Here is a 288358-nt window from a genome sequence, read left to right as displayed (position 1 = left end):
CCAAAAAGTGTGAGAACCTCTGGTAGAGACACTAGAACAAACCCAAATCATGAGTTGTATCTAGGTTAGTTTCTAGGATCTTAATTTTAACTTTGTGTTTGCTAAATTATTTATAGCTTGAAATATATATATATATATATACATATATATATATATATTTGTTTATTCATGTATTCAAAGAATGTATATTGAAGAGTTGTTGTGTGACAGCTGCTGGATAAAGCACTGGGGTACATTGGTGGGGAGGCAGCCTGCCCTCCCAGAACCTAATCTTGGCATTCATTCCTGCAGGTTTCCCTTTAGCAGCTATACTCAGTCTGTGCACAACATCGAAAGAGCTTGTAATTCAGGCAGGCAAGACGCCTGTGTGGAATCTTCAAGAAAATCAGAATGAATAGAAATTAAGATGTCACCATTAGCAGTTCTCAAGAAGCAAGAGCTCAGAGGAGGGATCAATCAATGTCAGATGGTGGGACAAGGGATTCTTGTACTGGACTTAAACCCTGAAGGATAGATAGACTTAAGACAGCTGAGTTGAGTGGAAGGGGCCAGAATGGGTGGGGGAAGAAGAGATGAGCAGGCTTGCAGAGTTAGGTCATCGCTCACTGCGTAGGATGTAGGGAAGGGCAAGGGCCTGTCTCTATGGAGAAAGAGTCTTATGGTGTGAACTCTTGGTCCAAGACTGGGTTTTCTTCTGTACTGATGGAAAGCTCCTATGTCTTCTAAACTATTGGTCAATGGATGTCTCTCTTGGGTGTGATTAAAAGTCCATGCCATCATTCTGTGTTTCCCAAACTTGCCAGATCTTAAACTTTCCCAAATAACAAGAATTATTTGGAAATACTAGCTAAGGAAACAGATTCCAGGGTTCCATCCAAAGTATACTTATCCAGGGAGGGGCCTGAGGTTTTTCGTTTGTTTGTTTGTTTTTTACCATTATCAGTCATGTCAGGTGATTGTCTTTTCCTTTTTTATTATAGGTAAGTTTGGAAAATGTAACTCAACCCATTACCAATGGTTCTAATCCTGAAGCTGCAAACTGGGAAACTCAAACAAAACAAAACAAAAACACACAACAACAAAAACCTTAGTAAGGCTCAGGTCTTACTCTCAGTGACCTAATTTAATAATTAATAATAATAATAAAGGTAAAAATGAAGATAACTAACAATAACCAGATGAAGTTATGCGCAATTTTTGTCTATAATTGTTCCTTCAATTGCACTATATTCTCCATAGCCCCAGAATCAGCTAGGAAAATCACATCTGGCTCCATTAAACATGTTTTTTCTTGTTCTAAGATGCTAAGAATATGGCATTTCAAACTAGGGTGTGATTGCTGGTGGTGGTGTAGGTGGGGAGTGACATAGCTTACTTTGGAGAAAAAGAAAAGAACATTTATGGTTCCCCTGGGCTCTCAGTATCTGTTCATATCACAGCAAATGTTAAGAGTAGCCCACTGAGACCATGTGGGAAATAATCTTCCTGGTTCCACTTAGCTGGAACCTATGGGATGAAGCAGAAGAACAAAAATTGCACTAGAATTCTCATTGTTCCTGAATACTTTCTGAGTAAATGCAAAGCATGTGCTGTTTCATCCCACAGGAAAATAAATTCTGTTTTTACTGGGGAAAAGGTTTGTATTTTTCCATTTATGAAATCATGGACTCCAAGTTTTGGGAAGTTCCTGAGCCAGAAGGCATTTGAGAGGCCACTTGGCTCTACTGCTTACTCTCTCTCTCTCTCTCCTTCCTCATATAACCAGGACTGGGTACCAGGAGATGTGAACTTTGAGCTGCCTCTGGCACTGGCTTGCCGTGTGATTTGGGGCAAGCTCCTCATCTTTTCTAAGCCTCAGCTTCCCCATTTGTCCAAAGAAAGATGTACTTTAGTTTGTTGAGCTCTTCCTGCTGGGACTTTGCAAAAATATAAGACTCTATTGTGACATTGTTCTGGCACTTTCCTAGACAAAGGACACCTCGTTTATAGATGTTCCATGGCATCTAGAAAGAACTATATTTGTTATGTGGGCCAAATTGAATAGGATCTACTCAGAGACCTAAAAACACTCTTAGCATTCAGAAAACCTTTTCTGATACTCTGAAGAAAGAAAGGGTCTGAAACTTGGCCTTCTGGATTAAACACCTTATTGAGTTGTACGGTCTTGGGCTTGTGAATTATTCTCATGGAATCTATCTTCTTCATTCACAAAATGGGGATAATAATAATAATAATAATAATAATAATATCTGTCTCATGAAGTTGTTCTGACAAGTAGATAATATACTTCAGGTTTCAATAACAATTAGATATCCTTATTTTCCTCTTATAATTTTGGTCCTAATGGGTGTTTTCTCCTTTCCTTGGTGTGTCCTTTGGTACTGTTATAAATTCATTCTGTTAATGCATCTTTATTGCCTTTCTATTCTAATATTTAGGCTTAGTTCATCTAAGGGAAAGAAGAAAGGAAATATTTCTTAAGTAGTTAATTTTTTTAATGTTTACTTATTTTTGAGAGAGAGAGAGAGAGACAGAGCATGAGCAGGGAAGGGGCAGAGAGAGAGGGAGACATAGAATCTGAAGCAGAATCTGGGCTCGGAGCTGTCAGCACAGAGCCTGACACAGGGCTGAAACTCACGAGCCATGAGATCATGGCCTGAATCAGAGTTGGACACTTAACCAACTGAGCCACCCAGGCGTCCCTTAAGGAGTCAATTAAAAAAAATTTTTTTTAAATGTTTTTATTTATTTTTGAGACAGAGAGAGACAGGGCATGAGTGGGGGAGGGGCAGAGAGAGAGGGAGACACAGAATCTGAAGCAGACTCCAGGCTCTGAGCTGTCAGCACAGAGCCCAACATGGGGCTCAAACTCACAGACTGTGAAATCATGACCTGAGCTGAAGTTGGACGCTCAACCGACTGAGCCACCCAGGTGCCCCAGGAGTCAATTTTTAAAGAAAAATAACATACCTGATGGTAAGAGTCAAAGCAGGTGACAAACTACCATTATTTTATTCTGTCAAACAAAGATGGAGGTAGAGTCCAAGGTTTGTGAAGGGAAGCAGGTTTCTGGATGAAGTGTTACCCAGCCCCCTCACTCCACCCCCAGCACTGTGCTTTATGATTATCATTTCCTGATTAGGAACTTCCTGTTTAAATCACTGGCATGAGTTAAAGGACATTCAGGTTCTCTGGAAGGCAGCTTCCCAGAGTAGGGCAACAATCAAGGCTTTCCATTTTTTTCCCTCCACCTTTCACCTGCCCAGCACAGTCCTTTGGAGTGGAGCAATGGTGCTGAGGAGTCCACAGCTGCAATACAGCTGTTATGTGTCAGGCCTGGGGCTCCAGACTTGGGATCTAGTCCTAGTTCTTCAGCTTCTTATTCCCCATGGATCCTTGAAGGGATCTCTTGCTTCTCTCAGGATCTGCACCTTTAAATGGGCAGGTTTCAATGGATGCACAGATGTACCTAAGGGCATTTTGTTACAAACACACAGGTCCAGACCTCACTCCCAGAGGTTTTGGTTCAGAAAAGCCAAAGGTGAGTTGTTCTTGTGAATCACTGCCTCTAACCCAAGGTACCTGCACATAAAATCCTAGGTGTCTTCCATTTATGGTATGTGGCATGACTCACCCACCTATTGGGATATGAAGAACTCAAGCAAGTTTTCTTTTTCACAGATTGTCACCCAGGCTTGTGGCTCTCCAAGTGTGGTCTATAGGTCTCCAGTGAGCCATGAGGATCTGTCTGAAGGCCTCAGAAAGAAACACATGTGAGTCCTTTCTTTACATTTTGGAAGTGAATGACACAAATTTCCATAAGTTGATATTTTTGTATATTATTAAGAGCTACTTGCCAAGAATCTAGTATTAGAAGTTTGCCCCACCCCCCTCTGAAAGCAAAGCCTTAGACAAAGACAGGTGAGTTTATTTGATACTGCCATTCCTTTCTTTGGTTTCATGATGTGTGGATGGAGATCGAAGGGGATAGGACTTAGAGAAATGAATTTTAGTTCCAGACTAAGCTTTGTCATTCCCTCACTGTGGACTTGGAAAACCACTCTGCTTCTCAATTATCATCCTTATCAAGTGGATATAACCAAGTTCTGATTCACTGTGTTGCACTGAGACTTAAATGAAATGGTATGAGCCAAAATGTTGTAGGAATTGCTAAGTGCACCAATAGTTTATTGTTTACTTGAAGGTCTAATGTTTTCAACTCCATCTGGGGCTGTGGAGGTTTAACACGTACTGGATTGCAGCCCTATGATTGCTGAGTATGCCTGGAGGGAGGACCAGGGAAATCTGTAATGAAAAAATTCTTTCTGGTCGAAACTGTGGAGCTTTAATGCGTACTGGATTTCAGCCTTATGATTGCTGAGTGTGCCTGGATGGGGGACCAAGAGAATCCGTAATGAAAAAATTCTTTCTGGTCAGTTTTGGTAATCAGCCAAATTTGAGAACCACTAAACTAGACTGTGGGTGTCATGGAGCAGGGATTATGACTTATTCAACTTTATATTCCCACTGTTTGACATAATTTCTAGTGTATGGTATAGTCAATAAATATTTTTTGAATAAATAAAAGGCCAAACCCCTGTACTTAACAAAAAAGTGCAAAGGCACAACTCTCCAGGAGTTACCCCATTCCCCTGATCTGCATGTCTGTCTGATCTACTTTCCTTCACTGAATTAGTTTGTTTGTCCTGGAAATACCTGAGCTAATTTATACTCATTATTATAATGCTTGAGCAGCTTGTACTACCTTATGTTTAGAATCACCATGAGTGACATCTTCTTTTTCTACTCTAAAGGTGGTTGTGAAGATTATAAATATAATAAATAAAAAGTTATTTCTAGGCTGCAGTGTGCTATAAATATATAGGGAATTAATGTTATCAAGAATATGCTAAAGAGCTTCATGGCTCTTCAAAACTCAATAGATAATGTGGCTGTCGAAAAGAAGATTCTTTCATCAGAGTCTCTAGCCTCACAGATTCACTACTGAACTCACTTTAAAGTGATTCAGAGAACAGACTTAAAATAAAGGGACATGGGGAATTGAAATTATAAGGCTGAGCAGAGGCGTAAAATCCAAGGCCATCCAAAATAATATAGAGAGATCTCAGTATTAATATTAGGAAAGTGTAATTCAAGGCCGAAGATGTTGAATAGGTCAAAAAGGAACCTTTTGAAATGATAGAGTATGCGGTCCATAAGGAATACACTGTCATGAATAGTTATGCATCAAAGAACATAATAGTAAAATACAGAAAAAAGAAATCTTCAAAAAATCCATGGAATAAGAATAAGAATAAGAGGAAGAAGAAGAAGAAGAAGAAGAAGAAGAAGAAAAAGAAGTGGAAGAGGAGGAGGAGGAGGAGGAGGAGAAGGAGCAAGAATGAGGTGGAGGAGGGGAGGAAGAGGAAGAGGAGAAAGAAAGAAAGAAAGAAAGAGAAAGGAAGGAAGGAAGGAAGAACTCTGACAGACTCAAATTTATAGGGGGAAAATTGTTACACCTCTTTGGATCTTTGGCAGATCCAGCAGATGCAAAGGTAAAGAGGACATGGACATAATTTAGGAGATATTTTTAGTATCAGTGTACAAAGAACCCTACAAACAAAGAAAAAAATCCTTTAAAAAGCATCTATGGAACAAATCCTCACCAAGATTTTAAACCTAAAAATATCCTAATAATTTCTTCAAAGAAAGATAGTATTGACCCGGGCTGTCCAATATAGTAGCCATGATTCATATCTGGCTATTGAGCACTTACATTGTAGAAAATAAGGAAATTAGAAAAATAAAAAAACTATGTTGTCTTAGAGGTCTACAGTCAAGTTGGTGAAAGAAACCTACCCCTGTGCAATGGATATCTAATTGTTCTTAATATTGAGTGCGTATTGTGAGCCAGGTTGCAGGATCTCACATTACCTGTAATCCTTTCAAACACACTACAAGGTTGGCATAATTATACCCACTTATTAGATAACTAAACAAACTCAGCCATGTTAAGTGGCTTTGTTTAAGACCTCAAAGCAAAGCAGTATATGTGTGATTGGGATTCTGGCTCTGATGTCCATGCTGTTTCCAGTTCATGAAACTGGTTCCAATGTTCAGCTACATGATTGAAAGTCCACAGGTTATAAGATAGAAATTTGGAGGTGAGAGAATTGAAAAACCTAAACCATCACATTTGCTTTGATTTGGTTGGCATATCTTGGTTTAGTATTGGGAACTTCAACTTTATAAGACAACAACAGTAGGTGATTGTTTAAGGCCCCTTTCAGAATGTAGCAATGAGAGGTACTTCGGACAGGTCAGCTTTTCTAGTATGTGGTGGGTATTATTGGTTCCTGCTAGAAAAGCCCTCGTATCATGGTACTGCATGCAGTCACATGTAGGGGGCACTCCTGACATGTGTCCTATTAAGAGCTCCCTGGAGTTTGGGTTGTCTGTCCAAGTAACATTCTAATAGTGACTTCACATTTGGACACATTGCAGTTAAAGCTTCATTAGCTACAAAATAAACTGCCAGAATTCATTTCCATCTTTTATTTTAAGAGAAAGGGGGAAATCATATGAAAATCCAGAATTAACAAATTTCTTGGAACATTCTAGTCAGTTGAATCCATTTCAATATATACTTTCCAGGCTCCTAATGTGCATTGACACCAGGGACAGAGTTGTGAAAAAGACAGAACAGTAACTCCAGGAAGGACCATATAGATTTTATTGGTGTGTTATTTTTTCAGTTATAACTGGAAATTTTCCCAGGTCAACTCAGGAGATGCTCAATCTTAGAGTAATACTTGGATAGACAACTCAAATTCAGGAAACTCAGGAGATCCCTCAGCCTGATGCAACGATATGCATAGGAATAAGGAAGAAGAATCTCAGTAACACAGCTGACTCCCAAAAGACTGGCTCATCATGAAAGTACTGGAAAGTTCAGGACCTTCCCAGAATGGCACTTGACTACTGCCACTGTTTCAGCTGCCATGTACAAATTTCTCTTTAATAATAATAATGTCTGTTAAATGTTAGGCACTATGCCAAACACTTTCCAATTCTGATGATTTATCTATTTCATATTGTCTGCTACTTCTGGACTGTTCTTCCTTTACATTTGCGCTTTGGTTTCTGATTCTGTTATAAATGTCTCAGCTCACTGTGCCTGGATTTCAGATGATTATAGACTTCCTTGATAGCTCCACTTCCCTGATTCATCTAATTTATGGTCCCTCTGTTAAGTGCCAGTATTGAGCTAGGTTCTGGAGTTTCCAAATTTAATGAGATAGCATGGGTCCTAAAGTGTGTGTGTGTGTGTGTGTGTGTGTGTGTGTGTGTGACAGAGAGAGAGCCCAATAAACCAACACAATCCAATTTTTATCTTAAAAAGATCATTTTTCATGGGTGGAAGATGCATTGGGGTGGTGAGGAGGCAGCAAGGGAGAGGTGAGGGGAGGCAGAAGGCTATTCTAGTAATCCAGGTGAGAATGATGCTTGGATTACAGTGCTGATAGTAGAGATGAAGAAAGAGGAAAAATGAGAGCACTCATTAGGGAGTAGCACAAGACACTTATTGGTTGCTTGGATGTTGGATGTTAGCGAAAGGGTAATTTTTCTATTTGAGCAATTGAGTTGATGGGATAGATCTGAGGAAGTCCAGAGAGTGGGAAGTGGTATGGAGAATAGAAGATGTGGAGTTTGAAACGTTTTATATTTGAAATATCAGGGAGAATATGTCAAATAGTTGAATTTGTAAGAGTGGATCTCAGAGGAGTTAGTTAACTGAAGTGGAGATATAAATTTAGTAGTCACAGCATACAGCTGGCACTTGTAGCCATGGTCACAGAAGAGATAATGGAGGGAAAGACTATAGAAGGAAATAAGAAAGATCCTCCAAAGAATTCTAAGCTCAGGGGGTTGAGGAGGAGCAGCCAGGGACTGAATAAAATGTCCCAGTGAGGTGGAAGAAAAAACCCAGGTGATTGTGGTGTTATGGAAGCTGAGAGAGAAGTCATAGGATGGAATTCAGAGCCCAAGAGGCTTTTAGTAGGCTTGATGACACTTCCTTCATCATAATAGCCTAAAAGAAGGAGAGAATGAGTACAAATACTTTAGGCTTGAGCATGGGTGGTGAGAAGTTGAGGGAGTTTGCTTCTGGTAATTTGTATTTTTCTCAACTAAATATGAGGCAAGGTCATAAGCTGAAACTGGTTGGAGGAAGAGGTGTGGGAGACATGAGAAGGAGAAATTATTCACCTCAGTGAGTGGGAAAGTCAGCCTGTGAGAGAAAGATGGTCAGCCCTCTGGGCAGTTGTGAAACCCAATTGATACCTGGGATCATTACATTAATGTGAACCCTGTCAGTCCAGTTGTGTGATTGTTTTCTCCAGCAACATATAGCTGCTGGGTGATACCTCAGAGGAAGTGGATATTTGGTATGTGAAGGCCAGAATGATGGATGGGCCATGGGCAAGGAATTTGAGGAGATTTGCCAGGAAGTAATTAAAACAAATGCTCATGCAATCTAGGATGGGCAAGAAGAGAAAGTCAGGAGAGACTAAGGGGTGCTGAGAAAATGGTAGGGATTGGAGGATAAACTCAAAGAATTGTGGTAGGGTGGGGGGGCTGTTCTAGAGCATATGATTTGGAACAATGGAATGGGGTGGTCAGAGTTTGAAGTGTATACATTTATATTTTATTTAATTTTTATTTACTTTGTATTATTTTTAAAATTTTTTGATGTTTATTTTTATTTTTGAGAGAGAGAGAGAAAAACAGTGTGAGTGGGGGAGGGGCAGAGAGAGAGGGAGACACAGAATCTGAAGCAGGCTCCAGGCTCTGAACTGCCATTACAGAGCCTGATGTGGGACTTGAACTCACGAACCACCAGATCATGACCTGAGCCAAAGTCAGATGCTTAACTGACAGAGCCACCAGGTGCCCCTATTTTTTATTTTAAAAAATGTTTATTCATTTATTTTGAGAGGGAGAGAGAGCACGAGTGGATGAGGGGAAAGAGAGAGAGAGAGAGAGATAATCCTAAGTGGGCTCCATGCTGTCAGCATAGAGTCTGACATGGTAGGGCTTGATCTCACAAACCATAAGATCATGGCCTGAGCCGAAATGAAGAGTCAGACGCTCAACCAACTGAGCCACCCAGGTGCTCCACATTGATATTTTACATATAATATCGTTTCTATTGGTGGAAAAATTGAGAATGTGACCATGGCAGTGGGTAGCCTAGATAGGGGGAAGGAAAACGTGAAGGAGCAGGAGACCAAAGTGCTGGACAGGGTTATGTGTGGATGTTGATACCAGTGAGAATGATACAGAAATTGCAATGAAGAGGAAACGGTCAGGGGCTCAGTTCTTTAAGGGTTAAGGGAGTGGTCAGGAGGTCAGGAGATAATATCAACACGGATGTGTGTTCACCAGAGACTGTTTTATGAGTAAGGGGGAGGAGGGTTTGGAAGAAGAAATGGGGAACAAGGAGGACACCTTCCCCATCTTAAGACTCTGATGGTGTGGGGTATGAGAGAACAAAGCACCTTCCATTCAAGAGACTATAGGAGAAATAGTGTCTCAGAGAACAGCCAGATTTCAGCTAAGGCAAAGAGAACTTACCAAGAAAAGTTGATGATTTATGAATATTTGCTGACCCCAGAGTAGGATTTTTAGAGGGTTGTCATGGAAGGGTTTGTTGGGGGAGGGACTGAGCGAGATTAGGAGATGTACAAAGCAGTATAGAGATGTGTACCCATCTACTCCCTGTTGTCTCTGCAGAGCCAAATTTGCACTATAGGTAACCAGCCTTTGTATAGGCTCAATAAGGGGTAACGTGTCTCTACTCAAATTCCCTAAAGCCAATGGCAATGACTTGGGTACTGAATGTAGCTTCCTGTACTTAAGAAGGTACCTAGAACTATGTCCCTCAGCAAAGGGTAAGGACAGGGCAAGTACTCTGAGGGCAACGAATTCCCATAGAAAACCTTATCCAATCATAACCACTTTTCAAAACAGAAGTCTTCTGTACAGCACAGTCAGTAGCTTATGTTCAAATATGTTTAATTAATATGGCATATTTCTAAAGTCTAGTTCATATTAGCATAGACAGGTACCTAAGTTATTTTTTTAATGTTTTATTAATTTTTTTTTGAGAGAGAGAGAGAGAGAGAGAGAGAGAGAGAGAGAGAGAGAGAGAAACAGAACGTGAGTAGGGTAGGGGCAGAGAGAGACACACAGAATCTGAAGCAGGCTCCAGGCTCCGAGCTGTCAGAGCAGAACCTGATGTGGGGCTCAAACCCATGAATCGTTAGATCATAATTTGAGCTGAAGTCAGACACTTAACCAACTGAGCCACCCAGCACCTGTAAGTTATTTTTAAATGCCAAATAAAATGTCAATAGAAGGTCATGTAATCCCCCTTAGATTAGCAAAGGTAATAAATATTGGTAGTACTCATGGCTGTTGAAGTGAGGGAGGCAGGTACCACATTACACTATTAGAGAGTGAATTTGTTTAAAATTTGTGAATGATAACTTATGATATCTTAAAATCTTAAATGCCCATATCCATTGACATTAAATTCCACTTTTAGTAACCTAATGCATAAAAAAATTCTCACTGTATTTTAGGTACATAATGATGTATTTTTCAGGGATGTTGATGGCAGGTTTATTGAAATAGCAAGAGCTTCAACAATCTGTTCATCAATGGAGAAATGGTTTGAAAATTACCTTTGCACAAAGAAATACTAGACAGTAATTTAAAAGAATAAAGAACAATGACAGCAAAGACAGATCTGCAGGCACTGACATGAAAGGATATCTTTGCTATATGCATAAGCAAAAAAGCAAATCATAGACCAGTATGTATAGCAGGACTGCGTTTTTGTAAAAGAAAATGTATATGTGCTATATATGTGTGTGTGTATGTATATTACCAATTCTAAGACTTACATGTTTCATATTTTCATGTCTCTGAAATTAGGATGTTTCTTACAACGTGTGGTGTGTTACAGTTTAATTGATAGTGGTCGTTCTTTCTTGGTGGTACAGAAATTGATGGCACATTTTACAATTGACAGAAATTTGGCAGAATATGGCAGGTAAATAGATGAGTAGAGAGAAAGAAAGGTAAGAATGTATAAACATAGGAAAAAGGATACACATTGAATAATTGCTAGATGTCATCTTTAGGGATGGGATTGAAATGATAATAGGTGGCGTTTTTTCCCTTCTTTTTAAAAATATTTCTTCCAATCGACATTGAATATGTAGATTCCGTGCTCCTGGATAGGAAGAACAAATATTGTTAAAATGTCGATACTACCCAAAGCAATCTACATATTCAATGCAATCCCTATCAAAATAACACCAGCATTCTTCACAGAACTAGAACAAACAATCCTAAAATTTGTATGGAACCAGAAAAGAGCCTGAATAGCCAAAGTAATCCTGAAAAAGAAAACCAAAGCAGGAGGCATCACAATCCTGGACTTTAAGATGTATTACGAAACTGTAATCATCAAGACAGTATGGTACTGGCACAAAAACAGACACTTAGATCAATGGAATAGAATAGAGAACCCAGAAATGGACCCACAAACATATGGCCAACTAATCTTTGACAAAGCAGGAAAGAATATCCGATGGAATAAAGACAGTCTTTTCAGCAAATGGTGTTGGGAAATCTGGACAGCGACATGCAGAAGAATGAACCTGGACCACTTTCTTACACCATACACAAAAATAAACTCAAAATGGATGAAAGACCTAAATGTAAGACAGGAAGCCATCAAAATCCTCGAGGAGAAAGCAGGCAAAAACCTCTTTTATCTTGGCTGCAGCAACTTCTTATTTAATACGTCTCCAGAGGCAAGGGAAACAAAAGCAAAAATGAACTGTTGGGACCTCATCAAAATAAAAAGCTTCTGCACAGCGAAGGAAACAATCAGCAAAACTAAAACACAACTGACAGAACGGGAGAAGATATTTGCAAAAAACATATCAGATAAAGGGTTAGTATCCAAAATCTGTAAAGAACTTATCAAAGTTAACACCCAAAAAACAAATAATCCAGTGAAGAAGTGGACAAGACCTGAATAGACACTTTTCCAAAGAAGACACCCAGATGGTTAACAGACACATGAAAAAATGCTCAACCTCACTCATCATCAGGGAAATACAAATGAAAACCACAATTAGATATCACCTTACCCTGTCAGAATGACTAAAATTAACAACTCAGGCAATGACAGATGTTGGCGAGGATGTAGAGAAAGAAGAACTCTTTTGCACTGCTAGTGGGAATGCAAGCTGGTGTAGCCACTCTGGAAAACAGTGTGGGGGTTCCTCAAAAAACTAAAAATAGAACTACCCTATGACCTAGCAATTGTACTACTACAATTGCTAAATACAATTGGTATTTATCCAAAGGATACCGTTGGGTTGTTTCAATATGCACCCCAATGTTTATAGCAGCAGTATCAACAATAGCCAAAGTATGGAAAGAGCCCAAATGTCCATTGACTGATGAATAGATAAAGAAGATGTCATATAGGTGTATACAATTGAGTATTACTCGGCAATCAAAAAGAATGAAATCTTGCCATTTGCAACAACGTGGATGGAACTAGAGTGTATTATGCTACGTGAAATTAGTCAGAGAAAGACAAATATCTTATGACTTCACTCATTTGTGGAATTTAAGATACAAAACAGATGAACATAAGGGAAGGGAAGCAAAAATAATATAAAAACAGGGAGGGGGACAAAACACAAGAGGCTCTTAAATATAGAGAACAAGCTGAGGGTTGCTGGAAGGGTTGTGGGTGGAGGGATGGGCTAAATGGGCAAGGGACATTAAGGAGGACACTTGTTGTGATGAGCAGTGGGTATTATACATAGGGGATGAATCAATGGATTCTGCTCCTGAAATCATTATTATACTATATGCTAACTAACTTGTATGTAAATTTTAAAAAATTTCTGAATTTAATTAAAATTTTAATTTGTGGTAAAAATGACCAAATCTTAAGGAACACTTTGATGAGTTTTCATGGATGTATATGACCCGTGTAACCATCACTCAGAATAGATTTAGAATATTTTCATCTTCCCAGAAATCTCCTTCATACCCAATCAATCAATAGTCACCCCTCCTCCCCGTAAACTCTATTGCCTTCTATCAACACAGATTAATTCACCAGTTCTGGACATTAAATAAATGTAATCATACATTTATGTATTCCATTCGTCAAATGGAATAAAATGAGATGTTCTCTTTCGTGTCTGGCTCTTTCACTTAACACGATGTCTTTGAGTTTCATTCATATTATTTGCGTGGCAGTAGCTTTTCTTTCCTTGTTGCCTAGGATTACATTGTGTAATTATACCATTCTTTATTTATCCATTATTCTGTTGGGACATTTGAGGTTATCTTTGCTTTGGGACATTACAAAATAAAGCTGTTGCATTCATGTACCTGTCTTTTTCTGGACATATGACCTTAATTCTCTTAGGACTGACTGCATGGCAGTAGAATGGTTAGATCATAGGGCAAACATATGTTTAGCCTTAGTAGATATTGCCAAATAATTTTCCAAAGTGGTTTTACCATTTTCACTTCCCCCTTCAATTGATCAGATTTCCAGTTGCTTCACACCATAATCGACACTTGATATTGTCTGTCATCCTAATTTTAGCAATTCTGGAGCATGTGTAGTGTTATCTTATGGTGGTTTTAATTTCCATTTCTCTGACTACTAATGATATCAAACACCTTTCATATCCTTATTGGCCATACAGATATTCTCTTTTTTGAAGTCCTGTTTTGCTCATTTGAAAATTAGATTGGTTTGTTTTTTTTAGTTGACTTATGGAAGTTTTTATATGTTTTGGATGTGAATCCTTTGTCATATATAAATTATATATATAATATAATATATATTACATATACTATATATAATATATATAATATAATATATAACATGTATGTTATGAAATCTTCCCAAATATTTGTGGTTTTTTTATCCACTATGGTGTCTATTCATTAACAGAAGTTCTTAATTTAGATTAATGACAATTTATCATCCTTTTATGGTTGTGTCTTTGATATACTATAGAAAAAATTTTAATAATAACATTTAAAGACATTTAAAATATATATGTGTATACACACACACACACACACACATATATATATATATATATATATATATATATATACAGTAAAACCTTGGATTGTGAGTAACTTGTTCTGTGAGTGTTACACAAGATAAGCAAACATTTCTAATAAATTTTAACTTGATAAGTGAGCGATGTTTTGCAATATGAGTAGTATGTGACACTGTATGTCACATGATCACAAATGAGCCAGTGGTTCTCAAAATTCACTTTGATATATGAGTGCTTTTGATTACAAGCATGTTTCCAGAATGAATTATGCTCTTAAACCAAGGTTTTACAGTGTGTGTGTGTGTGTGTGTGTGTGTGTGTGTGTGTGTGTGTATGTATATACGTATTTATACATTTTCTTCACTTATTGTTCTGGCTAGGACTCCAGTTCAGTATTGCATAGAAGTGGTAATAATGGGCCTCCTTGCCTTGTTACCAACCAGTGGACAAATTTTACTATTTCACCACTGAGTGTGATTTTAATTGTAGGCATTTGTAAATATAATTCTTTTGTGTTTTAGTATGAAATTTTTAAAAGAATTATGGGTATCAGTGAGGAACGCTTCATCTCTTTTCCAGATGTTTCTCATAAAGGAAGCTCAGTTAGTACAACTTCATGTCTCTCTTTGCTTATCCTGCCACGAGGATTGGTGGAGTAGCTTATCTGCTTGGTAGGTCTGGGAAGACTACTGTGGGTATATTCCTCTTGACTGCTCTCTTCATCTTCCTCTTGGGAGACCCCTGCTCTTGTCCAGGATTCATACTGGCTATGACAGGCCAGTATGTCTAGATCAGGGATTCAGCTAGCCTAGCTAGCAGGGTTGGCCCATTTGGCTCTCAAGCTAAGCTACATCCCCCAACCTGGCCCTTCAGAATAACGAAGTTGATATTTTAATTTCCTATCTACCTTAATCTTTGCTTTAATTTTCAATTTGTTTCAGAGCCTGGATGCAGAAGAAAAAAAGGCTTGCTACTTTTTATCTTTCTCTACCTTGAAATGTCAATAGTGGTAGCAAGCAATACTTCTACTTTTTTATTGCATTGTTTTTATCATTTGCATTTCTATTAATTTTTAAAATTTGAATATAGTTGACACACAATCTTACATTAGTTTCAGGTGCACAGCATAGTGATTCACCATCTCTATACATTATTCTATGCTCATCACAAGTGTAGCTACCATTTGTCACCATACCACTTGTTGCATTATTTTTAAATAAAACAAATTTGTCACAAAGAATGAAAGAAATTCTGTTAAAGCAAGATATTTTCAAGGTATAGTCTTCATGGGCCATTCTGCTTATCCTGGCCTTCTTTCTATTATCATTGCCCTGGCCACAGTCTTCCTGCTGTGCTTTAGCCAGGCTTCCTCCTCCAACAGGAAGCTGTCCAACACCATTCCCTTCTTGAAAGCATTAGCTTTTCTCTCAGCACCACCATGTATGCACATCTAACTTGTCCTCTGGATCCCCTTTCTTCCCTGAAGGGCCAAGAGTGAGGTTCTGCAAAGCCAAACCTCACAGCTATCATAGGTGTTCCATCCATTAGTTGGACATTTCCAGAGAGACCCTAGAGTAAATGAACCTCTCAGGACTTTGTTTCCAAATCTTTAAATGAGAAATACAATGAGGGCCACCCACATAGGATACCTATGAAGATTAAAAGAGTTATTTGAACGTAAAAGCACTAACACTAATGCCCGGCTCATAGTAAGACTTTATTATGTGTTAATTATTATTATTAGCTGATTTCATTGCATTTGTTGGGCTTTTCAGTATATCATTTTATACTTTAATCAGGATGTTTTGGGGACATATAGCTTATTTTCCAAATTAGTTTTTAAGCTCTATAAAAGCAAATCTGGGTCTTGTACTTTCCTCACATTTACTTTGTGCTAATCAAATTTACTGTCTGCAATAGCACAGTAAAATATTAATATTGGGATCTTTTCCTACTATATTTCTGAAATAGCACCGGCCTAATCTTTTTTGAAGTTGTGATATTATGGATGTGTCTCTAATATGCAGAAATTTTACTTTCTTTAAGTATTCAGAGAAAGATGAAGAAAACTTTCAGGAAATAGAATAAAAACTAATTTGTTCCTGAATATCTGGGTTGGAGTCCTGGTCTTTCCATTTATTTATTACTGGGTGATTTTCATCTCTGAGTCTCGATTTCTCTGTGTCAATAAAATGAGCCTAGTAATACTTCCTTTTTAATGCAATATTTACCTTCATTCTGTATTTCAATATTTGGATTGAAATACCAAAATAATCATATTTCTCCAACAAAAATATTTAAAAGTAGCTGAATCACTAGAATACTGTAAATCTGTACTGCACTCACTACTGTGTGTGTATTATATCATCTATCTATCATCATCATCATCATCATCATCATCATCTATCTATATCTGGCATTGTTGAGTTAGTTGCAGAAAAGTTATAGACCAATGTTTATCAAAGAAGTTTCTCTGGAGATGCTAATAGATGCTTCTGGGTCAGGGAGGGAGTTACAAATAAATGAAAAACGTGCAAAACTGGTCAGTTTCCACAGAATTATAATCAATTACAATGCATGGGACACAATTTGCATCTTTATGGACAAGAATTATTTGCATTACTATCAATTTTCTACAATTTCAGCATGGTAAAAAATCTCAGAGACAATGAAAGCTTAAAATAATCTGAATTCATGAGCTAGTCAGTACTCTGTTTAAAGTTCAGTCTTCCACAATTTTTCCCGATACCACATGTCTTCTCAAACAGAAAGCTCTGTTCGCTAGTCCTTTATTTGAAAAGAGCTTTAAGGGGCGCCTGGGTGGCTCAGTGGGTTGAATGTCCAACTTTGGCTCAGGTCATGATCTTGCAGTTCATGAGTTTGAGTCCTGCATCAGGCTCTGTGTGGACAGCTCAGAGCCTGGAGCCTGCTTCAAATTCTGTGTCTCCCTTTCTCTCTGCCCTCTCCTGATCGTGCTCTGCCTCTCTCTCTCTCTCTCTCTCTCTCTCTCTCTCTCTCTCTCTAAAATAAATAAAGATTAAAAAAACCTAAAAGATGTAAAAGGAGCCTTGGGTTAATTATTTAAAAAAATATATGCACAGATAGCTCATTTAATGAATATAGAACATCTCCAGATGGAAAGATATTGAACTAAAACGGAAAACTTCAATATAGGAAATTCTTTAAAAGGTGATTTTAGTTTCTATTCAAATCAATAAATATTTCATAAGTACCTACCATCTGATTCAAAGAACAAGAATGGTACCTTGTCTTTTGGGCACTTACAATGTTCTACCATCCATGGTGTTGGGTTTGGCCCCATGTTTGCATAGGATCCGGTGCCTGACAGTATATTTCTGGAAGTCTAGATAATTTAGTCTAGAAAATAGCCATATATGAGGTTCCATAATTCAAAGATAGTTACTTAAGTTCCCTTTACTAATGTAAATGGAAGACATTTCAGTTACCATCTTGCCTCTGCTTCCAAACTCCCCTGGGTAGCTGATGGAAGAAAACTATACAAATCTAAGAACCAAAAATTGTCCTGGAGCATTACATTTTGAATCCCTATTTTAGAAGGGGACATTTCCATTAAAAATGTCTTCACGATTATAAAGAAGCTCAGCTCCTCACATCTCAAACCCCTTTTATGTAAAATATGATCTTCACTTTTTTTGTGTGTAACTAAGAGGTCTATTAATGTGTTTTTAAAAAAAAAACAAAGAAAAACCTTTTTTGTGCTCAAAATTTAATTTAAGCTTCTGAGATTAGAAAGCTCCTGACAACTTTCATCAAGATTATATACTATCGCTACTGCTACTGTTACTACTATTATTACTACAACAAGAACCCTGTTTCATAGTCAGCTACTGTATTATCTACAACTAGACTGAATTGGGTCATTACAATGGTGTGTAGGAATTTCCTCAAGCTAAGGCGTCCAAGTTGTGATTTTAAAATTATTCTGTTTTTCATGGTTCTTCTGTCCTCTCTTATTGGAAGTGATCCCTTGTCACTGCTTTGGGTGGACTTGAATCTAAGACCTTCTTTTAGTTTGTCACTCCTTCACATTGTTAGGATTGATACTACATGGTCAAAGCCCTTGCATTTGTCCATAGAACCTCTTACTCAGCACTTACAGACATGGTCTCTATATGATTCCAAAACACTTCACATTCCCCTCTCATAGACAACATTGAGAAGTTCAGGTAAAGACAGTGGCCAAATGGTACTCTTTGTGGGCAAATTTTTGATGTATGGTGTACAAGTGTGCATATCTGAACACATATGGAGCCATCAATAATACATGGTAGAGTCCACAAATATTTTCCTTTTCTTTACAAATTTTTAAATGTTTATTTTTTGAGAGAGAGAAAGAAAGAGAGACAGAGTGTGGACAGGGGAGGGGTAAGAGAGAGATACAGAATCCGCAGGCTCCAGGCTCTGCGCTGTCAGCACAGAGCACGACATTGGGGCTCAAATTCACAAACCATGAGATCATGACCTGAGCTGAAGTCCGACGCTTAACTGACTGAGCTACCCAGGTTCCCCACAAATATTTTCTATAAAGGGCCAAATAGTAAGAATTTTAGGCTTTGCAAGTTATAGGGGCTGTCCTTCATTCTGGCACAATTACTTAACTTATAGTCATCATAACACAAAAGCAGCCATAGACTGTAAATAAATGAAAGGAGACAGCTGTGTTCCAATAAAAGTTTATTCACAAAAACATGCAGACACCCCAGAGGCTATAGTTTGCTGACCTCAAAATATAGTATAGTCTGGACAAGAAATTATAATGCCAGGGGATCCCAGCTCTGCCCCTTACCAGCTGAGTGCATGGCTTAATTCTCTCATGTCAGTTGAAAGAATAGTTTTATAAGCTCTAAAGTACTATGCAGACATCTAATATGGTATTCATTCAATCATTCATCTATTCAACAAATATGTATATCAAATGCCTACCATGTGTCAAGAACTGTCCCAGAACAACAAGGTGATAGTAGGTAAGGATGAGTCACATAAACTTTGGGGAGGGTACCAATGTCAGGCTGTTGGGTGATTGTCAGGTTGGGGTCATAAGGTAAGGTGACAGCCTAGTGGGAGGGGGGGGTTTCCCCTGAAGGGAATTGATGTTCATACAGTCACTCGTTTTGGGAAGTGGTTAATTCTGGGCAGGAAATGAGTTGGCACTTTGGGTTGGGGGTGGTCACACTTCTTTCTCTCTCCGGGACCAGGAAGAGTTGGGCCAAGACTCTAAGTCATGAAAAGGCCTAGGTAATTCTGGTTGTGGGGAGTGAGATGTTTCTTAGCTATGTGGAAGTAGGCATACAGTGATTGGTGTCATCAAGTTCATGATTTCCCACTTAGAGGGGCCAGAGACCAAGAAGAGAAGCAGCCAGCATTTCTGGAGCAGCCAGCATGAAGACTCAGGGTTGTAGGGTCAGTGGCCTCAAAAAAGCAAGGTCCCTTCCAGAATCCAGAGTAGGATGTGAATGGTGCAGGATCAAACCAAAACAATTTGGAAGCAAGAAGTACTTTATTTTGTAGATACTGGCAGAAAGAGAACTATATTTAAATGTTGTTCTTGCAACCAAATAATTGTAGTACAGGATGGTAAGTATTCAGATAGAAGTGAGGATGTCAAGGAAGAAATTGGATGCCTAACTTAGCCTGGGAATGGTTCTTGATAAATAAGGTCTGAGTTGAGATTTTATGAATGAGGTCAGGTGAACCAAGCAGAGAAAGGAGGGCAAGAACCATGTAGATAAAGGGATCAGCATATGCAAAATCAGGTGGCTTCAGAGGGAGTAGTGCAATGTCATTAGGGATGTGATTCTGGAGTCAGACTGTGAGCATTTACACCCTGGCTTCTGAGCTACTTAGACATATGTATGCATTTCTCTGAGCCTCCGTTTCTTCATCTGTAACATGGGAATGGCAACCTTTATCTCATAAAACAGCATAAGAATGAAATAGACAACAGTATCAAGGGCTTCAATAATGATGCCTGGAACCTGGCAAGCAGGCACTCAGTCAGTGTCAGTGATGATATACACTTATGTGATATAAAGCTATTTAAGTAAACACACCCTAATTAATGAAAAAGAAGCATGAAAATGTCAGATTCCGTTGAGGGCTGTATATTTGAGTGCATGAAAGTCACTTTGGCAGTAGGAATGAAGCTTCCTTAAGCATTTTCTTGACTTTTCCTCATCTTGATGTGTCAATCCCATGATGGGTGGTGGCCTTTCTTCCCTTAACTACTTCAGCCCCTGGTGCTGAGAGCACCAGGCCAGCTGTTAAAATGGAACTAGTTGTGATAGCAGAAGGCAAAGTCAGAAAGGTCACGGCTGTTATGTTTCCTTGGCCCCCAGCAGTGGGAACAAAATGATGAGATATGTCAGCTGGTTTTCACTTGGAGCTTTCTGTTCGCGAAGCTGGATCAGACTGCAATGCAGCATGTTTTTGATTAGTTGAGCTGATACCCTCAGCTGGTAATTCCCTATCTCACTGAAAATGAATCTACACATTTCTTGAGTGCTGACTTTGTGCTAGACACTGATCTAAATGCTGGGGCTTGGGGTGAATTCTTGCTCCTAGATGCTCAATCCTAAGTGGAAAAAAAAGACACACAAACACCAACACTCCAGTATGTGAATAGTGTTGCCATGAGGGAGACACAGGGAGGTGACCCCAGTACTCCATTTCTCAAATATTCAATAGGCTTATCCGGGCTAGTTTTCCTGATAGTATGAAAGCATTCATTGGGTGTTTGCCTCATGAACACCTTTGTTGGTCCAATGGCTGGTTTTTCCAGAGGCAGATGGAGATTACTTCAGTGAGTTTGAGGAAATATCATTGCCCTCATATTTGCTCTTGAGATTTTTCCTGCTCCTCTCCCACAGTGAAACTCCTTTGCAGATACTGAATGTAATAAAAGACCTCACATTTTTACACTTTCCAAGCTTTTGTATGTTCTTCCCACAGCTTTGGAAAGGATTATGCTTCTTATTTTACAGTTGAGGAACCTTAGAGAGTGTCTGTGACTCATAAAGATTCTCATGTTAATCACTGTCTGAGTTAGGATTCAAACTCAGGTTTCCAAACCGTCCATTCCTATGTGCCACCCCCAGACTTGGTTCTCTCTTTCCTCCATCATAGGGCAAGTACATCCCCTACATTGGACTACATCCCAAGCTTTCAACATATTAGTTACAATCTTGTCCCAGCTCTTGCCCAAACTGCCCAAGGTAAAGATATGGACCAAAAGCAATTTTTTAAAACTCAGTGATAATTACAACTGAATACCATCATTGTGACTTAATGTTGCTTTTGGTAGTGTCTAGACCCTCATATTTGCATAAATGGCAGAAGGGGAGGGAGAATCCATTTCCCAAAGTCATCTGGGGGGAAACGGGGAAGCATAAGGGATTCAGAGAACTCTTCTATGCTTACTAGGGAAAGTCATCTGAATCAGCAGTCCTCAAACTGTTCAGTGTTCCTGAATGACAATCTCATAGATTTTATCAAAATTTAGTAGTTCTGGGTGGATGTGAAATTCTGTATTTTTAGCAAGCTCTCTGGCATGGGTTCAGGGCACAACACAGATAGTGAGGATTTAAACCACTAACTCTCAAACTTAACTTAAAGTTTGGGAGTTTAAATTAATCCTGATGCCTGGGTAGTAACCCCAGAGATTCTAATTTTATTGGTCTGGGCTGTGGGCTGGGGATCAGGCATTAAAAAGTCTTTTAGTTGAAGGGTGCCTGAGTGGCTTTGTCAGTTAAGTCTTGGATTTTGGTTCTGGTCATGATCTCATGGTTTGTGGGTTCGAGCCCTGCATTGGACTCTCTGCTGTCAGTTCAGAGCCTGCTTTGGATCCTCTGTCCCCCCACTCTTCCCCTACACTGCTCGTGCTCTCTCTTTCTCTCAAAAACAAATAAGCATTAAAAAAATTCTTTTAAGTCTTTCAGTTAATTCTAAGGTGCAGCAAAATTTGATTTAAATTCTAGTGTGGGTATACCCACCTATACAATGATTACAATAGCATATAGCTATCTCATAGGGACAGGAAGGGAAATGGATTATATAGCGAATATGGTACACCTAGCTCATAGAGAGGGTTCAATAATCCAAGTGAAGGGTTTTTGTTTGTTTTTTTTTGTTTTTTGTTGTTTTGTTTTGTTTTGTTTTTGTTTTTGCCTTCCAAATTCTCAGATGGCACAGACGGGTTCTGGCGTCTGGACATTTCCCCTTTCTTTAATAGCTTTCTTACTCTCTTGAGTGCTGAGAAACATTCTAGGAGAAAAGGTGGCTTTCAATTCACATTTCTATACTTTTTAGAGAATTTTTAGTCTTTTTTTCTCTTTTGGATGGCTTGTTTGGTATCTTTTCCCTAGAATATGGTCTGTGTTTTTAGAGATTTTCTTTGATTATTCATTTAAGAAATAGTTATTGAATGGCTATTATGTCCCAGGGGTTGGGCTGGGCTGTGAGGACCCAGTGCTGAATAAGATTGACAGGATTCCTGCCTTCTAGGAGTTTAGATGCCAGAGAGGAAGTACATAAAGAGAGCCAGGGTAAATAGCATCATGCCCACAAGGACAGGACAAATAGGGAAGAAGACAGCAGGGAATTAGGTGAGGCCAGAAGAGTCAAGAAGCCTTCTCTAAGGAGATCAGAACAATGATGAGAGTTAGCCAGAGAGAGAGTGAAGTGAATATTCCAGGCAGAAGGAAGAACACTTCCAAACACCTGGTGGCAAGACTGAACATGAAAGGTTTGAGGAACTGGGAGAAGTTCAATGTGATTTGAGTATCAAGCACAAGGTGGGAGGTGGCATGAAGTGAGAGAGGAAAGAAAGATCTTGATGTGGAGGGAGCTGGTTTAGAGAGCTTAGATTTTAGGAAGGCTGCTGGGTCCACAGTGGTTGGAAAATGGAAGGTTGGAGTGGGAGATGTTCACACATCAGGACTTGAATTCCAGCTCTATGACCCAGTGGCTGTGTGATGTTGGCCGTGCTACTCAATGTCTCAGAGTCTCAATGTCACTGTGCACAATATGGGGATAACAATACCTGCCTCACAGGGCTGTTTTGAGGATTCAGTGAGTGTGTTGTGAAAAGTGCAGGACATGGAAGAGCTTGATAGGTGGTCATTACTACTCAGTCCCCAGAATGATGGTGCTATCTAGAAATGGGATTTGTAAGAGGTAAGACAGGAGCCAGGATGTGAGTTAGGAGGTGACAAGGGTGACACAGGTGAGATGGTGCTGGTGAGGACAAGAGAACTTGATGAACTAGACAGATATTGATTGGATAAATAATAGGAAAGAAGGGTTGTGAAAGACTCAGATCATCCTTGAGATTTAGGACATAGGAATAGTGACAAGTTTGGGGTGAGTACTTTGAAGTCAGTTTTACATGTTGAGATTGTATCCATCAGGGATCATTTACAGAGAACAGACGTCATGCCAGCTTGTTTAGCAGGAAGGCATTTATCACAGACTTGCCAAGAGGGCTGAAGACACAGAATCTAGGTTGGGCTTTCAGGAGCAACCTCTAATGCTGTCCCACAGAACAGGGCTGCTTGGTTGGCTGCTGTCTTTTCAACAATCTTGCAATCAGGAAGCTGCCCCTCTAGAGCCACAACACCACTGTTTCAAACAGGAAACCACCATAATCAGGAAGCAGCTACTGCTGCCAGATCTAGAACCACTGCTAATCTGCAACAGACATGTCAGCAGAGTGGATGTTCCTGTCCCTACGCTCAGACTCACTGCACCCACCAACCTCATATCTGAACACCGGAGCCTCTGCAAATGCCACCTGCAGAAAACCCAACACTTCCACAGAAGTGGGCTTGCTAGAAAAGTGGACAACGTTCTAAAATCTTGTCCATCTTGGACTAAACTCTTCTAGAACCCAAGCTGCAATAGAATTAGCAAAGTGTATTTTGAACCTTCCAACTTGTGGAGCAGGGAAAGTCACACTACAACAGCATTTGTAGACTGTGGGTTGTGACTCATGACAGCATCATCAAATCTATTCAGGTGGTCACAACAAGATTTTTTTTTCTTAGTCATGAGCAGTTAGGGTAAGTATTGCTTAATGTATCCTTGGTCTTAGAGTTGTGTGTGTGTGTACACATTTTTGTTTGCAGAGTAGAGCATTTCTTCTCCTGAGTCATGGTAAACACACTTGAAAGCCACTACACTAGATGTGGAGTGCCAATCTTCCATTGTAAGGTCTCAGAAATAACTAATGGGTAGAGCCCAGTGGCTACTGAATATGTGTGGTTGAATTTTAGGAGCAAAGCAAAGCTGGAGAGACCAATTATGCAGTCATTGGCAAGAAGATGCCATTGAAACCAGGGGGAGTTGATTAAGCCATGCAGGGAGATAGCATGGAGTGTGAAGAGAAAAGAGGTCTGGAATAGACCACAAGGAATATGGACATTTGGTCTTGGGGGAGAATTTTCCTCCTGGGGTTGTGCTCATCCTTCATGCTTTCTGGTGTTTTTTATTTACTCTCTAGAGAAAGAACTGGATCCAGGGAAGCTCCAGAGTGCCTTGTGACCCCATGTTAATTGGAGCTGATTCTGTAGCAGCCTGGTGGAGCCATGGCTCATACCGTGCTGGGTCACGAACCAGCACCTGGCATGGGGTCCTAGGAGCATACCACACTGGCATTCAGGAGTTGTGTGTGGAATGGATGTTCAGAGCACAGAAGTTCTAGGAAAGATGGAAAGAGTGTTTTAGATTCCAAAGCTCCAGCTCGTGAGCTGTGACCACAGACGGGTCTAACCTCATCAGTCAAGGTTGACTCAGTAGTGTCAGGGTACTATTTATAATTTTCAAAGAGTATTTTTGCTATATAGAAGAATAGAAGGAGCTGTTCAGGGAGATATGTTCATTGTAGCAATATCAAGAGGCAAACTAAATGTTCATCCATAGAAACATGGACCACCTGGCATAGTCAAACAATGAAATAGGATAAAGCAGTTAAATAGGTGAGCCAGATCTATGTGTGTCAATCTGTATAAATATCAAAAAGTTAACATTACATGAAAAATTTCAAGTCACATAATGTAATATGAAGTATGATATCATTTATTAAAAATTTTAAAGCCACACAAAATTGTACTATACATACTTATGGGAAAAAAACTAAAAAATTATGTAAGTGAAGGGGGTGTGCAAACTTCTGGGCAGTGGCTCTCTTGGGGGAGGCTACAGGGAAATGGATGGAGGAATGAGACTTTGCTCTATCTGCAGTGTTTTCTTTTTAAAAAGAAGCAGAAGCAAATATGGCAAAAATATTAATAGTTATTAAATAAGCAGTGAGGCATTGGAAGAAATTATTTTCTGTTCTTTTCATAATTAAAAATAAATACAAGTGTATATACATTTTGCAATGCCCAGAGCAAGAATCAAGCTTCCTCCCCTGACAACAGGTTAAGCAGGTGACCTGTAAAACAACTACTAGAGCAAAGTGGGCGTGCACACACACACGTGTATATAAAACACACACATATATAACACAAACGTGTATATATAATACACATACATACACATATGTGTACATGTATACATACATTATACACACACATATATACACACATGCATAACTTCAAATTAAAACAGTAAGCTTTTAATTTTTAAATTATTTCTTCAGTTTCTGAGAAATTATACTTTTCTATACGGGACCCTGACCTTTTTCTGTGATTTGACCATGAATCTACAGACTATCTGTGTCTCATTTTGAATGATGATCCTGGAGGATCCAAGTGGTGCAAAGAAGAACAAAGGAAGTCCCTGAATGCTGGGGACCACCATGGTGGAGGGCTGGAAAGATATGACCTGAGGAATTACAGAAAGACTACAGGACAAAGCCAATAAAGGCTGGTGGGAAATAATGGAGAGGGGAGTCAGGAGGCTGGGCTCAGCTGCTAGCTCAAATCCCAGCTCTGCTGCTAACCACATGTGAGGACTTGATGTCTCTGCCCTCTAGTGGGCTTGCATTCAAACTTTGGCTTAGCTCATCTCAGGATTTTTTCCAGACACGACAGGGACTGACTTCTCAATCCTCTTAATTTAAGGGCTTTGTCCCCCCATGCCAGAATAATCAGTGGTATTCCAGGGATTCTGGAAGGCTCCCTTGTTTGGTAAATTCTACCCAATTTCCTTCAGTATTTCCTCCCTCTACAGATTGTTCCTATCAACCCTCCTGGGCGTGCTGTGCCCTCCTCTGAGCCAACCTTTGTGTGACTGGGGAATTTAAGAGGGAACTGGGGTAAGTTGAGGAGGCATCAGTGGGTGATAGACAGACTGGGTGAAGAAAAAGTTACCAAACTTTTTGGAGAAAGAAAGTCTTATAAATTTCTCAAGGGTAGGAACACATCTACACTGATAGTTTCTTATCAACTCACACATCATCCTTCTATACAAGTTCCGCATGTATACTGTGTGTGTGTGTGTGTGTGTGTGTGTGTGTGTGTGTGTGTCAGCTCCAGTTGGGTTTTGCCCAAGGGGACATATGTTTCGGGTAGCTTGGGTTCCCAGTTAGAGAAATTATTTATTTTATTTGCATAGATACTACCACATTCCCAAGGGCTGGTTAACCCTCAAAGAGTAAGAGAATCTAGTTTTAAACTTTCCAGGTTATCCACTCCCTATTATTTTCAGTTGAGTTGCTAATGATTACCTTTTTTTGTCTTGCTACAGAACTGCTTTAAATGTCCTGTGTCTTCAGCTGTTGGCTTTCAGAGCATTGCTTGACAGAGATTGAGAGTAGGAATCACTCAAGTGCAAAAGTCAGGTGTTTCTGCTCAGAGAAGGAATGGGATTCTTTCTGAAGTTTGAGTATGAGACAGTAGAAAATTTCCTTAGTTTATACAAGCTTAGATTGGAGATACCTTTTCAAGAATGCATGAGTTGGCTTAAACAAGGTTCATTTGTCCTTCTGAGTTAGAGTATAACTCAAATGCCACATACCCCCTTACTTGCTAGTTTTGGGTCCTCAAAACCTGTCTCTGTGTTTGCAACATACTTGGCTTGCTCAATTCAAAACTTCTAATGCCCGCTCCTCCCAAAGAATCTACTCATAGAAAGTGTTATGAGAAATGTAGACTTTACTGAATATTTCATAGAGGAGGCCGAAGAGGAGGTTAACATACTATGCTGCTCAGCAAATGACTTAAATTTTTTCCCTAGCTATTTTGTTTTTCCAATTCTTTCTCATCCATACCAACAAGACTGGGTCTTTTTTTTTTCTTTCTTCTTTTACACTTTTTTCTAGTCTTTCTCTGACAAATGCACCCGACTTCCTACATTTTTCTTTTCCCTCCTCTTTTTTTGAGAAAAATGCAAATTTTGCTCCAGTCTTTTGCATGGCAGTTAAGGGTCCCTTTTTTCTTCTGAAGCATAAATTCTGAGGATTTATACTTCAAGCTGAATGGTCCTTCTTTCAAACAGATAAGGTGCTCCTTGGAAATGATGGATGGATGTAAAGGTAGGTTGATGGAGCTAGAGAAATCTCATGGTTACCCAACTCAGGAGAGGAGTTTACCATTGTTCAGAAGTCCTTCTCACCATTTACAGGGCCATAATCATTTATCAACAACACTTTGGGGCCTTAATAACCCTCCACAGAAATGGTTCCCTAAGAGAGATCATGTGAGAAATGACGGCAGCTATTGCCTGACCAAATGGCTGCATCACCATGACCACTGCACACTGATGGAGCATTTGCAGAATGCACAGCCCTTCCCCACAAGAAACAAAAGGTGTCTGCTATTGACTTACTGTCAATCTTAACTTGAATGGAGTCAAGCCTGGTCAGGTGGTTTTCCAAATACCAGGAGGCCTCTTAGATTCAGGATGGTCAGTTGGGCAGTCCTTTCTTTTATACATTTTAGATCCCACTGTTCACATCATTTGGCAAGGTACCATGAGTCTTGTCCCCAAATTCTGACTGTGCTGAGGTGGCATGCAGCCAGATACTACTAGTATCATTGGATTTATATTGGTGTGAGGGCCTTTCCTTTGGTTACGGGGCTTCTAGAACACTGCTTGGGATCTTAGTTCACAGGTCTGGGATGAGAGATCCTGGTCTTCTGAGATGGTAGAGATTTTGGATAGATTCATATCCAGCCCCTTCACTTCTCAGACATGGATCCAGAGTTCCAGGGAGGGGAAAGGAATAGCTCCAGGTCATACAGTGAGTTAGTGATTGGGCCAGGGCATGAATCCATCACTTCTGATACCTATGTGGGACTTTTCCCACCACACTGCCTTGCTTCCCTGCCTTCTATTTGAAAGATACTTCATTCAAAACTGTTCTTTTTTTTTTTTTTTTTAACCCTGGAGCTGTATCTTCCCAAGAGACAAGAAGGAGAAGCGTGTTATTTAATACCCTTTGTGGTTTTAGTCTTGGTCTTGAGTTTTCTTTTTGCCCAAGTGTTTGATGGATGAATACTGTATGGTAGAGAGTTGCTTTCTTCCTGAAGGCCAGGAGAAATGGTTCAGTCTAAACTACTATATAAGAAGATGGACAACACATTCTCAAGAGGAAAGGTGTTTGTATCCACATACTGGAATTTATCCACTTTGACTGATATGGTGGTATTGACCTGCAGATGCTCCAGCAAGAACTGAGAGAGATTTTGGTATATGTTTTTGTTTTGCACTCCAGATTCACACACTGTCACCAGCGCCTGCCTTTTGACATCTTTGTTGATGAGAAGCTCCAACTTTAGGTCAACAGAATGTTCTGGGCATTTCACGAGAAATTGCAGTTGGCAAATGATGAAGTACCAACCTGGGAACTGGATTACCAGATTCCCATCCTGATAGCTGACTCCATGGACAATTCCATCTTTGTTCCAAGACAACTTGGATTTGTTTATATGCTTTGACACTAGAAAGAGAAGGATAAGAAGACAGAATTATTGGGCGTATTTCAGGGGCAGATTGGAAATGTGAAGTTTTTATTCAAGGTTTCCCATTTGAGACTCGTGTTTTCTATAGTATTGCCTGCTGTTCCAACCATCTGGAATATCTTACATGTTACTCATCCTAGGCACTGCTTAACATTCAAGGGACAGGTGCAAAACACCCCTCTTCCTTTTTCTCTAATGCTTAAAGCTGAAGGGTCAGAACATACATGGTAATGGACTGCTACCTCTTATAGAATCATTTTCCACTTAATTATATATTACATTATATTACATTATATTATTATTATTACTATCTTTCCCTCTTGAGACTGCGAGCTCTTGTACTGTATTCCCCCATAAGTTCTGGACCATCATGTTGATTTATTCAATCAATCAATGAATGCTTCATCAATAAGGGAGTACTATTTGGTAGACATTGCATAAAGTATCTGAGATATGATATTTAGTTTTTTTCAATTAGTAACCAATTCAGGCATCAAGTGTCCAGCAGAACTGCAGTCTATGGATTTTCATATTAAGATGTGTCCTTAACAACTCATTGTCTGAATTTTTTAATGTATTCCTCTTTTTAAAAGGGCAGCCAAACATAATTGTATAGATCACACAAGTGTACAATAAGGGGCTCTTCCCAGCTGGGATTTATAGAAAAGCAGACGATGTGGCAGACATTTTTGTGTGGAAAGCCAAGTCTCTCTGAGTCCTAACAAGTGAAAATCAGCACTGATTAGTCAGGGTGCCTTTCAGAACTGGAAAGCTGGCATTCGTTTTAATTGCCTTCCCTTTAGACCTCATTGCGATTCAACTGAAGAGTGAGAACTAATCTAGCTGCAAAATTGAATTTTTAAAATGGGCAGAATGGCTATTCAGAGAATCTTGGCCATCCTCTCCATATCTCAGCTTTCACAGTGTAAGTGCCTTGTATTGTTTCCTTTATAAGGGGCCTCTTACCTGATGCATGCTGCAATATGCAAATAGGCTATGTGCCAGCATGTTCATTAAGCTGTCAATCGGGGGACAAGGCAATTTTGTGGTTCCCTTGTGAATAACTTGACAGAGGCAAAGACTAAAAGCCTGCTTCTCTTTCATGAGGAAAAGTACTGTACACTTGGCCCAAAACTTGTATGTGGCTGAATAAAGAGGGACCATGGGGGTGGGACACAAATGCCTTCAGAGGCCAGGTTGGTAATGCAAAATTGGGAAGGAGGCTGAGGAAGGAAGAGTCTTGTGAGTTCTCCCCTTTACCCCTAAGGCCTTTTTAAAATATATATTTTTAAATGTACATTTATTTATTTGAGAGAGAGAGAGAGCGAGCAGGGGAGGGGCAGATGGGGAGGGAGAGAGAGAATCCCAGGTAGGCTCTGCACTGTCAGTGCATAGAGCCCGATACAGGGCTCGACCTCATGAATAGTGAGATCATGACCTGAGTGGAGGCCAAGAGTCAGATGCTCAACTGACTGAGCCACCCAGGTTCCCCTCCCCCTAAGGCTTTTAAAATCAAATTATAAAAAATAGCATGCAGGCTATAGACCATATCTGCAGGTCATATATAGCCATGGGCTTCTACTTGTGACCTCTGGGTTAGAGGTTTCAGAAAGGCCACAGGAAGTGGCCCTCATATGGATGGAATTCCTAGATTCAGTTACTGACCTTGGAGGTAGGCCCATGACTTCTTGAATGGAGCCTTTTCCAGTATACATGAGATGTCTTCTGAGCAATTTCCTAAAAATAAGGAGATCACACATTAAATGTCTTACTCTACTCTGGGAACTGGAGACACCAGATCTTTTTTCATGACCCTTTGATAGAGACAATTAGTATTCTGTTTCCATTTGGAGGTCTAAAAGGAAACCTGTTTATTTATTATTTTTGCCACCAAGTATCTTAAGGTTATTTTCAATTGGTTGCTTCCACTTGGACATTTACAAAAGACTGGAAATTGGGGGAAGAAAACTAATATGACCTGAATTCCCCTAAGTGCCAGGTGCCATTCCTGTCGGTTTACATACTTCCATTCACTTAATCTTTGCAGCAACTCTATTAGAGTGGTATTATTAAGTCCCTTTTACAGATGGAAAAAAGCCTAGGGACCAGACAGATTAAGCACATTGTCCCACATCACTCAGCCAGGCAGGGATGGTCAGAATGATAAGACTGATAGTAATTACTGCTATCCTTCTTTTGAGAGTGCACCAGATACTGGTCTGTGTACTTTTACATATTTCTGCTGATGTAATTCTCAGAATAACTCTGCAAGATTGATCCTGATGCCTAGACATAGTCAATGATACAAGGTCAAGGAGGTTAGTGATAACGTTGAGATTTATCCCCATGTTGGATTCCAGAGACCAGGTTTCCTCCTCAAAATCATTTGCTGGACAGTGGCAATAAACACATTCTTGTGCTCAATTTTAAGAGGATATAGGATTAAAGAGATCTAAGCAGGAAGCCTGCTATCTGGAGTTTCCTTGGCAGGGGAAAATGACAGTGTTTATGTCATCTTGGTATTTAAGAAATAAAAATATTTTTAATATATTCACTGGTGATGCTGGCTTAGCAGCTTCTTATTATAGAAACTATTTTATATGCAAAGAACCAAGTTATACATTTCCTGCAATGACTCATGAATTCAACTTACTCTGTGTAAATTCCTTCTTGTCTTTGGATCTTGGTTTCCCATCTATAAATCTGGGAGATCTAAGACCTGACACTGACCTCTTTTTGATGGTGTCTCTGGAGTGACCATTCATTCTGTCCATCAGAGACTAGATAGCCATGGGCTGGTTCAGTTGAAGCAGTCATACCCTGATGTGTTTGCTCCCTGGATCTCTCTGATTGGTATCTGTTGGGCTCACAATCTTTCAGGTTTCCCTCTCTGCCCCAGGCTTGAGGAAATCCCTTCTGGCCTCCTCATTTCCCCATGGAGCCTTGGAAAAGTTGAAAGTTAAGTGAAGAGTTCCCTCTGCTGTCTGAACAAGCTCACTGCCAACAACAACTCCCTCCTACCCTCACCCCTGCCACATCACCACAACCCCCAGAAAAGCAGGGAACAGTTTTCATCCTTGTCTGCCCTCAACCCATAAAGATGCTCTGGCCCAAAGGTCTCCTTGGTGATGAGGACTGGTAGGCCAGCTGCCATTCTTTTGATCCCACCTCTTACCTGTTTCCACCACAGCCCACACTCTTGAGGTGTTAGAATCAAAATTACAATGTGAGGCCTGCTTATTTTCTAATGAACTGTGAATGGTGTTAAGGGTCCCTCTGGCTAGTATATGGGACATCAAGTCAGAAAAAGTTGCAGTGAGGCATACCTGCCTGTGTCTCTTCTCTGCTTGAATCCCTTTCTGACTTTGCTGTGCCTGCAGGATCAGGGCCAAGATCCTCCACAGGAGTTCGTGGTTCCTAGCATTCTGTCCCTACTGCATTTTCCAGTCTCACACCCCACCTTCCCTCTTTCCCTCAGACTCTCAATCCCAGTAGCAGTAGTAGACAAAATAACAGCTAGTGCAAAATGAGTGCTGGCTATTTTCCAGGTACTGTGCTAAGTGTGTTACATTCTGTCTTTCACTTACTTCTCGCCACCACCCCATGAGAAAGGTACTACAATGATTTCTGTCCCGCATACAAGGAAGCCAAGGCTTTAAAAGGTTAATGACTTGTTCACATTTGCACAGCTAGTCAGTGGTGGAGTGAGATTCAAACCTAGGCTGTCTGACTCTAACACCCAGGTAGATCGTTGATGACCGTACTGGTTAATTTGCCTCATCACCTGGAATCTCCCTTCACTGGAGTTTTACTCCTTATTTAATGCATAGCCTGGAAGTCATCTCTGACCTTCCCTGTTTGCCTATTTGCCTCCTCCATTAGACTGTGAACCCTCAGGGCAGAGACAGCTACTTATATATCCCCACTGCTCACCCCGAAGATGCTCTGTAAATGTTTGTTGAATTGAGTCATCTACTCTGTCCCTCTTACTTCCCTCCATGGATATCAGGTGAGTTCTGGCATGAGTGAGGTGAATGGGGATGCTTGGCTTGCTTTCCCCTTGGGGCTGGAATACCAACCTCATTCTCCCATAGTTCTTCAGGTGAACTTAGATTAAATGGGAGGATAGAGACTCATTAAGAGACTCATGCCCTGGGCTTGGGCTGAGGCCAACACACATCATGAGAATCAGCATTACAAAAACAGGCTCTGCTCATTGGTCAGAGGCCCCCTCACATCATGTCACTTGCGGTGGCATCTATCAGGGAAACTTCTGTAAACAAGTGGCTGGAGAAGTACAAGTCTGGGCTGGCCTCTCACACATGCACGTTCTGTTTTTCCTTTCCCCTTCAGTCTTTGTGTGTTTGGTTGGTTGACCTCAGCTGTAATTCTGAGAAACCCAAGGATGGAAAAAAAAACACACACACCTCATTCTGAAGCATTTGCATTTCCTGAAGTCAAAAGGCAAGGTGTATTTTAGTTTTTCTTTACGAATCTTTTACATGGCTTCCAACAAAAGGAAAAACATAGGCAACCCTCTTCAAGATTGGCATTGCTGGAGCCACCTGAATAAGGGGACTGGGAACAGGACACTGGGGAAGCTGTTGGTGGAAGGGGATTTTGAATGTGGAGAGGAGCCCAGAGGAAGGCAGCTCTTGGCCTTTTACATCTGATAGGCTGTCAGCAGGAAGGCAGTGCAGCCTGCTCTGTGGGGGCCCAAACACTAAGGCTCCATGTGGAAGTTTGAAGAGATGATGCGCTTGGCTAACAACAAACACTGTCCTTGTCCCTATTTCTCAGATAAGGCTATGGGAAGACTTTCTCTAAAGACACACACATCACATTGTAAATCACAGGGCTGGTAGCTCAAATATGTGACCAGTTAGTGCTGTTCAAAGACATGTTGGGCTGATTTGAGGGTCATGAGTGTCTTGTCAAGAGCCAGATGGACATTTCATTGGTCACCAGCCATGTGTCACCTTATGAGTCCATGATATGACTTTCTGTTTTGATTATGAAGACAAGAAGGAGTGACTTACAAACAGGTGGTGTTACCTGTAGTGGGAACCCTGTGATATCCCTGGAATTTTGAATGCTGAGAGAACATACCACTGTTTCATTTATTTCCTAGATGAATGTGATGTCTGGAGGGGTTTCGTGTGAAGAACTGACCACTTGGGTCGGAGAAATGAGAATTGTCTCTAAGTCATGGCTGAGTTGATGACCTGGGAGTTAGAATCTTGGAACTTCCTCTCTTTGGGCTCTACTGTCCTTAGCTAAGTGAAGAGCAGTATGGGTTTGATGATCTAGAAGGGCCCTTCTAGTTTATCCTTGCAAACTGTGTAGACTCTGCTATGCATGGTCAGGCTTGCTGCAGCAGGGAGAAATTCAGTCCCAGTTCTGGGTGTCTGTCTTTGTGGGCATGTTGCTCTACCCCATATAGGCAGCTATGTTCACACATTTAGATTTCCAAACACCTGCAGTGGTAGAACAGAACATTTCAGGTCTGGGTACAATCTTAAGTTATATACAGCCAGGATCTGTAAGGATTTGCATGGTTTGTAAAAATACAAGTTCCTTGAGAGGTCACTTGGTCCAGGCTTGGTAATCATACAATACATGTATTCCCCAATGTCACTCCCATGGCACACTTGTCCTAGGTCACTCCATGAGTTAATTACAGAGGCATAACCAGAGCCTGAGCATCTTACTCCTTCTGTGGAGCATTCCCTCTTTCAAACAACTTAAGCTCTCTGTAAATTTTTCTGAAGACCAAGGCCTTTAGATGGGCAAGATTTATAAGCCCAAGCTTGGCCTCCTCCAGGATCATGGAACTTTTTTGGACATTGTTTGGAAGCCTGGAGAGAAGTAAGTGCCAATGAAACCCTCTGGGCTAGTTTCACAGAAGACAGAGCTAGGGAGACAGAGATGTTGCTTAAGGTGGTTGAAAGGATCATGTTCTAGAAATCAGAATAATGGCAGCCTAAAGACTGGCCCACCCCCCCTCCCCTTGAGATCTCAAAATGTCAGACTTGAAAGGGCCATTTGGTGCCAACTTAACCAAGACCCTAGTTCTATGACTGGGGACATTGAACCCAGAGGAACTGAGGGTCTGGCCCAAGATGTCACCATAGATTAGTGGCAGAGCTGAGTCCAGAGCATGTCTCCTTACTCCTAGTCTAGGGCTATGTCCTCTGTTTATATGTCTTTCCATGGAAGAGTGAGGGTTAAATGTAGGAAGAAGTGGGTTTGCAGCCACTATACACACTGGACTAAAACTGAGGAAAAAGCTGGAGGTACTGGGAAAAGAGCACTGATGAGCTCCCTCTTGCAGAGGTTGCCAACAGGTGCCTTCAGGCCCATGTGCTGAACCCTGCCAAGCCATTAGTCAAAAGTCTTGAGGAGGCTTCCATCAAGATGTAACAAAGCCCAAGGTGGCAAAAGAAACCATGCCAACCATTCCAGCCAGATGGTATGTGGTCAGAGTGCCAGGCACCTTCCAGTTTGATATTAGGATGAGACAAACACAGTGCATCTCAAAAAGAGCATCTGGGCTCTAGTCAAGGCTTTTAACTGTCACCTTCCTTACTGACCCTCAGTTACTGCATCTGTAAAATCGGATGATAATAATCAACCCCAATGGCTGTTGCAAAGATGCAATGAGGGTCAAGTGGCCAGTGCAGCATGTGGCTTAGAGGAGACATTCAGGAAATGGTAGTCCCTTCCTTCCCTACTCCCCTTTTCCTGGTTATAGTAGACAGCTTAGCAATGCCACTTAGCAGAGTGAGCTGGCTGATGAAATGCTCATTAAAGCAAAACTCATGGCATTAGATGGTGGATTGAAGTTTCTCAACTATGTGCATAAATGTTTGAGACCATCTGACACTTCCAGAAAAGCATGTAGAATGCTCCTTCCATCTGTTGAAAATATTTTAAGCCTTCCAAGAAGGAGAGGCATTATCTTAATGACTGCATCTACCATGTCCTGGTAGTCCCTCCATCTGGCGGAATATCCAGGGGGGTCCCAACAGTGACATCTAGGGAAGAGTCTCTCCATTATCAGTACAATTTGGAATTGAAGTGGATCCTTAACCTATGGGTCATTTCAACTGGCTTTAACTTGACCATTTCCCTAATGCCACAAAGCCAACTAGTAGTGGAAAAGGTCCAAGATGGGTTATTTCTTAAACAGAGGACAACTAGACAACTCTGGATTTACAACATCATTTGGAGAATACTCATCCTGGCATGGCATGCTCTGTGTTAAGCCTATAAAGAGTGACCAGTAGACACAAACTGAGATCAAGCTGAAATCCATTTGAATTTCTTGACAGTTTTTTGGAATTTTGGTGTCTTTTTGATCCTGTGGCAGTATTTAAGCTAAACCTCTCTGACTATCTGTGTGGGCTTCTTGGAATTCACTTAATTTAAATGCAGGTGGAATTGATGTTATTGAGGTGTATTTAGGAAGCATCTTTAAAGTCTAGATTTTAAAAGGCAAGGTGAGAGGTGCCTAGGTGGCTCAATCAGTTGAGCCTCCGACTTTGGCTCAGGTCATGATCCCGCGGTCTGTGGGTTTGAGCCCTGTGTGAAGCTACATGCTGACAGCTCAGAGTGTGGATCCTGCTTCAGATTCTGTATCTCCTTTGCTCTCTGTCCCTCCTCTGCTCATGCCTGTCTGTCTCTCTTAAAAATAAACATTATAAAAAATATTTTTAAAGGCAAGGTGAATCTGAAGTCACATGGTGAACTCTGCTAACATTTCAAATAACCTTAAAAACACCTCCTAGCTATTCTAGATGCAGAAGTATGACAGCATACTTAGGAAGTTAGGAAGTTAGATAGCACACTTAGGAACCCAAACAGGCTTGGGTTCAAATTCTACCTCGACTACTTTACTAAGTTGTGTGGCTTTGCATAAGTTGTTCAGCTTCCTTGAATTCTCCTCAAAGTGAGAATAATTACAATCTCCCTTTAAGAATTGCTGGAAGGTCAGACGAGATAATGCATAGCCATGAGTTTCGCGTTCACCGCCCAAGGGATGCTAGGTGATGGTTGCCTCCCGTTCCCTGGTCGAGGCTTGCGCTGCTGGACTTGTAGAAATTCAAGCAAGCACAGGTGGCATCCAGAGAGCTTGGATGGGCTATACCATCCAAGTCCTGCTTTTCCTCTCTCCTTCCTTACTTCCCTCTATCCCTCTTTCCTTCCTTTTCTTCTTTTTCTTTCCTTTTCTCCTTCTCTGAAGTATTGGAAAGATGAGGATTTCCTCTAGATTTAGAGCCTTGTAATTTGTATGCACTAAATTCAAGTATAAATTTTAATATGTTTCTTAGTGATGTGAATATTTTCCCCTCTTCTCTCCTCTTGTTTCTACCCCTCTCCTCACCTCCCCTGGAACTCCTCTCCGCCCCCCCCCCCCCGCCCGCTCCCTTTTCTTGGTGGGAGGAGGTAGAGATTACATATAAGTTGCTTTAGCACTCTGGATTGCCTCTGCAGGATCTTATTCCACTTTATTCTGAGTGGCCCATTTTCTAGTTTATTTCTTGTAGACAGATTCCCGATCCCCGTTGTCTCTGCCTTGAGAAAAAGACAGTGTAAGAGTGGGTTTTGCGTGTGTTTAAAGTAAATGGAGGAGCAAATAGGATCTTTGAGGACTATGGCTATCTGAAAAGCAATTTGCCCCCTGAGCAGAAGTGCCCCATCTTGCTGTGAAAAGTTAAAACAAAACCAAACAAAAAGGTACACCACAACTGCTGAATTAGGCAATTGAGAACCAGTTCAATCTATCTGATGGAAGTAAGGTCTCTGCTGTTTTCAGTCGTTCTGGGTGATGGGGGACGGTGCTGCTTCTCTACCTGCCTCTTTTGCTGCCAGTGTGGTGTCCTGGTGTGGCTGTGACCACCTGGATCACAGAGAGCCTTATGACATCAGGGACAGCTGGGGATCGGTGAGTAGCCAACCTCCGTGATTTGGTTTCATTGCCCCCAAATGGGAGGTTTTTATTGTTTCTGTGGGTGGGTTCACTAGGTAAAATTAAAGAGCCAAACTTACTTCATTTTTTTTTAATGCCCACACTTTCTTTTTAGCAGAGGGAATGGGGAGGAGGGTAGTCTGCCAAGCCATGTAAAATTGTAAGTTGTTAGAATGGTAAATAGTCAATTTGTCTAATTCCACAAATGTCACCCTCAAAGTAAAATCCATGCCAGGGTCAGGTCATCTGGCTCTCTCCCCTCACTCCTGATATTTTCGACAACAGGAAACTCCAGCTCCCAAGAGGGAAAGTGTGTTGCTTCAAGTCCCCGGACTGGAATGTGGGTATTCCAAAGCCCAACCCCGTTCTCTGTCTTTGCCCATCTCCAGCTGGGGACAGGATTAAGGAGAGGGTATTCAGATGAGGGTGGGGAAGGCGCTAAAGGGGCTGTCAAGACCCACACGTGGTATATCCACTGTTTCCCCTTCCTCAGGGCCCCTAGGAACCTCTGGATATGAGGGGCCCATGACACTCACAGGAGAGGCCAACTTCTAACTGGAGGGTGTGGGGAGGGAAGGAATCCTCTGGGTCTCATATCATCTCAGCCACAAAGCTAGGGGTTCAATATGGCTTGTAGATTCCCTGTCATGGGCTCTGTATGTCCCCCACCACTCCAGAGCTCCATAACAAGAAAACAAACAGCTGTGGGAACAGGTGCCAAGGAAGCCATAGTGTTGGAAGGGAGCCCAACCTTAGAGAACTGGTAGGGGCACCGGAAGGAAGCACAGTGATGTTCTACTAAGCATCTGGCAATGTAATCCTGGGTAAGCAAAAGTGCAAGGTGAGGCAGCCTGGATTTTGAGGTCTTGCCCCACTCCTCACTAGCTGTGCAATCTTAGGCAAGTGAGTAAACCGCTCTGTGCTCCAGATTCCATCCCTATAAAACAGGCATAGTAACATCCTTGGGACATGTTGTGAGGACCGCCTGGTGAGTGGTGAAACACTCAGCCCTGTGCTTGGCACAAGGTGGGTGCCCCATCAGTGTCCACTGTTTTCACTCTGCCAGAGCCTCCTATGTATGTAGTGTGGGAATAAAAGAAAAACTGGTTGAAAAGTTGTCTACACAATTTCTCTGGTGTGGAAAGAACTGTCACTTATATGTTGGGATATTGGGAAAGCCTGTGGCTGATACCAAGGTATCCAAAAACATTCTATAAAATAAAGGCAGAGTTTGTGAGGAGAAAAGGGGAGGGTGGAAGTGAAAACAGGAGGAAAAAACAGAAGGAAAGAAAGTTAGTACACAGGTGGTGGAGGGCTGAACCCCAGGGTGGGAAGCTGTCCCTTGAGAAATTGCCAGTGGCTGGAGTGGCAGAGGTCTTACGAGAACAGAGGGACCTAGTACTCAATGTGCATCATCTCTGTGATGGAAAGCACTGCCCCACCAACTTCTCTGTGTACCCTAAATGGTGTGGCAAACATAGTTATCCACAGAGGTGGGGTGCTGTTGGAACTGAAGGCAAAGGTGCCTGTGTTGTGATTTGGGCAAATATGCCACATTACATGAGCATGTGTGAGATTCAAAATGTGGCAGGAGCAGAAAATTGGAACAAGAAATGAGGAGAAAAAGCCCAGAAGCCCAGGGCTCTCCCCAGAGCCCTACCTTGGTTCCTCACCCTAGTGAGATGGGACAGAGTAATTTTATTTGGGGATGAAAGAACAGAGTGGACTCTGTGTCCAAAGGACATAGGCCCAGCCAGGGGACAGACAAGGGTCGTGTTTGCTGTCCCATGTCACCCTCTTGGTGGCTCTGTGTGTGGCTTCTTATTAACTATTTTCTAGGTGAGAGGAGAAGGATGTGGGGCAAGGTTCTCCTCCCTGTGCTATTCCTGGCCCACAGGAATGGGGCTTCCTGCTGAACCCCCAGAATGGTCCACTGTGTCCTAAGCACAGTGGAATCAGTGTGAGCTGGAACGTTGCTAGTGACCAATCTCCTGACTGGAATGGGAAGCTTGTGTTGGGACTCAGAAATCCCTTCATTACAAAGAGGCTTGATTTCCTGTGGTTAATCTACAGCTAAGTGTCACTGTGTGTTAAGGTACCTTAGCCCTGCTTCCTAGGCTCTGGGCTGCTGCTGGTTTCCTGCTCATGATGTATGATTTGCATTAGCCGGCAGGGGGCATTCTGGAAAGTGTCTAGCTTCTGCCGTTGTCCACGCCAGTGACAAACCACATGCTACCTCTGGAGCTTCCTTCTAGGGGTTTCTGGGACATGGCTCCCCCCTGCTGGATGTCTGCTTGTATCTGTTTAAGGGGCTTATTGGGGAAAGGAGGTTGTGGCTACAGATTTCCTCAAGATTATTGTTAGACTTTTTTCTTCTTCTATATTTATATACTGAATCAAAGCATGATGAAGTGTCAAAGCTGGAACGACCCATTCATTTCATTTTAGCACATAGATACACAGAGATACACACATTTTAGCACACAGATGCCCAGAGATACACAGAGTGCTGGGATGAAAATCAGTTCTGGAGCCCAAGTAATATGCTTTCCACCTCACCCTACTACAGTGTCTACAGTTTGCCAAGTGAAGAGAAATGTAGATGTGCATTATAAATAGGAGACAGCCAGGGACTACACATAGCTGGTCACTAACATTTCATGGCCAAAGCACATCATACAGGGAACACAGAAGAGTCCTGGATTCTGATCCCTGCTCTGCCATCAGCTCCTTGGATGACCTTAAGTGAGTCACCTTGATGGCTTGGACCTCAGATTCTCACCTGCAATATAGAAATAACAACCCCCATGTGGTTTGCTCACAGGAGTGAGGCTAAATCAATCCAGGGGACGCATGGGAAGATCTTTAACAAAAGTTTCATAGCCCTGGTGGGGATTATTATCATTTCTAAAATCTGGTTGCATAAATATGGAATTGTCAGCTGAGGGTGGTTTTGGATTAGTGTATATTCTGACACAGTGATGGCCAAGATAAGAAGGGATTTGATAAGTGACCTAGTTCATGGCTCCCACAATTTTGTGTTTCATGGACCAAAGAATATTACCCCCAAATGAAAATTCAGTGACCAATGTAGAGTAGACAGCTTTTGATTTTGTCTATTGTGCCCACTAAAACAAAACAAAATAACTCAACTTGCATCCATATCAGCTTCGTATTGTATAAGAAAGAACATTTTAATGCTTTAGGGAAGGATGTACTCTTAGAGAAAATAGTGCCCCTTACATTAAAAATAGTTGGCTATGAGAAAAAGGGGCTACCTTGTCCTTCTTCTTCCTATTTCACTCTGGACTGGTGAAAAACATCATAGGGACAAAACCAGCAGTTAGAGCCCCCTGTGCTTGGCAAACCCATGATGGGCAGTGCTCTACAGGTGCAGAAACCAAGATCCAGAATGGTTGAGGTCCCATTGCCTAATCAATACTATCCTCATCATTGAAGTATGTTCCTGTTACAGATGACTTCTCTCTCTCAAGAAATGAGAAGTTCTGGTCTTCCTTAGAGGATCCGGGTAGATGTGGTGGTGGGGTGGTGGGAGCAGAGAAGGAAAAATGACACTGAGTCAGTGTGCTTGTTTTTTTTTTTTTTTTTTTTTTTGGCAAGGCTCCATGAGAGCATGCATTACATGTTCTGATGCTAAAGCCTGTGCTGTTTCCGTAACAGGGTCTGTGGGTCAAATCTAGCCTAGCACCTCATTCTGTAAATAAAGTTTTATGGCCCCACAACTCTCTGCTCATTTGTACAGTCTATGGCTGCTTCTGCACTACAGAGGCAATAGGCAAGTTGTGGTCACTTGCGAAGTAAGTAATTCCAGCCAAGGTTAACTTATTGTTGACAAAGCTATAATTATTAGTCTTCCTTGAAAGGTCCAGAATGCTTGTCTGTTTGGGGCACTTGCTTCTATTGTCTAAATTTCTCTGTGACAGATAGAAGGAAGGGCATGACTGAGGCATCCTAAACCAAACTCCTAGTGAGATGGTGTTGGGATTTGGGGCTGTGTTCACACACTTGTGTTCTCTCATCCCACGGATGCTCTGGTGTCTCTAGCTGGGTGCCTATGTTGTCCCACCCTTTCTCTTTTACCTTTTTTTCTGATCTGTCTGGTTATCCAGCTGTAATTACTATCTAGGTTCTAGAGTTTACAGAACTGAGATGGGTTCATGTTCTGGGGTGGATAAAACATTGAATGAAAGATGAGGACATCGGGGTTCTGGGTTTGGCTCCAAATGACCTTGGATATGACACTTCACTGGGTCTTACTTTTCCTCTTCTGTGCAAGCAAAATGTTTGCCTGATGATCTCAAAGCTTTTCATCCTCAGTGTTAAGCTAACTCTGGGACTCATAGAGACAATGCATTGATTAGTGACTTCAATGATAGGAAACATATGGGGTGAGGAGAAAGTCTATTTTTACAATCCTACCTTCATTATGCATTTTGGCTACTACCAGTTATTTAATGATTACTATATGCCAGTTGCCACCACAAGCAATTTATGGATGAGATCTGATTGGCTTCTCTAATACTTTCATGAGGTAGATATTATTATTCCCATTTTATAGATGAAAAGCTAAGGTTCCCAGTGAGACTTAGAGCCAAGATCCATACCCACACTTGTCTGACTCCAGATACCAAGCTCTTAACACAACACTGCTTTGCATTCTTATCCATGTACACATGATAGTCTAGGTCACTGGTAGAACTTTCATTAGTGGGAGAGCTGTAGGCACCAGACTGCCAAACAGAGGCTGCTAGTATGAATCCAGATGCACCAGCTCAGATCTGAGCAGCCTCCACCTTTGCCTCCACCCACTTTTCTGTTGGGCAATATTATGATGCTTCTGGTTGTTACTCCACTATGATGTCACATGGATGATTCTCTACATATTTACTCCTAATTCCAAGGTCTTACCTCCTTTAAGGGGGAATTTTCCAGGTGGGTTGGGAATGGAATCCTGGAAGAGAAGAAAGAAAAAGAGAGGCAGTGTGAGATTGTCATTCAATGGAAAGAACTTACCTTTTTCTTTCCCGTTCTGGTCCTTAAAGTGCTGTGCAATTTAGAATTTGTGTTCCACTTGACTCTTGAGTTAAAAAAAATTAATTCACAGGCCTAATTTACATTGAAAACTCACCCATTTGCTTTATAGCTTGCCTACTAGAAACGCAAGGTGAGGCCAGGGTTTACTGTCCACATTTCACAGGTGAGGAAGTTGGGGCTGAGCAGGGTAAAATGAAAAGTTTATGGCAGGTCAGGATCCAGAATCTGTAACTCATCACCCTGTCCAGGGCTTTTGTTTTCACCTCTGCATTTGATATTTTCCCCCCTTTGGTCAACAAAAGAACAAGCAAGTCTAATGTATAAATACATGTGGGTTTTTTTCCGTATTTGATTCATCAAATAGTGAAAGTATGCTGTAAACATACCTTGGAAGGTACATCTCTATATTTCCTGTGGTTGGAAAATCTGAATTAATTGAATGTTTATATGCCAAGCATTGTGATGATACCATAAATAATTAAATTGGTTCCCTGCCCTCATGACTTTATTATAAATTTATAGATGATTATAATATCCAAATATTTATAATGATAGAACAAAGCAAACACATAGGAAAATTATATATTTATAAATTCACATTATATTTTGGATTATTTATTGTATAATAAACATAAATATATACATAAATATTTATACAGGTAAGTAAGAGGTTGATAGAAGCAGGTTGTGTTCTGAAGGAGGGGTCCTCCAACCTGGGGGAATGGAGGGAATGATAGGGAGTTCTTGTTGGGGTGCTCTGAGCAAGCAGAGAACAGAAGCAGAGGGGCAAAATTTTTCACCCCTAATAAATTTCTTAGAGACTGACATTCCCACCCTAGGCTCTCTCCCCGCCCCTTTCACCCATGGAGTCACACCTTAGGTGTCTTGCCAAGAAGGTATAAGGTATCTTATTTCTCTTTTGAACTGTCAGGGTGGGGGTCTCCTGTAGTGCACTGGATTGAAATATTAATACAGACCTACAGAAGCGTGACATTGACCTGGGTGAAAATAACCCCAACCTTGTCCAGAGCAAGAAGTTAGCAGCTGTGCACATCTTACTTCCTTAGTGTTCTGTCTGAACAACTAGGACTATCTGGAGTTTTCCTTTTATTCCATCATTTCCCTGGAGGTGCTGTCCTTTGCCTTCCACTGATGGCTCATTTTCTGATAAATGGATCTCTTCTCCATTCCAAGTGGGTTGTAGTGAGTGGAGGAAGACTCCTGAAGGCAAAGCCCTGGCATAGCCCTTATTTGGAGACGGCAGAAGTCAATGTAAACTTTTGGGCTTCAGCTTTTCAGGGCAAAGGAAGTGAACTTGGCTTGGAATAGCCTTCCTTCTCAGCTCTAATAGTCTATTATTTTAGTGCTTTAGTTGAAAGCTCTTAACCTAAGTAACAATAGTACATTTGTGGTCTCTCATAAATTATGCATGCAGTTCATAGGAAAACCTGACATCACAAAATTCCCCTCTGTTGCCTCTTCAAGGTTGCAAATAACATTTCGAAATCTAATGAACAGCCAATTTACTACCAAGCATGTTCATCAATTAGCGTGATGTGCAAATGCACAAAGAAGAACATCTACATTGAAATGCAATGCTAAGATAGTTGAATTTCTTGGCCATCCAGGAAAGTATCCAGGGACAGTGAGAGAAGGCTGGCATAGTAGAACCACTGGGGCCATTTCCAGACTCTGTGAGTAGTCCGGGAAATACCAGAGAGTCATACATTCAGCACATGTTGAATGAACACCTGATCTGGTGTGTGCCAGGAACTACGTTAGTCACTGGAAGACATCCTGTGGATTTTATGGCTTAGTCATTAAAGCAGTCACTTAAAATATCCAAATAAATATATAATTGAACTGCAAGTTGAGGCAAGGGCTGTGAAGGAAGAGTGTTTCAAGATAACCCTTCTCAAACTTTAATGAGTATGCGAATCACCTGGAGAGCTGGTTAAAATGCAGATTCTGATACAGTGGGTTTGGCTGTAGTCTGTAGTTCTGACAAACTCCCAGGTGATGCTGAGGCTCCTGATCCACCGAACACACTTCACGTACATAACAAAGTTGTAAGAGATAATATCTGGGGGGAGGACCTCATTCATATGAGGGTCAGAGGAGGCCTCTGTCATTTGAGGGCTTTCTGGTTTCCTAACTTTATGCAGGAGAATGTCAAAAATAGCACATCTTTGTATAAGAAAGAATCTTGTTGCTTAAACCTTCACCCAGGGCCGAGGGCATCCAAGACAGAAGTATGATTATTCCTATTTTGGAGAGCTCCTGGGATGAGGTCTCTATAGCTCTCCTGGCTGCCCATGGTAGAAAATATCAGAGAAGCAGAGCCAGAAGAAAACCCAGACATCTTTCAGCCCATCAAGTTAATTTAATAGAAAAAGAAATTGAAATACTCATGAGTCAGAGGCAGATCTTGGGTTGAAATTTTCTGGTGTTCTTTCCACTGCCCCGAGAGAGATGCTAGCTTCAGAAGCTAAGGATGGAGATGCTCATTCTCCCCTACACTCCCCTCCCTTTAGCAATCCTTGCCGTAGAACAGCAAGGTGTAAAGAGATGGTGACTTTTATAATTTGCTGAGAGTTGTTTATGCCCTTGGCATGATCTAGTGCTGTCCACCAACTCCTCTTTGGCAAAGATGACTCTCAGTCCTAGAATTCTCTCCCAAATCTTGTCTGGTGTTCTGGGTCCTGGCTGGGGAAATGTGGCCCATCTTGCCCAGCGACTTGCCTTTCAGGTCAATAGCACATAGGCTGGACATAGACATAATCTAATGGACCCTCCCAGGCTGTCATTCTCAGCTCCATTGAGTAGCTCAGGAAACTTCATCTCCATGGTTACCAACCAGTTACACTTCTTTCACTGTACTTCTTTGTTTCTTTTAATGTTTATTTATTTTTGAAGGAGAGAGAGACGGGAGCAGAGAGAGAGGGAGACACAGAATCCGAAGCAGGCTCCAGGCTCTGAGCTGTCATCACAGAGCCCAATGCAGGGCTCAAACCCACAAGCTGTGAGATCATGGCCTGAGCCAAAATCGGACGCTCAACCGACTGAGCCACCCAGGCACCCCTCTTTCATTGTACTTCTTTAGTTTCAGACTCCAGGTATCTGATTAGTATTTCCAACAATGTTTCTGTGGATGGAGGGAGGAACGGTCATGTTTAATCTGCTTGTCCCCAGGTGAAATGACCCAATCTCAATCATGTTCCCTGCCTATGACTCTTTTTCCCTGTTTCCTTTTATTATTGTGATTAGAGGGCTAATCACCCTTTCCTTTACTGGGTTGTTGCAGACACAATAAGACACTGTATAAAAAAATGTTGGCTATCGAAAATGATAGCTATTTTGGATCTTTTGATCCTGATGATGTGCTTAACTTGCCCCAATACCTTGAAATGCTGCACAGAGGCAGGCAGATACCAAATGTGCTTTTGATTAAAGATGTCCTCTCTGATTAAAAATGGCCCAAGGCAACTAATATTTGGAATATGCTGGGGAGATTCCATATCCCCTTCTTTACTGGCCTCACATTGTCTTGTAAGATGGGCCCTGGAGATTTTTTTTCAGGAATGTCTCCTTTACTTTCAAGCTAGCATGAGTAAGCACTTCATGAAGGTGTTTGGTCCTCCAGGGCTAATGCTTTCCATGTGTTTTTTCATTTGGTCTTTACCCAAGAGTTAGTGATTGATGAAGTCTTAGAGAAGTGACTTAATGATTTCGGAAGGTTCTACAAATGGTGAAGAGCAGGGAAAAGAGTCAAATCAAGTGTATTGACTCGGAAGGCAATGCTCTTTAATACCATACTATGCTGCCTTTCTAGAATAGGACAGGATGAAGCCAGGGCAGCAAATTCTCCTGAGAGTCAATGAGAAAGTAGATGGAGGTCACGGAAAGTCCTCAGGAGAAAGACAATTTTGGGAAGCAGTGTTTGTTTTGGTATGGGTAGTATAAGTGGGAACTGGACCAGAGTGGCTTAAAGCAGTGTTTTTTTTTGCCTGAGGGATCTTGTTAAAATGCTGACTCTGGTTCTGGGATGGACCCTTAGGTTTTTCATTTTTAATAAGCTTTTAGATGATGCCAGTGCTCCTGGGCTGTGGACCACACTTTGAGTAGCAAGGGCTTAAAGACATTACTCAACAGGCAATAAGAACACCTGAGGTCTTCCTTCCCCAAGGAATGGAGAATGGCCATGGGAAGCTGGGCTCATACATGGGTTTAGGAAATCTTCCTTGTCTGCTGATGGACGTAGCATCCTACTCTCTTACCTACTTCTCTCCATGCTTCTTGCCAGCTACCTCTTTTTCCTGCTGTTCTCCTGTGCAGTGTGGGCTGACTTCTGTTCTGGCCCTGCCACTCCTCTCCTGAAACCTGGGCTTGCCTTCCTCTGGGCTGTGCCTCTGCTCATTCTTTTGCCTCACCTGGAAAGCCCTGCCCCAGCTGCACCTGCCACCATCCTTCCAGTGGAGAGCTCTTGTTTACTGAAGAATGCCAGTTAATAAATACGGAAAGAATGATAAAATTAGGCAACCATCATTCTTCAACCCTCAGTGCATTCCCTGATTTAGACAAGGATCATCAAGGAATGCCCAAACTGCTGAGTGAAAGATATTTATAGGTCTTTAAAGTATTACCTAATAGATTACTTATTAATAAGAAGGAAAAAGGTGTTCACCAGTGGGCACCACCTTAAGGAATTAAACATCATCACCAATAATGGGACAACTTAAGGTGCCTCTAGGCATGCCACAATAAGAAGTATGAAACACTGCCTACAAACTATTGTTTATTGTACTAAAGTTTAATCTGAATGTAATTATGGCAAACACTAAGACAAATCTGAAACTTGGCCAATTCTACAAGCTTACTGGCCTGGACCCTTTGAAAAAGTCAATGTCCTGAGAAACAAACAACAAAGCACAGGGGGGATTGCTACATGATTGCTTCTCAAACTTTAGTGTGCATATGAGCTTGTTAAAAAGCAGGTTTTGATTTAGTTGGTTTAGAATGGAGCTTGAGATTCTGCATTTCCTACAAGCAGGGATCACCTGCTTGTTTAAGGGATCACTCTTTAGACAGCAATGTTCTAGAGTGAAAAAAACATAACCAAATGTGGTGTGTGACCTGAGTATGGATCTAGGATCCCCAAACAAAACAAGGCACAACTGCTGTAAAAGATATTTTTGGACAAGGGTGGGGCATTGATATATGGACTGTGCATTATTATTAGATAGTATCTCTAAGTTGACATTGACTCTCTTGGCTGTGATAATGGCATTGCAGTAAGGAGGAGATGGGTGCCGAGACATGTGCAGGTAAAAGGCCACACTGTCTGCACCTTACTGTCATACATCTAAAAAGAACACAAATAGGGCAAAATGTTAACATGGCCAATTTAGGTGAAAGGTTATATGGGTGTTAAAGAGGTTCAGCTTCCGTTCCAACTCTTCTGCAAGCCACGCCCTCATCCCAAGCAGAAACACTTCCTCTCCTTCTATCTATGGCCTTCTGTGCCACTCTGCTCTGAACTCAAGCTCTTGGGTGTTTGGGCCTCATTTAGAGAACTTCAAGGAAACCAGGGTCCTGCCCTGTCCACTTGGGTCCTCCCCTACCCAACCCTAGCACAGGGCTTGCCCCTTAGAAGATTTCCAGTGGATTTTTTTTAATTGACAAATTGAATGCATTGGAGAGAGTATCAGGGGTAGAGAGAAGCATCATGGATCATTTCAACTCATCCCTATATTGTATCTGAACATAAAAGCAAACCAAAAAACCATACCACTGCCACCAGCAATCACTACTCCTAACCAGACGCTCAGTCCACTCTTGGTGGGCAGGTAGAGTGGTTTTGGGAGGATACATTAAAAAAGAAAAGAAAAGAAAAGAAATAGGACACCTGGGTGGCTCAGTCTGTTAAGCACCGATCTTCAGCTCAGGTCATGATCTCGCAGTTTATGAGTTTGAGACCCACGTTGGGCTCTGTGCTTACAGCTCAGAGCTTGGAGCCTACTTCTGATTCTGTGTCTCCTTCTCTCTCTGCCCCTCCTCCCACTTGTGCACATGCTCTCTCTCTTTCTCAAAAATAAATAAAAACATTTTTAAAAATTTTAAAAAAGTATCTTTACTTATAAAGGGAAAGGAGGCAGCTACTTTCTCTTCTTTCTAGAAAGGGTCTCCTTAAAAACCTGAAGATCCTGACCCCTTGTTCTAACCTTTAGAATGTAAATAAATCACTTCGGGGACTGGATAAGTCCAGTCTCCAGGTTTATAGAGATAGCCCTTAGATTGAAGACTTCAGAACCTTTTGAAATGACACCTCTGTCAACCTTGCAGCCTATCTTCTTATATAACCTTTTGTCTCTGGAGGAGATAAGATCAATTTTATTGTTTTTTTTTCATTTGCTTTGCTATATAAATTGTGTAACAGTTCATCCTGAGGTATGCATGTCCTCTGTTGTGTTTACTTAATAATGAATCAGTTTTCAGGGCACCTAGGTGGCTCAGTCAATTAAGCGTCCAACTTCAGCTCAGCTCATGATCTCATGGTCTGTGAGTTCGAGCTCCACGTCGGGCTCTGTGCTGACAGCTCAGAGCCTGGAGCCTACTTCAGATTCTGTCTCTCTCTCTCTCTCTCTCTCTCTCTCTCTCTGTCTCTGCATCTCCCCCACTCACACTCTGTCTCTCAAAAATGAATAAATGTTAAAAAAAATTTTTTAAAGCAGTTTTCTGTCTTCCCATATGGATGTCAATAGGTGTCTCCTTGTTGGTAGGACTTTTACTTCTTCAAGAGTATATTGGTACAATATCTTTTGAGGCTGACTGACAATATCTATTGAAGTGGAAAATACACATTCTATTCTCATCACTAGGAATTTATCCCACAGATATCCTTGCAGATGTGCACAGTGAGTAACACTTCTAGAGAAAAACATTAAGTGTCCTTCACTAGACACAGATAAAATAGATTATGAAGCAGTCATACAATAGAATACTATGTGAATCTCCCAAAGAATGAGACAGACTTTCATGTATTGGCATGGAATGATCTCCAGATAGACTGTCAAGTCAGTAAAACAAAGTGCAAAATCATGAGTCTACTATAATGACATGTGCATTTACAGATGCATGTATTTTTGGAAGGACATGGAAGAGTCTGTTAATGGTGATGATCTCATGAAAGAGGGATTGGTGGTTGGGTGGGAAGGGTGTGAGTGAGTTTTAATTTCTTTTCCATTATGTACTGTTTACTTTTCTTAAACCATAGGAATATAATATTTTAAAATAAATATACTGGCCTAAAGATAGATTAAGAAAAGCCACCACAGGCACTTTAAAGACATTAATAGATGGTACATTGCATAAACAACACAAAAGCAGTAATTTTATTGGCTTTGTTCAAGCTATATCCCCACTGCTTAGAACAATGTCCCACATACGGATGATGCCCAATAAATATTTGAGGCTGAAACCTAAGTTCCTTCTTTGTCTCTCCCAAGGACTTTGACCTTGGAGTTATTTGATCTTCAGTCCAAATCTCAAGGCAATCTTTGTTGGTTTTCCTACACTCCCTGTGTTTTCCCTTCTTCAACACTTTGTTCATGCTGTTCCATTGGCCAGGAGTGCCCTCTCATCCCCATCCACTTCCCCACCAGCTTTAAATATCTTAAGCCAGTCTGGAACTCCAATCTCCAATTAAGTTTTTCTTAAACCTGGGAAAACACTCTGTCTCCTTAACTTGTGGTGTCATGGAAACCCTATGTGGCTACCTTCCAACACTTATTATATACTATGACTTATCTTGTTTTAAATTTTGTCTGTTCATGTGCTTCTTACCTAGAACTGTGACTTCTTAGGCCAGTGAAACCATTTTCATGGTACTCCATCACTGCCCCCATCCATCCTCACACAGAGTGCTACATAGCCATCAACCCATTCCATTTTTTGATAATTGGGATATGAGTTTAAGTTTCTTGGGTCTCTCCCATTGATTTCTTTACCAGAGGTCTCTGTTAGAATCTCTGTTTATCTAAGTTCTACCTTTCGTAAAGTCAGCCTGCATTCCCTCTTCCTACAAGAAGCCTTACTTGATAACTCAAGGGGATAACTCTTTCTAGCTCTTGCAATAGTTAATGCTTGAATAATTTATTGAAAATGATATGTGCAAAACATTTAACACTTAATGTCACAATTAGTCTTGCAAGCCTTAGCTTTTAAGCAAGTAACTGACATCTCCCAGGCTATAAAACTACAGCACAACAAACCATACAAATAAGATTGTGAAGTGAATCTTTTCACATCCTAATGTGAGGAGTTAAGTCAAGGAAATGGATGCACAAGAAAATAAAGCTCCCAAGGGAAAAGCAGGAGCAAAGTTTCTTAGTGCTTTTGTGGCTGGCTGTATTGGCAAAGAGAATGCTGTTCTCATTAAACAATCAAGCGCAGTCTTGATTTTATCACTTTCTCAGGATGGCTTAGTTAAGACCTGTCTCCTTTCTGTTCCTGATTTTCCATATACACAAAAATAGGGCAGAAAGATCCACTCTAGTTCCTTCCTAGAAAGAATGGATTTGAATAAGGACCCTTCTAGAACTCTCTCCATCTTTATATATCACCATCACCTCCAATACCTACCTTCCTTCCTTCCTCCCTTCCCTTCCCTTCCCTTCCTTCCTTTCTCCCTCCTTACTTCCATTCATCCTTCCCTCCCTACTTTTTAACAGTTCTAGCTACAACATTTAACTAAAAACTTCTTAAAGGCCACCTTAATTTCTTTTCTTTTCTTTTTTTTTGGCCACTGCTATAAAATGATATACTTCTGGTTTACTTCAAGTTAGAATTACAGAAATTATATACCCTCTACCAAAAAAAATGCCCTAGAATATTTTCAAGAGTGTTATTCTTTAGCAGATGTAGATGAGCCCATTCAAGGATGAGTTTCATAAATTGTACTATTTAAATCAAATGTTGGCAATTCTGTTTTCTGTCACCTTTATGGAGAGATGAGCTTCAAAGCTTCATTTAAACTTGAAAGCTGATGACATTTGAGACACAGATACCAAAATCTTTTAAAGCTTAGTTCTTTTCATCAATCTATAAGTTATGGAACATTCAGTCTAAGACAATTGAAGGAAAACCTTCAAACTTAGAACATTCAGTCTAAGACAATTGAAGGAAAACCGGAACAAATTCCGCAGGACTGTAATGAAAAATGGGAGTTATGAAGGAAGGACCAGAAACAGTCCCACTTTGTCAGGGTGTGTAGAGAGATCAGGTTCTCAAATTATCAAAATTGACCTAAACTCTACTTCATTAAAAAAATTCATGAGCAACATATACCATCAATATGGTATTTTCTACAAAATGTGCACTGGCAGCCTGTCTGTAAACACCGATTTCCTAAAATAAGAAGTGTCCTCCTTCATTTCTTCTGTTTTTACAACAAATCTTACCATTTCCTCCAAAGAAAGTCAATTTCTTGAGACAGTTTGCCTCTACAGTGGGTACCTATAATTGCTTGTAGTTTTAGTATTCTGAGCAGTTTCAGAGAGAACAGGTGTTAAGAACATTTCTACATTGTGTTCCTCTGCTCTGTGTTTTTTGTGACATCCTAAGTTCTTCCAAGCAGTGCTCAGGAGCGAGCTTTGTCTTGTGGGCTTTAATTAGCTCTGAGGAGCTAAGCCTGGTCTTCTGTCTTGCTCCTTCCCATATGCACCTTGGCTTCTGAAACTTAGTTCCTTGTTGAGAAAGCTCTTGGCAATGGAGGAGGCCCCAGAGATCTCTGGAACATTTGCACTGAGAATATAGAACCTTACAATCTGGTCAGAAGACCTTGAAGACATGGTAACATGTTGTGCAGATCTGTTATCAGATTTCCTTATCACTTCCTTCTTGATACGTCTCTGGCCCAGAAAAATTTAAATCTTAATTTCTTAATGCTAATAGCTCCTCTCTCTTTTTTGGGGCCATACGAGTCCGGAAAGTTTTGAGATGATGGCTGAACACATTTTCTCTTAAAAGCCAAATTATTTCTGAGAGTTTTAAGTTCCTGTTTCTTTTCACCCTCTTTCTACATGATAGATGTACTTTTCTTTTTTTCTTCTCAACTAATTTATTACTTTATCTTCAAGGCTCTCTCTCTGGGGAAAACCGAACATAAAGTCAGAAAGGAAAGGGGATGAAGAGAAATCCACTTACCTTCTTCTGAACTACCAACACCATGATGGTTGCCACAGCAAAGACGAGACACAAAGCCAGCACGGTCGTGGTGAAATAGAAGTAACCACGACTCGTGGTTCCCAAGTGGCTGGCGACGGAGCCTTCTGGCACATGCATGGCTGTGTCTTGAGAAGGGGCCACTCGGTTGAGTGCTTGCTGCAGCCGTGGGTCCATTCTTATATAGTCTTCCCACAGCACACCCTATCTCTCCTCATCTCATTCGGTTCTGGGCCCATCTCTGTTCCAAGAAGGATTCTTCCCCTGCATCCTGGATCATGTGACTTGGAAAAAAACCTTCACCGGCTGCCACACGAAGAAACTCTTCTCTGGGGGCGTGAGGCGAAAGGCGGCAGCAAGGGTAGGGGAGAGGCTCATTTTTCATTGCCAGGGATGAATTTGAGTGCAGAGAAACTGTAGCTACAGAGAAGGTGGTTGATGTCAGAGGGCGAGTAGGAAAATGACGGTTTCCCTACTCCGGGGTGTGTGTGTGTGTGTGTGTGTGCACAAAGCAACTTCTGTTTCATTTAGACTCAGCCACAAAACGTCTTCCTGCTTGAGAAGCTGCACATTCTCTTCAGTGAGGCCTGCAGCTCAGAAGACCTCCGCAGAAAATGTGTCTCTGCTGGGCCTCGGAGAAGCTGGAGTCCTTGGACTGGAGTATAATGACTCCAAAGAGTTCAGTTTGATCCTATCAGCTTCTCCTGAAATCTGGAAATGCTGCCAGATATCTGGGAAGGAAGGACCCATAATAGTGGAGATTTATCCAAAGGGGACAAGTCCGTGGCAGCATGAAATGTGGGGACAAGTTCAAAGAGAGCAGGAATATGGAAACACTGATCTTTTAAACAAAAATTGCTGCTGACTGGATTGGGATATGTCAAGCTTGCATATAAACCTGGGATTGAAAAAAAAATCACAGAAAGGGGAAGGACTGGTGGTGAGGGTGGGGGTGGGGAAGTGCCCCGGTGCAGATGGTGGGGGGCGTGTTCTGGGTGCTGTGTGTGTGCGTGGCACTGGGCGCCTGGTCTGTGCATGCCGCGCATGTGTGGTGTGCACATATGGTGTGTGGTGTACGTTTTGTGTGTGTGGTGTGTGATGTGTGATGTGTGGCGTATGTGTGCATGTGACTGCTACAGCTGAGCCTCTATCTACTATCTCAGGCACAGTGCTCTTGCTAGAAGTGCTCTACACATTGCGTCACTCCGCCCTCACCTCTGCCCTCTGACGCAGCTACGATTTCCTTTTTACGGATGGGAAAACTGAGGATCAGAGAGCATGCAAACTGTCTCCACCGAAGTGGCAAATGTTGATCAGTGAGATCACCTGGGTGCAGTGCCATACTTGTATGGCCCACGCTAAAGCATTCAATCATCACTGTGCTTGAAGACAGAAAACTTGAGCCCTGGTCTCAGCCCTGCCCACTATTGACCTTGGGTCCTTGTGCAGGTCCTATGCCCCTCCCCTTCCCCCCCGCCCCCCGGATGCCTTGACATACACATCACATGAGATAGTCTAGGAAGGGAAATCCATGAATGGGGATAGACTTGGCAAAGGTGTTGGCCCATCCTGGTTAAACATTCCCAGTGGTCCCCTGGGGCTGAGTCTAGACTCCGGACCGCTATAATAGATTCTCTGGGGGACAGAGCTGTCACATCTGCAGTTACTAATGATCTCCATTTCAACACCCCATTTAAAATATGAATCACTGCATAGCTGGTGCCTCCAGATGTAGCTCTTTGAATACTTCATTCGGAAGTACCCAGTTCTCTGTAGCGCCCGCCCTCCCCTGCCTTTCTGCTCATTTTTGGCTGCAGTATATCTCTGAGAGCCAGAAGAAATCCCAGCTCCTCATAAGGAAACGTCTTGTTTCCAAAGCCCAGCTTGGATTATTGCCACTGCCACAATTGCAGACTTGTGAGCAGAAAAACCCAGACTTCTGAGCATCACCTGAATTGGGTCAGGCTCTAGGGATTGGTCTGAATATTCTTCCCCTGTGAATCTATAAAATCACAGATCCTGGAGATAGAAGAGTCGTCAAGAGGTAAATTATTTTCTTGGGCCAACTCGAATAGTATAAAGTATACCTATTTTGCAATTGAGGAAGCTGATGACCCCTGGGCCCCAAGTCGGGACTGGTTTTGGGAAAAGTGGGTGCACCTGTTCATCTGGTTTGGTCACTGAGGTAGGAATGAAGCAAGCCAGTGTCCTCAGGGTGCATGCCCAGCTGATCTGGTGAGACAGCTGTGTCTAGTGGTGGGTACGGGCAGCGAGCGGGTACCGGGGGGCTCCATAACCTGCCAGGCACTGCTGAGAACAGAGCCCTCCCTTGGCTTGTCTTCAGTCTCTTTGATGAAAGTGGAAAACTTCTGATTATGGAATGAAAGCTGTAGGTGTTGAAAAATAAAAAAGCTGTGCTTGAAGTGCAGGTCTTCCTGAAGGCCTGTGGGGCTGAGAAGGGCAGCGGAAAAAAATGTTTGTCTTACAGTTACACGTTTTGCATATAGTACAATGTCCTGAGAGGGAAGGCTGACAAGGGGGAAAAAATCATCCTTTGTTTTGACTCAGAACCTTCTGAGCAGTTGAGATTTTCAGATCCGTTTGCCTCTCCCGCAGCTTGTGAGCCCGATCTCACTGCTGTGCCTCTCCACCACACGCAAGCTTGCAACCTCCCCTGGTTCCCACCCCGCTAGTCTCACCCCCTCTGGCTGCCCAGCTGCTCTAGACTCTAGCTGGGCCAACCTGGTGGTCTCATCCCTTGTGCTGCCTGGCTTCTCTCTGCTTTCCATTTGGCCACCCAATGTACAAATGGAAAGAGCTTTCATAGAGTTTCTTGCTGAGTGACTTTCAAATCCATTCTGGAAGCTAAACTGTACAGGGAGCATAGAAATGTAAGAAAGCAGAGCTATTCTGGCTGATGCAGGGGCAACAAGACTGGAGGGGAGGGCTGGGCTCAGCATGCTCATTTACCTTTTAGCCTGGGGTACCTTCAGGATGGAACAAAATTTGTGAACTTGTGATTTAGCTCAAAACCCTTATTCCTCAAATCAGGAAACTGAGGCAGAGAGGTGGAGATGAGCTGAGGGGGTTCATACGGAGAGAGATAAAGTCACGTGCTTGTTCTCATCCCCTCCCTGCTAATATTCCAACCAGCTTGCCAGGCTCCTCCCCCTGCTGCTGCTTCAGATCCTTTTTGCCTCTGCCACCTGCCTCCACCTCCCAACGAAGCCTGCCCAGGTCTCCCACTCTTGCCAACAACCTCTCTTCAGAATACTCCATGGTCCTGCCACACAACATTATATCCAATTATCTACTTGTTTTGACCTCTGCCAAGTGTGGGAACATGTGTGACTTTTGCATTTGGCATAATAAGACTCAGGGTTCTTGAGGGCAGTCTTCTTCAGATTCCTTGCCTCCCACCCTGCACAATTTGGTGTTGGACCTTTGTATGATCAACCCTCAGTCAATGCTTGTGTTGATATTGTGTTTATGGAAAGAGAAGGTTCTAGAAGTTTGGCTTATACAAAGGAATTGTGTGATGGCATATTTGTCTGTCACTTCTCAATGGTTCTGCATTTCCCTGTCCTTCTCCAGGGTTACTTGGCTGCCCATTAGCTTTTATGTTCCAGCATGGCCCCACGAGAGTCACCACCAGCCTCCTTTCAGCATGTAGTTAGTTACTGAGGTGTGGCTGTAGCATCTGAGACTTAGTGGACAAACAGAACTAATCTCTCATCCCTTCAAGAAAGAACCGCATTTTGGAGAGATGAAGAGGAACCAGCTATAGGAATGCCCACCCCCACCCTGCCCCATCATTGTTTCCCTGTATAAAGAACTGTGATATCTCTATCATACAGACCCAAAGTGTGGTACCTTGGCCAACACTAGTGGAATTTGGTGGTGCAGATTCTTAGGCTCCACCCTAGACCTACTCAATCAGAAACTCAGTCTGGGGTCTGTCCAGAAATCTGTTTTAACAAGTATCCCAGGGAATTGAAATTCCTGAAACCATTTGGAAATCATTGGTTTAGGAAAATAATCTGTCTAAATTCTGGGAAGAGTCTATAAGGGATCATCGGGTCTAAGCTCTGGCCTTTGAGCAGATGGAGTCCTATCCCCATTATGCAGATGAGAAAACCAAGGCATAGAAAAGTTAGCGATCAGGGTCATGTCATTGGAGAATGTTGACATGAAGATTAATTTTTCTGTCTCTTGATTGAGTCCACTTTCTAAACTCAAATATGGCTGTAGGCTGTAAAAATACTATTGCAGACGGAAATATGTTTGTAATATTTATCTAAAGTTACCTTGTGGTGATTACTGTATGTGGTAGAAAGAAATATTTTTTAAAACTATTAGTATATGTGAGAGAAGGGCAAACTCTTCCAGGGTATTTTCAAGCAATAAAACACGCAAGAAGGATCTTGTCCCATTAACCGGACAGCCCTCTGTTTTGCAGGGGTTAACATGAGTAGATTGGGCATAGGTGTTGGCCAGAGTGACACTGCACTGAGAGAATCTAGTGACTGAAGATACGGTGAATGTGGAAGGATTAGGGTCACAGAAAACTATGGTCATGGGTCAAATCAGCCTGCTGCCTATTTTTATAAATAAAGTTTTACTGAAAAAACGGTCATGCCCATTTGTTTATGCGTCCCTATAACTGTGTTTGCATTACAATGGCAGAGTTGAATAGTTGCAACAGAGGCCTTATAGCCCACAAAATCTAAAATATTACTACTTAGCCCTTTCCTGAAAAAGTTTGCTGACCCCTGATTTAGAGTATTAAAATAAACTCAACTAAAGGCAGTATTACAAAAGAAGGGATTTGAAGAAAAGAACAGAAATGTGTTTCCTCAGACTCCTCCATAAAATCTGCACTTATATTAATATTACTAACTCATGTTTTCATGTGAAAAGTTTCTTTCTTGGGATTCACTAATTGTAAAGCAGCCAGATACCCTCATTTGCATGTGACCAAGTAGACTATTGGAGAGGGCACAGGAGCTGAAAGAGAAGCATGGCAGAAGAGATTTGGAAAATATGTAGACAGGTATACTTTCAGCATTGGGAATATGTGTGTGTGTTCATGCATGATATGTAATATCCATATATATGAATATATACATCACATGCACACACCCATGTTATTCCTGCCCACTTCAAAAAGGTTTTGAGGCAAGTTAAATGCACAGATGTATAAGAACTGAAGCCATTAAAACAAGGCAAAAGTTAGGAGCCAAGACGTAAAGTAGAGTAAAGCAAAAGGAGTAAGAGATTAAGAAACCCAGGCGGATGACAGTTTTCAGCGGTTGAGCACAACATGTATACTTCAGAGCTTCTTGGTAACCAGGGCAAAGAAGAAAACATACTGGGTTGCATAACTCTCTTTGATCGTAAAAAGCAGATGAGTTCAAAAGGAAAAATGGACCTTTTGCTGCTTGTATAGGTGCTTTGAAATATATAGCATATTCTGAAATGGCTGATGGTAATCTATGAATTTAATGCATGGCATCACAATGAATCAGGATAAGAGCCAATCTTAACAAGTGAAAATACTAGAATATTTTAAAAGAAACATAGTCTTATGATTTTCAGTGATGCAGAACTAGCAATAAACAAACAGTAGGGCAGTGGAGAATTCAAGGCAAAAACAAAACAAAACAAAACAACAACAAAAAAGAACATCACTTTCCTGGCATCTAGGGGCTTTCAGGAGAGCTGAAGGACTAGAAGACTCCTAGGTTAGATGGTCCTTAAGAAATCTGTTGTCATCTAGAGAAGAGAGGAGAATCTGCATTTTTTTGCAAAGCTGGGAAAAGATATTTCCATATCAATAAAACATAGGTGAGGAGAGACAGGATGACTTATTCTACTGTGCATCACCCATTGGGCGTTTAAGGGCACTACTATGAGCTAGGCAGTGTCCTACAGCATTGAACACCACACGTCATCCCTGACTTTGCGAGGCTTACAATCAGGAGAGTGAGATGGGCAATTAAATATGTAATTACAATACAATGTAATTGATATTAACACCAGATAATTCAGGGCATTTTATGTGCATGGTGGGAAAACCCAAGCTCATCTATCATTCTCCAGGGAGGCTTCCTTGAGGTGACATATTTGATGTGTACATTAGTTTGATAAATAAATACCCACTCAAATTGTACTAGGTCATTTCACTCCCTTCCTCTTCCAGTTTAAAATCTTGCAGCATCCATCCTTGTCTGTGGAGTCCTGGTCACGTTTTCTTGCATGGCCTCCCTGGCCCTCTCCTAAGACTCATTTTCAGGCTCTGATCCCACCAAAAGCCTAGCTCCACTCCACGTACACTGTTTATTCTGAACCCCTAGCTTACTAATCTCTTCCCCGACTCTGCTTTCATGCAGGCAGCATCCTCACCACTACATCAAATGCCCTTTCTTACATCTCTTGCTCTGGCAATTCAAAACATATTTTTTGAAGTTGCTGTTCAAATATTGTCCCTTCTCTGAGCGCCCACCCCTGACTTTCAGAAAGAAATCTATCTCTCTTTGCTCCTTAGGATTTCAGAGCACATTTCTACCTCTTGTCAATAATGATGACAGTAATAGTTTTATGATTACACCCACCACCTACATTTAGTGAGCTCATATTGTGTGCCAAGCATGTTACATTCATAGTTTCACTTAATTTGTACAATTATCTCATGAGTGCTCTTATTCCCCTTTGGCAGATAAGACAACTAAGGCTTGGAGCTGCCAAATGGTTGTTCCAAGGTCGTATTGATATTGAGTGATGAGCTGGCATTCTGAGCCAGGGCTGCCTGACTGCAGAACAAATTGCTATAAGCACCATGAGATTCTATTGCCTGTATTGTAGGTAGCAACCTATAGCTCTGTCTCCCCACCAGCACTGTAATCACTTTGAGAACACAGCATGTCTCTGGAGTAAATAAACAGCTTGCATGTGTCCACACCTAGCATGTTCCCGATAAAGGTTTAAATTGTATATTTACCTAATAAATCCAATTCAAATACCTAACACTGCGAAAAACACCATTTGTTTTAAGACTCCGTGCCATTTTCCTAAATGAAGTCTAAATATGAGCTTGTTTCAGAGAAGAGATCCCAGGCCTGATCCTTTCCCTGACGCCTCCCCTCTTGCTGCCTTCCATTCTACAAACTCCTATCTCTTTCCCTACTCTGGTCCTTGCCCCTAAGTGTAAGGGCACACATATGTCTCAAAATAAAAGCAGATGGAACTGACACATAGATGTCTAAGGAAATTAGTATCTTCTTGGAAGAGTGACTGGAATATAATTGGTGGGCAAAGAAATCAACAAACAAAAGTTATTTGGAAAAAAAGGAGAAATAGAAAGAAGGGGGTAGGGGGGAGAAAGAGAAATTTGGAAACTTTTCAGAAGTTTAGGATCTGTTTCATTTGACGAGAAGAATGGCTCACTTCTGAGTTACTCAGACTTCTTTTATGTAGAATACAACCTCTATCCTCTGGTTGTGCTAGATTTATGGACTTGGTTGGGGGTTGAGGTTAACACTGAAAGATGTCCTAAAGTGTTGTTTCCTGATATTAGCAAAATCAGGAAATGACCTTTTCTTTTCTCTTTAAAGTGGGCTAGCTTTTCTTTTCTTTTCTTTTTTTTTTATTTCTAAGAAATTTGAAGCTCAATGGGTCCTGCTTTTGAAGTAAAAATTGATTTATTCCCTGCGTAAACCATCTCAAGTTGAACAGATGTGTTAGCTGTGCAGTGCCACGTATTTGCAGTTGTGAAGCAAAAAGCAGAGGAGAAAACATGTCAACCACAACAGAATGCACCAATTCACTTTTTGTGGCTGTTATCTTTACTGGGAAGGAGAACAAAAAAGTCCCAACATAACCTTGGCTTCTTAACATCAAACTTTCAGCTGTACAAAGAAAGGGGCTTATTGTTAGACTGAAAGAACAAAATGTGAGTGTCCGAAGAGAGATGATCAATGAGAGGGAACCCAAAAGGTGTTAACGAATGGAAAAATGTGTGGAGCACCTCAATGGGAAATGTACCCTCAGTGAAGATGTAGTGGAGTATGCATGGGTGGAGAAGGGCTCAGAGCATTGTCTTGGAAATAGAGGCCTGACTTCACATCTCTCCCTCCTCCTTCTACTCAAGCAAACATTTGCTGAGCACTCACTGTGAAGTAAATGCTTGAAACTTTTTGGAGGGGGTCTACTTGGCCCCCCATCTCATTTGTCATTGGCAATGGGACAGCAATCGCTTTCCCTTTCAGCGTGGTTAAAGGGATGATATTGTTTAAACACCTTAGAATACCTCCTGGTGCATGGTGAGCACTCGGTTGACATTTGTCGAAGGGATCGGGACTCTTCCTTTTGTTGGCTTGAAGTGTTAGACACCAATCTAGATACATAAACCACTGAGTTTATCTAGGCAACCAAACTCCTCCTCCATCATCCCGGGTCAAATCATCAAAGACCTCATTCCCCCTTTGCATTCTCCGTCTCCCCTCCCAAGCTCTTTCCCTCCATCTTTGCTCATTTGTTCTTATTTTCGCCTTCCTTCTTCTATTCCCTCCTGCAACTTCCCAGCTACAATTTTGCTAAGCATATTTACTCTTTTATTTTCATGTTATATATGTTTATGTTTGTCCCAAATTATTTACAATGAATATGTGTTGCTTTTGGTACAGAAGGGTACTAGAAACAACCTAGAATCTGTACGCAGATAGGAGACCACAAGCAATATTGTGGGACAATACTGCACATATAATGTTGTTTTCTGTTTTAATATATGTAGTTTCCTATAGGTCATAGGAAAATCTATTATTTCCTTGTCTGAATATCATGTACTACCTTTCACTACCTCTTTCTAGGGAATGTGGAATATATAAGAATTAAAATTAAATTTCTCCCTCTGAAACCAGCCCACAGAGTGGTTGACACAGCCCTGTGTGCCCTTTTCTCCTTCCTCTGTGAAGTTGCTTTCTGGGATATCCCATTCTGTTCCTCACATCAGAAAATGTGAGTATAGCTGACAAATAGCCGGACAAGCTGGAAACCCTCAATGGGAACTGAAAGAGCATAAGGTATCAGCCCAAGGAGCTCATCCTTCTGTTTGGTCAAACCTTAGAAGATGAGACCCCTGTCCTTAAGGGACTGGCACTCAGACATGGCATGTCAAAGTACTCTTGGCACTGAACTCCTGTTATGAGATCCTGTCTTTGGTTTCCCTGTGAATGTCTCTTAAAGGAGCGGGCTGAACAAAACTGGCTTCTACCCCTGAGGTCACATGGCTTTGCCTTTCTTTCCTCTTTCTCTTGCTTTAATGTGATAGCATTTTGGGGGGAGAGGAATTTGGAGGGGGTCTACTTGGCCCCCTGTCTCATTTGTCATTGGCAATGGGACAGCAATTGTTTTCCCTTTCAGTGTGGTTAAAGGGTTGATATTGTTTAAAACACCCTAGAACACCTGTTGTGAGTGTTTAAAAATTAATACATTTAGGACATTGTGGAAGCTATTGTCTCGGCTGCATTGGGATTGAAGGCTAATTGATTAATTGTAAACTAAAATAGAAGGATCTAACCTCTCTTACTTGTAATCAGTAATTTTGTGATTACAAGCAAAAACTAGAAACAAAAAGAGGAAAATATGCATGGATATTGATTTGACCTGGGGATGAGTAAGAGTGGCAGAAATTAGCTTGTGTCCACTGTTATGCCCCTTCTGAGTGACCACCAGTTCTGATCCTGGGTTCATCTATTATACCACTCCCTCTTAACCTTCATGCCGAGGAATTGCCTGCAGATCTTGTGAAAATGTTGATTCTAATTCAGTAGGTCTGGGGTAGGGCTGATTGCATTTTTAACAAGTTCCAGGTCCTGCTGATGTTCTCTCTCTAAGGGCCATTATTTGCACAGAGTAGATAACCAAACCCACATGACTTCCCTTAGAAGGACACAGTAGAGGAAACACAGCAGGCCAAGACCATAGCACTAAGAGAGTCTCCTCAGTGGGCATCTTCATGGCAGTCTACGGTCTATTTTCCTTCTCCCCCCAACAACACAGGTGTCCTCATAATGAGACTATACCATTGGGTATAGGGGCCACTCTGTTTTAAAAGCCCCAAGCTCTGTTGGAACCAATATCTGTTTTCACAGCTTCCAAAGTCCCAAATCTATGGCTTTCCACCAGGTATTTAGGCACAGTTTGCCCCATATAGAGGCTGTTTATTAATCAGAGGTCATTTCCCCCATTAGCCATGTCATCCCACCTTAATCAGGGGATACTGCTTTGAGGTTAAACCGTAGTCATTTTCCCAAAGAGAAGGCAAAGGCATTTTGGTAAACCTTCACTCATACTTACCTATTTGTTTTTGTTTCTGAGCACATAAGATCACCATGAAGTCTACAATGACTGTAGATAAGGTGGGCCATATGACTAGTTTAAAGCAATGAAATATGATGAGGAGTTATGAGTTGGTGTATTTCTCTGAGCTCTTTCTCAGCTAATGAGCTGCGTGCAGGAGATCCAGGAAAGCACTCCAGGAAACGGTGTGGGGGATGGTAGAGTCTCAGCTTGGAGATGTCAGGTAAGAGTTGCTATATCTTGTGTGTAATATATAACCAGCTTAACTTATAATTTATTGTCTAAACCAGGATGCCTTAGAGGCCAAAGGGACTCTTATATTAATAATTACACTGAATTACACTGGGAAAATGGGTCTAACTGGGCACTGTCCTAGCCCAAACCATATACATATGGTCATTCTAGGTATAATCCATTTTATCACCCCAAAAATTCTTTAGTAAAACAGTGTGCTTTACCACCAGTTCCAGAGGTTGTGTATGTGTGGGAGAGAAGCATATATGAAGTACTGAGTCCAGTCAGTAGGTAATTTGCAAAATCAAGGACCATACATGATGATATATTCATGTCTCTGTATAATGGATGAAAAATTCAGATCCAGAGAGATGACTTTTCAATGTCATATTATAAGCTGATGTCAAACTCTTGGTTTCTTCATTTCCTTTTTTTTTTTTTTTTTCCACTCTGCCTCTTTGTATTAGTCAGGATACTACTAGGATAGGCAGCAGGAACAAATTAGCCCTGAAATATCAGGGACTTAAGAAAACAAAAATGTATTTCTCATTTACATGAAGTCTATCAGGGAATGGGTAACCTTTATGGTCTCCAAATTGGCTATGGAGAGGGAAGAGAGTGTGGGAGACTGCACATGGAATATTCTATAGTTCATGCCTGGGAGTGGCTTATACCACAACTGCCTGAATTATATTGGCTAGAACTAGCCATGTGACCCCAATCTAAGAACAGGGGAGGCTGGAAAATGCAGCATTTCTGTGTGTCCAGGAAGAAGAAATAGTGTGGTAAACATAAGCATTTTCTTCATACACTCTCTCAGAACTAATCTTTAACAGTTGGCTCTAACAATTGTATGAAAAACTATATAAAGAAGATTGAGGGCCTCTTGATTGCAGCAGAGTACCACACCCTCCTGTCCTCCACAGGAGACTGTATTAGTCTGCTCAGACTGCTATAACAAAATACCATAGACAAGGCGGTTTAAACAGCCAACGTTTATTTCTTACAGCTCTGGAGGTTAGGAAGTCCAAGATAGGGTGCAACCACAGTTGGGTTCTGGTGAGAGTTCCCTTCCTGTATTGAAGATGGCTGCCTTCTTACTGTATCTCATGTAGCCAAGAGAAGGAAAGCAAGCTCTCTGGTCTCTTCTTATAAATGCACTAATCCCATCATGAGGATGCCACCCTCATGACCTCGTCTAAACCTCATTACCTCTCAAGGCCTCATTTCCAAAGACATTCACATTAGGGGTTGGGCATCAACATATGAATTTGGGGAAGAGATAAAAATTCAGTCCATAACAGACACCTTGTGCCATTTTCTGCTTGTACTCAGGATGTTACATGATTGGAAGTATGGATACTTGGGTTCTGGTCCACCTGTGACTCTGGGAACTTGAATCTCTGGTCATTTGGCTTCTTGATACATCCATTCCCTCAAATACTTACTTTTAAAACTCTTGAAATAATGAATATGAAGGAAATGTGTGGAAAATTATGGTGATTATAGCGCCACAGTCAGAGAAGGAGATGATGTCTGTTCATCTCATTTAACTTGTATTTTGACCACTAAGTGTGAAACATTTTCCTAGAAACTAGAGATAGAGTGGAGACCAATAAATTTGTTTGCTACATAAATTCTGTTTCTTTTTCTTCCTTCCTTTCTCTTTCTTTCTTTCTCTCTTTCTTTCTTTCTTTTTTCCTTCTTTCTGCCTAGTCATGGACATATATATTCTTTTTATGATTATTTGAATCTCATCTAATTATGGGTTTTAATTAGGTAGCCAGTCACAGGAATGAGCATGATTGGGATACTCAACTTAATCTGGGGGACATAAAGTCTTCCTGAGCTAGTAACGTTTGATAACAGATCTGAAGATTAATTTGGGAGTAATTTCTAATGATAATGATGATTACATTTTTATCAAGATCATGGGGCGCCTGGCTGGTTTAGTTGGAGGAGCATGCGGCTCTTGATCTTGGGGTAGTTAATTTGAGCCCCACATTGAATGTAGAGATTACTAAAACAAGCAAACAAACAAACAAGATCATACTATGTGCCAGGAGCTGCTTAACGTGTCTTATGTATACTATCTTAATTACATTATTATCCCGATGAGTCCTCATAACCACTCTATGATCTAGGTATAAATATTAGTCTATTTTTGCAGAATTAGTTGGAGAAAAGAGGGATGCATCTTCCAGTGAAAGGGAGCAGCAAACATGAAAGTCCTGTGGTTGGAGAGAACATGGCACATGACACATTTGAGGTACTGAAAGAAAGATGAAGTATTTGAAATCATACTGTGTAAAATGCCCTAAGGAAGAAGACTTTCTCCTTCCTCGACAAAGTGCGAATGTGTTGGGGTACAGAGGAGAGAAGCAAATGTAGACATTTGTGGTTGGGTGTGAAATTCAGCTTTCTATAAAATACACTTCCCATGTAATACAAACATAAGTTGAATTTGATTTAAAAGTTTTGTATCTGTATTCCTCATAATATTACCATAAGAGCTCATAGAAATCTAGGCTTTTGGGAGATGCATGAAAACCTAAGACCAGGAGGAGAGAATGGAGGGTTTGCTAGCACTTTCCTTCTCTTGAAGCTATAAATTGGGTTTGGGAGCTGCCAAGGTTTTGCTGGAAATAGAGTTCAACAAGGAATGCTTGCACTTGACCTTATTTAAATGTGCAGTGTGGACTAGGGTAGAGAACAATTTAGTATAACACAACGATAGCTTATCTAGTCTGGCTCAGAGTGTTTTCACAGCAGGTTAATAGGAAAGACTTTTTTTCTTCTCTTCTTAGAAAATGATCAACTTTTTTTTGAAGTTAGAGTTTGATTTTCTATGCTAGGCAGCATTTTGTTTTCATTGAATTGACTTTGATGTGAAATTTCCTGGCATTTCTTAATTCTGTAGAGGAGGTTTCTCCCTTTGAAACTGAGATGTGTACGTGTCTAATTACATGTATTACTATGTCTGACTGATCTGCATGTTCACACATTTACTAGCGAGTATTTATCCAGCACCTATGATAGGCTAGCTTCTGGGAATGCTGCAGTGAGCACATCAAATAAGACTCATGCCTTTCATCGCCATGGAACTTAAAATTTGAAAGTGCTTGTAGACATTCAGCAAAAAGATACGAGGGTGAACGTCTTATTGAACACTAAGGAGAAGAAGAATAGGTTGCTATGAGGCAGAATAACAGGAGGGTCTACCTGGGAATGGCCGGTGTGCTGGGTAGCTTCTGTCATCCTTCTTCCCACACTTCTCCACCATACCTGGGAGGCTGCCCTGGCTGAGCTGCCTTCAAAGGGCTTCTCTACTCTCAGTTGAGAATTGGCCGCTGGGACAGTGGGAGAAGCAGGAGGCTGGGGTATTTATGTCCTTCGTTCCTTTTCTATCAGATCTTGCTACTTAGTTGTGACCCTCAAGTGAAGACCACCAATTCTGTAAGGTAGCCTTCTTCTTACACCTGCTGTCTCCAGGCTCTGGCACGTGTTCCCTCCCCTTCTGCTTCAGGCCAAGGTGAGGTAATGGCTTGCTGCTGTTACTAGCCATGACTAACTGTGCTATCTCTTGGTATCCCTTAACCCTGGCCATACCTTGGTATATAGGCTCTTTATTAACATTTCACCCACTTGGTATGTGACATTTGTTTCCTGCCAGGGATCTGACTAAAATATACTCAGGAGGGTCTTTTTGAGGATGTGGCTTTTATGTTGAAACCTGAAATGTCAGAAATTATGGACTGGAAAATTAATGGGAGGAAGTGGGTTTTAGAAAGAGGGAAGAGCATGTATGAAGGCCCCAAGGCCAGAGAGAATTTTATGTGTTCAGGGGACATATGGGGGAGAGACATGTATGTAGGCACCAAGCAGAAGTGGTGCCACATGAGCCTGGAAAAGTGAACAGGGACAAACATACCTGGCTATAGCTGCTGTTAGGGAGTTAGGGTTTCATCTGTGTGCAATGGAAGCCATTGATGCAGAAGGAGATTAGAGAGGAGAGTGTCATGATCAAATTTGACCTATTTATCAATTAATTTGCTTAAGGCCATTAATTGACACTGTATGCCAGGACCTGTATGGGTTAAGGGGGAGAGGGAGGCATAAATAGAGGCATATAAGGCATAGTCTTTCCATCAAGTAGCCTATTGGAAGACTTAGGATATGGGTATATAGAATTTTAATATAAGACATGATAGTAAGTAGTATAAGAAGCAGTATGAATGACAGACTGTTTTCAGTGGGGATGAATAGGTAAGACTTCCTGGAGGTTGTAGCACGTGAGTGGCTTTAAAGGATAGATGATCTTACCTTTGATGGTGGAAGGCATTCCAGGGAAAGAGAACTGTATGAAGCAGTACTATTCAAAGTAGCTGGTCTGTGTACCAATGAGAGAAGCTTTGGCTTGAATGTAAATCAGCGCATTGCTCCCTTCATCAAGACAGTCTTACACTGGGCTACCTGGCATTTGCACATGGGTGGAGTTGCAAAGAAAGAGAAATTGGATGAAGTGGGATGCAGCCAGAAGGATGCAAATATCAGGGTAAGGAGCTGAAATTTTAGGCTGTGGGCAGTGGTGGCACATTAGACATTTTCAAGAAGAGTGGCAAGTTTAGAGCTGTGTTTAAATATGTAATTTAGGAGTGCCTGGGGGACTCAGTCAGTTAAGCATCTGACTTTTGATTTTGGCTCATGATCTCACAGTTTGTGAGTTTGAGCCCGATGTTGGGCTTTGGGCTGACAGTGTGGAGCCTGCTTGGGATTCTCTCTCTCCCTCTCTCTCTGCCCCTTCTCTGCTCTCTCTCTCTCTCTCAACATAAATAAATAAACTTAAAGAAAACTTGTTAAAAAAATAATGTAGCAGGACAGAGGTGGATAACCTAAATGGGAAAGTCTGAGGCAATGATCAGAAAATCACTGTGGAAGCCACTGTGGAGATTCAGTTTTCCCTCTTGTGGTTTTATCAGTTTAACAGGAGCTGTCTTATTTTTGAAATGATGGCTGTGGTCTGCTATTCACCTGTTCTCTTTTCAGGCTAGTTCTCGATATGCTGAAACAAAGCCACGGGTCTTCAATGAACTAAAACAGTAGTCTTGAGAACAAAAGTGAATGGCAGTCTGCTGACTTTTAGCTCACCGATGGGTCAGGGAGAGGAAGAGGGCTGTGTGATGTGCTTTGTGACCTGTGGGAATTTGGACAAATTAGGGAGTTGCACCACAGTTCATCACCCTCAGAGTAATGTCCAAGAATTATACAGAGATACTTGGATTATTAGCACTCTCTTTATTTGTAGGCAAAAGAGATCAGCCATTTTAATTAGCAAAGTTCCCAAACAAGATTTTGGAAGAAAAAGGGCAGGGAGAGAGGGAAGCCCAAGCCCAAATCCCCAGGGGGTTGTCTGGGAAGAGGGGCTCTCATGTGCATATTTTTTGGGCAAACAGATTAGCTGACATCAAGCAAATAGCTCAGGGTGATTGTGTCCTTGAGGAGACTGGGTAGGAGTGTCAAAGAAAACCTTTCTAGTTGTTTATGGATTTTGTGGAAAACCTGATGAGCTTTCCTGTGGAACACACATGGCAGACTGGGTGACTGTGAGTACAGAGAGGCTCAGGTGCTTCCAGGCAGGGGGAATAGTGTTTAGGAAAAAGCCCTGAGGTGGGAGGAGCCTGGCATAATTGAGGATCTGTAAGATGGCTTTCACTGCTAGAACATAATAGGGAAGGGAGGCTTCTTTCCGCATCGAAGCCCCTCTGTGGGTCCTTGAGTCAACTGGCTGTGCCAACCACAGGGCTGTTGCTGCATTGTCATTACCACGATCTGCATCATCACAGCTGCCATTTATGAAGCTCTCCTGTGGATCAAGTGCAGTGGTAGGCACGTTCCATGCATCACCCCATAGGAACTTCCCAGCCATCCTGGGAGACTGGCATTGTCATCCCGTTTTACCAAGGGAGATATTGAGACTCCCAGAATCCTGCAGCTTGCACAAATCGCAGAAAGAGATTGGAAACCAGTTCTATCTCACTGCACAACCTCAGTCCTTATACCATACATATCACTTCTTGCCGTGGTCCTCTTCACCTTCCACTCCAGCACTCAGAAAAGTGCAAATTGATATTTGCGCAGCTGACTACTGATATGGTAATTGTTTTGCTCTGCAGATGCCAACTTTAGGGCATTGTCTCCCCACCCAAAGTGACACAAACAAGAAAAGAGAAGTCTTCAAAATAAAATACCTTGCTTCCTGAAACGGGAATCTAGACTTCACACAGATGGATTGGAATTGGGGTAAGCTATTGAATGAGTGGCGGATCCAAATGAATTGCCCCCAATGAACATTCAAGAACTACTTACTAAAGTAAGTCCATCACCTTTGAATGACATCACTTTGGCCATTGGGTGTCCGCTCAAAAATTCCCACGGACCCTGAGTCATGGCTTATGCATCCAAAATGTTTAAAAACAAATTCACCAACACTAACAAACACGTTCTTATACGTGGTGGGATATACACATATCTCTTCTCTGGTTGGTTGGGAAGGGTAAGTGTAAAAGCACAAATGTTTGAGTAAATAAATACGTTTTGCTTTTTTATTTTAATTAAACCAGCAGTTCTGGTTTTCAGTAATTAAAATGTGGTCCCCTGAGGATCCCTGGAAACTTTTTAGGGTTCCCATGAAGTCAAAGCTATTTTCACAAATACCGAGATGTTTTTGGCCTCTTTCAAGCTCATTCACTCATGAGTGTTAAGTGGTGTTTTTGCAGAGGCTGTATGACGTGGGATATCTGCAAAAGACTGAATGAAGAAGCAGATGTGATTTTCCAATGGTTTCTTACTAAGCCAGGCATGAAAAAGATTTGCAAAAGTGTAAAACCAACGCCACTCTTCTATTTTTTTGCAAATATAGTGTGTTAAAAACAGAAATATCATGTATGTCAACATGTAATTTATTATTGGTATTTTTAAATGAATGAATAAGTCAAGTTTCTCAGTTTTCATTTCGAATAATATCTATTGATAAACCCATACCAACACAAGTTTTTTGAGGTTCTTGATTTCCAAAAGGCTAAGGAGCCTTGAGACCAAAATGACTGAGCATCACTGACTAAATTAATGTTTAGGACACATTATTAATTCAGTGCTGCCTCATCCCAGTCCAATAAAAATAATTTGTAATTAAGTCCTAGGAATTCCTACAAGAAAACATCAGCAGCAAAAATGTGGAGACTTCCTGCTACTTCTAAAGAAAGTGGCAGTTAATCTGCAGAATCTTAACTGCTATTTCACAAAAATAATTACATCTGGGTATACCTTAACCCAAGCACATAAATTGTAAAATATAATCAGAACACATTTCCCCAAATATTAATTGCTGTTTATTTAATTGAAGAAAAATCCTCTGGATTTTCCTCTGGGGGGAAAAAAAAGGAAATTCATTTCTGAGAATTTCACAATCTCAGGCTCTTGCCAACTTGTGTCTAGTAGCTTTTTTCCCTGAAGTCCTAAGGGAGGCCCTCACAAACCAAAAGTGGTGCAATCTGCATTGTGATCCCGATTCTGCCCTCGGTTTGCTGCCTCATGTTGGGGAAAATAATTTCTTCCCTTGGGGTCCATTTTCCTCATGAAGGTGGGGAGGGAGCATCTCTCAGGTCCTTCCTTGAAAGATCCAAGTCTGTTTGAGACATCTAGAACAGAATGATAAGGGAATGGAGAACAGGGCACTTAGGAAATCACTCAAGTGATGGCAAAGACCAAGATTTTGGATTTGGTGGAAGAGTGGCAAATGGGAGCTCAAAAAGAGATTGGAGGGAATTCTGCACCCAAAATTCCAGGGAAGATTAAGAGGGTGGAGTAGGTAGGTGTGGGAGCAAGAGTTTACTTGAGAAAGGCAGGTCACTTTCAAAGCTGAGAGGGACATTGGGAGGTCCCCTTATTGCTTATAGAAGAATTTGACATAGCATCTTGAAGGAAACAAATACCATCTGGCTCTACTTTCTGATTGTACAGTAACTTCTTTCTTTGGGTCATGGATTTGAGTCTGTTTTTAGTGCAAAAATCATGAAAGGAAGAAATTTGCTGCAAATATTGGTCATTTTTTTTGTGAATCCACTGATGATGTTATCAGCCAGTGATTGAACAATGCCTTTGGGGTGCTTCATGGTGGTATCATGGTCTCCTTATTGCTGTCTTTGCTAGTTTGGTTCTGAATCCTTCTGTATCCACACTCTCAACTCCAGCCAGTTCCATCCACTTCCAGTTGTTTAAATCATCACTCTCAATGTTACTCCCAGCCCTTTGCACATGCTAGTCCTTCTATCTGGGAGGCCCTTTCACCTAAACTGGCTAGCTGGCTAGCTTACAACCTAGTATCTTCTGTAATTTTTGAGATTGTGTATTTTTGAAAGTTGTTACTTCATCAAATAATATGTATACACAGTTTAAAAAAAAGTATGGAAATATTTATAATGGAAACGGCAGTGCCCTGCTTACCAATCCCTACTACTTTCGGTCCTGCTCACCAGACAAACCACTTTTTAGCTTTTTCATGATTTCTTATGGCATATGCCTCTGTATTTCCAGAAAATATGCTTATATTGTTAATCTCTTGATTTATCAATGTCAGACTTCTATTGACTTCCTGCTATAGTAGGATGACAATTTTGACCTTTCGTACATCTCATTTGTCCTCTCCTTTTCCCTGAATATTTATATCATAATTTTTGGATGAATCACAATCAGTGTATATGTTTTTACAATCAAGCAAATGTTATTCACCACAGAGTCCGAGTACTATCTTAGCATCCTTTCTTTTCTTGTACAACTTTGTATGTCCTGAGTTTACAATGGCCTCTTTACCCCTAATCTGTGTGGGTTTTTTTTTTTCTTTCTAAACCTATTCTTATCCTTTTTATTTTTTGTTACCCATTCTATCAGATCAGTAATTTTTCCCTTTTATTTTTTTAATTTTAAAAGTTTATTTATGTATTTTTTGAGAGAGAGCGTGCACAAATGAGGGAGGGGCAGAGAGAGAGAGGGAGACAGAGAATCCCAGGCAGGCTCTGTACTGTTAGTGGGGCTGGATCCCACGAGCCAAACCAAGAGATCATGACCTTTGCCAAAATCAAGAGTTTTGGTCACTTAACCAACTGAGCTACCCAGGTGCCCCCTTTTTTCCCCTTTTAAACAGGGGTTGACAAAATCTTTATGTAAAATATCACATAGTAAGAATTTTATACTTTTCAGTGCAGTCTCTGTTGCAATTACTCAGCTCAGCTGTTACAGAGGGAACTCAGTCAAGGACAACATGTAATCTAGCTACTGACAGTATGTAAATGAATGGGCATGGCCATGTTCCAATTAATCTTTATTTACAGAAAACAGTTGGCAAGTAGGATTGGTCCATGGGTGCCTCTTTGCAAGCCCTTGTTTTAAATGATAAAACACACCAGATATTAATGTGTGCTGTTTTTATTTTCCTGCATCTCTTGTCCTAGAGCCCTCCACACTGAGGCTGTCTGTACTGCTTGTTCTCTTTATGTCCTGCCCTGCTAGCATCCTGGGATTTCCCTTCATTGCTTTCTTGTTTTGGACCCCTTATTTCTTGGGTCTCTGCATCTTCCTCTTTTTGGTTTTATTCCTTTGCTTAGCTGGAGCACATTCTCAAGTAACTTCCTAAAAAAGAGAGTGTGTGGAAGGTAAATTTTCTGAGTCTTCCTAAGTCTGAAAATTTCCATATGCCCCATCCCTCGGTTTGTTGATCGTGGAATTAAGTCATGGGTTCTAGATTAAAAATTTCCCCAGAACTTTGGAGGCTTTCCAGCTTCTAGAATTTCTGGTAGATGACTGATTGCAATTCTGTTTATTTGTATATGTTTGTATGTGATATTCTTCTCTCTCCCAACCCTCCATCTAGGAATTTTTAGAATCATCTTTTTATCAGTGCATCTCATGGTGACGTGCCATGACATGATTATTTTTAGTCCCATGCATCACCTCTGTTCTGCTCTGTGCCTAATGTGCATGAGTCTGAAGCTTCTTACAACAATTTCTCCAGATACTATCTCTCCTGTCTTCTGCCTTCAGGGCAGCCATCAGGTTCTGTAGGACCAAGGGGGAATCTAAGGTTCTTACTCTTCCTTTCTGTACCCAGCCTCGTGGGTAGCCTCATGTCTTGTCCCTTGTTTCTGTAGAGCATCAGGTCTCTGAGGGTCCCACTTTGCAGGTATTCAGCAACGCACAGGACTGATTTTTGTAAGCATACATGTCTCCAGGCTTTTATACTGAAGTTTTTTTTTTCCATTCTGCTAAGTCGATCATTGCTCATCTGTCTACATACCGTCTTCCAAAATTTCATTATAATTTGTTGTCCACTTACACCTTAAACATTTTTTTTCATTTAACAAGAGGAAGGAAAACATGTAAATTCTGTGGTCAGTCTATCATGTTTAACCAGGAGTTCACAATTTGCCATTTGTCTGTCTACTCCACCACAAAGAGTCTGTGTCTGCTTATTCACTCACTATATTCCTAATGCCTGGCTCAAAGTGGGTATTCCACAAATACTTAGTGAATGGAATGAATGCATGCATATGGAGTGAATGATTTGACAGGAGCAGAGGCCTTAGGTGGGGGAGCCCTGGGAGATGATGCTGGAAGAAGCTGAGCCCAGATTATGAAGAGCCTTGAGGACCAGGCCAAAAAGTGTGTACTCTTTTCTTGGTCAGAAGGTCATTGATGGCTTTTCAATGGTGGTGGAGGTGGTGGAAGGGTATTTTGGTCAAGGTGATTTTTCTGGCTGTGGTGTAAGGGCTAGTGTGAAACGTGTGCCCAGGCAAGGGAATGAAATGCCATGAAGCGAGGAAGGAAGAGGTGTGTTGTAGAGCCATGGGAGAAGAACCAGCAGGATTTATGTTCTGATTCAACATGACTGGGGGTCCATGGGCAGAAAGAAAGAACAGGACAATGGATATTGGGAGGGGGGAGTAGATAACAGGGTTTTTTTTGTTCATATTTGAAGCATCAAAGGAAACCCCAGGTGAATGTGTTTAGCAGGTGGTTGACTATACCAGTAGAAAATGAAGACCCACATTAGGGAGTCATTCTCACAGAGAAATCAAAGGATGGAGCCCCATGAAGGAATATTGTTGCTTGCTCTAAGGCACATAGATGGTGATAGATAGACCCAGAATTTGAAGTCAGATCTATATCTAAATCCATAGCTCATCTTCAACCTCAGATTGTACTAACTCTAAAACTTTGTCAAGAGGCAGAAGAGTACAGGCTTAGTTTTGGCCTTGGACAAGCTCACATTTAATGGGATACATGACTTCTCAAGAAGGAAGGTTCAAAATGCAATCGGCAGCTGACGGGGTGAGAGAGATGAACACAGACACTGGGGGACAACCCATGGTCTGGGCAGGAGGGAGGCATGGCAGCTTCAGCCAACTTGGCCATGGTCAGAGCTGAGGTCTCCTGCAGACCCCACCTGCTTTCATTCTGATGGCTTCCCCAAGAGCACTTTCTTTTCTTACACTTTCTACCCTTCCTGCTGTTTTGGTTCAAATCAGAGAAAACTATGGCCAAATAGCAATTCTCAGAACCCAAGTGGAGCTAACATCCTGCCTGGTTTCATCCTTTTTTGCTCAGCCCAGAGCAGCCTAGGAAAATCACAAGAAAGTGGCCTCTGGAGACTTTCAGGGATGGCCAATGCAGGGAAGGACTCCTGGGTTCCTCTCCACATAGCCTCCGCTGGTAGCAAGCCTTCGGGTTCGTGGCATGGGCTGAGGGAGGAAGAGGAAGCAGACGCCGTGAGAGTGGGGGTGTGGGCATGTAGGTTGTGAAACAGTATGAGAAACCTCCAGAGCCAGCAAAGAAAGTTTTGTTTCTGGAATTCGGAATTCAAGTGTTTTTCACACTCAACGTTTCTGTGACTAGAAGGGGTGATAAAAATCTATGTCATTCCATTGGCTTTCACCTTTGTTTTAAATTATCAGATTTTAAACAGAAATTATTATCAGTCTGATATTGTTTCCTTTTCTAAAATGTGGTTTAATTTCGCAAAGAGCCGAGTAAGACGGCAGAGCTGAATCATAGGAAGTGTCAGCATGCAAGCTCTACACCCTTTATTACAAAACCGTGGCTGAGTGGTATTCTTCTTGAAAAAATGTTCCTTAATCCTAGGTTTTTGTTTTTGGCTGGGGATATTTTCTCTTCCTTTCTTTTACCAATACAGTCTCTTTGATTTCATGTACAAAAATCTTTAATCCAGTGAGAAAGCATGAGTCTTGAGTTTGAATCCCACCTCCTCCTCCTCCTTACTGGGTAATATTTTGACAGTCACGGAGACCCCTCTGAGCCTCAGTTGTCTCCATATAAGTGGAAGTAAGAAGATGGAGAATACATATTATATAAGAATATAACTGAGCCTGGGTGGCTCATTCTGTTGAGCGTCTGACTCTTGATTTTGGCTCAGGTCATGATCCCAGGGTCAGAGGATCAAACCCTGATATTGGGTTCCATGCTCCATACTTGAGAATCTCTCTTCCTCTCCCTCTGCCCCTCTCCCCCCAGCCCATGCACTCTTCTCTCTCTAAAATAATTTTTAAAAGAATACACCTATATAGATTATGTAATGCATTATACATACAAACATATAATTTATTTATATATTGTATCTATGATTAATTATCATATATGTATAGGATTAACACATTGCTGGTAATTACTAGGTACTAAAATTGTGTCAATTCCTACCATTGAACCGAGTTGGATAATTTTTTTCCTATTGATAGTCACTGACTCACCAAAAAAAAAAAAAAAAAAAAAAAAAAGAAGAAAGAAAGAAAGAAAGAAAGAAAGCACAAAAGAAAGAAAATCAACATAATGTATGTTTTTAATTCAAGGGAGAGATATGTGGGTGTTTGTGTTTTGGATCTTATTTTTAGATATTACAAAAGTGTTCCATCCACTGGATTTTGAAATTAAGAACGGGAAATATTATTTATATCTGAATCATATATTGCAACAAATGAAAATATTGCAGGTATGTTTTCCATCCTGTATTATAGGCATTTAAAGGGAAGAGGGAGAGAGAAATGGAGAGAGAAGAAAGAAGAGGGAGATAGAAAACATGTAAAATTGGTAGAGACAAGACAAAGCAAGGGCCAGATTCAGTGGGCTTAGGCAGCAGTGCTTGCAGATAAATAGCTTTGGTTTTGTCCTAATTAACAGGATACTGAAGTCCTATATTTGCCACTATCACTTTCCTTTGAAACCCACCCACCACATATCCATCTCTCCATTCATTCTTTTTTTTTTTTTAAGTTTTTTAAAATTTATTTTTAAAGAGGGGGTGGAGGAGGGGCAGAGGGAGAGGAGAGAGAGAGAATCCCAAGCAGGCTCCTTGCTGTCAGCATGGAGTCTGATGTGGGGTGTGAACTCATGAACCGTGAGATCATGACCTGAGCTGAAATCAAGAGTCAGACGCTTAACTGAGGGAGCCACCCAGGCGTCCCTCATTCTTTATTTTTTGAATCAACAAACAACCACTAACTATACACTATGTGTTTAGCCCTGTCCTAGGTGCTAACAAAACAATCCATCAAGTCAGTCCTGCCTTCTAAGAGCTCACAGTTTCATGAGATGGCAGATAGGCGAATAAGTAACAGTAGAATGAAATAAGTGACTGGTTCAGATTTGGGGTGTGGTGGGAAAGACTTCACAGGGGAGGTGACCCTATATGGGGTCTCAAAGGACTGCACTTATGTGTCGGGCAGACAAGATTGTTGGGTGGCAGATTAAGAGTGTGTTTTGGGCCCCCCAAAATTCAGGATAGCTTTTAGAGTGACCTAGTACTGTCTGAACCGGGAGCTGGTTTATTTGAAACATAGCTCTCTGTGGTCATGGAGACAGTGTGACAGGTGGTTAAGATCATAGATATTGCAGCATAGAAATAGGTTTATACTGATTTACTAGCTGTGGGGCATTGGTCAACTCTTCATCCGTCCTGAGCCCTAGCCTCTTTCCATTTACAAGGAGGCTAAAACTCAGGAAGGTTGTAAATTTTAAGTGAATTGGCATAATATATGTAAAGGCTTTGTACACTGCTGGGCACAGTAGTGAAACCATTGTTTTCACTTCAGTATTTGGATCTTTGGTATAGTAGACTCTGAGTGGCAATCTGAACAAGTTGAGTTAAGGGTGAAGAGTAATGACCCTGTGAAAAAAAAAAAGATTATATTTTATATATGACTTTTAAAACAGCCTCTTGAAATGTCTCAGAAACTTGTCTGAATCACGGTAACTCAGATATCAATGTCAAGCTTCTCCTTTGGAATCCATTCCCCTCCATTTTTATGGCTGGAGTGAAATCAAACCAAAGGTGGGAGATTCACTGTCTTTGTTGTAGATTAGCTCTTGGTGAAAAACCTAAGCTTCAGCTCCTGAGAGCAAAGCTCTTTGGAGGCTATCAGCCACACCTTCAACACAAAGCTGTTTTCCAGTCTGTAATTATGAGTAGCACCCAATGGACAGGTTGGCAAATATCTGGGTCAGCTCTCTTAGAATAGATGCTCCTGCACAGGATATGGCGAGAGCAAGTAAAACCATGAGACAAAAATGTGAATGGAGGGCAGTCATTTTTAATATAGACTGACTTGAGGTTAGCTATCTCTTCCATAGGAGTACTATTAATTCTTGGGAGTTTGGAGTATCAAATTGGTATCAATTGAGAGGGCCTCCAGTTTATAATCATTCTTTCTCAGATACTATAAATGACTGCATCCCAGTGGCCAGATTTGTTCTTTATTTCCCTATGTCCTTGGCCATAGCTGATTCTAGGACAGTTGTTCCCATACTTGAGTGTGCATCAGAATCTCCTTATTAAAACAGGAATTGCTGGAACCCATCCCCAGAGTTTTTGATCCAGTAGGTCTGGGGTGGAGCTTGAGAATTTGCATTTCAGAAAGTGCCAAGGCATACTGATGATGCAGGCCTGGAAGTACACATTGAAAACCACCCATCTAGGCATACACAACTGGGTTATCTCTGTATTATTTCTTCCAATGCACCCATATGCCCTTAACTTCTTTTTGTGTATTTTTGCTGGATATAGTTTCCATTGCTCACATATAAAATACTTTAATGAATACTACTGTGGGGGGGGGGGTCTTGTCTTTTTACCTAGGAGAAAAGAGGAATCAAAAGGGGAAAATCAAGGTTTTCTCTAACATCTTAAGATCTGTTGTGTGGAGACAAGAATGGAAGGTGAATCTTACTAAGTTTCCCATTTTGTCTCAGATGAAGTAGGCTTTTTTTAAAAAATGATTTAAACTATGTGAAAATGGGCAGTTTTCATTAATGATGATAGATTGAACATACTCATTTATCCCTGTTCTCTCCTGAAACACCGATAAAATGACAGTGACTGAGATTTTAGCATAATGTATGGCATAAACTCTCAAAGGCAAAAAGAAGGGAAGAAGGAATGGTAAGAACATTGGAGGCTGGAAAGCAGATGGACAACTAGTCCTGCTGATTTTAGCAGACCCAAGAAGTCTGATTTGTGAGCTGGCAAAGCAGAAGAGAAAGAGCAAAGAGATTTACACTGTAGAGCCCCAGAAAGATTCTGGATTCTGGAACTTCCAAACAGGGTAAACGTGAGCCTTAAAATAGGCAAACTGGTTGAAATTCTGTGAAAACAAAGGGATCTTAGATCATCTCCACCAAACACATCAGCTGACATATGCTCCTGGCCCATAGCAGGAGATTTACTCATGAAGGAAGCAAGTCAGGGGGACTCTTTGGTCTAGCGTGTACCAGTTGGAAGAAGGGGTACCTTATAGAAAATGGGTGGGGCATGAAATGACAGTCAACATATGGAACTTTTATATCTCCAGTCCTCTTTCCATACTGAACTCCCAGATTCTTGACCTTCAAGTGTGTGCTTTCCAGATAGCAGTATTGTGTTGGGATTTAGAAGGGACTCAGTACTCTGTAACTATTACACAAAAAGATGGGGAAAGGATAGAGGGGGTTTGTGATGCAGGGGAGGCCTGATGAGGGTGTCCAAAATGAGTTTAAGTTAGCACTATTTATTGAGCAGTTACACCTGTGCCACGTAGCAAGCTATAAGTTCTAATGATTCAATGGTGAGTACGATTCAGTATGCCCATCCCCCATACTAGAGGGGAAGGTTGGGGATTGGAGCAGCATGTACAAAGGCAGACAGTAGTGAAATAGCATGCTGACTTGGCGGAACTACAAGCAGTTCAGTATTGTTGGCATGGAAAGTACAGACATGAAGGGAGTGTGGGAGGAGGTAGACCAAAGAGATGCTATTAAGTTTATGACCCTCTCTTTTTTTGTATGAGTTCTCTCAAAATATATGCACATAGTTTACATCTCCATAAACACATCCATTCTGGTTTTCCTTTTTTTTTTTCCCCCATCAAGGGCAATGTTTTTATTTTATTTTATTTTATTTTATTTTATTTTATTTTATTTATTTTTAAATTTTTAATTCCAGTTAGTTAAGGGCAATGTTTTTAAGATCTAGCTATGTTGCTGTGACAATAATCTAAGCCATTCTTTTGAACTCCTGCCTGATACTTTGTGATGTTTTATGGTATATATCCACCTACTTTTATCTACCCATTGTCCCAGGGAAGGACATCAAAATTATTTTCCATCCCTTCCTCTTACTCGCTCCAAAAAAGAAAAACAGTAATAAACATCCCCAGGCATGTCCTCTGATGAAACTCTGTGAGAATTTCTTGTGCTTTATACGCTGTAGAGAGATTGCTGGTTATGTGTATATGTAATGGGACTAAGTATTGATACTTTGCCCTCCATGATGTCTCATCACTGGGACATGATGACAGCAGTATTTTCACATCCCTGCTAATCCAGTTTTTCTTCCTTCCTTCTTCCTTCCTTCCTTCTTTCCTGTTTTTCTTTCTTTTTTTTCTTTCGTTCTTTCTCCAAAAGTTTTCTTGTGCCTCTTTAGGCTATTATTATTATTATTAATTATTATTATTTTATAAGAACATTTACAATGAAATGAGATATATCCTCTTAACAGATTTTCCAAATGCACAATACAGTATTATTAACCATAGACACTGTGTTTTATAGATCTCTAGGACTTACTCATCTTGCATAACTGAAATTTTATCCCCATTTACTTTTCTCCCAACTCTGGCAACCATCATTCTATTCTCTGCTTCTATGAGTTTGACTATTTTAGATACTTCATGTATGTAGAATTATGGAGTATTTATCTTTCTGTGACTGGTTTATTTCACTTAGCATAATGTCCTCCAAGTTAATCTGTATTGTTGCATATAGCAGGATTTCTTTCTCTTTAGGGCTGAATAATATTCCATTGTGTGTGTATACACCCCCCACTCCACACACACACACACACACACCATACTTTTATTTATTTTTTATTTTTTTAAATTTAACATCCAAATTAGTTAGCATATAGTACAACAATGATTTCAGGAGTAGATTCCTTAGTGCCCCTTACCCATTTATCCCACCCCCCCTCCCACAAGCCCTCTCGTAACCCTCAGTTTGTTCTCCATATTTAGGAGTCTCTTCTGTTTTGTCCCCCTCCCTGTTTTTACACCATAATTTTTTAATCCATTCATCCATAAGTGGACATTTAGGTTGTTTATGTCCTTAGATATTGTGAGTAATGCTGCATTGAACGTAGGAATGCAGATACATATCTCTTCAAGATCCCGATTTCAATTCTTTTGGATATAAAACCAGAAGTGGGATTACTGGATTACACGTATTTCTCTTTTCAATATTTTGAGGAACTTCCCTACTGTTTTCCATAGTGATCACACCATCTTATATTACCACTTATATTACCACCAACAGTGAACATTGATAGGATTCCAATTTCTCCACATCTTTGCTGACAAAGTTTTTAAAACACAATTTTATGGTTTTTGCTAGTGTAAAACATGTATAATTTTTCCTGGGTCCAAAATGTCTTTTGCATTTCTTTAAATGCTGATGATTTTGTTTTTGTTTATTTTGTTTTTATAAGTTTTTAAAAGTATTTATGTATTTTTGAAAGAGAGAGAGAAACCAAGCACAAGTGGGGGAGGGGCAGAGAGAGAGGGAGACAAAGAATGTGAAGCAGGCTCCAGGCTCTGAGCCATCAGCACAGAGCCCAATGCAGGGCTCAAATTCACGGACCACAGGATCACGAGCTGAGCTGAGGTTGGCGTTCAACCTACTGAGCCACCCAGGCATCCCTAAATGCTGATGCTTTTGAATACCTCTTCATCAATTTGTTAGCTTTTGAGGCTTCCCCTTCTGAAATTGTTCACATCCTGTTGCCATATTTCTATTGGGGCAGCTGTCTGTTTCTTGTTGATTTGCATGATTTTCTAATTTATTTTAGATATTAATCTCTTGTTAGCTGCTTATCTCAGAACTGGGGAATGCCCTTCAACTGCAAGTCTTGCCTCAAGAGACAGCCATAGAGTCTCAGGAACGAAAAAAATGATCTTGAGACTTGAGACAAAATATACTCCTGGTGATCCTCTGTGTGACATATACTTGTTTATGATCCCAAGGGCCATTGGGGTCATCTCGTTGTTAAGTCTCCTACTGTTTGACTTCACTCACAAACTTTCCCTTTATCACTTCCTTCACCTGCCTAATTTTTAGCGAGGCACAACATATGACTATCATTACCATTTTACCTTTAGTACACAGGTGAAAAATGTTTTGCTGTTGAAAAATTGGAAAATATTCAAACTGATAACAAATTATTAAAAAACACCCACAACTCTACCACCCAGAGATGATTCCCTTTAATCTTTTAGAATATATTTCACTCCCTGGAGAGAATAGCTGAAAAGACATAAGCATCAGTATGATAAATGGGCCTCCTTCTACTGCTGTGCTCTATATAAATCTCTCTTGTAGTACTTCCTGTACTTTACTATAACTATTTCTTCAATAACTCTTTGTAAATAACAATGTATTATAGTTATTTGTTCAGACATTATTCAGACAGGAGTCAGTGGACTTATGTCCACTTTAGTTAGTTCCATCTTTGATTTTCCAAAGCTTTCTTTTCTTTTTTTTTTTTTTTTAAAGGAGAGGAGCTTGAAAATCATGCCTAGTGGTTTTCACTTTCTTCTGCAAGTGACTGGGAGCCACTGAAGGATTTGAAGTGGTTAAATTAGCCAAAATAATTTTGGTAGAGGAAGTTCTCCCTGGAAGCAATGATACATACATGTAAATGAATGAAAATAACATTTGGTAAGTACTAGGTGTGGTGCTTGATATACAGGTATCATCTAATGTATTTCACTGGGTCCTTTTAGTACTCCAGCTTAGAGATCATCATCCACAACTTAGAGATAACAACTTGTACCTCAGTAAAGTCAAGCAATGTTCTCAAGGACACACAGCTAGTAAGTGTTGGTGCAGGGAGTTAGATTCCGTATGATCTCCTTCTGTCAAGCATGATTTCTTTCCAGGCACAGAGCCTGGTTCAAAAGGTACTTCAGCAGTGTAGGTGGGATTGGTTCGCATTTAAGAGTAAGAACTTCAAGTGTATAGCAAGCTACACTTTTATAGCAGCAGCATTAGTTGGTGGCTGTCCACAGGGGTTTTTCCCTATGACTAATACATGGCAGGGGAATCCTGAGGGAAGCTCAGCTTTTACTGCTTGAATTTCAGAGTCCTGACAGATGCTCAGATAGCCATCTGAGTCCTTGCCAACAAAGAGATTGGAGGAGGGACCTTGGGTAAGTCCCTTTCTCTCTGGACCTCAGTTTTCTTAACCACAAAACATTAACAGTCTCTGAAGTTTTCTTTAATTAGAAAGGATCTCTTGTACTGCCCAATGTGATGCTTAGTTCTTGTGGAGCTTAATGGTGATATTAGTGATTTGTAGGAATTAAACCGACAGAATAGCATTACACACAGAAGTGGTTGGAAAAAGGCTGTAGGAAGGGCATAGAAGATAGATACATGCTCTTAGCTTGTATATATTTACTTGACTGTATGATTCATGTAGGAGGGATGTGCCTAGGGTGATATGTTTGTTCATCCTACATCTTAGAGTCTGTCACTAGTGCTCTATATATAGGTGGCCAAACTATTTTGTTGAAGGCCAGAATGAAAGGCACAAAGGCTACTTGTCTCTTAATCTCCCTTAGTAATGTGGTATGTAAAAGTTACTGGAAGCAGTAGTCCAGGACAAAACTCATTCCCCAGACTTCCTTGTAAGTTGGACACGGCCATGTTATTAAATTCTTACCAATGGAACACACATGGAATTAGTGTTGGCATTTTTTTCAGGAAATATTCCTAAAGAGAGGGACATGATTTTCTCCTTCGCATGTCCTTCTGGCTGACCAAGATAAAATAGATATATGGAAAAAAAATATTTGGCTCTTGGATCCCAAGCTGGGTGCTACATGTTGAGAATTGCAGAGCAGTAAAAAGGATGGAGTCCGGGTATCTGATGATATTCAAGCCTTGAACTAATATGTTTTATTTTATTTTATTTTATTTTATTTTATTTTATTTTATCTTATCTTTATTTTATCTTATTTTATTTTATTTTATTATTATTTTATTAATGTTTATTTATTTTTGAGAGAGAACAGGACAGAGCATGAGTTGGGGAGAGGCACAGAGAGAGGGAGACACAGAATCTGAAGCAGGCTCCAGGCTCTGAGCTGTCAGCACAAAGCCCGACATGAACCATGAAATCATGACCTAAGCTGAAGTTGGACGCTTAACCTACTGAGCCACCCAGGTGCCCCTTTGAACTGCTATGTTAACATAAGCATGGAACAGAAATATATTTCTATTTTGTCTTAAAAATTACTGGTTTTGGTTTACTATTTGTTGACTAGCTGAACCAAATAAAAGGGAATGTTAGACTAGCATATGATCTTCATAATTTTTCTTTCACAGAGCAACTGATAAAGTATTTTGAGCATGGTTGCCATAAACTCCACAATTATAAACAGCATATCTGATTTGGGGGATGGCCAGGGAATGCCTACCCAGTTGGCCAATAGTTAATTTTTAGCAGGGCCAGTAATTTTTGTATAAATACATACAAGTTTTGCTAGGGCATTAACTTGAACATTTTACACTAGGTTTCTAAACTGATCCTTTTACTTTCACTGAAAAATTTTATGTTTCTATTTTTTACATTAGGTTGTTAATATAAAAGCAACTCATTTGCTGTGAGTGGAGTAAGGTTGAGGAAAAAAAAAAAGATAACCAGTTGTTCCAAGCCATTTATTTCATAGGATATAATTTTTGTCATTGGTTTAAAAAACATAATAGTCATATATTAAATTTCTACCTATTGATAAGTGTTAGAAAAATAATGGCTAGGAATTTTATAAATTAGATAAAAAATATAAATCCAAGATGGTCAACACATCTTAAGCTGGAAAAACACAAAATCACACAAAGAAGTATATTAATTAAATTTCTGGGGCACCTGGGTGGCTTAGTCAGTTGAGTGTACGACTTTGGCTCAGGTCATGATTCCGCAGTTCATGGGTTCGAGCCCCACATCAGTCTCTGTGCTGACAGCTCAGAGCCTGGAGCCTGCTTGGGATTCTGACTCTCTCTCTGCCCCTCCCTAGCTCATGCTCTGTTTCTCTCTCTCTCAAAAATAAGCATTTAACATTTTCTTTCTAAAAATAAGTGATGAAGAGAAAAATCTTAAAAACAGCCCAAAAAATCTATATAGGAGAACAAATATATGAATCCACTTTCTTATCAGCAACTGTGCATGCCAGAAGAATGGAAAGTGCTGGAAGAAAAAAGAAAGTAAACCTATACTTCTGTATGTGACAAGAATGTCCTTCAGAACTGAAGGCAAAATAAAGGGTTTTTGTTTTGAGAAAACAACTGAGAGAGGCTGTGGCTAGTAGGCTTGGATTATATGTGAAAAAAAATAAACTCTTCAGAATTAAGGAAAATGGTAACTAATGGAAATCTGGACATGCAGAAAGGAATGAAAAGCTCTATAAATGGTAAATATAAAATATATTTTTATTTGCAAAGTTCATGAAATTTCTGTAAAATTCCTCAGTGAGTGAAAGCAAAATCATACCAAATGCATACCCTACATCTGTTATCTTTGTATGTTACCATGTCTTCAGAGATAGAATATATGGATTGGTGACCCGAGGAGTAGCCATGGGGGTAATCCTCACTTGGAGAATTTATGCAAACATGGCAAATCTGAATTCTGAGTGTTCAGAGGTGTTGGTTTTCAAAGGAGAATACTTTCAAGGGAATACAGGGAGAGATCCATTGAAATTTCTTTCAACTGTTTCTGAGGTGCTTTGGGCATCTTGTCCCAAGAGATCATCAGGCAAGAAGAGGAGTCACCATCCTGATAGGGGTGATTATTTCTCATCATAGGAGGAGGAATTACTCAGTGGGGGTAAGAAAGAAGGTTTGGTCTCCAGGTGACCCACTTTGGCATTCCCTTGGTGTTCCTTTGTCCCATCCTGATAGTAAGTGGACAAATGCAGCAGTCACAGTATCGAGGGCATGGTGGCCATGGCCTCAGACCCTTCCAGAATGAGTATATCATGCCATTGTGTAGGCCACCAAGAGTAGCAGAGGTTGTAGCTGAGGGCAAGGGAAAGCTAGCATGCGTAGCAGAGCAGGGAATGATGGATATCACTTAAAGCCCTGAGATAATCTGTAGTGTGGTAGGGGCTATGGTTTTCCCATAAGCTTTTTAGAATCCTGAAGGAATGTTCTCAGAATTCATAAGAAGAAGTGGTTCCAAATAGCACAAGAAGTAGAATCTATGAATGCCATGCTATGCCTGCCACCCAGATCTCCTTTCAGGACTGAAGGACTATTTCCTCAGAAATGAAGAAACCTTCTAGGAATCAGCCATCTCCTGCCATTGGAAAGAAGGGAAAAGCTGCCTCATCTAAGATCAGGCTTCTCTTCATGGGGGCAGACCACATCCAAAGGGCTTGTCAGGAGCTCAAGGAAAAGAAAGACCATGGCTAAACTGTCCAGACTTGGGATATAAGAGGATTTTAGAGAGATGTCTCTCTTTATCAGTGAGGAAGAGGAGAGGTCAGGTATGTAAAGGAGTGGGGAGAAGGGACTAGAGAGATGGTCTGTGGCTGAGGACTACCGGGGTAAAGCCAGAGCAACTGGGTGCAAGTTGTATAGGGTGCCATTGTTGAAGCTGGCTGGCTGAGGGGGCAGTCCGGGGCTGCCATGAACCAGTGCTCTGTTCTCCAACTCATGCCCCCTTGATCTATGACACATGGATGATCTGGCTGGTTGTTGATCTTGGGAAAAGCATCCCACAGGATGTTTGGGGGCAGGGTGGACATAAGAAAGTTTCACAAGGGACATGTCAAATACTCGATTTGAAGTTGTTGATATGTAACCCTTTTCCTATCTCCTAGGTAAATCTTCAAGTAAGTGTATTGTACTTATCAGCTCTATGCAAGATGCTGTGTGTGCATGTGTGTATGCGTGTAGAAGTTGAAGAAAAGTTGGATTTCTTGTCTGGGTTGTAGCAATGTGTAATAAACAGCACTTGCAGAATCAGGAACCCACATTTGGAGACATCAGAATACACCCCCCTCACCCAGCCCCCTTCCCCAGGAAATCTACAGAAATTTTACAGTCCTTGCTTTTCTGTGGAGCATGGAATTAATTGTTTCAGCTGACTTCATCTGGATTTTAGAGAGCAGGGAGGGAGCAAGTAACATCAAGATTGCATTTCATTATTTTGGTGCCTCCAGCAAGATGCCATTGATAAGTATATTTTATGTCTGTCTGTCTTATGCTCAAGTAAGCTGCTATTACATTGCTGGTACTTGACACAAATCATTGAGCTTTTAAGGAAGTAGTTTAAAATAGCTATTATATGAGCAAATGGAGATTCTTATCTCTTGGATCCAATGCAAACAGTTCACTTATGTCCTGTATCTTCTGGAATGTATTTTTACAGACTGTAATTGGATGATCTAGCTGAGTACAGTGCATGGCATGGAAGGGTAAACAGAAGCCCTGGGTTCAAGAACCAGCTCTCATGCTAAGTTGCTGTGTGAATGTGGATCCTCTAGCCCTCTCTAATATATAATTGTCCTGTGATATAGAAGTGCTAAAGAAAAATGGTCTTAAGCATCTGTATTAATTAGGACTAAATTAGTTGTATGAAACAGTGATTTAAATAGGATGAAAATGCCCTTTTTCCTCATGGAGAAGTCTCAAGACCCTTGGTTGCCAATCCATATATTCTTCCTTTGAAGACATAGTCACTGATTTAGAGTATGCATTCCATGTATGCTGCAAAATGTCTTTAAGAAATCCTCAAAGACCCAGGAGACTTTTTCCAGAAAGCAGGAAATTATAAAAAGCCAAGAACATACCACCCCTAAAGATTAAATATGCAACCTGGAAGCTGTACACACCATTTCAACTCACATCCCATTGGCTAGAATTTTGTCATATGGTCTCATCTAGCTGCAAAGTTGACTGGGGATCATAGTTTTCATTCTTAGCTGCTACAAAGCCAGCTAAAAACTGGGGTTTCCTCACTTTGAGAGAAGAAGAGAATGGATATTGCAGAACAATTAGAATTCTCTGCCAAGGATTCCTTCCAGAAGTAACAATCTAGGATTCTAGGTGTTATCTCTAGTTTGGATGATCAAAAATCAAAACATCGTCCATTAGATCCTTCTTCATTGATAATCAAGATGCCTTGATCACAGAATTAGCAAGTAGTATATACCAGGGCTGTCCCAGAGAAATATAACATGAGCCATATAGACATTTTAAAATTTCTAGTAGATAGAGTAAAGAAAGCAACAGGTAAAATTAATTTTAATAATATATTTTATGTAAACCAATCATACAATCAATGTAGAAAATTATTCATGGGACACCTGGGTGGTTCAGTGAAGCAGCCGACTCTTGATTTTAGCTCAGGTCATGATCTCATAGTTTGTGAGTTGGAGCCCTGCCTTGGGCTCTGTGCTGATAGCGAGGATCCTGCTTGAGATTCTTCCTCTTTCTCTGCCCCTCCCCTGCTTATGTTCTCTCTGTATCTCAAAATAAATCAATAAAAAAACAAACAAATACTTTAAAAAATTATTCATGAGATATTTTACATTCCTATTTTCATACCAGATCCTCAAAATTCAGTTTGTTGTTTACAGTTACATCAAGCACATCTCAATTTGAACCAGCCGCATTTCCAGTGCTCAGTAAGCACATGTGGCAAGCGGCCACCCTGGAATACAATACAGTTGTAGATTGTGTCTACTAGAACAATACCATCATTGTATGCACAGATAAATTACTTTGTTACAAAAGACTCTGCTAATTAATTCATGCAGATTTAACTAAGTCTATATAAATATGAAAGAGAACATTATCTAGCCCCCCTCGCCCCCTCATACCCCTGAGGATTTCTATGGAAAGCCACCATAGCTGTTGACTTTCTGGATCATCAGAGATCTCACTAGATTCCCATACCAACTAGCCAAGTCAGGTCAAACTAGCTGGCATCCCACTCTGCCACTTACCAGTAACATCACCAAGAGTAAGATGCTCAATTCCTTTGAGCCCAAGTTCCTAATCTGTAAAAATGTCACATGTTGAGGTGTATTTTTTTTTAATGATATTTTGAGAGCTGGACTCAGAAATAGTATAGGACCAAGCATAAAGGATTTGGGTTGCAACTTCAACTTTCCTCTGACTCTGAGATTAATAATTTGGTCCTTCCTCTAGATCTTACCTTTCCCATTTTAGAAGCTAGAGGTGGGGGTGGTATTTTAGATGCCTACCAATATGTCTTTTTTCTTTACAGATGAGTCACTTGATTAAAGTAAAACTATAATAGTCACATTTCTAGAATACAGTTAGGGAGATGATTGCTTTCTCAACTTGCAATGACTTCCAATAATTTCGTAAAAGAGAGAACTGAGATTTGGAAGGTTGAGACATCCGTAGTAGTTCAGTGTTTGTAAACAGACACATTCTTTGGAGAGAGGGATCAGGTAGAAATAGCTCAATGGTAGTGACTGAGCCTTTACCATAAGGGTTGAAAATAAACTCCAGGAGCCATCATTGCTGGTGGAAGTGTATATTGGGGAATCTTTCTGGAAGCCAATTTGGCAACATGTATCAAAAAGACATAAGACGTACACATCCTTTCACATAATAATTTTATGTTTCAGAATTTAAGGAAGCAATCTGATGTTCACAAAGATATGTTTATTCAAGTACTCTTTTCTCTATTACTGATATCAACATAAAATGGAAATACTCTGACTATAAAAAATAGTCAAAAAGTTATGGTATAGGTATATGTGAGGATATTGTTAAACCACTAAAAGCCATGTTTTCAAAGAATATTTAGTGATGTAGGGAATTGCTTCACTACAATGTTGAGCCATAAAAGATCACCAACAATTCATACAATATCATTCTAAGCCCCCTTGTAAGTTTAACTTTGTAAGTCAACTTCTTCCCAGAGAGTCCCCCAGGGTCCCTGTCCTTGTTTTCCTGTCTTCTGACCCCTGCTTCTCTCCCTCCACTCTTTCTTCCTATGTCCTCAGAGTGATTCTCCTCCTCCTCCTCCTCCTCCTTCTTCTTTTATAGTTCAAGGTTTCTTAACCTTGCACTCTTCTTTTTCTTTTTTCTTTAGACACTCTTGACATTGTGGGCTGGATGATCTTTTGTCACAGGTAGGTGGCGCAAGGCTGTCCTGTGCCCTGCAGGATGCTGAGCAGCACCCCTGGTGTCTTTTTACTAGATGCCAATGGCACTCTTCTTCCAGATGAGATGACCAAAAATGTCTCTAGATATTGCCAAATGTCCCCTTGGGGATGAAACCACACATTTCCTCCTCCAGTTTGGTGATTAGCCAAGTTTGGTGATTATTATTCTTGCCAGTGAGAGGTGGAAATTGAATATTCTTCCTCATTACCACCCCCCTTCCCCAGCTGTCTGTGTGTCACTCTCTCTCTCCCTCTCTCTCTCTCTCACACACACACACACACACCCACTCCAGTACATCCTCATGCTCTCCTATTAACACAAATATTAGTTCACTGAGACAGCTCAGTCTTTGTGCACAGTTGGCACTTTCCTCCATGGAGTGTTCCCAGCATGATCTCTTTCCACCATGGGAGCAGGGCTCTCAAAAACCAGCTTTTCCTCTCTTAGTTTGTCCTCTGGTTTCCATATAGCAGGATTCTCACACAGAGAGATGTCCAGGAAGCAACTTTATTTGTCATGCCGGCACGGGCTCAGTGGGTTTGTATCCGAAAAAACTGAGCTCCGAGCACAGCGGGGTATAACCTTTTATGCAATTTCTACCTCTTCGTCTCCCATATATGGTGACATATAGTCTGATTGGACACAGTCCAAGTTTCAGAGCCGTGTTAGAGCTATGCATACCTGTATAGGAGTTGATTGGGCCACGTTGCCTTCCTTTGTTCTGAGGAGGCTTCCAGCACATTCCTTAGGGAGGGGCTCCACCTCTACAACATCCAGAGTAAATGGAGATACCTGCAACTCCCAGAACTTAGTGATAGAGAGGTGAGGCTGAGGCCCAAGGAGACTTTTCCATTTGTCCCAGTAAATTGTTGTCCAAGCGGATAAGCTGTAAACCAATAAATGACTTCATTATTAACCTCAGGCACCTCATTAAAACCATTCATCCTGGTCTGGACAATTGGAAGCTCATCCCTATGAACACCACCCTTCTCAGGACAATAGATTGCTCAACTGGGCAAAACCTCTTGCTTATTAAACAACTGTTTACTCAATAACACTCCCCTCAGGACACTAGACTTTCCTGTCCTCTAATCTTAAACTATTAGGACAAAGATCTGCCTGAAATACTTAAATTTGGATCCCCAAACACTATAAATGTTACCCTTGACTGCCCCTTTTGAGACACACAAATAGTGCCTCAAGATGGTATTCTCCCTAATGTGACCAGTAAAAACTCAGCTTTGCCCAATAAATGGAAGTCTCTTTGGGGAAAAAGCTGCCACAGGGCCGGTCTACTTTTATGTATTTACTATTATTATCACTATTATTTTTTAATGCTTATTTATTTTTGAGAGAGAGACAGAGCATGAGTAGGGGAGGGGCAGAGAGAGAGGGGGAGACACAGAATCTGAAGCAGGCTCCAGGCTCTGAGCTGTCAGCACAGAGCCTGATGTGGGGCTTGAACCCACGATCCGTGAGATCATGACCTGAGCTGAAGCAGGACACCCAATAGGCTGAGCCACCCAGGAGCCCCAGGGCCTGTCTACTTTTAAAGAAGAAAGTGCCATCATTAAGCATGGACCCAATGATGCTTACAGAAAGACTAGGGGGGAATTTTGACACAGTAGTTTCTCTGCAGCTCTGGTTGGATAAGATTCCTAGTTATGGTGTTGCACTGCACTCTGTAAGTAGAAAGAAGCCAACAGGAAGTTTATGGTCTTTCTGCCCACAGCATGTGAGTACAAGTGGAACAAAGTGAGGTCCACAGGTTTCAGAAGCAGAGAAAAGAGAAAGCATAGAAGCACACATGTACCCATGAAATTATGAGTTATTTCACGGTTATGCTTTTTCATATTTAAATTTTTTGTCTTAACGAAGATGTCTTCCTGTTCATCAAAGTAATTACCGTTATGATTTTAGATAAAATAATAGGTTAATATAATTCTCTCTTGGAAGATAATGGGAGATGCAGGATATTGGCTTTAAGGAAGTGCCAGAGAAGCCAGAGACTTAGTCCTTGAGATTTTGCTTTCTCTGCATGGTTCAGAAGAACACTAGCAAAAACTATGACAGTTTTGTTTTGTACCAAGAATTACTTTGAAGTGTGAATGGAAAAGATTGCAATTACTCTCCCCACCCCCTTATTTCTTTAATAATCTCATGGCTACTAGTAAATGCACTCAGCAGTGGGATGGGATACGTAAGCCATGGAGCATATGACAGGATACGATGACTAGGCACCAAAATAAGTCACACAGCTGATACCCAGGGACATGGATGGATGTATAAACTGAGTAGGCCCTTGATCCAATAAGTATCTGTAAAGAAGAACCCTCTGGGTTTGGTTTCAGTTCTACCACTTATTTTATTTTGTGACCACGAGCAAAATGCTTCACCATTAGACAATAGTTTCTTCACCTGCAAAGGTGAGATATCTGTAACTTGTTCAGTGAACCTCATGAATTTGTTATAAAGATCAAAAGGGATAATGGAGGGGTGCCTGGGTGGCTCAGTTGGTTAAGTGTCTGGCTCTTGACCTCAGTTCAGGTCATGATCTCCTGGTTCATTGGGTTTGAGCCCTGTGTCAGGCTCTGCACTGGCAGTGCAAAGCTTACATGGGATTCTGTCTCTCCCTCTCTCTGCCCCTCCCCTCTTGTTCTCTCTGTCTCTCAAAATAAATTAGTAAACTTTAAAAAGTGGGGGGGATAATGGATATATACATGTTTAGGAAACAGTTCAAACACAAGGCATTATGAGAATATCTCTCAATTTTTCAAATACCTCATTGACTGATATTAACATAGATAAAGATAACCATCCCACGTACAATTTAAATGCCAGAGCTACTTAGCTCTGTGGGACTGCTTGGGGCAGAGATATAGGCATTTGGGGATCTCCGCCTTATCTTGAAGCACCCTGGCCTGGCACAGCACCAGGGATCTGGCTAGAGGCCCCCAGCTTGGAGCTTGGTTCCCACAGGGCTCTGTGGAAAGCATACCTAGAGGAAGGCTTAAGTTCTTAGGAATGCATGCCACAGCTACTCCATCCATCATTGACATTTCATGCCTCGTATGTAATCCACAAATTAGATTTTCCAAGGTGGAGTCAGAAAGAAGAGGAATGAGGAGAAGCAGAGAGGGAGAAACATGTCCTGCATCTGCTATTTATTGTGTACCCACCATGTTTGAGTACATGTTATCTCATGTAACCAGAGCCAACACTATTATAAAGTCTATGTGATTCTACCCATTATAAGCTTCAAGGGTTTAAGCATTTTGCCCCAGGTCACAGAGCTCACCCATAACAGAGCATGAATTCACACCCAGCTGCATGGATTCCATTCTGCCTCTACTCCAGCTGATTCATGAAAGACATTTGGGATTTGTAGATTAGCTACAGCAGGATAGGACAACATCAGTACTAGATTTCCTACTGTAAGTTCTTAATATCACCTGCACATGGCCAGAGGGCAGAGGGCAAAAGAAGGTAAGAATAAGTGAGACCATTAATGTTTAGTGGTCTTAATTCTTCCACACAAGCAGATTTTATGTCTAACTATGCACAATGCTTAACTATTCAAATCATCACAGAATTGTTACATTTTTATTGGGCAGTTCCTGGGGCTAAATGCTTTCCTTTTTTTTTTTTTTTCTCTGTCACCTTTTGATTTAAAGAATTAAATAATAGGGGCGCCTGGGTGGCTCAGTTGGTTGAGCGTCCAACTTCAGCTCAGGTCATGATTTCACAGTTTGTGAGTCCGAGCCCCATGTCAGACTCTGTGCTGACAGCTCAAAGCCTGGAGCCTGCTTCGGATTCTGTGTCTCCCTCTCTTTCTGCTCTTCTACCGTTCATGCTCTGTCTCACTCTCTCCTTCAAAAATAAATAAACATTAAACAATTTTTAAAAAAAAGAATAAAATAATCAAGGAATGTGTAATCCAATGTTCACTGAATGACACACGCATGGCATTTCATAAAAATAAATATCCTTCTTTTTTTAAACTTAATTTTGAGTGGTGGGTGGGATGACTCTAGGCAGTGACTTCCCACTTTTTTCTGACTTTTGAAATTCAAGTGGGGAAAGTCTGTCAAAACACTATGATAGGTTGGGGAAAAGATTTTTCTAAAATCCCTATGACATGCTGAAGATATGAATAAGGTCACAGTCATTGCCTGTGAACCCACATGCTCACCAGAAGGAAATATAGTGTTTCCTTTTTTTCTTTGTTTCTTCAGACTCCCCCAGTTCTCCAGATTTTCCAAGAACCTTAGATGCCTATTCAATTCAACAGGATTGGTTCTCTTCTAAATTCCAAAGTTGGAGGGGAAGTTGGATTCTGAGCCCGTGCTTCATCCTGCCTCACGGTGGCGCTGTGATAGCTCAACCCTGCAGCGCCCTGCGGTGGCTTTTCCATTCTACAGTAATGTGCTTGCTGGTCCGACTACGTGTCCAGGCTGCAAATTTATGTGGTCTCCAGAGGAATCGTTTCTCTTCAATTACATCCACAAGCCTAGGCATTTTTGCCCACATGGCTATGCTCTGCCTGAGTACTGTACCTGAACCAGCTTTCCTTGTGTTACTTTGAACGTGTTTCACTTTCCCAAGCATGGCTTTATTTCCAGTGCCTGTTGCCTTTCTCTGAACCTCTGATTAGGTACGAGCCTTCCTGTCCTTACCTTCTCCCTTTTAGAGTTCTTCCTCACTTGAAATCTCAGTGAGCAGCGATGGGGCCCTCTTATCCCTCCTCTCCCAGAAGACCTACCCTGTATTCCTTAGACGAATTGACTGCTCTTGCTCTTAGTGAGCTACTCTTTACCCAACTGGTCTCCATAACAGCTCTAATGCAATAATACAAGATTCTGTTCCTTATTCGCCTTGCCCCACAGTGTCACCTACATTTATGTAACTCAGGAAGCCCAGAACACAATTTTTTCTGTCCATATCTAAATAGAAGAGTGACTAGCATAAATTTAATTTAATTTAATTTAATTTATTTATTTAAAAAATTTTAAATCCATCCCTTCGGGGCACCTGGGTGGCTCAGTCGGTTAAGCATCTGACTTTGGCTCAGGTCATGATCTCACAGTTGGTGAGTTTGAGCCCCACATCGGGCTTTGTGCTGACAGCTCAGAGCCTGGATCCTGCTTTGGATTCTGTGTCTCCCTCTCTTTCTGCCCCTGCCCCACTCTCACTCTTTCTCTGTCTCTTTCTCAAAAATAAATAAGCATTAAATAAATAAATTGCCAAATTGATTTGTCTAAATCACTGCTCTATATGACAGGCTTAAAAAAATATATATCCACTTGTGTATATTTCAGGTTTTCTGTATTGATCATGCATTCCTTTTGTGCTTTAGAAAAACAGGGAACACATAAATTAAACATGATGGCATACATATGGCAGTTAAAATGGAAGGAACTAGATGTAAATACAATATCAAGGATAAATCTCCAAAATTTTTTGATGACTGAAAAAAGTGTGGTGTAGATATGTTCCAAGTGGTTCTACTTATGTTCAATTTTGGACACACAGAGAGTAAAAGAAGTTGAGATTTGAAGACAGTACTTCTGTCTTCCAGGAGGGAAGTACAGAGACAGTACTTCCCTTCCCTACTAGAGGTCAAAACCATCACACTGCAGGGGCCACGGGTCAACCTCTCTGTAAAGCCTCTTGAAGGGCTGTTCTTTGGTGTTGAGGTGGGAGAAATTACATCTGTCCCTTCCCTATGGTGGGATGGGGGTTAAGAAAAGGAGAGCACCCTGCAAATTCTTTCTCAAAAAAGTCCCTCATTCTTTGATTTTTTCTTCCCCCAGAAGAGTTGATTGTAAACTCTTTCATAAAGCCTGAGAGTGAGTGATGGGGGTATGTTGGCCACCTGACTTCAAGTATTAACAGAATTTCTATGCTTCAGAAGATGGGCTATTTCAGAGGTTTTGCTTCCTAGGTGGTCTTTGGTAGGGAGTGGGGGTGGTTTCTGCACGAATTCCCAGGTAGTAGGAGACAATGTGGTTAACATCTTACACTGTGTTAAGGCCCAAAGTTTCCCCAGTCGAGACCCAGTGGCGCTCATTCAGTACCTGGCTCTTCTGGGTCCAGCCCTGTGCTGGCTACAGGAACATGAGCTCAGTCAGGCTCCCAGCTTTGGGGGTTTCAGAGCTGGTTGGAATTACCTTCCTGGTCCGTTCTCTGCAACTGTCCCCTACAAATAAGCTCAGCCTCACAGGTGAGGACACTTGGAGGACACCACATCCTTCCCCACCTCCAGGCCTTTGCTATGTGTTTCTCTCTGCCTATGGTAACCTTCCTTCCTCTGGTGGACATAGGCTCACCCCAAAGTACAGGAAACTTTTGCTGATGCCTGGTTCACTGCATTTCTCCCATCATGACCTTCAGATCTCTCTGCTGTACAAGGCAAGTGCTTCTTCCAGTTGGCTGGGGTTGTCCATGTCTCCCCCACCTGACTAGGAGCTCAGTGAGAACACAGCCTTGGCTTTTTATTTCTGTGTTTTCTAAGATGCCAGATGCAAGTGACTGGCACCAATAGGTTGGATGACATCTAAGTGTGTCTTTTGTGCTATGGGCTGTTTGGTCTTAGTACATAGAATTGCCTCACCTCCTTCCTGAGGCTGTCCCTTATGCAGAAGGTCCTGGATTCTAAAGGGGTCTCAGGAACAGTGGCAGTCCAGATGTGTGGAAAGAGCACTAGGCAAAGCATGAGGAGGCTTGGATTTTCATCCCTTCCCTGTGAGCTTCCTTTTCCAGGGACAATTGCTTTCCATGTCTGGGCCTCCCTCTCTGCCTCTGAGGTGGGGGCCTGTGGCTCATAGCTCTGAACATGTCTCTTTCTGTTTGCCGTGCTGCTTTCATATCAAACCTCCCCTATGTCTCCGTCTCTGTCTCTCTTTCTTTCTCCTCTGTCCTTCCTCTTAGGTGCGTAATAAACCAAGAGTTTACAGTAAAAGCACAGGAAGAGCTGAATGATGTGTTCTCTTCAGGAAAGTACCTGGTCCCCCAGGGAACAAGAGGCTGCCTCAGGAGCCCTATGCCTCCCGAGCTGTGGCTCCTGAGGGCTTTCAGTGTAGACCCGCCAACCCAACTCTAGCCTTTGATGTGGCTTTGACTGTGCATGATACACAAGCAGCCCTGATTCAGAGCTGTGGAAAGCATGCTACTCTCTGCCACCAACCCCAGGGCTACTGCAGTGGCGGTGGGGTACCATCAGAAGGTCCATTGGGAAAATAGTAGAGAGTGTGAAACTCAATAATCACACCCCGCATGATGCCCACCCTTCAGGCAGGACCAATGTTTTCTCCACAAAAGCTCTCCTGAAGAGGAAAAGAGACATGCTCCTACAATCTGTGTGCATTTTAAGAGGTCAGGCAATATTCAGAGGAAATCCCTGGAGAGACAACACATTGAATAATCAGCCCCTGAATCTTCAGAGGTGTGTCTGTGCTCTTATAAAGAACCAAGGCATCCCTAATTTGTTTATTCATGTCTTGTTCTTCGTAGAAATAAAGGCAGTGTAGGAGCCTGAGGATATGGTTTCAGCTCATGGCTGAATTTCATTCAACTCATTCATTCATTCATTCATTCACTCATTCATTTACTTAGCAAAGATTTGAAGACCTATGTTATACATGGCACTGTGCTGGGTACCAGGGGTACAAGGGTTTTAGATAGATGGATAGATAGATAGATGATAGATGAAATGGATGTGGATATAGCTATAATATAGGTATATAGATATAGATTTAATTGGGCCTTTGCAAAGCTCAGAGTCCAGTGTAGGACATGGCATTATACAAACAGGCACGAATAATTGTGGTAACTTCATATAAAGTGGGGGAATTCTGATTTATTTTGGTGGTCAGGCAAGGCCTCCTACGTCATCATTTGAGAGCTGAGCTCCAATGAAAGGAGACGGCCAACTCTCCACCCCCTACCACAAACACCCGTCACACTAGCTGCAACGTGGATTCTGAAGTCAGACTGCCTGAGTTTTTCCTTCTGTCTCTGCTCTGAAGTAAGTAGTTTTGCAGAGTCCTGCAGGACCCAGCCTCCTTTGTCCTTTGTTCCCAGATGGGAAGCCTCCCTTCCCATCTGCAGCCCTAAAGCACCGCTTAGGGGTTCAGGTAACGGGAATGTTGCTGCTCATCTTGGCTTCACAACCATCTTTTCAGGTGCAAAGAATAGAAGGACCAGACCCCAAAGGGGGCATTTCCTTTCCAAGAGGTTCCCTAGGGGCTCCACCCATTGGATTCTGCCGATATCTCATGTTCCTAGTTCATTATTCCTAGTTGAAAGGATGTCCACGGGGAGGCAGGATTTCACACTGGGCACTTTGTCTCTTTGGACTGAATCAGAGGAGACTGGACTGGGTGGTCAACTGGCTTTGTCTGCCTGAGCTGTAGGCAGTGTTGATTTCTTTCTGGTAATCTGTATCTTTTCCTCTCTTTTGGCAACACTCCATATTTTCTTTCTGTAAAGGAATCTGCTCCCATGATGGAAGTTCCTGGTGTTTGGCCTCCTTGAAACCAAGAAGGGACCTTCAGGACTTGGAATCCTGAGCAAAAGAGACAAAGATGGAAAAAAAGTTGTACATTTATTCTAAGGAGGCATGGTCAAAACAATGGTTATTTTCTGCTGCCCAGAACGCTGGGACTGCCCATTTTCTGTTCTTTTCACACTGGTTTTCCTAGTCTTCTCTCAGATTCAGCAAACCAAAGCTTCTGCTCCGTCTTCCCAGATACCTCCAGTCAGAAGTGCTGTCTCCCCCCACCATCCTCCACCCCTCCCTCCTCTGCACCTCCCCCCACCCCTGACCCCTGGCACCCAGCTCTTCACTTGAAGCTCAATCTAGCAGTCAAGTTTGGATGGCTTTTCTGCTTTAGGGCATTGCCTATATATCTGTGCCCTCGCCTGCCTCCACGTTTTTTATTGTGAATTCCTTGAGGGCAGGGATGGATCGAATTCAGTAAATTTTGACAGCAGTAAATTTTGACTCATGGAGCCACCCTCCCCTCTATATTACAACAAATAGATTACAACAAATTCTCCTTCCCCTTCTCCTTCTCCCCTTCCTCTTCCTCCTCCTTTGTTTGTTGCCATCTTTACCTTCATCGTCATCATTATCATAATCATTGTTAACTTAATATTAAGCACTTACTATGTGCCGGACCTGTTCTAAATGTGATGTAAGAGGATGAGCCTCTTGCCCAAGATTATAGCTAATTCATGGCAGGGTTAGGACTCAAACTCAAGTCAATTTTATCCAAAACCTATTTCTTGATCCGTCCCTTCCTCAACCACAAAGGCTCTGGGGATGGTGGGTAATTTTTCTAGCCATATTCCACCTTAAATTTTTCCATGAGCTCTGCAGTGCCTGCTGTGGTGCACACAGACCCCTGAGCCTGATAGCCCATGCTTCCATCCAACTGCATGGAGCCATCCAGCACACTGCCCTGCCTCTGTTCTGCATCATTCACCTGAGGTTCTGACTAACCACCTGCCTGGTGCACCAGGCATGCGCTGTGCTTTCCCAGCCTGATACTTTTGCTGTATGTTCTCTCTACCTAAAACTCCCTCCCCCAATCCACTTATGGAAATCATACCCTTCATTGAAGACCTATGTCAAGTGCTAGAGGCACATGAAATCCTCCTGGATTCATGCTCCCTTTCACAATTGAGCTTCTTTCTTTTCTAAGCCCCCACAGAACCTCTTATTTTCTTCTCAGGTCTAAGGAACCAGCAGAGGGGACAGACCAGGGTTTTGGAAAAAGGCACATTGTTTGGAACCCCTTGCTAGTTTGGTGAATTTGGGCAAGTTACTTGGCCTGAGTCTCTTAGTATCTGTAAAAAGGAGGTAATAGTATATACTCTGGGAATATGAGACAATTCTCATAAAATGGCTCATGCCTCTGCCCACCTCACCACTTTTGTTATCTTTGCCACCCACCCCCTCTCTGAGGCCAAGATGTGAATCAGCCTATAGGCCTTTCTATTGTTTGTCTTCCTGAGAATGGATCACCTTAGTGATAATGGTATTAAGAAATGATACCACTGGCTGTTCATCACTTCTGTCTCCTCTGGGAAGGCACTCCTTGACCTTGGAGTAATTTCTTGGTTTCCCGATGTCTTGGTGCCTCAGGGGCGTGTGAGAAGTACTCTAGACATGAATATCTGCCCCACTGAGGATGGAAATCCTGTCTCAATAACCTTGCCACTGGCTTATTGGTAGGTCAGATCAAGGGCATTACAGACCAAATGTGGAGAGGGGCAGGATGTGTGTACACATGAAAGGAAAAAAACCTGGTCTTAGTTATGAAACTGCCTCTAATTCACTGTGCGATTCCATCAAGTTTCTGCCCTTCTCTGTAAAAGGGGATGGAGAAACTCAATTCCTAAGGAGTGTCTACCTGGATCAACTCATTACAGTCTGTGAGTCTGTTTCAGGGGAATCAGCCTGGCTTTAGAAACCCCATGGTTTGTGGGGAGGGCTCATTGTTGGTGGTGAGTCATCCTGAAATAGAGGTGTCCAATATGTGGGGGGAGGGCATTGGGGTGGAGGAACCATAAACAATTCTGGGGTCTGCTAAGGGACATGTACCTAGGGGCAGTCACTGGGAATTCAGTGCCACTTTGAATTCTTGAAGACACTCTAGACAGCCTTTGTAGAGTACCCCAAAGCCAAGCCATTGATATTCATTGAGAATCTACTGTATACCTATGTGATACTGATAGGAATTTTACATTTATGTTTATGTGTTTTATATGGATATTTGAGTTAACGCAAACACTTTGTCTCAGGGCACAGTATGATCTTTGGTCCAAACAGACTTTCTTGTTTTATTTTATCAATATTATTTTTCTTCCCTGCACCCTTGTTCCCCTCTCCCATCCTCCCCATACCCATCTTAAAAATATGTGTATATTTTTGAGCATGTGTAGTGTTTATGGTGAATGGGTAAACTTTTAATTTTTATATATGATGCCATGATGTGTTTCTCATTCAGTTTCTCCTTCCTTCACTCAACATTTTCAGAGTCTATCCAAGTCAATGGGTGTGTTTCTAATTGACATTTCCCACTGCTACACGATATCTCAGGGTGGAATACTACATTGTACTTTTCATTCCCCTAGGGACTCCAAGTATATCATCCCTAATTCCCAGAAGCAGTGATGCAGGTCTCAGCTGCTAGGGCACTCAGCTTTTCCCCAGTGCTTTTTAAAGAAAGACACTTGCTACTAATGGAGATGGTTTTAGGTGCTACATAGTGTGACTATGCGTAACAAGGAATTAGGTGCTTTATTGCATCATGAAGATCCTATCAGTTTGGTGCTAGTGAGTTATATTGCTAACCCTCTTTGCTTGCTAAATTTCCCTTTTTTAATAGATCAGGAGTAGACCTCAGGCTAACAATATTTGCAGACAGCACGCTCTGGCTGAAATTTAATTAAAATGTGATTTAATAAAATGTAGTTGTTTAAATGGCTCCTTCTATTTTTAATAAGCAACCCCATTTTTCTACTTAAAGAAATGACATTCCATATTTAATAGAACTTAAAATGTTGCTGATTATAAAAACAACCTTATTCTATATTCCATTAAGAAAGGAAAATAATTCTGCTAATTAAACCATCCTCTATCACGCAGGATAAGAAACACATTGCTTTCAGAGATGTCAAAATGTGAACAAATGAGCATCCGCTTTTGTTTCCTTTAACAAATAAGGTTGTTTATGCAAAGAAAAGAATCGATTTAGTGAAAAAAGTAGTAAATAAATGACAATCGCTGTGGTAAGTGAATTTGGTAGAAGTGAGGATGTAGATGCAGAAGTGACTGGAGTTTGGGAAACACTGAATTATGTTATGTAGGTAGTCCTCATACCAGCTTGGTAAGGGGCATGTGGTGATGCCTGTTTAGTAGGAAAGAAGGAGAAGTGACCTTCCCAAGACCATAGGGAAAGGTTAAACATAAAGTTACCGTATGATTCAGCAATTCTGTTCTTAGGTACACACTTAAGACAATTGAAAACACCTGTCTGTACAAAAACTAGTATGCAAATATTTGTAGTAACATTATGCTAATAGCCAAAGAGTGGAAACAACCCAAATTCCCATCACCTGATGAAAGATAAATAAAATGTGGTCTATCCATGCAGTAGAATCTTATTCATCAAAAAAAAAAAAAAAGCAAATGCAATATTGATACACCCTACCATAATTGCTAAGTGAAAGAAGCCAATCACTAAGGACCACCTACAGTATGATTTCAATTACAAGAAATATCCCAAACAGGCAAATCTATAGAGAAAGAAAGTAGATTCATAGTTGCCTAGGGCTTGGGGGATGGATGTATTAAGAGACGACAGATAAAGGGAGCAGAGTTTCTTTCTTGTGATAATTAAAGTGTTTTAAAATGATGGTGATGAACGGCCCATTTTGGGAATGTACTAAAAGCTACTGAACTGGACACTTGACATGAGGAAATTGTATGGGAGGTGAATCGTATCTCAATTAACCTGTTTTTGTTCTTAAAATAAATAATACAGAGGTTCTGTGTACTTTTTACCCAATTTCCCTCAGTGGTAATATTTTCCAAAGCTACAGTAAGATAGAATACTGAGACCAAGATGTTGAGATAGAAACAATCCACTGATGTTATTTAGATTTCTTCAATTTTACTTGTACTTATCTCTGTGTGTGTGTGTGTGTGTGTGTGTGTGTTTAGTTCTACACATTTTGCACACGTATAGGTCTGTGTATCTACCAGCACATCAAGACATTGAGTGGAATATTGCCTCTTTTAAAGCATGGCTCACTTTAGACTCTGTCTGAAGCAGTGCTCCTAAGACCTTTAGTCTGCCCTCGCTGTTTATAACCCAAAGCAAGGAAACCTTCCTCCAAGCATCTCCTCCTTGCTTCAAAGGGCCAGAGTCACAGAAGGACATGAATTCCCACCCCCTCAATGGAAGAACGGAAGGTTGGGATTGGGCACCATTCATCTAGATTCTAGAATCACCCACACTTCGGAAAGAGTAGGAAACCATCTTACCAAAAGGAAGAACGCGAATTCTGGAAGGGGGGCACGCCCCCGTGTCTCCGCTCCTCGCTTTCTCCTCCCACCAATTTCAAAAACCATCTAACTCCCAGGCATGGTGGGTAACTTGTCAGCGCTTTCAGAGATCCGGTATTTATTGGGTTGCCATGAGCAAGCGCTATCAGGGAGAGGACTGGCAATGATTCATCGGTACTAATCCCTGTGTTTTCACCAGCCTTGCTGCTGTTTGAGGGGACAGCCCCGCTTGCTCTTCCACATCATCATCACTTTGGTTTCTCTCAAAATGTTTGCTCAGAAAAAGCCCAGAGTTTGGCCTCCGTTCTTTCTGGGCTTCCAGGGGAATTTCCCGTCTTTCTCAGGCTCCAAGGGTGAGGTTGCTAGAAGGTTTGCTTCTTACCTGGCAGGGCAGAAGGTAAAGCTGGCTCCAGCATGGATTTTTTTTTTTTTTAATCAAAGACAAACTTGTTATGATCACATCATTCGGGACAAGAACTATGGAAGAAATAGCTGGTATTACTCTCTGTTGCTCGACTGTGATCCCACTGCCCCCACATCACTGGTCCTGTCATAGCTGACCACATGGTAGTCCCAGCTCTACCCTCCACCTGGATTTTATAACCCAGCCTTGATTTGGTCATCTAAAACTTACCTTATGCACATCCACTCCATAAAACCCTAACTGTGGCCCATGAACACTGACTTCATTACCTGACCCTCACCCCTGCAAAACCTCAAATTCCAACACTCACAATCTTAATTAAACTTTACTGTGACTACTAGTGATAATAATGTCTTGATTAGTTGAGTAACTTTGTGAGACAGAAGCTCAAGATGTCAAGAGACTTGTCCAAGGTCACACATGGTAATGATGATAAAAATTTATAGTAACAAATGTAAGTTTCTCCCCTTTAGCCATGGTTTCCTTGCAGCCTCCTACTTCCTTCAAATTCATTATCCCGAAGACAGGCACTTGACCTCCTTAGTAAGACCCCAGCCTTATAAGCTGGATCTTATAGAGAAGAAGAGGATGACCAGCAGACTAGAAATCCCAGGAGGAGTTGACATTGAGGCTTGGGTATGAAGGCCATCTGCTGGCAGAATTCGTTTTTCCTTGAGGGAGGTCAGTCTTTTCCTTAAGGCTTTCAACTGATTGGATATGGCCCACCCACATTATGGAGAGCAATCTGCTTTAGTGAAAGTCTAAATGTTAATCTTATCTGAAAAGTACCTTCACAGCAACATCCAGACATATTTGATCAAATATCTGAGTCCTGTGGTACTTGACACATAAAATTAACTATCACACCAGCTGAGGGTTTTATGGAAAGAAGACTGGGAGGAAAGAAGGAGAGGGGACTGGAAACATCCTACAGGAGCATTTGACCAAGAGAAGAAAATCACTTTAGATAAGTAGAAGAAATATTCAGAACAGAGGGTAGTTCTTGTTTCCACTCTCTGCTGGGGGAGCCACACGGCAGAGACACATTGCAAGACACCATACTAATGCCAGGGAAGCCATATCAAAATAAACATGGCAGTGTAGTGTCTTTGAGGCCCAGGGAAGCTTAGAGGTTCAGCCCTCTGCAGCTGGGTTTGGTTCCTGTGCACTGTAGACAGCTGGGTGTTGGTTAGAAGGTCCATCACAGCAGGATCAAGATGGTTCTGTAGGGAAGGCTGCAGAGATAACAAACTATTTGGACTGAAGCTGAATGGATTCACTGCCAGGCCTCAGAAAGGTCTAGAGGAGGGGGGCCTGAATCAGCCAGGGAGCACCCAGACTTTGCCTGAGCAGAGAGAGAGAGAGAGCAACCCAGCCAACCTCAAGTTTCACCACTTGCAGACTTCAAATGCAAATACCAGCAGGTCAGTCTGCAATTAGGTAGATCAAGGGTGTTGCTTCTAACACCAGCATCAAACAGGCTCTGGGCCCCAGTGCTTCCCTTCCACCATGAGGGTGCATAAACCACACCCAGGTGCCATCTTGGAGAGGAGTCGGGGGATGGCAGGCAGAAAACCATTCCTTTAGAAATTGGATCTTTTTCTCTTGGAGGTATTGAGAAGTTCCTAAAGAGACTGTTTAAACTATTGGCTGAAATGAAGTATAAATTATATAGAATTTAAAGTCCACCTTTTATCTGTTAACTGGCATAAGGAACTAGTTTCTTTAGAGACAGCAATTAATTTGAGAATCGACACGTGATTACATGTGCGACCTTGTTATATTAGTAAGTGGTAAATCCAGGAGTGAAAACTAGCTCTTCATTTCTTCAAATCAAAGTTTCATGCTGACTCCTAGACAGTGTCAACAGGATTGACTGACACTCTCCATGACCCTCTGCCACCACTGGCCAACTCCTACCAGCCTTGATCTTGCCTGCTGGCCACTACCTTCTAGCGTTTACTTACTCTGAGGTCAGCTTAGGTTAACTGAGGGAAGGACTTTTTCATGGTTCTTTGTACAACCCATTGCTATATTTTGATTACTTTTACTTTGAGAAATTTAAAAAATACAGAAAGGTATAAAGAATAATATCACACATATGAACAAAGCAAAAAATAAATGCTAAGGTTTATCATACTGGTTTCTAGAGTTTTTAAACATAAACAAAACATTACAGATGAAATTACTGTCCCCTTTGAGCATTAGCACTAGACCCATTTCCTGCCTACTTTTCCCAGAAGCCACCAGGCTCATGAGTTTGATGTGGATTCTTCTAGTCCATTTAAAAAATACTTGGGGCCCCTGGGTGGCTCAGTCGGTTAAATGTAGGACTTCGACTCAGGTCATGATCTCACGGTTCGTGGGTTCGAGCCCTGCATTGGGCTCTGTGCTGACATGACAGCTCAGAGCCTGGAGCCTGCTTCAGATTCTGTGTCTCCCTCTCTCTCTCTGCCCCTTCTTGGCTCACACTCTGTCTCTGTCTCTGTCTGTCTCTAAAAAATAAATAAACATTAAAAAAATACTTATATACATTGGGGCACCTATGTGGCTCAGTCGGTTGAGTGTCGACTCTTGAGTTTGGCTCAGGTCATGATCTCACGGTTCGTGGATTTGAGCCCCTGAGTCAGGGTCTGTGCTGACAGCATGGAGCTTGCTTGATATTCTCTCTCTGTCCTTTCTCACTGCCTGTCTCTCTCTCAAAATGAATTTAAAAAATTAAAAAAATACATACAACTGCACACTTCCGTGAAAAACACAGAACATTTGGTGTGTGGTTTTAAAATCTAATCAAATGGTACCTAACTGTACGTATAATCTGATAACTGAATTTTCATTCAATCTTAATGAGGCTACATGTTAATAATTCTAGTTATTTATGTGCTATATTTTATTTGCTCTCTTATTGATGGACATTCAATATTTTTCTACTTTTTAAATTTGTAGCCAGAATTTCAATGGGCACCCATGTATGTCTCTCTAGGGCGTCTTCTAGGAGGGGTGGTGCTGGCTTCTTTATACGTGTGTGAGATAGTTATCATATTAGGGGATCAGTAACTTGTGCATGCGTCTGTCTTTCCACCGAGACGTTGAAACCTTGAGGTCAAGGGCTATGTTTTATTCATCTGTGTGTTGTGAGCACCTAACACACAATGTTGAGATAAATTATTAGCTGCACCATGAAGGAAATGCTTCCATCCCTCCCCCTGCTTCCCCCTCATCCTAGCATGAGGACAGTAAAGGGAACTCCCTGTTACAACTTACAATGTGTGTTACTTGCACTGTCTCATTTGATTACCATAGCTTTCTGACAGGTGCCGCTTTACCAGTGATAACATGGAGGGCTAGAGACGTGACTTCCTGCAAACACACGGTCATTAGGAGTAATGGCGAGATTTGAACAGAGGTCTTTCCAAATCAGAGCCTGTGGCCTCTCCCTTCTCTTCTGTTACCTCTCAAACAGTGGGATTGACTCAAAATGGAAATGGCCTGATGGTTTGCCTTCCTAAACATAACATCAGCCTCAACAATTCTCTCCTTTTCAACAAAATCTTTTTTCCCTTAGAGTCTGGGGGAAGTCACCTTCATTAATTATCCCACAGCTTTGAGTAATTAACCTTTACCTTTCTCTCTCGGGTCTTGAATCTACATGTTAGAATCTTAAAGCATTAGCAGTTGCTTTGGTATCACTGAGGGAAACCCCACAGTTCTAGAGATGGGAAAGCGAGACCAAAAACTGAGGAAATGTGCTCAAGGTGAAACAGCGAATTAGAAGTCAAGCTAAGGTCAGTGTCAGGTCTTCTGTGACTGGGTCTGGTGGCCTTTGATCCGGCTTTTGGATTATCTGATAAGGCTGGCTCTTCTCTACCAGGAAGGTGAGCTGGGTCGTGTGTGGCTTTGCTGCCTCACTGGTTTCAAGGGCAATGGGGCCCTTGGAATTGACATCAAGAATAGACATCACAGAAACCAAGGAATGAGCAGTCAGTGAAGACCAGCTTGAAAAGCACCAGATGGAAGCTCCAAATGATGCTGAATCCACTGGACTGATGTCAGAGAGAAAACCACCTTGACCACAGAGGACCTGTATTAGCCAAGGTTGGCTAACTGCTATAACAAACAACTTCATGCAATCCGTGGCAAAATGCTATAAAAATATATTACTTGCTCATGTCACAGAACAGTGCTACTTGTGGATTTGATCTCTGCTCTGTGGGGTGGTTCGGGGGATTAGGCTCCTTCCACCTTTGAACCCTCTCCTCTGCAACACACAGCCTGCAAAGTCAGTGTCCGAGGTGAATAGGGAGCTGGTGGTGAGGCAAGGCAACTCGAGGTCAGAGCTTGGGCATTCCTGTCTCCGTGGTCAGTGGATGGTATTTTTGCCACACTGTCCTGCCTTTCAACATCTCTGATCCTGTTACTCCTCTCTGGAATGGGAGTCATATGGCTTTCTCTACTCATCCTCAGCATCATGATTTCAAGGACTAGAATATGTTTTATCAATGGGAGTGTGGCCTGCAGACAGAAGCCTGGCTGTGGGTTCTTTTCTAAATGACACGCATCCTGCCCACCCCACCCTGGAGTCTTTTCCTTCAGGCCCTAAAAGTAGATGACATATCTGAGAAACATTGTACATGAATGGAGGGACAATTGCAATGTGACCTCATAGGACACGGTCACGGTCACTGTGAGTCTAAGACATAGGCAGCATCTGTCCCTAGGCAATGCTGGTGAACCCATGCCGTGTGTGCATTTTGACACTGAGAATCAGCTTCTACCTCTCCCAGCTCGTCCTGACTGCAGTCCTCAAGCTTATATCTGCAAGGTCAGTTGTTGACCTTGAACCTGGACTGCAGCTCCATTGGATCCTGGCAGGGTAGTTGGTTGGCCAGAGACTGCAGCTTGAAATCCCAAGAACTCTGGATTCAAGTCTTGGTTCAAGTGCATAGTGGGCTCACTTTCCTCATCTATAAAATGGGGAGAATGACTTATATGGTTGTTTTAAGAACCAAATGAGCTCATTATGAAAACTGTTGAGCAGGCTGAATATAGGCACACTCAGGAAAGCTGTGGTTATTTTCATGCCAAATCCAATGTGCTAGAGATGAGTTCTGGGCCCTGGCAGAAGGGTTGAGTCAGACCTTGACCTTGTGGCTTCCCTGTGGCCCCATTTTGGTGAGCGGCTTTTTGCATCAGTGTCCCTAGCCATTCCAATTCTTTCTCTGAATCTCAGCCAGCTCAGCAGAGGCCCAGAGACTCCATCTAGCCCTGGTGAGGCCAGATTCCCAGCCATTACTGCCCCCTGCCCCAAAGTCCCGCTGGCTGGATTCCTAGGCTGGGCTCCATCATCTTAACTACCCAGGCAATGGAATCTGAAATCTAAAGTTTTTCCATGGCCTGTTCACTGTCTGGCTCATACTGAACTTACTGACTCGATCCTAGACAATACTCCTGATTCTCACTATAACTATAGCCTCAGCTCATCAGGCCTAAAGTAGAGCCTGAGGCAAGAGCTTGCGAGATGATTCCCAGATGCAGGAGTAGGGGTCAGAGCAGGTTGAGACAGGGAGGAAGGGACAGCCAGCCAGCATGAGCTTTGCTGTTCGGTTCCTGCAGAGGACAACTGTGGCTTAGTCCCACTGGGGCCCCATGAGAAGGCATACTGAACGTGCCTCCTTCTGTGAAAGGAGAGGACCGGGGCATTCATCCAGTGTTCCTGTCCTTCATTGGTTGAGGGTCCCTAGGTATGTCCCACCTCCCACTCTGAAAATGTCCTTGTGTTAGATCAGAGTGGCTTCCCAGGCTCTGAGGAAAGAGAAGTGGAGAGACTGAGAGGCATGCTTGCAGGAGAACCTGCTCCCTGCAGCTGCAGTGACATCAGGGACCAGGGAGGGCAAATGTCCCCTGAGGCCATCTTACTTAGCAAGCTGTTTCCCACTCTGGGCCTCTTTGCACTTAAGGGTTGCTCTGTGCCATACTAAAGGTCTAGGTGCAGAAGGTAACACCCTATCTGAAGAAGCCTACCTGTGGTTACTCTATGATGTTTTTCTTTCCATGAACCTTCTATGGAAGCCTGTCCAGTGTAGCTTAAAGCCTACCAGGCTGTGCATGTACCCTGGTGTTGGGATCCGTTCAAACAAGACCTGTAATGGACTGGGCTCGTTACAGAAAAAGAGAGTCAAATGCCATTGCCAGTCCAGGAAACAGGCACCAAAGAGTACTAAAACTTTGGTTGATGATCAGGCGTTGGGGTAGAAGGTGTCAGAGTCAGACACAGCAAGGAAGGCAAGCAGTTAGCAGACTTGAGCAGGCAGCAGGGGCACCTGGGAGGAGGCCATCAGGTCCAGCGTAATTTCCGTACTGTCGGGCCGGCAGGAGGCTCTCTTGGGAATGGACAGGTTTCACCTCCTGGTCCTGCTTTGCCATTTCAAGGGCACTTCTGTGTATCTGGGCTCCGCTCCCTCGGGGTGGCCGCACAGATGATGTCATTAAAGGTTGGGAGAAGTGGTGACTTCCACGCACACCCTGAAGAAGAAGCATTTCAATTGACTGTAGCTCTTTTTGAAACCCTGATGGCAAAGGGATTCTAGGACTTGGAGGGGGGTTCTTTTTGAGTTTTGGTGAGAAAGCAAAGCAGCCTGGAGTGGCCCCTGGGATTCTGGAGACTCTGAAACGCAAAACAGCAGGGTAGTCCCTTCTGTTGACCATAGATTTCCAAGCTGCAGGTGAGAGCAACCCCCTCCCTGTCAGAGCCAGCTGGGCAGGACCTGCTTGCCTGAACACAGTGTGAGTCACCCAGAATCCCGTGGTTTTCCCTCATCACGTCCTGGTCTCAATTCTCCTCTGCGGAGAGGCATGAGGCCAGAAAGAGCTTGCGGAGTGATGTGTCTGCCTTGCAGGCAGAGAAAACATTAGGCTGTGTGCCCTTTTACCTTATGGGTCTTTTCTCCTTCCAACCCAGTTACAACAATAAATAACCTCTTGGCTTTCATAGTTTCTGCCTTCAGGTTCTACAGTTCCTGAGAGCGGAATTTGAATGGTAGAAGGAACATGGAATTTACTCCTTATCATGACAGTTGGTGCCTCTACCATGTGGGCTCGCTCCCTTATCAGTGTTTCTAGCGTATCAATTATACTCACAGCCATCTTTCTGGGTCCCACATGATGAGGTTCTAAATTAAATCATTCCATTATAATTCGAATCATATTACATAAAACAAAATAGTGTGGTTTTGAAGTTCCCCAACCTTCCCATACCTCAGTTTCCTCCTGTGTATAATGGGTACAATGATATTCCTTACCTCACAGAATATAGGGGAAGATCGTGTGAGTTTCTGACGCGGGAGGCACTTCCAACGGTGCCTGGCATTCAGCTGGTGCTTATTGTAGGGGTTCGATGCTCTTGTTGTTTTAGCAAAATCACTCATTTAAAGATGGTGAAGCTGAGGGAGAGAAGTCAGGTCTGTTTTCAGACCAGGAAAGTCCAAATTGGGAATCTGTGTGCCATTTTATATCTTTGGTGTTCTTCTCACTTCCCTTTTTTTCCAGAAAGATTTATGGATTAAATGGAAAGCAAAATCAGACCGTTGGGATGAAAAAGAGAACAGAAACCGGTGGAAGAAACAAGAAGGAATAGATTTGCCACAGACCAGGGCCACGATGATGATTGATATACGTGGGTAATGAGTTTTCCCTTGCTGTCTCTGCAGCTAAGGCAGTGAGGAGGCACGTTGGATGACCTGATCTCGCTTCCTGATCACAGCATCAAACACACATTCATTTGCGGAAATAAGTTCTTGGGGGTAGGGAAGGGGGACTAGACACAGTAGGACTTTATTATGTGGGTCCTTTAAGGATATATGGCTTTGAGTACAGTTGCTCACATCTGTATGTCCAGCTTTACTAATGAAAAGCTTTTAAAGACGTGCATCTTCTATGAATCCTCCAGAAAATCTGGAAACTTTGCCTTTAGGAGCCAAAATGCCCAAGAGAGAATCACAGTGTAAATGAAAGACAAATATGAGTGGAGGCTGCCTCTCACAGCAGAGATATATTTAAATGTTGGATTTACTTCTCTCCTTCTGCCCCCACCTCTTCCACGGAGCAGCTACCTGAGCCAACGCACATGACTGCGCCTGTCTGTGCTTCCTCCTCAATTAACTGATTTCATTCATGTTAGTTCCAAGTATTGATCAGCCAGGCAAATGTGTACTGATCATTTCCTTTGTGTGACGGACGGTTCTAGGGAGTAGAAGGGACATAATTTACTGAGCATCTACTATAAGCAAGACACTTTCTGGGACACTTTATACCCATTACTGCGTTTATTGAGATCATACAAGGTGGTTATTAGTATTTCTGAATTATAGATGAAAACATCTAAAACTCTGAGAAGTTCTGCAACCCAACCAAGGTCACACTGCTAGTTCCATAGCCGAGCCAAAGCTTGAAGCCATCAATCGGTCCATTGATACATTCACTGATTTAGCATAGTGCTGTCTTCCCCACCAGGTGCTGCCGATACAGAGTTCGCTAAGAGATGGTTCCTGCCTCCAACACAGCCACCATTTGGTCCTGCCTCCGTGTCTGGTGGTTTCAAGCCTTAGCATTAAAAACACATATTATATGATGTACATGAAGTCACGTACATTCTACTTGAATGCTCTGGCATTCAGATTAAGCGGAAATAAAGGGTTAAGGGATGAGTGATCCTGGAGGCTGAATGATAACATCATATCCCAGTTTACACTTCAGATCTCCTTTCTAGAGATTGCCTCTTTGTGCAAGCCCCCTGTGACTTCCTAAGTAAAGTTAGAAAGTGGAAATTTGACCCTGAACAATCTCTTGCAGCAAATATCCCAGTGTGTGTTAGGGGGGCCGGGGGGGACAGTGAAATTTTCTGCCTGTGGGTCATGGTTGGGGTTACAGGTTTCTTTTTCTGTAAGAAGCTTGCTTCCAAGAAACTCGTTAAACCTAGAATTTTTAAGAGAGTTAAGGTTTTGCCAACTGGCAAGTGTGGTTCCTTCTGCCCTGTGTTCCCTGGAGGAAGTGCTCTGTTTAATCAGAGGGACAGTCAACACTGTGTTTATCTCCTGTCTCCCCAAGGGGCTGCCTTCTTCAAATAACATCTGTGTTTCCTGGTGTCTTAACTCTGTCATGATGTCCTTTCCTTTTGCTGCATTTGAGACCCAGGTTGGTGACTGGAGCAGAAGCATTTGGAAAGCTTGTATGCGGCAACTGACTGAGCCGGAGGGGCAGAATAAGTCCATTTTGGGGCTGGAAGGGACTTTATAACACTACTTTATTTAGTGTGTGAACCTTAAGACCTAGGACCTCTCCAGTACCAGGAGTTCACTGCTTCTCTGACGGCCTACTCGTTCCCTGGATGGTTTCGGTCATAAGTCCTTTTCTTATTTGGGTACTGTTTGCCCCATGTAGATTTCACCATGGGCTCCCAGTTCTACCTTCTGTCACCCAATAGGATAAGCCTACTTTCGCTGTTCCTGCAGAGGAACTGCAGAGATTCTGACGCGGAGATTATGTCCTTCCTCGTTATCCCATCTTTCTTGAAGGACATGGTGTTTTCAGTTTTTTCACTATCTGATCGTCTAAGTAAGTACCATTCTAAGGATGACAAGTAGATTAATAAGACGTCTATTAACTGAGTGTAACTGTCTCTCACACTGGGCCTGGTCGTGACCTCAGTGCCCTTCTTAGAACTTCCTGGCAGTTATATAAGTTGATGTCTTGATCGAGAAGTCTTAATTGTGCAGCGACTGGGTTCCAGCACTACGCACTGTGGATGTGGTGCTGGAGACGCAGGGGGAACACAGGGAATAAGCCGGGCCCTCGTGCAGTTTGTAGCCTGTCCTGGAGCCAGCCCCTTGTGGCACTCACGTGAAAGTTGTTTGCTGCCTTAGGACTGGGCTTTTGGGGAGAGATCGATGCTTTTACAAACTTAACTCTGATGCTCCCCTGAAGGGTGCCCAGGGGGAGTGCGGTCCTAAGCCTCGGCTGAGCTGGGTGTGCTGTGTAGACCAAACCCCTTTCACACACCTGAGGCCTGCTCCCCCCTCTCCTCTGCTAACTGCCTAGAAGGACTTGATTTTCAGGAAATACATATACTTCTTTTTGGAGAAATTCTTGAACCCACAACTAGATGACTTTAGTTTATGAGGCTTCTACCGTACCTGGAAAATTATCTCTGTCTCTCTCTCTCTCTGTATCTGTCTCTTTCTCTCTGTCTCTCCTTCTCTCTGTACCTCTGCCTCTGTCTCACTCTCTGTGTCTGTTTCTCTTTCTCTCCTTCTCACTTCCCTTTTCAAGTTAATATATGTAAATAAAAGGCCTGAGAGGTCACTAATTTTGCTCACTTCCCATCTAGCCCTGAAAAACGATGGTTCTCAGTTGTGGTGTGGTGCAGTGGGAGGGCCTCGGTCCAAAATTGGGAGGCTTCTCTCTGAGGGACCACATGTGTGGAAAGCCCCTGGACAAGTGACTTTGGTTGGACACACACCATGCTCTGTCTCTGAATTGACTGATGTTTATGGTGCTTTTCTCTCTAAATGTCCTGCTGGATTTCTCCCTCCTTGGCTCTGAGACCATCTCAGCCACGGCCTTCCCCTGCTGAGGAGAGGTTGCTGCCTGGGGCTCTCGATCGAGCAATTCCTCTGCTGCTTCTTTAAACCACACTGTCAGGTTCTGACCTATTGTGGCAATGATGTGGGCAAGCAGGAACTGAATAGGAATCCATTCTGGTTGCATGACAGCTTCGGGAAAATCACTTCTCTGAGTTAGTTTCTGCTTAACATGACGATCTGGGGACAGAGTTGACGCTTAATGAAATAGAAAATAGGTCTGGTCACATGTTCAGTGAACACATAAGGACTGGGAGACCCTAGAATGGGCTCTATTTGAGGTGCTGGAGATACAACAGGGGAGCAAATACATATAAAGTCCCTGTTGTCACAGAGCTTAATTTCTCGAAATCATACACATAAACAAGGCAGCAGCATGTCAGGTGGAGACATGCTATGGAGAAAAATAAAGAGTTCTGGGGTCAGGCGGCCTTGTGTGCGTGTGCGTGGATTCGCACGTGCGGAGTGCACGTGCGTGTGTTTACACAGGGTGGTGAGGGAAAGTCTCATTGAGCAGACAGCTTTGGGAGGTTGCCCGAAGGAAATGAGAAAGCGAGCCGTGTGTGTACATGTGTGTGGTGCTGGGAATAGCATTCCAGGGGAAGGCTCAGAAGTGGGACAATGCTGGGTTTGAAGAGCAGCAGAGAAGCCAATGCACCGAGATCTCCATGAGACAGGCATCGAGTTCTGAGAAGTGTCAAGGGACAGATCACTCAGGGCTTTAAGGGCTGTAACGGCTCGAGCTTTGCTGTAAGCCAGAAGGCAAGCTTGGAGGGTTTGGGGCAGTGGAATGAGATGGTTTGACTCAGCATTTTAAGAGGATCACTCTACACCTCTTTGGGGTGTAGACTGACACAAGGAGCCAAGCACTGGGGACACAGGGCCCTTGATGGCGTTTCCGGGGTTGCCCAAGCTGCTCGGGGTAATCCAGAGGGATCGCCAGCTAAACCAGCCTTTTGAGGAGAAGAGAGTGTAAAACAATAGTGACAACAACGTGTTCCCATTTCCAGAAGGGCCTCACTCTGTGGACAGTTAAGCGGTCGGGAAGGAGAAGACACGTGGCCGAGGGGCCACGGACAAGCCAGAGGAGCCACCATAGGGCAGCAGAAGATGTGTGAGCTCACCCTTCACTACCAACAATAAGGGAGCAGTAATGGGGGTTGGGGGGGAGTAAGTCAGTGATGACACGTCACTGCAATGGAGCCATTACACATGCCGGAGAAGAGTGGTGGTCTTTACAGAATCCAAGTGGGGACTGGACACGTGGGCCAGAAGCCCTCCCTCCCTGACCCCCAGGAATGTACCCCCCACCCCGGTGTACATTTGCAAGAAGGCTTGTGGTTGTTGACATAAGGCTTGTGCAGCCAAAGGGGAGACCAGAACAGCAGAGGCAGCCTGCCATGACCCTGCTGCCCCCTCGGCAGGGTTTGAACCTCTCATGGAGCAGGGGATTGGAGTGAAGGCAGAGAAGGGGTTTTCCTGGAGGTTTCTATGAGCCTGGGAGCCCAGGTGGCATCACTGCAGCCACGTGAACACCTGGGGAGGGGGGCGGGGAGTGCTTCCTTTAGTGCCCTCAGAAAGCCGGGGGAGCCTGCCATCTGCTGGCTGACTTGAGTATTGTATCCCGCTTCTCAGCTTCAGACAACTATTAACTTTAGAGAGAAATGTGTATTGACATTTTCTCCAGGCCAGGTGCTGTCCATTTCTCTCTTTTAAATCATCACACTTTCTCCAGGGTATGTCTTCTTCACTCCAATTTTTAGGGCCACTCGGAAAAATTAAGCGACTGGGCCAAGATCATTCAGTAATTGGAAAACGGATGCCAGCTCAGCTCTGACTGCAAAGACGATTACTTTAGAGAAGCTATGATCACGTTGGCTTTGTAAACTGTAAAGTGTTATGAGGGAACTGTCTCATGGCAGGTGTTCCTTGTGTACCGAATAGAAGAATGGATAAAGGAATCAGTATGCCAATAGATGCTCTTCAAGGCCTAAGGGGTCAGAAGACCTAGGATTCAGCCCTTGCTCTGGCACTCTGAACCTTGGAGAAGTCATCTCATGGCTCTGAAACAGCTTCACCCGCAGTTGCAAGCATTGGGCTAACACGGGAACTACTCGTTTTGACTGTGTGTGTGTGTGTGTGTGTGTTTCTTTCTGTAACACATTGAGATCTATTTTCCAGTCTTGGCAAGACTGATTTTCAAGAGGAGAGCCTTTTCCTGCTTCCTTTCTGAACTTTAAATTCATTTGTGTGGCTGGTCCTGGAGGGAGGTAGGCGGGGGAGTGAGCCCTCTGCTGGCCACTGGCATAGAGCATCTGCCCAAATCCTGGCAGGGGACACCTGTGAGTTCTTCTAACACCCCACTGAGGCCACAGGACATAGCCTGAGCAAATGCCTTTCTAGTAAGGGAGTGGGACTTCTAAAGAGCGACCCTGATTTTGTCACTCCTGCCCTAAACACCGTCAGCAACTCTCAGTTGCACTCACAGGACACAAAGCCCCCAGGGTAAGGCCCTGCCATCACCTTCACCCTTTGCAATTCAGCCACAGAGTCCCCTTGGCATCAATCCTTCCTCATTCTAACCACAGTAACCCCCAGGGACCCTCCCTGATTCCCCCACCCCCACCCCCCATCCAAAGTTGGAGGAGAGATGCCTAGAGCTCTGGGACTCTACAGTCCTCCTGGTTCCTGAGGTTAGTGGGACCTCGACTCCAGCTTTGCACACCCTTAATGAGACAATGGAGCCACATCTGGAAGAGACCTGCAGGAACTGAAAGCTGTTCAGGAACTAGGTGTGGAAGTGGAGTAGCTCTCTGGGCCCCCACGTCCCTGTGGGTTTTACCTTCTAAATGTCTCTCACACCATATGCCCCGTCCCCATGGCACCACTACGCAGCCCCTGCAGCACCTCCCATCTCCCACCTCTCTGCCCAAGTTGAAACTGCAACAAAAAGATGGTTTAAAGAAAAGATACGATCATAATCATCCCCTGCTAAAAATTCCTTAGCAGCTTCCTATTGCATTTAGGAAAAAGATCAAAATCCTTATTCTGGACCAAAAGAACCTGTGGGACCAGATTTTTGCAGCTGCCTCTGTCTTTTTTCTGCATGGCCTGGCTGCCTCAGGGCCTCTAGAGGTACTCTGTCCTCTGCCTCCCCTGCCTTCTTCACTGGTTAAGTCCTACTTATTGTTTAGGTGACGATTCAGAAGCCCTTCTTCTGGGAAGCCTTCCTGCTCAGGTCCTCGTAGATGTTCTCATAGTGTCTCAGATTTACTTCTAAAACATGCAATTATAGATTCACTCAGTTTGCAATTATACATTCACTTGTCTGATATGGTGGCTGTTGCCAGCCTCCCTCTGGCATGGAAGCCTCACAAGGCCAGGGCCCGTGGTTATTTTCTTCACTTAGTGCTGCTCGTATAGGCCGTATTCAGTACTATTAAATGATAAGGGAGAAGAGAAATCTTGGAACAAGAGAACCAATCAGCACAGCCCACAGGGACCCCCCATACCTGGAGTTGGCCAGGAATAGTGGAAAGGACAGTGGCGTGGGAGGGCCAAGCTGAGAAAGGGAGAAGGTGGGATCAATTGTCCCAAAGGATGGTGATTTGTGGATGGACTCTGTGGTAGCATTGGAGAAGCCAGCCTCATAGGCTCTTTGCTTTTAATTCCTTGTTCAAGGTTAGAAGTCCCTCTGCAGATATACAATGGGCAAAGCTCATGTTATGTGTCCTGGCTCCCACAGGGAGGAGGGAAGAGTATCTTCTTCTGTGGCTTCCATGGTGGGAGGCATGAGTAGAAATAATGGTGTAAGGCAAGCAGGCAGCTGTAACAGTGGTGCCCAGGATCCCGGAGTGTGGCCATGTCTGTCAGGGTCCCTGGGAGAGGCAGAAGTTGAGGGACTGTCTCTAAAGGTGTGGGCAATGTGGAGGAGAGCCACTAGGGCTAACACAGTTCCCAGGTCTAGAGAAGCTGAGGTGCAGAGACCATCCTTAGGCCCGAAGGGGCATGTGGGGGGAGCAGTTATCCAAAACCTGGGATGCTGAATGGAGATGGGCGATGGACTGGCATTGTGCCTCTGTTAGGATGCAAAGAGTCACCCCCCTGTGATGCTATAGGGATGGGGCTGGAAAAGAAGTACCCTGACCCCCTAACTGCCCAGTCTCCTGCCTTCAGTGTCCCAACACTTCCCATTTTGATCTCACCAGAAACCTGAGATATCATTCATGCGGGATGGCTTCGAACGGTATAAGCTGGGAAAAGGGAGGGGAGCAGACAGAGGAAGGGCAAAGGGAAGACCAGACTCCTTGGAAATTCATTCTCAGTGGGGAGGCAGAAGTGGGCTTGGACTTTGAGGGTGGACTAGAATTTCAGGAGACCTTTTGAGATGGAGGAGGTGGCTGGAACAAAGCCAGAGTCACCAACTGAAGGACGTGGTTGACGCATGGTGAGCTCATGCTTTGACTAGTATGTGGGCAGTCTGAAACTGACTATGCAGCATTGAGTGTCTTGGCCTTCCCATCCCCATATGGGGGTATCTACCACCTTCCCAGGGCCAAGGTCAAGGACTCCCATGTGATGGGGATTCTTCACCAACCGGAATTTGATTCTGGTGTGGCTTCTGGGAAGTACCTTATCAGCTTAGTTACATCTGTATTTGGGGAAGGGGCTAGGACTGGGGCTCAGAGCCTCCCAAGGGAGCAGTCAACAGAGGGTTAAGCCTCCCTCTTAAGGCCTGATTGTTATAGGGAGCCCGTTTGTTGGGGTTTACACAGCAAGGCAAGCGTTGCTATGGCAGAATTGCAGGCAACATGTCTTATGATCGGGAACTTCCAGTTGTGTATATAACACGATGGCATTTATTAAAGCAAGATAAACTCAGCAGCAAAGGATCTGGCCTGAGCCATGAATTCTTCTCATCCTCGCATCTGAGCCATCACATTCCATTTGAATGAGGCCTATCAGCCCAAAGGTTTTCATTTAAATAAGTCCATTTGCTGAAAATCTCTGAGAGAATCAACTGGGAGTTGCTCCCCAACCCCCCCCCCCCCCGCCCGCCTCCAACTTACCATGTTTTAAAAGACAAATGTGTAATGTGTGGTTCTGACTCGATATTTGCCAAGTACAAACAGATCTGCTGTGCTGGGCAATGAGTTCCCTCCACCACGAGATGCATTCAGGCCGAGGCTGGGGGACACCGGACTCTGACTGGGGGAGAAGGAGGTATTCCTAACAGACATTCTTTCTAGTTCTAAGACCTCAGGGTTGTAGGAAGGATCCACCTGAACTTCCCTACCCTCAATCATTCTGTAACGTGTATCCATAGCGCGCATTTCCTCAGGGAAGGAGGGATGTTCACCGGGGTCCTGAGTGAGGGCAAGAACTTTGAAACCTGAGCTGAAATCCTAGTTCTATGATTAAGTGGGTAGGTAGCCATGGGCAAGTCGTTACACTTCTGTGCACCCTGTCATAAAACAGTGATAGCAGAGACAGCTAACACTTAGTGGCATTTAATATACACCAGGCACCATGGTAGGGGCCTCATCTGGATGATATCATTTATTTTTTCGTAGAAATGCTATGGAGAAGTATGAGCAACCGTACTTTACTCATTAAGAAACTGAGACACAAAGAGGTAAGGGAACTAGGGGATGGTGCAGCCAAGGTGTGAACACAGGCTGTCTGCCTTTGGGCATCTTGATCCTTGCTAGATAACAGTTGTCACCTCATCTATATCATGGAAGTTTTAGCAGGCTACCTTAGAAGGTGGGTATAAGAGAGCCTCTGTGAGAGCACAAACCATTAGTCTTGAAAATGTTGAGTAAGAGGCTGAATCTTAAGTGGTAACCTTTTCCCAACCTCGCTCAACTTTGTTCAAAAAGGTGCTTTCCTCTCCCCCAGCCTGTAGCCTCCCACCTTTCCTTCTTCCTCTCTGACTTGACCACCATCCCTCTTCACCTTTCCTCCATCTATTCAAATATGGCTTTGGTGGAATTCAGGCTCAACAACGAAAGGCAAAACAACAGCCAAATTTAAAAGTACTTGTGCTTTTATTAAAAAAAAAAAATACAATCAGGTACTGTCCAGATGTGTTTTGGAAAGGAAGATCTCTTTAAAAATCCTTAGTTTTCATCATCATTATTATTATATTAATCATATTAATCATATCCTTAAAATCGAAACAGTATTGCTTTTCTGGTTTTTGCTGTATGAAATGTAAAAAAAAATTGGGGACGGACTCCAATGACACACACTGAATCGTTGCGGACAAAAATAATGATAATTAATTATACAGCTTTGTGTAAAATACAGCTGGTTCTAACACCGACTACCACTGTACAGCCTACCCCTCTCCCATTCCCAGAGCCACCCAAGAGAAGGACAACCACTGTGATGCTGTCACTGGAAAATTTTTTGCTGATTCAAACAACAAAACAGAAACCTGTGGAGATCATTGTCTTTGGTGCGAAGGAAATACTCGCAGGGTAGGTGAGGCGGGTGCTTCCGCCATTGGCCCCGATGATCCATGGTCAACTTTAACTCCTGACAAATACCCGGGTGTGGCTTGATGGTTGGACTGGTTGTGTTGATACTTTGGTAAAATTTGCTTCTTTCTCTGGGCCCTACTCCTCTCTCACCCAGTTGTCCCTGGAACTTACGCCCGTTTGCGCCTGCCTTCAAGGTTTCGGAAATTGCTGGGTCTCAACTTCATCTCAGCAAACTGGATTGAATATTCGTGGCCCTTCCAGTGGAACCAGTTAACACCCTGTAAAAGAGAGGAGACCTCCAGATGGGTTTCCAATAGGCAAGGTGTTCATTGATCATTGCTGCTTAGTTGACGGAACAAAAGGAGTTCTGTTTCAACCTGACCATGTGGTAGTTCATAGCTGTCTCTTGCCTATCTGTCTATTGGTCTGTGTAGTGAAAACTTCAAAGGAGTTGGCTGAATCTGACTCAGTTTTTAAAATTTTAGTCAGAAGTCACCAGCATTGGCATTGAGCTTTGAGCTGCCATTGTGAAACAAAATGGTGGCTGATGAGACTTCCCATGGGTAGGAATAGACGCTGGAGGAATTCAGGTCGTGATTGGAAGTTACAGAATTGAGTAGCTATATGCAGGGGAGTCTCTAATTCACGGGATTCTCATGGAGTATTTTAATAAGGGTTTGTATGGAATGGCAGAAAGAGCACAGGTGGAACACAAATTGTACAACCTGACATAGAGAGTTCAACCTCAACGCTCTTACTTACATACAGAGTTCAAGCTCAGGGCTCTTACTTGAGGCATAAGTGGTCTTAAACAAATCATCAAAACTTTCTGGGACTCAGTTTCACTATCTTTTTTTTTTTTCCTCTTAGGGTCTGATAGTGCCAACCTTGAAAGGGTGCTATGAAAATTAAATGAACTTGTGAAGGAGTGATTATAGTACTAGGCACATTGCAGGTGCGAAGTAAATATTACCTCCCTAATCTCCACTAGGGAGAAATATCCTTGGAAATTTGGCCAAAGATTTTTCTTTCTCAAGAAAAGATTATATTTGTGTCTGGGCCTCCTAATTCCATGTTTGACTCTTCCATACAATCTACAGATGGTAGAGTCTGCCCTCTTCCCACTAGGGGAGGGATGTCTGCTTCCGGGAGTGCTCCTGTGAGGCCACCACCGCATTCTCTGACTCCTCTTCTCTCTCTCTTTTTTTTTAAAAAATTTAAATTTACTTTTGTTTTTTTATTCTCAAGTTAGTTAACACACAGAGTAGTCTTGGCTTCAGGAGTAAAACCCAGTGATTCATCTCTTACGTGTGACACCCAGTGCTCATCTGAAGGGTGCCCTCCTTAATGCCCATCCCCCATTTAACACCCCCTCCACCCCATCAACCCTCAAGTTTGTTCTCTGTATTTAAGAGTCTCTTATGGTTTGCCTCCCTCTCTGTTTTTATCTTATTTTTCCTTCCCTTAAGTCACTCAGGGAAAGACAGATATCATCTGATTTCACTCATATGTGGAATTTTAGAAACTTAACAGATGACCCCTCTTCTCTTTAAGCTACGTAGGGCTGTGAGGGGACATGGAAAAGTTCATGGCTGGTACAATGAAGCAAAAAAAAAAAAAATTGAGACACTATGTGATTGTAAGTTTTTGGCATTCACTGATATCAGGCAGTGTCTGAATCTGACAGGGAGGTGACATTTGGGAAAGGCTGGCTCTCCCCATGGGCGAATGCATCTGTGACTACCCAGTCATGGTAAAGCACTGCCGCCTGATAGCTTGGGCTTTGCACTGCCCTTCCTCTGCCCTCCTGCTTCCCTCTGCCGGAGGCGCAGAGCTGGAAATGAGCCCTCCTCATTCTATCCTGGAGACTGAGGCCACAGAGGGAGAGTGACATCACAGAGTCCACGCAGCTGCCAGAGCTGGGGCAGGACTCGCATAACTCCTTCGTGGACCTTTTCCGTCAGCTCGTTCTTCTTCCAACAGTAGATGGGAAAGAAAGGTTTCCTTTTGGGCAGGCAGCTTTTGGGTTGTTCCCCGCCCCCCCCAGAAGGATTTTGTATTGTCCTGGTGGTAGGGGACAAAGAAATAAAGGTGGTGGAAAAAGGCTCCATGGAAGCATCCTTGAGGCAACATGAGAAGGTGGAAAGAGCACCCTGCTTTCATCCCTGCTTCACCTAGACAGCCTGCATTTTATCTGCTTTCCTTCTGGGCCACAGACCAAGGTTTTGTCTGAGGAGAACATTCTGTGTTTGGAATCCACATGACTGGTGGTTGTCCCAGGATCTTCATGGGTTAACGTGGACTGCTTCTAGGATTTCACCTGACCCGCAGTGTCCCTGAGGTTTCTCCCTGCTGGGGACAGAGGTGCCACCATTTCCCAGAGGTTGCTGCCCCCTCCCAGTCTCAGCCAGAACCGAGGGGCTGGGGTGCCTGCCTGTCACCCCCAACCGGCTTCCCAAGCCCTGCCCCAGGCACTCGCGGTTTACTCACCTGACTGTGGTTGTTGTCCCCATATCTCCCCATCAGGTTGACACGGTGACAGTTCTTGTACCAGAAAGCCCCCTTGTAGGACAGGGCACAGTTGGTAATGGCTGAGTCCGTGTCCTTGTCATAGGTGGAGAAGGATCTGCCGTTGTGGTAAGCCATGGAGTCACCTGCAGAGAGAAAACAATGGATCTGAGGAATCCCAGCTGGAGTGTCCCTGTGGGCTCTGAAGGGCAGAACCGGGGTGGCCACTCAAAGGGCCTGGGGTGGCCTGGCCTTAAATCACTGGACCTGGGATTAGGGTCAAACACGGGGCTGGAGGGGACATGAGGGCTCACTCTGAGGGCTTGCTTCTCCTAGAAGCAGCATAAGGTGGTAAAAAGAAGGTTGTGGGTGGCTTTGGAGGGTCCAGCTTCAAGTCCTGTCCCTTTCATTCCCTGGTGTGATCATGCACACGTCAAGCCTCTTACTAAGCCTCAGTGTTCTCTTCTATAAAATGGAGCTAGCACGTTGATTCTATCCACCTCAGGGTGCTGTTTGGACAATGGATATGAAGGTATATGCTGAATGGGTAGAGTAGTATGTATAATGGCTGTGATTGTTGTGACTTCTGTCACTGTTTTGTATTCCTTTACATAACGGAGCTCAGAGAGTAAGGTGAGAAACCCATATTTAATAATGGTGCACTCCCCCCAGCAAATACAAGTATTTATTGCCACCCTGGTTATCAAAGCCTTTACACATTAGAGGCCACCAAATAGTGTGTGTATCGTACAGTTATTCTTCACTATTTGTGGGGCCAGTGTTCCCTGGTCCTTAGACAAGATGCCCATTTGTACGTAGCACTATCTAGGGATCCAGTTCGTCATTTAATATATTGCATTTTAGGGACATTTAAGTGCCATTTCTTTCTGTGTCCCCGTACTCCCAGCTCTGGCCAACACAGAGCACAAACATATCAAGACAGTGAAACATTTTACCCTGATATCTTGAAGCAAAGTACAAAGGGTCTCGGAGGCCTTTTTAATGAGGAAGCTACCAGGAGCAGGTGGGTATGGTAGAAACAAGACGACCTCCTGTGGAGGGCCAGCTGCCACGAGAGGAGGTGGCTTTACCAGGGTCACCTTAGTGAAGGGGTTCTGGAAATGCAGGGAGAGATGGGTGGAGGTCGCATTCCTGCTGCTTAGTGGCTTTGCTTTGCCCAGTGACAATATCCTTCTTGCCTGAAGCCACTTCACTCAGAGAGACATTTATTGCCAGGTAATAAAAGGCCAGGAAGGAAAACAATTTTGGCCCGTGGGCCTCTCTCCCTTCACTACCACCAGACTGATCTCAGAAGAGTTTGCTCTCTCCTTAGATCCAACCTGGCTCTCAGCAAATCTTTACCTGGAGACACTTCCCATTATGGATGTTTCCCCGCGGGGCTCAGAGAGGTTGGAAACATAGCATAGCTCTGTCTTTTGTGTTTTCATAGATGTAACTGGACGCCACCCCAAAGCAGGTAAGGGTGCTACCAGGGGGTCCTGCCAGCAGACCCCATCCCTCCTTGTTACCAAGCACACTCGTCCGCAGCCAGGCCTGCCCCCCTGGGTCCACCTTCTACAAGCTGCTTCACCCCAGGTCAAATCACCCAACTTTTCTGGGCCTCAGTTTCTTCATCTGTGTAACAGCAACATCTTCCTGGAGGAGTTTCTGTGAGAACTGAGGAGGAGTGATGCATGTGGAATATCTGTAGAAGACGCTACCTAGTGGCCTGGATGCGTGTTGCTTCTTCAATTTCTCCTCTACCATAGAGCCAGAAAAACCACACCAAGGCCATTTCAAGTCCATGAAATCTTCAAGATCTGAGCTAGGTTTTGTACCAGAAAGGGAATGAAAGGGCCATTTGAAAGTCAGTGAGCTGGGGCGCCTGGGTAGCTCAGTTAGTTGGGTGACAAACTCTTGATTTCGGGTCAGGTCATGATTTCGAGGTTCGTAGGATCAAGTGCCATGTCGGGCTCTGTGCTGACAGTGCAGAGCCTGCTTGGAATTCTCTCTCCCTCTCTCTCTGCCCCTCCCCTACTTGCGTTCTCTGTCTCTCTCTCTCTCTCTCTCAAAATAAATAAACATTAAAAAAAAAAAAGGCAGTGAGCTTCTGGTCATGAAGGTAGGCTGAGGCTGGATGACCATGTGGCAAGGATGTCTTAGAAAAGATTCAAGCAGTTAGTGATGGAGAGGATTGTCTGCTACTCAGAGTGTGGTCCGCAGACCAGCAGCATCCCCAAACAGTGGCATCACCAGGGAATCTGTATGAAATGCAGAATCTTGGGGATGTCAGCCCCTGCACATTAACAGGATCCCCTGGGGTCATATGTGCACAATAAATTTAGATGTACTGGATTAGATGAGTATTTAGGCCTCCAGGAGACTGTTTTTCTGTCCACCTAAAACTGCTATCTAGAAATGGGTATGAAAAAGACATATTTTCTGATTCCCAACCTACTCTGCTCTGGTGACTAAAATATCTAGCCAGCTCTGTTCAGCTGCTGTTCTGGATTAGTACCTAATAAGTATTCAGGTATTTTGTTGATCTGGTAAGTGGATGGATTAATGAAGCAAGGAGTGATGAGGAAATTAGCTAAAAACACGAGGAAGGCTTTTTGTGGTTCCAGAGACTGGAAGTGTGGCTACCCCATACCTACCCGCGGTCCCGCTGTACCCTTCCACTTTCAGCTTGTAGCGAGTCTTGGCATCTCCCACGCTGAACCTGTCATAGACGGCGTAGGCGGTCTTCCCGTGGTCGCGCAGGTCCACCCGGAGCTCGTACTGCCCTTGGGCTGTGATTTTGTGTAGATTGTCCAGCCCTGTGGAGGACAGGCAAGGGTTACAGAGGCAGCACGAGTGACCGAGGCCATTGTTTCTACTCCATCCACCCCATAGAAGCAGCAAGTTAGGCTCTCGAAAGAGGCTGGTGTCACATAAACCTGGGCTTGCGGTTTGGTCCACTCCTCACTGGCACAACACTGGGCAAAATACAGGATGTTTCTGAGCCTTGGGTAAAATTGGGTTGACATCTTTGCCCTGCCAACTTCCTAGGGCATTGTGAAGATCAAAGTGGAGGTGCCTGGGTGGCTCCGTGGATGAAGAGTAGGACTCTTGAACTCGGCTCATGGTTTGTGAGATCAAGTCCTGCATCCCGCTCTGAGCAGACAGCACAAAGCCTGCTTGGGATTCTATCTCTCCCTCTCTCTCTGCCCCTTCTCCCCTTCTTCCTCTCTCAAAATAAATAAATAAACATTTAAAAACAGGATCAAAGGAGATAAGGTGGAGAAAGCACCTTTTCAACTCCCAAGCTTCTTGCAAGAGAGAGGCAATGGTTGCCAGCCGGACAGACATGCTGGGGCCCTGGGCACCAGAGCGCGGAACAGTGTCCTCTATGGGGAGATTGTCTGCAAGTGCGAGCTGCATGTGCAGATGGATGGACGGATGGATGGATGGACGGGTGGATGGATGATGGCATTGTGGTGTTGGTCTGGGGGAATTTCAAGAGGCCGCTCAACTGCTTATTGGCTAGATTCCCGCGGGCACACAGCTTCATCTCTCTCTCCCACGCGCAAAGTGGGGATTTTGAACCTTGCATGAGTGCCACGAGGCTCAAGGGTAGACCAGAGTTTTATTTTATTTTGTTTATTTATTTATTTTGAGAGAGAGAGTGTGTGTGAGAGAGCACGAGTGGGGGAGGGGCGGAGAGAAAGGGAGAGAGAGAAAATCCCATGCAGGCTCCACATTCTGAGCTGAGCCTGATGAAGGGCTTGATCTTATGACCGATCCTGAGGTCATGACCTGAGCCAAAATCAAGAGTCAGACACTCACCTGTCTGATCCACCCAGGTGCCTCAACCAGAGTTTTATTTTTAATGACCTAGAGAATTTAACGTCTTTTCCATTGAAGATTTGCAATTCTGCGTCTACTACCACAGCCACTGCTTCCTCCTAGCTTCCTTCTCTCCCATGGGTTGCTGTTAGCACAAATGACAAGGAGGGCAGAAATGGGCAGTTGGGACACCAACATGCAGGGCTGCATTACCAAGCCAGAATTCTTCTCTGCGGTCCCCAAACCCAGCAGCGTAGGCTTTCCAGTTGCGATAGAAATCCTCACGTCCATTCTTGCGTCTCAGGAACACCTATAACATAACCAAGGAATCAGGGTGCGCTTTAGCTATTGAAAGAAAGGGAAGGAATCTGAGAGGAAGAACATCAGACTGGGAAAAGCATCCATCCCCAACTCTGTGCGAAACTAATTTGCTGTGTAACTCTGGGCAGGCCACCTCCACCTGAAAAACAGGGATTAAAAATACCACCTAGCATTGGGTGATAACGATGTGTCAAGGCAGAGGTTCTAAACGCACCCTCTGGTGTAGGATGTTGCTGGTGGGGGAGGCCATGCACATGGGGACAGGGGTATATGGGCACTCTCTTCACTCTATGCTCACTTTGGCTATGAACCTAAAACTGCTCTGAAAAACAAAGTTTATGAATTAAAAAAAATACTACCCAGCTCGAACAGTAATGGGATTGCAAATAATTCATGTGAAACTCTTAGCACAGTGCCTGGTGGTTAGCAAATGCTAATTAATCCACATGATAGGCTCCATGACCACCATCATTCTTATGCATCACAGAGCTGTTTGAGGATCAGATGAGATAAATTACAAGAAAATTATTTTCTCGTTTTTTTTTAATCCTCCATTTCTTTCCCATTCCTTTGTTTAAGAGATAGTTCCTGAGTGTCTCTGTGTGACAGGCACTGTCTTGCAAAACCTCATGCACATTTGGTGTCTGAATGCATGGGGAGGACCTCCCCCTCCCCCCTCCCACCCCTGCTGAGCCCTCTGCCCCCAAGCTCCGTGACGAGGACTCTGGAGCCTGTTTCGGTGATACTCACGATCCATCCACCCCCATCAGAGGTCATGTCACAGAAGACTTCCAGAGCCTGGGCCTTATCACCATTCAGATAAATGGTGTAGAGGCCAGAGGTCGTGTCTCCATTCAGCATTGCTTGGGAGCAGTCCCTGGGGAATGGGTACAGGAGTCCAACTGCAGGATAAGAAGGAAGAGTGGCCCTCTTAGAGAAGGAGGATTGGGTTAGGGGATTTCAAACTGCCCCTCTACTGTGTATTAGCTAGATGTCTATGAGTAAGCAACTTAACCTCTCTGCGGCTCTGTTCTCTCATGTTCAAGATAAGGATAAAACCCATTTGGTGGGGGTGCAATGAGGCTTTAGAGATTACGGATATAAGGGACCCATCTCAGTCTCTTATATTCATGGAAACCACCAATGATATCAGTGGGAGAAGAACTGAGCCCCTGTGAGGAGCGTGTATCGGGCTGACCTTGATCTACCTCAAGCAGCCAGGCAACACCTGATGAAGACCCAGGTCCTGGCCAGATGGCTGGGTCTTAGGCACCCACAGGTGGCTCACTGTGGATCAGGACACTCTATTGGGCATCTAATAATGATGCATCCCAATCTCTTCAGAGGATTTGGAAGCCAAAGACAAGGATTCTAGTCCTGAACTTACACTTCCTTGTCTTGGGACACTGGAGAAGTCATTTAACTGCCCTGAGCCCGGGAGTCTTAGAGGGACCAAACAAGAATGTCTGGGGAATTTCCAAATGATGTGATGCAAAAAGAATAAAACTTGATAGGCATGGACAATTTTGGAGCTGTGCTTAGCAGGTGGGATGGAGAACTGACGGTCACAGCAGTTTTTTTCTGATCTGACCCCCTCCCTGTACTGCACCTTCACTGGAGGTTGTGTCATTAGCTGTTTCCTTGTTTCTTTCCTGGCTCTGGTCTGGGAGCATCTTTAAAGCACATTCAAATTTCTGTGCTCCCAGTACCCGGCATGAGATCTGGCAAAGAGATAACTTTCAATTTTGCACCTCCCTCAGTAGATGTGTGCAGATTGACTTGTGGGGAGTGTGAAGGGCCAGAGGCAGCACCGGAATGCACTCTGTGTACCCCACATCCAGGCCTTTCCAAAGGCTGACGCCCCCCTCCCTCAGGAAGGCATGTTTCCTCTTAATTCACCAATGAAATGCCTTGTATGTTCTCTATCTGCCGAAAATAGCCAGTGTCTGCGGTGTAGGGGTGGTTCTCTGGGCCGGGAACATCTGAGCCCAGATCAGACTCTAAGTCATGCTATAGCCTTGAGCAGGTCATTTTGTGTCTGGGAGCCTCTGCTACCCCAACAGAAGACCGGGCATGATAATCCTACCGTCTTGGTGGGAGGACTGCTTTTGATTTTGAATGTGGACAGGCTTTGTAAATGCTGACATGCTGAAGGAGAGAAAAAGGGACACAGCTTACGATGAGCTTTGACCATGGACCACACCCTGGGCTAGGAGATCAAGGTCCTTATGGGGAAGGGATGCTTATTGATCCCATTGTATAGATGAAGGAACTGAGGCTTATAAAATGACAGCAACTTTCCTAAATCACACACGAGCAAGTGGTGGAGATAGGGATTGAATATAGATGTCTCCCTACTGGCCCTCTTTCCTTTTCATAATGAGGTCCTTAACTTCCTGTACCCACATCCATCAGGCTTTCAGGTAGTAGCAAGGCATTGATCCTTTTAAGGGGGTTGATGGAAAAATTTTCTCAGAGTCAGAGGAGAAGAGGTCAAACAAAGTTTGACCTCAAGAATCAGATATACTCTGAGACTCTTACTCGTGGTAAAGATGGTCTGGACCAGCTTGCTCCTCAGGGGCCCATTCAATGCCTGGATCTTGGCTGTGTAGTGGGTGGATGGGCTCAGCTCTGCCAGGCTATAGGAGGTGGTTTCTGGACCCACAATGACTTCCTGAGGGCAGAAGAGAGAATATAATAGTTTTTGGCCACATAAATCATCAGTGTACAGATGATACATTCATTCATTCACCCATCCATTCATTTCTTCATTCAGAAGAATCCACTGAGTCTCACTCTGTGCCAGGCTCCATGCTTACTTCTGGGACATCAGAAATGGGGAGACTGAGGCATGAGAAAAGGTGCTGAAGCCAGAGGGGGTGAGCAAATGAAAATAATATGAGAAGGTAATGATTTATCTCAAACACACTTGATTTTGGGTGGTGGAGTGGTGGAAGAAGTGGGGAAAGACCAGATGCCAAAGGGCCTTAAATGCCAAGCTGTGGAAACTGAAGTTTATCATGATAAGCTGCAGATTCCCAAAAGGGCTTTTGAACAAATGAATGATGTGAACCCAGCTTAATTTGGTAGCAAGGTGAATCACGCAAAGGGCAAAAGGTTTAGAGACCAGCTATACCAGTGGCCCCTAATATGGCACTTTTTCATCCTCCTCTGGGAAACTTTAAAATAATATAACACCTGGGCTCCATCCCAGACTGATTGCGTCATAAGAGCCAGGAGTGGGGCTCTGCCAGGTGCATATTTAAGAAGCTCCTCAGATGATTCTCATGCAGTCAGTCTGGGGATCTCTTGAGTTGGGGGATGACTGCAGTAGTTCAGTAGGCATGGCACAATGAAAGTCTGAGCTGAGCTGGCATGTCTCTTTCCCAGGACAGAACTGTCCAGGAGAGGTGTACATGTGCCTCTGCTGTCAGACATCTCCTAACTACCCCTGTAGGTTGTGATTTTGCTTACTGGGCTGCTGTCCAGAGGATATTAGTTTCAGCTTTCAAGAGATCTTCTTCCTTTTCAAATCCTCTTTCTAGCTTCCAATGCCTGAGAATTCACCTTTTAGCAGATGACTTTGGTGTCTGGAATTGAAATTCAACCTACAACCTTCAACCTACGCTTCTGGCAAACCAAACTCATCAGTGCTGTCTACAACCTGCAAACACAGCCAACAAGGTGTAGGCAATAATGAGGCAGTGTGGAGGTGCCTGGAAGGTTCTCTCGCACCGTCGCACCAGGAAGGTGAGGTTATCCTGATTCTTCCAGATGGAGGGTGGGGGCTGAATTTCAAAGGAGCTGCAAAACTTGCTCTCTCCCCACGATTTGTTGGTGGCAGAAGACGGTCTTGCATTCTGTCTCCCAACATCCTGCCCAGGACTCTTTCCTCCTTCACCAGGTTGATTTTCTTGGATGAAACATACAAACTCAGGGATTGGACATGCAGCAAAGTAAGTCAGTAAGTGGACACTAGTGACCTGGTGACCTTTGTGTGGTCCCCAGGTCTGGTCCCTGGGGAAGGATCAGGTGCAAAGCTGGGTTCATTGAATTACTTTGGCGATACAATTACCCCTCAGCTCTTCCGGCTGCTGTGCAAAGTGGCTTTCTATGCAGTCAGGGTAGATCGAAATGAGGCTCAGGACTTCAGGTAAACAAAGTCCTAGAAGGCCTGACTGGGAAGGGACTTTCAAGATTGGTGAGTCCAATGCATTCATTTCACATTATGTGAACACTGACACAAGGTGCTTATGTAAAGGACTGCCTCTATGAACACAGGGAGTTAGTTTGTTGTTATTCCAACTCAAAGAAGGTCCATGGTAGAGACTAGAAATGTGTGTTCACTTCTAGTTAAACATGGGAGATTGGATATGCCAGTTTAGTTCTATCTTCTTCTGAAACCCACTACAATGAGGGTAAAGGGATATAAAGTATAAGCCCACAAGGATGAGGTGGATGATAGAGGGGACAGATACAGGCATGCAATGTCAACAGGATCTTGACAGATGGGAAGGGGTGCCATGGAGTGACAAGTGAGGGGGCAGAGCTGAGAAAGCTGGGGCATAACTGACTAAGGGGGTGGGGCCAGTCAGAAGCGGGTTGATGAACACCACAGAGTTCAGCAAGTTCAGGAATGGAATGTGTACAAAAGCAAAGATGCCTTTGAAGACTAGTGTGGGGCATGGCTGAACAAAGGTGTGTTTAAAAGCTTAAATAAGGAATAGATGCCAAGCTCTCCAACAGTCTAGAGGACTCCAAGCTCTCCAAGCTCTCTTCAACAGTCTAGAAGACTGTCCTTCCCAGTCTAGATGAAAGGCTGAGGTTACTCTCTGGAGAGACTGAGCCAGAGAGAAGATTCTGGGTTGAAATCCACCAGGCTCAGTGGTGCTACAGTGGAAACAGAAATGAAGGTTTGTTCACATAGGAGCCCAGGCTCTTCTTCCACCTGTGCTCCTAGCAGCTTGGTTTGATAGGGTTGGAGGAACCTCTAGAGAGATGGATTAGCTCAAGAGCAAAGGCTTATAGTACCACTATTTGTGAGTCCCCCAACAAAATGACTGGGTACTTGCTTACTCACTCTATGTTGAGCCCCATAGTTGACAAGACCTGTGTATGCATTTGGGACTCCCAATAAACTGTTTCATTCTTGGCTCAAGGACAAAAGGGCCATCGGGCATTGGGTGGGAGTCTCCAACATGAAAGAAGACCCAACCGAACAACAGCAGTGGAACCGAAAGAAAGAAAGAAAAAAACTTGGAAGAGACACTATTCAGGTTGTAGAATAAAATACCAGTAACATATATTCTTAGAGATAACAAGAAAATGATGCACGGAATATAAACAATACGCTAGAAGAAGATGAATGAACAGGGAATAAGTAAAAGATCTTGGAAATGTAAAATGTGATGACCAAAATTAAAAATTCAGTAACAAGTTTAGAAAATAAAGTTTAGAGATAAAGTTCACTTATGTGAAAGGAACAGCTAAAGTTATTTCAAATTGGAAAGTACGGGAAAAAGAGGAGAGAATATAAATAACTGCTGTAAACAGTATTAATGGTTGATGGCATAAGAACATGGTGATGTATGTTTCAATATCTAATGGAATGATACCATCTGTGACATTGTATATATGGCAAATATTCCGAAGAAGTCTTTGGCTTTTGCTTAATAAAATATTAAAGCACCATGAACCCAGCTCCTAAAATGTCCTCAAGTCTTGTGAGCAGTGGATTTTGATCTTGGCGGGATATCAAAACTGGAGTCTGGTTAAAATGAGACAGGGAGGCTGGAGAATATGATTCAGAAGGTCTGGCATGACATCCAGTCCCTATTAATTTGTTTTTTTTTTTTCTCCTCAGCTCCCTAGCTGTATTGGGGAGAAACAACCCTAGGGTAATTCTTTTCTCTTTTGAGGATCATGTACATGTTTCAAACAGCAGTAGAGAGTTTATATACTTCAAGCTACCTTGACTGTACCATCCACAGATTCATACACCAATAGGTAACCAGTGACAGATGCCCTGGGAGGTCTCCAGGTGAGGAGAGCAGTTTCCGACTGAACGTCAGTAGCAGTCAAGTCTCTTGGAGAATCAAGGTCTGCAGAAGATAAGTCATTTATTATCAAATACATCAGCAACTATAGGACAGAAATCCCTGGCTGGGTTATCAGGAAGCCTGGGTTCAAGTCCTTGCCCTACTGTTGACCTGTATGACCTTGGGCAGAACTTTCCCCATCAGTAAATGAGGAGGTTGAGTCATGTGATCTCTAAAGACATAATTCTCTGTGGTTCACCTCATCCTAAGGGCCAGATTTTCCTGAGCTCTACATACCCTTGATTGGTCTTGGGTGGATTTAGGGAGAAAGACACAGCTGTGAACGTAATTACCAACCTCTCTTGCTCTTCAGTAACAGGACAGATGAATGCTGATACTGGCATTCACCTCTACTGAGAGGATGCTTCCTCTATTTCCCTGCTTGCCACAGTTTGTAAGAAGATCTCAATGTATAAAAACCCAATGGACGTCTAGGAAAACGTGCCTGAAACATCTTTCTCTTAAGAATATTTCCCTGCCTAGAACATGGATCATTAAACAGTGGGTTTGGGGCCAGTGGGGCCTGGTTTTCCACTTAAAAAGCCCTCCTTTTAAAACCATTTCCTAGTCCATGGGGAGAACAGGTCATTTCAGTTCAAAAGGAAATGGTGTGTTTCTTAAGGTCCTGACTGAGTGGGCACTGGTGAGTTTAGCTGATGCTGACATCATCACATTGCAAGGATCTGACTTAAGAAAGAAGGGTTAGAGAGCATGAGCACTGAAGATGAAGCCTGTGGGTGGGCGTCTTCCCGCTCCCAGCGTCTTTGTACCTGTTGTGAACTTGGTAGTGATGACTGAACTCTTCTGAGGCCCTTTCTCTGCAAAGATTCTCAGCACATATTCCGTGGCAGGCTCGAGGTCTGTCAGAGCATACTCCACTGTGTTCCCGGACACCGTGCGTGTAATTTCTGGCACTAGACATAAAATACACACACCGAGGCAGTTACCTCTCCCTGTGTGAGCCGTCAGCACACTTGGCACATGGCACACACATCTACTTCTAGCAACAATTTTCAGTGACCCTGCAGAAAGACAGGTTTTGATTTCTGAAATGACACACCCTCCTCGCTCTGTATATGAGGAGTGCTCACTTCATATACAAAGGATTTATCACACGGGGACTGGATTTTTCCGGGCACCACCGAAAAGAAAGGGGACGGGGGGGGTCAGGGCTTTCCACATGGTGCTGGCTGGGGCAGCTTTGCAGCTGAGGTGTGGGAACCAGCTAGAGGAGAGTTGTAGCTAATGTCCCCAAGCCTAGGGCTGCCCAGATTTAATGTGTCCCATTGCTTGCTCTCACCTCCTTTTGGCTTACTGTCATGTCCTTTTATAATTTGACAGATGTTGTCAAATCATGAGGCTGGGGAGCCACACAAATTGGGCAACTGCAGACACGCCAGAGCCTGGTTACTGCTTCCCAGGCCCCTTTGGGTCAAGTCCAGTGACAGATACTGAACCATGGTGCCAGGCATGTGTATTTATTTCTGAGTCACATGTGACTGACCACCTTGGCTTGCCCGGGGCTGAGAGGTTTCTCAGGGTGTGGGGCTTTTAGTGCTGAAACTGGGAAAGCCCTGGGTAAACTGGGATGAACTGGTCATCCTGTCTGTCATCTCTGAAACCCCCTTTTCTAGACCTGCCTCGACTTGTTCCATAATCGCTATGAACTATAGTCTAATTTACTATATATAGGTGTGATAACCCCAGATTCCCTGACTCGGAGGAGTTTGCTCTTAGGGAATATTTAAGAATTGAAGAGATGAATGAATGAATGAATGAAGAAAAAGAAGTGTAAAAAGAATAAACCCAAGAATCTCTCTTCCCTCAACCCTCAACTTGCTCTATGCTTACAAAGAACTCTCTTAGCTAGTGTCCAAGGGAGAATGAAGATTTTCAGAGGCCCCAGACATGGGTTATGGTGCCTTTCACATTGTCACTGCAAGTAAAACAATACTGAACCATAAAATATGAAAACTTCCATATGCTTTGGGATTAAGATAGGAAAATTTTTTTCTAGGGTAGCTCATTACAAAAACATGAATTCATTCACCGAAAAGAAATCTCTTTCTCCTCTCTCTTATTTGTATTTGATCTTATGTTTTGGTGGTCATGGCATGCTGGTGCCCTGAACAAGTGTTTAGTCTTATAACTGAGTAAATGAATTAGCACAGATATCTGCAAAGACAAGGAGAAATCACTTCTGATTTCTCAATCACGCCTGTTACAACTGGCTCCCTCTGTGGCCTCTAAGAATCCCAGGTTCTCCAGCACCTCCTGAAATGGCCTGTTTATTTTAAATTTTTTAAAATTTTTCATTTAATTTTGAGAGAGAGAGACAGAGCATGAGCAGGGGCGGGGCACAGAGAGAGAGGGAGACACAGAATCCAAAGCAGGCTCCAGGCTCTGAGCTGTCAGCACAGAGCCCGACGGGGGCTCAAACCCACAAGCCGTGAGATCATGACCTGAGCCAAAGTCAGACGCTTAACTGACTGAGCCACCCAGGCGCCCCTGAAATGGCCTGTTTAAGACTCAGGATTTTGAACTCATTCTTTGTAAGAGATGACAACTGCTGCTTAGAGAGGAAGTCTCACAGTGACAGGCAGGGACACCAGCAGGGGAGGAGGGACAGGCTGGGGAGACACATGCAGGATGGAGATGTGCTCTTTGTTTTCCTTGAAATTACCTCCTGGCCTTCCTTGGTATAACCACAACACTGATGCTCTTTATTCGTCTGCAAGCACATGAGGATGGGTAAGGCCTCCCTTGCCCCCACCCTGGCCAGGCCCTCCACACCCACCCATCCAGCCCCATCCTTCGGCCCATGAGTCTATTCTGAGGTTGACAGCCGCAAGGACGTCTCTGGCCTTCCAGCTTACCCGTGTAGTTTTGCCATCCTGGACCAAAGGTGACGGGGAAGAGGTAGAACAGGACAGACACTCCTCCTGGTGGGGAGGGTCTCAGACATGACCTTACCTCTCTCCCCTGTGTAGGAGATGACGTAACTGTCCACAGGGGCAATGGCTGGCTGCCACATGGCCAAGGCTTCTGAGTCAGTGATGTTGGCTGTCACCAGGCCAGATGGGCCATCCAGGGCTGCAAAGAGAGGTGACTATATGTTGGAGAGATAGGCAGTCATGGGGTAGGACATCAGACACAGCTGCTCTGCAGTCTCCCTGCTCCCAGACTCCTGGTGTTGGGGTTGGGACACAGTGTCTGTTGTGTGGACAGTTCCGAGTCCTGAGTCTGGAGCCAGGACCACCTTGGTTGGAGTCATGATTCCTTCCCTTGCTGGGTAGGTAATCTTGGGTCTCTACTTCCCTACTTGGAAAATGGGGATACTGATTCTGTCTGGCTTTATCCTCAGTGTTATTTTGATGCTCACATGATATCGGAGGTGAAAAGGAGCTATATAAACTGTAAAGGGCTGGGCACATGATGAGGGTTATCATTATAGTTCATATCACTTGTTACAAAAACAGGGGGCATAGGCGGCCAGAGGCTCTTCTGGGCTTTAAAGGATAGCTCCAGTTAGGTGGCTCACAGGCAACATGGAGCCAGGCCCCAGAGGCTGCGACCCTGGGTTCTACCACAGCTTCTCTGCCTAGTGTCTGTGTGCCCTTCTCCAAACCTCACTTTCTTCAGGTATCAGAGGGCGGCTGCTCTAAGGATGAACTAGACGATGTGTGTGAAATGTCTGGGATAGCGCTAGCTCACTGCAGCTGCTATTGTTACTTTTTTTTTTTTTTTGAGTGGGGAAAAGGGGCAGAGGGAGAGGGAGAGAGAACCCTAAGCAGGCTCCACACCCAGTGCAGAGCCTGATGCCGGATTGCATCTCATGCCCCATGAGATCATGACCTGAGCCAAAATCAAGAGTTGGATGCTTAACCAACTGAGCCACCCATACTACCCAATATCCCTTTCTCAGAAACTAACCTAAATACGACTGTTGCCCCCTAGCATCTGCATTTATTACTCAGTTATTCTAGGACAATGGCCCTGGGAAGTTGGAGGGCAGCAGTCATTAGTTTACTTCAAAGATGAGGCTCCTGAGCTCCAAGAGATGTGATGACCCGCCCGAGAAGCAGGAGGAGGCAGAATAATTTTGGAAGCCCACACGGTCTGCTCTGAGTTCCTTCCTGTTTCAGCCTGCCTGTTCAGGATCTCCTTTAAATGCCGAGGACAATGGGCCTCAGGAGGAAGTGCACCCAGCTTTTGCAATCTGTTGCCACGGAGAGTCATGAATGAAAGATTTCTATGGGGGAAATAGGGCCTGTGTGGCAGGGTGGACAGGACTCTGGGTTCAGATGGGATGTTTTAATTGCATATTATCAACTTTTTTAGACTATTAGGATATTTTTTAAAATTTCCTATGAGGCCCATTCTTTGGATCCCTTAATGGATTAGACTGGATAATTGCTCATCTATCAAAGGATAAATTGTTCAGAGACATGGCTGCCTGAAAAGAAATTTTCCACTTCATTCTCCTTCAGTGCAATTCATTATTTCCCCCTCCTTACAGCATGCTGTACAAATCAGGTTATAATAGGACAATAATCCTCTATTTAGAAGAACACAGGGCTTGGAGTGAGGCTGACCCAAGTTCAAATTTGCTTCAGCAATCACTAGTTCTGTGGCCTTGGCCAAGGTATTTAATTTCCCTGGATCTTAGTTGTGTCCTCTGCAAAATGGGAATGATAACAGCCATTTTAATGATTTAACGGCAAAAGGTTTAGTAACAGTGCCTGGAATACAGTGACTGCCCAATCAAGAGTACTTTATGGCTGTCCCTGTTACATGTCAGTGTGAAGCACCTGTTTGGAAGGACTGTCTCAATAGGCAGGGAGGGAAGGAGGTGGATTAATGTGCACAGTCATTTACATTTACGGAAGCTTTACAGATATCATTTCATGTGATCCTTACAGCACCCTGCAAAGGAAGCAGAATTATACCCATCTTACAGAGAAGGAAACCAGATCCTAGAAAAATTAACTGATAGCTCATGTATCTAGAAGTGGTAGACTTGGGATTTCAGGTCAGTGTGACTCCCAAACTTGTACTCTTTCTTCCACACTAACCCAAGAAATGGAGGCCCAGGGAGGGTAAGGATGAAGGCAAGTTTACCCTGCCCATAAAAGGCTGGGGATGGGCCAGAAATGAGGTCTCCTGTGCTCCAAATTCAGTCCATTTTCCACTAGGGTTTCCCAAATAAAAGAAAATTTTCCAGCTGCTGAGTCATGAGCAATAATACGGAAGGTGAGAAAAACACCTGTGGTAAACGATCCTGAGACGGGTTCACTTTCCTCAAAGCCCTTCACGGCGATGACGCTGACGAGGTATTCTGCTCCAGGCAAGAGCTTCGCCAGTCTGGTCTGAGTCTTGGTTCCGTCCACAGTTACCACTGAGGGTGTCCCTGGAACCCGGCAAAAGCAAGATCGGGAATGGTGAACCTTACTGAAACATACCATCACCCCAAGAATGGTGTATCCAATTTGGAAATGAAACTATGCCTTTATCCAGTACCATTTTCTTGACTTCCTCTCATTTGCTCCTACCCTCTGGCATAAGAGAAGAGGCCTTACTTTTTGTATAATACTTTTTTTCCATCCATGCAGATGCCAAAAAGCAAGCCAGGAGAGGAAAAAACATGAAATCACAACGTGCTAAAAATGGCAAGTTTCCGTTCAGTAGAGAGTTGGCACGTCATGCACATTTTATTTATTTATTTTTCCCACAAAGACTATGAAAAGCTCACTCTTAATGTATATCTGATATATTTAACCCACTGTCTTAGCTTTGGAATATACAGACTCCCTTACTAGCAGAGATCCTACTCTTTAAGAAAAGAAGATGGTCATAGTCAAGTTCGTACTTATATTTATTTAAAAGGCCTGAATTCATACTTCTTAGAATTTCAGGGCTGGTGAGGAGCTTGTATATCAGCTGGCCAAACTTCCACTGGGCTGCTACATCATCCCTTGGAAGAGGTATCAACCATCCTTTCTGTATATCCTTCTGCTTGCCAGAATGTCTTGAGGCAGATTTGACTGTGTATCCCCGCCCCCGCCGCCCCCAGCCAAGCATGGTCTTTGTTGTGGCCCCTGTGCGCTGGACTAGAACTCTCAGCTCTACTAAGTCACAACTCCCCATCTGTACTGAGACAGGCCGATTTGGAAATCAAAGGGTAAAACTTCACATACATCCAGCTCAAGATCAACTTTTCAGATAAGTGTGCTCAAAGAGAAAAAGGCCAGTGTATTTAGAGTCTCTACCATTATAAGAAAACAACATTGGGGTCCATTTCTTTTTTTCTTTTATTTTTTAATGTTTATTTGTTTTGAGCACAAGTGGGGGAGGGATAGACAGAGAGAGGGACACAGAATCTGAAGCAGGTTCCAGGCTCCACGCTGTCAGCATAGAGCCCGAGACGGGGCTCAAACTCACAAACCGTGAGATCATGACCTAAGCTGAAGTTGGACACTTAACCAACTGAGCCACCCAGGTGCCCCAGGGTCCATTTCTCACAGAAGTTGAGAACTTCAAGGCTGGAGAGGGTCTTCATAAAATGACCCTACACAAGGTAATTCTTCCAAGGATCTTAGAGCACTTTACAAATGAAATCTACAGAGATGGTCTCAAATAGAAGGAAATAATTTTCTTTGGTCATATTTGGGGAGGATGGCAAGTATCAGGGTTTCTTCACTATCCCACTCACACCCTCCAGGCCACTTTTCGAGTGCCCTACCTCCTCCAACAGGGACATAGGTGATCCGGAAGCTCTCCACCTGGGCAGAGGGCGCCATCCAGCTGACAGTGGCTGAGTTTTCAGTGATGTCTGAGAAACTGATTTCCTTAGGAGAGCCCATGGCTGTCAAGGAAAAAGCACAGGAGAAACCCAGAAACAGTCAACTATATTGCTCATCAATGATTCTTCCTGGATTCCTTATCCAGGAAAACACAGCCCCTAGAGTTTGTGGCTGAGCCATGCCTTTAGGATAGAGAATGTGGTGGTCTAGGGTCAAGTTGTGACTCGATAGAAACAATTGTTCTCTCATTCAGGTACATGGGCCCAGGGCTGTAAAGCAGCCATTCAGTTTCATTTCAGTACAATGTTAACACCATAGCTGACATCTAAGGAAGTGAGGCTGGCTGGTTTCTCAGCTTGGAATATGCCATCCTATCATTTTTCATTTTTAGCATTTTTTTTTCAAACTTTGCATTGTAGCTCCTTTTATTAAATGATACTAAGACTTGACAATGGTATGGTTCTTTGCAATTGATTGGAATTAACCCTCATTTAGAAACCCCTGAGAAGGTGTGGTTGTAGCCATTTTACAGAGGAGCAAACTGAAGCTTGGTTCTCCAATGCACATTGTTGTGGTGTGACCTTTCTGGGTCCCAGGACTGGGCAGCAGAGCCGGCTGGAATCCTGGGGATCCTGGAAATAATGTTCACATGGAAACTGACCTCGACAAACCCATTCCTAGAACTGGATGGAGGTCCAGAACCAGGAGACCCAACAAACACCTCACACACACTGGGCCCACCTGGGGGGAAAGCCATGTTTCTGCTACAGCCATACCTCCCCCCAAACCCAGTTTCCATTGGCTTTGCTCTGTATTTCTTGGCTTAGCTCCTTGACCTCTTCAGCTGACCATGTTTAAGCAGAGAGTTCAGGAAACAATTTTCAGGCCTCCAGGGAACTTGTTTCTCATCTTTCCCTTCTCCAACCCACGTTGATCATTAAGTTTTAAAACCCACAGCCCACTGTGGGGAGATGTTTTTCTTCCCTCTCCATTTCTGTTTCCCTCCTCTTTTGGCTTTCTCCTGTGACCTGGTAGCACCTCCAGACTCTGAAGGGTTTGACTGGGGTTTTGCCCTCTCCTTGGAAAGCTCTGGAAACCACAAGGGCTCTGAAGCCCGGGAGATCTTGATTGTCCAAACACCACGGAGGGCCTGGGCAACCTGGGGGCAGGTCCCTTCATTTCTGTGGGCCCCAGTTGCTCCATCTGTCCAGTGGGAAAAATGATGCCCACCTACAGGAATATTTTTAGGATTAGCAGAGCTGATGGACGTAAAACCCCTAACAGAATCTGGCATGAAGTAAGAATTCAGTAAACATGATTGCTCTCTCTTTCGTTCCCATGTAACTATTTTTCCCATGGGCTACCCTGGATTTTGAAATAACTTCCAAGAAAGATCTAGATGAGGCCGGCTGAAGACAAACCAACAAACCCCAGTGAGGTGTGCAGATGAATGCACTGTGGCTCTCCTGCAGCTTGCCGGGGTCCACACCGCCTTTCACTCTGACTGCCAACCTCACTGGTGCAAGTCCTAGCACATTTTAGATGTATCTTTGTGGCCACAGCTTTTGTTTCTCTAGATCCTAGTTTTTCTCATCTACAAAATGGCAATATTATCTGCCATGCTGTAGAAACCGTAAGAATTAGCAGCCTCATACATCGTGCCCGCCTGAGGGATGTGCCTGATTAGCGTGGCAGGAAAACAGCCATGTATAATAACATGAAGGAATGGGACAATAGCGATGGAATTCTAGGTTCATTGGGGTGATAGTTTTGGACAATAGGCCTTCCTAGGTGTGGAAGACTATTTGTTATTTTAGTATATCTTCTTCTGTCATAAATAATGCCCTAAGTTTCTAGGACCACAGCAGAGGAGATGGTCAATGGGAACCTAAAGACAGAGCTTCACACAGCAACTAAATCATACTACTTAAAAGCTGGGAAGACCCAAGCAAGGCAATGCCTCTGTCTCTCTTCCCAAGTGGATGCATGATTTTCAATAAAAACTCCATTATGGAAACATCTGGAATTGTTAAAAAAAAAAAAAAAACAAACTCACAAGGAGGTTGATGAGGGCTTTTATCCGTAATTTGCATAAAAATTTGCCTCCCCAAATCTGGAGCAAATGTCCATTGCTTTAATCACCTGGCCCTTGATAATCAGCTTTAAAAATTTATTCTCCCTTCAACATACTTTTTTTTGAACACTTCATATGTCTGAGGTCCTATGTTAAGCTAAGGGGACAGCTACTGTAGCCAGTATGGTTTAAGAGCAAGGATTTTCGAGTTAGACTGACCTGCGTTTGAATTCCATTCTGGCCTTACCTGCTAAAACCACCTTACCCCCTGAGGTCTCAGTTTCCTTTCTGTGAAGTGGAACTGACCGTGGCACTCCCCGGCCTGGCTGGATCACAGTGATTCAGTGACACGAAAGTGTGTCCGTTGCCCGGCTTCATGTGGCATGGAGCTCACGCTTTATAATTGGTGGTTACTATCTTTATGCTTCATGGGAGTCAGAGCCAGAGGCACCGAGCCTAAAAAGCCTGGTTCATATAGAAGGAAGGATTGCCAAGCAAGGGTCTCTGCAGACCTGCTGAGTCAGGCCCCCAGGGCACAATGCTGTTGCAACTCCCGTGTGTGGTTTCAAGTGCATCTGAACTGGAACTGAGCAGAGGACTTGCAGGGCTGCCTTGCTGGGAAAGGAATGTTAGGGGGCAATGGGCGGCACATTCTGGGAGTTGGGAGAAGGGACACTGACTCCCCCATTGGCCTGCAGGGAGGAAGGGAGTACCAGGGATGTGTGTGTTTCTGGGGGCAGTGATGGGGAGAGGCTAAGGAAGCATTTCAGGCTCCTCACTGAGCACTTGAAACTCCAGAGAAGAAGAATAAAGCCATCATACTCTGTTGTTGGATTTTTAACTATTTTCTGTCTATTCTGGGGACCCTCTATTTGGGCACACCGGTGTCTAAATCCCCAATGGCAAAAGATGTTTCTGGTAACTCTGGGCTTTCCAAAGAGGGCCACCGCTGCCGTGAAGATGTGGCTCAAACAATGGAGGGGAAGAGGAGCCATTGCAAATACACGGATCACCAGACGGAACAAAAACTTATGACCTAAGTATCCACCAGTAGGGGAATAGTTAGGTAAATAAGGCTCATAGGATTGTCTCTCAGATCTAATAAGCCAGAAACACACATACACTACAGTGTGCAAGAGTGTTGCCCCAAAAAATTTAAAAAAGAGAGCTTAGATTTGTGTCAATTTTGTCTATCTGCATAGATAAGAAAGTGGTAAAATTGGCTGCCTCTACACAGAGCAACTGGGTAGCAGGGACATAGCTGAATAGGGACTTTGCTAGATGTTCTTTTTTTTTAATTTTTGAATTTTGAACCAAGTGATCCATGAAAAAATAACATTTACTTGAAATCACCCAAACATAAGAATAGCTAATACTGCTACAATGGGCAAGGCAACAAAATACTCAACAGTCATGGGCTTATTTAAACCTCATAGCTGAATTCTGAGTTCAAGTCTACATGCCAGATGAGGGGACTGAGGCTCAGAGAAGAAAGGACTTGCCCAAGACCACACAGCTGGTACAGAGAAAGGATGAGACTCCAGGGAGTCTGCCCAGAGGCTCCAGGCCACACCACTTGGTACACTTCCCCCAACAGCCTTCCCTGCCACTGGGCACTTGCTGCTAGCAGCTTGTGCTCAGGGAGCCACAGGAGAACCTGCAGCAGCTTTTATGAGGATAAGGAGGAACAGAGTATCTCAGGGAAGGGTTTACTACTGTGCAAGAGAGGAAAGAGGAGGAAGGATAGAAAAATGGAAGGGAAACTTTCTAAAGCTGATGAGGTGATGGTGGAATCAGACGTGTATTGTCTAATGGAGTAACTTCCCTTGTCCTCTCCAAGTACAGAGGGGATTCGGGCACACATGTGCACACACACACACACATGCATATGTGCGCACGCACACGCACACACACACACACACACACACACATACACACACATGCTTTGGCTGTGAAATACAAAACCCCAAAGAAAGAAATCAAAGAATGGCTTTCCAAAGCACGGGGTCTGCCTTTCTTTTCTTTTGTTCTTAAAAAAAGAAGAAGAAAAAGAAAAAGCTCTTGATTATTCATTCTCTCTCTCTCTCTTTTTTTTTGCTTTAGCACTGTAGGGCCTCTAGAAAAAAAGATCAGCAAAACAAAATCAGTGATCAGAAGTAAACTTTGAAACGCAGTGTTTATAAACCAAGGTCAAAAATCAGGCTCTGTCTCTGATCTCAAGTTGTTTTATGGGCAGCCACAGTGAGGGAGGAGACAAGGACCCGCATCCCAGGGATAGGGTGTCCAAGTTAATAAGAAACAGGATTTTTCCTCTGACTGAACTGCTGTCTGCATTTCAGCATTTCCTTCACGCCTACAAATACTGATTATGGTTTCTGTAGGTGGCGTCTCCTAGTTCAGTAGGTCCTGAAACCTGATGTAATAAAATACCCATCTCTGGACCAAGAGAAGGTTTTGGCTAATGTTGCACTCAATGCCTGTCAGAGACAGCAAGTATGTACCCTCGTCAGTTAGCTGTCATCCAGCCTGCTTACATTTATTTAGTAGTAATTAAAATAAGATGGTGTTTGGGTTCTACCCCAAACCTGGCCTTGTGACATTAGGCAAATCACATCGGCTTTCTGGGCCACAGATTCTTCATGCACAAACAGAAGAGGCTGGGATATACCATTCCTCTGGTCCCTTTTACCCCTCCTTGTGCTTTTGTGATTCTTTCTTCTGATCCCTCTTTGAAGCAGTCTCTCTCTAGGGAGTGCTATGTCTCTCCTTCTCCCTCAATTTCAGGAAGGAATTCACCCTACCTTTCATAGATCTTTCCCTCTAAAGAGACTGTTACCAACGAACTTTTTTCTCCTTGAAACAACTCACATGGAAAAGGGTCTGCATTTCCCCCTCTAGTGCCTTTTAAAGTTGTTATGAATATCACATAAAATCAGTGAGCTTCATGAAGAGCAGCTTGTTGACCTTGCCAGCTCCCTCCATTGATCCTTCCTGATCACGGTACTGATTATTCACACACAGCATCTGATAAATATTCATCTTTATAGGTGGAGGTACCACTTCTCCATTATCCCCTGCCTGCTCTAAGGTCAAACATTTGACCAAAGAACAAGGAATTATACCTCTGCATTAAAAAAAAAAAAAAAAAAAAAAGATGGGATAATTGTCCTAAAGAAGGGCCTTTGGAATTTAAAAAATGTAATAATTGTAATGATGATGATGTATTAATGAAAACAATGAAAATCCAAATAGCTTTAATTTACTGAGCTTTTGCTATGTACCAAATCCTCTGCTATGGGCTTTCCATGAATTATCTCATTCAATCCTCCCAACCCCATTCAATAAATGGCATCATACTCTTCTTGAATTAAGGCTTAGCCAAATTGTCCACACCCACACTGTCGATAATTGAAAGACCTTGGCTGCATTCAAAGATCTTGTAATTTCCCAGCCCTGTGAAAGAAAATCCCCAAGTCATGACTTTTCTTGGTTATATCCTATTTATGTACGGTACCTGTTGTTGCTATAGCACTGACTGGTTGGGATCGCCTTCCACTGCTTATTCCATAGAGTTCAATTTCGTACTCAGTGGCCTCTCTGAGGCCAGTTATGTCCCTGGTTCGTTCGGGGGCAAGTAGGGTTATTTCCATTGGCTCAGACTGCTTTTTGGTATCTCTGATTTTGAGAACAAAACTGTCGAAGACCCCGTCATCAGCTGTCCAGGACAGACGGAAACCGTCTGGGGTGGCATCTGAAACCAGAAGGTGGTCAACTTCTGGCTCGGCTTCTAGATGAGAGAAAATGGTGGGAGGAGGAGAGAGAACATCATTTACCAGCCAGTGCAATCTTCTTTTCCAGTGGGCGTATCAATATTCAGTGGCCCTGTGGCTCTCAGAGATAGAAGTGTCCTGAATACCAAAAATAAAATTATCCAACACAAACAAGTAGATCTAGGGGAAGGGAAAGATGGAATTCACACATTCACTACAAGCCAAGTGGCTGCTTGCATATGTGAGTTTTGTCTAAAAGCAATTCTATAAATCCACATCTGGACTCAGCTTTGGCCCCTCCCATGCATTATTAAACAAGTTCAAAGCCAATAACTTGTTTACATTTGTGCTCTGATCTCCCAATGGCTGAGTGCCCATCCTCTGTAAGACCTTTTTCTTTTCTTTTAAAAAGATAAATAAACCAGTATTAATGATCTGTAGAGTTGCCTATGATGATACTGCTGATTATATTTCCCTTGATCCTGAGCAAAATGGCCTTTAAAATGTTATGTTATGGTCTTTTTGCTTTTTTCTTGTTAGTACTGTTGTACTAAAGAAGGCTCCTACTCTCGACTTTTTTGCTTGCCTTTTTAACTATTAGATAAATGTTCAGAAGGTAAAACTGAGGCTTGAAACCTCTTGTGCTCCATACTTTGGACCCAAGGTATTATCTTGGATTGCCTTAACCAGACAAAACTCAATGTCAAGGTAAATTTAGAGCCGAGTTTCCCAAAGTGTACTCAGAGCAAACTATTCCTGTTTGTTCTTCTTCTTTAAAAGGCACCCAGTGTCAAATACTGCCTGGGTAAGTCCCTTTTGGAGAGACAAAGGCGCATTGAGATCTTCTGTGAAGGCTTGTTGTCAAGGATCCTGTTAAACTATGTTTAACTCAGTGGTTCCAAACCTTATTTGATCATGGAACTTCTTCACCAAGTAGGACCTTTGAATATTCTATGGAACTAGTAAAATCTAGAAAGACTTTGGGAAACACAGAGTTTTTACTGTTAATGTTGTTTATGTATGTGTCTCTAGGAATTATTAGTCTTGAGAAAATTATGGATTTAGTCTGTGTCAAAGAATCTCTATGACATTAGTGTTTACCAGTATAATAGGTCTGCAGTTGAGTTTTCAATAACAAGCCCACCTTGTAGGTTTATCAAGATCACAGTTGACATTTTAAGATGACAAAATGCTGTAAATAAGTATATCTTTGAAATATACTCATTGGTATATTTCTTTTGAGAAGGCTGAAACATAGCTGGGGACCAGCCAGGATGTACACAGGAGAGGATGATGTGGAATAAGCACACAAGAACTATAGACAAGACATGGTCTAAAAGGACTTGGGATGCCAAGTGGCAAACATTTCGACCTTCTCATTTCTGGAGAGGGAGAAGAGGAGTGTTCAGTAGAGACATAAGACAAGGGAGAGTGTGATGGGGGGAAACACAAAAGAACAGGCCACAACTATGGATTCAGCAGAGAAAATGGACAAGAATGTTAAAACCATGGTGATATGGTAGATGGATTACATGGAAGGGAACCAAGGAGAGGAGAAAATGGCTCACTTGAATCCAAATACCTGTAACAATCTCAGCCCTCAAGGGCGTGGTTTGGTGCCCTTGGGTGAAGCCAGAGACCATGACCTCATAACCAATTCCAGTTATGAGGCCTCTGAGCTCCAACTTCCTCTGGGTTCCTGAAAGTGTGAATTCCTGGGGGTCCAGCAGCTTCCCAGAATCCACCACCGCTACTAGGAAGCTGTCAAAGGCATTCTCCGATGCCATCCAGGAAACTGTGAACCCGTAGGGATTAATGTCGGAAATGGTTAGGTTTTCCAGAAGGGGCAGGGCCTCTGAAAGAAGGGAGGAGTGAAAATAACTCAGGTTAGCAGCACTGACCCTGCAGGGATAGCACAACTCTCCACAGATACTGAGAGATACCCAATCAAACACTAAATGTGTTAATTTCTCAGAAAACGAATATTTAGTAAGAGCTTATTGGCTGCCAGATGATGTTATCTTGTGTAAATCTCTCAACAGGCCTATGAGATAGATAATATTCCCATTATACAGGCAAAAAAAGCCTGAGTTTCAAAGAGGTTGATTGGCTTGGCCAAAGTCACAGAGCTAGTATGTGATAGAGCAAGGTTTTTAGCTGGATCTCACTCCAAAGGCCATGAATTGTTCCCTGTATAATTGGATATCTTGTGTTGGGTTTGTACCTCTTTCTCTATTTCCAACTGTCTTCTGGTCTTGAAGGAAATCAGCTCTTTTTTTCCCCCCCAATATACTGATATACTTCCTTTTGGGTACACTTCATATGTTTCCATTTCACTTCTAGTTCACATTTTGAATCAAGTTAATGAGGCCCCTTAGTGACATACATCTTCATTAGCTGAAATAGGGGGAGGGGGTAAGATTTTTTTCATGTGGCAGAATTAACAAATTAGGGTTATGGTCCAGTAAGCAATACTATGATTCACTGATTCTTTTGCTGTTTGTTTTCCTGGATAAAGTAGGAGGTAAGGACATGTTGGGATCTTTAATAAGTTCTGGTGTCATCTGTTCATTCATTCACCAAACATCTGTGTCCCAGGCACCCTTATTTCTTAGGCATCAAGGGGTCTTTTCACACACTGGGATTCCCAAAATAGTGAGGTTATATCAGCTAAGTTTCTAAGTGCTAAGTTCTAAGTACCAATTGACAAGGCTTCATGTTTATTCTCCTATTTAATCCTCATAATGACACGGAAATAGCTACTGCTACCGTCCCCCTCTCCCCCATGATATCTAAGGAAACAGAGATCAATGACTTATATACAGGATTCCAAATCTACTGGGTGGCTAAGCTGGGCTCCCACCCAGGCCATCTGATTCCAAGCTCAATGCTCTTTCCACACTCTAAGCCAGTGTCTAATTAGTCAACCCCATCAGGGCTGGCAAGTCTGGAGGCTTAAGTAGGATTGGTGGAGAAGGTTCAGAGCCCCCCACTCTAGCAAAACGAAACACAGTAATAGTGAATGTATTTTTTATTGGAGGGGACATGGGGCTGGGAACTCCATGACCAAGGCTGCTTTAGCCACACCTCATTTACAGCCTTCTTTTCTGCTGCTTCTAAATGGAAACTTTCAAAGAGATAAATGACCTTACACTAATGCCCAGAGTGTAATCCATGCAATGTAAAGAAAAATGTTTTACAAAGAAGTCATTGGTGATTGAATGAACAAGTAAATGAATATCCTCATCCTCAAAGCAAATATTTAAATTTTGTTGTGGGCTGGACTTCCTGTACTGATTTAGCATATTTGGTATTTGTTTTGAGGCTTTTTTTTTTCCAGGTAAGGATCTTCCGAAAATCATAATTCTATTGAAGGCGAAGATGAAATCACTTATACTGTGCAAACAGACTTCTTTGTCTCCAAGACAATGGTCTCAAGTTCTTTTGCTGAGTTTATTTAGGTAAGTGGCGCCTCTTTGGATAGCTAGCCTCTGTGTACCTCCACACCATCAAAGCAGCAGATTCTCATGAAAAGAAGGGCATTCAGGCTAATTAGTCAATCAAAGTCTTGTTATTTATAGTCATTCATGTTCAGCTTTTTTTTTTCTTTTTAAAAATATGCTTCTTTTAAAACTCAGGGTCTTTTCACTTCAAGGATTAGCTGAGACAATGCTGTAACCAGATCTAGGATTCCCAAGACCAGCCCTCCTAGACTGCCTTTCTTCTCTCCGTTCTGTGGGAGGTCCTGTGGGAGGCTACAAGAGATGGCCTGATGGGGTCTGTGGCTGGCCATTCCTGCCCTCCTGTGCATCGGGAGGCAAGAGACTGGGAGCCCCCACCACTCTCTCCCCAGCCCCACTAAGAAATGACCATGTTCTGCATTTGAAGACTTTTTTGAATGACTGGATTCACAGTAGGCAACGGGACAGAAAACATAACCACTTTTTGATCTTACATTAAAACACGTCCAGTGTTCTCTTGAAAATAGTAAGAAAATCATGATTTCATAACAATAGCTGCTGAGTTTCTATCTAGAATTGTTGCTTATTTTTAAGAATGCTACTTCCCTCCTAGGAAACAGCAGAAAGAACCCAGCATCGTAAGATGCCTACTGGATGCCAAGCCATTAAACTTTATCATATCCATTTAGATCCTGAGACAAAGCTGACAGAAATGGCTGTGGGGGTCCCTTTGTCAAATATAAGGAAACTGGAATTCAAAACAGTTAAGAACCAGCCAAGGTTATGCAGCTAAGAATATGTGGGGGAAGTTCAGAAACCACTCAGGTCTGATATCAAAACCCTCACACTTCTAGGTCATCATGGCTGCTTCCAATTAAATATTTAATTGATCTTATTAACATATTTTATCAGTAGTGATTTAGATGCTGGGAGAGGCCTGGTTTAATGTGAATCAGCAGGCAAAGTCAGTCTCCTGGAAATTATCAGTAGTGGAAGGCAAGAGACTTCTAAATATTTTCTGAGGTATATAGCCTTTGCCATTGATTTGGGATGATCTCAGGAAAGAAAACGGAAAGCCATTTCTTTATGTAATTCTTCAGTAATTCAAAGAGAGGTTGGAGGTCAAGTTCAATAAATGGGTAAGCTTCAATTAAGTTTGGATTTATCTGCTACCCTAGGTCAGACCTTCAGTAATTTGCTGTGGATGCTGACTTAAGACAAAGTGTTTTTTTTTTTATTTAAAGAAAAAGAGAAATTATATTTCTGGGGCAAGTGGTTTATAAACTGCCTTACTTAGCATGATTTATGGCAAAAATTCCTGCTCCAGGCTGTGGGTAACTTAGAACTCACTTTTCAGCCAGAATTGCTAAAATATGTATCAGCCTATAAAGCTAGATAGGAAAATCCTTGGAAGCTTTATGCAGCTGTTGAGTACATGGTCTCCATGTCCCATGAAAAGCTGCAAAATATCCCTCTTTGCGAAATACCAGAGGATCTGATCTCTCTTCACTTAGATGTTTACATCTGGAGTGAAGACTCTACTGGGGGTTGACGTTCCCTTTAGAATGCCTATCACCTTTCCTCTCTGCTGTCCCCCATCTCAAAATTCTAAATGGACAAGTGAGAACCTTTGAATGAGTACCTGTCATGACAAAAGCAGTGAGGGGTCTCGTGGGGTCCCCAGCCCAGGTGGTCCCTGCCACACTAATGTCATAGCCAGTGTTCTCCAGCAAGCCCGTGATGTGAGCATGCTGTGTGTCTCCTGAGACCGTGAATTGCTGGGGCTCATACAGCGAGTGAGAATTGCTAACATTGACAACAATCTTTGCAAAAAACCTGGCTCGAATGCTCCAGGACACATTGAAGCCGTCAGGAGTAATATTGCTAAGGATTAGAATGCCCAACTGTGGCTCTGGCTCTGAAGGGAGAGGAACATGGGCAGAAGAGAAAGGAGATGCATTATTAGAGGAAGCAGTTGGTTTTTCCAGAATATAGCCATAGGATATAAAAGTGCCAATCCCTCCAAATATTTGCAGAAAGGTAGTATATTAGGCTGTGGCTACACCTGCAATGACTAATGCTAGAGAATATACTTTCTCTGCAGGTATGGATGTGCATTCTTTATAAGTATAGACACGACTACTTGCTGGCCATAAGAAGAAAGGTGAACAGGCATTAGAATGGCAGATAGGAGCAACAGAGAATATTTAGGGTGCATTTCTAAAGGTTTGCAGCGGGACACTAGCTCTGTAAGATGTCCTAAGAAAAGTAGCTTTTAGTAAAGTATGTATGGGTATTCTATCTCACCCTAGAGATTCCCAAAGCCTGAGAGTATTTTATAGCCTCTGAAATGCTGGTTCTGTAAAGAAACCTACTTAATTTTGTGCAGCCCAGAATTTCATAAACTTATTGATCAGTGGATACTCTTTCAAAGGATATTCTTTGAACATCTCAAGTAGCTTGTGGTTCACAGAGCATGTCTTAGGAAATGCTACTTTGAAGTTTCCTTATTTAGTTTTCTTTTGATCTATTTCGATTGTACAAATTAAAGGCTAATATCCATACAAGAGAAATTCTCCATAGTTTTTAGAAATCCAAAGGTTTCCTATACACCATAAGAAAATCTGCATCTTACCCTGAATACCGTAAAGGTAAAAATGGCTTTCATTAAAAAATTCTTGATGTATGCAAAAGTTAAAAGAAAATTTAAAGTTAGGTGTTACATTTTCTAACTAGAAAATTCACTTACTGGATAATTTGGAAAGATAAGTGGTTCTCCTGGAGGTTGATATTCTCGTGTCCCTTAAAGACTAGGAGATCAGTGATCAAGGCAACTCATTTTGTAATGTAGGGGGCCTGCACTGCTAGTTTCCACTAGGATGTATACGATCTGGCCTCCTCAATGCACATTTATCGAGCAATACTAACTTTAAAGTAAGTTCGACTCAAACTTTATTTTAGAAAGAGGCAACAGTCCAGGAGGGTTGAGGTACCAGGGTTAGCACTGAAGGTTGGGAAGAAGCAGACTATTTCTTCCAAGGACTTGGGAGTTGTTTTGCTGCAGCTCCAGTATTAGGAGGAAAGAAGGGACTCATCTGGATAAACTTAAACTGGACAGTTGCACAGCATAATTTGATGCCACAAAGTCCCTAAGGGCAAAAAGAATCTGGCCCCAAAGCAGAAGATAGCCATAAGTAACGGCATGGAATCTCCAACTTAGCAATTAGTTTGAGAAGATAATGACGCTATAATTTTTAGCCATAACATTGGCATAAATTACCTCAACCGCACTAAAGGTAGAACCCTCCAAGTGGGCCTCTGTTTGCTCTTTCCCTGTGTTTTGCTGTGGCAGCAATCTCTCAAATTAAGGATGCATGTTAGGATTCTTCTCATGCCACCAAAAAGAGACTGGCAATGTGAACACATTCACCATGCAGAGTAAGACTTAGCTTCTCATGGCCAGCTTGGCCTCCAGCTGTCTCCCAAAGGGTGCAACCAAGCTCAGGAGTGAGGTGCAAGAAAAACCTCGAAGAGAGAGTGAGAGAGAAGGTATGGCCAGTGTTCCATGCAAGCTGGGATATCTTTCTCTCACCACTTCTAACCCTTTGAAATAATTCTTGGACATGCCATATGCTTCCAGGAAACAGATATTTTCAAAAATGTAATACTCTGAATGTTCACCACATGCACCAAGATTTGGACAAGACGACAGATGAAAGAAGGTGGACATTTTGTGACAGGTATCAGAAGATGACAAAGCATGCTTGGTGGGGTAAATGTCAAAAGAGAACAGTCTATTTGTAGGGAATGCAAGCAAATAAAAGTCTTAAGAACAAGATGAGACCACTGGGTCCTCTGCTCTGGAAGTGTGTGTTAGGGTCTTTTCCTCGCATGCTTCTGGCACTGTGTTTTAGAATCTTGGAAGAGAGAAAAAGGATGAATATCACTCTGACCAGGGAACCCAAACTGGCATGCACACACCTCTTTGGCAATGTCATAGGCAAACTCTGATTAGACCACAGGCAGATGATAATGGGTAGAACTGGAAATGATTATTCAAGATCAGATGAGAAGGATGATGTAGAAATTCAACCAAAGCAAGTCAGGTTAACTCTATATAAACAAACAGAGCAACTCCAGATGTGAGTGCACATTTAGGAAAAAGAGGTTGACTTCTGGGTGATTGTTTTTCTTTTTAAGTTTTAAAGCTCTGATTTGGGTGGCCCTGTCAAATTTGGGAAAGATCTAGAGGAACCAGGAGGATGAAAAATGTGTAGCGAGGGCTTTTTGGGGGACTGCTCCCCAGAGGAATTTCAATGGAGAGTGAAGAAGCCATCGTGGGAAATACCTGTGGTTGCTTGGGCCATTAGAGTGTGAGTGCGGTGCCCGCCCATCAGCCCATGAAGGTGTGCAGTGTAATTAGAAGAAGCCGTGAGGTTGGTGATGACTGAGCTGCGAGACGCCGCAGGTACAGAATGCACTACCGTCTCCTGGCCGTGGTCAGAATTCCTAACTTCGATAAGAAAGCTATCAAAGGCAGCCTCTTGGGCTTTCCACGAGAGGGCCATACTGGCCCAGGTCACATTTGAGATAGTGAGGTGGCTAAGGAGAGCTTCGGCCACTAAAGCAAGCAGAAAAAAATATGAAAGCGTGTTAATTTAAAAAACTATTACAATAGAGTCAAAAACTAAAACACATAAGACTAAATCCATAAAGTTTTAGACTTCACCCTTTGGTAAAAGACTTGTCCTTGTTGAAACCCAGTTTGAGCCATGAGAAACAAATATAAAGGGCTGAATAATTTTCTCCTCCAGGTTTTTGTGTACTTTAATATGGCGAAGATGACAGACCACCCTGCTAACAATCTGTAGTCTCACGCAGAATGAGGACAGACCTTCCCTCAGCCATGGGTGACTTAAGTGTTAGATGATTTTGATGCTACAAGGTCAACCTTTTTCTTGGATTCATTATCCAAAATGTGCTAAGAATGCTATTTTGAATGGCTAAGCTTCTCCTTTCAAATTCAGATAGAGAATTCTCTTTTGCTGCGTGCCAGAGAGGGCCTCACATAGGATGTGTACCACAGACACTACAAATTTAAGTGAGAGCAGCTTATACTCTGGCTGGCCAAGTTCCTTGTATAAACATGACGACTTCTATTTTTGCAATCAACCATTTACTCTTCTGGGAGCAAGACAGCCTGTTCATGTATTTTCTCCTAGAGATTGCATTGGATTTGGGATGGTCTGGATGGCACGACTTCCTTGTGCACCCATCTGATTAGTAATCTGCTTTTTTTTTTTTTTATCATTTTCCAAGTTGAAAAAAAATAACAGTACCAACACGATTTCATTAGATCATTGGGATATTTGGGTATTAGGACGCCAAAGATATTAGGATAACACAAAATATAATTTTTAAGACTTTTTTGATGCAGACATCTTTCCAAATCAAGGACAACTCTTGCTTCTTAGGTATAGAAGGGTAGAATTCTTTTCTCCAGATTCCATATGGCAAACTGGGCCAGACTACATTTTATGCTGCAAATGTCCTGGTCAGTAATAGATCAGGCAAAGGGCTTAACAGAAATCCACCATTTGGGCTGCTGTTGGAGAGAGTTATGTTAAGTAGTGTTCTACCTAGCATTGTGGAGCAGTTAATGCACTGTGGCTTCACCCTGCAAAGAAGGAGTGAATGAGCAGCTTCACCCTGCAAAGAAGACTCTAGAGAGAGGCGGTCAGACATGGGAAAAGGCAGATGTACCTGTGGTGGCCGTGGCACTGATGGTTTGGGTCCGGATGCTGGGAGCAAGTCCCGAGAGGTAGACAATAAAATGATTATTAGGGTGTAGCCCTGAGATGTGGGCAGTTCGTTCAGCACCAGAGATATTATATTCCATCATCTCCAAAAACCTATTGGAATCAACAATTTCAATGGTAAAGGTCTCGAAGGCCCCATCGGTGGCTGTCCAGGAGAGATTGAAGCTCTCAGGAGTTATGTCAGAAACAGTTAAGTTTCCAATTTCAGGTTCTGCAGCTGAAAAAGGAAGGGTAGGGAAGAAGAAAAAATAAATGAATTTGGGTTGATTATTTGGCCTGTGTTTTAAGATTGAGGTTGTTAAGAGAAACATGGCTGGGTAGAAAGACCTGCTAGTTCAGGGTTAGGGGGAAACCAAGCAGTGTTACCAGTCAGTGCCAGCGGGAGAGAAAAAGGGGATTTGTTAAAAGAAGAAAAGAGGAAGGTCTGGCAAATTGGATTCCCCTGCTCTGGAGCAGCCATACATGATCAAGCTGGCTGAGATCCCGTGTGTGAGAAGACATCTGAATGATGTCAGCTGGAACCGTGGTGCCTAAGCTCAGATGCTTCTGGGAGCCCCACCGCAGGGATGCTGGCCATCGGTCAAGAGATATGAGTGCTGGCAGTCTTTAGTTGCCAGAATTGCACTCAGGAGACCACAGTTACTTGGCTCCCTCCTGCAGGCATCCTTTACTTTGAGGGAGCTCCCATCTATTTAAATAAAGGCTAAATAATTCTGATGCCATCACCCTCCCAAAGGTGGTACCCTGAGGCTTCTGATTTTGTGACTTAAAGGGAACTGGCAACTTGTCAGTGTGATTCTTGGTATTTTCATCATACTTCTGACAAGGGCCAGCTGCTTTCATATTCTGTTAGAATAGCTCGTCCTCTCTTAACTGCCTCTACAGGAGCCAAGAAAGCTACTACTTACATTGCCAACCAAGAGAGCTGAGCCGAGGCAAGGCAGTCAGGCAACCCCTGTTCGGCCAAGAAATAACATTTTGTCTTGGAGATGGTCCTACCAGTGCTTTTCTGTGCAATTGGAATAAAATATGCAGAAGGCAAGCAGAAGCAAGGTGTGGGGAGCAAGTAGTACCTCTCTAGCAGGGAAGGGGAAGGCCTTCCCATCCCATCACATTTAGTGAGACACAAATCAGATGGGGTCATGGACCTTCCTCCTCTCATACCATTTCATCAGAAACAGGAATGTTGCTATCATTAAGAAGGAAAAAAAAAACCACATAAAAATATGAAGGGCACCCAACCACAAGGTCTGCAGGAAAGATCAGAAGCGGCAGGTGATTTCTCTTGCCTTCTGGGAAGGGATGATTTATGAATGTCCGATATCGTTGCCAGTTGCAATTTCTAGGCATTTCAAGGTCACCACTCATACAGTGGCTGTCTGTATTCTGTTGATCTCAGTGAGGGTTATTGAAATGATGGAGGCTAAAATGCAGGTCTATGCTTTTGCTGGAATCAGTGAGGTTGTACAGGTTTGCATGAAGGTTTGGTTGCCATAATTACCTGAAAATGGGGCAGGCATATGCAAACCCAAGCAAGACAACCTCTACTGAGCTTCCAAACAATGGAGGCATATAGGAAGATACGCAATGGAGAACAGTGCTGGGGAAGGCTGCTTGCTGAGGCAGGCCCCTGGGGAAACACTGACTGCCTTGTCACTGGAGCGGAGTGACTAGTAAGGCACAGCACACCCTCCTGGGTCAGCGCTGGGAGTGCGCCATATGCAAAGGCCAACACTCCAGGGAGCAACTCTTATTTAAAAAAGCAAAAAGGGCATCAGATCTTTGACATTCATAGCCTGGGACATTCCTTGCTTCAAATGCTGCTGTGGGTACTTCTCTGAATGAATGGCTTTTTCTTTGGTACTGTCTCCAGTCATAATTGTGTGATTTTTTTTTTCTTTTTGGTCTAGCTATTTGCTAATTTGGTGTTCTAACAATGACTCAGTATCTGAGAGAACTGCCCGGAGGGGGGTAATTCAGTTCTCTTATTATACTCTGTGTATTTTAAAGAAACATTTAAATTAAAACATTTCTTTTAAATGCAAGAACCACAGTGCCCATACCCTTGAGGGATTTGGGATAGAAAAGCGCCTTTTCCAACTAGCAAAAAGACCCTCTAAAGTAAATAACCTATGCTCTACCAGAACTCACACATGGTAAGGGACGGCTTTTAGTTATATCCTAGCACTGGAAAAGAGAATTAAAACCATCAGGCTGTCTCTTGAAACCGAAAGCCATCATTCAAAAGAGAGTTAGTGGTAGGAAGTCTGGGAGAGGCTGGATGCTGGAGGTCAGAAAAGGCAACATCTTTATCATTCATCCTCAAAATGGCAGAGGCATCCAGACCAAGGCACAGCTTATGGTGTGGTCTCTGGACATGCATGACCAGCCACTAAGGGGCATAAGGGAAGGACTCAGACATGGAGAGAAGCTGACTTTCCGCAAAGTTTCATGGAGAGAAAGCAGGGTGGCTTGGGCAGGGGTGTCAACAGTGGGGAGGAAGGTACCTGTGGAGGTCTCAGCAGAGAGCACTGGTGTTCTATAGCCCCGGATCACCCCATAGATGGTGACTCTATAAGGGGTGTTGGCCTTGAGGCCCGGGACGTCCACAGCCCGCAGGCTGCCGGGCACCGTGAGGTTCTGAGCTGTCTCCAACCAGTTGGCCTCCTGCACCTGAATGACAAAGTGCTCATAGGCCTGATCAGTTGTGGTCCAGTTGAGTCTGAGGCCATCCCAGCCAGCCTCGGTCACGGCTATGTCCGCCAGCTGGGGGAGCTCCTCTGAAGAAGGACAGAGACGTTATTTGTCAGTTCTGCAAACCAAAAAAAGGAGGAAACCAAACATCCCACAGCCCAGCTCTAGGGAAGAGAGAACGAGGCGAGAGAATTTTTGTGTGCAAGTGTGGTCATTCTTGGTCTCTGGGCATTTACTTCTGACTTGAATTGTGGTAATCTGGCCACAGCCCTTCTTCAGGAGTTGAAAACAGTCAGAAAGGGGAAGATCTGCGCTGTTCATCCTTGAGATGGCAATACTGTCTGGACCACTGCACAACCCACAGGGGGTCTCTGCACATGCATGGCCAGAAATGAAAGGGCAGTTGGAAAAGTGGGATTGTGGGTCAGGGTAAGGGGGATAGGGATGTTAAAAGTGGAGGCTTTGGAGGCCGCTGGGCTTTAGTTGGAATTCCCACAATGATCTTTATTAGCCAGGTCATCTTGGGCCCATCACCCAGCTCATCTCTGAGTCTTACTCTGCTCACCTATAAAGGGGGCTGACATATCACTGGACTGTGTGATGGCTAAATACCATTTATAAACCCCTGAGTATCATGCCTAAGCCATCGTGAGTGCCCAGTAAGTGGCTACCCAACAAATACATCACCGTTTAGATGTTTCCCCTTGGAACTTCTCAACCATACTGGAGAGAATTATCAGCCTCATTTCAGGACTTCGTGTTGAAGAGATTGTCTTATTGCTGGCCACCTGCTATCAGGCAGGCTTTATAAAGTGTATGTTGTCTCAGTGTGGACATGTGTGATGTTTTTTCTCTGGACTCTACTCGGCTTTTAGGGATCAAATGTTCTGCACTAGATTCTTGGCTTGGTTCTTTCCCTCCCACCTTCTGCTAGTACTTTGTGCCAGAAAACAGAGTGGCTGCATCATGAAGCGAAGCCATTTGTGTGAAATGAATGCCCACTTTTAATTAAAAGTGGTAAATTTTGCTCAGCCAATGGTGCAGAGCAGGGCCCACTATTGATCTTCCTACCATGTAGCAAGGAGATTTAACGTGTTTCTTATTGCCGATTTTAGAAAGTCTGGATTCTGAATACGGGAAAACCCACTGCTTGGTGGGATACCTCTCAGGGTTATATGCAACCGCTCAGACTTTTTAAAGGCTGCCGTGGCCATGCACTTGAAGTTACAAAAGAAAATATCTGTAAGGATTCCAGCAGCCAAGAAAGGTGCACCAAGGCACTTGTTCTCAGTGCCTGTGAGTCTGAGCAAACTCAGCCTTTTTGAGGGGCTGTATTCAAATGACCATGTAGCCTTGGTGCTCTGGTGGGGGTATCAGTGAAGGCAGTCGTCCCTGCCCTCCTAGTTCATCAAGAAGAGCTGTTCATTTATCTGGCACGTAGTGAGGTTCCTGGTAAGGTTTCACGTGCAAAAGGAATTCTGTTGTTACCGATAGAGACTGTTAGAATCCTGCATCCAGATCACAGGTGCCTCAATAGCCCCTCTGGCTCACTGGGTCTGAAGACATTCCAGGCAGCACAGGATAACACTGACTCAGCCAGCACAGCTGGATCGTAACATCACCTTTCTCATTTTTGGAATTGTGTGTCGTTTCTCACAAGCACCAACTTTACTTGGTATATGTGAGCAAGGAGAACAATTTATTTGAACTAGGTTATTTGGATAGTATTATCAAAACACAGGATAGATAGAGAAGGGCATGGACTTAGGGCCCAGCATAAGAACCCGATTACCAAAAATTTGGCCCATTTGCCCCCTTTAAAGCGGTTTCTAAAAACTCATGAACAGCACAGAGTTTCCAATGACAGATGGAACAGCATATTTCCAGGGGACAAATTGAGATAAATTGTTTTTCCTCCCTAAACTGAATGAAAAACATTGAAGTCAAATGTGGCTGTTTTTTCTTGGAAATATGCCTTCCCTGAGTGTCTCTTAAGGAGAGACAGACTTGAACAATTTCGGCAGAAGATCATTTCAAAGGTTATTCCATAGAGATGTGACTACAAGTTGGACAACTGAGGCCTCTAATGGTAAGATTTCTCTAGAAAGTTCTGACCCTATTCTTGTGCCACCATGGCCCTACTGTTTATGCTATTTTTATTAGTTACATGGTTATCTTATATATTTAGCTATGTGCCGTTCAATATTTACTACAGGAATGGAGCTTTGCTAAGCATTTTCGGTCATTATTTCATCTACTGCTCAGGACCATGTTCTGAGGTAGAGTATTATCTTTGATTTGAAGGTGAGAAAAGAAGGCTCAGAAATGTAAAATGCTAGACCCAAGAAAATCCAGCAAGGTGCAATTCCAACCCAGCCCTTCCTGAGTTAGACCCTCCTGTCGGAACACTGAGACCACACTCGGACACGTGGGGAATGTTCTCTCTCTTCCAAAGAGAGATTGGCTCAATCATGTCCCTGGTATGGGAGGAGGGTCCTATACCTGTGATGGCCTCCACAACAACAGGTCGAGTGCTGCGGCCCCTGACCTTGCCACGCAGGGTGACCGTGTAAGGGGTACTGGCCCGGAGGCCTGGGACTTCCACGGAGCGTAGGCTGCCAGGAACCGTGAGACTGTGAGCTTCCTCGGCTTGGTCAGCCTCCTGGACTGCAATGACAAACTGCTCATAGAGCCCCTCGGGGGCCGTCCAGTCCAGGCTGAGGCCATCCCAGCGAACCTCGGTCACTGTGAGGTTTCCCAGATCTGGAACCTCCTCTGCGTAAGGACAAAGAGTTGCTGAGTTACTAAAAAAGGTAATTGTGTGCTAGGATTCAGGTGAGATGACATTTTGGCTGAGGTTGGGATGAGTTGTCTGGTTAGTGTTGATTACAGATGCATGATTTACAGCAGGTGTAGAGCATACTCTGTTGGCACTAAAGCCAGGGGTTTTCTGTTCAGTCTCCGGGAATGAAAGATAGTTCTAGGAATTGTTCATAACTCCATTCTTAACATATAAATGGGGCTTTGGGGGAATCTTTTAGTGTGTTCTTAAAATGAGCTCAGACCAATTTTTTTTTTTTCCCACTTGCAAACTGTGTTTTCCAACTTCTTAGCTGTTATGACTGAAAACTTGCTTTGAAAGAAAAGTCACCTCCCACTTTTGTAAGGGAAGAGTAGGTGGAATTTTCCATGGAATTGGCTAACATGCTACACTCGGACTTGACCAAATAAGGGATATGACATTCGGATGGGAGCGGGGATGATTCACCGGTGTTCCCCAATGTGGCAGGGGCTGAGCCCAGCTTACAGCAGGAAGAGCTTTGATCCCTCCTGAGCAGAGACAAGGGGAGGAAGTAAATTAATGAACCAGTCTAGAATACCTGTCAAGACTTCAACAGAGAGAGGAGTCGTGCTGAATTCTTGCGTGACCCCACGGATGGTGATGTTATAATGAGTGGCTGCTTTGAGCCCAGGCAGGTCCACGGACCTCAGTCCTCCGGGGACTGTGAAGTTCCGGGCTGCCTCTACTGTATCAGTCTCCTGCACCTGAATGAAAAACTGTTCATAGGCTCCTTCCGGAGCAGTCCAGCTGAGTTTGAGGGCATCCCAGCCCACCTCGGACACCATGATCTCTCCCAAATGGGGAGTTTCCCCTGGAGAAGGACAAAGAACTAGTTTAATGATCAAATCACACAGCAAGATCCAGGGAGTCTTGAACACAAGAACAGGCTTTATATTACTTAAAAATATATGACTGTCTTAATAAACATGCAGCATGCAGCTATTCCTCCTAAATTTGAGGAATAGAACAAAGAGCATGAGGTATAGAAAAATATTTGTCATCTTACTTTACTAAAGAACTGTCCTAACCTTCAGTGGACAAGGAGATTAATTTTGTGATTTTTTTTTTCCTTTTAAGTATAACATCTTAACATCCTTTGCCAAGAGGGAGCCTGTTTGTGAAGATAAAGATCCTTGCCTTTGGGGCTGTGTGTATGGTCCCCAGGCAGGGCTGTGCACAACTCCAAAGGGTGTTGTTCACATGGGTTGTGGTGTCAAAGGTACCCCTGGAGTCATGTAGCCTGATGGCTTCCCTCCATTAGACACCATGGTGCCATAACTTGGGGCAGAATGAGTCCATTCAAAAGCAAGTTGTGTCTGGGGCACCTGGGTGGTTCAGTCAGTTAAGTGTCCAACTCGATTTCGGCTCAGGTCACGACTGTACAGTTTGTGAGTTCAAGCTCCACATCAGGCTCTGTGCTGACACTGCACAGCCTGCCTGGGATTCTCTCTCTCTCTCTCTCTCTCTCTCTCTCTCTCTGCTCCTCCCCCACTTGCACTCTTTTTCAAAATAAATAAACTTAAAAAAAATTTTTTTTAAAGTGAACTGTGTCTGGTTATGTGTTTTGTCTGATTATCTGTGGGTAGTTTCCTGTTAGGAAAAGCAGAAGCTAGAGACAGAAGGATAAGAGGTACCTGTGGAGGCCTCAGCAGAGAGCACTGGTGTTCTATAGCCCCGGATCACCCCATAGATGGTGACTCTATAAGGGGTGTTGGCCTTGAGGCCCGGGACGTCCGCAGCCCGCAGGCTGCCGGGCACCGTGAGGTTCTGAGCTGCCTCCATCCTGTTGGCCTCCTGCACCTGAATGACAAAGTGCTCATAGGCCCGGTCAGCTGCGGTCCAGTTGAGTCTGAGGCCATCCCAGCCAACCTTGGTCACCGTGAGGTTTCCCAGTTCAGGGGCATGGTCTGAATAATGAAGAGATGGGTCAGTTAAGCCATTTCTCAAATCCCTCTCCTTCTGGGAACCCAGAAATGGCAAACCCATTGCCAATGCTGAAAGTCCTGCGGTGGGAGCTGGGGCAGGGCCGAGTGCCGCGTTTCTGCATCCCCGAGTGCTGCTGTTGCCATCAAAACATCACCAGAAAAATCAATGTAATACTTATTTTGCCTTGTGGCATATTTGGGTGTATCTTGTGGAAATGGTATATTCCTACTGACCAGTGTCCTGTGAATATAGAAAACTCTACATACCCAGATTAGGAGTGCTCTAGGCTTCAGTTTCCATTTTGGAAAGTGTCTCTCATTCTAAGGATGAGATCATAAGGAACAGCCTTCTGCTATTCTCAGGATTCTTGGTCTGAGCTGCTCAGCCTTCTGTATTTTGAGAAAATGTGCTCCTCTTAGATTCCCTTCCTTCTCATGCTTCCTCAATCTCCTCCGGAAGGTCTGTTTTACGGTCTCTGTGTTGGAATTTTTGTCCGTTTCTGAGGCTCAAATCAGTTCACATAAACTACTTCAGAAAGATCAGAGATAAATTAACCACAATTCAAGGAAGGCATACTGAGGAAGGCGAGGAGTCTTTGCAAAATCGTCCCTTACTGGATGGAAAGACTAAGGCCTGGGAGGAACAGAGCTTATTAAAGCTCAATTAAAATCAAAGGTGCCATCTTCATTCATCTCCTGAACACAAAAAGTACAATAACAATGCACCTGTCTGAATATGCCTTCAAGGTGATAATTTGCCCAGGGCTGAGCTTAAATGGGCTTTGCATGACCTAGGAAGAAAGGATTTCCTCTGGAAATGGATCTTGTAAACAACAGAGCAAGAACTGCCTTGAGCTCATTTAAAAGAACAAATTGTTTCTGTGTTTATGCCTCACATTGGCTGCTAGTTTCAAATGGACCCTATGTCCATTAAAGCACACTTCTAACCTGAAAATCCTAGCTCGAAATTTGATTGAAGGGGCGCCTAGGTGGCTCGGTTAAGCGTCCGACTTCGGCTCAGGTCATGATCTCATTGTCTGTGGGTTTGAGCCCTGCGTCAGGCTCTGTGCTGACAGCTCGCAGCCTGGAGCCTGCTTCGGATTCTGTGTGTCCCTCTCTCTCTGCCCCTCCCCTGCCTGTGCTCTGTCTCTCTCTTTCAAAAATAAAATAAACAGTAAAATTAAAAAAAAAAGAAATTGAAGATATCCTTTCTGAGGGATTTCTTTTCAAGAATCTATTTAATTCAGACTTTTCCAAGTTCTGGGGAAAGGTTCTTCCTAATGTTTTATATTGACAAAGCTTATCCTCCTTCAAATCTTGTTTGATCCAGAACAGGGGTCTGTAAACTATGATCTGAGGGTCAGATCTTGCCTGCTGTCTATTTTGGTAATGAACTGCTAACAATGGTTTTTATATTTTTTAATGATTGGGGGAAAAACCCAAAAAGAATATTTCATGACATATGGAAATACAAATGAAATTCAAATTTTGGTGTCATAAATAAAGTTTTGTTGGAACACAGCCATGCTTGTTCATTCATGTATTGTTGATGGCTGCTTTGTGCTACAAAGGCACTCTTGAATAGTTGTGACAGAAACCCTACGGCCTGAAAAGTCTAAAATATTTACTATCTGGGCCTTACAGGAAATGTTCACCATATCTGATATTGAACTACATCATACAGGCTCCTCATTTAACCCAAATTCATACCCTGAAGCTCACCCAGAACCTCGTAGCAGTTCTTAACCACAAAAACGTGATCTTGATGAGAAAGAGAGGACCTATAACTCAAAGTGATCTATCTGGTTTTGGAGAAAGAAAGGGAGAGTCACTCATCCCTAAGCCCACTGGCCCTTGGGAGGCCAGGAGCAGTGCTACACAGATAAAACAGTTGTCTCCATGGTCTTGGGATTTAAGCACAGCTAAAATCAGAAGTGCATCCTTTCCAAATATTCTAGCAGTCTTCATGCATAAAAAACAATCTAAGCAACACATTAAGGTTAAAGAAATTAATCCTATAGCCCATAAATGTCCCCTCTTACCCTACTTCCTTCTTTTTTCTCCTCCTTCTGTCAAAACTGCTTGTCAGGAACTTCGCTGACATTGACGATTTTCCCCTTTATGTGAATTAAATCACTGTCTTTCCTTCTCAGGTAACTGCTTTTTAAGTTGTCTCTCTAATTCTGACATAAAACTTTTTCTTTTCCCATGAAGACAATGTTAGGAATCAGGTTGCAGGGGGCGGGGAGGGGGCAGGTGAGGGGAGTTCCCTAACTGAGGCAGGCAGGAGGTGATTATGGTTTGTCTGTGAAAGCTTTTGCAGTAAAGACGGATGGAGAGAGCACAGGAGGGGATCCACAGTGGGGAATGTCTTTTTCTGAGAAGAACCATCTTCTTTGGATCGGCTTTTTTATATGCCACTGATACTATTATACAACGCCCCTTGCATCCTGCTTCATCTTTTCATACAGTTGACAGAGTAATTTTCACATAATGTCATGTTGCTCAGTAAATAGTAATAATCACGTGGATAATACTTCCACCAAAACGTTTGACTATTCTTCCACTTTTTTTTTTTTTTTTGGCTAAGCAAATCAAGAAAGAGTATCAGTTTATCTTTAGTGAGCAGTCTGTGAGTGTTTCCATGATGGGTGATATCCGTGCGCCCGCAATCTCTCATTAAATCAATGCTAGTCAGATAAGTAAAAGCTATAACTTTCGCTGAATAAACTTGATTGAGAAATTAAAGGGAGAGAGATAATAATTATGAAATTGGAGGGAAGAATATGAATAAAAATACATCAGACAATAGTTGAGGTGGGGACCAAAAGGCTTCACATAAATGCAGACTCTACATTTCAGCAACAAACGACACACTGGTGGGCTCACTGCCCCAGAAGCCCGGTGTTTCCGCTGTGGAGTTGCACGCTGGATTTCTTGGCATTTCTTTATGAAAAGGCTGTTGTCTTCTTCTTACAGCTGTGCACTGGCATCTACCCTCTGAACAATGTCAGTGGGCCTGGGAAATCAGAATTTCAAAATCCCAATTCTATGCTCATGGTGGGTTGACCAGCTGGCCTGAAGAAATTTCTGGCTGTGCTAACTTTAAACCTTTAGATGTGCCAACTTTAAATCTTCCACCATCTTGAAGACGGTAATTACCAAGTGCTGGCTGATTAGGAATTCACTTTTAGTGTTCATTAATGGGAGGCCGTGATTCTCCCACAGCGGGGGGATGGCCAAATTCAAGCCCAAGGACCCCAAAGGGTAGATTTAATTGCTTTGATCTCATCTTGAAAAGTCAAGATAATTAAAATTAAAAGCCTTGCCTGCCTGAAAACTTTTCAGTGACTCTTTATCACTGTCAAGAATGAAGCCAGAGCCCCTCAACACAATATTCACTGTCCCTTGTAGACAGTCTCTGATGATGTCTCCAACCCCATACCTAGCTGTTCTCCCCTCCATCATACAGCAGGACTGGATAGCTTATGTTTCACTAACGTGAAGTTGCTCATGCCTTTGAGTTTCTCACATGCTGTTCCTCCTGCTGGAAATGTCATTACCCCCTTCTGCACTTCCTTCTCCTTTTCCTTTTTGAGGACTCAGCCAAGTATCACATCTTCCAAAGAGCCTTCTCTGATACCCTTCCTCCCCTTTGCTTGGGTCTGGAATGGGTAGTTGTTTCTGCTCCCATAGCTTCCCACACTTCCCTCTCAAACAGACTAGCTCTATTCTTATAATTTGGGTTTGGGTTCTCTCTTTCACATTGCAACATGCATCGTTTCTTGAGGAGAGGGGTTGTGTCTTCCTGTTCTATATACCAGCATTGCCTGACCCATAGCAGTCAAGTAATACATATTTGTTGGATGGTTAAATATTTGAATAAATTTGGTTTGCTCCATGAAAAAATAAAAATGGCATCGCAGCAGAATGTTCTCTGTTACTTGCAGCTGTGACTATAAGCAAAATTCCACCTTTGTGCTTCCCAAACCCTGGAGAATTACTGGAGTATCATTGTTGAGTCTTACGCTGGTATGGAAAGATGCTTTATTGGCCTTGTGTTTTACATATTCTGTCTGCTTTGTCCTTTACTGCTTATGGCAAATTCATGGCTTCCACTTTAAGCAGGGCTCTTATTCTGAGATTAAGCAGAGTATATTCTGAGTTTATCAGAACATAAAGGTGGGGTTAGGCATGGGGGAGAGGCCTTGAACACACTAATTTTCTTCAACACTAACAGGGATAGTATCTTTCTCCTCCTCCCTTCCTTCCTTCCTCTCTCCCTCTCTCTCCCTTCCTTCCTTCCATCCTTCCTTCCTCCCTCTCTGTTTTTTTCTTTCTTTCTCTTTCTCCCCCTCCCTCCCTTCCCTTTCTCCCTCCTTTCTTTCCTTCCTTTTGTATCCAGAGTAAGCTTAATTGAAGACAACAGAATAGCTTCCCTTCCCTTAATCCTAAAGGTATAGCATTTGGGCTGTTATGCAAACGTGGAAGGAAAAGACCAAGAAGTTCAATGGAAACACTACCCCTCTGGAGTAGCTGGGGTCCCCGAATGCTCATGAAGCACACACAGTGTGCTTGGCTGTGCCTAAGGCAATGGGAATGCAGCACTGGATAAAAAGAAACAGAGTCTTTACATTCTGGTTGGTAGTAGGAGGCAGGTCATAGGCAAATAAATGAATTATTGAATAGTATCAGACCAGATCAGTGTCATGAGGAACTCTGGAGCAGCATGCAGGGCTAAATCAGGATGGGAACATGATTTCACACTGGTGGCCAGAGAAGTCTACTGAGATGACACTTGAGTTGAATAAAATGAGGGAGATGCCAATGAATAACTGGGAGAGGAGTGGCATTTAGGCAGCCGGTATAGCATGTACAAATGCCCTAAGGTAGGAGCAGGCTTGGTATACTCAAGGAACAGCGAGAAGGCCAGGGTGACCACAGTGAAATGCATAAGGGGACAAGTGGTGGGAGGGTCAGAGAAGTTGGAAGGGCCAAATTCCGTAGGGCCATGTGGGCTATGGTAGGGTCCTTGGATTGTATTTCAGGTGTGATGGGCAGTTAGCTTATGCATACTTTTAATTTGGTGCTGCATCAATTCCACAGCTAGAGCTCCAGAATTCTCTGTGGGAAAAATGCTTTAGGGGCAGCCAATTCCACATCTCCATAAAACCCACAGATAATGAATAGCACTTCAGACTGCTGCTCTTCAGAAATCTGTGATGCAGAACTGGGAGTTCCTTTCTTCTGAGGTTTGAACCTGAAGTCCTTTGACATTTTGGGACTCACAGCCACAGGGAACACTTGCCCAAGAGCGCCCACTGTATCTGTTTCTTTTTTCTTTCCATATGTATGTTTTTCCCATATGGACAAGGCCAAGTTCCTATACTTGTACTTACACATACTCCACAACCAAGACCTGTTGGTCTTTATGGGTCTGTGCAAGAGCTTCCCCCCATTTTAAGCCTTTCATGATGCCCAGGAGTCACTGTGTGCTTCTGCTGCACCCTCTGTACCCCCAACTCTAGAAAGTCGAGTGTTGTGTTGTTGTCTGTCAATCTGTTTATCAGCAAGTTCCTTGGAAGCACACATATGTCCTAACTGATCCAGTAGCCACAGAACTTAACTCATGGAGCTCAGTAGCAGTACATTATTGAGTGAGGAAATGTAGGAGACTTGAAAACATAGAATTCAGGAGAGGAAAGAAATGCCCACCTAACTTTTAAGAAAATTAAATTGTTCTATGGAGAAAGCCATAGGGAAAAATATTATGGAGATTGTGGAGGAAGAGCCAATAAAAGGAACTTTGCCCATTTTACTGAAATGAAGGACATCTTTAAATAGACAACATGATTTTTTGGAAACTGTATTAAGAATGCATGGCTGCGGAAATGAAACCACTGAGCCTTTGGGATGCCAAAACTGGGCTCTTAGTCAGAGACAAAGTAATTCAAGCCTGTGGTTCACTTAAAAGCTTTCATCTTCTTGAGCGGCTGAGGCCTGGGGCTTCCCCACTGGAGACAGGAGATAACCTAGCTCCAGCCAGGGGGTAAAATGATTGAGGGGAGATAGGAAACTCTTTGATATAGCATTTGTCAAACCCAAGGAAAGGCAAAAAGAGAGACGGGAGAGAGAAAGAGAGACAGAGAGAGAGAGAAGAAGGAGAAGGAGGAGGAGGAGGAGGAGGAGGAGGAGGAGGAGAAAAAGAAGAAAAGAGGAGAAAGAGAGGAAGAAGAAAAAAGAGAAAGAAATGCTTTCTCTCTTGTTTTTCTGATTCTCTTTTGTTTTGCTGTCTCTTGACACCTCATGACAAGTTCATGTTTACAAATCCGAAACATTCAAATCTCTACCATAGAATTATTTCTTTTGGATTCTATTTTGCTCTTCCCTTCTCTAGGATTAAATTGTCCCTCCAGAGCATCCTTAAGGATCATCACATAGCTGGGTGGGAAGCAGTACATGCACAGAGTCCATAGAATCGACCACCTGAGCTCACTTTAGACTCTCTGAGGAGGCTGATCTTTTTCTACCAAATAGCCTTTCACTCTCCAACAGTTTTATGTGGGCAGTGACATGCTGAGACAGAAGACTACCTTTCCTAGACTTGCTTATAGCTAGGAGCAGCCTATGAACTATGAGAAATCAACGGTGAGGTTTCCAGAGAGACTCATCTAGGAGGTACTACTCCCTTTTGGTTTTCGTTCTTCCTCCTCCATGCTGCCCAGAACACGGATGTGAAGGCTGTACTGCTAGAGCCAAGGACTAAGAATGGTGGAACAGAAACAGAGAAAAACCCAAGTCCCTGCTAACTTGGACCTGCTATGCCATACCTGAACCACCTAGGCTCAGATTTATCTTCTAAGAGAAGATATCAACTTCTGTTTTGCTTAAGTGACTGCTATTTGAGTTCTCTGTTACATGTAGGTGAAGGTATTCATTCACAAATGACAAAGACTCTTCAAGGCATATCCAAATTTGCCCATCATTACAACCCCTTTTCTGATTTTCGAGATTGAGTTGGAGTAATATCTCTTCCCTAAAACTTTCTCTGGCTGCCCCTGGTTCTCCCATTCACCCCCTTTCCTTGACTGCCTTCCATCCATCTAACATTCTAGTTGGTCTCCCTCACAGACAGGGAGCAGGAGCCCATAAGTGAAAATAACAATGCTAAGTATGTGACCCACTAGTCCCTCAAATATCAGCACAATACTGTGTATTCAGTGGGCTCTAGATAAATACTAATTAAATCAAGACTAAAGAATATTACTTTCAAGCCTTATAGAATTAACATTTCTGCCTATACCTCTTTGAAAAGTTTGGGGCCAAAATTATATGCACATATTTTTCATGTAGGAAGAATGGATGGTTTTTCTGATCGTTTTTTCAACTTAGCCACTGAGGAAGGGTGGCAGCAGGTACAAAGAACAGGATAACTGGGGTGGAAGGGACACTGGAGATCAGGATTTAGCAAACCAAGTTGGCTTCTTGACGACTAGGGGAAAAGAGAAAATGGGAAGGGCGCTGTGAAAGGCTGCTCAAAGGACCATATGCAAATTTTCAGGTAACCTTAGAGGGAAGCAAAAGACCTGGAATAAAAACATTAGTGGGAGGGGTGCCAGGCTGGCTCAGTCAGTGGAGCCTGCAACTCTTGATCTCAGGGTCGTGAGTTCAAGCCCCACATCGGGTGTAGAGATTACTAAAAACAATAATAATAATAAATACGTTTAAAAAACATTTAGTGAGAAATAACCGAGGAATTATTACCAATGTCATGGCCATCTTGAAAAAATAATGAAGTGCAAAGTAAGTTATCGTTAGGCTAAAGAGAGGGGGGACAAAAAAAAACCCAGAAACAATTTGAAAGAGTCTGTAAAATGCACCAAATTAATTTTAAAAAAAGAACCAAAGACAAACACCAACCCTGATGCTTTAAGTTCTCCTAGGAAGAAATATTTAGCAAGCACTAGTGATTTCCCAGCAGGAAGACTTTGCCGAATCAGCTGACAGGGGAAAGGTGGGAAGTGGCTCCTTCACAGTGTTATTTATGTCGAGGAGGCACGAGGAGAGACAGTTGTGCATTTTCTCACTTGGGTTTCCCTTATGGAGACAGGCCGACTTAGGGGCCTGCAAACCTCGGAATCAACAGAGGGTGTGGAGGGAGCTCAGAGGCCGACCTCACCTGTGGACGCCTTCACTCGCGCCGGCTTGCTCTTGTGCCTGCCCTTCTCGGCTGTGAGGAGGATGGTATAATCCTGCCCGGGTTCCAGGCCTCTCAGCACGTGGGAGGTGGCATCTCTCGGAAGCTGCACCTCCACCGGCTGCCCTGAGGGAAGGCTGTAGTTCAGGCGGTAGTGGTCAAACTTGGCCGAAGGCTTCCTCCAGAGCAGGGTCAGGTTGGTCTCCGTGGTTTCAGAAACCCGGAGGTCCCTGGGTGCATCCATGTCTGGGAGGAAAGCAGAGAGAGATGAACATTCCTCAGGCTGGGAGGCTGGGCTGCTTCTGGGGCTGGAGGGCAGCTCTGGGCTCTAATCCCCGCTCTGCATACAGGGGCTGGCTGGCTGTGGGTGACTTTCCCCTCTGAGCCTGGGTTTTCACTTTTGTCAACTGCCGCTGAACATTGCCTTGGCATTTTGGAAGATTAAGAAGAATACAGTGGTACATCCATACCATGAAGTACTACGCCATTAAAAGCATCTAAAAAGAACTAACTTTTAAATAACTTGAATGGACCTTGAGAGAATGACGCTGAGGGAAAAAGCCAATCTCTGGAGGCTGCATACTGGGTGAATCTTTATATGTAGCATTCTTGAAATAACATTACAGGGATGAAGGAAAGAACAGGGATTTGCCAAGGGTTAGGGAGAGGGAGAGAGAGGGAGGTGCCTGTGGCTACAAAAGAGGGGACAAAAGCGATCCTACTGATGGACTATTCTGTGTCTTAAAGACACCGGTGGATTAAAAAAGCTGCTGATGATAAAATTACGTACAACTAACTACACACACATACAAAAGTGAGTGCATGTAAAACTAGTGAAGTGTGCATAAAGTTGATAGCTTGCATCGATGTCAGTTTCCTGGTTGTGATACTATTCTAGGATTACGCAGCTTTAACCCTTGGGGATCTCTCTGTGATATTTCTCGCAATAGCATGTGAATTGACAATTAGCTCGAAATAAAAAGATAAAAAAGAGTATGTGTGCAAGTGCTTAGCATTGGCTCCTGCATAAAGAGGAAGCTCCATGAGGCACGATCTATGTTCTCTCTGTACACCAGACCCTTTTTCTTCATGGTGCCTGGGGGAAGTAAGGAGGAGGCTGATGGAGAAGTAGAGGGAAGAGTTTCCTTTCCTTTCTTGCTTTTTTTTTTTTTAATAAATTTTCCAGGAAAAAAAAGAAAGAAACTTGAGGAAAGAACCAATGGTTTCACATCATACCACTCCTTACCACCCTCATCCAGAGCCTGGAGCTTCAGGATGGAATGGATAAGAGCAAAGTCTGTCTGAAACCGTGTTCCTGCCACTTCTCATCTGTGGGACGAGGGTGCATAATAAAAGTCAGGTGTTTCCTAAGAGAAAACCCCCCAGATATGTTTGGATTGGTTCATGGTTTACCAAAAAAATGGAAATGATTACCAACTTAAAAAAGTTTGCAGGTTTCTTATAAACTCTGGTTCCAATTTCTCCTAAAAAATTCTTGTTCCCCTCAGTATCATTGAGATGTGGCGTGCTTATGTTACTTTGGAATTAGACATCGGGGCTGGATGATCCTAAGGGGCCTCTTTCTCCTCTGTGTGTCTACTGTTTCTTTCAAAGTAGGTTTTCTGTCGCCTGGGCCCTAGCGTGTCTGTATGCAGGAGCCGAGGGGTGGTGGGGATCCAGGGGCATCTCACCTGTGGCCGCATTGATGGTGGCCGGATCGCTCTCCTTGTCGGCCTTCACGGCAGACACTCCGATCCCATATTCAGTTCCCGGCCTCAGACCTAAGTGAGAAAGAATGTGCAGGTCGATATTATTCAGCCCCAAACTGGAAAGACTTTCAGAGGATCGGAAGAATGGCCCTGAGCTGCCTGTCGCTGGAGGCCGTGATTTCTCAGTGTCTGGTATGTTCTACAGACTGAGTCACTGAATTCCGAGTGAGAGAGGTAGCTGGGAACCGCAGCGTTTTCTCCTTGTGGAGGGCTGCAAAATGGGGACACGTGCCCCATGGGCCCGCTGGGTATGGGGTGCGCAGCTCACCTGTGAGCGTGGTTTTGGTTGTGGTTTGCTGGCTCCTTGGCACTTCCACCTCAGCATGGTCACCTCCGGAGATGGGCGCATACTTAATTCTGTAACTGTCAATGGCTGCCTTGCCATTCCTCCACTCCAGGGTGATGCTGCTGTCCGTCTGGGAGACGCGACGGAGATTCCTGGGAGCATCCAGGCCTGTGTGGAAGAGGAAAGGACATTTATATCACAAACACTAGGCACCAGGAGAGTGGGAGTCTGACAGTTCAAGCTGAAACATGAAAGGCACCTACCCTTGGAGAAAAACGACAGTATCTCCCCCACACCCACCTGTACTGCTGATGCACAGATGGAAACAAATACTGCATGTAGGGCACCTCTCCCCTTTACTGATGTGTGTGATACTCTAGTCATGCATGCGCTCCCCAGATTTTGTGCTTAAAAAAAATATAAACAGAAACTTACAAATAAGGTCTGTGAGTGTAAGTAAGAACTGGTTTGTTGTGCCCATCGCTGCACTTCTAGTAAGTCACAGGGAGCTCACTGAGCTCCGAAGAAAATATTTATTGAATCAGTGATTGATTGACATCTTGGAACTTTTAAAAGGCTGCCACAGGCTAGGAGGTTACAGGCCTCTGTCATTCATGCTTTCCATAAACTGTACTTTATTATGAAAATATTTATTTGAATTTTATTTAATCAGCTTTTGTCTGAGACTGTCAGACCAGCAGCATCTTCTATGTAAGCTTCTCTTTTTATTTTATTTTATTTTTTAAATTTATTTTTATTTTTTAAATTTTATTTTTAATGTTTATTTATTTTTGAGACAGAGAGACACAGAGCATGAATGGGGGAGGGTCAGAGAGAGAGGGAGACACAGAATCTGAAGCAGGCTCCAGACTCTGAGCTGTCAGCACAGAGTCCGACGCGGGGCTCGAACTCACAGACCATGAGATCATGACCTGAGCCGAAGTTGGATGCTTAACCGACTGAGCCACCCAGGCGCCCCTATGTATGCTTTTTATTTTTATTTTTGGAAGGTTATTTGGGTATAGTTTTTTTTTTTCTTTGAAATACTACTCTCTAGGAGCACCTGGGTGGCTCAGTCGGTTAAGCGTCCGACTTCAGCTCAGGTCATGATCTCACAGTCTGTGAGTTCAAGCCCCATGTTGGGCTCTGTGCTGACAGCTCAGAGCCTGGAGCCTGCTTCTGATTCTGTGTCTCCCTCTCTCTCTGTCCTTCCCCCACTTGTGCTCTGTCTCTCTCGCTCTCTCAAAAAAAAAAAAAAAACATTAAAAATATATATTACTCTCTACAATATTTTAGAATAAACACTTAAAGGAATGAAGTTTCCCTTTCCATTGTCCTACTGTGAAAGGAGCCTGGAAGGCACCCTAGCATGGAGTGAGAGAGGAGTCACAATCCCTTCCTGGCTGTTCACAGGCGAGGGCCCGTTACCTGTCGTGAAGGTCTCTTTGGCAGGGTTGCTGGACATGTCGCCCCTGCGGGAGATGAGGGACACCTCATACTCGGTGTCTGGCTTCAGGTTCCCGATGGAATACTGGTTCTCATCATGTGTGAGATCGATGGTGGTGCGGTCGCCGGGCACGTCTTTGATTCCGTAGGAGAGCTCGATGCCATCAATTTCGGCCAGGGGCTTGAACCAAGTGATCAGAGCAGTGGTGTCTGTGACATCTTTCACCTCTATCTGGCCCGGGGCATCCAAGCCTGTTACAGGCAGACAACGGAGTGGTTTCAGAGACTGGGGCCAGGGCTAGGGGCTGAGCAGAGAGGGGCTTGCAGCCATCCAGATCCACTCCTGAACAGGTAGGTATATACTGACCTTCTGACCTTTTTTTTGTCTTTCTGAGTCTCAATTTCTTATTTGACATGCTATAAATAGGGATGATGCCAGCTACCTTGAAGGATTTATTGGGGTTTTTTTCGCACATTAAAGGAGATAATGCTCACAAAGCATCTAGCACAGAGCCTGGAGCATGGCAGTTACATGATAAATGGTCGTAGCCCTGTTGTTATTATCAGTACGGTTCTCTTAAGTTGAAGAAACATGCTTAGGGCCTATTTCATTGGAAAACAAACAAACAAACAAACAAACATTGATTTAGTTTCTCTGGCTTTTTAATTAGGCAAAACTGCCTGGATGGTTGATGACTTCTCCATTAGAATTATGGAGCCAAAAAGTGAGGCAACCCCTAGCTTGGCCAGGTATGGAGAGTCATTTGTGATGAAACACTCCACACAGAAAGTCACAGCCATCCCAAGCCGCGCCATCTTTGTGCCTTTGTCTCAGCTCTCCTCCCACCCCACCCACTCTGGTGTTATTGTGTTGTGCTGTGTGTGTTGTGTTGTTGTGTGGTGACAGCAGGCGTGACATGCTATTTATTTCTTACCTCCTGGCCTCTGCCCTTGCTTTTCCTTTGTATCTTCTTCCTGAGATTGCCCTTCCCCCTCCAAAAAAATCTCCCATTCAGCCTTCAAAACCTCACTGATATGTCCCTTCCTAACGAGGGCCCTGTTTGACCCTGTTGTAATCAGGTAAACACATTTACCCTTCCCAACGCGTATAAAGTTTTAGTTACATAAGATGGACAAGTCCTAGAGATGTGCTGGACAACACAGTGCCTACAGGTGACAACATAGCATCGGACACTTCACAACTCATGGAGAAGGTAGACCACATTCTAAGTGCTCTTGCCACGATTAAAAATACGAGTGCCTTAATGCACTTTTTTCACTGTTGTGTACCACATTTCTCTACAGTTTATTCAAACTGTGTTATTCAATTTAGATAGGGCCTAAATTCATTCATTTAGAGAGTGGGTCCTTGAACCCTTTTAATACCCAGCATAGCAGCAGACTTTGTCGTTTATGTCTTCATTCTTTTTTTTTTCTCACGATATAAACAATTTTAATGCACACGTTAAGACAGACCAGGCATTCGGTAAATGCCTAAAATTAAGATATTAGGGCATTTAGTTAGAGTTTATTTCTTCAATTTAAAAATAGCTAAGTTTGTGTTTTCAGCATTGGTTGAGGAAACAATATCAAATGAAAGGAACTTTAGTTTTATATAGGAATGAGAAGGAGGAATAAGTCATAGCTGATTGTGAGAAACCTGTACGGTCCATTGTTTGAATTCAAAGTGTTGATCCATCAGTCTCAGCTTACAGACGATGAACCCGTAGAACGCACAATGAAAATGAAGCTACAATTCCACCATGAAGCTGCCTGTCCCGTGTGCTTACAGGTGCCAGCAAGCACCCACACCACACCTGCTATGGTCCTTAGCAGCCCTTTCATAAGAAGGCCAGATCAAGTCAAGCTCACTGATCACCCCCCAAATCCGGGACCCTTGAACAGAGGACACTAGCTCTTACTACAATGCCAAGCACAGTGCCTATCATGTATGTCCTCACTCTCATGACAACCCCATAAGGACACTGTAAACCCATTTTCCCGATGGTAGGGTCATTAAAGAAGCAGACTTGCACAAGGTGACAGTGAGCCGTGGAGCTGGAATTCACACTCGGGTGTGTGTGGGTCCAAAGCCCGTGCTCTTTCTCCTTTAAATGTGAACGCCTCTCAAGAGCATCCAGATGCCAAAAATGGTTGTCATACAGCCTTATACAGATACCAGAGGGAAGGAGCCAAAAATACTTTGTCACCCAAACTTTAAGGTCCTTTAAGCCTGGATAAAGTTCGGGTATTAGCAAAATGAACACATAAACGTCTGCCTCTCAGTGTTGATATTTATGTGATTAAGGAACTTCAGGCATTGGGATGTTTGCCCTGCTTAGAAGAATAAAGCAGCCGATCCCCAGAATTAAATTAAAAAGAAAGGGGCAGACAAAAGAAAAAATTTTGTAGTTTCCCTACAAAAGAAAGTAAGATTTGCTTGATTTCTTCTATGCCTTGGTGGTGATCTAATGATTTTTTTCCTGTTGATACCTGCTTTCTACCTACCACAGAGGGATGGTGTCAGCATGATGGAAAACACTTGCTTACAGAGGAGACAGTCTAGGAGTTGGCTCAGAGCTAGGCAGAATGTGCAAATATTTAAATGCAAGATGTTCTTTCTTGCCATTAGTCAACAGATTTAACTTTTCCAACAATCTCTTGCCAAAAAGAATCAATTCCTGAAACAGTTGGCACATATGGTATCTTGAAGATAAAAAGGTTTTCTCAAATGGCAGTGCAACATCATTTTATTTGTTTATTTATTGATGTTTAACAAATTTGCTTCTCGGTAAAACAGCTCCAAATTCAGATTGATTTTCCCCTCACCAAATGATCTACTAGTGCCAAATTCTATTCTATCCCCAAGAAGCTCTGACATGTTTATTACTGAGTGACATTTAATTTCTGTTCCTATTGGAGACATGGGGTCAGCATTCTACATAAACCAGAGGCTAGTCAGTGCTAGTGGTAAGGGGATTGAAGTTACAAAACTAGACCCTGCTTACAGCTCTGCCCCTGATATTGTTAACCATGTGGTGTTTGTTAAATTGATTTAGATTCTCTAAGCCTCAGTTTCTACTAATAACAATGATATTTGCCCTACCTCTCTCACAAGACTGGTATATAGATTAGGTGATGTGGTATGGTCTTACCTATCTTGTACCTGTGCCCCCTTTGAAATGTCACTGTGAGCCTCCTCTCATCAAGAGACGCATCTATTTCCTCACCCCTGAAATCTGGACTGGCCTTGAGATTTGCTGTGACAGAGTGATATGGTGCCACTTTTCAGCCAGTCCAGCTGCCGGGGGGAGCAGGCCCAGGCTGGCAGACTGAGGCTGAGACACCAGGTGAAGCAGAAAGGCACCATCCTGGTTAAGACCACCGAAGGCCTACCAGCCCCCAGCCCACACAGATGTGTACGTGAGCCCGCTCAAGGACAGAATTGCTCAGCTGAGACCAACCCCAAATCATCCCTGTGCAGAATCATTGTTTTAAACCGCTAAGTTTGGGGTTTGTTTTTTATAGAGCAAAATCTAGCTCATGCAGATGTTGTGTAAGGGGAAATGGTATCAACCAGAGGCGCTATGGGGTACAATCAGCTTTGTCACGGTGTCAGTGCTATTAAAGGTGATACTCACGGGTAGTGGTTACCCTCTTCAGGCCTGGGCCCCGGGTATTGTTTTTCACGATGTGCAGAGAGATCTCATACTCTTGCCCAGGAGCTAGGCCAGTTTGCCTGTATGTGGTCTCTGGTCTCCTCAGGCTTTTGGTGATCTCTCCCTCATCTTCTTTATTCTGAAAGATAGGAACACCTTAATAAGAACTAAAGGAAGGGGATGACTGGGTGGCTCAGTCGGTTGAGCAGCTGACTTCGGCTCAGGTCATGATCTCACAGTTCATGTGTTCAAGCCCCATGTTGGGCTCTGGGCTGACAGCTCGGCTCAGAGCCTGGAGCCTGCTTTGGATTCTGTGACTCCCTCTATCTCTGCCTCTCCCCTGCTTGCACTCTGTTTCTCTCTTTCAAAAATAAATACACATTAAAAAAAAAAAAAGAACTAAAGAAGGTGCCAGCCTCTTCTTTCATGTGATTTACTCCTCTGAATCCCTTCCTTCACTAAGCATCACTCACTAGGCATCAGATCAGCTTGGCGGGTGCTGAGGACACAGACATGATAAGGACATTTCTCAAGTTTGTTTCTCCCTCTTGTAAACCAATCTGCTCACTCCTCTGACACTCAAGTCAAGTGACAGAATGTGAGAGCCAAAGCAGTTGTAGAGCCACAAACTCAATCCTTCCTTTGATAGACCGGGAAGCCAGCATCACAGAAGTTGCGTGACTGTCCCATAGTCACGCAGTTAGTTAGTAGCAGAGCCTGGGCTTGGACTCAGGAACCCACTTTCCTGCCTCATATGTGCTTTTAGGCCCAGAGAGAAGGGATACTCAATCTCAGATATGCCTGGGGACATTTGGAGACAGAGGTCATTTCTTCTCTTCCTTGCCTCTGAGTAGAGATTTGCCAGACCATGAGGCACAAAGGGAACCTAAAGATGGCTTAGCATCTATCTGAGCTCACAGCCCTAAGAGCTATGTTTACTGACTTCTTAAAATAACTGAAAATATATATGCAAACATGCAGGGGCTAAGCACAGCCCTGACCCCCACCAGCAGCTAAGGAAATAAAGTTGATATAAAAGTATGTAGAGCCCTTGGACCATCTTTCAGATCCCTGAGGTCACATATGCCCACTCCTCTGGGTGCCTTACCATATTCCGGAAGATGATCTCCCACGTCTCAAAAGCGATGTCCAGAGGATCCCACTCCACCTCCACAGATGTCTCCTTGATGGACTTGAACTTGAGGCCTTCAGGTGCAGGCAAGTCTGTCAGGAAGACCAGAGAGAAGGATTCTGCATGTGTGTGTGGAGAGTGACACAGCGGTGATTCCCCTAAACCCCACTGGCGGATGCCTCACTCCGTTAGGGCTGGAGTGTATTTCTGACTGCTTCAGGGATACTGTCTACTGATGAGGCAGTGTGAAAATTAACATTGGGACCCACCATATGATTAAACACTGGCAATTTTGTATGGTTAAACCTGTTATGTAGAAGGGTTTGGAATCAGACAGAATGGACTCAAATCTAAGCTCCACCATTACCAGCTTTGTGTGCGTGAGCGAGTTGTACCCAGAGCTGCAAGCCTTAGCTTCTCCACTCAGGAGGGGGAGGTAAGTATGCCTGTTTCTTTTGGGGAACTAAGTGAGGACTGAGTGATATACTGCATCATGTAGACTGCTGGGCATGCCTCCTGGCACATGGCCCACATTTAATACGTGGCAGCCAATGTTATTGCTAAGCAAAGAAAAAGATCAATTTCTAGACACAACTTGCTTTTAAGGTATGAAGGTAATTATACTGATATTGGATTCTTAAAAGAATAACTTGAACTCTGTAAAGTTTCCACTTTGTAAAAACATATAGGGACGGTGAGCTCCATAGGAAGGCTGTAGTAGAACAGAATGGTTAAGAGTATCAACCTGCAACCAGACTTCCAGGGTTTAAATCCTCACCATTTATGATTTGGGATGAGATGCTTAACCATTCAGTCTCAGTTTCCTCATCTGTAAAATGGGTTAATACTTGCCCCTATCTTATAGAGTTATTATGAGTCAAGTGAATTAGTATATGAGGGGTTTCTTTAAAAAAAATATTCAATGGGTTTAGCTGGATCCCAAGGTCTTAATTGGTGTAATTCTGACAGGACAGCTATACAGCTATGGGGGCAAAGGCGGAGCAGGGACTCATGGGGGTGGTGGTTATGCACTGGGCAAACAGAGGGCGGTAGAGGCTGTCAGGGGGTTGGGGGTGGGTTCTGCTCACTCACAAGTGGCCACCCTGGCACTGACGGGAATGCTCTTCTTGTTTTCCAGGATGGCGAACACGCGGATAAAGTACTCCACACCAGGCTCCAACTCCCGGATGGTGGCGGATGTCTGGTCCCCGGGCACGCGGAACTGCATTTCCAGGCCATCCTCGTGGGTGGGTGTGTACACGACGAGGTACTCGGTGACCCGCATCTCATTGTCCCAAGCCAGGTTCACGGTCTCTTCTGTCACTTCTGTCACAACGAGGTCTTTGGGAGGGGACACTGGCAGGAATAAGAAAGGACAGCTTGGGTCGGGTTTTGTCAGTAAGGTACTCTGTGAATTCTCTCTAGGTTTGTTTCCCTTGACTTGTCCCTCCACGGCCAGTCACAGAGGCCTAAAATCCAGCTTCCGTTTTCTAAAATGAAAAAGGTCATCAAGGACCCCCTGCTGTGATCCAACCTTAAAACCTTTGGTGGCCTTCAGGCTAAAGTTCTGGGCCTGCAACATGGCCTTCTGGTTTCTTTGAGACCCAGCCCCTCTGAATTCTCTGTTCTCTGGATATTAGTTCAGATTCAGGCCATCTGCATGGGAACGTGCAGCCTGAGCTTGGCTCCCGGCTCTGAACTTGAGGTCACACGCTGTTAGTGCTGGAAGGCTATCTGGGACTCATTTGGTCCAATTCTTTCATTTTCTAGATGTGAGTGAGGCAGAAGAACTGCCCCAACTTTGTGTATCTCATCACATTTGAGGCTTACACCTTCTCCTTGCCAGCCTGCTGTTCTTTTCAACCAGGCTTCCCTGCCTTGGGCACATTAAACACATTTATTTATTCCTATCAATAATACCTTTAATCAGAGCAGAAATTCTCTATTACAACAGGTATGGTATGGGTGTGTGAGAGGGGTGCAAAGACCCCCCCCCCTCACTGAACATGAGCATTATCATTCTTGGTTGTATTTTCACTCACTGTTTATTGAGCACTTACTGTATACTGTGCCTTATGCTGTCAGGATAGTGTTCCTTTAAGGAGCTCATAATCCTTGGGATTAAAGACTGTTATGAAAAAAAAAATGATTTAAGAGATGGGCCTGCCTCATAAGTGATTAGCACTCACTCTCTAGCTGAGTGTGCAGTTAAAACAGTTTGTTTAATGTAATCTCACTGTCCATTCAATTGAGCTGAGTCTTTGCTTCCATCCAAATAGAGGGCTTTAGTTTATTTCTGGTTCAGTGTCAGTGGGGAGTAAGAGAGAAGGCTCATATTTAGCAAAGAAGCTGTTAAAATCATTTTGTCTACCTCACCATGGGCACTGGGCGTTAAACTTGGGGTAGACGAGTCAGGTAAACCAAACAGCTCTACCGTGTATGAGCTAGGTGTCCTTGGGACAATTCTATGACCTCCCTGAGCTTCTGAGCCTTCAAATAGATAGCCCCGTGACAGGTGACTAACCAGGGCCTCTGTAAAGGTGCGCGTGTGTGCGCGCGTGCGCGCATGCGCACGCACGCGTGTGTAATACACAGGTGGCTCTCCAAAGCGCATCCGCCACAGGCTCCCTCACAGCCAAGGCCGCACTGGCTCACTACGGACTCACCCTCCGAGCAGTCCTCCCCGGCATGGCCCTCGCTGCAGATGCAGTGGCCCTCCACGCACTGCCCCCAGCCACTGCAGTCGTTGGGGCAGGAGCGACGCCCACAGTCCGGGCCCTCGAAGCCCTCCTGGCAGACGCACTGACCGTCCTCGCAGCGGCCCCGGCCGTGACAGTCTCCGGGACACCTCCGCTCCTTGCAGGCTGTGCCCATGAAGCCTTCACGGCACACGCACTGCCCGTTCACGCAGCGGCCTTGGCCGTGGCAGTCGCCCGGGCATGCGAGCTCCGCGCAGTCGGGGCCCGTGAAGCCGTGCTCGCACTCGCACCGCCCGTCCACACAGCGGCCCCGGTTGCTACAGTCCCCGGGGCACCGCAGGTCGCGGCAGTCTTCGCCCGTGTAGCCGTCATCACAGACGCACATGCCGTTCACGCAGCGGCCGTGCCGGTGGCAGTCGTTGGGGCAGCTCATCTCGCTGCAGTCATAGCCCTGGAAGCCCTGCTCGCACACGCACTTGCCCTGCACGCAGCGGCCCCGGCTGTGACAGTCGTTGGGGCACCGCAGCTGGCCGCAGTCCTCCCCTGTGTGGCCCTCGTCGCACACGCACTGCCCGTTGACGCAGCGGCCGTGGCCGCTACAGCCGTTGGGACACCTGAGCTCGCCGCAGTCCGCGCCCGTGAAACCGTCGTCACACTCACACCGCCCGTCGACGCAGCGGCCGCGGTTGTGACAGTCGGCGGGACACCTCTTCTCGCTGCAGTCGGCCCCGGCGAAGCCCGGCTCGCACACGCACTGGCCCTGCTCGCACCGGCCCCGGCCCGAGCAGGCGTTCGGGCAGCTGAGCTGGCCGCAGTCCTCGCCCGTGAAGCCCTGCTCGCAGTAGCAGGTCCCGTTGACACAGCGGCCCCGGTCGAAGCAGTCGTTGGGGCAGATGAGCTCGCTGCAGTCCTCACCCGTGAAGCCCTCGTCGCAGACGCACTCGTTCTCCACGCACCTGCCGCGGTCGTAGCAGTTGTTGAGGCACAGGGGCTCGTTGCAGTCGTGGCCCGCAAAGCCATCCCGGCACACGCACCGGCCGTCCACGCACCTGCCGTGCTCCTCGCTGCACGGCACCGGGCACACCTCCTGGCTGCAGTCGGCCCCCGTGTAGCCTTCAAAACACACGCAGACCCCACTCACGCACTTGCCCTGGTCGTTGCAGTCACTGGGACAGGCCAGCTGGCTGCAGTCCTCCCCAGTGAAGCCCTCGTCGCAGACGCACTGCCCGTCAAGGCACTGGCCCCGCAGGTGACAGTTGCCTGGGCATTCAGGCTCAGAGCAGTTGGGGCCTTTCCAGCCGGATTCACAAACACAGCCGCATCCTTCCGTGCTGAAGTTCCCGTGGCCACTGCAGAAGGGCCTGGTGTCCAGGCGGCCTACAAGAAGAGAAGAGGCAGGCCGCTGATTGTAAGCAGCTGGTTTCCAGGTCACCACCCGTCAAACCCAGCTGCAAATTCAGCCAGAAGAGGGTGGCACCCTCAGGCTCCAACTGGCTTGAAAACTAGTTGCTTAGTGTGTGAAATCAGAGGGGACTGGCATCCAATTAGAGTAGGCACGAATTCGTAACCTGTACTCTCTGAAATTGTACACTCACGTGCAAGATTGTATGTTAATGTGTGTATCTGTGTGTGTGTGTGTGTGTGTGTGTGTGTGTGTGTGTGTGTGTGTTCCCCCCACCTCCCTGGGGGAGGATCTATAGTTTTTATTGAATTTTTACGTATTCCCAGGACCCCAGTGATTACAAACCACTGCCTTGTGGAACAGGTTATGCTGGGCCATGTTATTTTCCCCGCACCTAGCCAAGGTCAAGCACATAAGAGAACAATAGTTTCCCGCAAGAAATATTTGTTGAACTGAACTCTGAATTCTGATTCTGGCTCAATAGCTGTGCCGCATTTGGAAAGACACTTAGATGCTCTGAAGATCAGTTTCTTCATCGGTCAGGTGGTACCAAGAGCCCACTTCCCTCGGGTTTATCACGGTTAAGTGAGGACATTATGAACCTGTTGTTGTTCTCATTGTGATTTTCTCCTGCAGAGATTTTGGGTTGACTCAAGTTGGTATGTGGGTTTACGCTCTACAGCAGGGAGCAAGGCAATTAATAAAATGGTTGGAAAGGTAAGAATTAAATATATGTTTTCATGTATGGTAGCCACTAGACACATGTGGGTATTAATTGCACTGTGGCTAGTCTGAATTGAGAGTTGCTAAGGGAGTTAAATACATATAGGATTGCAAAGACTAAGCTTAATGAAGGGAATATAAAATATCCTTTTTTTGTATTAATAATTTTGTATCGATTCCAGGCTGAAAAGTGGATAATTTGGCTACACTGAGTTAAATAAAACAGTTGATTGAAATTACTTTTACCTGTTCCTTTTTCATATCATTAGTGTGACTACTGAAGAGTTAAGAATACATATCTGGCTCATGTTATATTTCTACTGGACAGCACCATACTGAATAATTATTTCAACCCAGTCTTTGGCATTAACCCTGTTGTGTAACTCCCATTTGTATTTTCCAGGGAATCGGTAGATATTGAATATACAGTAATTTGTGTATAAAGAAAACTTTTTTTTTTTTTTTTTTTTTTGCCTTGGAAACCTAGAGCCTGCCCTATAGTACTCTCCACTTATGGTGATCAGGCCTACTCTTTTTAAAAAAATGTTTTATTCATTAAAAAAAATATAACTGTTAAACATACATATTGAAATATGTCTAAGGTTGCTAATTGCCAAATAAATAGAAATTAAAATAACGAAGTACCATTTAATCCTTATATTACTTTCCTTCCAAATTTTAATAAATACATATGCATTGTAAAATAAATAAATAAATAAATAAATAAAAAGTTTTATTTACTTAATTTGAGTGAGTGAGTGGGAGAGAGAGAGAGAGAGAGAGAGAGAATGAGTGGTAGAGGGGCAGAGAGAAAGAAAATCCCAAGCAGGATTCACGTTGCCAGCGCAGAGCCCAACACGGGGCTCAAACCCATGAACTGTGAGATCATGACCTGAGCCAAAATCAAGAGTCAGACACTTAACTGATTGAGCCACCCAGGCACCTCAATTAGGACTACTCTTGAAATACCTTATCAAAGTGCTTTCTGGTAACTTTTTCTGAGTGGCAGCAATAAAGAGGTTCAGCTCTGATTTGAAGCTACTTAAAGTCCCGGTGCTCTGTGCTCTGTCAGCTCTAGGGAGTAGAGATGAACACAATTTGCAAGTGGCAAAATTCCTGACAAAGGGAATGCCCTGGAGACAGGGTATCATGGGGGGAGTGGGAGTTCTGGAGACCACAGGCACACTCAGAGCTCCTCTCTCTTATTACTCTTGGTGCCCTTTTTGTGCCAGTTGGTTAACTTCTTTGAATCTCAGTTGTCAGATCTGTAGAATGGGAGTATTAAACCATACTCCAGAGGGTTGTTGGGAGGGTTCAATGAGATAATGAGTTACAGTGCCTGATACATAAAGGGGCTCAATGCATATTGTGATCGTCATTGGAGTTGCCATTATACTGGAAGATTATTTTCCAATTCCCAGATTTAGCACCACCATAAACAGAACTGTGTCTTTGTAAAAACACCAGGGTGTGGGATATCATGGCTCAAGTCCTACCTCAGCCACTGGTGGCAGGACCTTGAGGAATCCCATCCTCCTTCTGGACCTTAGTTTCCATGCCTGTACAAGGAGGTGATGGGGCCATATCAGCACCTTTCAGGGAGTGATCTTGGGCCAGAAACTTCATAAATATGCTCATAGGTTTTGAGGTAGAGAGTGTGTAGATCCTGTGGTCAAATAAGTGTTAGAAACTAGCCATTAAAATGGAACAAGATTTTTCCAAGCAAGACTTCTCAGAAGCTTAGAAACTCCTCTGAGAAACATTGTCATCAAGACTCTCCAAGAGCAGAACAGAGATGGTTACATTCTCCACATTTATTTGACCACAAAATCTCTTTTCAATGAACACTTTGTGAGGCTAGTTCCCACAGGGAACCCCTTTGGAAACAACTGATGGATCTGGCCACGCCCATCATTTCTCCCATCCGGACAGTGAGGCGCTGGGCATACCTTCAGCAGGCTGGAGACAGCAGCCTGCTCCCATGGTGCACTGCTCCCGCAGGGAAGACACCATATTCTCCAGCTCCTCCAGTCTGCTCAGAAGCTCCTTGACATCAGGAGCCGCGGCACAGCCACAGGCCCGCCGGGGGATATTGATGCGGTGTGTGAAGACGATCTGATTTTCCCCGTCTACTGTGTGCTCCTGGAAGCTTTCACTGGGCTCTGATGGTGGTGGGGCCAGGTCTTTCTCCCCACTAGCGGATTCCAGATCCACTGAGCACTGGGAACCTACTGGCAGCTTGATGTTGTAGACATGGTTAAACACCACTGGCTGGTGTTCCTCGGGCAGAGTGACATTCACCCCACTCTGTCGCTTGTGCCGGATGACCTTCTTGAGGACCCCCCCTTCAGTAGTGAGGGTAAGCAAAGCTAAGAAGATGCCCGCCAACATCACCATGGCCCCCATGGTGGAGGTGGGTTTGGCTGGGTGTTTCTGTGTTCTTGGATCTTAGGGGTGTCTCACTCTCAGGCAGAAGTGGGGATGTGGAAGCACAGAGGAGAATCCAGATCAGTTTGTTCCTGGTCTTCTTGGAGGAATTCTCTTCTACAATAAGGGAAAACAACAAGTGTGTTAGTTCTATTACTGATTGAATCTATTGAATATCATCATTCCAAGTGAATTTTGATTTTCTATCTCCTGTGTTTGAGTTCTCCCGATATTCCTTCAGTATTCACTGTAGTGCTGATACAAACTGGTCTCTAACAGAATATTGCAGGGGTGCCTGGATGGCTCAGTCACTTAAACATCCAACTTTGGCTCAGGTCATGATCTCATGGTTTGTGAGTTAAAGCCCCGTATGGGGCTCTGTGCTGACAGCTCTGGGCCCGAGAGGGATTCTGTGTCTCCCTCTCTCTCTCTGCCCCTCCCTGCTTGCTCTCTCTCTCTCTCTCTCTCTCTCAAAAACAAACGTTAAATTTTTTTTATAAAAATAAAAGAATATTGCAACCTTGAAGGCATGATTCACTGACTTTTCAGCTTCTGGAAATATAGGGAGACAGCAGAGAATAGACATTAGGACAAAACTTTGGAATATTATAGACCAGATCTGGGTTTTGATCTCAGCTCTAGCTCTGTGCCTCTGGGTAAGTCATGTAACTTTTCTTTGTCCTATGTTACTTTCTATACAGTAAATGGCTAAACTGAGGGTTAAAGTAATGATATCAGTAAAAATATTAAGTAGAAATATTTCATGGATTTACGGATCCCTTCAATATTTACTAGAGCAGCCCACTGAGTCCTTGTATTGATATGAAGGTCATCATCCCAGTAGATGTTCAGTAATTCCTGTCTCTTATTATTGATCCTCCAATCTGCATTGAGCAGCATCCACTGGTTCTCTCTGCTCTGGGAGGCAGAAGTTCAAACGATGAATGCCAGAAGGCAAGGTGAGTTTCAATTACAGCCTAGCTTCTTACTAGTTATGCGGCTGTAGGAATAGTATACTCTACCTCTTTTGAGCCTGTTTCTCTTTTCCTTGATTTATTTCTAAAGACTTAAAAAGTCAGGTTTTTTCGTGTGAAGAATCTGACACAATGTTTCTAAACCAGTTGTTCAAACCATGATCAAGGGCAAGAGATGGCTCAGAAAGAATGCCCACCAGCCTCTAATGTTTTATCCAGTCTACAAGTACTTGTACTAGTCTTACTGAGTGTTATAGACTAAATCTTGTCCTCGTCTCCCCTCAAATTCATATATTGAAGCCCTAACCACCCATAAGACTATATTTGGTGATGGGGCTTTAGCGAGGTAATTAAGTTTAAATGAGGTCATCAGGGTGGGTCCCTACTCTGCTGGTGCTCTTGTCCTTATAAGAAAAGGAAGAGACACCAGATGACAGATCTCTCCCTCTTGTCTCCCTCTCTCTCTTTCTCTCTGCTTGTGCACAGAGGAAAGGTCATGTGAGGACACAGTGAGAAGGCAGCCATCTGCAAGCCAAGAAGAGAGGCTTCCCCAGAACTGAATCTTCCAGCACCTTGAACTGGGACATCTATTCTCTAGAACATGTAAGAAAATAAATTTTGGGGGGCGCCTGGGTGGCTCCGTTGGTTAAGCATCTGACTTAGCCCAGGTCAGGATCTCACAGTTTGTGAGTTTGAGCTCCGCATTGGGCTCTGTGCTGGCAGCTTAGAGCCTGGATCCTGCTTCAAATTCTATGTTTCCCTCTCTCTCTGCTCCTCCCCTGCTCATGCTCTGTCTCTCTCTCTCCTTCAAAAATAAATAAACATTGATTAAAAAAAGAAAAAAAGAAAATAAATTTTTGTTGTTAAGCCAAAATAACAATCTATAGTATGTTGTTATAATAGCCCAAGCAGATTAATACACTGAGTTTTCTACAATAATCAGAGTTCTGTAGAGGTAGAAATAAACATAAGACCAACTGCCTACCCTCAGAGGCCTTAACAATAGATTATAAATAAAATGGAATCACACATTTAGTACTTAAGGAACAAAGCAAGAAGGAAAGCAAATTACTGATATTGTGATATAGAGTATAACTGCTTATGAAATTTGAAAACAATAAAAATAATTGTCAAAAGAGTGGTAGTTGGAAAGGATAGAATTTAAACTGAGCCTTACAGAGTGAAAAGCATTAGGTACCAACAGAGTATGGAGGAGAGTATGCTATTGTGAGGCAGTTCTTACCTTGCTAAATTGTCTTATTCATCTGTCTTATGGCTATTTATCAGTACAGCTAATCAACATAGTGGAGGAAAGGATTGTTGTCAAAGGTCTTTGAGAAATTATTTTTTAAATAATTTTTTAAGTTTATTTATTTTGAGATAGAGAGAGAGACGGAGAGAGAATCACAAGCAGTCTCCGTGCTGTCAGTGCAGAGCCTGATGTGAGGCTCGAACTCACAAACTGTGAGATCATGACCAGAGCCGAGATCCAAGAGTTGGATGCTTAACCAGTTGAGCCATCCAGGCGCCCTGAGAAATTATTAAATGGATAGGGAGACATGGCTAAACCTTAGGTGGTTATAATATCGGCCTAAACATGCTATGGATTCATGTGGGAACGATATATACAGGGCATGAAGTCTTTCATACTCCTCTTTAATTAGGAAATATACCTAAATGTAGTTCAAGGAAATAGTTAAGGGCTATTTGGCTTTTAATCAGTCATTTCACAAATTGGCATTTTTCAATTACCCAGGCTACTCTTTCACTTGCTCATTCAGAGTTAGCTATTTATGTCAATTAGATGCAGTATTTAGAATGCTTATCCTATGGAGGTTTTCTAACTTTTTTTTCCAGAAAGGTCTTATCCCCGTGATAGGATGCATCAGCATGATACCATGTGATTGCCTCCTGCATGACAACAGAAAGTCTTTGCAAAAATCTGGAGAGGGATTATGGCGGGGAAAATGGAACTAAGAAGCATTCTGTAGGACTGAGCAGGGGTCTGGGGAGCTAGAAAACACTGGCTATGCACTTTATTTACTTATGTATTTATTTTTAAAGTTTATTTATTTATTTATTTTGGGAGAGAGTGTGAGCAGGGGAGGGGCAGAGAGAGAGGGAAAGAGAAAGAATCCCAAGTGGGCTTTGCCCTGTCAGGAAGGATGATCTCACCTTTGGTGAGATCGTAACCTGAGCTGAAATCAAGCGTCTGATGCCCAACTGACTAAGCCACCCAGGCACCTCATTGGCTATGCATTTGATCAAGAACTTCCTATCCACACATCCCCACCACAGCCTAATTATATTCATGCTTGATATTTTACCAACTACCCATGTAACATCTACTTAGGACATCTACCCCCTGGTTAGGCAAAACCAAACAAAAAACAAAAACAACAGCAACAAAAAAAGGAAGCAAACACTTCTTTTGAGTATGCTTTCTTATTCAAATTAGTTTCCTAAATAAGAATTTGTGGATCTGTGGTGTAGGCCAGCTCACTGAATAAAAATTATTATGAAGAAGAGAAACTTGGCAAGTTCTTTTCTTTTAAACCAGCATAGCCCATTTTATTTGTTTACTGGACAAATATTCATTAATTGCACACTCTATTGCAATCGCTTTAACTCTCTTTGCCTTCCACAAAGTCCTTCCTTCCACCCCCTTCCCATCAATTCTTAGCCTCTTCTTTTTTTTTTTTTTTTTTTTTTTTTTATGAGGAAGGGCCATGGGCCAAGCTTGAAATGCTTTTGGACTTTTATCCAATGCTTTTTTTGTGTGTTGCTAAATGACTTAAATTTCCATCTAAAAGGCCATTAGAATTGCGGGTTGAGACTCTGAGGCAATGAGTCTAGGGTAATAATGACCAGAGCATGGGTTGACTGAGGATTTTTCACCGTGTATGTAAGAGCCGTGTACTGGCACAGCAAACACCACATTGTTTGGAGGAAGGAAATGTGATTCTTGAGGGTTGTGTATTTCCCACTGGCTCATGGTGGTCTGAGGGCAGGTGGATTTTTTTTGTACTTTAGAAAAGACCCATTACATCTCCAGTGTGGAGGAAAACACCCAGGCTTTGGGATTAGACACACCTGGGTTCAGTGTCGCTCACTAGCTCTGTAACTTTGCCAACCTATTTATCCTCCCTAAACCATGATCTTATTGGTAAAATGGGAGTCGGAGTCTTTCCAGAGGGAAGTATGGATTAGAAATCTGTACAGAAAGTACCCGGCATGGCATCAGGCCCATAGAAGGCACACTTTAAAAAGTAGCCCCTAGCGCCTGGGTGGCTCAGTCGGTTAAGCGTCCGACTTCAGCTCAGGTCACGATCTCGTGGTCCGTGAGTTCAAGCCCCGCGTCGGGCTCTGGGCTGATGGCTCAGAGCCTGGAGCCTGCTTCGGATTCTGTGTCTCCCTCTCTCTCTGCCCCTCCCCCATTCGTGCTCTGTCTCTCTCTGTCTCAAAAATAAATTAAAAAAAAAAACGTTAAAAAAATTAAAAAAAAAAAAAGTAGCCCCTATTCCTTGCATTCCTAGGAACAAAACCTAGCATGAGTTCAGGGCACTAGATTCCCTTTGCTTAAACTTAAGCTTGACCTCCACATTGAATCCTGTCTTAAACTCTGCAGCCACCTGGATCTAGATGAAAGAGGAACTGCAGAAATTGCTGAGGGGGGAGGAGATAAACCTTATGAAGATAAATTTTCTAGAACTGGAAATATTTACACCAGAGAGGAAAATAGGGAGCAAAGAATAACCTTTGAAAATGTAAAATATTCTCCTGCAGACAACTGGCTGGTTAATGTCTCCTTTGAGGATAGACCTAGGGATAATTACTTTAGTTTCCAGTTGGTGACATTATGTTAGGTATGAAGGATCATGCTCTGAGAGTAGGGCTTTTAAATTTTCAGAATGAACGACTCACTCTATAGAGACTCTTTAAAAAGCACAAGCAGATTATTATCTTTATAGGAAGTGATCAGGCAACGGAAAGTCTGGAAGGGATCTTGTAGGAGGAATGAGTGGGGACCTGTGTGTGTTTATCTTGTAGTTGAAAAAGCCAGGGTTGAGAAAGACAGGATGACCATGTATAAATCCTAGGGAAGCAGGAACTGGCTAGTCCCTTGTGCCCTCAGTGACAGAACAAGAGTCAATGTGTGTTTATGTTGGGGGTGGGGAGGAGGGCTGGTTACAAGAAGGCAAATTTCAGCACAACAGGAGAAATATTTTTCTACTTGGAACTCTCCAACAGAAAGGGCTTCTTTGAGAATATAGCACGCTCCAAGGCATTGGAATGTAGACTCGTGTTGAAGAACACAGGTTTTGTAGACAAACTTTCTTGGGTTTGAGTCACCGTTCACCTTTCTCTTTCTTGGGCAAAGTGTTATCTACTATCCTAAGCCAGAGTCACTTCGTCATTAAAATGTGATACAGGTTCCTCAAAGGATTGTTGTGAAAAGTGCATGAGATAATGCAGGTAGTGGGGATGCCACAATCTTTGTCAGCAGCAGGAGCTCATCAAAGGGAAGCTTCTGTAGTGAAAAGTATGGACTTCAATGAATAATTTGCCTAGAATTTGCTTTCTCTCAACTCTTGAAATCCCTACCCTGGCATATACCAATCTGTTTTTTTAAACAGGGATAAAAATTCTGCAGGGAAGTGGAGATTTCTCAGAGATCCCAGACAAATATGCTTTGGGACATATGGGTATAAATATACGTATTGGTCTATCAATCTTTTAAGATTAAAGGATCTGATTAGCATCGATATTTTCAAATGAGAGCAACAGGAAGAGACACAGCTTTTGCACTGGCTCAATCATAGATTGTTATGGTCACACATTTAGGACAAATGGGCTATTTCCAAGCGTTGCATGTTGCCCAGGTCTTTATTCTGTCTCAGCATATATTCTGGGTGCAGAAAAGTACACACAGATCAAACTTCACTGTGTGTCTTTATCAAAGGCAATTTTTGGAGCCAAATGAACTCCTGCACACTATTTTTATGAGACCCCTTAGGTCCCTCCATTCCTGTTAATTTCTCAAAACATAATTAATCTGGAGGGGAAAAAAAACTACCATAAACATTTCCCCATAAGATAGAAGGTTCAAGAAGAAGTAGAAAATTTTGAATTCATTGGTCTAGAGCTGTGGTGTCCAATATGGTAGCCACTAGTCACTAGTGGATGTTAAAAATAAAATGAATTAAAATGAAATACAATTAAAATTTCCATCCTCAGTTATAATGCTCACATTTCAAGTGTTTTACAATGGCATGTGGCCAGTGACCATAACATCGGTGCAGATAAAGAACACTTCCATTGTTTCAGGGAAGTTCTACTGAGCAGTGTTGGTTTAGAGGGGTGCTTAGTGGTAGTAAGTCCATGGTACAAATGAGAAAACTGAAGCTCAGAGAGGTCAAAGAGGCACTATATGATGTTGATACGTGTCCCGTTTAATGAAGATGGGTGAGTACATCAGGTAGTACCTGAGGAAGGAGACTAGTGAGAGAAGATGGCATCTTCTAAACACAAGCAAATATGTATGTGATTATAATTTCCATTACATTTTTGGACCTTACATGTTCAAACATATCCAGGTACATGTGGTCTTAATGGCTACTGTCCTCCTCAAATCTGAAGGGACATCCATCTTGCCTCAGGTCAGCATCCTTCCCTCCCACCCTCCATTCTATCTTGGGATAGGAAGTTTTTCTTCTTCCTCTTTCTGCATCCCTTAGAGCCCCAAGTTCTCTATGAGTTTCTTCTCTTCAAGTGAAACCAAAGACTAGCTACTCTAGGGACCATTTGGGCCATGCCTAACATCTTGTCCTGCTCTGCCTCACCCTTTTCTTGGAAGATGCTAGAACTTGTCAAACAAAGATAATTTATGGCTCTTCTTCTATTGACCCTACACTACTCTGTCCCAAAGTTTTTGAGGGGACTCAGTCCATTTACTTCAGTAATATAAACTATTCTGTTGATGAAGCAGCTGGGCGTGAGAGAAAGAGCCTGGTCTTTGGAAATAGACCTACATTAGAATCCAGCTCTTCCACTTAGTAGCTGCTACTGTGGACATTCACTTTCTCCTGAGCCTCACTTGCCTCATCCCCTACATTCTTATACGTATATCTATTTCATCATGTTTTGGGATGAAGTTAGATGTTAAGCCACTAGCATAGTGTCTGGCACACAGTAGGTACTTTACATATAGTGGCTAATAATAATAGAAGCAGTAATAACACTGGTCAAATAGAGAATGGATCAGAAAGAAAATTTTGCATCTAGAAAGGATGAGAGAATCAGAGAGATACATCATGATTATAGTAATATAATAGGTAACAACAGAGATTGGCCGGCTTAACTCTATTCATGTTTAAAGTGGAGGGAGGCTGTACTTTTGTGAGGGGCTTAAGTAAAACACTTTGAAAGAAATGCCATCTGAGATGGATCTGAAGGATGGGTGGCATTTTGAAAAGTGAATGGATATCACTGTAGTAGGTGGGTAGAATCTGAAGCCTGTGGAAGTTTAGAAAGGGAACAGAGAAAAGGCAAAAAAGTTGGGTTGCATGGCTGATAAGGAGAATAAAGAAGTTGACAGTAGAGGTGCCTGGGTGGCTGGGTTGGTTAAGCATCTGACTCTTGATTTTGGCTCAGGGTATGATCTCAAGGTTTCTGGGATTGAGCCCCACATCAGGCTCTGCACTGACAGCCTGGAGCCTGCTTGGGATACTTCCTCTGTCTCTGCCCCTCTCTCAGTCTCTCTCTCTCTCTTTTGAAAAATAAATAAATAGGAGCACCTGGGTGGCTCAGTCAGTTAAGCGTCTGACTCTTGATTTTGGCCCAGGTCATGATTTCATGTTTGTGGGATTGAGCTCCACGTTGGGCTCTGTGCTGACGTCCCAGAGCCTGCTTGGGATTCTCTCTCTTCCTCTCTCTCTGTTCTTCCCCTACTTGCTCGCTCACTCTCTCCCAAAAGAAATAAACACTAAAAATGTTTTAAGTAAATAAATAAAGAAAGAAGCATTTAACTAAAAAAAGATGACAGTAATAACAGATGCTTCCCTTTGTGGCTCCCTGATAGAGGCAAAGGTAGGGTAAAGGGTATGGAATACTGAAGGTTAGTTCTCCTGGGCATCTCAACAACATTAGGGGGAGCAGAAAGGAGCAAGCACATGGAGTTGGTAGAATGATAGTAAGGAGTACATGAAAGGTCAATGTGAAGAGTTGGCACTAAGCCCAGGAAGCAGTGTTGCATCTCTCTAAGAATAGATGTCTAATAGCTCAGTGTCCTCTGCTAAGGGGACTAGGTAGAACACAGGCTTCTGTCTTCAGTCCCTTGGTCTCCAAATACCTGGCATATTTATGGTACCTGCCTCCTCCCTCTCAAAATTTAAAAAGATAAAAATAATGGTCCTGAAGCCTTTTTTTTTCTTTTAAGTGGGGGAGGGCGTTAAACCATTAGGACTTCATTACTGTTAAAATATAAAAATTAGTTCTTATTTCAACTTATTTGGTATTAGATGTTGCCAGTGTAGGATCATTTTCCAGAGTTTGGTATTACAGATTTTTTTCAGAACTTTACTGTGATGTAACACTTCATTTAATAGATGGGGAAACCACGGTCGGTATCATGGGAGCCATATCCCAAGGACTTTTTGGACAATAATTTTATACTTTAAAGTGCCTCTTGTCTGTTTATCAGATCTGTCCCTACCCCATCCCCAAGTAGAGCTGTTTGGTAGCTAACCTTTTGGAAGCAGCATGACATAAACTATCAGTTATTTTTAGGCACCTCACCACAGGACAAAGACCGTTGTTAGATGAAGGAATCAACAATCTTTGAATTCTTTCCTGGTCACAGCTGGAGAATAAACAATTTCATTTTTAGATAAAGATTAAACTTCCAACTGGCTAGAATCACATTTCAGAATTCGATACTTATGACTTAATTTTTAGTGGCTCACAGAATATATCTATCTTGTTGACTTAGGCACGTACGTGAAATGCCTAGGCTGGGGGCAACGAGGAGGATTTCTACTGTTTAGAAATGCAGATGAATCTCTTTCCACATCATTTTGGCAACATATGAGGCAGCTTGCACCAAATTTTTCTTCTTGCTTACAGGCAAGAGAATTTTATTGTGCACAGTCAGTTAAGCATGGAGCTGCTTACATGGGCGTTCTTAAAGGTTCTAGAAATTCTTCACCCCTTGTCCTTCCCAACATCCATAAATTCCTTCTTGGAATGTGTCAGGAAGAGAGAGGAGCCAGGAAACAGCCTTAAGTGAGGATTTTTTCCGAGGACATCTGATCCTTACAGTTGAGTGAGGCCAGCACAACCTGTCTTCAAAGAATTAAGAGAGCTCTGACTGCCAAACCAAAGCACCTCCAAGCCCTAGGTGTTTGAATTCCAGCACTGAAAAGCATTTATCCACTCAGATAGCACGGTGGCTTAACTAGTGCCCAATTCGGATGCTACTGGAGCCAGCAATCATCCCAGAGGCCTGAGAATTAATTCATTTAAAAACTTACTCATTCCTGCATTCAACAGAGATGAACTGAGTGAGTGCTAAGATATTCCAAAGGAGAGTGAGGTGTTTCAGAGACCCATGACAGTAGTTCTTGCTCTCATTGAGTTCATAGTCCAGTAAAGGAAACAGACATGTAAACAGATAGTTACAGGGGAAAATGATAAACACTAAAATTGACAACTATCCAAGGAGGGTCTGTGCTATGTTTGAGAATATCTGTTCTAGAATCAGTCAGATACTATTGAACCCTGGTTCTGCCACTTGCTATCAATTTGGCCCGTAAGGCATTGCTACATTTTTGTAGTTCACAAATGGTTGGACAGAGGCAACTTCACATGGCTCCACCTAGTAACTATGACCTTGGATACGTAACACTGCCTCTCAGAGCCCCAACTTTTTTGTTTGTAAAATGGTAACAAGAATACCAACCCTACAATAAAGTTCTTTCAACTCTATCTGGGAGACAATGGGATTAAATGAGATAATCTATGAAAATACTTAGGATAATGCCTAACAGGAGAGAGATTTCAGTAACTAATGTATGTTGTTATTGTGTGGTGATTTGTGTCCTTTGTTTAGAGAAGGCAGTTAGTGAAAGGTTAGTCTCTGAAGGATGAAAGATTTGTAAAGGAATGTGGAGGAGCCCCCTTTTGCCCACGATTGCTTTTTCCTTGAAATTGTATCACTGTTAGTACTTCAGTTTGTCAAGTGACGGATATTCTGAAATCCTCAGGGGAGTGAGGAGGCCTAGGAGATAGCTCGGGTTTTCCTCCTGATCTATTCCCATTCAGTAGCAAGAAAAACAATTCTGTGAGCCTAGGGTGGAGCTCTTTTTCTGGGAGGTCAGTACTCTGGCCAAGAGGCAGTGCTGCTACTGGGATGGTTGTCCGTGATGCTCCGCCAGGGATTTCTCCAGAACAGGCTGCTTGTGGTTTAGTCTTTTAAGACATCACTCCTGACGGGAAATGGTTGGCTCAGGTTCTCAGCATTTTCCATAGACACAGACAGACATCAGATTATAGAGTCAAAATCAGAGTGGAGCAAGGCTTAGAAGCAACTTGGGAGGATCACTGAGTCCTGGGGTGGCAAATCTGTGGCACTGACACATCCTTCTAGTATACGTGGCAGGCATTGCTGATCAACACCTATACATTTCTGCAGAGCCCTACTTCAGAAATGTTATGAATACATCACTCCAGGCAGCCACATCCAAATAATTAGAGGTAGTGCATGCTGTGAAAGGGAATAACTAAACAGAAACACCAGAGAAGGACAGCAGCTAATCAGTGGTAAAGTTTATATTAAAACCCAGAGATCCTCCCTCTTGGTCAATGAATTTGATTGAGGTTTATTGGTTCTCCCAGGCTACTGAGAGCCCTTCAAAAATAGATGCATATGGGGGCGCCTGGGTGGCTCAGTTTGTTGGGCAACCGACTTCAGCTCAGGTCATGATCTCACAGTTCGTGGGTTCGAGCCCCACATTGGGCTCTGTGCTGACAGCTCAGAGTCTGGAGCCTACTTCAGATTCTGTGTCTTCCCCTCTCTCTGCCCCTTCCCTGCTCACACTCTGTGTCTCTCTGTTTCTCGATAATAAATAAATGTTAAAAAATTAAAAAAAAAAATAGATGCATATGTAAGGCTTCTAGTAATTCTTAGTCTGAGGTCATTGTAAAGGTTCCCAGAGCAAAATATCACCAATAGGATCTTGGAGAGACCCTGTGTTAAGAGATTTCCAGGTTTCTTGGCCCTGTAAGGTTTCTTCAATTTTCTATACATCCATCCATCCATCCATCCATCCATCATCAATCCATCCTTCCTTCCATCCATCCACCCATTCATCCATCCAACTATACATCTTTTCAGTACATATTTGTTAAATACCTACCATCTGCCAAGCCTTGAGTTAACCATGAAGGATACTACAATGACGAAGATCAGCATGTTCTAATTATAAAGCTTATAATTTCCTCCTAAAAGCTCACAAATGCAGTTGATTTTAAAATCCATGTACTCTGGATTTAATATTTGTGCTATTCTTAAGTGTCACTGCAGATTGGGAACATGGCACATACTCTCAAGCTGATAGAGTGTAAGTGTTAAGATTCTGTTAAGAGCCACTTTCTGTTTACTTACTATGGGCTGCACAGTGTGCTGATTGTTAGGGAGATGAGGCAGACTAAGGATTTACTCTCTGTTTCCAGAAATCTCAGAAACTAGAAAATACAATGCAGGGTTCAGTGGCAGTGCTGGTCTGAATGAAGGAATTGAAGAAAGAAGTGTCACTCTGAGCTTGGAAGTTCCCAGAGGACTTCCTGGGGGAGGAAATGATTAAAACCACCAAATATTGATTGAGAAGATAAGGAAGAGGCTGAAATCATAACAGTGATAACAAAAGTAATAAAAATATCATCAACTACCATTCACTGCATGCTTATTTTGCCAGTAAGCATTTTATATTTCCAACTTTAAATTCTCACAAAAATAATATGAAGCACTATCTTTATTCTCAGTTTGAAGGTGAGGAAAATGAGGCAGAGAATAGTTAAGTGGCTTATGTACATTCAGATATTCATTAAGTAGAGTCAGGATTTGAACATAAGTCCATCTGAGTCCAAAGTAAGTGCTCTGAACCTCGATTTTATACAGCATTTTGTGCTGAGGGCCAAGGGAAAAAGTTATGGCTCAAGACCAGTCCCAAGCATTGCTTCCATTACTTTCAAACACCCAGCTCAAAAGAGAAAATCTTTGGAGACACGATCATATCTCAGTTATCAATGGGAGAGGGTACCAGATCCGTTGAAGGCTGCTCAAGAGCCCCTTTGTCATCTCTGAGTGGACAAATCTATTTGTCCTTCAAGATAGAGCTCAAAAAATCATCTGTTATTAGAAGTTTTCTTGTTTTTTTTCTTTCTGAATTCTCTGAGTTATTTGATATTATTTGATATTATTTCCATCATGTGTCATTCTAAAAATTGACTTTGGGTGACTTTATTATGTATGTGTATCTTCCTCTTTTAGAACATAAGCCAATTCTATCTTGTATGTATGTCAGACCGTAAGGATTTAGATTGTATGTAATCTTTAAGCTCCATGAAGGCAGGAACTATATCTGAGTCATTCATCTTCTAATACCCAACACCAAGCTCAGTGTCTACAGCATAGTGAGGGCACAATATGTTTATATTTACATAAAATAACACTCAATATATTTCTTGATTTGAACTTACACATAGCAGACATATTCATGGAATTAATGAAAGAACAAATACTCTTGTTTTCCTGATAGCCCTAACGGAATTAGTTCTCCTATGATCTCTTCTAAGACAAGATGTATCAAGGAATTCATCATAGTTGCACTCCCAGAATTAGTTCATTTTTATTTGCTCAGTTTTCAGTGAGTATGTACTGTGTGCCAGATACCACACTAAGCACAGGGGTTACAAAATTGACCAAGACGCTGTGGGCTCCTTCCCATGAGATTCCAGTCAATACCTCAAGGGTTCTTGAGAGCCCAGTACTATCTGCTTTGAGATAAACCTTCTCTACGATCAAGGTCAACTCAACTAGACATTTGGCAGGAGATGAACTCGACCAGGCCTGTGATATACTCAGTGTAAAATTCTGGTTTCAATGTGAATGAAGCATCCTGGGTTATTATCCATTCTCCCAATTTTCTTGCAGTATTCATTGTTGGTTAAATTTAGATCACTCTCTCCTTTTGAATTCTGACTTTTATTTTTCAGCTCCCAGAGATTTGAGGCTCTCCTGGGACTGTGTGGTGGGGAGTGCAGTGGATTAAAGGGCTAGGAGATGAGCTCCGCAGCACAGTCCTGCCAGCCTCTTGCTGTGAGACCTTGGGCAGGTCACATCCACTCTCTCGTCAAATAAGCAAGATTGTGTGCCCCTAGCCCCTGACTCTTTGGTTCTAGGGACCTGTGGTCTACCGCTAATTTGGCAATATTTCTGCTCAACTTAAATTTGGATTTCATTTCGGACCCATGTCAAGTAGCCAATATTAAGTACAGCACTCCCTCCCCGCCCCCCCCCCCCCCCACACCAATACTGTGTCTTTCTTTAGTTGTTTGGCTAAAACACTGGTGGTGCTTTGTGGCTTCTGTCTTCCCATCCCCCAAACAGAAGTTTCACTACCAACCAAATTAAGCTCACAAATCTTAATCCATAAAATATTTCCATCCAGACACAATAATGAGATTCATATTTGTGGTTTAGTATACCTAAGAAAAGCTCAGATGAAATATGACTAGATCCATTGATACATTCAGACCACAGACTGCCCTGGTGTGGTCTGGTTTCAATTTTTGAAATAAAAATTCTGCAGAGCACTTGCTTTCTCTCTCCTATTCCTTACCTAGACAGAAAGGAAAATAAAAAGTGGGTCCGACCAAGTGGCAACAATATAGGTTCCTGTAAAATTCTGGAAAAATTGTTTCAAGCATAAATTTCAGTTCATTTCCTAATGGAACAATGACCTCCTCTGGCCTTCGTCCAGAATTTTAGGAAATCTAGTTGACTCTTTCAAAAGTACTAGAAGTTGGTTCTTGAGCTCTTGAGCCAAGGTGAAGAGATCAGAGATTTATCTAGGAAGGTTTACAGACTGGCTCATACCTCAACGTTAAATAAGAGACCTTCTGACAAGGGCTCTGTGACATGGTGACTTCTGTGAAGCTGTTGTTAGCTACCCAATGCCAGAGATGTAGCCTTGAAAGACTTTGAAAATTCTTAAGGAGGCATTGTGATGAGCAGAAATACAGGAGATCAAATTCTGCTTACCTGCTGGGAAGCGTTAGACAAAGTCCTATAACTTTTCTGAATTGTGGCTTCTTGAGCTGTAAAAATAAGGATCTTTCCAAGGTTGCTGGAGACAGTGAATGGAATAATAGGATTGTAAATGCTATCCAACTGTTAGTATCTATTCTCTTTTTCTCTCTTCCTCTGTGGCTTCTCTTAATAGGGGAGCTTCACAACATCGGACAGATGAAAAAATAGACAGTAATACTGTAGAGGTGGTTCAAGCATTGATTGAGAGGTTGAATTGGTTTGGGAAAGCAGTTAAGCTTCAGTTTACGTGTCAACCTCAGTGAGCTGACATGGCTATCCAGCACTGTGTTGAGAAAGACTCCATGGCCTCCTTTGGACTGAAGGGGAAAAAGTGCTGTGATGGCTTAGCAATGAATGCTATGGGTACCAAAGTGAAGGAGTGTTGATATGTGTGTCAAATATTTGGCATAGCAAGACTAGGTAGTTTTGGCAATCTTTTCCAAGCCAATGTGCTGATATTCAAATGCATGGAATGCTGTTTGAGGCCTGAGTCAGAGGGAGCCAGATGGATTCTCTGACCATTGTAAAAGCCTGTATGAGTCAAGTGCAATAAAGTTTGATACTATGCTTCTAAGATTGGAAGCAAGAAACTGGACTCTCAGGAAAAACTAACACTGCTCCAGCAATTAATTTGTGTGATATCATGCAAGGAAACATACTTTCATTGTCTACTTTCTCTTTCTCAAACGAGGCTGTTTAAATGCTTCAATAACAGCTAACATTGATTGAAGATATCTGTGCCAAGAATTGCTTCATGTGTATCTTGTGTGGGTATTTCGTTGAATTCTCTCCAAGACCTATGAGGTAGCTACCTTTATTTTTTCAGCTTAGGGATGAGGAAACGGAAACAGCTCAAGCTCACACAGGTAGACAGAGGGGAGCAGGGGTTTAATTCAGATGGACTGGCTCACATGTCAGAGACCCCATTCCTAACCCTCACCTTTGCAGTCATCCTTGATTGATGTAAAAGTGTGGTTTGCACAACCAAAGTAAAAAGGCAAACTTCCAAAAAACCCAGTTGTCAGGGTCCACAGTAACAATGAAGGAACTTTATGATTTCTGGATAATGTCCAGGAAGCTGTACATGAGCCTGAGAAATAGAGATATTTCTAACCCCTGACTTGGATTTAATTAGTTCTATAACTATAGGCAGCATTTTCTAAAGTGGAATCTACAACATGTTGGCAAATATTAATGCAAGGGAAAAACATGTTTGGAAAATGCTATTTTAAACCAAATGCTATTTTAAACCAAACAAATTTACAGCTTTGTTTACTTCAGGGTTTCCAGAGTCTTTAATGTGTTTGTGTTCATTGGAAATCTCCAAGAGGAGGAGAGTTTATAGTGTTTTCCAAAGCTATTTGATTATTTTGTGTTTGAAATACATCACAGGATTTGGTTTGATGACACACAATAGGGAAAGTGCAGATTTGGAACAAATCTAGACCCTCTCCTTCCATTTCTTTACACATTAGATGGGAGTGATGATTAACTATGGCCAGTCTCTGAGTGTAAAGCTCCTGGATGGAGAATTTCTACCAATGTAAACCATGAGTGACACAGATAGTTTCACATGTATCCTGTGCCTGGAACTTAACAGATGCCAGTTAATTATGATGGCAACCTTGTGAGTTAGGAAGCACTGTTCGTATTTTACTGTTATTAAAGCTGAGGGCTTCAGAACATGAAATAACTTGCCCAGGCAGTAATTATTTGATTCAGAATTAATAACTCAGTCGTAGAATTCCAAATCCTATACTCTTTCTGCTACACCAACTTATCTTTTTAAGCAAGATTCATTTTTTTTCAGTTTAAAGAATTAATATTTATGCAATAAATATCACAGATGACATCCAATATCACTGATGCAAGTAGAGTTGTTGGATCCCTAAAATGGGGCCCTTTGGGAGGGTGGGTCTGGGGTTCTGGAGTGCACATAGCCATTTAATGTACAGTTTTGAACTTGAGAGGGGCACAGAGCCAAATGCTCTATAATAATTGTGTCTCAGGCAAATCTTTAAAGCCCCTGGAAACAGCCTACTCTCTTTGAGTCTGGCCTGGAGAGAAAGTGAGTAAGTGAGAGGAAGATAAAGTGAGAAGTAGCAGACAGAGGAGCTTAACAAATCTCTCCTTTTTGGAAAACTGGCCCTCATGCTATGTACAACTAAAAACAGAGTTATTGTTTCTAAGAAATCAGTCAAGGCATGAGGGTCTTCCAGAGGGTTTAGGAATTACAACTTTCATTTTGAAAGAAATAAACAAATAAGGAAAAGAGGAAGGGGATCCCTTCTGGCAGCAACATTTAATTCAACATTTAATTCAGCAGGAAAATCAAGAAATTTAGCCTGAGAGAGATAAAAGACAGAGGTGGTCGGGGGGAAATCGAGGATAATTCACACAAATGAATCACTCTTCTGTCGTTCTTTGAAGCTTCCTTCAGCATTATGGTTTTGGATTGGGACTTACTAGATGAGCTTTTGTTTCTGCTTCAATCCCTTTATACGTATAAGTATAATAATATAAACCTTGGTAGGCTCTGGTGATTGGAAATTATATATCTAAATTAGCACACTGGCAGGAGTCAGTAAATTTATTTCTAAGTGACCAGATAGCACATATCTTAGGCTTTGCAGCTAGATGTTCTATGTCACAAAGACTCTACTATTGCAGAGAAAGTAGCCAGAGCATAGCTGTGTTCCAATAAAACTTTATTTACAAAAATAAGCCACCACCTGGTGGTTTCCTGACCCTTGCTGGAATATAGTAGTTTGTTAGAAAATGATAGCTATTATAAAACCAAATACAGATTGAACTGGACAGGAAGGAAACTAACATTTTGTTGAGAGCCTGCTATATACCTGTTTTGTGCCATGCCTTATGCTAGATGATTTTTATACATGTTATCATATATCTTTTCATTCATCATGACAACCTGGTGAGACAGGTATTATTATGCATATCTGAAAGTTAAATGAATCAAGACTTAACTAGATTCAATGACTGGTTTAGAGGGACAGTCAGCACTTGGACCCTAATTTGTGACTCTAAAATGCTTGTTCTCAACTACTCCGCTGGGCTGATTAACCAAGCAACTTCCTGCCGTTCATATCAGGTGGAAATTTACATTAGCACTGCTCAATAGAGAGATCAGAGCCCAAGCAGACACCTTCACCTTCCATTTCCTAGATCTTTAGTAGCAATCTGGTGGCTGTCTCTTTGTAAGCACTGAAATATCTGACCTCTTTCTTCCAGAGCCTCTGGCTGGGAGACCTCATGTTTTGTACACGTCCCCTTTGGAGAATGCTTAAGCCAAGGTGTACTGTTTGCAAACACTTATTAGCTTTTAGGCAGATGTTGGCAAGTTTCCTTTGGCCTGAGATGGGATTCCAGAGTCTACTGAAGCCTGGATGTGCTCATCGATCATCTTGGCCAAAAAGAGTTGCTAATTAGGGTGACACCCTGCAAGTATTTACCTCTAGAACTAGGTTTTCTTGCTCTGGACATGCCCGTTTCAGCCCAAGTGGTTTGTTGGACTTTTTACTGTAGGTCCAGATGAGTGAGAGCAAATTTATAGTCCTTTAAAAAAAATCTATGAAGCCTTGTGCTCTAGTACAGAATTTACCAGTTTATATTCCAAGATGTTTTTAGGTACATGTCCTGTGGAAAATGGCATTTGTGGTCAAGTGACTTGGGGGGTATTGGGTTCAACAAAGCTGAATTGGTTAACTGCTATAGGTTTCTCAGAGCATGTACTCTGAGAATAAAATCTAAACTCCTATCCACTATCTACAGAGCTCACTTCCCTAGTTCATTCAGATCTCTGCTTAAATGTCATCTCCATGTCTCACCCTACTTAAGAGTATCCCACTCACCACCAGTCATTGCCTATTCCTTTACTGTGTTTTCTGATTATTCTTAGCAAATACCTGCCTGAAATTGTACTTATAAGTTTGATTCCTTGTTATCATCTACCTCCTTCCACTATAATGGAAACTCTATGAAGAGCTTATAAGGATCTTGAATGTTCCTTTATCTACTATATCTCCACCCTTAGAACCATGTATTGAGTAAGAATTCCCAAGAACATGACACAGTGCCAAGTGTCCTCTAAACCCCTTTGTCCACAGAAAACTTTTACAGGTGCATCTCATGAGTACAGTGTGCCACAGGCCACAGTCTGGGGAACTGCTTGTCTAATGGAGCCTCATAACCAGCAACAATTGTGACAACAGGTAACAATGACAATAAAACATTTATGCCCAAGTGCCAGTGCTGTGTTAAGCAATTCATGCTCACTTATGTATTTTAATCATCACAATAACCTTTTGAAGTAGGTGCTACTATTTTGCCTTTAATATGGTTGAAAATGAGGGTTAGAGAAGTTAAGACTTGGTCAAGATTACGTTAACAAGAAAATATCAAGCTCTTGAACCCAGAACTAATGCCAATGCCATACTCTTAACCATTAGCCAATCCTCCCCTGGCCACCGGGCTATGAATTTATTCATGTCCTAAGATACAGAGCTCTTTGTCTCCATCCCTCCCTGGTGTCCTTTCATTACTCCCACCGGTTGTAGACTGATCCTTGTTATAACCTCCAGATACTTGGATCTCTTGTGACTCAGCTTCAAATCCCCAGACAGGTCTCCTCTGTCCTTGGTACTGGTTTTTCCAAATCCAAGGCAGGGCATGCTTTGATCCCAGAGGCCTCCTCTGAAAGCAAGGGCATTCCTTGAAGTCTGCGTCCTGAGACGGTTTCCTGTCCCAGAACTAGGCTGGCTTCCTCCTGTCACATGTTATGACATCACTCTGCACAGTTGAGAGCCTAGAGGGCAAGGCATGAAAACAACTTCAAGGCCTGGGCTTTCTGAATAAACTCAGATGAGGCAGCGGAGGTCCAAATCTGGGACACAGCAAGGACTCCTGTCTGTGGTTGAAGATTAATTTTATTTCAGTTGTGCTCAATTTCATATGAACCAGATACAAATTCTCCTTTCAAGAGTTGACAGGAAGAGTTGATCTATGAGCAGACAGGCAATTCCAGCATGATAACGGTGATGACAGAAAAAAATATGGGGTGGAAGGGGATGACAATAAAGGGACATCTCATCGACCCAGAGGAGGAAGGTGGTTCCTGAATTGAATTTTAAAAGAAGATTATGAGTAGGTGAAAAACATAGGGAAAGATATTCTAGGAAAGAGGAAGTGATATTTGCCAGGGCATAAAAAGCATGAAATAGTTGGTGTTGAAAGCATGGATTATAGCTGAAGTAAAAGGTCTGTTTGGAGGCCAGAAACCAGACCATGAAAGAAACTGAATGCCAGGTTGGAGATCTGAATTTTTCCTGTGGCCAGAAGAGAACCATTTGGGAACCTTTAAGCCTGGGAATGTTGACCTACAACCCAGGTTGAGGGACACATTGAAAGGAAAGTCTGGAGGGATGGGGTCCAATGGGGAAACCATTGCTATGGTCTATCTGTGAGATGCACGACCTGAAGTAGGAGGATGAGGGAGTGGATGGGGAGGCAATGATCTGATTTACTTGTTAAGGCAATAGAGTCCACAAGAGTTGGAGTATGGTGGCATAGTAAGGAAAAAGTGGAAAGGGAGAAAGAATTAGTCTCAAATTTTAGTCTTCCTTACATCTGCTAACAGAATAGATTGGGGAGGGGAGACAATGGATGAGTTTCAGTTTCAGTTTCAATGTCTTGTCACTGAATGAAATGTATTTGAAGTCATTGCCTTGAAAGATCCTGTCCTGGGATATTCAAGATGAATTATGGCTCCACAGTGAACTAGGATATCTAATGCAAAACATCTGGCTCTCCCTTATAAATGGATAGAAAGCTTAATTAAGACCCAGTCACCTCTAGTGGCTGCCATAATTCCTGATTGCTCATTAACAGAAGTGCAGGTGGATTGGGTGAACTTGTTGTTGGTAAGAAGTTGTCAGAAATAGGTAACATTGGACTGTTGGAGGGGCAGAGAAGCTCTAAGATGGGCTCCAATGATACTGTCTCTGCTATTCACATCTTTGTGCAATTTCCTTCCCTTCAGTGTGGGACAGCCTCGTGGCTTATTTCTAACCAAAACAAAATATGGCCAAGGTGTTGCATATCAGTTCCACTATTAAGCTGCACATGATTGTGATGTCTGTTTGCTTGCAGGCTCTCTCTCTCTTGTTGGCTTTGATGAAACAAATGGCCATGCTGGAGAGGTCCATGTGGCAGGGAACTGAGAGTGGCCTTGGGCCAACAGACCTCAAGAAACTGAATGCAGCCAACAACCACGTAAGTGGGCTTGGAAGCTAATAATTCCTCAGTTGAACCTTAAGATGAGACCCCAATCCTGGCCAACACTGTGACTGAGTCTTGTGAGAAACCATGAAAGTAGAATGTCCTGCTAAGGTATGCTCAAATTCCTGACCTATAGACATTATAAGACAACAAATGGGTGTTGTTTTAAACCACCAAGTTTCACAGCAATTTGTTATGCAGTGAGAGATAACAAATACAGTGGACTCTTGCCTCAACCCGTGCGCACTAAAGCTGTTCAGAGAGCAAGACTCTGTTAATTTTCCCTTTTTAAATAATATATTAACTCTGACATTTTTTATATTGTCCCTGGCTTCCAAGAGCAAGAGTCAGAAGACCTCGGACTGAGTCCTGAGCCTGTTGCCAACTGGCGTGAGATCTTAGGAGGACTTTTCTCTCCTCTGAATCTATTTCCCCATCTTCCAAACGAGGGGAGTTTAACTAGGCCAGCAATTTACAAAAACATTATTATTATTATTATTATTGCTATTATTATTGTTATTATTATTATTGTTATTTTGCCACAAAACTCCTTCACCAAACAACATTTCATGAGGAAGCTCCATGTACAAAACAGGTAAAAGTGGAGGGGCTTAAGTTAAAATAAGATTGAATGGAGCCCCTGCTTGGCCTCTCCATCTCTCTGTGGGAGCCTCCAAATCACCTTGGAGGAGTCTTTTAAATCCAGTCTCCAAGCCCCTGGTTTAGAGGCTGCCAATGAGCCCTTTTAATTTCAAAATTCTGTGGGTTCTGAGGAAAACATTTTTTAACAACCTACCTATGAGTTGAAACACTCTACTGTGACATCTCTGCAACAAGCTACCTCTGTGTGACCATCCCAGGACCCAGGGCATAAGTTTCCCAAGGAGCAGACGACTTCCCTTGGGGGTAGAACTAAAGGTGCCTATGCCCAGCATGAGCTGAGTTTCTCTTCCCTGAGCTCCCCAACAGGTGGGTTCCCTCCTTTGCATCGAGGCTCCCTAGGTATTTGCCTCTCCCAGACTGTTTCTTCCCTAAGTGGAAAGTCATGGCTTTCTTGTCTGGATGCACTCACATGCTTTACTATTATTGCTACTGTTGTTATTTCGTATCTTGGGTGCCTACTGGATGCGGTGTTCCTGCTAGTCTCTGGGTGACACAGCGTCCAGTGTCGCTCCAGGTTCCCTCCTTCTGGCTGTGGTGTGTCACTTCTGCAGTGGGGTTACATGGGTTCACGTTGCACTGCATGCCTAGCAGAGATCCCCAGTGCACTGCTACAACCCAGGACTTCCCTATGCTGCATTTGTAGGCTTCGAGTTCTGAACAAAAATATGCTGACTTGCACTCAATATTGAGTCTCTGCCATCTTTCTTCTATCTACTAAGTATGGTTTTACCCCTGAACACATCCCTGGGCCCTGGGTGATAAAAGTTGGGTTCTCCTAATCCTTCAAAGCATCCCCTTGCCTGAAGTCCACCACTAGTAATTCTCTTATTTGTTAAGTATTGCCCTCTCTACTGAACTACCCTTTAAAAGTGTAAATATCCCTCTAGAAAGTAGCCTGCTGTCTCTAACCTCTTTCTTATCTGAAAAATGGGAATAACACCCGAGTGCTAAGTGGCGTGGTGGAAGAAGCATAGTCACGGGAGTTGGCGTGGGAAGGAACGACAGTGCCACCACTTCCTACTCTGTGTTGATGATGACCTTTCTAGGCCTCAGTTTACCTATCTGTCAGGTTATTTATAGTTTCTGGGACCATCCAAAAGTGAGGCATGGAAAAGTTATTTTATACACTTATAAATTCATGTGTATCCTACTTTCTTGAAAATTTATCCAGCATAAACCATAGAACTCAGTTCAGAAGCAAGGCAGTGTTGCGCTATTGTTCCATTTGCTTTGGGACAGCAGAGTTTCTTCAACAACAACTTACTAAGGGCCTGGTACCTGTCAGCAGGTAGCTAGGCTTTGGGGAACACAAGCACCAGCAAGACACAGTTCCTGCTTCACCGATGATCTTGACCTTGGGGGTGTGCAGGCAGGTGGGGTGGGGGGAGGTGATTATCGAAGTATACATGATACACAGATGTCAGTGGGGGAAGTAGAGAGCTCTGTGGGAACCCGGAAGAGGGGTATTTCAGGCAGCCTGCAGGGCAAGCCTGGTTGCACCAGGCAGCACTTGCTTATGAGTGTTCATGCTTCAGGTCTCAGACTGGCAGAGGGTGCGGGGAGTGAGTCAGGCTTCACCCTCAGGCAGCTTAGAGCCCAGTAGAGGAAACACATTACATTAGGAATTATAGGCTAATTATTTGATTACAGTTTCCACAGAAAGTGAAACCAGAAGGAGCAAGCTGAAGATAAATACAGTGGCCGCCCAGCTGAACAGAACATGGTGGTCTGAAAAAAAGCTCATCAGCTTTTGATTCTTTCTCAGCTTTGTGGTGTCCGGCCCTCTTTGTTGTCAAGAGATGGACAGAATTAAGGTGCTGAGTATGGCTTGCATATCCTAATGGTTATAGCCACATGTGCAGGACTGGGAGCTGGGTCTGAGTTCTGGCTCAGACATTTACTATCTGTGTGGTGTTGAGGAGGTTACTTAAACTTTTTCAGCCTCAGGTTCCCTGTGTTTGAATGGGGGACAGTTACACTTGCTGGACGGTTGATGATGAAATGGCATAATGACTGTCAGGAAATGTTAGCTATTACAATCACCTCCTCCACCCCTGCTAAAAGAACTTTCTGGACCCATTCATGCAGAAGTTAGTAGCAGCCAACTCATCTCCTCCAGGGTAAGAGTTAACCAGTTAGTTCTGAAGCAAAGCTGTCTACTTTCAGAGCTTACAAAAATCTCTCTGGTTCTTGACACAGGGTGTTGAGGGGTGGGTAGGTGTTAGAGGGCCAACCAAAACTATTTGAGTTACCATGGCTATATAATTAAGAACTTGTGGATTTCTGGAAATTTCAAAAATCTGAGACAACTTGACATGATTTTTTTCACTTCCATGTGCAAATAGACTAGAAATGCATATGGGAGGGATTTTACTCTCACAATCTACTTTCAGGGTGGGCATTTTGCTTTTATTCCATGATGGAGGGTCAAAGGATGCAATGATAGTATTGAATTAGATTGCTGCTTAATAGAGGCCAGAAATATGAGACAAGGCAGAAGGAAACAGAAAAAAAAATTCTAGGCATAAGGGAATTACTGAAATAAAAGTCTGGTCTCCCAGGTTAGAATCAGGTAGGTACACAGACTTTTCTCCTCTACCAAGAACTTATAAGGTATGTACAGCCCTTTTATGGTAGGCAAGGCCACCGCTATCTTTTGCACAGATGGGATTATTGCCTGGAGATTGCAGGATTCTGAGGGAGTTGTCCCCTTGGAAGGAAGCCTTCATCTCATGTTTCCCAACATGTTGAAGGTATTCGAACTGGCGGGGTTTAGATTCATGGGAATTCCCGTTGATCGTCTCAAAGTGAGAAGCGATTGAACCATAACCCTCATCTCTGAGACTTCAGGGAAATTTGTGGCTTGGAGCCTACAACCATTTCCTGATCATCCTGAGATTCACTGCCCCAAGACTGGGCACACTGATTGCACTCTGGACCCCAGTCGGCCCTTTTAAATTAGGTGCTCTGTTCACCTGACTCTCAAAGAGGGTGCAGGGACAGGTACAGCCTTGCACTTTCCATGAGCTCCAGCTTGCAGAGCACAGCAAAGTATATATGCCTACTTTCCTGGGATGAAAACTAACAGGAATAACCAGATTGCTACTTTTAGTGTCATTCTCATTCTCTCTCTCTCTCTCTCTCTCTCTCTCTCTCTCGGCTGAAATTTGAACTTTTCTGTTTCCAGGCAGAGAAGTGCACCACCATGAGCTGACCTTTTCTGAGCACCATGAAAAATGATACAGGCAGGGCTGTTCTGTAAAGTCAATAGACACCAATGCCAGTTGGGGGTTTCTCTACCATCTGGCCAATCACTGAAAGACATCATTCAAGGTTCTGTGAGGTCAGCCCTGCCTGACTACCAGAAGCAGTACAGCATCGTGGAAAGAATAGTAGAGTTTTAGTCAGAGGGTTTGGCTTCAAAGCCAACAGTGCTCCTCACTTATGGAAAACCCTCATGTCAGCCACTTAACTTCTTTGGGCTTTGGTTCTCTATCCATAAAACTGGAGCAAATGATTTATAACTTGCAGTGTTAGGGTGAGAATTAGATGAAAAACCATAGACAAACCCTCCTCTCACATAAGTGATACACAGTTAGCCCTCAGTATTAATTACTGTGTGTGTTTTATCATCACAAAGGGGTTGGGTATTTGGAGTGAACTAAAGGTTTGTTATCTCCTTCCTACTTTTCAAACTAAAATGACTTCAGTCTGGAAGGACTGTGTTTTACACCAGCTAGGTATTATTTTCCTGTAAGAAAACATGGCTATCTGTCCATAGAAATCCAGGGGGAGGAGGGAGTAGGTGTACTTGGTTCATTGTGAGCATTAGAAAGGGCAGGATTAAAGGGGACATGTTTTTCATTCTGTCAGCTTGAATTCCCTTTCCAAATTCCATTCTGGTTATATGATCAGGCTACTGCTGTATTTAAGGGTGGCCACAGTCTGGCTGGAGGGGTGGATTTAGTCAGAAAGGAAGGTTGTTGTTGTTTTTTTTTTCCTTCTAAAGGTAGTGCAAGAAGCAGCAGCATTCAGAAGGGACACGGTGGAATGTGCTTCTGATTTGGGGACCATGGGTCTGAAAAACAGCTCCATCAGTCTGTGTTCTAGGACTCTGGAAAAATTATTTGCTCACTCCCCCCTTCAAGCCATGTCTTTTTCCAGTAGGCATAGTCCATTCCTCAGAGACATACTGTGGATATTTAGTGAGATGATGTACACAAGGGATCTTAAGGATAGAGTAGGCTCTCCATACATTTTGGCTATTGTTATCCTCAAGATTAATTAAAAGAATCCTCCTTTGTTAAGCATTTTAAACTTCTTATATTCTTATCTACTGTACTACTTGGGGAATTGCATTGGCTTCTGTTACAGGTGAGGACCCGAAGGGGCAAACGACCCTGTTGAAGTGCAGAATCGCAGCTTGAATGCACACTGCCTGGGTCCATTATTTTATACTGTGTTTTGTGTCATTCAAGGTTCTGTGGAAACGTACCAGAGGCTGAGAACAAAGGGGAGAGTTTTGGAACCTCCACCCTCACTTCAACCAAAGCAGCCCCACATTTACCTCTCATATTGGAGTTCTGCCATCAGTGTCCTTTAATGAATATTTCCATGGCTAAATAAAAGCTTGAAAACCACCATCTTAGGACATTAATTTCAGATAAGTCCTTATAAGTTGATAAGCAAGAAAACCAAAAAACACCAACAAAAGCCCTCTATTTATTGAGCCCTTACTATGTGTCAGATACTGAGTCTGCCCTCTATTATTTCATTTGGATGTCACAAGAGCCCTGAGAGATACAGATCGTCACCCTCTTTATATGACAACATCACTGAAGGCTGGAAGATCAGTAACTTCTTTGGGAGGAGGATACAGGCAGTACAGTGGAAGATGAGAGAGGGAAGCTGGGTTTTTTCAAACAAAGCATAGAAAAAAAATACTTTAAAGATTGTAAAGCTGGTAATACCTCCTTTTCAATCCTTATCTGATTCACACTGTTCTGAGCAAACCAGAGAACATTCATATTGCCACCCTTTTCTTCCCCCAGACGCCGTCACCTGCCTGAAACACATGGTCAACGCGCAATTACATCAACTGAAATGGGATGAGATGCATACAATGCCAGCAAACTTTCCACAGGCTTCTTTAGCACTGAACAAACCTCCTCCAGTCCTCAAGTGGGCTTACCATATCGAAGGGCAAGGCGGGAAGCTGGCTGGGGTGGGCAGCAGGTTTTATTTCTAAAGCACATATGGGAAACCTTCATAAAAAAGGGGGAAAGGTCCACAAAACATGAAAAAGAGGCATTCATTCTTCAAGTGGAGCTCCCCTGTCCCGCTCTCACTCTGGATGGAAAGCATTTCCAAAGAGTCCCCGGGCAGCATCGTACTTTATAGCTGACAGCTTTAGAATCTGCAAACGCCCAAACTCAAAACCTTGTGCATCTGGAGTCAGAACTCGACATTTACCTCCAGCCCTCGGGCTGCTCCCTTTCCCCGACCTGCGCCAGAACAATGTCCTGCTTATAAAATACAGCCAAGTCTCCGACCTGCCAGCCTAGTGAGACACCCTCAGACTTGTGAGATTAAAAAAATGGGGGTTGGGGGTAAGGGAGTGAGGAACACATGAAAAACAATCCAAGATTGCCTAAATGCCTCTTTTAACTTCCGAGGTGATGGCTGTTTCTGATAATGACAATGATTATCCAAACCTCCAGTTACTGAACACTCACTTTCCCAAATGCTTTATGCCTCATTCCTCCTCATAATGACAACAGAAGTTATTGTTCCCATTTTTGATAAGTGGACACTAAGGCTCATAGAGATTACATATTGTCATTGGTGTAACATCTTTGATGGTGGGAGGTGGGGATACCAAAGTGACCGACCCCTGGCTTCAAAACCTGAGCTCTTAATCCCCTTATTACACTGGTGAAAGAGAGGAACCCCTGTGCTTTTCTCACAACCCTCCAGGTAGAGCTTCCCAACCCTGGGTCAAGGTGTTTCTCAGGGCTTTCTGTGATGACAGGTGAGGAGGGAGAGGTGAGGAGGGAGAGGTGATCCTAGAAAGATTCAGGATACTCCTGGCCCTAAGCACCCTGGAAACGCACATATACCCAGCCCAAGGATCAGTGACTCAGGAAGGAATCGATGGGGAGGCCCCCTGCCCTTCAGGATAAAAGCTGGTGTCTACCGCTCCCACCTTGAAGTCCATAGTTGTTCATGTGGCCCTAGGAGTCGCCTCCTCCCTCTGCCCTCTGGCCTCATCCCTTTCCGTGCCTAGCCACAGGGAGGATGCTGTGGAATGATAGATGGACACAAAACTTTTGTAAACTGTAAGGTGAACACCGTTTAGAAATACAATCTTAATGTTCTCTCTACAACCCTCTATCGACCTTCCCTTAACCCATCCCACAGGGAGGCCATGAACGATGTCCACCTTCAACTTCCACCTCTCTAACTCTCAAACAAAAACATTCACAGGTGAAATCAGCCAGGCAGGGAGCTAAGAGAAAATTCTTACTTTTCCTCTGAAGAACGCAGAGATAAAAACTTTGCCAAAAGTTCCTTCCACGTGTGGCTGTTCCTAGAAGTAAAACCCACCGACACACAACAAAAATCTACAAGACTGGAAGTCACAAGTAGAAGACAATCGAGGCGCATCGGATCACAACAAACACCCCATTTTACCGGCAGCGAAGACACAGCAAAAGTGTTATAATTATGAATCCACAACATCTTTGGTCCCGGGAATGCAGTGCACCATAACGATCTTTGCTGATGGGGGTGAAGCACACTTACCTTTCCGGAGTTGGGAAAGACCTAGATCCTTAAATGAACCAGCTCCATGGAATAAGGACCTGGCTGTGAGCAGCGGGGCTCCCACGTGCGCTGCCCCCACTGTCACCCCCAGCCGCACAGTCTTTGTGCAGAGGAGAGGCCGGTGTGTGTCTGCGCGCCCGGGAGAGCGTGTGACAGTAGGCAGGCTGTGGCCAGCGCAGCCAGCTTTGGCTGGCTTATATAGCAGCTCCTTCCTCTGTAATGGGACGCCTCGCCTCCAGACATCCTTTCCTACTTTTTCAGTTGGTGAATTAAAGGAACAGCCCTCCCAGCGGAACGGGGTTAGCTCATGAAAGACGCACTCACTCCCTGCTCCCTGCCAGGAAAAGAACCCATTTGCATACAATTTATGGCGAAAGTAGGAATTCCAGCTTCCCTCGCCTCCTCCCCTTCCCCACCCCCGACCCGGAGCAGCTGTTAGCTAGGTGTGATTTTTGCTCTGCTCCCCAAACGGATTTTCTAATTGTGAGACAGAAGCCCAGGGACTGGGAGGGAGTAGGATCCGAGGCTCCAGCTCTGCTACTCGGGTAGGCTGAAACCGCCACCCAGAGCTCGCCTGGGCTCAGGGCGGCAGCTGCTCCGCGGGCGGCACCTCGGAAAGGGGCCGAGCTCAGTTCCTGGAAAGAGGAGATAAAGCCCTTCAGAAGCATGGGGCGTTTGGGTTTCTCTGGGCCAGCTGAGAGAGAGAACTCGGGATTAGTGCTTAGCAGGTGGGGCAGTGCTGGGAGCGCAGATCTGCCCGGCTTCCCTTGTGTGGGAGGGAGCCGTGCCCAGCTGTTCAGAGGCTTCACCGTCCGGCCCCACTGCCCCTGAGTGGGCCTGTCTTCTACGTCGCACTTCCTGGGGAAAGGTCTCTGAAGTTTCTTCTCAATGTGGAAAGGTGTCCGGCACACGGGGGAGGGGAAGGTAACAACTCAATCTTTGAGACATAAACTGTGCCTTTGCTCTCCAGCCTGCTGTGGATTCTTTCCAAGCTCTGAGTCATCCATTCGTTTGGTGTTAGCATGCACGGAGTATCCGCAGGGCACACACAGGCATTTGAGGCAGTGGGGAGGCAGCTAGGGCACCGGCACCCACACTTGAGCTTGTCACAACACTCAGTGGTTTTGTGATAGTGGAGGGAGACGAGGCCTTGCGTAACCTGTGGCTATCGCTGGGCCCGCCTGTATGAGGTCTGTATTAGATGCTCTGCAAAGTACTTTATGGATATTATTTCGTTACATGCTCACAGACACCATATTCCAAGAGGTGCTGGTGTCATCCCCTTTGACAGACTTGACAGACGGAGAAACAGAGGTTCGGAGAAGTAACTTAACTCTACTTAGGCAACACACCCGGGAAGCGTTTTGATGACAACACTGGGCTCCATAGTTCTTTCTATTACACATCACTGCCCAGGAACATTGTAGATGATATTTAAATGGTTTATACCCTATTGACTTATATAAAACTGCTTGTACAACAGTCACCATCTAAATATGGAAAATAGATTTCTTTGTTCTGTACAGCTAAATAGGAGACCCTTGTTTTTTTAATTGATCACTAATAATGAAGGCTTTATTTATCTGCCTACTTTTAATAATGAATGATACAATTCCTTGTTGTTATTATTGCTGAGGGACTCAGTTTCTCCATCTGGAAAAAGTGCAACAAGGTTAGGTCATCCCTATGATCCTTATGGCTCTGGCATTCTAAGATTCTCTGCTTAAGTGACTTTTCCCAACAGCAAGAAAGCCCATAAATAGTCATGTCATAAAACAGCCCATGTGAACTTTTGAACATTTTGGCTGATTCAAATGTTGGTTGTTTTGGAAGCTTTTAATTCTGTGTTTTAGCCAAAGTATGTTGCAGTAGCACAAGGCTGTGTCTTTTAACGAGTAGTGAATGCTTCTGTGCCTCTTGGTGTTCCAGATTCTACCAGGTTTATGTTTCAGGTTAGGGGCTAAAACATTAGAATAGTAGAGAGTACATGTCATATGGCATATAGGTTATATTCACATATAATATGTAATCAACATATATTTGCAATTATGTGTGTATTTAATTGAGATAAGAGAGCATGCCAGAAAACTAGGTAATAAATATGACTTTTGGGAAAGTCCCCAACCTGACCCCCCTACTCTCGTACTATTCCACAGCCATTGACCAGGGTCTACTATGGGTGGCTTAGCCAATCAGAGGGAAAACAAAGCCAAATATCACCAGGCTGGCCCTCAAGGCAAGAATAGGCCAGTGGAGCAAACAAACAAGAATATTACTAGCATTAAACTACTATAATAGAAGTATATTCTGATAACATAGACAAGACATGACTAGCTTTATTTATGCATATTTAGAAGAGAAACAAATTTTAGGAATTTTCTCCAAAACCTATGTGGCATCTTGAGCCATGCCTTGGCTTTTGAGTAAGAGGAGCCCAGACAAGGAATTGTTTCCATCCATCCCTGACCTTTCACAGCCTCCATTACAGGCAAATGGGTCTGCATATGCTCTCCAATACTTGAACCTTGGCCAATGCTGTACTCTACCTAGAATCCTTACCTCCACCTCCTCACATAGGCTTATCATCTAGTTTTGATCCAACTTCATGATGGAACTTCCTGGATTTCTTCCATAAGAAGTGCTTCCATCCACCATAGCATTTGGGAACTCTGTTAGGATATTCATTATTTGTACTTGGTATTTGTATGTCTAGGTTTTCCTCTTACACTCTAGGCTTCCAGAGGACAGGGATCACACCTGATTTTTCTACGCCTAGCACAGAGCTTTGGGTATTGCAGAAACTCAGTAAATGTTTATTGAATAAATTACATAATGGAGGAACAATTGAATGTTTGACATGCTGTGCTTTACCATTAAGTTCTTCCTTTTTCACTCACAGAACATGAGAGGAAAGCTAGATTGTTGTGTCCAATACATCCATTGCATAGATGAAGAAAGGGGGTCCGCAGAGGAGAAATGACTTGCCCAAGGCTACCATGGATGCTTTTCACCCTAGACATTACAACAGAGGATGTTTATAGAATTAATAACCATTCATCCTCCTGTTTGGCAGAGGCCACACCTCTTGGCATCAAATCTCTTATAGTCTTCCCTTCTTGGTACTGTAAGTGCTTTTTTCCATGTGAGAGAGTGGAGTGAATACTTGTAAACACCTCTGCATGGAGTTCTTGGCCAAAGACTGACATTGTTGTTGCTTGTGTGTAATCTTCCCTCACGGGCTGCTGGTGGAGGCTGTGGTTTGGAGGGAACATAAGGGTTTGCCTCAGGTGAGATCATTCTCATTTCCTTGAAGGTCTGTTAAATGTAAAGCTTTTTTTTGTTGTTGTTTTTCCAGACAGATCAGCCAGTGAATTGAATGTTGGCCAGGACTAGAGCTGAGACAGTCAAGCATCCATGTCCTTGAGAAGTCTGGCACCCACTTCCTATAGGATCACTTGCTTCCCACCTGCTTAGCCACTCCATTGCTCCCAACCTCCTCCTCTTCTTGGGATTCATCTAGTGTGCTAACTCCCATCCAAAAATCCCATGTGACTCTACAATTGCCAGAAATCTCTCCCAAAGCAAAGAATGAGCTCTGATCCAACACAATGGGCTGGTCATTCAATCACATGCATTTGTTTAGCATCAAGGTTCCCCAACTTGCTGTCTGCAAGTCTTTGTTCAGTATTCTATTTATCTCTTCTGATTTTTCCTTAGATGACAAAGGACAAAAAGCTGAAAGTCATCATTGAATGAGTTGTAACCTGGAGGAGAGCTTTCCTGCTCAACTGAATAGGGCAAATCAGCTGCGTAATCAATCACTAGGTAAATTCTCTGGTCAGCATAGCAGAGCGGATGGAGCTTTGGCTTTAAGTGGGTTCAAGTCCTGATGCACATCAACTTACTGTGTGACTTTGGGGAAATCCCTTCCTTTCCTTGGCTCTCAGTGCCCTGGTTACCAAATGAGCAACCCCTAAGGATCTTAGCAACTTAAAATTTTTAAGTAAAAAAATCAAAGAAATAACTTAGAGGGCTCTGAGACTTTGTACATTCAGTTCTCTGTCCCTAGAACAACCCTCCTCCCACTTTGTCCACATGGCAAATTCTTATATTATTTTTCAAGATTTACTTCATTGTACATCCAAGAACATTTACATGATCTTTTCTATTCTCATCCAGGCTTTCGTTTTTAATTTTTGAACACTTTACCCCATTAGACCATAAACACTTTGAGGGTAGGCACCATCCTTTTCCTCTGCTTATTATAGCCAGCATCTGTTCATGGTTGGTTCCTATGCCATGCCACTTGTCAATTATTTTGAATATCATTCCTGAAAACTATGGGGTTTAGAATGACATAGATCAATGCTGGATTTTGAAGGTAAATAAACAAACAAAAAAACATACCAACTTTCTTGGAATGATTTACTGGATGATTGGAGCCTTTATTGTTATTAGTGATTTACTTATCCATCTCCCCAGTGGAACTGTGAGAGCTCCTTCAGGACAAGAATGGTGCTTTCCCTCCCAAAGCACTGGGAAGTCAGTTAATGTTCCCATGAAATGACTTACTAACTGATTGGCTAGATGATGGAAAAGGCATTAAGACTGGCAGTTTGGGGTTTAATCAACATGACCATTTACAAGGTGACTTACCTCAAAGAAATCATGTCCATTCTTCGAAACTCTGATTCCTCATTAGTGAGATGGATAAAAATTCCTACCCTGAGTACCTCCTAGTATTGGTTTAAAGATTAAGGAAGTGGAAGAGAAACTGTGATGACTTAGGCAGATTTGGGGGATGATGAATGATTTTTCCACCTAAAATCCCATCAAAAGCTTACACTTTGCATGGCTGTATTGTACTTATGGAAGCATGAGTCCCAGGTTCTATCTAAATTATTTTTTCAGGGTTAGCAGGAGAGAAAGGAGTTGAAGCCACCTGGCCCAGTCTTGTCTTCTAACACTTTCTAAAAACAGCTTCTCAGCTGGAGGCACAAGGGGAAGAGGGAGGATTCAAAAGATTAGCATTGGCCCTTTGCAAAGTCTGGAGTTGTGGATTCCCTACAGATGGCTGGGGAAGTGGTTTGGGGTATGTTTTCTGGTCTGAGCTCAGGCTGCGGTGACAGATACAAGTGAGTCAAACCGTCTTGGGGTTTAATGCAGGTCACAGAGGGAATACACAGCTTTGAAGTTAATGCAGATCAAATATCTTGACTGATTTGCCACAGCTGAGTGAGATACTTGTGAGGAAGTTTAACTTGTCCCTTTTCCTTTTATCTCCTTGGTTTTTCTTAGATTTTGTTTGTGGACAATGATAGATAATGGTAGCTCACATTTATTGAGTAGTCCCCATTAGGGAACCTGGATGGCTCAGTCAGTTAAGTGTACAACTGTTGATTTCAGCTCAGGTCATGATCTTGAGGTTGTGAGATCAGGCCCCACATCAGGCTCTGCTCTCAGTGTAGAGCTTGCTTGGGATTCTCTCTCTCTCTCTGTCTCCCATTCTCCCAGCTTGCCATAAATAAATAAATAAATAGATAGATAGATAGATAGATAGATAGATAGTCACCGTTATGTAGACACTTTGTAAGTAGTTAAGCATGTATTTAGTTCTGTGATGTTTACAATTAACCTATTGGGTAGGTACTGCCATTATTCCCCTTTTGAAGATAAGGATTAGGAGGTACAGAGATGTTAGGTATATTGTGCCAGACACAGGAATAATAAATGGCAGCAAGAAAAAGATCCAAACTCAGCCTGTAAACTCCATCCCCAACTTCCTATTATTGGGGGTGCTTCCTTATGTATTTAAGTTAACAATTACCCAAAGGCAAAGATGGCATGCTTGGACTCAGGTGGACCACTGTGACTATGGAGTCTGTGAATAAATGAGGCAAGTGGTTAAGTGTCTCTGGGTGATCTAGCAGCAGGGTGGAGGGGAAAATTCATACTCATCTGTGCTAATGCTGGAATTGTGAAAGTATCTGGCATGCATTTGGTTCCCATCCTAATTCAACCACTAACTAGCTATGAAAAGAAGTAGGATCTTGGGCATATTACTTAACTTATGTGTTATAGGTCTTTCATTTGTAAAATAGGTACAATAGTAACTGATACTTCTCAGAATTGTTCTCAGGATTTAAGGAAATATACTTAGTCAAATGTTTATCTTGCTACACTCTAAATAATCTCCAAATGGTGGTCATTGGCTATTATAGACAAGTCACTTATTCTACTCTGGGCCTTTATTTTCTCTCTTTATCATCACCTCAGAGCCATGTTCTAGAAAGGTAATGAAATAAACAGTATTTAACAGAAATAAACAGTTCTTTAACAGAAAGAACATACAGAGATTGAGATACACCTTGAGATTTCCAGGTTGATCAAAGTGAGTGCTCTGGTTACTCTATTTACTCAAACAGCCTACATAGATTTCCCCTCCATCCTGTTATGCTCATGCAACACACGCACGCACACACACACACACACACAAGCTCACTGGGTATTTTCCTGAAGGGATATTTGATATTGGTTTTAGAGATTATTTATCTGAGAGAAATAGTGTTAGCTTCTTTTGAAAAGTGGAACTACATTTACCTATCCCTTCTGTAGTGGGCATTAAGGTCCCTGTTCTGTCATTGCTTTCTGAGTCTTTGCATATTATTGTTTCCTCAGTGACGCTGTAGAATTCTCCCCTATTTGGAGTCAGGTGGATGGTATCACTTGCCTCAAAGCTGGAAGTTCCCTTAGCAGGACCTAGAGGTTGGTGGACTAGTATCACAGAGGTGTGGAATCACTCTTCTCCTTGGGGAGCACCCATGAGCTGGCCTTTATCCTGACTGGGCAGTCTTACCTCTATTCCTTCCCTATGCCTCAGCTTTCTGACAGCAGGGGTGGTGGGAAATATACCCATTTATATTTGCTAATAACATTACAAAGCATTAATGTTACTTCTGTTTTCACATCTAGGTTACACCCATATTACAGATTGGGGAACTGAGGTTAGGAGAGGTCAAGAGGCTTGTTTAAAGTCATATAACCAATACATGGTTTGACAGAAGGTCTCCCCAAGTGAAATACTGGGATCCTTGGTTTCCACTTTGGAAACCATATATATGGGGTATTATTTTATCAGTTTTAGGAGGTACAGGGGTATAACAGAAGAAACCCATCATTTGAAACTGGACAGATGTGGGTTTAATCCCAGTTCTGTCATTTATTCATGTGTGAAGCATTTCAAATTCCTTCTCTGCTGTGAACCCCATCTGTGTCACTGTCTGTAAAATGGGGGTGATAATACATACTTCATAGAGTTGACAGGAGGACTATGGTAGGCTGATTAGTGGCCCCCCCAAGATAGCCATGACCTAATTCCCCAGAACCTATAAATGTTACCTTATATAGCAAAAGGGACTTCACAGATGTGGTTAAATTAAGGTTTGTGCCATAAGGAGATTATCTTGGATACAATCACAAGTGACCTTATAAGAGGGATGCAGAAGGAGATTTGACAGCAGGAGAGGAGAGGGCAGTGTGATTAGGGAGCAGAGATTGAAGTGATGTGGTCACATGCCAAGGAATACTGGCTGCTACTAGAAGTTGGAAGAAGCAAGGAACAAGATTCTCCCTTGGAGCCTCCACAAAGAACCAGCCCTGTGGACAACTTGATTTTAGCCCAATAAAACTCATTTTAGACTCTGTTCTCCAAAACTGTAGGAGAATAAATTTTTGTTCTTTTAAGCCACTATATTGGTGCTGATTTGTTACAGCAGCCACAGGTAACTAATACAAGGACTCAATGGGGTAATATCTCTGCCTGTGCACAGCAGAACCTTAAAAATGATAATTCTATCCCACTGCATTTTTTAAATATCTTCTTACTGCACCTCTTTTAATATGACTTTTTAGGCACTGTCTGGAAGACAGGGAAAGAAATGGAAATTGGAGGGAGCTCAACCTCCCCCATGAGGCTGACAGTTTTGAAGTGGCCTCTTGATGTGGGAGTTTTGCAGTGTTGAGTGATTTAGCCCAGAGACAGGGGTAAAACTGGAATTAAACATTACATCCTTATCATTCCAGAGTCAGCCTGACCCTAATAAGTGTCAGGCTTATCTGGGTAGCTGCTCATCTATAACTCTGAAAACCCATCCGCAGCATACTTTGTCAAGTCCAAAGAGCTAAGAGATCATTGTGCTGAAGGGAGAGATAAGAAAAGGAGGCTCAGAGCAGTGGCCTGCTTTGCCCACACATTGTGAATTGTGGTCAGCTGAGGCTAAAATCCAACTCTGCTTATTCTTGGAGCAATGTTTCACATGGAGGAAGCGACTTGTCTAGATTTCTGTAAGACTCACAGAAACTGGAAGAGTTCATATCTTAGAAAATCCTTCACGCAGAGTTTCTAAGTAGACTTAGAAAGAAAAGATAGAAGGTGACTGAGAAGGGTAAGGGGACACTCGCCAGGCACCGCTCTTCCCCCTTGCTCCCATGAACAATCTGCAAGTCCTCTCTCTTTTGCTTCCCTCAGGTGTCCATTTCATTCAGTGACCTCATCAGATGGAGCTATCGTATCTGGGGACTGAAGGAGTCCCACAATGAGATGCCAAGCCAATCTTTCAGGCACTGTCTCAGAGAATGGCCTCTGTAGGGGAAGTTCAAAGGCTTTGTAAATTCTTTGGAACACCTGCCCAGGCCAGGATTGGACCTGACTTGCAGAAGGATGGTACACAGGGAGTGCTCTACAGTAAGTATAGATACATGACTCACTGTTTGAGACAGATGATAGAAGACTTCCTCCTTGAACATACTTTATAAGGAAGTTATAGTGAAGCCTTGATAATCCCCATGGGCAGGAGAGGGTGGGAGCCAGAATGAATCAGTGGGACAGCTGCACTGTAGAAGACCAGTGGAGGGGTGATTACTTTGAAGTATATTTTGCCAGTAGCTCGTCTAAGCTAGTATGGTGTTGCCAATGAGAGATCTTCTGGGAGCCTGGTTTAATGAGCACAAATCAGTGGTGAATGGATGCTTTTAAGGGAAGCGGAAGTACTTTGGCTCTTCAACAAGTTGCAATCTTGTTTGCATAATCTAACAGATGATTTATGGGAAACTGCTGGTATTCGACTACATTTGACCTACAAAGATGGCACTTACATATTAGTTCAACTAGTGAACTTAGGTCTTGCTGAGATCCCAGCACCACAGTTGCATATGCAACAAGCAGAGCCACTCACTTCTAGGAATGCAGGCTTGAACAAAATCTGCCATGGCCAGAGTCGAATGAGGCATGCAGTGATTCCCAGATGTTCTGGGACTTGTAAGACCCTTGGACTGCTGAAGAAACCAGGAACAACTCCCCACCAGAGTTGAGATCAAATTGTACCAGATACTTTGTGACTTTTATTTCATTATTATTATTTTTTTATTATTATTATTTTTAATTTTACCAGTTACTTGAGTGAGGACATAGAGCAGAAAGGTAGAGTTGAGAGAAATGAGGAGAAATAAGGAAATGAGATGTTTCCTATGGTCCAATATTGCAGAGTATTGTATCTACTACAGGACTATAGACATAAAGCTACCAGCTTATGCCCAGCCATAGAAAATGCCAACTTCTGAGGCACCTGGGTGGCTCAGTCAGTTAAGCATCCGACTTCGGCTCAGGTCATGATCTCGTGGTTTGTGAGTTCAAGCCCGCGTCGGGCTCTGTGCTGACAGCTCAGAGCCTGGATCCTGCTTTGGATTCTGTCTCCTCCTCTCTCTGCCCCTCCCATGCTCATGCTCTGTCTCTCTCTGTCTCTCAATAATAAATGTTTAAAAAAAAAAAAAAGAAAGAAAATACCAACTTCCTTCTTCCTTCCCATTGAGAACAATCAAAGAGAAGTAACAAAGGAAGTTGCTTTTCAGGGGAGTTGTATCATGGTCGGAGGGATGAGACCTGTAAGTCTGCCAGACTTCCCAATGACCAGGCACCTGCTTTGGAGGCTAAACCCTCTGGCTATGAAGTATCTGTGGCTTAATTAACTGTTTCCTTTGTGTATCAAGTGTTCCCTTCTCCAAAGGTGTGGAGGTTAGAGAATGGAGAGTTTGTCTCCAAGACTTCTAAGTCCTTTTGCTCTCTCTAACCCTAGCAATGCAGTAGGAACATCTGGTTTCCTTTGGGTAGCTGAGAAAAATGCCCAATGGCAAAATCATTCTCTAGGTCTCAAATGACCCAGCAAGATTTAACCAGCACCTTGAACAGTGGCTGGCACATAGTAAGCACTCTATAGATATTTGTTTTATGAATGGTTGAATCTAATTATCTTTGAAGCACAAGCTTGGATGTGAAAAATCTGGCTCACATTTTTTCCTGATAAAAGCAGCCAATTGAATACAGAATTATTGATTGCCTACGATTTTCTGTAGCAATAAAAATAAGGGCTGCTATCTTTTGTTCCTGACTGTTGGATGTTGCTTTTACAAATTTTATCTATTGGACTCAGACATGTATCACACCTTGGGTACAGGTAATGGGACCTTGTCACAAGGATTAAAAGGTGACCCATCCAGTACTGCAGGTGTTTATAGCCCTGTGGGAAAAGACAGACACAGAAACAGGTAATTGCAGAACAATGTAATATGTGGTGCTGTGTGGGGCACCTGGGTGGCTCAGTCGGTTAAGCGTCCGACTTCAGCTCAGGTCACGATCTTGCGGTCTGTGAGTTCGAGCCCCGCGTCGGGCTCTGGGCTGATGGCCCAGAGCCTGGAGCCTGCTTCCGATTCTGTGTCTCCCTCTCTCTCTGTCCCTCCCCCGTTCATGCTCTGTCTCTTTCTGTCTCAAAAATAAATAAACGTTAAAAAAAATTTAAAAAAAATAAGTGTTGCTGTGAAAGTCACCGTGAGAGGCTATGATAGGGATGCAGAGGTATAGAGAACCTAAGTTTTTCCATTGCTTGAATGCTTCCAGTATCAGGAGATTCATTACCTTACAAGAAAATGCAGGGAGAAAGAGTACATTAATGTTCTCTATGTAGCTGGCATATTTTAAATGAGTATCTGTTATGTGCCACACACTAAGTCAGGTGCTAGGCAGGCAGAGAATAAAAGGTGCAGTTCCCACTCTCATTGAACTTTCTGATTCGTGGGGAAGATGGCCATTCAACACATAAATACACAAAAAATATATAATTACAAACAAAACAGTGATGGAGTGTGATACAACAAGAACCCAGTGCTGTGAGGTGCTCTACATGAGTTCTCATTTCCTGGACTTAGTTCAGTCCGGAGGGGTATTTTTTAAAACTTCTATTTTTAAAAAATAATCTAATCATTCTGTACACAAGACTAATTTCTCCAGAAAATACTAAGATATTTAAAAATGCCTTGCTATTTATAAAAATAAATAACATAAACTACTTTTCTTCATTAATGACACGGGCTTTCTTTGCAACTTACACAAAGGGGATGTGAGTTTTCACTTTACTCATTTAAAACGTATTTATAGGGGCACCTGGGTGGCTCAGTCGGTTGGGCGTCTGACTTTGGCTCAGGTCATGATCTCCTGGTCCCTGAGTTCGAGTCCTGCATCGGGCTCTGTTCTGACAGCTGGGAGCCTGGAGCCTGCTTCGGATTCTGTATCTCCTTCTCTATCTGCCTCTCCCCTGCTCACACTCTCTCAAAAACAAACATTAAAAATATTTTAAAAAATAAAACATATTTCTATAATATGTATTTTGTACTATGGACTTGAGTGCATTACAGATGGTAACTCACTTAATCCTCATAACCTATCAGAGAGGTGTTACTATCATTATTTCCACTGTACAGTTAAGGAAACCGCTTAGGAACTCAGAGAGGTGAGATAACTTGTCTAAGGCTGTGCTGACAAATGGCAGAACCAGGACTCCATCCAGTTCATGTGGCCCCCAGAGTCCCTGCTTATCACCACTATCCTGCCCTTGAAGAATTACCAAGGCAAACGAACTCTGAAATGTGCCCATCTAACTGGAACGAGAGCTGAGTATTTTAATCTCTACTTTGCTGAGGAGTTAGCTGAGGCTCCCCATTGTAAACTGCTTTGCCCAAATCCACACAGCTGGTAACTGTCAGAGCTGGAATTAGATCCCAGCACTGTCCAAGGCCAAGTACAAACTTTCAGCTCCACATCATCACTGAGGAGCCTCGTGGTACGCGAGCCACCGCATCCAGGGACAGAATATTAGAAAGACAGTCATTGAAATGTACTCTTTCTCTTCAGCATACTATTTGCTTTATGTGCCTTTAACAGGTACCACTGACTTAGGGGTGAATTATGTGCTATCTCGTGCTGATACATAAATGTGGGTTGTTTAGTCTTGTTTAAGTAAGAGCATAGGAAGTCTGATTCTTCCACTCAAATCCACCCACTTCTGTCTAGGCTGATGCTGAATGTTGAAGTTCTCATAAAATACTCACTGGTTTAAATCACAGAGTTTGAAATTTTTATGATGTTGCATACAGACTTCAAAATAATGCACTAAGATTACCCAATGGCTCTGAGTTGGGACTTTAAATCATGCAGACCTGGGTTCAAATCCCAGCTCTATGACTTTTGAGCTTCATTCTCCTGGGCACGACTGGTCACCTCCCTGGGCCTCAGTGTTTTCATTCATGAAATGGGGATAAGAACAGTGACATTCGGGGCTGTCGTTAAAAGCCAGTGAGATAAAGCACTTAGTACCATGTTTAGGACATAGAAAGTGCTAATGAGTCGGTAGTTATTATTGCTTCTAGATTTTTCTCTTTATTGAATAAATGTCATCTGAACTATCGAATAAAGCTTCCTTAGCAGCTTTTGTTTCATTTCTAAAACTAGATAAGGAGCTGGGGACTTACTGTAGTTTAGTTACCTCCTGAATTCTTTCCCCTGCCTTTAATAAAAAGGGGTCTGATTTGTTTCACTCTTTGGTTTGTGCCAGTGATTCTGAACTAGGTAGGAAGGGATTTTCCTCCCCAGGGGGCATTTGGAAATGACTGCAGATTTTTTTTTTATACATTTATTTATTTTTGAGAGACAGAGACAGAGCGTGAACAAGGGATGGGCAGAGAGAGAGGGAGACACAGAATCAGAAGCAGGCTCCAGGGTCCGAGCTGTCAGCACAGAGCCTGACGCGGGGCTCGAACTCACGGACCACGAGATCATGACCTGAGGCGAAGTCAGACGCCAAACCGACTGAGCCACCCAGGCGCCCCTGACTGCAGATATTTTTGACTGTCACAACTTGGGTGGGAGCGCTATTGGAAGCTAGTGGATAGAGGCCAGGGGTGCTGTTGACCATCCTGCTATGCATGAGATGTCCCCCCAACTTCCAAAGATGTAGGCAGTACAAATATATCATGAATGCTGAGACTGAGGAACCCTGGTTTATACCCTCTAGCTCGCAAGCGCGTGTACACACACACACACACACACACACACACACTCACACTCATCCCAAATCCTTGCCTCCATGAAGGGAACAGTGTGCAAGAGACCGGAGTCCTGAGTGAACTCCAGGATGATGTCATGCTGGGGGGAGACCCACACAGGCCTGCGGTGAGACACAGTACACGTGGGGGATCTCACCATTTCCGCACAGACCCCTCACCTCGCAGTCACCACCGCCTCATATCCTGCTCTGGTCCCTCCTGGGAATGTGGGAAGCCTCACAGCAGATGGGGTTTCGCTTAGTCACATTCTCTGTGGTCAGATCGGATTACATCCACAGCAGCTTTGGCTCTGAGAGACCCACAGTTGCCTGGTGCTCTCTGGGCTGGCCTTTGACCTTCCAAAGCCAAAGGCATCCCAAGATGAGCAAGGAGAGGGGTCTGTCTGCAGGTCTATCTATCAAAAGGGAGAAAGGTGAGAAAGAGAAAAGAGGCAAAGGATGCTGGAATCCTTTTTTGAAGGCAGGGACTGGGTGTTTCTCTGTGTGTATTTCTTGTGCTTATCACACCAGGTGCTAAGTTGTCTGTAATTTTTAAAAAAGAAACACATAAATTATAGAAATCTTGAAGGAGTTTGTATTTCACAGGAAAGAGTAAAATGGGTGCTAATATTAAGTGATTAAAATATTCCCTATACTAGGTTATGTGTTTAACAACTATTACTTCATGTTAACTCTGAAACAGTGATGTGTAGATTACCATCTCCACTTGAGAGCTGTTACAGGGCAAGTGAAGCTGGGTGACCCAAGGGCACAGAGATACTAAGTGACAAAAGCCTCTAAGTGACAAAGTGAGGGAAACAAATTTTATGAAGAGCTATACAGTCCCTGCCACAGTGGGGATCAATGAACTTGTTCTTGAATTTGGAAGAGATGGTCCAGGATATAGAAGAAATTTTGGTAGGTAACAGATCTGGCCACACCCCTCAGATCTCACCCTTCGGTTGATTACTAATTCTTTCTATGTATGGACCTCCCTCCTAGGTGGCAACAGGGACAAGGTAGTGAGCAATCCTCCCCTGGGGTTTGGACCAATTTATAGGATGAAAATAGAACTCTTTCGGAAGAAGGATTAGTGGGGCCCTCTTATCTTTGTTCCATAGGAATGTACACTTTGTAATTAACTCATTGACTCATTCCACAAACATTCGTTTGAGCATACTATGTACAATGCTAGGCAGCGGGGACCTAAATATCCAGTCCCTGCTCTCGAGGAGCTGATACTCAAGTGTGGAAAAGATGAGGAATGGGGTTGTTACAATCCAGCAGAATGAGTCCTGTGGCAGAGGTAGGAACAACCTAGATGAGGATCATCTAACCTAGGCTGGACAGAGGATTAGCTGGTTTATCTCTACGCTGAGTCTTAAAACATCTTCAGAGCAAAGCAGTTTGGAAATAATGTTCTGGTAGAAGACATAACATGTGCAAAGGCAAGGAGGCATGGAAGAACATTCAGGAACAGCAAGTAGTTCAGGAGGGATGAATACAGGGCCCATAAGGGAGAGATATGGCTGCACTAGATCATGATGAGTACTGTGGGCACCTGAGGAGGAAGCTTTTCTGACCTTCTGGAAGTGAAAATGTCCACTTGGGAATAGGGAGTTTCATGGAACACAATGGAACTGCCCATGGCTTGTCCTGGTGAGAACTTGCTGCTTGTCCGTAGTGACTTAGGCACCACCAACACACCCAAATGCATGTCACTAGGCTAGGGACTTCCTCTAGTCACGTGTCCTTGCAGCTGTAGTCCACATACAACCTCTGCTACACATTCTAGCCTCTTACAGGAATTACGTGTGCCAGAGAGGGCACTGATTCTCTGCCCCCTTGGGTACCACTCTTGGTTTTCCTAAGGACTCTCTAATAAAATGATGTCTTCCCTTCCTTCATCCCCAGGGGACTGATAACTGTTTCTGGTCTCCAGAGAAGAAGACTGAGTCACTATATCATCACTCTACAGTGCCTTAACACCCTGTGGCCATCGGTATTCATGAAAGAGACAAATTATGAGGATGCGCTGGGAACTAGAGTTTCAGTTTCTCGTTTGTAATCTATTGCTGGATAGGAAGCAGAAACACATGGAAAAGATTTGATAATGTTAACAAATGACACAATAGTAACTAGCTGAGCCAGGAAATGTCTTCTTTCCTCACTCAAATGAGGTGCTTCAGTTACACAGACTTCTGGGAAGACAGCTTTCTCATCTTATCTAAAATGCCATTTCATCTTCCAACACTCAGCTCAAATGCCACCTGCTCTGTAAGTCATTCGTCGATATTCTGCTCAGAATGTGTCTCTATATTTTACTTGTATCTTGTTCCTTGATTACTCACTTTGCCAGGATCTTAAATAATTGTTTCCATATGTGTCTGTCTCATGAGATTACAGAATAAGGTAACATTTATTATGAGCCTGCGTGTGCCAGGCACTGGGATAATTGTTTTACACATTTTTTTATGGAATCTTCTCAAATTGACTGTGGGCAGATGCTACTAGTTCCATATTAAGAGTGAGTGCATGGGGTTCCTAGATGTTAAGCCCTGGAGTGTTTAAAAATAGGAGCGCCTGGGTGACTCAGTCAGTTGAGTGTCTGACTCTTGATTTCAGCTCAGGTCATGATCTCACTGTTGTGGGATCAAGCCCTGCATCAGGCTCCATGCTCAGCATGGAGTCTGCTTAAGATTCATTCATTCATTCTCTTCCTCCCTCTCTCTCTCTCTCTCCCTCTCTCTCTCTCCTTTTGCCCCTCTCCCCGCTCACATTCTTTCTCTCTCTCTCTCAAAAAAAATAAATAAATAAAAATAAAAATAAAAACAAATGTAGGTCTCATCTCACTCTGCATGCTCCACCACTATGGCATGATAGTTCCTGAAAGTGGTAGGAACAAATATCCTTGGGATTCTTCTTTTCCCTTCCCAAGTAATGCAATATCCATCCAAGGTTTGTTTTATATTAGAAAACAAATACTAGCAAAGCTCAATAGTAGCGTAACCAGGGAGTCCGAGCACTAAATCCTGGGCTTCTGCCACAGGCACTTACCATAGGATGTGTATTGTTCTGTGCTTCATCATGATACAAAGAATTCTCACTGATGTGGTGATATATTTTAGGATCAGATTTTCAAAACTCCTCCCAAATAGTTATGTGTCACCGCATGGAAAGAGCTAGGGCATGTGGGCCACCCTGTGTCCTACCCTTTTTCAGAACTTCTTTCTTGACCTTTGGCAAGCCCCAATGTGCCTTTCCCTTGAAAGAGCTTATGAAACACAACCTTTCCTTGGGTCAATCCCTGATTAAAGGAAGTCTTTAAAAACTTGCTTGTGTGTGTGTGTGTGTGTGTGTGTGTGTGTGTGTGTGTGTTGGGAAGGAGGCAAAAGTGAGGAGGTGGTTTCCACTCAGTAGTCTAGGGCCCACAGAATTGGAAAATTTCCCCCAAAAAAGGAAATGTTACAAGAGCTCTTCTTTTGCAGAGCTTTTCTGTTTTTGGAAAAGCAGGTGTGAAAAATCCATTATGTTCTCATCCACAGTCAGAAGGTCTGCTCAGACTTTTAAAATTGTAGAGAAAGCATTTGTTAGCCTCTGTTTTCAATTAACTGGATGAGTTGGTTCTCCTGCTAAGGGAACACGGTCTCACGGAGATGATGAAGCCATCTTTACTAACCCCAGGAGAGGAAGGCTGGGGGTGGCCCTAATGAGTTAATGACAAAGTTCAAGCTCATTTAACTTCTTTGATCACTCTGTTTGCAAACACAGTATCTATTATGAGAACATATAGTGTCCATTACAAGGTGAAGATGATATGAGGATATTTATTTAATACATATATATTTATCACTTGCTCTATATTTAGCATTGCTCTGGGCAGTGAGGAATTTAGATGAACCACAGGGCTTGCCCTGAAAAGGCTTAGAGCCCAGGGAGGAGACAAGTAAAGTGACAATTGTAATCCAATGTGATGAGTGCCGTGATAGGGTGAGCAGAAGATCTACATGGGTGGAGGTGGGGAAAGCTTGCAAGAGAGGTTTACACCTGAACAGAGTCTCAGACATGATTTAGAGTTACAGAGGAGAGGGAAGAAGGAAGGGAGTTGGAGAGAGACAGAGGGATCTGCCCGTTCAGAATGTGGAGCTGAGAAACGGCATCCTGCATTCTAGAAATGCTGGTGGGGTGGCAGAGGGAGCACAGGGGGTGGGCTTGTGAGAAGAGCAAGGTTGGTAGGTTCTCATGCAGGCCTTGAAAGCCATGTGAAGGATTTCAATCTCTCCACCAGCTAGGTGATGGAAGGCCATTCTGGGACAGCAATAAGGCAGTGACAAGGATAGATTCATGCCTTAGAAATATCATCGTGGTTGAAGTTTGAAGTGAAGTTAGGAAGAAGGAAAATGGGAGTCAGGGAGACCACTGAGGGGCTGTCATAGTCATTTAAGCAAGAGATGATGGTGGTTTGGGCCAGGGTTGGAGCTGTGGGGATGGAGTAAAGTGGCAGGTTTTAGTGACATTAAAGACAAGCTTGCCAGAGTTTGGTGACTGAGCAGATGTGGGTAATTAAATAGAGAGAAGCAGCATCCTGAAGGGGGGTGCCCAGTGGATGCTGATGCTGTTTACCGAAGTGAGACTAGGAGAAGAAGAGGATGATGACCATTTGAACCTGGAAGTTTCAGCTCAGGAATAGAGGCAATAACAATGATAAGACTCCTTTGTCACCTTGGCCTCAGCAGGACATACTGCCCATGTTCCATTCATCTCTAGACATGGCCTGTGAGCACATATTTGTAGAAACCTCTCACTTGGAAAGGAGCCAAAGGTAGGCCAAAATCATCTCTAGAGGGGCTCTCCTCACTGGTTTGATATGCTTTCTTCTCACAGTCCAGAATAGTAACATAGTGCATGTAAGCCAGGCTGCCTGGGTTTGCAAACAGTCAAATTCTTACTGTGGTGTCACCTTGGGCAAGTTACTTAGCCTACCTGTGACTCAGTGTATACATTATAAGGTGAGAATCATAGTTCCCACTTGACAAATTTACTGTAAAACAAAAAAAGTGTGTAGAACCATCTGTAAGGGTGGAAGTACCTGAGAAACACTGATAAAACAAATGAGTAGCTATCTTCTTGGTACATTCCCTCCTCCTATTAGGGTAAAACATTTACTGGATGCACTAAAGGCCATGGATTCAGAGCCCTTCTCTCTCTCTCTCTCTTTTTTTTTTTTTTTTGAGGGAGAAAATGGAATTGAGAGATCCAGTGCTGGGCTAAGCTTTCTTTTCATGTTAAAGTATGTGCTGTACCTCCTGCTGGAACTGCCCTTAACTTTTCACCTACTTAAAACTTGCTCAAGTATCATCACCTTTTGTAGGATCACTCTATCCACCCTTCTCTGATCCCTAGAGTCTTCATGGTTCTTCTCATATAATGCTTACTACGGAGTATCTTAATTATTTTCCATGAGTTTATCTTTCCTTTAGTAAACTCTGAGTTCTTCAGAGTTTCTGAATCTTCTTAGCCTTGGAAGTTCCAGATCCTAACCCAGAAGTTGGTGCAGACTGAGTGTCTAGGTAAGGCTTACTGAATGATTCAATGGATAATTAAAACTGCTTAAAACTGAAGCAACAGTAGATAGACAACATGCATTTTTTCCCCTCCTGTCATCTCCTTAACTTGCCTTCATCCCAGTTCAACAGTCTTCCCAGAAAGGAGAACATCTGGAATTGACCAAAGAAGGAAAGGGCATCCTACAAAATGATTTTAAAATATTTATTGTTTTGCTTGTGTTCTCCAGATAAGGCATTGATTCCAAGGCACCAGCGTTATATTCTGTAATTAAAGAGATTATTTTTTTTAACCTCTCAGCAAAAAACCAGGGTTTAAAAATCTTTCAATTTCCTAAGGCAAGATAGGGCACCCAGTTACAAAGGGTAGCATAGGTTCACGGGTAGGAACACTAGACTGGGGTTGACACTCCAATCTCAGCCTAACTTGACAGGAAACATTTATACTTAGAAAATGTGTCATCTTTACCTCTTTTATACAGATCGGTTTATCAGTAAATAGTGTCCTTTTGAACACCTACCATTTGATCTGCCCTAATATAATTATTGAAGAGAATTTACTGTGGCAAAATACAGTAGTTTTCAATAATTTGCTTTTTACCCTCTAAAATAATCTTGGAAAACCATGTACCTTTCAAGTTGACAAATGCTTTTATGGTACGTTTAAATAGTTGCAAAGGACACAACTTCAAGTATGTTAAATACATATCATTTAAAAATAAAACTCTTTTAAATAGATTTGATAAAACCAAAGTTCTGTTGTGATTTGATATCATTTATCCATTAAGAAATATATGAATAAGATCTTTCTTAATAGCTGAAAACTTACATAGTTCCCTTTTCTCCTTAAATGTGTATTTCCATTCAATTTCCTCCACAGTTTATCATAATGTGGTATATCTTATATTTAAAAGTCTTCCCTTGATCATGTTATCCTATTCCTCTAAAACAAAACATGTACATAAATTGATATTAAAATTTCTTTAATGTTCGGTAAGTGTTAAGTTTCTAGCACAAGACAATTTCTTCTGGAGTGAATTATTGTAACAATTATTAGAAGTACTAAGTTGACAACTCCACTATACACTTAATGAAATTTTGATAGGAGCACCTGAGTGGCTCAGTTGATTAAGCATCTGATTCCTGATTTTGACTCAGGTCATGTCTCATGGTTTGTGAGTTCGAGCCCCACGTCAGGCTGTGTCTGGCAGTGGGGTGGGTGCCTGCTTAAGATTATCTCTCTCCCTCTCTCAGCCCCTCCTCTGCTCATCTCTCTCTCTCACTCTTTCTCTCAATAATATAATTAATTTAAAAATTTAAAAAAATAAGATTTTGATAAATATTTATGACAGGAAACAAAGTTTTATTGGAGATGCTTTCTGAATAAGATGAATTTTCTTCAATTAGATCATATATCTGTTAAGGAATATTCATTATTGCTAACCTGAGATGGTATTATATGAATTCCATTCTAAGTTTTCTTGTCGTTTTTTTTTTTTTTTTTTTTTTTGGTTGTAAGCACTGAGAAACCCATTCACAGAAATGAATAGATAAGAAGAACTTTTGTTATAGCAGTGTTATAACCTTCTACCAGGTTGTATGCCAAAAATCCCATAGGAATAATCATCAGAAAGCATTTTTAATAATTTTTCAACTGACATTTTAATTAGGTCCCCCTTTAGTTTTGTGAACAAAGCATTGGAAGTCATATGACTTGAAAAATAATTTGCTACTAGATCATCAGTCATTCAACAGAACTTTGAATTGTACTTTTGTTGGTCTCCTAGAGATTTTTATACCCCAAGGCAACTCAAGATGAGTGAGAGGTATGGCTTCCTTTTGTAAAGTGAGTGAATGGCATTTATGAAAAGAGACTCCTTATCTTCAGTTTCTTGAGAAAGAGTACAAATCAAATTTGAGAACCTAAAAATTCCCTTAAATCTATCTGCCAACTGGAGCCCTTAGAAAATCCTTGAGTACCTCTGTGGGTACAGTGTACTGGAGTTTGAACATTGTGATATGAATTATATCATTTCTGTAATTAAATTAAGACTTCCCAGAGAGGCAGCATGATTGTACAGGTAGTAATAAGATAACAGTGCAAAGCAGCCAGAAGTCAAGTTCATATTGACTTATATGGACCCGATTCTATAATTCAGAAGTGGGAAAAACTAACTTGTGTTTCTGCAATCTGGGTTGGCTTCATGAATGAGCTTGGATTCAAATGAATCCTTGAATTATGGAAACAGAATGTTAAATCTGGAATAAAGTTTAGAGATCATCTAGTCTGGAGAAGGCAATGAAGCATTATCTTCTTTTTAATGTCTATTTATTTATTTTTATTTTTGAAAGAGAGAGAGGGCAGGGGAGGGGTAGAGAGAGAGGGAGAGAGAATCCCAAGCAGGCTCCACGCTGTCAGCGCAGAGCCTGATGAACTGTGAGATCATGACCTGAGCTGATATCAAGAGTCAGACTTTTAACCTAATGAGCCACCCAGGCACCCCATGAAGTGTTATCTTCTATACTGGCTTGGATTAATCCTTAGTGACTGCTTGGAGTTCTACATCAAGAAGGATTCAGAGGAATCATCTATAGGAGAGAATGCTATGACTGATTGGTCACGCCTGTCAGTGGAAGTGGGAGAGAAGTTGCACAGGTGCTCTGTATAAGCCATGCCTGGCATAGCACAGGGACCACAGGGAGAGCTGAAGCCCAGTGAGGGCAGGAAACTCAATCAAAATTCCACAGCTAATTAGTGGCAGGATGGGAAGAATTATTTTTTCTTCATCGTTCGGTGCTTGTTGTGAATTTAATCATATTTGCAACTGGAAAGTGGACATTTTCAAGCTGGAAGGGAGAAAATCTTATTGTGCAAATATGAACTGTTCTTTCTTTTAGGGAGCTTTTAGGTTCCTTTCACATTCGTTCTCTATGGCTATTTGCTGAAAGAAGGAAATAGGTCAGCCATTATGAGGATGCTGAAAATGCTGGGTGGTCTTAATGCCCATCCAGAAGGAGCTCAGGAAAAATCAAAACCATAAAAGCAACACTCTACTCACCTGGCTACTGGTCCTACGTCACCCTGGCCCAGAGGTGCAGAGTGGAGTTAACAGAGGCTTGCGAGGCCTATTACTGTTACATCTACCGAAGGTTTCCACTCATTCCCAGCATCTTGCACACTCACAGTGCCCTAGATGAGTCCTTTCACCATATGAATATTATCAAATTGTAGGACTGGAGTGGGAGTAGACAGAAGTATAAGCAGAGGTACAACAGGATTATACACTGATGGAGGGATTAACTTCATATATAACAAATGGATTTTACCATACATACTGAATTGCGTATTGCCTTACAACTCCTTTTGGACCTCTTTCCACATAAATCTCCATGTGCCTCATTCTTTTTAGCTATAACATCACATTCAGTTGAGTCCAGACTTTTGACAGTGTAAACAATGCTGCAGTAAACATCCCTGTGATTTCATCTTGGTGCATTTCTGAGAATTTATTTGAAGGATAAATTCCTAGAAGTGGACTGGCTGCAACAAAGCTTTCAATTCTCACAGATCTTGTCACATGGGTTTCTCCTATTACTCTTCTCAAAAGGTGATATCAATTTACACTCCAAACTATGGTATATGGGAGTGCTGGCTCCCTCACATCCAACCAACACTAGGTATTTTCAAAGGTAAGAACAGGATTTGAATAGTTACAGTTTTGAATTAGACTTGAAGCCTCCCTCTTGGCTGCCCCCACCCGTGTCTCCCCAAAGCAATACAGATGGGTGACAGCGAATGCCACAGACTCTGCTCAAAAGGCTGAATGCTCCTGCTTCAGTGGGAACAGGGGGTGTTTCTTAAGTCTGTGCCCTACTTGGCATCTGTCCCTGACAGACCCAGCCAATGTGGGGAGCCAGCTGCTCTGACGGTAAGAAAGAGTGGATTGGAAACAAATTGATCTTTTCACAGCTGGCCGTTCCCTTCTTTCCCTTCAGCTTGGACCCGGCTCAGAACAAGGTCACTGATGTTCTGCTGCAACAAAAATGGCATTATTGAGGACTGACTCCTTTGGGGGAAGTGTCATTCCCCAAGAATTGCCTCTGTAGTGTCAACCATGACAAGCCCGGAGACAGCATAGCTACAAGTCTCCACGGGTCTCCAAAGCAACACCCAAACTGTCCATCCTGTTGACCATGGACTCTTCTGTTGATGTCTACAACTTTATTTAAAGGATGTCAGATGACTCCATTCAACAGACTATAACCTCTTGTTTATCTTTCCTGGAGGCCTGTGGTCAGAGGATGGGAGACTTTGGGATTCAAAAGGAAAAGAACTATGTGAGCAACAGGGGAAAGGATCTAGTGTTTATTTCTAGCATCACCATCTTATCACTGTTCATCCTATTACTCTTCTGCTTTCTTTCCACAGTGCTCACTCCAGCTGAGAGAAATCATTTGTTTATCTTTTTATTGATTGCCTCCCTTACTAGAGTAAGCCTCAGGAGGGCAAGGCATCATTTAGTTCACAATTGTATCATCAGTCCCCAGAGTACCATGTGACCCATTGAAAATGCTTGATACATCTTTGTTGAATGAATGAGTGAGTGAATGAATGAATAAAGCAAATGAGTACCTCCTGTGTTGCATAATTTTGTGCATGCAATGCCATTTAATATTTAAATGTCATGAGGTATAAATATTTTCATTTATGGCTAACGAATTTGACTCTGAGATTAAATAACACTACCAGAACCACACAACTGGTAATTGGTAGAACTGACGTTTTCATTTAGTCCTGGCTGACCCAAAACCTATCTTCTAGGCCACTGGGATTCTGACTTTTGAAAGTTTAAACTGAAAAATATTACAGGCTTTTGCAAGCAATAAGGGATACGGTCATTAGAGACATTGCCAGGTGAACATGATGTGCTCAAGAAGAACAGATAGCCCTCATTACCCTCACCACAGTGAGCAATCCCCAACACCTTAAGTGCTTATTGAATTTATATTCGTTTGGGGACAACAGTAGGGCCAATTTATATGAATTTGCACAAATTTGGGACCTCTGCACTGAGTAACAGGGGCACTCTAAAAGATCCTTATGTTAACAGTAAGAGACTGTAATGAAGGGCACTAATATTCTACAAAGTTATATTGTGTGCAAGGAGTCATGCTTTAAATATGTGATTTCATTTAGTTCTTACAACAGCATTTCTCTCTTCTTTTCTTTTCCTTTCTTTTTCTTTCTCTTTCCCTTTCCTTCCCCTTCCTTTCCTTTCTCCTTCCTTCCTTCCTCCCTCCCTCCATCTTTCCTTTTCTTTCTTTCTTTCTTTCTTTTCTTTCTTTCAACAAGAATTTGGAGATTTAGGTTGGGTAAGCAATATTTAACAGTAGGACCAACACTTGAACCTACAGCTTTATATCTATAGAGCCTCTCCTCTTTCTACTCACCGTGCCACTGAGTATTGGGCAGGGACTATGGTCTCAGTTGACCAAGTACAGTCATAGGCACAGAGGGTGCTGCATAAATGATCAATTGGCAGACCCCTAACAGTCTGGTCCTCAGCCAGTGATCCCCAGGGCTACTTGGGGATTGGCATCATGCCTGGTATGACTTTATGCTTTAACTGTTTCTTTTGTTGGCCAGCCCCCTGGGGGAGCCCCGTCTCCTCCTTGAAACCCTGTGCTGGAATGAGAGGTCTCCACAAGGGTTCCGGAAGCCCACACTCAGTGCTGTGGGTTTTTTTTCCTGAGAACTCTCTGTAAGGTAATGCTCTGAGATCAGTCCTTCCAGCTCCCAACTCAAAGATCCACAAACTCCAGGCTCCCAGGGGTTTTGAGCTGGCAGTTATAATGAAATATTAGCACAGAAGAAAATGATTTTTTTTTCTATTTTGGGTTTCTAATCAGGACAGCATTGCTATGGGATGATTTATGCACTCATGAGTATTTTCAAAAAGTTTCTTTTAATGTTCCTTCTCTAGCCATTTCTCTTATCACTTGGGCTCAGCTTGGTGCTACTCCGGAATTTGCCTTTTCCCCCTTCCATCTATAAAATGCCAAACATATGTCCCCAGTCTGGCTCCATGAAACTGAGAATCTTTGGAAAACTCCTTAGAAAAAAGCCCTACAGATTTTGTTTTGGACAAAGCCAGCCCCAAAGAGGCACTTGAAGTATCTGGAGATGAAATGGTCGTCTGAAATAATAAAAACCCTAAAAAAATAAAAATAAAAGGGACTTTCTCCAAAACACTGTGTTCTTTATTAATTGTTCATTCAAGCAATCATTTGACAAATTCTCATTAAGTATTTACTCCATGTTAGACATGGTGCTGAGTATGAAGAACATAATAGTAAATCAGATAGAGTCCCTTTCTTGGGAGCTGATGGTCTAAAATAGCAGCCAATCGAGTACTGCAGAGCATTCCCTACTGGCCACCCCTACCTTGTGAGTCCATCTTTGACAGCTCCTCCCTCCTGGCACCACTGTTCTCATCTCATTCCCCATTTAGTGCACAGCCCACATTATATATGTGAGAACACTAAGGTCAAGAAAAGTGAGGTGACCTACACGTGATCACATGAAGTGTAACTGTCAGAGTTTGGGCTTGAATTCTAGTCCTCTTACTTCCTCTCCAGTATTCTTTCCTCTGGACTTTAAGGATATTTGAAATTCATCTATGAATCTCCTCTTGCCTTCTACTCATCCAAACCCATTCAAACTCACACAGACCCACTTTCCTCCAACCATATGAGAAAGCTAATGCCCCCGATACATCACGTTCTCTGCTGCCTTTGTGTTTTTACAACTACTATTCTTAGGCTACCACTGCTACTCTCAGAAGTAATAGCTAATACCTGTTGAGATCCTATTCAATGTCAAGCACTACTTTACATCATTGATTCAATATTCTGGACAAGGAGATAGGTTCTGTTATTATCTCCACTTTGTAATTTACAAAACTGAGGCTCAGAGACATTAAGTAACTTACTCAAGAGGCTGGGGTTGAAATTCAGGTAATACAGCATCAGAGCCTATGTTTCTCTTGGGGCTCTGCAAAAGTCTGTTGAATGACTGACTGGAAGACTGACTGAATGAAACTGAGTTCTTCTGTTGCTGTTTGTGAAACATCATTTTGATCAGAAGTCATAGGGAAATTATTATCTGCTAGAGATAGAAACAGAAGTTTCCTAAATTAGGTTGGCCAAGAATCTTCATTTCAATCTATTCAACCCTTACCTCTGCACCCATTATACATAAGCCTTAACTATATGAGATGAAAGATAAAGTGATTTATTAAATTTATTCATAACTCAGCACCAAGAGCACATGAGGATGAGCATATGCCTGTGCACACATTCTGATGTTCCCTGAGACGCTCATGCTCCTCTTGAAGAGAGCAGTGGGAGATGTTTACACGAAGGCCCTTGGCCTGCCCTCCTACATGGCTGGGAGAGGGAGCTGCTAGAAGTGTGCCAAGTAAGGAGTTCCATGCACAGTGTGCTTAGCTCAATTCTTCAAAGGGTTTCCAACATTTATGAAGCATAATAAGAAGTAACATCATTCCTGACATTATGGGGCCATTGATGAATGAAGTACGTCTATGGAAAGACAAATACCTTCACATGTTACCCATTTCCAAATCCTCTAGCAGCATATCTAAGAACTTCTCATTAACTCTACTTCACAGTTACCGGATCTACTCACTTGGCATTTCCCCCAGTGGATCCAGAGCCTGTGCTTCATCTCCTCAGTTCCTCCAGGCTCCTGTCATACAGTACCAGAACATTTTGCTCCCACAGCTGTTGAAAGAGACCCATCGATGTAGCCAAAGGAGTTGCTCAGCATCCTAAAAGCAAGACCAAAAAGAGCGGAAAAAAAAAAAAAAAGGAAGTTATCATTAGTAAGTGATTGACCTCATTCTGTAGGAATTCCTTTTGGAAAGGGAGCTGCAGAGTGTTGTGACAGATGGTAAATCATCTGTAAGAATGTTTACCATGGAATTCTAGCAAAAGAAATGGCTCAAGAAACTTCCTGGGTACACAAATGGAGTCTGCTCAGAGGCCCCAAAGGGGACTTGGAAAACTTGAGTTGTGTGACGGAGGCTGTCTACTCTAATGCAGGGGTCAGCTGAAGCTGCAGCAGCATTTGAGTTACCCAACATGCTAGGAAGGTGTTTTTTAAAAACAAAAAACCAAAACAACCCTTCTGGTTCTTCAGTCAGCTCCACTTAAAAGACTAGTTGTGGGATATAGGAAGAAGTGCAAAGCAAGCCTACAGTCTACTGAGTGTAGGCTAGGAATTACTGTTTTAATTTTACGGAGGTTTAGACTGATTTTAATATTGCCTAAATTCACAAGGTTTGTAAGTTTCAGAGTCAGAGTTCAAACTCAAGTGTATTTGACTCCAAATTTTCCAAGTTTGCCTTTCTTGAGGGCAGGGTTATGCATTCTACATATTTTTCTTACTCAATTGCAATATTCACTGTCCAAGGTATGTAGAATTCTGGAACATCAAGGTTAAAAAGCACCTTTAGACATCCCATGGTCTAATCTTTTCACTATAAAGATGGGAATGGGCCTGAAAGGAAGGTTATCATCCTTGTTCGTTCTCACATAAAGTCCACAGCCAGAATAGAGGTTGGCTGTCCCTCAGCTAAAAAATGTTCCCTTTTGACCAGGAACATCAGTCTGAATGGATACTTAATGTATTTTGCTGGTTGATTTTTTTTAAAATTTAATTCATGACAGCACAATCTCCCCTTCTTCTAGAGAAGTCATTGCTAAATCTGAAGAATCCATCTTCTGTCTCACTTTTCTTTTCTGGCTGGTAGTTATCAGCATGTAGTGTATAAAACCTTTCTCCTTTAGTCCAGTCAACAAAACGCTGTGTAACATGGGGGAGGGAAAGAAAAAATCAGCTGTCAGCTTTAGGAACTTACTAACAAGTGGGAGAGCCAGACATGAGAACATTTTATTTTAATTCATTATATAATCACATGGAATATACATCAAGGGGCTACAGAAGCAGAGATGAGGGGCACCTTCCCCTGCCTGGGAAAACAGAGGAGTCTTCTTGGAGGATCAATGAATTAAATCAATTTAACGATTTCACCCATACACCAAATATTTTTTGGTACCTCTTCTGTGTCAGGTACTCTTTAAGATACTAGGGGATACAGCACTAAGAAAATCAAAATATTTTTCTATGTAATAGGAGAGATGGGACATATAAATAAAGAAAATATTCAAAGTAGCAGTCATGAAAAAAAATACCAAGGCAAAGATCTAGACAATGATATGGGGTTGGGATTTATTTAAAAAAAAAAAAAAAAAAGGAGCCAGGGAAGGCTCCTTCAAGAGACGTCTTTTGGTCAGAGAACTAATGAAGATGTACCTCAGTTATCCTTGATTACTTCTTCCCAGGCAGAGGGAAAAAACAGGACAGATGTCTTGTGTCAGAACCAGTTTGGTGCATTTGAGTCATGGCAAAAGCCAGTGGGGGGACAGAGGACCTAGTGAAGGTTGCTGTTAGAGGAGATGGGGACAGAGATGCAAAAAGGGACCAGACCACAGGATGTGTAGATCACAGGTAAGTGGATAGGCAGTCAAATGGAGAAGGGCTTTTCAACCTTTTCCTTCTTGGTAGGCATCACTGGCAATGCCATGACATCAACACAGAGAAAGGTAAAGCCAACAGCAAATGAATCATTCTGATTGCCCATCCTATGATGATAACTAATATGTTCCTGCCATAGGTCAGATTCCATCAAAACATCTCTCTGGAAAATGTAGCACTCAGAACCCCTGGCCCCCACACCCACACCCACCCCATCCACTATGCATCCTACATTTAACATTTCTCTCTCTCTCTCTCTCTCTCTCTCTCTCTCTCTCTCTCTCCCCCCCCCCCTCCCTCTCTGGCTCTTTGTCATGTTGCTAACATCCCTTAAAGGAGATGGTACAAGTCCAAGTAAAGCTGTGTCCATAAATATTTAGACTGAATAGAAAATGTGCCAAAGATGCAAAGAATCTGTCCAGAGGGATAAGAGACCTTCTCTTTGTTCTCTTCAGGCTTGTAATTTAACTCATGGATACGTCTTTGAATAATACATAACTATCAATTTACCTAAAAGAGTTACATAGAAACCTTAGCTTCCTTGTCCTTCTGCTGTGCCCCGCATGGCATTTTCTTCCCATCCTGGGATATATAGTCCTCTTTATTTTTCCTGTTTTTCCTATGTCCTCTTTCTTCTCTGTTCCCATGTTTCTGATCACATACTCTGTGCCAGGCTCTGTTAAACTTATTCCTGTGGAGTCTGTACCCACTATCACTTCTCATCCTATAATCACTTGTCAATTCATTTTAACCAGCCTTCTCCCTCCACCCTCGCTTCCCTGAGTCTGCTGCCACTGAGGTCAATCCTGTCTTCATATTACTAAGCCTGGTGCCCATCTTTCTGATTCTCATCTTCCTAGACCTCTTCATTGAATGGATCATGTTAATTGGTCCTTCCTGAAGCTTATATCTCCTTTTGGCATCTGTTTGCACCATTCTTCTACTTGAACCACACTGTCCATTTCTCCTCTTTCTCTTAAATTTTCATCTTCCCATGGATTTTATCTTTGGCAACTCTTCTTTCTTTAGTTCCATCCCTGTTTGCCACCACGCAGTCATACATGCCTGGGCTTTGACTCTAACAACTTCTACACCTCTATGCTCTGCCCAGACTTAATAGCCAGCTCCTATCTGTGGGCATGGAATGCTAAGCCTCAGCCAAACCACTCTCATCTGATTAAGAGATTTAAAAGTGACCATCATGCACCTCCTTTTTTTTTTTTTTTTTTTTTTAAATTCCAGGACAGGAGGCTCCTCCCTTCAGCTAATTTGCTAACTGACCTGTGAGTCAATGCCTTTCCCTCCTCAGCTTCAGATACCCCACCTGTAAAGTGAGTGAATTAAACTACTCCAAATTTCCTTCCAGCTTTAGATGGGCATGATACATGGCCATAAAACAAATAAATGACTACTGTGGTTTTACAAGGCCCAATAAACAACACTCCATCCCTCTCCCCAAATTCAGAACCAAGGGCAGTATTGAAATTAGAGTCATAGTTAAACAAGAGAAACCCAATGTCAGCCTCATTAGATAAAAGTAGACTCATCTACTGGTTCCTCTTTACCTGTTTCCAAATCCTCATAGTAGACATTCTTTAAGAAGGCAGAGAAACCATGCTCTCCAAGTAATTGCATGATGAAAATTATTCCTCTTGAATGTTTGATGATGACACATTTTGATTTAATTTAGCTTTTTCAACTTTGAGAGTAATTCCAAAGCTGGGGGAATGTTTAAACTCCTTCCAGCTGCCTATTTAGCATGAAGAGCTCTTCCCTAGACCTAGGGGTGAGAGGAAATCTTATCTTCTTTAATCAAATCAATTTAGGCTGAAAAGAAGGCCAACTTGACAGCTAGCATTTTATTAGCATGCTATGACTCTAAGCATCTATAATTTTTTTCCTGCTTTACTGAATGAGATGAGTTGCTTGATTTTAAGTGCTCTTAATCAACAAGCACCGAATGGAGTTACACATCTGAAGTCACATAAAAATAGAAAGTACTCAAGGCTGAACAGAGTTTAGAGTGTGCAGACCTTTCAGTTGTCTACAGATCTTATCATCTGTGATTTTTACAGACTAGGAAGAGGGTCAGAAAGGGGATGTGACATACCCAAGGTCACCCAATTAAGAAAACAGCTAACGTGGTATTCTAAATCTTGATTTTGTAATTTTAAGTACAATGACTTTTGCCTGCACACACCATACCAGAAAGTAACAACCCCTTGATATTTCTTTAATAAAGATTGCAATCTTAAATCAATAACACAAGTGTAAGGTCCAGGGCAATATCTAATTCAACACTGCTGTAATTTCAAAAATAAGAGTTGTAAAAATTCTCCTCCTGGTCCATCTGCTTATTATTATATTCCATTGGAAGCTAACACTGAAAATTATTTAACTTTATTTTTATTTTATATTATCTAACTTTATTTTTAAGTTATTATAATTATTCTTAGGAATTATACCAGTATTCTAATGAATTGTCAATTCTTATAGTTACTATTATAAAGCACAATTATAATAGCATAGTTTTTTTAAATTTTTTTCAGAGATCAATAAGTACTACATGAATAAATCTCACTAAAAACTCAATAGTTAGTATTGGGGAGCACTCATCTCTCACTGCATGTGTAGAAATAGCTACTAGAGCTCCTGGAGACTCTCCTACCCTCTGACTCCCAGTGAGGGAGAATCATATTGATGAGTTTGGGAGAAGTTACTGGGCATACTTAGCTCAGTGTTCTCAGTGTGGTCCCAGGACAAGCAGCATCAATATCATTAGGAAACATGTTAGAAATACAAATTCTCAGCAACCCCCCCACTACTCCTAAATCAGAAACTCCGGGGGTGGGCCCAGCCATCTGTTAACAAGCTCACTGCCCATCAGATGATTGTGATGCCCACTTAAATGTGAAGACCTCAGGTTAGCTGATTTCTCCTTTCTCTCTTTGGCTCTGCCTGTCTGCAGAAGAGCTATGTTCTGGTGTGCTTTCTGCCATGTGGTTTTAAAGAAAACGGTCTTGGGGAAGGATATGTGGTTAAGCAGAGTTGCCTATGACTGGATGTTCCCGTATGCTAATTACAGGTGCAGTGTGAGAAAGCCCATGATTTCACACCATGTTCTCCAACCAAACTTTTACCTAATAAAGCTGACATTTGGATTCTGATTTTTAAATAGGACTCTATTTTCAGTTATACAGTTGGTGCCGAATTTGGACAGAGGCATAGGGTGTTGTGTATTAGGGTCCTTAGAACTGCAACAATAGTCAGTTATTTATTGCTTTTTTTTTTATGGCCACATATCACATCCATGTAAAGTTGGAAGATGATTTGGATGATCCAACTCACCCATTTTACAGTTGGGGTAACTGAAAGCCCAGAAAGGGGAAGGCATTTACTCAAGGCTACTTAGCAGGTTAGCTGGAGGTAGAAGGCTCCCAGACCGGGGCTGAGACCCATGCATCTAGCCAACAGAACTATGATGCGCTTTAACCATTTCCAAGTTGGAACAGAGGAAATGAATATTTGGAGGAGTTCATCTTACCACATTGAAGGTTTCCTAATTTACAATTCTGTCTGGAAATCATGGATGCCTCTGTATCTACCTCATTTTCATGGCCCCCTGGTGAATATGGCCTCTATCAGTGTCATATCCTTGTATTCCTGCCCCAGCTTCCTGCATCCAACTTCCTTAACAAGAATTGAAAATGCATTGCAGCTGTTCAGCATCTCTGAGGAGGGAACCGAATTCTTAATCCCAAACTGAGCTCATCCCAGGGAAAGCACGTTGTGCAATGAGGAAGTGCTTTCAACTACGACACTGAGCTCACCCCCTTTTCCTTTTAGTCATTTTTGTTTCCAGCCTAATTATTTATCCAAATCGAGTTACTTGATCCACTGCCAGAATCATTTCCTATGAGTTAACAACCTGGCTTTCAAAATTGTCTTTTGATTGATCTAATTTTTATTGACATTATGCTTTCTTCTTCCCTGATTCTTTTTATTGGTTGTCTATTTGCATACATTTTTCATCTTCAGAAGGTTGACACTGACAGCACCTGTCAGAGCCTTGATGCTGGAGGCCAACCAATTTACCTCTATTTTTATAGTTTAATAATGTCAACTAGAATTTACTGAGCAATTACTATGCATCAGATAATGTTCTAAGCATTTTGAATGTGCTGATTTAACTGATCCTTTTACTGCAACCTATGAGGTAGGTACTGTTAAATTCCCACTTTTTATAATTCTTTTTTTTAATGTTTATTTATTTTGGTGGGGGGAAGAGAGAGGAAGAGAGAGAGAGAGAGAGAGAGAGAGAGCGAGCCAGAGAGAGAGGGAGACATAGAACCTGAAGCAGGCTCTAGGCTCTGAGCTGTCAGCACAGAGTCCGACAAGGGGCTCAAACTCATGAACCATGAGATCATGACCTAAGCCGAAGTCAGATACTTAACCAATTAAGCCACCCAGGCTCCCCCTGTAATTCCCGCTTTTTAAATAAGAAACTGAGGCACAGTGAGGTTAATTCCTCCAAAGTCACAGCTATTAAGTGGTGGAGTCAACATTTAAGCCCTGGTTATCTCAGTCCATAGATTGCCCATTAGCCCTGGGTTATACCATCATCTCTGTGCACAAGGATCTGGAAGATGTCTTTATACTCCTACCCTCTCCTCGATGTGCCACTCCTTTCTTTGTTCTATATCTACTGTGGTAAGGTTTGAGCCTAGGTCCCGTCCCAGACCATTTGACACAATGAGATGTGTGTTGGTTTACTGGGATGATGCAGCGGGGGGAGGGTCTGCTGGGTAGAGGGCAGTATAATTGACAGCCTTTGCAGAACCCAAACAAGGGGGCACATTTAGTTCCAGTCCCATGCCAAGAAAAAGAACTGAGGAGAGAGGATTCTTGGGGAAATATCAGGAATTCGGTAAGATCCATCCTCACAGACACCTCTGGGGTCTGAACATAACCAGCAACCTGAAGTATGTGATAGAGGCAGAAGATCTTGCTGCTGGCCTTTTGCATTTCCCAGGTTGGCCCCAGGTTAAAGCCAAACCCCTTGCAGTTTACAGAAAAGACACTAAAGTTCTGTTGGGGGAAAGCTTAAAATGTGCAATCCAGAGAGAATGGTTTCATTGGGGAAACCTAGCAGATATCAAAGATCTGAGCAGAACCTGAGGCACCTGGGTGGCTCAGTTGGTTGAGCATCCGTCTATTGGTTTCAGCTCAGGTCATGATCTCACAGTTTGTGGGATCGAGCCTGGCACTGGAATATGTGCTGACAGTGTGGAGTCTGCTTGGGATTCTTTCTCTCTTCCTCTCTCTCTAACCTGCCTGCACTCTCTCTCTCTCTCTCTCTCTCTCTCTCTTTCTGTGTCTCTCTCAAAATAAATAAATAAATAAATATACTAAAAAAAAAAGATCTGAGCACAATTTGTCACTAAGAAGTGGTAAGGATAATACAAGTAGCTCTTCATAATGTGGCAAAAGGATTCACTTAGAAATGGGATTGTTTTGGGGTGCCTGGGTGGCTCAGTTGGTTAAGTGTCTGACTCTTGATTTTGGCTCAGGTCATGATCTCATGATTGTGGAATTGAGCCCCATGTGGGGCTCCACACTGAGTGTGGGACATACTTAAGATCCTCTCCCTCTGCCCCTCTCTCCTGCTCTCTCTCTCTCTCTTTCTCTCAAATTAAAGAAAAGAGAAAAAAAGAAATGGGCTTGTTTTACTAATCCAGGCAGAATGAATCCAGGGTTTATGCTTTGATTTTCAACCTAGTCTTCAGGAGGGATATAGTGACTGAGCTGAGTCTTTAAGGATCAGTGAGCATTAGATAAGGAAGGCAAGTGGCAAAGGTTTATGTTTCAAAAATAAACAACATATGCCCTTTACCAGTTAGGATGTGGTTGGTTGACAGTGACAAAAACACTAACAATGGGAAGAACAACTCTGTTTACTTTTTTCACCTATCAGGACATCTCACCCTAACAATGTCAGAGCCAGTGTCTTCTTCCCCGCCGTGTAACAATCGCATGTTGGTGGTAACAGTTCCAAGCATCTCAGGGAGCTTCAAATCAAGAAGAAAGGAGATGGGTGACATTATTTACACAAACCTTTTACCAGAAAGCAAGAGTTCTCCTACAATACCTAGCAAATACCCACTTATGTTTAATTGTCTAGAACCAAATTCCATGACCACTCTTGGTTGCTTTTCCAGCTTCCTTAGAGGAGATGAGAAAGGCAGAATGCCACCAGGAATGTGTGGTAAGTTCGTCAACCAACAATTAGTCAATTAGTCAACCAATAATTAGTCAGGCAATATTATCCCTACTTTCCTCAGAGCTTTATAAAGGTACCATTCATACAAGTATAGCGCATAGTGTTATACTCAAAGAAGGGATAACACAAAACATGAATTTCAGGAATAAATAAATTCAGTTCATTTCAATACGCATTTAGTAAGTGAGGCCCATATGCTAGGAACTGTGTAGATATATATCAAACAACATAGAACCTGGGGGCTGGTGGATAGCTACTCAACATAACAACCCAATTGCTATGGTACATGTTAGGATATAGATACATATGGCATGAGTTGTTTCAGAGAACCTAGAGGGGAAGTACATGCCTCACTTTAGTGGGTTGGAGGAGAGCAGAAGGGAAGTCAGAGAAACTCAGGATAGTTTAGATTATGCTTAGGGAACAAATGACCCCTAAGTTTCACTCTGCAACCACAGAGTTTATTTCTCTATCATGCTATGTGGCCTTTGGCTTAGCTGTGGCTTTGCTCCATTTTAACCTCAGCCTGGGACCCAAGCTGAGGGAGCAGTCTCTATCTAGAGTGTTAACTGAGTAAACAGAGAACACAGTAACCATACGTGGACTCTTACATGCTTCCTCCTGGAAGTGACACAGGTCACCTCTGTTCATGCTTCCTTGGCCAGAAGCAAGTCACACGACTCTCACAAAATTAACAGGGTGAGAGTGAATAATCTTCCATGCAAGAGGCACAGGGTGGATGAACAATAATACTGTCTACCATAGGGGTCTAGGGCAGTATCTAACTGTGATTTCTGTTCCTTCTGGTCTACCTCCCCAAACTTCTTTTCCTAATGGTTAGTCATCAGCCTCACTTTGTGTGGGAGAGCTGTGGTCTGAGTTGAATGGCCAGAGACGAGCTGGAGGGGAGGAGCCAAAAGGCTGACTTCATCTCCACCTGGCCCAGAAAGGGAGACTGAGGGAAGAGCCTTATATCCAGAGTCAAGAAGATCCTGGCAGGATGTGGCTTTTTTGGAGGCAGAAAAGTGAATTTTACCATCTGTGTCTTTCCTAATGCTGTTGGGACAGGAGCTCTCCCAGGACAGGAAAGCCCAGGGCCCAGACCCCTGAGAAATTCTTGTTGGCAGCCAGCACTAGCTCAGCAGGTGCCAGCGGTAAGGATGGACTCATGACATGTGTGGGGCTGCAGAAGCCAGGGAGAGTGAGCCAAGGACAGGGACAATGACCAGACCCTTACTTGTTGTCAGTAGGAATAAATGTGCACAAATATGGATTTAGCACTCAAAAAGCCAGGTTAAGACTCAGTTTGACCTGAATATTTGGAGCCCTGGAGGAGAGATCATCTTCACTTTTTGCCTCCTTAGATGTTTCAAGCTCTCTTGCTTTCCTCCTGCTTCCCAGCTGTATTTGAGTACCTTGAACACAAATCCTCCTTTAAAACTGTGTCTTAAAAATAAGTTTTAAGATTAACTGTCATTAGGATGCTCACAAAGTCAGATTCCTTTCTATTTGTCCCAAGAATTATGCCCTTGGGCTCCAGAGTGGAGGTAGCTAGAATAACTAAGACCACGTGGAATTTTAGTTTTGCTCCTGGGTCTGGAATTTCCTTGAACCCTCAGGCACTCATGGACTTCTCTGAGTTTCACTTTTCCTATCTGCAAAATGTATATGCTTATCATAGCTCTGTGGCTTGCCTCAAAGAACCATTTGGGGGATCCAGTGAAAAACTTTATTTGTTGAATACCTACTGAATAGCTGACTTATCGGGGTGTAAGGTTAAGTGGGAACACATTGTCATTTATAATATTTATGCAAGTATGCGGAATTTTTGTTATTGTAGTTATTATATTTGATAAAATTAGAGGTTTGTCCACAAAGGTATATAATTATGGAAGATTCACCACTAATTCTGGCATTAGAGTTTCTGCCTATGTTTTCAGAATATTCTGAAACATCTCCAATTATTCATTTTGGACCATGAACCTTCTGAAACAGAAATTGCCTTAACTTAGGTTGCCAACAGTCCTAACTTGGATTATGGCAGGTGTTTTTTTATCTTGTCTTTTTGACCCCAGTCTCAACGATTCCAATCCACTCTATGTGCAACAGACAAGTGTAAAGGCATTTCACTTCTGCTGAAAATCTTCATGGCTTTCTGCTTTTCCAAAAAGCCCATGTTTTCATATTCTCTTTTCACATTCATTAAAAGCTGGACTCTGTCAGTCTCTTCAGCTCATCTCTTGACCCATTTCTTCCAGCCCCAACAATGCTGCCCTGGGCTTCCCCACACACGAACCCACAATCCCTATTGCCATCTCTCTGAGATGCATGAACCCTTGACGAGGTCCCAGCATCTTGGGCCTTGGCATACTTCTGTCTAGAACAGCTTTGTTCCTACAACTTCTGGCTTAGGTTCTACTCAAATGTGTCTTCTAGATCTCTGCTTGAAAGTCATATCACTTCTCTGGGGAGCCTTGCATGACATTCGTCTTCTCCTTCTTCCTTCATAGCCTTCATCACAACTGGCATCTAATAATTGTATTGGTTACTACACATTGCCTGTTTCCTTTCCAGACTGACACTAAACTTTGGGCTCCTGAGGACAAGGACAGAGTCTCACATCTTTTCCTTCTTTTCTCACTCCTTTCTTTCCTCAGGTGGTGCATGAGTTCCTACTTGGGGCCAGGCACTGCATTCTGGAGATTCTCGCATCTTTAGGCAAGCGTGCAATAACTATGAATGATGGAATGAAGCAATCAATGAATCAAAGGTTCAGTTAAAACAAGCCCAGCCTTCCCTCCCATCTAAGACAATTTAGAGACTCAGGAATATCTACACCTTTTAAACCATTTCTTTGTGTCCTATTGTTATTCTTTTTCTGATACGGAGAGATCTCCGTGGAAACAAAATGCCACATTTTTCTAGGATATATCATCTAACTGGTGAATCATCCAGGCCCTTCATCTAGCATATTATTTGACTTTTCTTGTCTTCTTGTTAGGTTGCTCTCCTGGGTAGTGTAAAAAGCATGAGCTAGAGTCAGAGGGGCTATGGTGCTCATACTTACAGAATATGTCCTTTGGGCAAATCATCTACCCTCATTGAGTGTCACTGTCCTTAACCGTAAAGGAAATGATAACATGTTATTTTGTGAAGAATAATTTGGAAGATGTGTAATAAGTGCCTGACACAGTCTATGGTAAAGAATGAAACATGTGGCTGCCTGTGTCTTTCACCCAACACCTACCCTGCCAGGGTAAGACTATAAAAATAACGAAGGGTGATTTTAAAACACAATAAATGGATATTATCTGCTGAGAAGATACAGAGTTGGAACCACTGGCTAAATAAAAATTTCATATTACTGTTAGGATTATTGGGCAAGTTATTAAGGCTTATTGCTTTCATATATGAAATTGATCATTCATTTTCTGAGACTATTGTGTCTACTAACTGAGGGAATGAATGCCAAGTCCTTTACCACGGCACTGTCACATGGGGAAGCCTCAGTAAATTTTAGTGATGATACTATTGTATTATCAATCTTCATCCCATCAATCTAGACAGCTAAGCTGAACTTTAATCTTGAGATTCTTTAACTCTGACAGCTGGTCTAGACAGGCATAGATCCTGGGGGCAGTTGACAGAGTCCAGATACCCTCATGGGCATGGCCTGTAAATTAGGTCCTTTGACAGAATGTGGTGAAACAAGAACCAGACCACTCATCACTTTATTCTCAAGCCAATTGCAGAGCCCAAATGTGTTTTCTGTCACTTCTGAACCTTCCTGGGATGGGCTTTATGTGCTGGGTGCTGGCATTTCATTGCTCTCCCTCCTTCGTGGGTCTTAATGTAAAAGCTAAGCCACTGGCAACAAAAATTAGTGGTGCTGGGCATTGTTGAGCCTTTCCATGGGTTCCACAATTACACATCATTTCCAGCTATAAAAAGGAGTGGAGATGTTGGATCCTACTGCCTAACCATGGTGAGAAGGTCCTTTTACCAGAATGCATTTCTCAACATGGCACAGCAGCCAGTGATCTGTGGTGTGACCTTGCATAAGTCATATAACTTTGTGTGATCTTGATGTTCCCCACTGAGGGAAGAGATGGACACCATATGTGAGGCAGCTGAAGGTCATGGTTAGTGCTCAGGCTCTGACATGGAAAAGAATCAGGCTTAGAGTGTGGTGGGTGCCACACAGACCAGTGTGTGACACTGAGCACATTATTTGACATTCCTGAGACTCAGTTTTCCCTCCTATTAAATAGGTGTGAGAACGGGTCCAGTCTTCTAGAGCCAATGTGAAAATTAAATGAGATCATGTATGTAAATTTCTTTAGCCAACTACCTGGTACATACTAAGGATCAACCCACTTTTGCTGTTATTAGAAATACTTATATTGAGAACCTACCATGCTCAGTATTGTCTGAGTACATTATCACATTCAATCCTCAATCCAACAGCACTGCAAAGGAGATATTATTCTAATGTTAAATATGAGAAAAATACAACTTAGGTCAAGTAACTCACTCAAAATCACATGAGGGTAAGCATCAGAGCTGGAATTTAAACTGGCGCCTCTTTGGTGTCAATGTTTACCGATTATCTTCCTACTACAAGATACTGGGCAGATGACACTTTACTCTCCTTGGCAAACGCTGAGGATAACAATTAACCAAAATGGAAGGAATTCATTTCAGATCAACAAATATTTATAGAGTATGTATGTACCAAGTGTTGTTAGGGAAAGAAAAGGAGATGGCTTGATTCTTGGCCATAATTTGTTCTTTATTTGAGGATGTGAGACAGGAAGATTGATGCAAGTGTTGAGCACTGCATAAGCCTCTCGACCCTAGGTGTTCCCAGGATCATAGACAGTTAGTTAGTTCAGGCAGCTGTGACCAAAAGACCATAGGCTGCGTGACTTAAACAATAAACTTTTATTTCTTGTAGCTATGGAGCCTGGGAAGTCCAATATCAGAGAGCCACAGATTCTGTATCTGTGAGGGCTGATTTCCTGGTTCATAGATGGCTGTCTTCTCTCTGTGTCTTGATATGGTGGAAGGGGCAAGAGAACCATCTGGGGTCTCTTTTTATAAGGGCACTAATCTCATTCACGAGAGCTCCACACTCAAGACATAATCACGCTCAAAATCCCCACCTCCTGATATCATCACATTGGAGGTTAGGATTTCAACCTATGAATCCTTCAAAGTTTCCCTTTGAGGGGAACACATTCTGCCCATAACAGTGATCTCTTGATCATGCGGTCAAAATATCTTCCAAGAGCAGTTGAGGAGCTTGTTGGAGATTCTGGGAGAGTCAGGAGAGCTGCTGTTTGCGGTCACCCAATCCTTGGGGATGTGCAGCCACTGTAAACCTCCAGGAGTCAGATCAGGGGCCCCTTCTCCAGGAGGTCTTCCCCAATGCCCAAGTCCATGCTTCCTGCATCCTTCTTCCACACACTGCTTTGTTACCTCACTTGACTGTTGCTTCACTAGCTGTGAGCTCTTTGAGAGCAGTTGCTGGGGAAACAGTTTCTTCTTTGCTAGAGTCTCTCCATAGCACATAGCAAATGCTATGGCACATAGCAAATGCTAGAATCTTATTACCACAGACTTGTAGGGAGAAATGAACGTCTGCTTTGCTGGACAGATTGCCCTGATCCAGCTGGTGATCTTTAGGGGTGCCATTTCCCAGTCAGTCTTCTGGTAGAGGGATGACAAATGCTGGATCCCCCAGGAAAGCGTCACTGAACAAGTCCTGAGCTTTCCCTAGAGCTCCATGTCATAGTGAGTTCCTCCTGCCCCCTATAGCCATGGGTCTTGGGACCATTGCCCCCACCTTGTCATGCTTCCTAGATGAGGTTCCCTGCATAGCCAGAGAGCTCCTTGCCTCAGGAATTTCCCTGCTTATCCTCATCCTGCAATATCTCAGGTTATCAGAGATACAGACTTCAGTGTGGTTCAGAACTAGCAGGTAGAAATATATGCCAAAGTTAACACCCATCTTCATTTTTCAGACTATGCTGTTTCCTCTTGCTCACAGACCCTTTCTCCTTCTCCTCCTCTACTTCAATAACTCAACTGCCCTTTTGCACTCAGCATAAATTTTCCTTTGGGAAGCCTCTTTTGGCCTCCCACATCATGGCCCTACTCATGTTATAGATTAATTGTTCAATTATCTTTCTTTCTACAACGTCAGCCATCTTTAGCTTTAATTAGTTTACCAGATGAGTTTATCACCTAGAGGACTCAGGAGACATGAGAAAAACCTTTCACAGGACTGACAGTTCTTGATGGAGAACAATAGGAAGTAGAAGGAAAATGTGCCCCAGTGGGGGTCTCTAAGCCAGAGAGCACTGAGAAGCTTTATGAGTAAGACCCAAAAGGAGAAGAGACACTGGAGAGAAGGAACACAACAGTGGAAAACTTTACTCACTTAAAAACTTGTCCATGAGCCAGTCCTGAAATCAAATGTGATCTCATCAAAGCTTTCCCCCCTTGATCACAGCCATATATTCTGGCGTGTGCGTGCACGCGTGTGTTTGCTTTTCAGACTACACAGTGCTGTCATACAGTGTTTCAATAGTGTTGTGCATTACACACAAGAGTTTCTTTCATTTATAGGTGGGGAGTCTATGGTCTGGGGAGTGAATTGCTGAGGCTAATAGCATGAACATGTGCTCCAAGCCTTCTGACTCCCATGGCAGCTGCTCCAGTCCCTTTCCATGCCTCCAATCTGAAATTTCTTCACACACCAAAGAGATAGATATACACCTTTGCCTCTTTCCTCAAAGAATTCAACGTGCCTTCATGTCTTGAATTTTACCATGGAGGTTTGCAATGGTATCCCATAGTAGGACCACATAGTATTCTTTACCACAGAAGAAGCCAGTGTAATTGAAAGTAGCAAATTAAGACTAAGGGAAGAGAAAATACAAATATGCAAACCTCACGTACTCACAGCATTGATATATTTGAGCCTCACTGGGGCTTTGGCTTTCCTGGCATCCAAAGAAAAAAGGGAGACAGGTTTAGTCATTTGTTCTTAGGGAGATAATAGTTTCTTAGCCAAATAAATCCTTTGCAAACATTTAGATGTCACAGAAGTCTTTTCAAGGGGTTTTAGTACTTATTCAACAAATATTTATTTACTAGTTACAATGTACTGGGCACCATGCTAAGATATGGGTACAGAGGGGGAACAAATATTGTCCTTGTCTCTGTGAAATTATAATTTTTTTTAAATGTTTATTCAGTTTTGAGAGACAGAGAGAGACTGAGTGTGAGCAGGGGAGGGGCAGAGACAGAGGGAGACACAGAATCCAAAGCAGGCTCCAGGCTCTGAGCTGCCAGCACAGAGCCTGACACGGGGCCTGAACCCATGAATGGTGAGACCATGACCTGAGTTAAAGTTGGATGCTTAACCGACTGAACCACCCAGGCGCCCCTTGTCCCTGTGAAGTTAGTCTAGTGGGAGAGAGACATTCAAAATCGCATTCTTTTTTTTAAGGTTTATTTATCCATTTTTGAGAGAGAGAGAGAGAGAGAGAGAGAGAGAGAGAGTGGGGGAGGGGCCGAAAGAGAGGGAGACAGAGACAGACACCACCAGCACAGAACCTGACACAGGGCTCAAACCCACGAACCCAAGATCATGACTTGAGATGAAATCAAGAGTCAGACGCTCAACCAACTGAGCCACCCAGGCGCCCAAAAATCATATTCTTTATATATCATGATAAAAGCAGTAGCAGAATAGGATAACATCATGAGAGAGAACATGGGGTGACTTGGTTTATTTTGAGGGTTCTGGCAGGTCTCTTGAAAAAGCGTTTCAGCTGAGAAGGGAAGGGTGACTAGTTTTTGATAACATGGAACATGTAAAAGTATGGTTTCATTATATTCAGCAAGGACAGCAGGCTCTGAGGCAAGCTCTTGCCTGACGTATCCCAGAAGGTCACTCAATCCTGGTGATGTGGAGCCACTGCAAACCCCCACGAGTCAGATCAGGTGCCCCTTCTCCAGGAGGTCTTCCCCAATGCCCAAGTCCATGCTTCCTGCATCCTTCTTCCACACACAGTGCTTTGTTACTGGCACTTCACTGACTGTTGCTTCACTAGCTGTGAGCTCTTTGAGAGCAGTTGCTGGGGAAACAATTTTTTCTTTGCTAGATTTCTCTCCATAGCACACTGCCTGGCACATAACAAGTGCTAGAATCTTATTACCACAGACAGGTAGCGAGGAATGAACATCTGTAAGCCTCAGAGGATAAAGGATCTTCTCCATCCTGAGATAAGCCCTGAGAGTGGGAGGGGCCAGACCCCCAGAGTCCTGTTGACCTTGGCAGGGCTTAGTTTTTATCCTAATGAAGCCATTGAAACTAATGAAAGATCTTAAGGGAGAAAGTGACTGATTGGATTTGCATTTAAGATTTGTGGCACCTCTCTGCCACAAGAGAAGTGTGCAGGGCAAGAGTGAAATTCTGGAGACTACAGAGGTTAGACTATTTCTGGCCAGAAATGAGGGTGGTCTGGAAATACAATGAGAGAAGATGAGACTCAAAACATATTCTAGAGATAGGAACTTGACAAGCTGGATGCAGCCATCTTACATCCAGGGAAGATGATTACTGCCCAGTGAGAAATCATGGAGAATGTCCCTCAACCTCTAACTCCCTGAAGTCAAGCCCTATGAAAGATGGGTGGGGCAGAAATCCAGCCTTTGTTTAAATGATTAATAGTGTCCTTCCTGCCTCATATTGCTGGCCACCAGGAGGAATTTAGAGAGAATACCCACACTCAAAACTCAAATGCGTGTACCACGCAGCCATTGCCGCTCACATCTGGGAGTTTTCAGCAAGTAATTGAAAATAAGCTATTTTTGGTTCTTCTGTAGCTCTCTTTGTCTTAAGTGGGGGTTTGGTCCCACAGTTGCAGTGGTGAGAAGCAGGCTTGACAGCTTCTGGCATAGCAAAGCACCAATGCTGCCCGCAGAGTTTTTCCCTGAGTAAGTGTGTCTCCCTCCGTGGGCAGATGCTGGCACTCATCGGTGACTCACTTCTGAGGGGCTCAGCCCCATCGTGGGTTAGAAGAAAGGAAGGGGCCTGGCATCAGGCCCAAAGCTGGTGACATAATGGCTTCTTGCCTGCTTTTTACTTGTTGCCCTAGTGGGCACATCTGTGCCCGGATTTGTCGGCTTGTGTCAAAAGACAATGAAGTTTTGTTTCCTGTATCGGAAACGATGACTTCATGGTTCTTTTAAGGCGGAATAAGTTAGGATGGAGGAGGTGGGGGGATTAATGGAGTTAAAGGGGCACATTACAAAGTTCAAGTTTCTCCTTGGATAGAATCTAGAATGCTTCCTATCTGGGAAACTGTTAAGTCCAAAGCATTAACTATGCTGGCAATTAGGACTCAAGTTTCCCCCCATCTAGCTAATTTTAAAAGGAATTATGAGTCTCCAAATCATTGAAGTGATGTGTGTAGACTTATTCTCCTTTCCTGTGCTGAAAGCATGATGTAAGAACAGTGGCTTTTAAAACTTTTTGACATGATCCATAGCAAGAAGTCAATTTTATATTATGACTCTGAACATACATGTGTTCTGGAAAAAAGTTTCATGAGAAATACCACTACAATGTGTAATACACAAAGAAAGTTTCTATTATATTTCATTTGCTAAGTCACTTCATTTGTAAAAATCTGTTTGTGGCCCAATACATCGGTTTCATGATACCCTAACTACGTTGTGACTTGCAGTTGGAAAATACACATGTAAAGCAAAGACCCCAAGATGGGGTATTGAAGGTTGAAGCTCAAGACCTAGCTCTCCACATAAGTGCTGTGAGGGTTTTCTGAACGTTGGTGTATTGGTCAGTATGGTCCACATTATGCTTCAGTAACAAACAGCCCCAAGATTTCAGTGGCTCAAAGCAACAAGATGATTTACTCTTATTAACACTTGGGGCTCTACACATCATAGTGACTAGAGACCCAGGTTTCTAGAGCTTCCACGTCAACCCACTTCCCCATTTGCTGTGAAAGAAATGTGACTTCCAACCATCACAATCTCTTATTGCATGAGCTTGGGACAGTCATAGCAGCTAAGTTGAAGTTGACTTCATGGATATGTCACCTGTACAATCACACAGGGCCCAGTGCACAGATTGCTTAGCTCACTGCTCTGCTATCACTGTCTTTAAATTATTTTTAATGCTTATTTATTTATTTTGAAAGAGAGAGAGAGAGAGAGAGAGAGAGAGAGAGAGAGAGAGAGAGAGAATGTGTGTGAGTGAGCAGCGGAAGGACAGAGAGAGAGGGAGAAAGAGAGAATCCCTAGAAGGCTCTGCACTATCGGTGTAGAGCCCCATTGAGGGCTCCATCCCACAAACCCATGAGATCATGACCTAAGCTCAAATCAAGAGCCAGACTCTCAACCAACTGAGCTGCCCAAGTGCCCTTGTCTTTAAATTCTTAATAATTTTGGAATAAGTCCTACATTTTCATTTTTCAGTAGGCCCCACAAATTATTAGCCAGTCTGAGTCTCCATTTCCTCATCTGTAAAATGGGCTAATAGTGCAAAATTTACAGGGCTCTTCGGAGGATGAAAAGAAGGAAGGCAAATGCACCATGTATGTTAAGTAGAACTGTTGTGTTTAACTTGCTGACCTCATCTTTAGTCATACCACTACAGAAAACTTCTACCTAGCCAAGCTAGTCATGTCACCTTGAAATTCTGTACTTCCTTACACTGCTCTGATCCCTTTAGTTAGTCTGAGTTTTGTTCATTATTCAGGACTCAACTCTAATGGCTCCTTGGGGCCACTGCCCATGACTGCCCAAACTCTTCTTAGCACTTCTACACCATTAATTATGGATCCTTCTGACCACCCCCTTCCCAGCACAGGACTCCTTACTTCCTGCCAAGAACATTTAGCAGCCTCCTAATTCGTTGTGGCATCTCCAGTTGGCCCTTCCATATCATCCTCCACAATGCCAGAGTCATTTGCCCATTATTCTAAAATGCCTTTTCTACCATGCCATTTCCATGTTCAGAAAACTTCAGTGGCTTGTGTCACATTAGGATGACAGGCCTTCATCTTGCATTCTTCTACTGGAGAGACCCAATCCTCTCACTGGGAAGAATTCAACCCACTTTTCACTGCTTAGCTGAAACCCAGCCTCCTCTCCAAAGACCTCTTTGCAGAATCAAGATAAAAATATTCTGTCCTTCCTCTGAATTCTTACCATGTTTCTTGGAATTTGACATATATCCTGCTGTGTTGGGCAATTCACTCAATTTCTTGGTCACCATTTCATCTAGGTATGTGTTCCAGAGAACAGGGGCAATAACAAGATATACCTAAAGTGTGTCATCCACACTTTATGGGAGGGCCCTGGAGTGAAGGGCTCCTGTAGAGTTTGCTGGGGCTTTTCCTGAGCCCCTCCACTGGTCTGAATCATTGCTCCTTCTCTGGCCCCCCTTTGCACTTTACACATTCCTCTAACATTGCACTTACCACTTCCCATTCAAGTTAGTTTTTGACATGATTAGCTCCCCCTGTCGACATGTCTTATTCATTGTGGCTCTGATGCCTCTCACCAGGCTTGGTGCCCAGTCAACACTCAGTGAATGGATGGATGGATGGATGGATGGGTAGATAGAATGTAAAATAGAGACCCAGGTAGAAAGGAAAGTTGCTGGCTACTATGGCTGTGGCAGGGAGAAGCCTGCATGCATCCCTAAGTGTAAGGTCAGTTAGGCTAAAATAGCAATTGATTCCAAAATCTTATTGGCTTCAAACAACAAATATTTATTTATAATTCAAACTCATGTCTACTGTGGGATGATGACAATACTATTCTATTCTTTCTTCAAGGCTGATATACAAGCTTAGTCTGGGACATGACATTCCATGCAGAAGAAAAGGAAAGGTGGCAGAGGCATGCAATGGCTCTCAAAGCATCTGGGGAGAAATGCCATTTCAACTCACTTCTTGCCAACCAGAGCAAGTGTCATGGACACAGGAAAGATAATACTCTCATAGGGATGGGCCCAGTAGACAGGGGCAGTGGGTATTTTGACCCATATGATCTGCTGCAGTGGGAGTAATACTCTATGTGGAAGGAATGCCATTGGCGTGATGCTTATGGACTCTGAACCCACACTCATTCTGATCGGGGGGATGGAGGGGCTCATACACTTGGTGATTTTGGATCCAGAAGCTAGGTGTGAAGAGCTTTCAATCTGCTTCATCCTTTCTTATTGGGCATGAGCTGTGGTGCACTTGTGGTGCAAGTATGTCCTCAGTGTTGGGGTGAATGTTTTCCTTGTAATATACTCTAATGTATTAGTTTTCTATTGCTGATATAAGTAATTACCACAAATTTGGCTTAAAAATTATCATTTCATAGTTTGGGAGGTCAGAAGTCCAAAATCAGTCTCATGGGGCTACAGTCAAAGTGTCAGCAGGCTACGCTTCTTCTGAAGGTGCTGGAGAAAAGTTCGTTTCCCTGAATTTTCTAGATCCTGGCAATCACCTTTGTTCCTTGGAGCATGGCCTTCCATTCATCATCAAAACCAGTGATATAGCTCCTTTCATTCTCTTTTCCCTGACTCTGTCACTCTTGCCCCAGTTCATAAGGACCCATGTGAAAATACCTCCATCTCAAGACCCTTAGCTTAACCACACATACAAGTTCCCTTCTGCCATATGTTCAGCCTACTCTAGCCTCCAAATAGTTTTCATTGGATTTAGTTCAGCCTTACTAAGAGGAGACAAATTCAACCTTTATTAAGCACCTGTTGTACAGTTTTTCTCTGTTAGAAACATTCATACTTTATTTCTACGAACCCCCCTGTGATGCTACAAGAAAGACATTTATGATATCCATTCTATAAACGAGGGAGCTGAGGGCTGCACAAATGAAAGTACTCATTCCTTTTGTGAGAAATGGAAATAGGATTTGAGTGCAAATAAATCTGCCTTAAAAACTCATTCTTTTCCTATCACTTCAATACTCCAACTCCAGAACTATTATTTTCTCATGCTTGAGATGAATGAATGAGAGATGCCATGAAATTTCATGTCCATACTCCCCTGGTAACAACAGGGGAACACTTGAGGGACCTTTCAGTACTTCTGGATGGACAGCCACTTTCCTGTCCCTGGAGTAGGGGAGACCTCTGATTCCTTCTGTCTTTTTTCTGGGACTCTGCCCAGGATACCCTGACTTTGTGGAAGAAACACACCCAAATGCCCGGATGAGTCATAGACTCTGCCCAGAGCTAAAATGTGATGAGGAAGGAAGACTTGTGTTACCCCAGCCTGTAAAATGGTTTCCATTACAGTATTTCTGCCTAGAGCAGCAATTCTGCCCTTTGATCCTCCTCCCCATAACTATACAGCCTTCAGGCCAGGGGACTGGGAGGCTTGCTTCAGCATTACCGCTGACTGGTCCTTTAACTTTGAGTAAGCCACTCCCATCTCTGAGTCTTGGGTCCTATTTGAACTAAAAGTTTTGGGCCTTTTCCGCTCCTACAATTTAGAGCATCATTGATTAGCCAAAGGATACCATTCTCAACAGGACAGACAATATCAGAAAGACTCTGTACATTTGGAGACAACTTTGTCATGTGCTGCACTCTTTCCCAACAGGCAATACAGCAGAGTGGACCCTGCATCAGAATTCCAGCTCTGCCCATACTGGCTGGATATTTTTGGGCAAACCTCAGTTTCTTAATTTATAAAATGGGGATAATGATCATAATAATGCCCTCTTCCTAGTGTTGTGAGGATTGCACAGCAGTTTAGAACAATGCTGGCAACCGTTCAGTCCTATGCACATGCTCATCTCATACTTCCCTATTCATTCTTCTTGAAGCTCTAGTAGAGAAAAGAGCTTTGGCTCTAGAATCAGAACCACTTGGCTTTTCTGCTGGGCTCTACTGGGTCAGCTGTATGACCTTAGGCAAATTAATTCCTCTGATCCTGAGGATTTTTCATCTGTAAAATGAAGGTAACAATAATAGCAACTTCTGGGGTGCCTGGGTGGCTCAGTCTGTTAAGCCTCTGATTTCAGCTCAGGTCACGATCTCACAGTTTGGGAGTTCAAGCCCTGCGTTGGACTCTCTGCTGACAACTCAGAGCCTGGAGCCTGCTTTGGATTCTGTGTCTAGTTCTCTCTCTGCCCCTCCCCTGCTCACACTCTGTCTGTCTGTCTTTCTCTCTCTCTCTCAAAAATAAATAAACATTTAAAAAAAGGTGACTCTCGGGTTTAAAAAAGAAAACAGTAATAGCAACTTCTTAGTGGGGGGCGGGGATGAGGATTAATAGTACAATACATATAAAGTTCCTAGCAGAGTGCCTGGCATATGGAAAGTGTTTACTTCCTTTGGATGCTACCCTCTTCTTGTGTGATGGACTTCTTTAGTATTTCTAGGCTGCTTTGAATTTAATTCCATTTTTTAAGGTGTCAGGAAACATATTTTAATATTTTGGACAAAGTTAAACTTTTATATTGAGCTCACACACTTGTAAATATGTGTACCAAACTATGTCCTGATGCAGAACAAGTGGCACAGATTTTTCTAGCACCCTCCACCCTAACTCATAGCAACAATGTCTGCAAATAATTAATGCAGAGAGGAGGTTTACAGTTGGCCACCCAGATGCATCTTAAACATTTAATTTAAAAAACTAAAAGGATGAACCCAGCAAGCTGTTATAATCTTCAAAGGATCTACTAGGACTGAGACATATGGTGTTACAAGATATATTCAAGATTTCTGGAGCCTACTTAAAAATTATGGAGTGGCTGCTTCTGTGTGCATATCAGGAAAGGGCTGCAGAGGTGCTCCATGAGTCCTGGTTTCTGACCTGTACTAACCTTGAAAGTAGAATCAGATAGTGGTAGACTTAGCTCAATTCTTGGCTCTTCCAGATGCAACCAAAAATTCAGCAGGCTTAGGGCAGTGAGACTATATTGCACAAAGAACTGCCAAGGACCGAAGAAGATATATTGGATTTGCTTTGGATTTAGGTTCTTTCTATCTGGAACATAGGCAATGATAACTTATGGCAACTAACATTTATTGAACAATTGTAATTTACTGGATGGCTTTATGCTGTATTTAATTGACATCTTATAATAAACCTTAAAGGAGGTACTATTATTATTCCCATTTTTAGATGAGGAAACTGATGCTTGGAAAGTTTATATAACTTGCTCAGAGTCATACAGCTCATAAATACAAATCTAGAAAGGTCTACTCAATGCTGAACTACTGCAAAACTTTTAAAGGGAACGTAACGTCTAATGTTGCATGCTTCACCATTGATCTTCCTTAAAGGCTGAGCAATGGATCAATGCCTTCTTGGGCATCTATCTACATGGGTCCTTCCATTCTGCTGCTCTACATTCCTGGTCTATGGATTCCTTGTGACTAATGCCTCCCCTTGAAAACAGGACATTGATCACATCCACTCAGAAGTTACTTGTCTGCTTACTGAAGTCAATTTCCTCTTAGACTACAACTCTAAGTACATGCAACCCAATACATGTTTTTAAGTTATTAACAATATTGGGGCAGCTGGGTGGCTCAGTTGGTTCAGCGTCCGACTTTAGCTCAGGTCATGCAAACCCAGTTTGCAAACCCAGCTCGTGGGTTTGAGCCCCACGTCGGGCTCTGTGCTGACAGCTCAGAACCTGGAACCTACTTTGGATTCTGTGCCTCCCCCTCTTTCTCTGCCTCTCCCCCACTTATGCTCTCTCTCTCTCTAGCTCTGTCAAAAATAAACATTAAAATTTTTAAAATTGATAACAATATTTATTGAGCTTTTATTTCCCTGGTTTTGATGGAGGGAGGAAAAGGAATGCTCCCAACTGATCTTATACATTAAGTATTGCTACCAGAGTGATCTCAGTAAAAACATTTTCTGCCCTTGGTCTTGGTTTGTGATATTCCTTAAGATGTGGCACCCTCCCCTACACCGTCACCACCCACCACCCACCCATCATGGTCCAAATTACCATTGTGCTTTGCCTAAAATGTTAAATGACCTAATTGTTCTCCCTGCCTAGAGGCTTGCCCTCTCGAATTCATTTTGTTTATAAAAAGATTTTATGTTATAAAATAATATAAGCATATGGGAAAGTATCACATAGTATAATGAATAGCTGTATCATTTAATGTTAGCAATTTTAAAAATTACATATATGCATCTATAAAAGGAATATATGGTATTGTTTTACATGCATTGAAACTACATACATTCTATCGCACTATATATAACCTTTTGTAAATTTCCTTTTTTCAATGCAATATTGTGTTTTGAGAATTGGCCATGTTGTTACATATAGATAAAGTGTATTCCTTTGAACTGCTCTATGGAGTACTCTTGTGTGAATATCCCACCATTTAATATATCCACGTTCCTACTGGCATGCATTTACGTTGGTTTCAAATGTTCCCAATCACCAACAACACTGCACTAGGCATCCTTGTACACATTTCTTTGTATACATATTTGCTTAAGTCCCTGTAGAATGAATACCCAGATATGGAATTTCCAGGTCACATAATAGGCCCATATTTCTATTTACTAGATAATATCAAACACATTTCTCTCCAACATTGTCATGCCAATTTCCTTTCTCAACAGCACTTTATGGAGAATTTCCATTTTCCTACATCCTTACCCATAAATGATATTGTCAGATATGTAACAAGCTGATAGGTTTGACAAAGTGTTTCATTTTCTACATTTGCATTTGTTAGAAAAAAATTCAAATTTATTTATTACATTTTAACTTACATTTATTAGTGAGAATAATTTTCTTTTCATGTACTTATTGGCTGCTGGGATTTTCTCTCTCCTGACTTGCCTGTTCATGCCTTGACTCTTTTCTGTCTTTAATGTTTAGTATTTATTTTATTGACTTGTAGAAATTTTTACTCTGTGAAGTCTGCATATTAATATTTGGTTAGTTAAAAACTAACAAAACTTGCAGATAACTTCTCCAAGTCTATAGCATGCTGCTTACATTTTTTGTGGCATCTTTATCATGCAAAAGAGGTTTAGTTTTACTGCAGTCAAATTTATCAAACTTTTTATTTTTATGGTTTGAGGTTTTGTGTCTGGTTTAGTAAATCCTTGATTTTGAGTATTTTTTAATCATTATCTTATAAAGGTTTTGCTTCTTACATTATGATCTTCAATCTACCTGAAATTTATTTTGCTCTAGTGCAAATTTATGTTGTACTAATTTTGTTTTGTTTCCAGGTGAAAAGCCAATTGTCCTTGTACCATTTATTGAATAGTCTATAATTTCTCTATTTATTTAGAATGCCAAGTTTCCATGAGGCTGTTTCAAGGAGTTTGAGTCTATTACATTGATTTGTCCTTCTTATATTAATAACACATTGTCTTGAATATTATATTGTTAGAATAAGGATTGATGTCTGGTTTTAATACTTTTATTTTTTAAAGTTTATTTATTTATTTTTGAGAGACAGAGGGCACGAACAAGGGGATGGGCAAAGAGAGAGGGAGAGAGAAAATCCCAAGCAGACTCCACACTTAGTGCTTAGCATGGAGTATGATCATGACCCGAGCCGAAATCAAGAGTTGGATGCTTAACCAACTGAGCCAACCAGGCACTCTTGGTTTTGGTACTCTTAAATATTTTTCTTTAAAATTTTTTATTTCTCTATTCTTCCATATGCAGAGTATAAGCCCTAACTTGATATTTTTGCTGAAGTTGGAATGACTATCTAGATTATTTTGATGGGAAAACAGAGACTTTTTTTCATACTGAATCTTCTCTTCTATAAATATTTATTTAGGCTTTCTTTTAGATCCTTTAAAAATTCCTTACAATTTTCTCCTAAAAGTTTATTTACATTTTTGTTAGAAATATTTATTTTTTAAGATCCCTAAACTATTTCTTGCTATTATGAAAGTATCCTTAATTTCCACTACATTTGTTCATTGGTAGAACTATTTTCTGATTTGTGAATGGTCTTGCAATTTGCAGAATTCTCTTTCTTTTCTAAAGTTTTATCTGTAATTATCTTGAATTTTCTAATCATCTTGTCTGCAAGTTAAGGCCATTTTATCTCTTGTTATCTATTTTTTAAAATGATGTGTTTATTTTTCTTATTCCATTGGCCAGGGCTCTTGGACAACGTTGAATAGTAGGGGTGACACCAGGCCTCCTTGGCTTCCTCTAGATTTTTAATGGAATGTTTCTAGTGTTCCATCATAGAAAGCCCATGGAGCATAGTGGTTAAAAAGGCAACTCTGGGGCCAGGTGGATTTCAAATTAGGCTCTGTTACTTAAAAGTTGTGTGACTAGGGATATACATGACTTGGGATATATATATATATATATATATATATATATATATACATACACACACACACACACACATATATATATGTGTATATATATATATATACATACACACACATATATATATATATTTCTCCTTTCTCTCTGTGTGTGTATACATACATAATATTTAGAACAATGCCTATCACAAATTAGATACTTAATAAGTATTTGATAATGATGAAAATGATAATGTTTACTGCATATTTTTGATGAAGCCTTTATATACTTGAGAAAATTTATTTATATTTCTACTTTTCCTTAAGTTCTCTTTGTAGTTGAAGGCCAAATTGTATCGATGGATTTTTCTTCACTAATAAGAGATACGTTTTTTGTAATTAATATTCGAAACTGGTGGATTAAATTGATAGATTTTTATGCCAACTGAAACATCTTTGTATTCCTGGGCCAACAGTAAACATAATCTGAATGTGATATTTCATTGTTATTGTTATTGTTGATGATACACCATATATTAAAATATTCTAATTATTATTTTGCATCCCATTCTATAAGTGAAGTTGAGTTGTATGTTTTTATATATTTTATTATTGCATTTCCTTTTTATATTTTAAACAAGAGTTACTTGGTCCTTGAAGATTAGTAAAAATTGACCATGAATTCATTTGGGCTTTTGGGGGGGGGATATGAAAACATTGAGTACCAATTAAACTTATCCAATATCTAAATTTTGTTCAGGATTTTGATTTGTATGTGAGTCAACTTTAATAATTTATAACAGTCCCAGAAAGTCTTTTATTTCTACTACATTTTGTGAGAAATATACAAAATGGAAAAATCTACAAAAATAGCATAAATTTTCTATTAATTTCTTATGATTTAAAGATATCCTCTCCTTTACTTTTATTTATGCCTGCACTTTGTTACTGCATTTTTTAATTTGTGATCTCTCTCTTTTTGTTTCCTTGCTCATTATTGCTGCAGTTTTATTTATGTTATTTTATGAACCAAACGAGTTTTGTTTGGTCCTCTCTTTTGAGTCTCTGTTTTCTTCATCAATAGCAGATGTTTATCTCTTTCCATTCTTCTAATTTTTACTGTTTTTTTCCTCCTGTACTTTCTTGGTTTGGATGCTTAACATTTCTTTCTTTTTTTAAACATTTATTCATTTTTGAGAGAGAGAGAGAGAGCATGAGTGGGAGAGGAGCAGAGAGAGAGGGAAACACAGAATGTGAAGCAGGCTCCAGGCTCTGGGCTGTCAGCACAGAGCCCAGCACGAGGCTCGAACTCATGAACTGTGAGATCAAGACCTGAGCTGAAGTCAGACACTTAACCAACTGAGCCAGCAGGTGCCCTGAATGCTTAACATTTCTTTTCAGTCTTACTTTAAATGTGCTTTAGAGAACAAATTGTCCTCTAATTATTGCTTTTTTTGGCACCCCAGGAGTTTTGATATTTAGAAGTATTTTTAAATTTTCTAAACATATATTTTAAAAACTATATTCTTAATTATTGATTTTGCCTTTGATTATTTGTAGTTTAGAGGTACTATTTATAATCAGTGACAATAATCCCCAATTATAATCCCTAGTTATAATCAGTGACAATAAAAGCTATAAAAAGCAGTTATATTCTCTAAATATATCATAAATATACAATACACATTATATTTAAAAATGCACAATATAAATCCAAAATCTTTGGTCTTCTCATGTTATAGTAGACACATTTACAGAGGCAAAGTCCTGATGTACCAGTGAGAAGAGAGGACATAAGCTCACCCGTTGGTTTTCTTAATCAGCAAAACCTCCCTAGTCCCAAACACACAATAGGTTACTTCTTCATTCCATAGCAGCAGTAATTTGAACTTCATAAAACAATGTGTGAACCAGTAGCTTTTTTGGTTTTTTTTTTTTTTGTTTTTTTTTTTAGAGAAAGAGCTCAAGCAGAGAAGAGGGGCAGAGGGGCAGAGAGAGAGAGAGAATGAGAGAGAGAGAGATTCCCAAGCAGGCTCCATGCTCAGCCATAATCCATGAGATTATGACCTGAGCAGAAATCAAGAGTCAGATGTTCAACCAACTGAGCCACCCAGCACCCTGAACCAGTAGCATTTTTAAAGAATCACTTTTATTGAAGACTAATATACACACAGAAAAGTACACACATCACAAGTGTACAGATCAATAAATTTCCTCAAAGTAATCACCCTATTGGCCTGCATCTTTCTTCCCAAACAAAGCAACTGAACACTAACAGCAAACCTGAGCCCTCCAGTATCCTGGATCACTGCCATCCTGACTTGAAACCCTGTTGACCAACTGTGCTTGTTTGTGCACCGTGGGTTCTTTTGTATCTGTCTTCTTTGGCTCATCGTTATGATGTGAAATTCATCAATGTTGTTGTGCACAGTTCACTCTGATTGTCAATATAGTATCCATATATATGCAGACAGATGGATGATTACAGACTACATATCTCCATGCCCAGATAGATTAATGACAGATATAGATGGAAAGATTGATTTATTGTAAGGAATTGTCTTACACAATTGTGGGGGTTGGATAAGCAAGTCTGAAGTCCACAGACACAGAATATCACAAGTAAGCTGGAACCTCAAGCTGTTTAGAGTCTCTGAGCTCAAGGAACTCCTAAGATCTCTTTTAAAGTGCTCATGTGATTAGGTGAGGCCCACCCAAGAGAAATTAATTCATAGTCCACTGATTAGAGACTTTAATCACCTCTGCAAAATCCCTTCACAACAGCATCTAGGCCAGTGTTTTAATTACCTAGAGATTCTATTTCAGTCTAGCCAAGTCGATACATCAAAAGTTCATCACTACAGCATTTTTTCTTCTTTTAGTAGCGTATGAAATAAAGATGCATCTTAAAATTGATGGTGTCTTGAATCTTATGAAAGACATTATTTTTTAAATGACTTTTTATTCTCTTTTTTCTTACTCTAGTGGCCTGATATAGATTTATCTTACATTAAATTTTTAAAAATCATTTTAATTATTATTTTTTATTTGCAAATTTTCTATTAGATTCTTTTATCGGTTCACTATTCCTGCTATCATTTACCTACTTTGGGTTCAGAATTTTTTGTTTTTTATTATCTCTTTGCATATTACAACCTGACTTAATGAAAATCTTAGATTAGAAAATTTTCCTTTTTTTGTGGTTTATTTACCTCCTGATTGTTGTGCTGATTCTTGATTTTTATATGGTTTGATGTTATTCTGAATTTATATTTGGTTTTGGTTTTAAAGTTTGAATGAGGGGCTTTCTTTTTTAATTTTCATTATTATTTTTTTAATGTTTTTATTTATTTATTGAGAGGGAGAGAATGAGAATGAGTCCCAAGCAGGGATCAGCACGGAGCCTGAAGCAAAGCTTGATCTCACAAACCGTGAGATCATGACCTGAGCAGAAATCAAGAGTTGGACACTTAACTGACTGAGCCACCCAGGTGCCCCTGGGCTTTCTTTTGTTAAGATTAGCTCCTTGCCTGCCCTGGACTGAGGGCCCGGAAGCCTGTAGCTTCAGCCCATTCCTTACCTTGCTTTTATTCTATTTCTCATCCACAGAAATGTTTATGGTGGGCTTGAGGCCAGCTCTGTGTCTCATTTCCTACCTGGCAGGACTAATGGTATCCCCTAAACTCCAGCTCTGCATATCACCCCTCGGGGGATAACATTTTGCTGCATCCCCATTGAACTTAGACTGAGTGAAAATGCATTACTAGAAATTTTAAGACCTTTTATTCAGCTGGCCTCTGCCCCCTATTTATTTGGGGTTGCTTCCACTCCCTAAATGCACCTTAATTCCTGTCACCACCAGGCTATTTCTACTTCTGATATACCTTCACTCCTCCATCCAGTTGGTACTTAATCCTCCTGATTTTTCTCCTCTCACCCTAATGTCCCTTCCTCCCTGTTCCTCATTCTGTGCATACTTCCTTCCCCCACCCCACTTCCCAGATGATGACACCCATCTCATTTCCTTGTTACCACGTTTTCATTCAGTCTCTCTCCTCTACTGAAGCTTCTTGTGAGGAGGGCTCATGTCTCATTCAGTCCCTAATCACTGCACTGAGCACGTTGTAGACATCTAACAAATATTAGAAGGAATAAATGAAAGGAGATGCAATCCTCCATTTCATTCCTTCCTTGCTGTCCAGGGGTAGCCCCTGACTTGCATGTGACATGGAGGAAGAATTATTCTATCGGCACCACCACTAGATGAGGGGTTCCCAGGGCTCAGCCTTCAATTCCATGGAGGAAATCCAGAACTTCTTGAAGTGAGGGCAGGGCAGATGGTGGGATCCCGGGGTGGGAGTGGGGTGGGGATCCAGAGAGGTGAGTCAGAATGTCCAGTGTTTTATGATAAAGACATCCCTTCGTCATTGCCTCATGTCACTGGGGAGCAGCACAGAGACTCCCCAGGTCTGCCGTGACTCCTGGCTCTGTGGTGGCGGTCAAAGTGCACCCCCACCTCTCGAACTCACTAATCCTTTAGGATTCACAAGTGAAAGCTGATCTGAGCTTGGGCGCCAAGGGAAGCAAAATCACCCCTCCCAGTTCATTGTATTTGGACACAAGCCCGTGACCTTGGCAGAAGCCAGTTGGGACTGGGGAATCTGAGTTCTCTGTATTGATCACCAGAGCAGCTGTCGAGCCTGGCTTTCAAGATCATCTCTCACAGGGAGCTTTCAGTGTGCCAAAATCTCCCTCACTCCCTCTCCTCCATCGTTTTTATATGCAATTTAGTTAAAACATTTGCCTTTCATGTGTAGGCCAAGATGGTGACTTCATAAAGGTCAGGAAATGGGGAAGCAAGAAACTTCCTTGAAAGATTTAAAGTAACTTATTTTTAGTAATAATAAGTGGTAAATTGAAAGATTTAAGATAAGGGGCCTGGTAGTTGGATAGGTCGAAATCTATGATGTTTAGGGATTGTTGCCAATCCTCTTCTAGGACTTGAGTGATTTTGTCCTTGAATTTTCTCTATCTACTACTCTTTGTTATCCTTCTTTCAGAATGGAGATATGTGTCAACTTTCACATTTTCTTTTTCATACTGTGGTAATGGGTTGGAATTGAGCTGTAGGATCCCTTTCTCCTGAAATATCCCCTATTCTGCTGTGCAACATGAGACTCTCTTCAGGCTATAAGTGCAGTGAGAGGAAGAGAGTCATGTTAGATGAGCAATCTAGAATATCCTGTGGGTATTTTGAAGCCTATTTGTGAGGGACACAGAGGTTTGTTTCGGGAAGAGTGTCAGCATACATAGGAAAGTAACCTGTAGTGATCTTTGCCCTACCACTCACCAGCCATGTGGCCTTGGGAAAGTCATTTAATAGATGTAAGCCCACCAACTGATAAGGCCTCAGTTTACCTACCTGTGAATGGGAGAGTTGGGTTACGTCAAGACTAGTCAATTCAATGGCTTGTGGAGAATAAGAAGGTAATTTAAGAAAGTAGAAGAGTGGCAGGGACCGCGGTGAATAAGGGATCATGCGTACGCAAAATATAATCCCAGCACAGGGTTACTGTGGGGAAACATAGACCAGGCATCGTCAGCCCTTCTGATTATTTCAAAGGAAACCTCATATCTAGATTTTTATGTGAAATATCCTGATTTCACATCTAATTAACAACTCATGAAAAAACAAACAAACAAACAAACTAGCAATGCCCTATTTACTCCAAGCAGACATATCTGTGGCTGAACCCAGCCTGTGGATAGTTAGTTGGCAACCTTGGGTGGGAGTGGGGGGTAGAGGATCTTTGACCCCAGATTCACTATGCGTCTTCAGAATTGACCAACATGCCTGGACCCAGCTCCAGATGGGGAGTCTGAGAGCCTGGTAATTGGCTGCAATATCAGCTTCCTGTGGGAGGCTGGGGAGGCAAAGCCTTGCCCTGAGAGAGGGTTGGATTGCTCCAAAAGTTTGGAAGCCAAAGGTGGCGTCTGCATGTGCAATATGGTGGGAATTATACTGTGCTGGGGACCAGACCCTCTTGATCCTAACCTTTACTCTGCCAAAAATGCTTGGCTGGGCTTGGCCACATTGTCTCCCTTCTCTGGCACTCATTTGTTGCCCTGTCTGTAACACTGTAACTGCAGTTGGATCAGCGTTTCTCAAACTTCAGTCATGGGTGTACCACAGTGTGGTAGCCAGTGGCTTAGGTGATCTTTTTCTCCTCTTATCCACCCCTGTGTGGCCCCTCCCATATTGAATAGGGCTGATTTATGTGACTAATGAGATATTGTGGAAGTGACAGCATGTGACTTCTGAGGCCAGCTTCATAGAAGACACTGATGGTTCCACCTTGATCTTTCAGGTCACTTGCTATGGGGTGCAAAAGCGGACATGCCATGAGGACACTCAAGCAGCACTGTGGAGCTGTCCACCTGCTGAGGAACAGCCAGCACCAACCTGTCGGCCATGGGAGTGAACCACCTGAGAAGCAGATCCTCCAGCCCTACCTGAGCCTTTGGATGACTGTAGCTCTGCCTGACATCCTGATGCAACCTCACGAGAGACCTGGAGCCAGAAGCACTCCAAATTTCTAACCTACCAAAACTGTGAGAGGTAAAAACATTTATCATTGCTTAAGCCACAGAGTTCTGCATTATTATTATTTTTTTACATGGCAGTAGATTAACTAATACACAGTCATGATTATTGCTATACCTTCCTACCACCAATTTTATGACATCTTTTTTCAGGTTCATTGAGGTATAACTGACTAATAAAATTGTAAGCACTTAAAGCGTACATTGTGGTGATTTGATATACATCCACATTGTGAAAATATTCACATCACCTAGTTTACTGACATTATCATCTGACATATTTATATCTTTGTGTGTATGTGTGTGTGAACATTTAAGTTCCACTCCCTTATCAAACTTCAATTATGTAATATAAGGTTGTCAATCAGGGTAACTGTGTCTTATATTAGATCCTCAGACTTTATTCATCTTACAGCTGGAGGTTTGTATCCTACCAACTTCTCCCTATTTCCCCCACCCCTCAGCCTCTAACAACCACCTTTCTACTCTCTGTTACTTTGAGTTTAACTTTTGTTAGTTTGTTTTTTTATACTCCGCATATAAGGGATACCATGCAGTATTTGTCTTTCCCTATCTGGCTTATTACATTTAGGGTAATGCCCTCAAGGTCTATGTATGTTGTGACAAATGCTTATTATATATTAACGCATTTCTTGAAATGGTTTATTCTCTTAATTTGCATAAATTTATTTTAAAGGGAAAAGCTTTTTTATTCTAAATGGACAATAAATATCTCTAGTTAAAAAACAAAACTCAAAATTTAATTTTCTTTCAATCTAACTTCTATCCAGGTAATGTTGCCTGCAGAAAGCTCTAAGCCTCAGGCACCTTGTTTCTTTGTTAATAAGGGAGATGAACAAGAGTTTAAGGGATGTTAAAGGCAAGCTGACTGAGTCTGTGTCTTTGAAATAAACCAAAGGACTGAAAGGAAACTGAGCAGGGAATAACTTTCTCATAATGAGATTTGATATTAAAATGCCCCCTCTCTCTATGCCCTTGAACATCTTTCAGGTCTGCAAAAGAATATTGGTGGTGACGGTTTTTCCTTTCTTCTAGGAAAATTGGATAAGAAGATCCAGTTATCTTTTATCCAGTTCCCAAAAATCTTAAGATAGCACATAATTTCTGTTTGTATAAAGTGAGATCACTTATGATAAAGTGGTGTAAAACAGCCTGCCCCAGTTTTTAAGTGTTACAACCACTATAATACTTTTTGGTTATTAAAAGATATACCATTTTAAAAGCTATGCCCCATTCATTGAGCTCCTGTAGTAACCAAAAGAGTAGACCTGTCCAAAGATTATCATCCCTATATTGTCAGTTCAGGAAGCTAAAGCTCTGAGAAGGGACGAAATGCATCCATCACTTCTCAGCTAGTAGTCAGCAGGGCTGGGGTTAGAACCTGTATTTCCTGACTCCTCATGCCTTATGCTGCCTACACAAAATCAGTTTCCTGGCCTCTTCACATGTAGGGTTTGCACCCCAGCTGGTTCTTTAAGCAACTATGGCCCATCAGGGCCCGAAGAAAGGGTGGCATGGTCGAGTCAGGGATGGTCTGGAGGCCTGGTGAATGGTTGTAAGGTAAGGAGCTTTAAGGGATCTGAGGTGTTGAGAAGACACCAGTGCAGGCAGGAATAAACAAGAATAGAGAAGCAGCCACCTCAGCCTCCTGGAGGCTACAGCCACTCAGAGATCACATTTGCCACTTCACAAAAGAAAGAGCATATATAAATGGGTATGTGCACACACCAACATACACATATACTGTAATACCCCCATGGTATCAAATGCACCCCAGACAATGCTCCAGTCCCCCACAGAGATGCTAAACTGTGGCATTCAGGTGAACATACATCTCTAAGCCTCTTTAACTCCTTGGGCAACTCCCCAGCCCCTATGTCTCAACTTGACTGTATCATGCTTTTCAATTTCTTTTAAAAAAATACTTCTGAGTCTTCATACATCTTGTATTTGTCCAGGACTAAAGTATATCTTAATATACAGGAATGCATGGAGTCCTGTGGTTCTCTATGGAGTCAAGTAGAATTTTTATGAGTACTGGGTGACAAAACAGTCAGACCAGATGGAAAGCAAACACGTTACAGTGTTTTGATGAAATAGCATGGTGGTATTTCTAGACCTAAAAACACGCCTGGCTTTTTTAGTTGTGTTCTTTGTCCTATTTAACACTGACCACTTGAGCAAGTAATTAATTGCTTTTCCCTAAGACATTCTGCAGGTCTTGGAGCACAAGATTGAAGCGCTGAAAGGTTCTGATCTTCTCTTTCTACTAAGGGAGAGACCAAGCCACAGAGGCACCGAGGCATAGTGAACAAGATGTTAATGAGCGAGTCATCAGCAGACAGGGGACTAGTTGGCTGTATGAATGATGCCACAGTTTGCACATTTTGATTACTTTTTCTTCTCTTCTTAGTTTTAAACTGTTAAATGGATCACTCCCACCACTCTACCTCCTTTCAAGTCTAGAAACCAATTACATTCCAGGGAGGCAGAATTCTCTTGATAAAGGACTTGCTTCAGGTTTCAGACTTGAATCCATTTTACAATTTGCCTATAAAACTCTAAGTTGGCCAGTGGTGAAAGGTTAATGCTGTCCAACGCTAAATGGTACAGTCTGAGGGCTATTCAGACCTCTCTGAGCCCTTCTTCTACCCCCACTGTTCAAAGGCACGGGTCTTTCCTGGAAGCAGAACAGTCTCCTCACTACTTTCTGGGTCAGCACATGGATCTGCTCAGCCAGGTGTCAGACCCAGTGAGTCAGTAAATCAAAATGGCTGAGCCAAGACTGTGTCAGCCACCAAGAGGAGAGCAGAAGCAGGGTTCTTGTACCAGCAGCCAGGGAGCAGGAGTCATGCAGAACCAAGGAGATCCTAAAATGCAGTGTTCAAAAGAACACATATCTCCCAGAACCTAAATCAGAGACAAAGCCTCAGGGACATCATTTCATTGGCTGTTTCCGTTTGTGCTATTCTTCTTTCTTATTGGATCTAGTGCTTAATTAGTTGAGGGTTGAGAGGGAGGGTATGAGGGTGGATCTATTACTTGTATTGTTTTTCACCAAACTGGGATGGAAGAGGTAGCTCGGATCATAACACTTTGCCTGATACACAGTTATTTCAACATAAATCAGAGTAAAGAGCTAAGTCATTAAATTCTAGCCAAATCCTAATGTATGGGTCTTATTCAACTACTCAACTATACAGCGTCTATCAAGAAAAATGGCTTTTGTCAGTAGCAGCCAAACTCTAAAATAGCAAAACTTTTGAGAGTACATTTTCAATGTAATATTTCAAATTTCAAATATGAGTAATTATCTGAGCTGAAGAGCTAAATGTAACCGAAGACATTTATGAAGAGATGATAATGATAGTAAGAATAATGTATTCATAACAGCTAGAACTTTTACGCACATACTATGTTATGTTCCAGCCACGTTGCTGAGAAATTTCCTTGCCATGGATGCTACCTCCATGGCTCCCTCAATTCTAAATGATTTTGTTTAAATTTTCAAAGAATTTTATAAGGTAGTGATGGCCATCTTCAGGTACGTTTATTAATTCAGCAGGTATTTATGGAGTGTCTATTACATTTTAGGCATAGCTCTAAGCCTTTGGGATCCAAAAAAGTTGGACAAGACATATATGCCTTCTGTGCTGGTGCCTATAGTCCTGTGGGTAGAAAATATTAACTACAAAATGATTCTGTTTGAAAGGATACAAAGTGATGAGAAAGAATAATGAGAGAATGGAGGTCTTCAGAGATGAGATGGAGGGAAGGACTCTCTGTAAGGTGATTTTGCGAGGTGAAAAAAGGTGTTATGACTGCCCCAGGCCAACCTCTATGGTGGACAAGATGTTGGTATGTTCCAGAAGCTGAAAGAAGGCCCATGTGACTAGGTGATGGTGGAGAGAGTAAGAGGTGAAGCTGATGAGGTCAGAAGGAACCAGGTTGACCAGGGACATTCAGATCTCCTCTCCGAGTCCTTCCTTTCCTTCTGGCACCCATCACGGAGTCCTATAGGTTCTGGGAGGAACTGAGATGAGGAAGCTGAGGCATGGAGGCATTAAGTCTTTTTCCAAGACACACAGCTTATAAAAACTAAATCACAAAAGAGCCAGATGGGGATTCTTCCCCTCTCCTTCCCGCTTCTCTCTCTCTCTTCTTTTCTTTTCTCTTCTTTTCTTTTCTTTCTTTTCTTTTCTTTTCTTTCTTTCTCTTTCTTTCTTTCTTTCTTTCTTCCTTTCTTTCTTTCTCTTTCTATTTCCATTTATCTACTTACCTATCTACTATCAATATACATATATTAATATGTATATATATCTATATATCTCTATCTTTCTATCTATCCATCAACTACTATGTGTTAGAAAAATCTAGGCTTAAGATATATGACAATAAACACAACTGTCAAAAGTTTCCACTTTCATGGATCCTCTTTCACTTAAGTGCAATAATGCAAACTAAAGCAGGGATAAGGGATGTGGAGTGAAGAGGGGCTCTTTTAGATAAGATGCCTTATACAGAGAATACCTCTTTGAGCAGAGGCATGAACTAATGAGGAAGCAGCCATCAAGTCTGTGCTCTGCTTTGAGAGAGCTTTGTAATTAGCATTTTCAAACTAAGGAAAACATGATTGTTTTCATGAGGTAGCTTGAAACACACTATGACTATTGTGCATGTGTGCATGTCTTTGTGTATGTATCTTTGTTGGTCAAATCCTTTCCCAGTCCAGAGATGACAAGAAAAGTTTAGCCTAGGTTGTTTAAGCAAGAATGATTTGGAGACTTCAGATTAAAAATATTTTTGCTAGGTTTGGAGGGTCATAGGGGCAGTGTTCATGAAGGGAAAAAGGTGTAGCTGGATGGAAGCTCACGTGTGTTTGAGACATGAAGAAATTTAGCTTTAGTGCCTACACACCAGGCATCAGTTACACCTGGACAGACTATTATGGCATTTCAGTAGAAGATTATTTTTTCTCATTCAAGAGCAGACTTCTACAAAAGAATGACAGAGATTGATGAGCCTAGCAATAGTCAACAGAGGTTCGTGGGGAAGACCAACTGTTGGAGTTGGTTTCCATGGGTCTGGATAACTGTACCATATTGCCATAAAAGATTGAAAATAAAGCCATACTTCTCTCTCTCTCCACTTCATTCTCTCTCTATATATATTTTTCTCTTTTTCAAAAAGACTTTCTGTTGCTTAAAAAGATTTAATACAGAGTAGAATGCTGAACATGGCTAGGATTAACAGTTATAATATAAGGTGAGTAACAAAGGACTATTCGTCATGCTAAATCTTCGGAATGTCTAGCCATAAGTGAAACATTAAAAGGCGTAATTGTTCTTTTTTATATGTCAAGTGGAATAAACTACTCAGGATTAAATCTGGCAATCTACAGGTCAATTCCAACCATTCTGAGCTTCTTTATGGCTACGGCCAAGATATTTCAGAGGGTTTGGATGATTTATTGGGTCTTATGCAATTATTATTCAAAGAAGAAAGATGATATGCTTTTGACCTATTATTCTAGAAACTGCTCAAGCATCTATCCATGCTTCTGTCCTCCCATCCCAAAGCCATTTATGGAATATTGTAAATGACACAGATGAGTAAGGCATGATCTCTGTTCCCCAAAAGACTGGGTGAAAGAATCTCAAATAGGATTGAGGTGCTTGAGTTTCTTATAAAAATTGATGATTACTATCATCCTTGAAGAAGAATGTGTGGAAGTTCTGCAGGCAGAGGAAGTGAGAAGAAGTTTTCCAAGAAAAGGAAATTGTGTAAGCCTGTGCCTAGGCACAGAAGGAAAGAAAAGCAAAACTTATTCAAGGAACCATAGGAAGTTGGCATAGCTGGAATCCAGACTGCATATTTGGTCAATGGTAAGAGCGGATATAGAGGGGGAAAGTGTGGTCAACAGTGAACCTCGGGAGTATTCAAGGCAAGGTTATGAGAAGCCAGGGCACAAATAGAGTGAACTTGGATTTTATGCTGGCACCATGAGACATCACGACCATTTTTTACATCGCAAGTATCTAGCCGACATCTTTGAAGCTGTACTGAGTTCTTAGGGAATAGTTGTTATTGAGTGGCATTTTTTTTGCAATGATTGCCACTGTAGAGTGGGGCCTAGAGTAAATTATCACATTTATGGAGTTGAAGATGTCACTTAATTCTTTTCATGTTGGTCTTCAAGGTGTGAGTAGTCCTTTTATGGGCCCTCCCTAGATCAAGTAATTTCAACATGAAATCCTGTAGACGATTGGAAAAGGAAAGGGGGAGAGATGTCAAAAACTAAAAGGTCTCCATTACACTTCTAAGCCATGTGTAAATTTCTGTTATATATCAGTTACTCTGGAAATATAGCATGGTCTGATATTGTTTCTCATTCATGAAGGGAATGATTTTGTTCTGAATCTTCAGAAGAAACTGGTCTAGTGCCTGGGACAGAGAAGATGCTCAGTTAATGCTCAACAGTTGATTTGTTAATGAACCAAACCAGCCTGTGAAAAGGCCCATTTGAACATTTAGTGAGTCACATGTGTTAAATATGAGGAAAACCAGTCATAAGAGCAAAAGTAGGTCAATAACAGCGATATAACAACAGCTTAATAGTTCTCATTTCCTGGATATCTACTCTATGCTAAGCATGGTGTCAGGCTCTCCACACATCACCTGACTTAATCCTCACCATTCCCTCACTGCTCAGTATTGCCAACCCCCTTTGCAGAAGGGGACATTGAGGTTTACTGTGGTGACCCAACACTCTCAAGGTCTCACAGGTGAAGAATAGAAAAGTAGGATGTGAACCCAGAGCTATTTGGCAGTAAAGTATATGCCTTTTCTTGCCTATTGCTGTTTCCACATATTTCCAGGTGTTTCTTGTGAAAGCAGAAACACATTTGTTCTCCAGAGGATAGAAAGGCTCCAGAGGATAGAAAGAAGACCCAGTTTTCTTCCATGATATGGGAAGGAGAAGGGCTTTGGCAGGGCTTTTGGCAGGACCGCCATGTTTCTTGGAGAATAGAAGTGATTTTTCCACAAATCTGTCTTTTCTCCCCTATCCTTGGAGATGAAATCTTGATGTGAAAAGTGGAGAATTATCTCTTATGAGACCTGTAGAATAATTTCTATTCTGGCTTGTAGAATAATATATGTATATATATCTTATTTTAGATAGATAGATAGATAGATAGATGTACACACACACACACACACACACACACACACACACACCTATACACTTTCATCACTAAAATGTTGAGATATTCTTTGGATAGTCACAGTGACAACAGTTCTGGATCTGGATAATATTTCACATCAGACAAATCACTTGCAAAGAGCATCTTATTTCTCCTAAGTGACCTCCTTTGGGGGATGAAGTAGCTGCTGCTCAGAGAAGGAGCATGATTTGCCCAAGGATACACAGAGTGAATAGAAGGCTTGGAAAACAGACCTGGCGCAAATAATTCCAAGACCAGTGCTCCTTCCCCTAGGAATGTTGTCTATTTCATTGGAGCAAAAATCCAGGTCTGTGGTAAGTATCATACAAGTGTACACTCCCTTCCCATGATGAGAATGGGTCACACACTGAGGCTATTTCTGAGACATTTGTCCCTTTCTATGTGGGTCAATATCCCTGAGGCCTGGACTTCCCTCTGGGAAAAAGGCATGTTTCAAGGTCTCTCTTAACTATCCCCATCAGTGTAATATGTCATTTCCTGTCCAATTGCCCCATTTCCATCAGCAATTTATGCTCCCAGAGATGCCTGAGTGTTGATTCTGACCCCAATTATTCCATGTCTGGTTATTCTTCCTGACGTGTGTGTACAGGACACAAGTCTAAGTCCCCCACTTAGGCAGTCCAGAGGGGCCAAGCCCTGCTCAGGCAAGGGCACACTGACTCCTGACTATGGAAAGTTTGTCTGTGTGCTAAGTATAAGCAGATGTCCCCAGCTGCCAGATTGTGTGGTCGTTAAGAAACCAGTCACCCACTCTGTACAAACATGTATCATCAGGTCAGTCTGAAGGTGCAACCAACTCATCCCGCTTCCCATAAAACAGTGGGTGAGTAAGGGATGGGGGGTTTACAGAAACTGGCCAGAAAAGTCCATCTAAGGGCAAAACTTGTGTGGTTGGATGGTATATGGACTGTGAAATTGGGCCAAAGGAAGTGCTGCTCAAAGTTATGGTGGACACTCAGAATGGTCCTGTGACATCATCTGAACACTTTCAATGCTATACATATGAGGGCACCAAGGTTTGGGGATAGAAGTGACTTCCTCAACATCTGATAGCAATCTAGTGGCTCAGTCAGGGCTTTTCCATAGGTCAAAATGCCAGCCTAGTATTCATTCCATTATGTTTGGCTGCCTATGCCATTAGTTTTCTGGTGGGCTTCTTCTTTTTTTTTTAATTTTTTAAATGTTTTATTTAGTTTTGAGAGAGAGACAGAGCATGAGTTGGGGAGAGGCAGAGAGAGAGGGAGACACAGAATCCAAAGCAGGCTCCAGGCCTTGAGCTGTCCATACAGAGCTGGACACGGGGCTCAAACTCACGAACCATGAGATCATGACCTGAGCCGAAGTCAGACACATAATGGACTAAGCCACTCAGGTGCCCCTCTGGTGGGCTTCTGTACATGCAATCTTCATGTCTCTCTTGTTTTGAATCCTGGTGGCTTTGGGGGTGACTTCTGTACACCATATAAACTTTCTTAGAGAACAATGATAAGTAATTGCATTTAATGGGGTCAGGGTAAATATTCCATGTACTATATTGTACATAATAATCCCCAAATACCATACAAGGCCTTTTACTCTCCTCTTTTAAAGGATACTCAGAAATGGAAAGAAAGTCCCCATGCAATTTGCAGGGGGCACAACCTAGGTTCACATCAAGATGGACTCCAAATGCTTAGTAAAGGAATGAACAAAGTCATATTGGGGGGCTCAATTGATTAGCAGTGGAAGATGGCTGGGTGATCAACATTCTTTCACTTGAAAGGAACTTTTTCCAGCATCTCTTATGTGCCTGGCAGCATATGTGGTTTTGAAGATGCCCATGACACTATTCCACCTCTCTGAGAAGACAGTCTAGTGCTGGAATCAGAAACACAAACAAACTCTTCCTTTGTGTTGAAGTGGTGTTAGGTGGATGACAGATGAGGTACAATATGAATAGAATAGAAGCTGCACACAAATTTTCCCAAAAGGCAGGAGATGGTTTTGTCAAAGGAAGTGCCACTTTTCTGTCAAATTGAAGTTAACATTCAAAGCAGAAGTTGACAATATGTGTAGAGAGATGGGTAGGACAAACTGCTGATATTTAAGGAACTACATATCATTAAGTATTGGTGGCTTGTAGAAACATGAGTGGGAAGCTTAAAATATGATATCAAATATACAGGTTACAAGAGCTTTGAACGTTTTGCCAAAGGGGTGTTTACTTCTTCCCCTGAAGCTTTGGGAACCATGGATAGGTTTTAAGCAAAAGAAGGACACACTTTCCACATCATTTAGGATTAGGCTTGACAGGTAATAATGGAAAACTCCAAATTAATACTGGTTTTAAAAGCAACAGAAGTTTACTTTTCATGTAAAAGTCTGGAGTTCATGTGGTCCAGAACTGCAATAGTGGCTCTTCTCAGGAATCCCAGCCCTATATGTGGCTTTCAAATTCATATTCCAAACTCATAGTCTAGGCAACAAGATGGGAGCAGTGGTAAATGAGGAAGGGAAGTGTCTTAATCTTTTTGAACTGCTGAAACAACATACCGGATACTGGTGACCCATAAACAGCACACACTTATTTCTCACAATTCTGAGGGCTAGAAGTCCAAAATCAGGGTGCCGGGATAGTTGAGCTGTGATAAAGGCCCACTTCTAGGTTGTAGGTAATTGACTTCTTGCTGTGTCCTCACATGGTGGGAATGCTGCGGAGCTCTTTGGGGTCTCTTTTATAGGAGCACTGATTCCAATCACGCAGCTCCACTCTCATGACCTAATCACCTCCCAAGGCCCCACTTCCCAATATTATCACATTGGGCATTAAAATTTCAACAAATGAATTTTGGGTGGACACAAACATTCAGATTATAGCTGAAAGTCCTCATCAATGTCTTAAAGAAGAGTCTCAGAAGCTTACACAAGACACTTGTGATTTTATTCCATTCATCAGAAATTAGCCACATGTCCATACCCAGCTACAAAGAAGACTGGAAAATGTCTTTATGTGGACAGCCATAAAAATAAGGTTGCTTATTTGAGAATGGATATTTAGGAAAGTTAGCAATCTATGCCACAAGTAGATCTGAAATTTAAAGATCAGTCCATTATCCTTGTAGTAGATGGACAAGGATATAAGGATATGGCTGAAGATACAAGACTAAGGCTGCTGGTATCTATGGGATTGGAAAGATGCTCTCCCTTCCCCCTTCCAGTTACTTAGGATTTGCCCAATTAAGGAAATTGCTGTCTTACCTTTATTTCCCCACTATTGAGTCAGAGGTGGATATATGTCTCTTTCAGCAAATGAGTCATACTAAAATTTGGGCAAACCTGCCTGGATATGCAGAATGGACCATAATATGAATGTGGCTTGGATTGCATCCTTCATTGACTTAAAATGCTGCTCATTGTACTTTTGACCTCAAATAGATATATCAGATTTCTTATTCTGATGCTTTACAGAGCCAGGATAGGAAAGAGGAAGTTTCTTCATTCATGTTATTCAGGTTAGCAGTGTCAACATGTTTTGTTTTATGGATATTCACAGAGGTAATTGGTTAAGAGCATGTGTTTCAGGACCAAAAACATTTGAATTAAAAACTCAGCTATGGGGGCACCGGTGGCTCAGTTGGTTGCGCATCTGACTTAGACTCAGGTCATGATCTCCCAGTTCATGAGTTCGAGCCCTGCATCGGGCTTTGTGCTGAGAGCTCAGAGCCTGGAGCCTGCTTCGGATTCTGTGTCTCCCTCTCTCTCTGCCCCTCCCCCACTCATGCTCTGTCTCTCTCTCTCTCAAAAATAAATAAACATTAAAAAAATTTTAAAAAAACTCAGCTATGGTACTCATCTTAGGCTGATTTCAGAGTCAGACTTCTTAATCACCATGACATATTGCCTTCTTTCTGAGTCTTTTGCTAATTTTTATCTCTTCCCTAAGCTGTCTGCCTTCAAGTAAGGTGAGAGAAGTGGTCACAGCAGCTTTGATGAGTGTCCCTAAGAGGTGGTGGCAGCACAGTGGACTTGAAGATACCAGAATGTAGCTTGGAGCCCTGAGTGCACTCACTTGGCTATCTACACTCATGTAGCCCCTTTAGGAATTGACTCCTATCCCAGGAAGTATGTCTAGTGCTCCACATGAAGAAAAGCACAGCACAGATTAATGTTAGCTCACCTAGTCCTCACCATCCTCCACCCACCTGCACTTTGTTTACCTTGTATTCTCCTAAAGTCCTTCTGCTCCTTCTCTTCCAGAATCCTGGAGATACAGCATCTTATTTAATGGCAGAGATGATGTGATCAGACTGCCTCACATTTGCTTATTTCCTCCACAACTTCTAATTCTGGACCTTGGATAAATTGTGTAACTATCCCTGTCTCTTATCTGTAGGATGGAGGATAATGACAATCCCTATTGTGTGTGCTCTTGTCAGGATCAAATAAAATAATATATACATATTTGGTGTAGTGTTTGGGATACAATACATGTAAAAGCAGTATTTGCCACTCATGTTAATTTTGGGATTGGGGCATAAAGAGTTAAGATTGAGGAGCTGGAGGGTCTATATCATGAAGAGTTATTTTATGATGAAGAAGCTAGATTTTGGCCAAAGGGAAGAGGGGCTTCAGATAGGATAGTGTATTTATTTCCTATTGCTATTGTAATGAGTTCCCACATATTTTGTGCCTTAAAACAACGTGGATTTACTATCTTCAAGTTCTGGAGGTCAGAAGTCTAAAATGTATACCCAGGGCCATATTCCTCCTGGAGAGTCTGTGGAAGAATCTGTTCTCTCACTTTTTCTGGTTCCAGAGGCTGCCCATGTTCTCTGGCTCATGGCTCCACATCAGAATAACCTCTGCTTTCCTTGTCTCACCTCCTTATCTGACTCTGGCCATCCTGCCTCTCTCTTATAAGGACCTTTGTGGTTACAGTGGGATCACCCAGATAATCCAGGATAATCTTCCCATATCAAGATCATTTTTAAAAATGTTTTAAAATTTTTTATTTATTTTTGAGAGAGAGAGAGATGGAGCATGAGCAGGGGAGGGGCAGAGAGAGGGAGACACAAAATCCGAAGCAGGCTCCAGGCTCTGAGCTTGAACTCAGAACTGTGAGATCATGACCTGAGCTGAAGTCGGACGCTTACCTGACTGGGCCACCCAGGACCCCCCCCCCCACTCCCCTCCCCCCACATCTCAATATCCTTAATTTAATTATATCTCCAAATTCCTTTTGCTATGTAATGTAACACATTTGTAGGATCTGGTGATTATGGTGTAGACATCTTTGGGGAAGCATTATTCAGCCTGCCAGAAAGTAACATGGTTATTTTGGGATTTTCTAGCATCACTCTGGTGAGAACAGAGTTGGGAAACCAGTTAAAATGCCACTGTAAGACAGAGAGAAAGGATATGAACATAAGCATTAGAGGGAGTATGGATGCTAAGGAAAAATGGATGATGAGGAGCCAGTGTCCCCAGGACTTGACTAGTATTATGGATGGAATGTTTGCATCTTCCTTCCAAGTTCTTATGTGGGATTCCTAACCCCCGATGTGATGGTATTAGGAGGTGGACCCTTTGAGAGGTCATTAGGTCATGAGGGTGAAGCCTTGTGAATGGAATTAGTATCCTTATAAAAGGGACTACCATGTGAGGATACATGGAGAAGTGTGCAGTCTGCATGTCCGAAGAGGATCCCCATCAGAACCTGACCGTGCTGGCACCTTGACCTCAGACTCCCAGCCCCCAGAACTGTGAGAAACAAATGTCTTCTATTTATAGGCCACCCAGTCTGTGATATTTGTTACAGCAGCCCAAACTGTGAGGATTGGAAAAGGGACGATTTCTGTACTTCTAGCTCCAG

General features: G+C 42.6%; 2 protein-coding genes across 10 annotated transcripts; both read right to left on the bottom strand.

The window, feature by feature from the left end:
• Positions 1 to 25698: 25698 nt before the first annotated feature.
• Positions 25699 to 54209, bottom strand: TNFSF8 (TNF superfamily member 8). The gene is made up of 4 exons (XM_015076313.3): positions 53361 to 54209; positions 43032 to 43074; positions 30797 to 30868; positions 25699 to 29109 (listed from the first exon to the last, which is right to left on the bottom strand). The coding sequence occupies exons 1-4, from the start codon at positions 53553 to 53555 to the stop codon at positions 28715 to 28717; spliced, it is 705 nt and encodes a 234-aa protein (XP_014931799.1). The 5' UTR covers positions 53556 to 54209; the 3' UTR covers positions 25699 to 28714.
• Positions 54210 to 120937: 66728 nt separating this feature from the next.
• On the bottom strand, positions 120938 to 242224 carry TNC (tenascin C). 9 transcript variants are annotated; one of them, XM_053204719.1, is made up of 29 exons: positions 242105 to 242224; positions 186800 to 187394; positions 182693 to 184102; positions 181119 to 181382; positions 180003 to 180118; positions 178877 to 179033; positions 175218 to 175487; positions 173772 to 173957; positions 173426 to 173515; positions 171717 to 171980; positions 163247 to 163519; positions 162151 to 162423; positions 161273 to 161545; positions 158584 to 158856; positions 156021 to 156293; positions 154606 to 154878; positions 148379 to 148651; positions 146541 to 146813; positions 140892 to 141014; positions 139416 to 139559; positions 137123 to 137242; positions 134920 to 135063; positions 134022 to 134152; positions 130593 to 130725; positions 128802 to 128953; positions 127944 to 128040; positions 126560 to 126721; positions 123885 to 124048; positions 120938 to 121672 (listed from the first exon to the last, which is right to left on the bottom strand). In XM_053204719.1, the coding sequence occupies exons 2-29, from the start codon at positions 187254 to 187256 to the stop codon at positions 121562 to 121564; spliced, it is 6879 nt and encodes a 2292-aa protein (XP_053060694.1). In that variant the 5' UTR covers positions 187257 to 187394; positions 242105 to 242224; the 3' UTR covers positions 120938 to 121561. The 9 variants fall into 9 exon arrangements, with proteins under 9 accessions (XP_053060694.1, XP_026890732.2, XP_026890735.2 ...); XM_027034931.2 differs by lacking the exon at positions 242105 to 242224 and adding an exon at positions 215385 to 215657; XM_027034934.2 differs by lacking the exons at positions 161273 to 161545; positions 242105 to 242224 and adding an exon at positions 215385 to 215656.
• Between the last annotated feature and the right edge of the window lie 46134 nt (positions 242225 to 288358).

Source organism: Acinonyx jubatus, chromosome D4 (genome assembly GCF_027475565.1).
Source record: "Acinonyx jubatus isolate Ajub_Pintada_27869175 chromosome D4, VMU_Ajub_asm_v1.0, whole genome shotgun sequence".
Classification (NCBI taxonomy): Eukaryota; Metazoa; Chordata; class Mammalia; order Carnivora; family Felidae; genus Acinonyx; species Acinonyx jubatus.
The sequence above is the reverse complement of the archived record's forward strand: the minus strand, read 5'-3'. Positions and strand labels throughout refer to the sequence as shown.

Coding starts and splice junctions, on each gene's coding strand:
- TNFSF8 (XM_015076313.3), bottom strand. CDS start 53,555: ATGGACCCACGGCTGCAGCAAGCACTCAACCGAGTGGCCCCTTCTCAA. Junction 43,075..53,360: donor TGTTGGTAGTTCAGAAGAAG/GTAAGTGGATTT, acceptor CTTCTCTTCCAG/GATTCCATTCCCAACCCACC. Junction 30,869..43,031: donor AAAATTCCCCCTTAAAGGAG/GTAAGACCTTGG, acceptor CCTTATTTTTAG/GAAATTGCTCAGAAGACATC.
- TNC (XM_053204719.1), bottom strand. CDS start 187,256: ATGGGGGCCATGGTGATGTTGGCGGGCATCTTCTTAGCTTTGCTTACC. Junction 146,814..148,378: donor GAGGGCTGAGATTGTTACAG/GTATTTGGATTC, acceptor TCTCTCATCTAG/AAGCCGAGCCAGAAGTTGAC. Junction 137,243..139,415: donor CTCAGGATCGTTTACCACAG/GTGTTTTTCTCA, acceptor CTCTCTTTGCAG/CCCTGGATGGCCCATCTGGC.